Raw genomic sequence first — 288,358 nt, 5'->3', positions numbered from 1 at the left:
TCTCAGGTTTTGTGCTGGTAAATTAACCCTCTAGAAAACTCCAAATATTATCCTGCTTTGAATGATAACCTAGATTATTTTTTTCTGGCTACATGAGACTGTTTTCGTCCCTAATAATCCCATTGTCTGAGTACCTGATACCCTGGCAGATTTCCTACTTCATTTTCTGAAATATAAATTGTGAGTGTGCAGGGCAGTGGGTTGGAGACAAAGAGACCACTCACTCTGATATTCATGGGGCAACAGGGAGTGCTTATTCTCAAGCCCTACTTTATAAAGGGCATTTGCAAAACCCAGTCTAGATATTTCATTCTTCTGGTCTTGAAGCCCCCCAGATCCTGGACAGTGAGATGACTGTAGCTTAGGAAAGATGAGATTGGGCAAAGCCTCTGTCAGTCAACCCAGGGACTGGTTAATTTGGCTAGTACAAACTAGCTTGTACTGTGATATGTGGCAACATCTCACCGTTCTGTCTTCATAAATTTACAACCCTCTCTCTCTCTCACCCATCTGCAAAAGTCATTTGAAAATGGGGTGACAGGAGACAGCATGGGTTTAATTTGCATCACTGGAGCTGCAGCATTCACCTCTAGGATCTCTTAGGTGAGAATTTTGGCCAACATGTCACATGCTTAATGCTTAGGGGTTACAAGTTACTGCTTAACTTTTAAAACTCCTAACGAAAAACTCAACTATTAGAAAAAAAATTATCTGTAAATAGAAAAACAGTTTATAAACAGGAAAAGAAAATTTTAAACAAATCAAGTACTTCTATGAACTGTCACTTCACGAGTCCTAGATTTCCATGAGGAAGGTCATGAATTATTCCAACACGTTCCAGCGTCCAATGAAATGCACCTTGGGTTTAGGCAGCTGAACATCCTAGGAATATTGCACTGCTATATGATTGATTGAAATACATGAGAATGTGATATTACCTTAAAGGAGGGGTGTACATTCACCCCAACCTTTTTTCCTGTTTTCTTTGTATTAATAACTAAAAATAGGAACGAAACAGCATTAATAATGTACTATTACCTAGGGGGTTGTTGAGGGGTTTCTTTTTCGCTATGAGGACCTGAAAGAAACTCTTCTGGACAAGGATTTCTTGTTTATCTCAAAGGAAAAAGGGTTTATCTTTTGCAAAGATTGTATATTAATATGTTTTTCTTTACCAGCCAGGTTCATGGCTTGGTCAGGGCCATGAAATTGCTTAAGAGAGGTTTTCTGTATTTATATTTTAAAACCAAGATTTCATTAATATTTAGTTTAGTGCAAAATTTTTTTAACAAGAAAATCTTACAAATAATTAAAGAAATATAGGTATTTCAAATTTTTAGTTATTATGGTAACAGTGTAAGCAACATACTTCTTTTTTGTTAGAAGTTAGAAATTTGTTATTGATTTTAATAGGTGACTTTTAGGTTTTTAAAATGATGACAGGTGGTAAATTCTCAGTTAAGAGACATTTTAACTGAAATTTCTTTATGACATTACTGAATTAATGTTTTTATGTATGCTTTAGCAGATCTAGAATGTTAAAATGAGTAAAGTCTTTGAGTTGTATAGGTCAATCTAGTAGTATTGTAAGTAATAATGATAGAAGTGTTATGAATAAGCTTAGTAACATACATTCTAGGATATTTTTAATACACAGTAGCTCATACTTGAGACAGAAACAATACTTTCTTAGTAGCTGTAACAGAATCAGCTACCAGAGACATTAATTTTGATTTTAGCAAATGTAAACAACAATAATAAATAATACACTGAAATTTCTAGGACATATTTAGTAAACAGTTGTGCAATTTTGGAACCCTTGTGTGACACCCTTTCTATATTTTTATACTTAGCATATATTACTAGTGTATTAGTTTGTGGAATATGAGAACTTTTGTATAGTTGAAGTATTAGAAGGTGGGGTGGCATTGAAGCTTTGTAGAGGTTTGAGGGGTAGGAACTTGGCGCTGTTTTTGTTGGTATTGTTTTGGTTGGAGTGGTTAGATTTTTAGTTTGTTTTTTCACTGCCCATATGTAGGGAGCTGCTGGGCTTGGTGTGAGGGTGGCCTGCTCTTAGCTGCTGTGAGAAAGCTGTGCCATGTGGCCGGTGCCATCTTTTTGTGATGGCTTGATTGCTCTTACTCTCATGGCACCACACCCTGCACACCTCTTACTGCTGCCTTTTGCTGGGTTGACTCCCTGTAGGGGCTTTTTCCACACCCTGCTTCTGGATTTGATGCCTGTAGTGGCCTGTAGGCCACTTGGACTGGCGATACGATAGCCTGTGGCAGCTGGATAGTGACTCAGCTTGGCACAGCAGTCTGGAGTGGGCACAGAGAATATCGGCACTGCCAGAGCTGCACAGATCATTGGAGCCATGGTGACCACCATGGCTCCACGTGCTGGAATGTGTAATCCGTTCTGCTGTCTCTCTGGGCATTGTCGGCAGCTGTGGCTTAGGCAGCCCTCTGATTGTCTCTGTTAGCTGGGATTCCGCCACTCCTTGGGGCTGTGCTGCTCCCCATGATTGGCCTGCAGCGGTCAGCTGCTGTTCCACTTCAGTGGGAGGCATTTTCACAGTGGCTGGGGCCGGCCAGCACCAGGGCAGGGGAGCACAGTGAAGTGGCTGTGCTGCCACTCAGTGTAGCTTGGCAATGCAGTGTTTCACTGCTGTTGGGATACATAAAATTAGAGGGTTTTGAGAAAGTAGTTAAAAGGGCAGGCCTCAGACAGCAAACTTGTGAACATTGCTAATACAGCGAAAAGTTTTCTAAGCAGTAGAGCAGATGTGAGAAATAGAACAATAAGCCCTTGTGACTTGCCCTTATAGGTTGCAACAAGTTTATTTAATGTATATCTTTAGAAGGTTAGTATGAATGAGTCTCTGTGCTTTGTCTCTCATAAACGAGCCATTGTGTTAGAAAATAAGTCCCTATTGTGTTAACTACCATTATGTGTGTTTCATATGATTGGATAGAATTATTGTCAACATGTTTTGCTCTATGTGTGATTGGCTGAAACCTAGGTTGAGATGGCTTTATGCTACCCTGTAACGTGACGCTTCCTTAGCATTCCATTTGAATCAGAGAGCTGTGAACATACTGTCTCCGTTGTCCTAACAATGTACTGAGACTGATGTGTGAAATGAACAGCTCACGACACTGATTCGGATTGTCCCGTTCTGTTCGTGTCTGTAAATAGTTGCCGGCCTGGCACACTGCCACCTTGCCCAGCGGGGGAATGCCGTGCCAGCAGCAAGTCCTAGTGTGTGTTGGAGGCTCTGCGCAGTGGGAGAATGCCCAGTCAGCATATCATCCCCACCTGGAGCATCTTCCTGGCTCTGCACGGAGGTTTCATGGCCTTCTGTGGCTGCTCTGCCCATCCTCTTTCGCTGCTCATAATTTAATTGTTTTAACAAATCCAGGATGATTCTCCATATAATATTGATATTGATGACTGTGTCATTGCCAGTGGAGGCTGCTGCAAGTAAACATTGTCCAGCCTTCTCCCAAATTGATAAGTTTAATCGTGTTCCTTTAGACACATCCAGTTTATGGGTCTCACACTATGTGAGGCATGCAGAGCCCACTCATTGTATTAATATTTTTAAGAAACAAAGTGCTTACCTTCAGAATGCAGTTTTCTGGTGCTGAAGTCCAGGGTCCCAAAGTCCTGATGGTGATTCCAAGCAACAAAAACAGGGTTGGAAATTACACAGCACTCTCTACTCTCTGCCAAAGGGGATTTTCCCGCAGCTTTCCACTGCCCATGGTAGTTTCACTGCAATACCACTGTCTACCCAGCACTTCTGGCTCTGATATTGCTGTATTCCCTCTATAACATTGAAATCCTGGTCTGACACTGAAGCCTTGGTTCTGATGCTGAATTCCCAGCTATTATGCAGAAGTGCCTGCTATTATCCTGCTTGTCCCAGTTCTGACACCGAATTCTCAGTTCTGATACCAAATTCCTGGCTCTACATTGCTCATCCTGGTTCTGACACCGTATTCCCAGCTATCACACTGAAGTCCCACCTATTATGCTGTTTGATTCCCTTGCTCCTTGTGCAGAATACAGCTGGATCAGATCACATTGGGGTCACCACGTGAGCAAAGGGGAGTGTGGGTTGGAGACAGAGACCACTCACCCAATGTTCATGGAGTAACAGAGAGTATTTATTCTCAAGCCTTTCTTTACAAAGGGCATTAGACAAACCTGGTCTACATATTTCATTGGTCTGATCTTTAAGCCCCCCAGATCCTGGACCAGTAAGACGACTGTAGCTTAGGAAAGATGAGATTGGGCAAAGGCCCTGTCAGTCAACCCAGGGGGTGGTTAATTTGCCTTGTACAAACTAGCTTGTACTGTGATATGTGGCAGCAATAAATGGGGGTATGAATTATGTCAAGATTTATTATATTGTTCATGGTCTGTGTTGGAGGTATCAGGTAATCAGATGAAAAGATGGTGGCTTTTTCAGGTCGTTGCTCATATGTTTAAAAGTTCTTCTGAATGTTACTTCCTCGCCCACTTCCCCTCCGCTTGAGATTTTTTTGCAGGAAAATGGACATATGCAACATTTGCACAATCCAGCCTTCATAGAAACTGAGTAATGTCACCATGCCCTTGAAGGACACAAAAGGAGAGAGAAGAACACGCTCAAAAGTAGACAGTTCAGGATGCAAAGGCAGACAAGAAAACCGCAGTGAGACACATGAAAAAGGAAGACTGACTAAAATTAACTGAAATATTAAAATGCATGTGTAAAAAGGTTTTAACCGATCATGTATTAGCTTGAGGCATGAACAATAGAGAACAGCTTAAAAATGGCTTGCTTTCTCTAATAAATTGGCTTCACTTGATCATATTGGTCATGGCATGATGTCCTGTTAATGATCCTCCAGCCCGCCCCCCCCCCCCCCAAAAAAAAAAAAGTCGTTGTCCTTCAAAATAACACAATCTGGTCACGTTTTCAGTGAGAGAAAAATTATATTAAATATCAATTTTTTTGGCATTTTGATATGTTGTGTCAGGGTGTATCAGTCATGTCCTGGGCACACACAGCAGTGTGATTGACAGGACTGGAGAACACAGCAGTTCCAGCCATTCTCTTTCTGAGTAAGATATATTCAAAGAGATGGGATGCTCCTGCTTCTCATGTTTTTAAATGAGGCTCTTACCCCTCCATGCATAACCCACACTTTCAAGTCTTGCTCAGGTCCTTGGCTGTCACTAAAGCCATTCAGCCACATCCATTCCCTAATCATACCATTTCCAGCGATAGACAGGACTCCTTTAATATATGAAACACAGAACTCCTTTAACATAAGTGCTTTAGTAAAAGTGTAGACTAATAAAAGTTGGGTGTTGGCTGCTATGCTTGACCACAACTGCTTTTGCAAGACAAGAAGCCTAGCCCTGGAAGGGGCTATGATGATAAATGAATAGGAGATGCTATGCCTAATGCTAGCTGCTCTTGAAAGAACAAATCCAAGTGGACCAGAATGATAAGGGAATGGAATGTGAGCTCGTGGGTTTTGCTAACCACCTGTCTGCAGAGCAAGGGCCTAGCCCCTATGGGCTAAGTGATGAGGAGGAAGACACATGCTAACTGCCATTTTAATGGCAAATGGAAGAACTGTTACAAAAGGGTAGAAGAATGTAATAGGCAAATAAGAATATAATCAATAAACAATTATAAATGAAGTATAGCTAATATAGTAAAAAAGTATGTAATAGTAGAATTAGGTGTGTCTTAGCAAAACAGATGTGATAAATGTATTAAGAATAGTGTGTTGTGTTTGTAACCCTAAGATAAGGAAACTGCAAGTCATGCAAGAACCCTTAAGACTGTGATTTCAGATAAGTGACCAAAACAAGGGTGGATGACAAACTTGTAAACATATAATAATGAACTTGTAAATGTATAATGACAAATTTGCACAGGTATAAAAAAAATCATTAAAAATTACCATGGTGTTAATTTTTACATTTACATTTACCACATTAAAAAAAAAATACCATGGTGGTAAAAAACACATGGGGGTGTTAACCCCTGCGTACTCCAGGCCTGGTCAATAAAGGCATGCTTTACAGTACATTATTGTGGAGTAGATTCCTTTGAATCACCAGATACACAGGAGCTAATCACTTGGAATCTTGTTGTCCATGGATGGGATGGTTACTGAAGAAATTTGCCATTGCAGGTTGATATTGGGTCAAAATATCCCAACTCAGCCAGCCAAGAGGGCTGGAGTGAAGAAACAGCCAACCTGTGCATCCATCTGCACTTTGGTGTAGTAAATGGGATGGTTTTGCTCTCCACTTTTGGGGTCCATGATACTTGCAGTACCAGTTACACTGGGGTGTGACTGGAGGAGAGGTGCTCCCCTGACTTAAACTTGCCCCTGCTAGCTGCTCCATACACTTTCTTGAAATGTGAACTGGAGACAAAGTCCTAAAAAATGAGGGAGTAGCCTCATGGGGCAGATTTTGTCAAGTTTAACAGGCATCTGGACTTACCACCCTCTGCAAGGCACCTTCCCTTTTCCTCCCACAAGTGAGAAGATTCAAAGTATGTCCTGACCCTCAGGGTTTTCAGGCTTTTCTAGAGTTGCTTTTGTTTGTGACTCAGTTTCTGCCCATTTTGCACCTTGTTTAACACAGGGAGGGGAAGTGGTGTGTTCTGGGCGAGCTCGGACTCACAGTGGGACCATTCAGTCTCTGCCACCACACCTGCAGGGCTTTGTTGTAGATGAGAAGATTGAGAAGAAGGAATTTAGCAACAGCTTTTGGTGGGGGAAAATGGTGGTTGCCAGTGTGTGGGGCTGGGCTAGTGTTCCTGTGTGGGAAAATGGCAGCTGCTGGTGTGTGGGGTTGGGCTGCAGGGCCTCTGGGGGCTCAGCCTCTGGTACAGAGAAAAGGAGAAAGGGTATTTGGTTTGCTGGAAAGCAGGTTGCCTGGAAAACTGCTACTATGTGTTAAGAATTTGAGCTCGTTTCTTTGACTTTTGTGAAAGGAGATTTTTTTGCCCCCTCTTTTTCTCCCCCCCCCACTGCCTTATTTTCCCTCAGCCGTGCAGCTTTAAAAGGTTGAAATTCTGTATGCTATAGCAAATCCACTATAATATGCTGAGTTTGAGTTATATTCAAATGAACTTCCTGACTTTTCAGGCAGAATTTGAAGATAAGGGGTCTGGAAAAGTCAAACACATGGATGCAGGCTGTAGGTGGTATTTGGAGAGAGGAAAAGGCCAATTTCTGAATGGTCTTTGTTGATTGAAATGGAGCTGTAGTGATTTGTATCCACTGAGGACTTGGCCTGATGTGGTGAAAGGTAAAACACATGCTTAATTTGAAATTCCTCTGAACTATTCTCCCTTCCCTATTCAATTTTCTTGCAACCATTTTTTTGGTCCATAAAAAGAAGTCACTTCTGAAAAGCTCTCTTTCAAATGTACACCTCTCCATGGCGTAGATGTTATGTAATATCTTTAGTATCTTGGCAGTTTCACATTGTATAGAATACTGAAGACCAAATGAACAGCAACAAAGAAGAAAAAAACGTAAATGAATGTATTACTTTCTACTAATCAAACTTACTTGGAGTGACTGATCAATGGGGTATTGGCACAAGTCATTGAGAGAGAAGAAGTGGGATTCAGATGTTGTGCTTCAGTGCAATGGGAAGGAAAAACACTCTAAATTCAATTTTTCCTTACAATTATCTTGTAATTTGTTTAACAGTGTAGAAGATATTTGGTTGGGATGAATGGCACTTGTCAGCTGAATTTTTCATCTAGACACTTTTAAATTAAGCCAGTGTTCAGGGTTTTGAGTTGTACTTTGCACATCTTATGAAATACTGCCGCTCATACCACCTATAATAAAAAAATCTCATAGAGCGGTATAATTGTTCTCTGCTTATTCTAACCATTAACTGTCACGGCGCAGGGAAACTCGGGACACTCAATATGAGAATCAGCAAGCTTCGTTTATTGATAAGAGCATCAGATATTTATGCACAAGAAGTAATAAGCTCATGCATATTCTGTAAACCAAGCAGTCTATTGGTTATACTATAGATATCAGCTCTTCCTCATTCCTTAGGAGTTACATCTGTTTTTTCTCATGTCTCTTTCTCAATTACAGGACTTTGTTATTGTAATACAGCTATGCTTCAAGGCTACAGTGTCCTTGCAGGTGCAGGGACCCAGATTAGCTGGGTCTGGCACCCTCCTAATTCTTGGCCAGCTATCTAAAATTCCTCCACAATTAACCATTTATGGTTTTTACAAAATGATGATGAAATGCTAGTGTTTCTTCTTGATTATAGGCAAGGATCAGTGAGTGCTTTGCAGCAGTCATGTAAGGTACTGAGATTTGGGTTATATTGGCATATCCACAGTGGTAGCACTCTAAATCCTTTTCTGTGTTCTTCCACTGAAATCCTGGGATTTAAAATCAAGTTCAGGATTGCTCTGAAGATCTGGCAACTAAATGTGCTGGTTTAGGCAATCTCTAAGACACAATTAGAGAGTTGTAAGACCAACTTAATGAAATTACTTTGGCAGTTGGTTAAATTGAGGCTCTTTGGAATGATTCAAAACTAGGTTAAAGCCAATAGTGCTTTCAAACACTAATTCAACAGAACGTCACAATGTTCTTAAGCTTGTGTAGCAAAGCAGCTTTTGTTAATTCTAAATGAATTAAGATGCAACAGGTAAAAAAACCTCTTATAAGTGATGTTATAAATGATCAAATCTGTAGCCAAATTTATGAAAAATTTCACAAAGATTTATTAGATCGATAACAAAAAATAGAAATTTCGAAACAGAAAAGAAACCAACCACTGCCAAGACAGCGTCTGCCCTGGACACAGATGCTGGGTGACCTAGGGTTCCTGCTGACAGAGCGACAGTGTTTCCCCAAAGGTACACCCCAAGTGCTCTCATCAGCCAGCTTATATACAGTTTATTCTGCCTGAGGCAGGGATCACCACATATTCCTTTGTGTCCCTTTGCATGTAAAGTTGGATCCACACATGTGTAGAAACAGACAAAGACGAAGTCCAAACCCAGACGAATGTCAGAGTGCCCCGGCAGAAGTTGTATTCACATGGAATAGGTGATGCCAGCTCCTGAGTACCGCAGATTTAATCATTTCCAGATGCCTGGTCTTGTGAGCTCTCCTCAGGACATTCCATTCCAGGAAGATCCAGATGGTATCTTCTAAGTGCATGGTGCCACAGGAAACCTCCGATGGCCCAAGCCACTTCCATTCATACGGTAACTGATCTGGTATTGTCCCGGTGAAGTCCAGGGAGTGGCAACAATGTGCATAACTCTGTTCTCAGTCAGAGGGACTGCAGGCTTAGCTCATGGCCCACACCTCCCCATTCACACGGTAACAAGTTTGATATTATCTTTGATATTATCTTTGATATTATCTTTTTGATATTATCTTATTATTTTTTATTGTCTGGTGTTGCAGTGTGCTGCAATTTCCCGTTTTAAACTTCCCAGCCCCTTCCCAGGGGCAATACCTCTCTCCCTTCCCCCTCGCCCCCTTGCTGAGTGAGCTCTGTCAATCAGGCTTAACATTCCAGCAAGGCCTCGTGTGGTTGGTCAAGTTCAAAGGATGCAATTCAGGCCTGGGGGTCATTGGCCTGTCTATGTGTCCCTTGTCCCTTGAGACCCTGCCCCTCCCACCTGGTTGGTGCTCACCTGTCCCTTCCCCTCCCCCTGTCCCGGAGCTTAAATTGACAAGGACCATGTGGTGAGTATTCTGTTGGAGCTGTTACCTAAAGATTCAGATGACTGTGACCATGGAATAAAACTCTGGATATAAACCCTCCGACAGAATCCACTCTCTTTTCCTCTCCACCCTCGCCTGAAGCCTTCCCACCTGAGGTAAACTGAGTTTCTACAAGCCTGGATTTGTTTCAGTGCCCAGCTGCAACCTCCGGCCAGCCAAAGGTGCCTCTGAGGTGAAACACCACAGCTGCCGCCTTTGGCCTGGCAGCAAGGGTCAGACCAGCCCAGGCACATTCTACCTGGAAATATTGGGATCATATTCCAATAGTCTGGGAACTGGTTATAACGTGATTAGAAATGCTGTTCCCGGCCAAAATAGTTACAAGCATAGGTTTGGTTTCTTCTAATATTTTATACAAACATATATCTATTTCTACAGCACGAATTATCTCTTCTATATATAACAAGACTCAGAGACCAAGACTCAGAGACTGTCTGGGTAAGAGATGCAATGCACATTTACATGTTGAAATCTTCCTTGTTTGCAAAGAAGTGCAGAGTGAAAAACTACAGCAAGAAACCTAAGTTCTTAAATAGTGGTCACTGTCTTTACAGTGTGTCTGTGAAGCTCCATCCCCCTACTTCCCTTCAGGATAACAGCAGATTTGAGGTTCTTCTAAGTGGTTTTTGTCTCTTGTGAACATAACCGGACTTAGTCCCCTTGCTCAGGAAATGTTGGTTATGTGACTGCATTCTGCTCTGTTTGTCTTTTCAGGTGAGAAGAGAGCTCCATTCTCCCTGCACTTCCAGCCTGAGCCCTGTCCTGTGAACTGGAGAGGTGTTGCGAACATGGCTACCAGGTTGTGGAGGCATTTTGCAGTTATCTGTAGAAGTAACCTGCTTAACGACAGCTGCTACCAGATGGATTTGGCAGTGCATGTTGACATGTAACATATAAGAGCCATTTTGTCCTTCAACGGTGAGAAATATCAGCTGATCCTCTTTTCTTGTAGAGAACAGTAAAAGTCAGATCACAACTGGATTGATTTAGGCTCTGGCTTATCAAAGTTTGAGGAAAAATAGCAAAGAATTAAGACGCTTGTACACAAAAAAAATCAGTGAGAGAAATCTTTATGGGAAAGGCAATTCCTGTACAGAGCCAGATCTCACAAGTTAGCAAATCTGACCCACACAACCTTTGTGCAATGGTCAGGAACCATTTTTGTCCTCTGTGAAGAATAATTTTTCCATTGAGGAAACCACGAGGTTTCCATTCCTCAAATTCAATCTTTGTATCAGTTTTCACACTCAAGATGAGTGAATTTTTTTTTTTTTTTTTTTTTTTTTTTTTTTTTTTAAAACATCTACTTTATATAGAATCCCAGTGGAGGTAAAGAAAGAGCTCTCAAGTTCATGGGATAAATCTCCTGTAGAAATACAAGCAATGGTCTCCTCCAGCCACACTGAAGTAAGAACTATGTATATTCAATCTTCGACAAGATATGTGCTGGGAATTAGCTTTATCCTTAAAGGATCAGCTGGTGAATGTGAAAGCTGTACTTCTGAGACTGGGTTTTTGTCCATTCCTTTGGAGATGTGTTTGCTTGTACAAGGCAATTCAGGGAGAACTAACAGAAACCTCGTCTCAGAAGGAGTACAGCTTCTACATTCCAAATGAATATCTGCATTACTGTCAGCTCCATTGTGCTTTGGCTGTTCTCCACATTGTCATTATTTGCTCAAAACTCCCACTGCATCACATGAGTATCACATACTATGAACAGGAATGCTGGATTTCTGGCATCAAAAGCAAATGTGAAATGAGCTCACGTATGTGGAGGCTGTCATGATTAATTTCCTGTACGTGATGCAAAAACATCAACATGCTTGATAAAACAACAAATGAAGTAATTTTATTTTTCTCACATCTGCAGTAATTTTCTAAAGGATGCTTTTTATGTAATTTTTTTTTTTTATAAGTTTGGGCCTTGACCTTCCAAATATTTATGCTTGTTGAACAACTGTTTATCTAGATGACTTTAGTGGAAAAAATTACCATAAGATCAAGTATTTTTTTAGAAAACAATCTCTTGTGTACTTCACAGTTTAAAAGTAAGGCTTTGTGATGCAAAATACCATTTAGTATCATACTCTCTATCTTAGAAATTCTTAACTACAGATAGTTCAGTATGAAAGAAAACAACTTCCAAGTGTATCTTCTACCTCAGGAAATAAAGAACTTTTGAAATAATTGTTTTGAATTTTCTGAGTTTATTTCACCCTTGGTTCTTCCATGGTTTTAGGTAAACTGTCCTTTTTACTGGCATAGAAACTTTCTCATTTTGGTTTGTTTGAAAAAATAAATCTGTGTTTGGTAACAAATGATGTTACTTGAGAGATAGAAGAGAACTAGATTAGAAATAGGAATTATTTTATATCTCTCTACTTGAAAGCTTTTAAAGTAAAAGGAAACGATCTGAAGAGAATTCATAGTTGGATATCCAAGCCTGAGAATTATTGGATATTGGACAGAAGTGAAGTAGACTGAGATGATTGTTTAACAGGCAAAGGATGCCTTATCTTTTGTGGTTTAAGGGCTTTGAAAGCATGGAACTAAGAGAAATGCATGAGAGAATAATTTTTGGCGTAATTTTTTTCCCTTTTTTTTTTTTTTTTCCTTTTCTGGACTGTAATTGCAAATGTAATCTCATGAGTTTTTGAAACAATTTTAGTAACTTTTGTTTTAAAAGTTTTGAAGGCCAGAGCCTTCACTGGACAATCCTGGCCCAACTATGGTACAATATTTTCTAGGTGTGCCTGCAGAATAGTCTGGGTAGAATAATCTCAGGGGAAATGCAGATCATTGTCCTTATAAACTTCTCAGATTATCTGCTCAAGCAATGCCTCAGCTGTCAGCAAGGTACCCCTTGTCTGTAAGAATGGAATAGAAAACTGCCACCCATAACAAGGCATGGCAAAGTAACAGACGATATATGGATTTACTGAATGTAAATCCTGAAAATCAGTTTCTTAGGAGACTGCAGGAGCTGATAATGCAGAGCAGTTTTGAGAACCTTTTCATGCTGCTAATTACAGACCATCCTGATTTAAGCTGGACTCCTGATTTAACCTGATCATATGTTCTAGAATTTTTAATTTTCTTGCTTTCAGACATTTCCTTCTTCCTCCCAGGAGGTGCTCTCCCATCACCTCTTGAAGCCTGTATATTACCTATGTTTCTGAAAGGTGCTGCTCAATTTCTATTATCTCTTTTTCAAATAGTTCAGGAGTATGGAGACAACAGCCAAAATTCCTAATAAATAAAATATGCATGATTTTGAATAATGCAATAAAAAGGTGCAGACCAACCTACTTGATCACATTGTGCCTTTGGCAAAAGTATTTGTGAGACTAAACCCACAAAAGTTATTTAACTAATCTCCAAACTGTTATTTAACAGTTCTCTAATCTGTCAGTCCCGCAATGCCAAGAAGTAACAGTGTTTTACTGCACTACTCACACTTGCTGATTTCAAAGCTGGTATTGCAGAGCTCAGTAGAGAGAAAAAATTATTGCAGTGATGTGCAGTAACCTGAGAGGTTAATTGTCACATATCAAGGAATGGGAGGATCCAAATTCTTTTAATTTAACCCCCAATTCTACCTTCTTACTGGAGGCAAAGCAAAGTTCCTCTGTCAACAGAATGTTTGTCAAAAGCCAAAATGATTTATTATAGATTTTACTCTTCCTTTCTACTCAGTCGAACTTGTTTGGTGGTAAATCTTTCTGGGAGAAACATTTAAGCTAATGCTTAGAAAACTTTAATTCCAAACTTTTTCACTGAGAAGTCATTTAAAATAATATTATGAAATCTAATTGTCATTTTTTTATTTCCTAGGAAGAATTATACAGTATTTAATTCTGAACTTTTAAAGAATAGGTTGTTTAATTAAAATCTCATGTTGTCTTGCCCTCATCACCTGCCTGCAATTTCCCTACATATATGTGCTGAAGATCAGGGAATCTCATTGTTTCTGAAATGAAACAATATTTGTATTTCTGCAAGCTCTGCTCATCTGAGTGAAGAAAACAGAACATGACAATGAAAAATCTGTTAACTGCTTTGTTTCAATCACAGCTTCCATCTCCAAATAACAATACTTAATTTTTAACCAGGTTCTAAACAAAGTTCTGTATAAATTGAACCTCATGGAGCTGGGACTTATTTGTTCCCTTTAATTTGATTTACTCTGTTGGTTGGAGAGAGAGATTGAAGCAGTTACCACATACTTACTAAGGAACATGGAAAAGACCGTGCCTGAAATGGAGAATTCTGTTGTTTTATGGGATTGCTGTTCTTTGAACTCTATTCTGCCCTTTAAAATATACTAGTTAAGCAAAAACTATTACTAACAATGCATATGAGCACAATCATTAAGATACAAGAAAATACCTCTGCCACTCAGTTTATTTTAGTAACATTTATTGTACTTGAAGGTTTTTTAATCTTGTTTATTATCTCAAATAATAAACAGCATCCTTCTGGGCTGTTGCTGGCTTTTGGGGTTTTAGATGGTGGGTGCACTGGCACTGGAATTTGCAGGCTCTGTCAATTCTGACAGGATCTGAGCTGGCTACTGAGTAGACTCTGGCGGCGCTGTTCAATATAGCTGAGGACTTGGGGTTTCAGAAAAGGGACACAATACAAGGAAATAATTTGGGGGTTTTACCTCAAAGAACATTCATTTGAAGCAACAGCTGCATGAATGTGTAGTAATGTGCCTGTATCTTGTTTTAGGTGAAGTGCCTTGCTTCCCATGGCTTGCAAATAGAAAATGAGTTTTTTCTTGATCCCAAGCATAAATACTTAAAAAAATGGGGGTAGGTCAGGTGGAGTGGAGGTCTGACAGACTTTATCTAAAGTCTAGAAAGGTGTTCTGTAGTGAAGGTCTGTTAAAAGGCATTGATTGTAAGAAGTGGCAAAATATTTATTGGGGTTTTTCAACTGTCTTTTCAGGGGTTGTACTCATGCCTTTCTGCTATCCAGCATTTGTTCAGATTAAAATTGCCATGAACAATATTATTTTAGAAAAAATATTTTTTACTGGACAAAAAGTGTATTCAAGTCACAGTTTCTAGTAATATCTTTCAGATCTTGGCCTTACTGTGGATGTTCAGTGAGCTCAGATGATTTAATTTGTTCCCTGCTGATTGTCTTATTGTGCTGATTTTGTGTATTACATTGTGCTCTACACAGAGGAAAGCTGTCTTTTTTAAAAAAGAAATCTTAACTTTTCGTACACACAATAATCATCAAAATATTAATTCTGTTCATGACAAAATAATGCCAAGCCCTGAAAACACGATTTTAGTTCACTCATGGATAGCTTCTGAACACCTATACATTCTCTATCTTGATGTCTTGTTAACATTGTTTCTGAAGTTCTAATTGGGACACTAAACAATTGGTGATGATGGTATTAAATAAACTTTCAAAGTGGCTGGCAAGTGATTGGACTGATAAAATATGGATTGGATTCACAATAACCTGATAGAAATGTCTTTTATTTTCTGACACATTTAAGTTTATGAAGATGTTATGTCACATTGTATCTTATCACATTATGTCAATTTAGCACTGTGTAAGATTTTGATGTGATGTGCTTTCCCTCATTAGAATGTTTCCAGCTTCAGAGAAGTTTGTTACCAAGAGGCACAAGACTTTGGTAAAATTTGATAAAATTTGACACTAATGGAGTGGCAACATTTTAAAGGCTACCTAAGTAAAATGCAGTGCGTGTGTTTGTGTGTGTGTGTGTGTGTATACACAACTATATAGTTTGAAAAGTAATTGTAGGAATGGACTTTATGCTTCCCAGTAAGAAAGTCACTGTCTATTCTGGTTTCCAGACTGGACCTTAAAACCACTGGTAGATCTTGCCAGACTTCCACAGAAGAGGAAGAGTCAGCTGCTTTGTTTTTCAAGTTTAAGGTAATTTATTCTTTTTTCATGTCCTCAGTGAACATATTTTTTGTTTGAGTCATTGGCAACCAGAATTACTTCATATGAAATTGACAGGCATCTTGCAGGAGTGGCCTTGGGACCCAGTCCTTATTTGTTTAGTTTTAGCTAATAGCCATGAGTATGCACAGTTTAAGAAAAACAACAGTAATTTAAGTGACAGAAAAAGGGAATTAATTCAGAGCCTGAAGCAAGAATAGTCCTTTCTTTTGATTACAGTTCTGGTGTCTAAATCTGAATCCAGCATGCCCTGCATCTTTCTCTATTAGAGTGCTGTCGGATATCTCAGGGTGAAATTTATCTCCCTTCTTGTTGCAGTGCCAGAAAAAAGCAGAGCTGGGATAGAGATACTTTGTAAAAAAGGAATTATTCTATCCTTTTTAGTATAAACCCAGCTCTCTCCTCTTCTTTCTCCAAAAATCTCCCCCCCTCCTCCTGCATTTTCTGTTGTTATGTTTTTCCTACCTGTAATCCCTCTTGAGACATGAGCAGTTGTGTTCCCACATGCAGCAGTCTGGAGTGTGGAGCTGCATGCATTAGACACACACTGCAAAAAGCAGAAAATCTTGCAACAAAAGAGCAGATTTTTGGGAGACACTATTCAGAAGCAAGGTTATTTTGTCATGTGCTGAGCAACACCATTGTATGAATCAAAGAAAAATAGGTCCTGTAGCACAGAGACAGTGTTTCCATGGATAAGAGGCACATAATTTATACTTCCTTTCAGGAACCCAGAAAGGCACTTCATAGCACTTAACTAAAAAGTTGAAAGGTGAATAAGTAAAAGAGACTTGCTTTCAAAATAGCACCAGTGGAACTTGGATTGGACTGACATTGTGAAACCATTTGTGCAGAGCAAAATCTCTTAATGGAGGTTGCTTGTATTTTGACAGTTGTAATCGACTGCTATGGACTAAAGAACAGCTTTGCTGTCTTGCCTGCAGACCGTAGAATTACTGGGAGGGAAAAGCTGTACAGGTTGCAAAGTAAATTTTAATGGTTACAGGTGAGCAGGTGAATAGGACTGTAATGAAAGGATAAAATCTATTGGTCAGAAAAGAGAACTGTGTGTACAGCCGGCAGAGGTTCCCTTTTTGTGAGATTTAGGCACTTCAGCCAACCAACAGCAGTGTGTGTGTCTTCTCTGACAATGGCAGAAGTCTTTAGCCAGTCTTTAACCCAAATGAGGGTTGTGTTAATTAACACACTAGTGTCCATCTGGTGGAAGTGGCTGAACTGAATCTGTCCAGCAAGACTTGAAGATACGCAAGTATGTGTTTTTTATGATCTATGTGCTTTCTGAAAGCAGTATCTTATACAATCATTGGTATAATGGGATGTTTCCCAAGAAGCTTGCAATATTATATCAAGAAAATAGAAGCTAAAATAATTAGAATTGTTGTAAAATTAATGTTTCCTGTTATCACCATAGATACAGATCCCTTGAACATTAACATAATCAGTTTTAGAACTTTTCCCTTCCTATCACCATGTGTTCTTCATGCTCATCATCTTGCTAATCCCAGATATTTTCCTTCAGCCTTTAGAGAAAATGAGGGTAAGGACTATTTTGCTGGCTTTTTTCTTTCGTTATGCTGTCTTTTTCAGTTTGTTCATATCATTATTTTCTCCCTAACTTGATCTCTGTGAGACAGCTGAGCTCAGAGGATACTCAAAGTGCACAATTAGTGGCAAATTATTGGTCTGCACAAGTGAGTGTGGAGTCAGCAATAACCGGGGGAAGAAGAAACTTGGTATCTACAGGTAAACAGAAGTTTTTTACTGCTCAATTGCTGGTCAATGCCAAGAGCAGCCAGTAAAAGGGGATATTAAAATTTTTATTGAATTTATTTTTAAAAAATTTTTAAATATTCAATTTAATTTTTAATTTAAAATTTATTAAAATATAATCCAAATTAGGCCATAGCATTTACAAGAGAAAATAAGGCAATCTAACTATTGTTTTTTAGGTCAATAATAGTAGTTCTTTATCTCTGTATATATAGGGTTGAACTTGGAAAATTACACACTTGGTTGATGAGATGGTAATAAGCATTAAAAATAAAATTTATGGTAGATCTAAAGTTCCTCACGGAATGTAGCATTTGAAGAACATAATGCTAGTGGTCCAAGTTTGCCTCTCTGTTCATGATCTTGCTTTCTCCTTACAATACCTTATACTTGATGCTTCTAACATGAGCCTGAAAACTTCACTACAAAGACAGGGATGCTGAAACAGAGAGGGATTTGTGTCATATGTTATGCCTAAGTTGTTTCACTGTCATTTTAACTAATTCCTGTCTTGTCAGATTTTGGGTTTTATTAGTTCATACTTTCTGTCCCTTTACGTAAATGTATTTTCTGCCTTTTTGAAAAGGGCGGGACTGGTCTTTTGTTCCAGTTTGGGACTGACCTCTGGGGAAACTACGCCCTGGATAGATGCACTTTCTGCTCTCTGTACTTGGCAATGTTTCATACTAGAGGTCACAGCTGCAGCCAGGTTGTTGGTCACCAAGAGGATGTTTCCATTTTGTGCAAGCAGCACTGTCAATATTGGTTTAAAGTGTTACTGTAATGTGAGACCCTGATTTCAACTCTAAGTCCAAGAGCTCCTTTTCTCAATGAATTTGTGTCATGAAAACAGAACGCATTGCTGAGGTGAATTCCATGTTCTGCTATCTAAAAGAACCTTCTTTTTTTCACCTGAATCCAGCTTCTCTTAACTTGCCCACACAGTTAAGTGTCTTGTTAACATATGGTCCTATGGGTCATATTTCTCTAATGGACTTACACCTGTCTTAGAAAGTCACTCCTGGCTCCTGTGAACCTTTTAGAGTGGGCATTAACTTGATTAATGGTGTCAAAAGGTTTGTGAGGTCTGGAAGGGTGAGAGTGGTGCTTGCTTATCATCTGTTGAATGTGAGGAGGCCATCTGGTAATCCTTTCTCTGCCCAGAGCCTGGCCTGAATCCAGGCTTCAGGACAGTACACTGGATTTAGCTGTGAGCCCTTCATTAGCTCTTAGCTTGTTTTTCAATGACCTTTAATCAAAATTGTATTAAGTAGCAGTTTGACTGTGACCCATGTATTCTTGTTGCTTTTTATGAAGGAAAACTCTCACTTCTTGGAAATATGTTTTTGAAGGATGAAAGTAAAATTTCCTCTCCAAGTCAGGCATTTGCAGTTGTGAAGAGCTAGAAGGGAAAGGCAGCTATTGTCTTGTTAGGTGCACACTCTGACTCCAGTGCTGTGGATTTAGGACCTTTCTGAGCCTCAAGTGCTGTCTTGAATTTTTCCCACTGGATTTTTCCAGTTCTTTTTGAGCCACTGTACATCTACAAGCATTTCCACAGTAGAACTCTATATTCAGGAAATAACTTTGTTCCTGCTAATTTTACACCACTCTTGGTTCTTATTTTGGAACAGAGAACAATAATTTCCTCTCATGTTCTGTGCATTATTCAACACTTCAGTTCACAAATTGAAAATGTTTTTACTGTTGTCTCTGAAGTTTTCTATTGATAAAGAAGAATTAGGGTCTCATGTAATCCACACCCTTTGCATTTTGTATGATCAAAGAAAGGCAATATTATGTCTTATTTTTGGTGTAGATGATGATAGGTGAAAAAGCTCTGCTGGCAGAATAAAGCAACTTATCAAAGGTTTTTTATGTCAAGCCTTAAAAATGTCTTTGCTTGTTCTGGCCTTGTTATATTCCATACCTCTTCATAAAAGCAGTTTGTTTTAGTCATGGGAGTTATTCTGCATTCCAAACCTCTGTAATCCTGTGAAGGTGGTTCAGCTTTACCTAGCTATCCAATTGGGAGCCTAGTGGGAGCGGCTCTAGCAAGGCATCCACACAGAACTGGGAGGACATCTGAATTTCTGTGTGGAATGGTTGTTCTCTTTCAGAAATGATGAGGAAGACACTGTAATTTTCCAAAAAAAGAAAATTCTTAAAAGATCTGGTATTTCATCTTGGCATTCTTTCATCCAACCTCCTCATAATGTTCCACCAGCTGACTTTTTTTTCAAGTGTACAAATGTGTAATTAATTTTCTTGAAGGCGCTCCCCCACCCTTCCAAGCATGCCCTAAACACAGACTCCTGTTTTTCATGCAGACTGGAGATTGCTACAGTTATCTCAGCGAACAGGGGATTAATTTCACTTTACATAGATGATTCAAAAATGCTACATCCTCATAATGAGCACTGATCTCTTGCTCAACAGCTGCCCTGTGAACTTAGAACAAAAGCTTAGCTTTTGCATTTTAAAGTGGGCATGAAAAGAAACCTGAACACAAATATTTATTCAAGAAAATTAAGTGATAGTGAGCAGCTCTTTATGTAGCCAAAGACACTGAGAACTTCCTGTACAACACAACAGTTTTACATGGTAAAACCAGAGCCCCGTGTTGCGTGATATACAAGGATAGTGCAATATGAGTTTCCAGAAATTGAAAAAGGAACCACAGAATTCACTTACTCACTTTTCAGCTGTAGTTACTGAACCCTTGCAGTTCAAACAGCTAAATTTGGCAAGTCCCTGTATTTTGCATTTTACTTCCTCTGCTTTTTTTTCCAGTGAAAACACCAAGGGAAAAATTGACTTAAAGCAATTGAGGGTGACCCCTATAAACTTTTTCTACTGTGCAAGTTTCAAAAATGTTTGCTTGACATACTGAGATGACTCCTTTCTTTCATACACTGAGTAAAGAAAAAAAGGAGGAATATCAGGGAGACAGTATTTTCTTTCTTTTCTGAAACTTCAGTGAGAGGAAACAAGTCAATATATAGGAAGTATTTTGCAGGTTGTATTTTCACTTCAAACTGCAGTGCAAATATAGTTGTTAATGTTTTTTTTTTTAACCTGGCATTTGTGCTAGAGTTGCATTTATTGCAATTTATGAAAATGTTAAATAATATACTGTGGTGAAAACCTTTCTTCAAGAGAGTCTGAGTTTTTAAAGAAAGATTTACTTAAATTTTAATACTTAGGAGTGTCTCTCTCTAAAATTGATTTAGATAGAGTGAAAATTTGGTTTAACAAAAGCTTATCTGAGCTGCAAAAACCTGTTGGAGATCTGAGTGCTCAATAAACCCTCTGAATTAATTAAGTCACTCTAGTAAAGATTTTGAAATTAAATTTGCTTTCTATATTCAGTTTTTTTCTTATTCAGCCTGTTTAACAGAACCTTTTGACACATTTATTTTTATATGAATTCAGCAGAGAGAGAATATAAAATGCAGCATGAGATCCTTTACCTCAGAGACCCTGATACAGACTGGGTATGGCAGGTGTGAGTTTGTGATTGCAGCTTCCCAGAGAGGCAAAGAGGAGCTTTGTTTCAGGACACAAGAAAACCTGCATGCAGTGGCTCCTGCACTGAAATTATGGGCTAATGGGAATATTGGCTGCATTTTTCCAGAATTGAGACTCCAGCTGTAACAAAATTTGATGGGATAAGGATGGCTTGTTTTGCAATGTGAGGTCAAATGATCCCTGTCGTGTCTGGTGGGAGAGTGCCCAAAGCATGGCCTTCTTTCAGTCTGTGCTTCATATACTCAAAGGATTGCAGACAAGACTATAGAGACGATGGAAAATCTTGTCTAAAGTCATGTTGAATCAAATACCTGCCAGGTCTTATGTGTCGTGCTTTTTTCCTCCCTTTTCTTCCTGTTCTTTTTCCCTCGCTCTTTTTGTAAGATTTTGTTCATGTTTTAAAATTTAGCAATTCATTCAAATCCTTGAGGGGAAAAAAAGGCCAAACAGACTTTGAAAAGTCATGGAAGAGATTAGATCATATTTAATTCTTTTTATATAGTAGACCAAAGGATCAAAAATCCTCTTTTTCTACATCAAAGTTGCTCTGTGCTCCTGTGGATTTTACTTGTTTCAAAAGCTACAATAATTCTTGGTTGGGGATTTTTTTAATGGCAACAAAAAATGTTCTCTCAGTATGATGATGGTGTACTAGACCTATCAGAAGGGAAGTATAAAACTCTTTGTCAGGGCAAATTCTTCTAATACCATCTGAAGTTTGATTTTTTGCACTCCAGAGAGTAATAAATTACTACCTTTTTATTGGGGCAGGTGTTCTTAGGAAGATGATCATCACACTTCAGGCAATGAGAAGGGATATTTACGTGATGTGTGCCACATTGCCAGCCAACCATATTTTGTTAGAGTGTGCCCAGTCTCACAGCTTTCCCTGTTAATGTTTAATAGGAAAAGCAGCAGGACCCAGCACATTAGTGCTCCAGCGTTGCAAAATGAGTTTGGAAACTGCACTAGGATTGCTAGCAAATTTTTTTCAAATACCTGGCTAATTGCTGTTAATAAGTCGGTACTAAGAAGGCACCGGACGGTTGAATCAAACGAGCATGTGGCAGTTGTAGTGATAGTGGAGCCCTGAAAAAAGTTAAAGATAGAATCTAAAATGTTAAGCTTTGTGTTTTCCCAGATCAACTGCACCTGCGTAAGCAGAATGATAAATTATATAATTGTTAGATGTGATGATTGTTTAGTAATTAAATATAATTATTATATAACCATAAGAAGAATAATGAGAAACTATGTTGGAAATTCAGAGGGGGGCTAAATCAATGTATACAATAAGTTTAATAATTAACATGAAAGCTATATAACGATAGAGTATACAAACATGATCGTTTCGGATGTATGGTCAGAATCAGATTTGGGTAATATCCCGATTCCCAGGACTCTTTAATAAAAATCACCGCATATAATCCCTACGTGATTATGTGTTTTTGAACACTAGCAGTAGGAAAACAAAGTGTTATTATACTATGAATATTTGGGTAGGGAGCAGTTGTGCAGTCGTAGTCAAACTCTTCTTCTGCAAAACAAAGGAAGATTTGATGCCTTAAGTTTTAGCTTTCATAATTTTCAGATTCTGTACTGTTTTATTGTGTAACTCTGTACTTTGTATTAAGCATTAGTAAGTTCTCTTTGCAGGGTAGTTAGACAAAACAATCCTTTTCCAGCTTGAGAACCAAGGACAACCATTACAGCCTCAGGCCCAAAAAGCATAAACAGTGGTGAATTGAAGAAAGCAGACAGGAGGATGGAACTTAGTAACCTGAAGCTGTAACTTTTACAATTAAACCCAATGTGTAAATGGACCAAAATTTATGAAAGTGTGAAAACTCATGACCATCATTCATCTCATTACCATCTTGGGTCCATCCTGGGTGTAGCCCTGTGCAAACTCTTGTACTGCCCAAGATGCATCCTTTTAAAGCCTTTTAATAAATACCTACTTAATTCTCTTAACTCTGTCTAGTGTCTGTTCCAGATCAGCCTCTCTAGGCATCAGTTCGAGTCCTCTTCCTCCTGACATTGCTCCTCATGGTCTTATCTTGACGTTTGTTTGTGTGTCTGTTAGAACTTGTGTGCTAAAGTGCTGCTAATTTAGGTCAAGTTTTGGCGCTCCTAGAGATGAGAATAGTGTAAAATGGGCATAGCCAGAGAACGGGGGAAAGCTACTTTTCCAAGGTTTGTTTCCAGCAATTGCAGACTTCTGCTGCTTGGAGTAGTTCATGAGCTGGTGTTACCTGGTCTTATTCCAGGGCAGCAAAACTTGAGTCAGATTAGCTTATCAGTATAGTGCAGTATAGTCTTAAAATAAGTCTTTTCATGGGGGTGGCTTTTTCCCAAGATAGCCACTGAAATATTCATCCAATACAGTAATGTCAGTTTGCTTGTTTTTCTGCTATCACTGCTCTTACTGATGTGAAGAAGGGCATTGCTATGCCATTTACAGTACCTGAATTAATTTTTTTGCAGTCTAGGACTATTTCGTTGGCTTGAATTCTCTTCTTTCTCAGTGAGTCCTACTCTGCCCTGTTTAGTAGAATACCTTAAATATCTATACAATTTGTGATACATTTCCCTTTGTTAAAAAAAACAAGGGCCACCTTTATGTTCCTAAGTGCACGGTAGCTGAAGGGGACAAAAGTCATCAGCTCTTCTGCTGAAATTGATGCCATTGACTCAGCCTGCTTCAATCATCCAGTGTGTATTCAGCATGTGTCATGTGCAAATAATGAAATGTGAGCTGGGAAGCTGTCCCCATGAAATATGCCTTGGAGCTTATGGAATGCAACTGCCAGCTCTTGCTCAATCAGTGATTCTGTGTGCTTTAATAACAGCTGCCAGTGGACACACTGGTAGATGTAAAATGCCATCGTGTACCATTCAAGTTTCACCACAACAAGTAGTCTGGCTTACAAGATCATTTCCAGAAAATCCTGAAGGAAAGGAACAGAACACTTTAAATGTCATTTCTTTTCAGTGTTTTGCCACTATCTGATGACAAAACTAATTATTATTGGAAACTGTTGTTTATTTAAACAGTAATTCTTTAATACCTCATGTCGAGAATATTCTCAATGGGATCAAATAATTCCTTATAATACTAATCAGTGTGTGTGATGGTGTTCACAGGGGTCTTAGGATGAGGGAAGAGATGAGGATTTGACTGAATGTTTCAGAAGGCTTGATTTATTATTTTATCATATATATTCTATTAAAACTATACAAAAAGCATAGAAGAAAGGACTTCATCAGAAGGCTAGCTAAGAATATAAAAAGAAAGAATGAAAACAAAAGCTTCTGTCTTGGACAGAGAGTCTGAGCCAGCTGACTGTGATTGGCCATTAATTAGAAACAACCACATGAGCCCAATCACAGATGCACCTGTTGCATTCCACAGCAGCAGATAACCATTGTTTTCATTTTGTTCCTGAAGCCTCTCAGCTTCTCAGGAGAAAAAAATCGTAAGGAAAGGATTTTTCAAAAAAGATGTCTGTGACAAGTGAGGAGAATGAAATCATCCTCAAGAGCATAATTATTGGTGCCGCAACTAGTATGCAGCAGAAATTATTGTCAGGTACAGACAGGTATGGATGTCTTCAAAGGGCATCCTTAAAGGCAGCAGATGAAGCTGAAATTTATGATCTTGGTATAGTGACTTTGAACAGAAAATGGTGAAGTCACTGAGCAAGTTGAAAATCATCCATGAATTTATGAATCCCAGGTCCCTCTCTCACCGAAATCTAGTTCTGTGGAAGAGACCCAAATATTGTCTGTTTTTCTGCTCCACTGCAAAAGCAACTCACTAATCAGGAGTTGCAGTGCTCTTCACCATCCAGAGGTCTTGACATGGTCAGTGAAAGGAAGGGACAAGGTACAGAGGGCAGTTGTTTTGGGTTCAGACAAATTCTGCCCTGCATGAGAGGGGTGGAATTGGGAAGAGGGTGTTTGAGAGGGAAAATCCAGCTCAGGCCCTCTGCATAAACATGAAATGCAGGCGTTCCTGCTTTTTCTCACTGCAGTCATCACCTGAAGTGCTAATGATTCTGCTTTTCAGAGCGGTAACTAAGGCAGTTTCTTCTGTCTCTAAATTAATAAATTTAGTAAATCATATTCAGCATGATCTTTAGTGGAAAGTTTCACAATTTGTACTGGTACTTACAAGCCCAATAAGTTCTCTGCTTACAGTACAGTAACAGGGATGTGTGCTCTCTACTTACAGTACAGTAAAGCTTTCCTTGGCAATTTAAAAATCTGTCCAGACAAAAAAGTTCTTTGCTCAGTATTAAACTGTTAGTTTTTTAATAGGAAGAAAAGACTCCAGCTGCACCAGGCTTATTGTAGAAATTATTGTATACTTTTATGACTTGTATTGTTCAGCAAGCCTGACAAGATGCTACTTATGCTCTTTTCTGTTCATAAATTCTGTAAGATGCTTAGATACCACATGGTTATATGCTGGCATAAATATGCTGATGGATACAGTTGTAATTAATTTTTAGACATTTCTTGTAATTTTTCCAGTGATGGATGTCTATATTTGTCCATAATCTACTAGAGAAAATGTCCCACTCTATTACTGCTTTTTGTAAAATTTAATGGCTGCAGAGTGTGAAGCTGTGGTTCTGCTGTTGCATTTTTGTTCTACAAGTGTACTTGTGGATCCCCTAAAATTACAAGCTGGACTGCACACTAAAGTATGGAGTTAGGTCCTAGGCATTGTAGTCTCGTACGATGCCTGGTGCTTGAGAAGGGCTCTCTGGAAGGGCACACTGGTGGGGCTGCTGGTTTTGTTAGATCACGGATCTGAAGTGCTCCAGGTGGAAACAGCAGATGGGTGAAGAGGTAGATATTAAATTTTGAGGCTGAGCATTGTTTCCTGAAGGTCTGTTTCAGAATTTTGGGAGGATACACAACTTCTTTTGTCCTCACTGAGAAGTTGTTTGTGCTGCTGTTCTACACTAGGTTTTAACTACCAGTGCATCTCAGTGGTTTTCAAAGGAAGGAGTAGTGACCTCATGACAAGTTTGTGTTGGCCTACATATTTTTTTTAGTTGCAAGAAATATGGTGTAGACATTTTATGCCGGGCTGTCAAAAATTTCTTTGGAGATGCAAGAGATAAAAGTTGGTCAACTTACTTACATATTTTCATCTTGCTGTGGCTCTTGACAAAAGCAAAGATATCATCAAGGCAGCAGCACTTCACTTGCTTTTCATTTGCTTTGATGCATTTTGTAAGTGCCAACAGCTTTTAGAAATAGGACTGTTTCAGCCGGAGCATTAGGAAAAGGCAAGTATGTGGAGCCTCTAGGAGGATTTCTACCAGGTACTGCTGTTCTACCTGAGAAAGGAAGTAAAGAAAGAAGATGATGGTGGTGAACTTCATCCATGCAGAATGGAATCAAACCTTGTATAATTTAAACTACTACTGGACTGAATGAATGAAGTTCAGAGAATAAATATGGACCATGTCCTTTTATATATTTTCCCTCCAGAGAGAACAACATGAAATACAGGTGGAAGAGATCAGCCATCTGACAGCCTTTGACCCATATGGCTTTTTACCATATATATCTTGGCAGTCTGATACTCTTTCGGTCTATCTGATTGCCACATAGTGAATAAAGTGTTTCCATTTTTTTAAAGCATGGAAAAGATGTCAATATTCTATGAAAGGATGAAAGGAATTTTACATAAGCATCACTGTTTCCTTAGCAAAGAATGCATCTTTCATTTCTCTTCAACAAAAAGGACTTGAAATTTGCCACTTCAAATGAAAATTTGAATACTGACGCATTAAGTTGATGGAGGTTAGCAAAGCAGTAAATGTTACCAAATTATGTACTCTTCAGTGTGCACTCTTTGTCAAAGCTTTCTCTGTCAATAAAATGCTGTGTCCAAAGATGCACTTACCTTGGAATTTAGAAAAAAATACTGATTTTTGCATTTGAACAGCTGGTAAGCCTTAGAGAAAAACACTTGCTCATCTTTCTTTCTGATGCTTACTTTCATAGGGTGTATATTTATAACCTTACTGTTCTAATAATCTTGAACAACTAGCCCTGAAAATAACTGAAGCGCGACTTTGTTGCAATTTATCCTTCTTGCTGAAAGGGATTAAATAATATAAATCAAGGGTTAGTGGAAGCATTGCCTTGGATTTTAGATGCTTTTCAGGGCCTATTTTAGAAGGCTCTCTTTGCATTTCTTTGTTAAAAATGCTCTGTAGGAGGAAAAATATCGCTTGGGATCTATCTCTTATTTCATGAATGTTTTGCTAATAACAACAGGATACAATGGGTGTCAAAAGAGCCAGGTGCAAGAATTGCTGTCTAGGTGCACAGAAACACTCTGTGCACACGAGTTCAGGTCCATGTGCTCTTTGGTGCCTGGTGAGACTGGTGCTGGTGACAGCGTTGGTCATATATGACATGAGGACTGGAGAGAAGGCCTGAACTTCTCTGCCATCTCTCACCCTTTCTAACTATCTAAAAAAGGAAAGAGGATAAAAGAACATGATCTGAAAAATTCTCACTCTTGTTGACAATCTGTAGATATGCTAATAATTTTTAAATTTGGTTCTAATTTTTGTTGCTTGTTATTATGGTTTGATGCTGGTGCAATGCCAGTGCCCCCATGAAAATATATTTCCCCTAGTGTCTGCTGTGAGCTGTGACCAGGAATAGAGCAAAGCAGGCTCCAACTTAGGAATAAAGAAAAAAAACTTTATTAACCTACAACTATACGAGAAAAAGAAACACACAGAACTCAGAATGAAAACCTTCCAAAAACCTTCCTCCTCCCCCCACCAAATTCCAACACATCACAGTAAGACAAAACCTTGGATTCTCAATTCAGTTACCACCCCTCAGATCGCCAACTCTCAGTCCACCACCACCTTTCAGATAATCAATTCTCAGTTCATCAAGGAGAGAGGAGTCCCTCTTGTACCATAGGCTTCCCCTGGAAAGTTGAGACCAGTTGAAACCTCGTGTGTTTCCATGTCACACATGGCACCACCCGGAGAACATTTGCCATCATGACATCTTCCTTCCATGTCCAGTGCTCTCACCACTGCACATGGACCATCACTTCACTCTCTTGGCTCCAAGCCATTGCTGCCCCCTAAATGCAGTCTCTGTGTCACAGGAAAAATGGTTCTGTCCATGGTTAATACAGGAAGTCCAGCCAAAGGTCCCTCCATCATCTCCTCCCACCTAGGATTCTTCTCAACTCTTGGATGGATTTTCATCACATTGGCCATTTCCTCCTACTTCATCTCTATTTCTCTTCTCATTCAGATCCAGGAGAATCAGTATTTGTAAGGTTTCCATCATCCGAGAAAAGGGTTAAAAATCTCAGGCTCTGCCTGTCCAGAGCTCCCACGCTGCCCTGCCGGGCACCTTCTCGCCACTGCACCCCCACCTTCTCCTTTGGCCGTGCTGCCAGCACCTGCTATCAAATTTTAAGGTGGCACAGGCACAGACACCAGCTCCCTCTCTCTCTCTCTCTCTCTCTCTTGTGGGGGGCTGCCCGATGGCTCTCCAATATTCCTCCACCTTTCCATCCTGCAGGGGCCTTCACCTCCCCTCTCTGTCCAAGGCCTGGCTCACCTCGCCCAGCCCCATGGCTTCCCCTCCCGCACCCAGCCCGCAGCCGGGCAGGGCAGCTCTGACCTCCCTCAGGGACTGAACCCAAGAGAGCTTCCCCCTGGAAGTTCTCTGCTTTTAACCCGCTGTGTTCTCAGAGGCGTATGCATGTCTGAGATTTTTTTTCTCCTTGATGTGCAGAAGCAAAAATTGCTCCTGAGAATGTATCTATTGATACATGTATGTGTTTGAACCGTGCAAATGACTGATATTGAGTTATGTCAGTTTGCCATATCTGCAGGCTATTTAAGCCTCGAGGGTTAACCCCTGTTGCTATTGCTGGTGTGGTAAATTTTTGGCAATCTGGACATGATTGAACAATTCCTTTTGCCTGATTCTGGGAGATGATAAACATTCTTACTAAGGCAGGTGCATTTTGATGATAGAAAGCATGGCTCATTCTGGCTTGTTCGATAATATTGAGAAGTGTATTCTGTATTGACATGGCTAACAAATCAGCCATGGCATTGCCTTCTGCTAAGAAACCTGGAAGTGAAGAATGTGAACAAATGTGCATTACGAAGGAAGGTTCCTGTCAAATAGAAAGAATGAAGATTAATTTTTTTAGGCAACTGTATAGTTGGTCATTGGAAACCTCTTTTAGCAGAGATCCTTCTGCTCTCTCCACTACACCTGCAACATAGAATGAATCAGTTACTAAATTAAAAGGAAACATGAATTTTGAAAAGACCCATACGACTGCCATTAACTCCATTAATTTGTGAAGAACCGTCTACTTCCTCAATATCTGATTCCCATTGTTTGGTTTCTGGATTTTGCCAAGCAATCACAGATTCTTTTTACTTCCTTGAACTGTCTGTAAAAAATGTGATTGCATCTAGGGGTGCATGACTTCTTAAGGGCTTATGAATTAATTTTAAATATGGATTTAGTAGCTCATGTTTGGGACAATTGAAATTTTTCCTGTACAAACTGAAATTTTTCCTGTACAATTTTCTAAGGCAAATTGCATGACCTCCAAATTTTGAATTAACCATTCCAAATAGATGAATGTGACAAGCAAAAAGATTTCTGCAAAATCCTTTCCTGAAAGGGAAAACATTCAGGATTTAGCCTTTATAATCAATTGCAATATAATTTCAGGGCAAGTTGTTATAGTTTTACCCACCTGACAAGATAGGAAAACCTACTCTTGAGATTATCAGGTGGTCCTTCCTTAGATCCCACTGGAATATTAGACCATGAAGCTGTGGACTCTCCCCTAAAACTGCAAACAAAAAAGACAAGTGAGGATTATATCAATGAGTCTGGAGTGATTGAATGGCTCGCATCACTTTATCTAAAGCATTTTGGGCTTCTTTGTTGAATTCTTGTGGCGAGTTTAAAGTTGTGTCTCTTTTTAATAGATCAGACAAAGGGTTTAAATCCTGGTTTGAAATGCCTAGCAGTGGACGAAGCCAGTTCAGAGTCCCCACTAGCTGCTGCACTTCATTCAATGTTTTTGAATTTTTCCTTAGTTGGAGTGGTTGTGGAGTTACAGTTTGCTCTGTGATTCTGTGTCCTAAATATTTCCAGGGAGGAAGTGTCTGTATTTTTTCCTTCGCTGCTGTGAGTCCTGCTTTCTCCACTGCTGAGATGATCTGATCTTTTGTCTCCTGCATTGATGCTTGGTCCTTTGCTGCTACTAAAATATCGTATAATGCAAGATGAGGGAATTTGGGTACTCTACATGAACTGAGGAAAGTACTTTTGCTACAAACCACTGGCACATACTCGGAGAATTACGCATACCTTGAGGAAGTAGGAGCCAATGGTATCTTTTTAAAGGGCCTGTTAGCATTCAGAAACACGTAATCATGGAATGGTTATATGCAGGTGCTTTTATTGAAGAGGTCTGGGTGTCAGGGGTACAGACCCAAATCTGAGTCCAACATGGGTTCGGGATGAACATGTTTTTATACACTTATCATTATATAACTTGCATATTAATTATTAAACTTGTATTGTTCTATTATATACATTGATTTAATCCAAGCATGAATTTTTTAAATTTCCATCAAACCCCCCAACATCGTTTCTCATTATTCTTGTTACAATTAAAAAATAATTATATCAAATTACCAAACAACCATTGAATTTAACAATCATATCATTTATCATAGTCATGAAAAGATTATACAGGTGCAGCCTAACATTTTCCCAGTGCCTACCAGGCCTATGCTTTCTTTCTAACTCCCCTGAATATTCCATGATTTTATAAATATTTTATTCATATATTATCAGGGCCTGCTGATTTATTGATGGGATGGAAAAGGCAAATTGTGGTGCGTCATCTGGATGCAAATGAATATTGAAAAAGCAGTCTTTTAAGTCAATAGCCATTAACTTCCAGTCTTTTGGAATCATAACAGAAGGTAAACCTGTTGGTAAAAAACCCATTTCTTGAATCACTTCATTAACCCTTCTGAGATCCTGCAATAACCTCCATTTCCCACTGTTTGGCTTTTTAATTACGAAAACTGTAGTGTTCCAGGGGCTGGTAGTTGGAGTTAGGTGACTGTACCAACTGCTCTAATACAGCAAGGTTCTCTTCTGGTAAGGGCCATTGGCTGACCCAGACAGATGTGTTAGATGTCCATGTGAGTTTTAGTGTGCTATGTCCATCAACAGCTTTTGTTAAAAATCAGTTTCTATTCTCAGTTCTCACTGGGAGAGAATGTCCCTTCCCCAAAGAACCATATCAGCTCTTTTTATAAACGCTTTTGTGGTGGCAACACAACCTCGAGGTCCCTCAAATGTGACAAAGTGCAAGCTACGGTAGCTTTCACAGTGACCACTAATAGTTGGTCCAGTCCTGTGACCTTTTCAATTTTCATATCAGAGTGACGTCTGCTCCGGTATCTATCAGGCCAGCAAGGGTGATGGCTCGTTCCCCAAGATGCTTTAGGGCACAGGAGAGGTGAGGCCACCTTTGGCTGATGCGCCTGGTCCAAGCGATGAGGGATGTGTTGCTCCATGACTCTGGTAGGAGAAAAGCTTGTTCTATGATTAGTCCTCTAGGCAGGAAACATGGAGGGTCCGGACATAAAGCTAATACAATGATTTCTTGTGAGCAACTGACAAATAACACAGTTGGAATGATACACAAACCTTCTGCACAAGATCTGTTCACTCCCACTATTAAGACTGACGTGGCTATGGTTCAGGGCTCAGCTCTCCTGTGGATATTGTGTGAGCAATGGGCAATGGCACTTGTTAGCATCACTGGCTGGGCTGTAGACTGCTCCAGTCTGCTACCTGGGAACACTGTGCTCCATAGTCCTGCAAAGATCTGCTGCAGCTCTGTACTTGGTGGCCTGTGGTGGTCTCTGGCCTTTGGAACAGTGGTTCTTGTGTCATGGCACGCCACTGAGCCGTGCTTGGCTGCAGGTTTCCTGGAAGATGGCAGAGACAACCCTGTGCTGGGTGAAAACTGTTAGTATTTTGAAAAAGACGTCTATATCCACTGTTTTTTGGAGGTGGCCCCCTTCATAGTTTAGGACATTGTCTCTTCAAGTGCCCTCTTTGACCACAGGAATAGCATGTATCCTTTGGCATCTGTTGGTTTTCAATTGCCCCTTAAAATGGTGTTAGAGGCTCTGCTAGGGTTTGTGTCTGAATTTCTACAGCTTTTTCCTTCTGCTTTATGGTGTTTTTTGCAGTTGTGACGGCATTAGCTAATACCTCTGCCTGCATGGCTGCTATGTGTTTACAGGTACCCAGGTGATTGCAAGCATCCACTGGCTGTGTCAGGGTGGGCTTGGGGTCTTGGGACAATGCACGTAATATTCTTTTGCAGCTTGGATTTGCATTAGAAATTGCAAGCCATTTTAATAACTGTTGCCTGGCATGATCTATAGGAATTTGCTTATCCAATGCCAATTTTAAACGGTCCAAAAACTTAATATACGGCTCATCCATCCCTTGTTTAATTTCTGTGAAGTCTAGTTATGTTTTATTCCCGTCAGGCACCTGGAGCAGGGCAGTCTTTGCTGCTTCCTTAACATTCTGAAGGATTTATCTATTGAGTATCCTTGCCTGTCTTTGTGGGTCTGTGTAGGCTCCCCCCCCAGCAAGCTGATCTAGTGTTATATTTGCAGTGGCTGAAGTTCTTGCATAATATATTAAAAGGTTATTTAGTAAACCTTTCCATGCCAGTTCCCAGAGACAATACTCTTGGAGACAGCAAAGATGTACAAAGCTGCCTTAGATCATGAGGCGTGAATACATTTGCTGAAAAGGTGGCTTGTAATAGACCTCTGAAGTATGCTGATTCTCTTCCATATGAACGAAATGCTTTGTGTGAAAAACGCCAATCACTTGTTTTTAAAACTTTAAAAGTTTAATAGTAATAAAATGGTTATAAAATAGCAATAAAATTAGAGTAATAATAATTTGGATGATTTGAATTAGGACAATATGAGACAACAAATACAAAGAGTTATGGACGTCCAGGTACTTTTTTCTGGTGAGCACGAGCCCGAAAAAGGACACCTGTTAACAAAGGATTAACCCTTAAAAGCAATAGCCTGTTGCATAGTCGTACACTTCATACATGATGCATAAATTCCACTCAAATACAGGATTCTGTATGGTCATCGTCAACTTCTTCCTCCGAATCCTGACAGCGCCTTCGCAGCAGGAAGAAGTTTGTTTCTTCTGATAAGAAGGCAATAAATTCTTTTTCTCTGAAAGATTTAGGTGTCCTGTGGCTGCTATCTCGCCGTGAGTCCTTTCTTTTAAACAAAGTATATTACATAGCATAGTTTCTATTTTAACAATTTTTTTAATCTAAAACTATATTTAACACAGTATTTAACAGAGCACTTAAGAGAATTAATACAGCATTACTTTCTAACACAACACATATAATATTCATTTTAATATTTGCGAAAAGTCAATCATAAAATACATGCATTTTTCACACTTTGCATATTTCTTTTATTTCTGCAAAGCTTATCTGTTCCCACTGGGGTCCTTTCCCCCCCACCAACATTATACCAGACTGGAAATACTGTTAACTTCGATGCAATTTCCCATTCCCCTTCCTGGACTGCATCCTTTCTTATCCTTGTGAAATACAAAGTTGTGTTTTGTGTCAGGTACAAACAGGCGATGTGTGTAGTTGTGAACGTGAAATGTGTGGACCCCGACAATGGGAGAGCTGTGAATTCTAATAATAACTGAGGAGAATAAAGCATGGAAAAAGGCTACTGAACCTATCTGTTGTTTGCAAATTAATCCTTGTTGATTTAGGAGCATTTTGGAATGAAAGTGTTAAAGATGTTGATTTTGCCTGCGTTTAATCCATAAAGAGTTCTGCAATAATAACCTTTTGAAGTATAATTTTAGAATATTACTTGTATCCTTGAAACTATAGCTTTGGAATATATATAAAGGAATTATGCTTATCTCACACCTTATTGAAGCCGAGAAAAGCAGCTTGAAAAAGGAAGATGAACATCACCTCAAGGGTTTATGGTTTCGACCAAAGGGAAGCTGGACATCACTGTTATGAGATTTAGAGTCTCTGCAATTAAAAGGTGGACACACATCTGGGGAGCTGGACCCCTCCAGATGGGATTTGTCTTTCTTCTTTTGGAAACAGGACGACCATCACCATCTGGAGATACTCCTTTGAGATACATCCTGAGAAATTAAAATCACAATAGTGTATATAATTGGGATGTAATAATTTGGAATATAAATTGCTGATAAGTAAAAAAATTAGAAATAGAAAATAGAAACTGCTGAAGAAAATAGAAATAAGAAATAGAAACTGCTGAAAAAGCTGATGAGTACCCCTATAAATACCTGTAACCATCAATTATCGGTGTGCAGTTGGAGGGAAAACTTCCCCCACTGTACCCAGCGCTGTATTGCTCATACTTTACCATATTAAATAATAAATTGATTGCTACTTGAATATTGGCCTAGTCAAGCTTCTTATTCATAACATCCTTTGCCAGGTATCTGTGCCTCCTGATGTATAAAACTCGTCCTCAGATGTAAGGGGGCTGCTCTGAAGGGTGTGGGAATATCTTTTGTTTTGGATCGGCGCTTCTCCTGAGCTGGGCGCCGCCGTTTTGGATAGGGTCGTTTCTGGGAGGTCGCAGAATGGAGGCACGCTGTCCTGGGGTTTGGACAGGAATTATGAGCTGGGAGATCGACCAGGTTTGGCCCACGAAAGGGGAGTTTGCCACATCTGATGGGCAGGAGCTTAGGGATGAATCGGAAAGGGAATGCTGGGAGCCCAAGGGGGATGGAACAGGCTCATGAAGGGCAGACCTCGGCAGCTCTGAAACATGGCACCAGCCATGTGTGTTATTATCCTCACAGAGCGTGGATTCGGATTTGCTTTTTTTGACTGTGCTGCCAAAATTCACCAATTTAGTGCATCTGAGGTTGCTTTTGAGAGGAAACCAAGGGGAATTTGTTGGGGTAGGTGGTTTAGGAGAGGTGGGTTGCAGACTGGTCTGGTCACGATGAGTCTTTTTCCCTTCCTTCAGAGGCGGAGGAGGAACAGGATCGGGAGCGGCTGGCCATGCCAACTCCCGCCTGCCCTCCTGGGGTCGGGGTGCTTCAAGGGGGTCAGGGACAGGATTGGGGAATCTCTGTTTCCCCTCCTTTCTGCTGTAGCCTGCAGTCTGCACTCTCTCTGCTCTGTGATGTTCTGTGGCTGTCTAGCTTGCTTTTCTCTTTGCAAGGTTACAAACTGCAATACCATCCAGAATATTGGATGTAGCTTTAGGCTGGACTTATTCTTTTCCATATTATATAATCTAAGTCCCACAGCATCCCAGAACTTTAGTGTAAGCATGTCAGATGTAATAGGGTTGGGAATTCTGTGAAAACCCATCTGTTGAGTTTTATAGCTGTTTCTTCTCAAACTTTACATCTTGAATTTCCAATTTATAGTTCAAATAAAAATAAAGATCCTGCTCAGCTACAGACAGCTTGTTCCCCATTCTAACTCACCCAACGATGGTTTTCAGAGAAGCTATCCTTCTTGGTCTGACTCCCCGGGTCTGGAAGCACAGCGATGTCTCAGCCTTGGCTCAGCCAATTGCAGCTCTCTGAAGAGGTCTTTAGGACTTTGCAGCGCATTCTCCAGCCTGTCCTGGTTTCAGCACCTTCTCACTGGCCTGAGCTTCAATCTGTGACCCCCCTCTAATGGCCTCAGATCCTCCTTTATGTGGGTTTTTTCTGTGGTGCCACAAACACCCAGTTGAGGGCCTGCACACTCCAAAAATGCAAGACCAAGGAAAAAATGTCCTATTTTGATCGAGAGCTTATCAAAAATTCCCAAACTGTGTCTCTCAATATGAGAAATCACCAGTTCGGGTGCCAGGTGATACAAGGGTCTCCTCTACCCAGGTCTTATTAGCTCCTGGGGATCTATATCACACCCACGATAGCTCAGCCCCCTCAGATGGCATAAAATCAACAGGATGGCTTCTGCGGCAGTGTCCGAAACAGAAAGGTTTTAATAAAAGGCAAAATAACAAAGCTCTTTACAGAGAAAAAACGAGCCAGGGGCAAAAGGCTCTTGTTCCTGGTAAAACACGTCATAAAAGCAATTGGTTTCTTTTGTTCTCTTCATTTTTAGTAAATTGCTTAGGTGGCACCTTTTGGCTTCTATCCAATTGGCTGTCCTTAAGTTTGAGGTGAAGTTCCCAAGGTCCTATGAGGTGTCTTTTTACCTAATTGAGGATCGAAACTTCTGGGCTTTTTTCCTTTTTAAGGAGACAAAAGATAACTTTGTCACTCCGTCAATAGGAGGCACATTCCTACAGCCATCAACAACTGTCTCTGTTGGACAAGACAATATTGAAAAAATTGTGACATTTACTTGGAAAGCACCATCATTTACAACTTGCTCTATCTTCTGATTCTCCTGAGGCTGACTGTGCTCTCTGTTCAGTGCACTTGTGCTGGAGGTGAGCCAGAGTGTTGGTTGAAGAAGGCTACTCCATTGTTTATTGGAAGTTCTGGTGAACAGCAAACTTTGGTCTCTCTGGGTTGCCCATGCAGCTGGCTCCTGGAGCTGCAGCTGGTACTTTTCCCTGTTAGACCATCCTTAAAGTTTATAACAAGGTCCTTCTGGTGGTGGTCAGGTCAGGAATCTGATCACTCTGTCTCTGGTACCAGGCTTCCCTCATGGGTGGAAGACCTGACAAAATTACAAAACTCTATAATTTGAAACAAAGGAAAATTTGGTGGTGGGGGTTTTTTGGTTGGTTGGTTGGTTGATTTTTTTGTGGGGTTTTGTTGTTGGTTCTTTGTACATGGTTGTTTTTAGGGTTTTGGTTTTTTTTGTTTGTTTGTTTTTTTTTGCTTAGCTGCTGGCTTTAAAATAGATATCTGAGCAATTGTGGAGATAAGATTTAATGTAAACCATCTTAAAAAGACAGATACCACCAACCTTAAAAATCTGTCTTAATCAAAATCTGTTTTCAACGTCTGTTTGAAGGATTTTCTAAAATTGCAAAATAAACTGCATCAGGTATTTATGGATTCCCCACACAGCTAAATGTATTGTCACTACTGGAGATCTTAATCCATACCACAGCTTTCTGCCTGGTGAGGCCGCCTAATTTATCATTGTGCCAGCGGAGCACTCTTCCTGCCCGGCTGGCGTGGCAGTGTCAGGGGAAGAGTCCCCTCTGTGTCTGTGATGCCTCAGAGGCGCTGCTGCTGTCTGATTCCTCCTTGATGATTGGGAAAAGGTACCCAGAGTGGCAAAGCACCCTGGGCATGGGGCTCAGGTCTGACAGCAGCTCCCCAGTGCCAGGCTGTAGGACAGTCATGTCTGATGTTGTTTGCACCAGAAGGGTGGATGAGTCTAGTCACACCTCAGGGTTTACCTTGCCTTTGGCCTTTTCAGGCTCACCTGCACCTCTCAATCCCCAAAGGAGAAGCATTTACCCATTGTATTTTATGTGCATAAAATGCCATGTTTCTTTCAAATCAGGATCTTGAGGGCTGCCTTGTAACTTGCTATAACCGTACTCCAAAAGCCTGACTTGAGGCCAGAATCTGGAGATCTTTTTTGTTGCCAGGCTTACAAGGGTTCCTCAGGGGTGAAGAGATAGACAAGAATCTTGACTCCATGATCAGAAGGCTGGATTTATTAATTTATGATATATATGTTACATTAAGACTATGCTAATAGGAATAGAGAGAAAAGTTCAGAAGCTGCCAAGCTAAGAATAGAATAGGAATGAATCAACAAAGGAGCTCTCTCCAATTCTCTCAGAGAGAGCTTGGTCTTTGATTGGCCCTTAATTGTACACATGCAACATGTGCCAATCCCAGGTGCACCTGTTGCATTTCACAGCAGCAGATAACCATTGTTTGCATTCTTTCTCTGGGGCCTCAGCTTCCCAGAAGACGGAAAAATCCTAAAGAAAGGATTTTTCACAAAAGATGTCTGTGACACTTGTTAGGCACACTGTCATACTTGCCTCCCAGTCCAGCTTGTTTTTAAACAGAAGAATGCTGTAAACCAGTTATTCTTTACAGTTTTCAAAGCTTAGAGTGTATTGTTAGCTCCCTGCTGGAGGGCTTTTTTCAGTTCCCAAGTTTATCAGGTTTTTGTGTTGAGTCTCTGTGTTCTTGTATCGGTTCAGGCAAGAACAGTCCCACTCATGTACTGCATTGCTTCCTTCATGTCCCTGCTTCACACTAGAATACAGAATTACTCAGAAAGCCAGGGGGTTTTTCAAGACCTGCCTGTTAATTATTTCTTCTCCATAGAAACAAACATTTTTCTGTAGTTACTCACACAGGCTCTGCACACAGAGGCGGAAATGAAGGACTCAGGTACCTGTTGCTTTTGACACGTTGCCAGGATTTGAGGCTTCCATAGTTTGCATCTGTCACGATTCCTTTCATTCCCTCTGGAAATGAGGGGAAGAGCTCAGAGATGTGAAGGTAGACTGTGTTTCAGATGAGTCTTGTACAGTGACTTTTTTGTTGTTTATTGTCCAGTTACTTATATAATTCTAATTACTCTTGCTAAAACGTAAAATAAATGTTTTCTAAAGTTTGACATCAAGCTGACTCATGCTCTTTTGCCAGTCATTCCATATTTCAGTGATTGAAAACTTTTTTTCTTGGTGAAAAGTACTTTATTAAAAATAAAGGTTGTGTACGTTTTTCATTTGTCACATCTTGAAACTTGAATTTGAGCTGGTAGAAGAAAAAATGTTGTTTTTATGGGATAAAATAGTTGTCTTTTTCATGTACTTTTTTCTCAGTAAAGGAATGTGGTCTGGTTGGTTTCAAAAAATGCATTGTCCTAAATGTACACATATGTAGGAATCTGCCTCCCTCCTGGACAGAGAAAAGGCTCCAGAACTCATGGATGAAATGTTAGAATCTGTAGGTGTGAGTGTAAGGCATGAACCAGATTTCTTTGCCCAGACCCACCTGCTTACAAAGGTTTACAGGTGTGCAGCCAGGGTTGTTTAGGTTGGTGATTACCTCAGTCAAAGTCATCCATGTTTCCATGTGCAGAGAGAAATCACTGGAAGCGAGCTCAGAGTGAGAAGCAACCATGTGATGGTTCAGATACACTGGATGTCCTGTGCTCCACTGCCTTCAGGCTTGCCTGACAGAGACAGCGGATGATCTCTGCAGAGGCTTGCAGGATTTAATCCTCTTTGTTGATTTCTTGTGGGTCATGCCATAAAAATATGCCTGAAATAATTGCTGGTTTCCAAACTGCCCTGGAGGGCCATGAGCAACTACAGTTCAAAGGAATGAGCCAATGTCTGTTGAAAATTACTCTGATTATCAGGTCCTGCACAGGAGGACTGGCTTGTAGTAGAAGGATCTTTAATACCGCGTCCAGAAATGTGGAGAAGGTACACGATATGAGAGTCTGACACTGAGAAGCTCAAGCTCTTGCGCCCTGCTGCAAGTAGTTTTAGTTTCTCTTGATGCCAGTGGGATTGTTTGGGTGCTGGTGCTGTAATTGTTACCCATTTAATTGTCCTAAGGAATGATGAAGGACATCTTCCCTTAGTAATTCTGCATGGGATGGAGCTGGGTCTGAAACCTGGGCTAAACTTTCTTACACGAGTGAACTGCTTAAAGAGGGTGTACAAGGGGTGTCAATAACCAGAACAGTGCTGGGATGGTGTGGGGGGCAGGGGCTTTGTGCTTGGTATATTGTGTTGTGGTCCAGAAACTTCCTCTATGAATTCACTTCCTTTATATTGCCTAGATCTTAGATTTACTAGGGCTGAGGCTAGAGAATAAAATGTACCCCATTAAATTCTCTGGTTTGGTCAGTGCAAACTGCAGAGCTGTAAATTATATATAATCATTAATTATTAAATATTCAGATGTGAAATGTGAGCTTACATCTTTGCAATTATCTAGTAAGGTACAAGAAAGTAAGTTTAATTAAACAAATGTATCTTGGAAACATAAAATAACAATTCCAGGTTGGTACTAATTTCAGAATGTGTTTGAAGTACATTGCAGTAGAAGGATATTTGACTACCCTACAGAAATCATCAACTTGTATAAAACAAACCTCAGACCATTCCCTTTGTGCTGTTCTGATCAGCAAGCTAAGCTGTTTTTCCCAAGATGTAGATGTCTCTAGCAGATGTCCAAGGCAGAGAAGTATGTTCCAATGTTGTGTGATGTGTGGAGTGTGCACTTGAGATACCACTTCATGGAATCTGGAAGTGGTAGGAGAGTGCCTTAATTTTAATACTGTAACTTGAAGCTGATTTGTTCTGGGGTGCTGAGAGCTGGTCAGAAGGAGCATTGCCTGACAAAAGAGCAATCACTTGCTCTCTACTGAAGACTTGGGATTTCTGTGGCATGATTTGACCAGAGTCAAGACAAAAAAGCTTATTCTGCATGCACTGAGCTCTCTTCTTGAGCTGAAGGGCTTGAAGTTGTGGCTTTCAACTCGGGAAGGAGAGAAAAGGGATGTTTAAATAATCAAGTCACCAATTCTGGGTATATTTGTGAAGTGTCACAAATTATAAGGCTTGTAAAAAAACCCAATCAAATCAAGCCTTGTAGTGCTATACAGCAAATTCTTATGCGCACAGTTCTGGACAGGCTTTCCTGCTCGAACAGAAAAGCTTAGAAATCAAGGTTTTATGAAAACCGATTAAAAATAACGATGTGACTATAGTACAACTTTCTGCAGGAACAATTTCCAGTGCTTAATCAGAAACGTTAATTGCAGGCTTGCAGTTTCCTTTTTGTTTCTTCTCCATGGTCTCCATTAGTCTTTCCCAGAATTGCACAGGTTAGTGGATCCTGTGCTGGCAAAGCCCTCAGCATCCCACTGTGGTGACTGAGAGGGTGGCACTGGTGGGACTGGTCCTCAACTGTGTCAGACCACCAGTGTGTGCAAGAGAAATTCAAGCCAGTCCATAAGCTTAACAGTATTCCCCTGCCTTAAATGGCAAAAAGTTTGCACATTTCTTAACTTCAATAAGTTTCAAGAAAACAAACATTTGATTGTCAAAAAAAGTGCTTTTTAATTTTTATAAAGTAGGCAATTTTTAACAGAGAAGCTGTTCCAAGTATCAGACACTGGTTCTCTACTTGCAAGTCAGGATTTCTGTGCAGTGGCTTGGCATGTAATATATGAGATTAACTCCATCTAACCTGGATGTCATCTTTTCAAAATGTGCAATAATTATATTCAGCAGAAACTGAGCAAGGATGTCTGCAACTGGAGCTGTAGAAAATAGTCTACATCATTTATCATCTTGGTCTCCAAACAAGAAGCAGAAAAGTTCTCAAGAATCTTTAAAAGAATACTTTCAAACTAAAATTCCTTTCATATAATCTTAGAGTGCTGCTTTTTTTCTTCAACAGAAGTGTCAACATGTGGAACTCCAAGTTGTTTGAAAATAGCTGCCTATAGCTGAGAAGCTTGATAGTTTCTTAGGCAACTTCACAACTATTTCTTTTGTTAAAACTATTTCTTTGGAATATTTGCCTGTCGTAAAGATTGTACAACACCTCTGCAATTCAAAACAGAAGACAATTTTTTCCCCACAATTTGGTGTACTTTAGCTCTGGACATTGTTACATTAATTTGCAAATACATTATATTGTCAGTCTATTGTCAATGAAGAAACAGTTCTCTTGGCCTGAAAAAAGTATGTTTTGGAATTTTTTGTTTATGGGCCATAAAGTTGAAATAGTATGTTTTTTACTTTATGCAGAGAGAAAGTTTTATAAGGGTATTTGTTAATGTCCTGTAATTAGGAATTTGATCAGCACATATTTTTTTGGAAACTTTGTATGCACATGCAGATCTGTTCCTAAATATAGAACAAATGGGAGTTCAAAAGCCCTGGGCTTATAGGTTTGATCCTCTATTAGTCTTATTATTAGTCTATATTAACTATATTCTATTAGTCTGTACTATTTAGCGTGTATTGCTTGAGAAGCAATTACATGGTTTATCCCTTTCTGTCCATGACTACTCTGCATGGCCAACGAACAAGTTCTGACATTTTAAAATTTGAGATGCATTTTTTCCCATCTCTGCATGTAAACATCTGATATGCAGATGACGTTTAGAAAAAGGTTATATGCATAAGGCTAGATTAAAGAGCAAAATAGCTAATAGGTTGTTGAGTGGTAATTTTTCAGATAATGTTGTAAAACCAGTGATTTTGTGTACTCCTTAGATATGAGTGCCGTAGGCTTCTAAACTGTCTCAACTAAAAGATCAGTATTTTGATATTGTTCATATTTGCTTAATTTCTTCGTGTACTTTCCATCACTTTGCTTTTTGAAGAGGCAGAAGACAAATCTCTCAGCTATATCCTTCTAATTATGTGTTACTTCAAATGTAGGCTTAATAATCTAGTTTCAGTAAATGTCTTTTTAACCATTTAACACTTTTCTATGGCTTTAAACCATATTTCAGTTACAAAATCAAGTTGTTATTTTTCAGTAAAAAATAAATGGAATGCACATTCTGCCTTGTAAGTAACGAGATTGGGAAGGGAAGGAAATGTCCAGAGCAATAAAGTCTGTTCCTCATTAGGACCATTATCTGCCTTAATGTAATCATGTTCAAGTCCAAACATCCCTTAATCAATGCAGTCTGGACAGATAACACAACTCCTCAGAAGGTACAGATAACACCAGTGTCAGTAGTCTGACTTGGACAGAGGCTTAAATATGCACCCAGAAAGCAATGAAACCAAGAGATAAGAGACAGCTCTGAACCATGTCTCTGATGACACAAGTCATATACTTCAAGTAGTAATTTTTTGATAGTTGAGTGTACTTTTTTCATCAATAAAGGCAGTATGACCAGAATGAATAATACTTGCTGCAAGGGCAAAGCTGAAATCTCTTTTGGAGAGAGGTAGTGGAGCAATCTCAGTAGCCTTGTTTAAAAGCCAACATTTTGAACACTCCAGCAAATGAAAAGTCAATGTTTTTTGTTTTTTTTTCTTTTCCTCCTTCCTCCAACTTTTCATATTTATTAACGTGGTTTTCCCAGGGACCCAAGCTTCTGGCCAACTAGTTTGCTGTCTGTTCTGAAGGAGTTCTCTTAACAACACTGAGGAATCAGGAGGCTAGGGTTTAAATGCTTTTGTATTTTAAAGTGTATAAATGAAAGAAGGCCCAGGAATGTTGGTGTGACCAACAAATGGCTCTTAACTTTGGGACTGCCCACATGACTTACACCCCCTGATTATGTGACCCATGAGGAGAATGGGGAAGCTTGCCTAGTGTATGAGTGACAGGAGATTCTGCAGTGTTTGGGCTTAGGTGTTGATTTGTTTTGTTTTTGTTTGGTTTTTTAAGTCAGAAATTGGGCCAATTGCACTCAAGGGAGCAAGAAGGGTTCTGTAAGTGCAGGGGATCTCGTTCATGTGCAGCTCCGAGGGTAATGGCTTGCAAGGGGAACCTTTAAAGGATAGAACAGATCCCTGAGAAAACTGCAGGTGTTCAGGAAAAGATCTCGTTAACACTGCCCCAAAATTAAAAAGTTTAATTGGAAGAAATAGAACTAAATGATGCAGGAGAGAGGTTAAAATGGGAGAGTCTCTTCGAGTTAGCAGAACCACCAGCTGTTGATTTGGGAATCCTTCCTGCCAACTCTCTAAGAGGAAGCACGGGACACCTGTCCTTGTACTGCTCCTGTCGGATGTGCTCTGAAAAGCCCTGAAGCCCTTATTCCTACTTCTTGTGGTGGAGTTTGGAGAATTTAAATAGTGCATGTGAGATTAAGGTTGTTGAAACAGATGTTGCCTTCTGTGCCCAGCTCTCTTAACACTAGTCTTGCGAATTTCTATCCTGTGGAATAGGACAAGTGCCTAGGTCAGCATTTCTAATTGAGTCAAGGGGTTGAGCTAGCAATGCAGCTAAGATAGTGAATACTATATATATTTTTTAATTAAGAGCTTAAATGAATTAAGGGGTTAAGTTAGAAATACAGTTAGTAAAGATCATATACCGTGATTAGAGCTTACCAAGGAAACTAATTGATACCAAGTGGGATAACTGAAACAAGGTTGGGAATGACAGGTGATATATGAAGTATTGTAAGAATGCAGGAACCATAAATAGCACAGACTTCTAAGAATGAAAGGAGGTTTGGACTGTGACCAGCAGGCCAAGAAGCCCTGCCAACCTGACATGGTTGAAGAGTTTACCATGAGGAAGGTGTCTTACTTCCTCTTCAGAAGCCCACCAACCCAATTAAAGAGGAAAATTACACAGATGTAAGGCACATTCAGTTTTGTTATTATATTTATTATTATTATAATATGAGTTGAGAGCTAATGTTTATGTAATAGGTGCTGTACAAACCATCCTGAAAACCATCTGAATATGTAAAACATTTTTGGATAAATAGAGAGCAGGAGATTGTAACTTTTTTACACGTCTTTGGGAGGTTACTCTCTGTCGAAGGAAGGAGACCAGGACACCAGATAGTTCATCACAGGTGCAGTTTATTGAAGAAAGCATCAAACACTTATACAGCAAATAATAAGCTTATGAATATTCTGTAAGCCAAGCAATCTATTGGTTAAACTATACCATTAACTCACCCTCATTCCTTTGGGCCTACGTTCTCTACTTCTCACGTCTCGTTGTCCATTTCTTTGTCATACTCCACTAGGCCCAAGGACGCGTTATCTTTGCTGGTGCAAGATTTGGAATTAACCATGGTCTTGTACTTTTCCATTCTCTAGTCAGCTACATTCCCAACAGACACCCTGCCTGCAAAAAGGCCTCTGCCCTAGTTAGGACATCTTTACCAAATTAATTCGGCTGCGTCCTCTCTCCTCAAGCCACTCTTTGACAAAACTCTCCACAACTCTCCATGTGGCCAGCACTGTAATAAATACACCCTCTTTTCAACTCTTATTAGTTGAAGAGTTGTCTGTCCATGCTTCATAATCATAGTAATGAGACTGGTCACATACAAAATCCTGCAGGGTTACAAGCAAAACCCTGGATATATTGCATCTGAAATGGTGGTGAGACTGCCTTCTGCAGTTATTTATTCTTGGTTTTCCCTGCCTCATCAAGGCAGAAAATGGCTATAGAGTAGTTATTACTTCAGCTTTTCCCTTTCTTCTTGTTATCCCTTGTTACATCTCTAGATCAGTGGGATTGGTTAAGAGGCTGTTGTTTTGTATAGGATATGGGTTCCCATTACAGTTTTTCCTCCTTGAGCATTCTAGAGGAGTAACACTTTGAAGCATAATTTTTAGTTAGAATAAAAGAAGAGTTCTAATTTCTTGAATAGAATGAACAGTTTCTTCCATGTCCTAATAGACCCAAGGCAATGAATGAATGCTTTCTCCTTTTACAGATGGAAAATATAGAAGTCCTGTGCAATAAATATATTTACCATTTGTACAAGACTTGTCTCTTGTCCTAACACCAGTGGTGAAAAAAATAAAAAGAACCTTTTGACTGACTTATTTTATTCTTTATCTTGATAATAATTCTACTGGAATGAAGATTTTGTATGAGAATGTGGCAAGAGAGGTCTGTCATTTCCCTCTACTGATTTTTTCTGTCTTTTCTCTGAATCCCCTACCCCCCACCCCAAGAAATTGCTAATGTAATCCCTGACAACCCTGCTTGTTTCTCATCTTTAAACTAGAGAAAGCATTGAGCAGGGCCAAGGCAATGGCTGTGGAAGAAAGATACTTAACTGCACCCCCTGATAATTGAATGATCTCTCAGAGTGGTTGTTGCTGTGCAGGTTTAATGCCCGCCTTGTGAGAAATCATTCCTGCCTGGTTCTTCCTCGAGCTTTTACCCAAGTAGGATTGGAGGGCTTGGTCCTTTGGATCCTGTTGCTTTTCTGTGCCTGACATGATTTGTTTAGGGTAGGAAAGAAACTGGCTTCACGAAGTAGGAGTTGCACTGTGAATTTCAATAGCTTATCTTCTGGCATTTTCTAGCTGCAAAAGGATGATAAAAACATTGCCTCAAGAATTCTTCACCACTGACTCCTGTGGGGGTCTTCTGGAAGAAGTTCAGGATTTTCAGCCTTCTTTCCTTAAGGAAAGAGGGTTGACTTGGCTAAATTTAAAGGTACAGTACCACTAAGTGAGCAAGGGCAAAGAGATTAATGTGGTCTTTTTCTTATTACCTTTTCCAACTGCTGTTAACCAGAGGCATGTAGGTAGTACATTGTATTTTATGAATTTACTGGAGAGCAGAGGGGTGATGTTTAATTAAGCCTTTGTGATTATAGGCACTGCCCTCAAGCACAAACAAAGCTGCAGCTGTTTGGGATGATGTGGGTTGTGTGATCTCTGCTGCACAGACCATACTCGCTGCCAGAGGAGAATGAAGGGGACAAAATAAATCACTGCCAGAGCATGATGCACCTTGCATGGACCTGGAGAGGAAAGCAGTTCACTTCCACAGCTCTCATTCTAGTGCTTTGTAACATCCAGGTTTGGAAGAATGCGCACAGGAAGTTGAGATGTAGGCACTGAACCAAGCTCTTGGGGTTTTTTGCTTATTTAGATGTTGGTTTTTATCTTCACCTTCTTTGTCTTCTTCTTCTGTTGTAATTGCTTTTTCATGTAGTATGCTAAGTTATTAAGGAGGCAGCCTACTTGTTTGATGCATTCCAGAAAAGCATTTAATTGTGATTAAGCCCTAACTTTAAAGGGTGATCAGTGTGAGCATGGATTGGATAGCCTAAGATGTCAATGGATTTTGAGAGTTTAGGATGAGAGGAAGTAAGTTGGAACAGATCAAGGGCATCTTGTAACAGAGAGGAAACAGACTGGACGAATGAATTTCAAGTACCAACTCAGTAGAAATATTAAGGAAACATTATAGCAAATGGAATTTGTTAAGAAGTTGCTAAAGAAAGTAGAATTAATGGGGTAAGCTGAAATAGCTATCATAGTGATACCAGTATGAAGGCATTGATTTATTTCCATATAACAATCTCTTTATAAGCTGTAATTTTGTCTTTATTTAAAATAAATATTTTCTGGTACTATATAAAGATAAGATGTACTTGACAAGTTGGAAAAGAAAATGGTCTTGATGAAGTTCTCCAACTTCTCATTCTATCTACAAAATTGAAAAGGCAATACTGTTACTAGTACATCCCAGTAAAAATAAATCTGGTAGGTAAGTTGGAGCAAGGCTAGGGGTTCAATTCTTGGTTAATGTGTATGGCTAAGAACTGGGACTTTGGTGTTTCTGTGGTTTTATTTACTTCACTGTAAGATTGGTATACTTGCTTAGTTTCTCTGTGCCTTTGTTTACCCTTTACTTAATGAAGGGAAGATTCATGCTGTAAAAAAAATAAAAAAATAAAACAAAACCAAAGAGAAAAAAGATTATGGAATTCAGGAGTGTTTTAGCTTTTGATGGTTTTGTGCCACAAAGGTCTGTGTTAGCTTAAAGGTATACTTTCAAACTATTTTCTCTTAGGAAAATTGCTTTAATATCTTTAAAGATTCTTAAAACCATAACATTAGAAATTCAAGGACTTATGATCTTTCAGGATTGCCTACTTTCATTTTAAGTATGCAAGGAAGCAGTTTTAGATTTATGTGCATTAGCTAAAAAATAGTGCTCCAGAGATCAGCATTATCTTGGTGCTTTATCACAGAGGTAGTTTACTCTGTGAAAGTCACTCCTGCCTCTGTTTTCCCTGTGTTATATGGGATCATTTGTCTTTGGGGTCATGCTGTCCTCAAACCTTCTGCCCTAGTGAGAGACACTCTAATATTCCAGGGACAGAAAATGGAAAGACTGATGCAGGTAATGCCATGAGTTAAGGTTTGGTTCCCACTTCCCATAAATATTCAACCAGCTGAGACAGTAACTTAATGTCAGAGACTTCTATGGAGATCTGCTCAAGTGTGCTTGATTGAATTTCACTCAGGTTTGGAATAACAGCAGCTGAACACAGATTGACTGAGGACTTAGCAATGCATCTGGAAATGGCAAGACGGACTAGGAGTCAGATCAAGACCTGAACTGATCAAAAAATATCCTTTCACATTCTCAACTCTCTGTCTTGCCCAGAGTGTTGGTTCTAGTGGAGGGATCATCAAAACATATGGCAATATTTCTTCGAAGTGTTTATTGGCTTTGGTGCTTTCCAATTATTTTTTTTTTAACGCAATGAGCATTCCCCCATATATGTGCAAAGAAGATTGTCTTCTTTTCTTATTTGGCAAGACACTGAGGAACTGTGAAGATGGCATTTCGGAGGACAGCATAACACAAGAAATTTTTTCCCAAAAATATTATTTTTTTCTAGCTAGTAATAGGAAATGAAATTTTGAGAGGTAACTGGAAAAAAAAAAACAACAAGCGAAACATTAAGAGGAAAGTTTATATTTCCTTGCTGATTCCTGACTTTCACAGTCAGAAAGCAAGGGAAAAGAAACATAGTTGGTCTGGGATGACCTAGGAAAATGGATGCAAGGAATAAAGCTTTCGTGTGTGTGTTTTTCCCACATTATCAAAAAGTGAAGTATGTTTTGGAAATCTCCTATGAAGAAGCACCTGGCAAATGCTTTAAAATTAACAAAGCAAAATTTATTTCCACATGCTCCCACAGCTTAGAAAACAACTGAGAATATGCTAAGCCTGTAATTGTTTGTGTCTGAATAGGAAAGCCTCTGTCATTTTAGTAGGGCTTCTTTTAATTTTATATATTACTGCACTCAGATCCTGTCTTTTATTATAGTAAAGCATTAAAACATGACTGGTAACTATGCTTTAGCAGTAAACCTTCTCATAACCCAAAAAGTAAGACATTTTTATAGTGTTTTTCATCATTCCTTATTAATACTATAAATGAAGACTATAAATTTCTTTCTTCTACAATATATGTAATAAAATACTTAATGGATTGTGAATGGCATAAAACTTGGCATTAAGTACTGCAATTTATATTTAAATGCATCTCAGGCATAAATAAATGCTCAACAAACAGAAAAGTATCTGAATTCAAAATACATATAGCCACTCATTTAGATGTAGCATTTTGGATGTTGAAATCATTAGACAGTAATTTATTTCTGCAGAAACACGCATTTGCTGTATTTTGAAGGGAGATCCTGCACTGCCCTGAGTAAACACTTATAAGTAGAGAAGGAGTTTACAAAAACTAGACTATTGTATGTATTCCTAGTGGAATTTTGGTAACCTATAAACAGAATCCATAATTTCAAAAGCACTGAACTGGCATAGCTGCTGCAAGCTAAACAATAATCATGGAGAACTTCTTCTAGGAGAAACCAGAGGAATCAGAGGAAGAGCAAACAGTTTCACAAACCTTAGTGAGGGCTAGGGACCAGTATGTTAAACTGCTCATTCAGCCAAGAAGTGAGAGCTGAAGGATCTTCTGGACAAACATGGATGAAAGTGGCCTTATGCTTTGTTTGCTAAATGCAGAGGAATTAAACAGGACTTGGAAAAAGGCCACTTAGTGAGTCCATTCCAGATCACTCCCATCAGGATTTTCAAGTGAAATCAGACTAAGTATTTGCATGGGTACAGATCCAAGCACTTACTGTAAGGGAGATTAGTAGACATACCTGCAGCCATACCACCCATGCAGAATATCAGCAGCACAGCTCAGACATGAACAAACCAAATCTTTTACTTGCCCTCCTGCCCTCACTCTCTGCTGCCTCCCCATGCCAGCTATGGGCTGGGGCAGTATCCTACTACCTCTTCTGCAAAAGCTAAGCAGCAGTGCTTGTAAATCAGTGTTAGTGTGGAGTGAAAATCAGAAACTAAATGGGCTCTTCTACTGGCTATTTCTGTACCACTGAAATATACCATCCTGCAGAGTGTGGGTGCAGTATGCAGAGATAGGGTGTGAGCTCTTGGGCACCTGGAAGATCTATTTTGTGAGATAGGAGGTTTCCTCCCGTCTTGGTTTGAAAAGACAGGCGTCTGCTAAGGAATGCAGGGGCCTCCCTTGAAATAGAGAACATAAAACCCCTCCCTCCGAATTGTTATAATTTTGAAATTAAGGCGCTCTCGGGCAAAGATATATGAATAACAGTTCTTTGTTACGTTACTCATGGGGGGGTTGAGGGACAAGGAGACAAAGGCAACTCACCTCCAGATGATCATGTGGCAACAGAGGAGTTTATTCTGTAGGCTACCCCTTATAAAGACTTTTGAAAGATCTGATCTGGATATTCTAATTGGTCTGAACTCCATGCCCCCTCGGATCTGGCCAGTGAAATGCTGGCATCTTTATACGAGATCTGATTTGGAGATGCCCCTGTCAGTCAATCTTAGGGCTTGATAGCTAGCTATCTGGTGACGGTTCTTTACTAGGAAAATTAAGAGTACAAAAGCAATAATACAAAAAAACAACTGACAGAGTCAGAATACGACCTGACACGCTGTGGGTAATGGTGTTGGTAGCATTCTGATTAAATGGTGGCTGCAGTCCTCCTGCAGTGACAGGTGTGATTCTATTGAAGCAGTGGTCCTGTAGAAGGGTGTAGTTTTCTTCTGAAGGTCCAGTGGTGGTGTAGATGGGTCTGGTCTTCCTCTGGGAATCCAGTGGGAAAAGGCTGCCTGTGGTGTTCCAAATCTCTGATTATATCCAGGTAGGAATGCTTGGCTCCTCCCCCTGGGTGGAGCTTCTCCCAATGGAATGATGTAATTTTGTCAGCCATGCAGGAACACTCACTGGTCCATTAGCAGAAGATATTTCCTGGAGGGAGGATTGGTTGTGGAAGAGATAAAGAAAACTGGCCAATTAACAGAAGATAACTGTCCCACCTCTATCAGATGGCAATAGAATACACACCTCCAGCCACATCCTGCATTTCCAGCCTAAGGCACCTCCCTTGTCCAACTTGTTTTCTCAAATACTAAATTTACCAGCATCAGCAGTGTAAAAGAACACATGGAAACTATTGGGTGATTCCCTAGAGTTAAAGAAAAAAATAAACCCAAAACTAAACCAAACCAAACCCCCAAAACAACAGCAAAAAACCAAAACCAACACCAAACCAAAACAAAAAGAAAACCAACACCAAAACCCCAGATGCTGCTGCACAGGTGGTGTTGGGGTTTAATCCATACAAACTTCCATCTGTATCTCAAGTGGGTTGAAATTCACTGAAAATGCAGTGAGGAAGAGGGAGTTATATATGATGTATGATGGAGTGAATGCATATCCTTATTTCCTTGAGAAAATGTTTTTTCATTTCTTTTATGAGAAATTACTTGTTAAGGTTAGTAATTAATAGTTGCTAGGTTTGACTCTGAAATGGGTTACTCTACTGCTCCAACAGAAATGACAGGCTATTACTATAACAGTGCTGCAGTCCATCAGGGAACCTGTACTAAGTAAAATTAAAAGAGAGGGGGCTACGACTGGGCTGGCAGTAATTTATAGGGTGAGAGGGGGAAGTGGGTTTCCCCTGCTTTTTTTCCTCACTTTGACATAATTGTACTTCTGCTGAAAAGGGGAGAATAACCAAGGAGTTGCTGTGGAGTCAGGGGTCAAGGCTGAGTCTCTGTACGTACCAGGACATCACTATTTCATGGTTGCCGTCTCTGTATCACTGCAGTGTGCTTGCTGAGGTGGCAAAGCCCACTTCTGTCTCTGTCCTGTGAAGGAAAGTTAGAGGGGAGGTGATCTGTCTAGGTTGTGGAGCTAACTCCTCATTACATAAGCCTGTTGTGCAGATTTAGCCTGCAATACTGCTGAACACTAAACCCACTGGTATTGACTCTACCACTGCAAAGGTATTGAAAGGTGTAAAGGGTTTGTGTACTTTCATTTTAATCAAATTGCAAGTACGTTTCTTGAGCATCAGTAATAATGTCTTTTTGAAAGTGCTCTGTAGAAGGCGAAAGTCTGTGAATTTTTACTTTAGTATATTATAGACCTATATTTCCTTGTTACAATTACTTCAATTTTTATAAACTGAAGATTTCTCTTGAGCACAGAGTTTGATGTTAAAGTTTTGGATCCTGCAGGTCTTCTGATGTCTGAAACTTTCATAATAAAAATTATGTCCTTTGGATTACTGGACATAACCCTCCAGATTTCTACATAGAAGATTGAGTCTGTATGGCACCTACTATTTTAAATTCTCCTGGTAACACTGAGATATACCAAAGAAGTTATCTCAAAGTCCTTTATTTTTCAGTATCATAAGATATCATTCAGTACCCAGCAATGTCTATGAGGAGTATCGGTATCCTCATAGTCAACTGGAAGATCACAGTCCAGACCATGAGTAGGTTGATCTAGTTCTGTTAAAGTTTCAAATGTTTTTTTACAGGACTCATGGAAGGCTTGGCCTATATTTTTAAAGTTTGGTTGGTTTGACTTGGTCCAAAGCTGTCATGCTCTTAAGAGGACAAGGGTAAAAGTGGCTGGCTGATTTTCAGTGTAAAAGTAGATCTTGCTAACATCTTCAGCAGAATTTCTGTACTGTTTCCTTCAGTGGAGGAGGCTTTGAGAGAGAATGTGCTGTTCAGCTGATGGAAGGGTACTTGAAGAGGAATGGTTGCTGCCCTTTCTTTCTGTATCTTTTCTCACATGCTCTGTTTGTGTTCCCTGATTCTGTTAGTCTGTAGGGCTGATAAATACAGTTATTTATTAGATAGTCTTGTGGGCTGTAAGGTAACAGAAAGGTTGGTTTCTCTTTCCTGTAGGGGGAAGGAGAGAAACCAAGTAGGCACTCCTAGTTGCAGCCTTCATTGCTCAAGAGGTGCACAAACACCAGAACTGAATTACCTTCAAATAACCCATCTTAAGGTCAAAACAAAAACTTGTCAAAACAAACCAAAAAGCAAGTAGTTTTCCTTTCATTAATGCTGCATTTCTCCTGCTTGAAGCTGGTTCATTAAACTGAAAACTGCTCAAAACAAACGTCTCTGTAAAGAATGCTTGGAGCAAAATTAATTAGTTTTCCTAGGTTAGTAATGCATCTTGCTTCTAAAATTGAAATTATTTTTTCCAATAAAGTCACAACACTTGTTATCAGATTTGTCATTAATTGTAGGAAATAGGAGTGTGAGGGAAGAATTTGTCAAATCTAATAAAATATTTAATCTGACCGTGCTTATGTTTGCTGTTCCTTTTTTTAAATGACAATTTATGTCCTTTTAAAGTTGCAGTACAGTTTGGAGAAGAGCTTTATTTCATATAAACTGTGTTTGCAAGTGGAGATCCACTGAGAAATTAGCAGGGAATAAATAGCATTTTAATTCTGCAGCTGTTTCTTTGGTACTCTAAGTGGTTGGGTTTAATGCTTTGCAGTGGCTAAGACAAAACACAACTGCAAGGTCAGAAAAGTAAATCTTGTGAAGAATTGTGATCTGTTCCTACCCTCAGATAGGAACAAATACCCTCAGAAAACTGAGTGCCGCAAAATTGCCCATCACAGAAACTAGGTTACAGGCAAGCTCATGGAGACAACACCCTGCTAGGTATTTAAAGCAGTTCATAAGTTGCCAGCTGGTGCACTGAGAATTTTGGTTGGAAATGCCAAATAGATTCACTTAATGATCAGCGCTTGCTTCTAGTAGCATCCCTAAGTATTTTTTTTTTAATGAAGAATGAGGATATATAGAACATATAATGTGTAATAACATCACATTGATATATTCTCATGGGATGAGACTAAATTTCAGATGCTGGCTGCAGTTCAGCCTTATCCTGGTAGTCTGGTTCCCTCTGTGAATAATTGAAATGTTGCTGTTGCAGTGCCAACAGAAACAGCATGATTCAGGTTTTGACGGGAGGGGTTATTTTTGCTTTTCTTGAAAACAATTTTTAAGGATTTCTTCCCACTAACAGTGCTTTTGTTATCTTGGCGTCCTGACTGTGTCTGCTGTGTCTGTCTGGCTTTTTTTTTTTTTAATCTCCTCCTTATGTGTAGATCTTGGTGCTGAATTATGCTTTCCTTGCATTACATTCTGCCAAAACTTATAAATGTGGGAATATTAGGGACAGTAAGTATCCAAAGTATTTATCATTATGGACATTTTTATTTCTGCTGGAGTCCCAAATTTCCTTTTTTCCCCCTTCCACTGTTAATCCCTTTTTGTGTTGATTGTTATATTCTTTATACTATGTTGAGGGTTTTCCCCTCCTTTTTTTCTTCCTGCATAGAGAGCATTTCTGCTGTAATATCTTAGTTTTATGCTGTTGATCAGCTCATTATCTCTCTCAATAACAAACTTATTTTTAATGTATTTAAATTTCTTTAATGATACCAAATCCGTGAAAGGGAGAGACGCTGCTTCCTCGGCCCACTTTTATCATCATGCTTTTGAAAATATTCATCCTGTTGAAAGTATTGGACTCATAACTTGAAAATCACGTTCTGTGTCTAGGTTTAGATGTCACATCACTCTGGCAAGATATTCCTCTTCATGGGAGACCTGATGAGCTCAGAGATACAGCCTGAGCCATATCTGCACAGCCTGCACTTTGTGGGAAAAATGTTTTTCCTGTGTTTTCCTTCCACGAATGTGGAAGATCAACTGTCTCTGCATGCCTGTGTAGTCACACAGTAACTAAAGGGTTACAAGCAGCATGAAAACAGAAATGTTCTGAAGGGTTTCTAGTGACTGCTATTCCCTTTGCTTTCTCCTGCTTGCCAGAACTGCATGCATGGAATTGAACACTTGTTTTAGCGTGATAGGAGACCCATCACAGGGTTTATGCGCTGCATTAAAGCCTCCTATCTGAGCTTAGGGTAGCAGTAATGCAAATAAGGGAACAGTAGGTCTGGCTATGAGGGCTGGCTGGAGGAAGGGGCAGTACTCTGTGAGCAGTTATTTTGGGAGGAAGGATGAACTGATTTCTGATTTAAAGACATTGAAAAATCTCTTTTCTCATTTAAATGAGAACAAATGAAAGGGTGCAATAGTTATGCATTTTTTTTGTTTTTGCTGGCAATTGTATTTACTATCTCTGACGGTAATTTTCAGTATTAGTTTTCCTGAAATGAAATTTAATTTAGTGGTTATGAAGGTATGTGGACAAGACCCTCCTACATCTCAATCAAGTTACTTCTTATTTTGTCTAAACATTTTACAACAGTATTCTCAGCCGATCTGTCCAGTTGCTGTAGTGCCAGCACCTTGCCTCATGGTGCAGCAGGTGTTTCATAAGCCAGACAGGGATTTCCACTTGTTCACACTTCACACTATGACTGTGACAGCCCTACTCCTTCTTTGTCACTGCAGGCTCTCTTCTCTCCAATGGATACAATAATTGATGTATCCATCCAAATAATAGCTTTGGGAGTGTATTGGGGTCCATAAAAGATGATAGGGAATAGGGATCCGAGTGGGGAACGCTGTGTTGGCGCTCCTTTGCTCTTGTCCCACTTGCTGTTTGTTTTAAAGGGATTCTAATTGATGCTAATTTAGGGCCCTTGGCACAGGATTTGAAAAGGTAGTACATCCACTTGGCAAATGCTAGTTCTTGGAAATCTTGCTGCAGAGGAACAGAAGCAGTAACTCTGAAAAAAACTCTCAATTTACTTGACACAAACTGCCTCCAAAGGAATTTCCTTAATACATCCTCTTCAGTGAATGCCTTTTTGTTTGTTTTATAGTACTTTGTCTTTGAAAGGCTTAGTGTTTTTTTTAGAAGTGTTTTGTGTTTAGAACTTGACAGAGGTTAATCCTGAAGGAAGATTTCAGGTCTGCTTTTCCTGTGAGGTGGGGAGGCAACAGAAAAGAGAAAAGAATGAAAAGCCTTTAAGAACAAGATAAAATAAAACAAGATAAATAAAATAAAATAAAATAAAATAAAATAAAATAAAATAAAATAAAATAAAATAAAATAAAATAAAATAAAATAAAATAGTTGGGTTAAACTGAAATCTGGGCAACATCAGAAACTATGATCCCTTTCATTATATGGATCAGAAATGTAGGACATTTTTATCAAATCCGATTTAATGATATTAGACTTTTTAGTATTACTTTGATAATGAAAGTTAATAAATTGCTTATGACTCATTACTTGCTTGCCAGGAAATGTACTGACCTTTGAAAACACTCTAAGTAATGAGTGAGGGGATTTTTGAAAATGTTATCATGTTGGAGGTGATTGATTTCCTTCAAAAAAAGACTTTTTAAATGGACTTTTGCAATTGGAGTATTAAGTGGGAAACTCACATATACTTCTACTAAACTGTAATTGATTTATAACATGTAAAACATGTGCTCCCAATACAAAACAAGAATAATAGCAAAGCAGAAGTTACCACAACTAACTAGCTCTGTGCTAGAGGGAGGAGTGGTAAAAAGGTTAACAAACACTTGCAAATGAAGTTTTGCCTTCACAGAGGGAACTGAGCAACACTGCTTGGCAACTGGTGAGATTCCAGCTGCTCCTATTGGAAAAAGATCTGTATGCAGACTAACAAAAAAAAAATCATAGCTGTCAATAGCTGATTCTGAGCTTCTGGTGTGACTTGAACTATTGCCGACTGCTGTAGGCAGAGGATATTAATCATTGCTCACAAATGGTATTCAAATGTCTCAAAGGGATAACGAAACTCAGTGACAACTTAGCATGTCCAAGAAGATGTAATAGAGGTGGTGTTGGTGGTGATACAAAAGAGTAAAACTTAATGAAATTTGTACAGGACGCTAGCAGTTTGACAGCATCCAGGAAAGCATGTTTGTGTGCACCAATACACTGCTGAACGCAGTAGCTTTGAGAATCTGTTGGGGTGTTTATTTACAAAATTCAATATGTGTCTGTTATTTTTTAACCTTGGCAGGTGTTGTTTTAAGCATGTGGTAATGCACTGTCTACTCTGCATCAGATATCTTGGAAGCTTAGCAGAAACCACTCAGCATTTCTCAGGCAGGAAAGTGAGAAAGTGCAGAGGGGCATCTCGGCTCCAGCAGCTGTCAGTTGCTCTTTGTTCTGGGCATCCTTCTCACATCCTTCTTGCACTGGGTTTTCCTCAGGCTTCTCTGTGCAGAAAGGTCTCTGTGCAGCAGCACAGCCTGGGCTAGTAAGCACATTCCTTACAATACTGAGCAAACCTGTCAGCTTCCATCAAATCACAGTAACCTGATTGCTTTGGGTTTGCACTCTCTTTTGGCATAAAGAGGACTCCATTAAACTATTTTTTCACATAGATTGTTGTTGCAGCTGAAGTGCCAGGGAAAATGACTATTTACTCTGCTGTCTGTCAAATAAAGGGAAAAGAAAGCATAGATCCACGTTCCTCTGCAGAACATTATTCCTCTGTAGTGCTGATTAGGGATGTCATTTTACTGTGTACTGATAATAGTTAAAGTCAAGAACCAAATACTTAATGAATGTTTAATTACAGTAGTTAGTTATTTAAACATTTCTGGGACACAATATTATAATTAATTGCAGTTATTATTTCTAGGGCTCAGTCCTTGTCTTTGAAAGCTCGTGCTGCTGTGGTCTCCAGACCTTCTCTGTCAGCCTGTGAGTTCTGGAGTTTTAGAGACTCCAGACATCCCTGTCACAAACACCATCTCTGTACTGCCCTTTATGACTGCTTTCTGCTGAGGCTTCCAGTTCCCAGGCTGGTGTGTGCAACTCGTGAGGACAGGAGGGTGGATGGGACAGGAGCTGAAAGGGCTTCCTTGCCCTCCAAGGTGAGTTGGATGACCAGGGTAAGGCAGAAATAATGCACATCTATCAAGTTTACATGGCTGTTCCAGCACATGGAAGCTCTTGGGAAGCTTTAATGAAAAGTGCTAAGACCACCAAGCAAACTGTTTTCTACTCTATTTTTAGAGTGCACAATCCTTGTGACATTCCCTTTGGAGCCCAGTTGTAACACTACTGTAATCTGTAACATAAAGAGTATTAAATGTGCCAGAATGTCTTTTTCATCTCTCTTGATATTTCACAATCTAGGTATGTTAAAGTCTTGCTAAATCCTTATGGAGTCCATTTATGAATTGTAAGGATATTCTGCTTCCTATGAGGTATTTTCAATGTTTGTTAGCTTACAATCGAGTAGTTCTTTCTATGCAGTAAAATTGACTCCTGGAAACTTGAGCTTAACCCTAGTAGCATTTCTTGAAATGAGCAAATTTTCAAGATCTCTGTTCAAAACTATCTTTTGTAAATCATTTATACTTCTAAAAAAAAAAAAAAACAACAACAAAACAAAACCAAAAAACCATATTGAGTTACTTTGACAGAAGTATTCTTATTACTTTCTTATTACATCATCCAATCACTGTAATTTTTGATACAGAATTTTTTTGATTAATTTTTTTTCTGGACAAAAAATAATTTTCAAACACACATTTTATAGTTTCGTCAAATCTAACCTTATTTCCCAAGATTTTAAGCTTCCTCATTTTTTGGAGGGTGAGAAAGTTTGAGCAGGAGATCAGAGCATATCTGTGTCTTTGTGGAGATGGACTCAGTGGCTGGAATGAGGTTTTTTCCCATCTCTGTAGGAAGCTGCACATAAATAGCACAGTCAGAAAAACCCACTGGAGCTGACCAGCTGATGTTGCAGGTTGGTTTTAGCACACTCCTCCCTATCCCCACAGATCAGGCACCTGACTGCATGAATGACAAGTTGTGTAGGAGCAAGGGACACTTATTCCTTGCTTAAAGGCCACAGTGGGAAAAGTGGGGTAATGGCAATTAGCATTATGCTAATAGAACATCCCATATTTGGTCAAGTTCTTGTTCTCAGTTGGCTCATGCCTAGTTCAAATAAGGTCATGTTCCAAGTTCATGTTCATAATTAGACCTTTGCCCCTATACCTGGCTGCATTTGCCATGCCCGTGGGTCTTTGGTTCTAGTCCCCATACTCTACGGTTTCCACAAATGTTATATTTGTTATTAAAGTTTTTATTTTCCGGACTAAACCATCGTTCCTGTCCTTTATTTTGCCAGCTCCTTCTGGCCAAGCCGAGCAAGGGGATCACAGACAACTCTAAGGTGTAATGATCCCAAATATGGGAATGAGCTATTTACTCGCAGAGGTCCGCAGTGCTTATTGAGAGCCCTACAAACCCATAGACACCAATTATTTAAAAAAAAAAGTAATTCCCATTGTATTTTGCAGAAAATTAATTTTGATTGACAATTTTAAGAAGGTCACATTCATTTAATTAGAAGTTGTATTCACTCCTTCTACTGTTGTTTTGTAAAGATTACTCAGATTTCTGTGCAATTTTAATCTTTCTGTTTTCTCAGAAAACTTAGGATGCTGCAAAAAGAAAGAGCCAATTATCTATCAAGCACTTGCATAATCCTAAAATATACCTCTCTGTAAGTATATAATGACAGTGTGCACTTTTAAATAAATTCTTCCAGCACTAACAAAGCTGGGGATTTGATAAGTCTCACAGGCCAATTTCAAGGGAGCAGAAAGAGACAATTTGTCACAGTAAAATGATCTTAGGACCTGCTGTCTTTATTTTCTTAAAACATGAAGTATAAAAATTTAATGCTGTAATTTTATGGATATGTTCCTAACTCAATTCATAGGGATTTAAATACAGTAAAGTAGCAGTATATAATAATTTTTGTGAAAAGAGTTTTGAAGTCAAACTGCCTACACTGAAGTAACTACCAGTCCTTGGAAGTTAGAGGAAAATGGTAAGTACATTAAAAAAATCTCCAGTTATTTTATACATATGAGCTCAAAATTCTTGGGATCCCCCCTTTCCCCCCCCCCTTTCTCTCTACAAAGTGGACTCTGGGTTTCACCTGATTTACACATAAGAGTAATTTAAACACCTAAGAGTTTGGGCTGCAGAGGATGATTCTGGCTCTCTGTCAGACTTCTGTACTTGCTTTTTCCAGTCTCCAGCCTCATTTGTATACTTTACAGAAGGACACAAAGCATGGTCTGAGCGGGATATTGGACAGAATTAATGAACATGGTTGTACTGCTCTTTATGCCTCTTACACAGCGGAAATGTTCTGCATCTGCTAAGCCAGTATAAATAATGCCAGCAGTAAATAAATTACACAAAAAGATTTTTGAGTAAATATAGTGATATGATTAACCTTTTATCTTTGCTGATACACACTGTGAAAATGAGCAAATTGAATTGGGAGCAAACCTGTGCTCCCCTGCCAGATGCCTCATCTTCCTGAGGCCACAATTTGGAGGGACACCTGCACCACTCACCTGCTGGCACCTACATAAATCCCTTGGCCCTACAGCCCCAGCAAGCCTTTGTGACAGTCACATTCTTCTTTTCAGTGGCCTTGAAATGAGTCACAGCATGTACAACCTGATGTCAGGGGGATATGTGTGCTGTCTTCTATTTGTGTGTTCATTTTCATGGATGAAAGGAAAGTTTGTTCTGTAGAAGTAATTTGACATGAATAGAAAGCACAAAGTTTCTACTTATATGTGATTTATTTCTCCTGCTGTTGCTGTACTCAGGTTAAGATTTTGTCCTAAGCTTTTAACTGCAATTTCTAGCAAGAAAAGTGACTTCTTATTTTCCCGTAATTCTTCCAGTCCATGCATGCTGACAAGTGAGCCATGACACCCATATATCCTAAGCAATTAGTGTAGCACTTCCAATAAAAGCCCTCCAAAAACTGGATGATGATCATTCCACCCAACGTTTTACAATACTCTGTACTTTCTGTGCCTAGGTAAGTATTCAAATGTTGTCTTTCTAAGTGGTTGTTTGACTGTAAAAGCTGGTGTGGAAAACACTATTAGGACCTAGCTGTGCTGTTTTGCCAGTTCCTTGTTATCAGTTGAGTATCTTAGAAGGGATATTTACAGCAGTGAGCATTAGCAGGTTGACTTTTTTGGAATGATTTAGCATTACTGTATAATACTGTGCAATATCTTTATCTGGTTCAAGTAAGAAAATATTAGTTTGAGTGAAGCTTCTAGATTTAATACTGTAGAAAAATGTCAACAATTTCAGTGCAGTGTAATGTCATTTGTTTGGCATAATGGCGTTGCACTGATGACTCACCTATTACCTGCAGCTATTTAGAGCTAAAAGAGAAAGGACTCATAATGTCTTTTCATTATATAATGAGAGAAAAGGTGAGTCTTGTGTCACACTGTTGACTTTCCTCAAAGAAATTAGGTGTGCAGAAATCCAACACAAGATGATGAAGGACAAAATGGTCTGCAGGAGAATAAAAAAGTTAAAGTAAGCTGAAATTGTCCTTAAACTGGGTGAAATGGAAGAAGATTGTTTGGTGTGAATTTATTTAGCTTTTATTTAAAATAACAAAGAAAGGTCTTTTTCACCCTCCGATCAGAGCAGCACAACAGTAATATTGCAGTGAGTAGTCTGATAATTATGGCTTTTCTAGTGGGCAAACTATGCACATCCTATTGCTTTTACGTAGTCAATTCTATTGTAGTTTATGAAGAAAAGAAACTATCTTGGGAATCAGAAATGGATAATTAGTGTCAGCAACAAATGCAATTATCCTTGCAAAATTAGACTATTTGGAGTAGATTGGGGGTTTTAAGTCATGGAATGATTTCAACCAGAAGAGGGCTACAGAATGCTGATTCCAATCTCATCTTAGTTTTGCTTTTCCTGACTTCCCAAAACTATTGATACTAGCTGCAAAATTTAGATACATACTTAAAACTCTTGCCTTGCAGAGCCATGTCTCCATCTAGAAAGGAAATCTGGCTCCTTTTCTGTGTTAAAATACTGACTAAATATGGAAAGAAATTTATTGAGTTAATCCATGACAATCCTTTTGTTTAGTTCTTTTCTGTTTCCACATGTTATTGTTCCTGAAAGCTTTTCACCTCCTTTATTACTCTATTACAGATACCTGCAACTCCCTACTATGTGATGTCTTCCACCAAATGCCTATTTCCAGATCACCACTGGAAATATTAATTAGCACTGGATGCAGATGGGGCTGCACCCAAGGTGCCCTTGATTAACACCTGCAGACTGTAGGCTTCCTGCTGGATGTGTGCTGCTGCATTCTTAGGGTGGCATTGGTGATGTCCCTTTGCATTTATGTGAACATAATATTAGAGTGACACTGAGGAGCAGGGAGGAGAGGGGTACTTCCAGCTGGGTGCCAGAGAACGGAGAACTCCTTCCAGGAAGAAAAGTAAGAATTATTTGATGCTATATGGCTGCTTATTTGTAGTTGCCTTACAGCATTGTGCAAATGCCTGCAACTTCAAAATACTCTGGAAAGTTAAGTTTACTTATTTTATTTATTTTGGGGTTGGGGTGGCAAAGTTAGGGGATTAAAGATTCAGAGAAAGTTTCATTTAGCATTTTATGTGGTGTACAGTAGCTTAAGAGAAGGACCATCTGGTGACTTAGACAAAAATGATTTAGGCATGTATTCTTCAATTGATTCTTCTTGTGTGGGTGAATAAAGCAAACTAATTAGACCCTGGCCTTCCATTGCTGTGTGTCTTTATCCCTGATCCAGCATAGCATTTTAACTATCCCTCTTAAATATCTCTGAAGTTTGAGATGTTTTATCCTGCTGGAGGTGACCATGTAGCTGACTGCAAGCCTTGCACACTGCTGACAGTCCCAGGATTGTGAAGGGTCTTAGGTTTGAAAACAAAATCTTTGTTTTAGCTACGGTAGGGACAGTTGTGCCCTAAGGGTGAATCACTGCTTTGGAGGCCAGACAATGTTTATTATATTATTTCCTCAAGAGTTACCTGAGAGTCTATTTACTCTAGATTCAGAGGAGCTCCTTTATTAGATGATGCCTGTGAATGTGCCCTGCAGTCTGAAATGGATGCTGCTGCTTGGGAAAGCTGACAAATTGTTTAAAATAGCTAGGACAGAAATAATAAAAATCTTTGGAATGTCTCATGTATTCTAAATATTGTTAAATACTTTTAGTTGCAAAACTGGAAGAGGAAACCAGGCAGGCTTTTGCCTCCAGCAAGGTAATTTGCTGATAGGAAAAGTACTAATGTAATGATCAGTCAGCTCATGTATGAGCCTGTTGCTTAGCAACCAAACAAGTGAAGTTTCACTTCTCACTACATTTTCCAGATCTCATTAGATTCAACAAATAAAATTAACTTTATCTTCAAAATACAGAAGAAAACCTTGCAGTACAGAAAATGTAGTCTTCCTGTTATGATATATATTTATACTTACATCTAAGGAACAACAGGTATAGCAGAAACGAATGTGTAATCTTCATGCAAACTGCTAGGATAAAGGCAGTTCACATCAGTAAATATTAGCTATCTGTGTTTTCTAAACTAGCATATTCAGATGTAAAAGCACTTACTCCTTGTCCTGGTTTCAGCCCAGCAACCAGATCAGCCCCACATGGCTGCTCATTCATTCCTTCCCAGTAGGATGGGGTAGAATTGGAGGCATAAGAGTGAGAACTCGGGGGCTGAGATGCAGACAGTTTAATAGGAAAATAGAATAAGTAATTAATTCCCCACTTCCTATGCACTGGCAGGTGTCTCAATGTCCCCACTTCCCTTCCCTCTCCTCCCCCCAGCTCTGGGTGCTGAGCACGGCCCCACATGGGCTGGGAAATCCCTTGGGTCACTTGGGCTCAGCTGTCCTGGCTTCTGTCCCCTCCCAGCTCCTTGGAGAACACTTTATGACTAAGCTAGAGAGATTTCTCCAGGTGGTGATAAGAACATTCCTAAATAACATTTTTAAAACCAAGATTTATACAGTGAAGCTTCCACTGTAAACTTTTTTCCCCCTGAACTTAAAGAACAAGTCTTAGACTGGTCTGGAAATACCTGTTTCACACAGAAACAGAATGCAATAAATGTTCAATAAATGTTCAGAAAGTATCTAAAAGATACATAGAAATTGTTAGTGTTCTACTCTAAAAGTGTTTGAAGCATTTTGAAGAACAAAATGCAGTGCACTCCTATTTGAGGTTTATAGAACTGACACAGAAACAGTGATGCCTGACACACTGTAAGAAATTATGTCCAAAATCAAACAGGTTTTGCAAGCCAGGATCATCAGATATGGTTAAGGTCAATAGTATGTTTCTATGCAGACAGCTGTTAAATTGGTTGAATTTAACTGGTGGAAATTAATTTGTTTCACTTGGCTTGGACAGATATGGCTTGTGTTTGGAAAGTCCAGGTTGAAAATCAGATCTTCTCAAAGCAAACATCCAATAGTACTTAACATCTGGTACAACTGGAGAGGCCTAAGGTAAGCTCTTGATGTGTAGCAGAGAGAGGCTGGTGACCTTGAGAGATCCTCAGTGGTGGCTTGATGATTTCCTCCCCCTTAATGGGTCTATTTCTTTTATCTTCTTAGGGAAGGTAGAGCCACTGTGGCTGTTTGTGCATCTCTTCCATGGGGAAGATGCTATGGAGCGACAGCACTTGAGCTAAATTTATAGGTCCCGCATTTTACACTTCAGTGGCTTTAATCTTAAAATTAGGCAACTCATTAGAGAACAATTACATTGTCCAGAATAGCCATTTGCTAGAACATTTACCAACATTTGCACAGGGTACAGTTTACAAACACTTCCTTCAGGGAATGTTTTTAGGCTATTCTTCAAGTAATTTTCAGGTTGTGCACTCAAAGGGAATTATTTCACCTAGATCCTGCGTCCTGAGATGCTGTAATATTACAAAGGGAAGTGGCTTGAATTGCTGAGACTTAGCAGCTACTTAAACTCAAGTAAGACTGCCATGTCTTGATATCTTTTCTACCTTTTCTTTCACCTTTGTTGTGTTGTAATCTTCACAGCAGTGTTGTTGTTGCTTCTCTGCCAGGACTCCTCTCCAGCCCTCTCTGAATGCCTCACCCCCTTTTATCCCAGCTTTTATCTCCACAGGCTACAGCTGCTGCCCAATCAAGGACATCACAGCTGCAGCCCATTTACAATAACTAGGATCAGGGCAGGGTCACTTCTACAATACAGAGATCTTTTACTGCCATACATATGTTTACAATACATATATTTACTCAGGACCCCCCCATTTCCCCCTTTTCTTTTAACAATTATACAATTACAATACACATATCTGTCCCAGCTCTCAGGCTGCCACAACTCTCGGCTGTCTTGAATACGTACAAATCCCTAGATGTTCCCTGGCTGTTTTCCCCAAAGGCCCTATTCTCACAGCTCTCAGCTGTTACAGCTCCTTGATTCAAAGGCCATATTATATTCCAAAGTCACAGCTCTCAGGCTGCCACAGCTCTCGGCTGTCCTATCTTCTATCATGTCAGGAAGTCCCATACCTTCTCTTGGTGTTTTCTTATGGCTGCATGTTCTTCATCACGTTGGGGTCACCAGCTGTTATAATCTTAACTGCAGCATTGTTGCTTCTCTGCCAGAACTCCTCTCCAGCCCTCTCTGAATGCCTCACCCCCTGTTATCCCAGCTACCTCCGCGGGCTACAGCTGCTGCCCAATTAAGCACATCACAGCTGCAGGCCATTTACAATAACTAGGATCAGGGCAGGGTCGCTTCTACAATACAGAGATCTTTTACTGCCATACATATGTTTGCAATACATACATTTACTCAGGGCCCCCACATTGTTGTAATTTTAACCCAGATAGATGGAATCCTGGTGTGATTGGGGGTAGCTGCAGAGTTATTCTGTTGCATGACATGACTGGGCAATGCGCTGCATCTACTGGGATGCTATGGGTCGTGTAGCTGCTCATAAGGAACTGGGCTGAGCTGAGCCTGAACCTGAGGGTGTATTTGAATCCATGCATACAGGAATGTCTGCCCTATGCTTGCCTCTCTCCTCTGGTGTCCGAGAGACAGAGCCATCAGGCATGGGCTTAAACAGCAGGGAAAACGGGTCATGTGGAGAGCTGTCACACACTGGCAGCCAGCAGTGGCTTGATGGGAGTGATTCCATCTTAAGAAGCTGTGGTTTGAGCCACTTTTAATGCTCATCCCTGAGTGGACAGGCTTAGTGAGTTTTAGGTGAATCCAGTGGTGATGTGTGATAGAAAAATTTTAATCCTTCCCTTTGCTCCAAACTAATGCCGCATACAGCAGAGATTCCATTTTGTTTCCATGGAAGGTTTTCATAGCTCTTTCTGCTCAGATTATTTACTTCATTTTTACAATAAATACAGGAAAATACAGTAGATGCTTCTCAGCAAGGCAGGCCTGGTGGGGTGTTATTACTTCTACTGAGACTTGGGCGTCTGAGTGCAAAGCAGTAGGAAGACAAAAAGCAGAAAAAATAATTACCTAATAACATCTCTGACTCATGGGGACAGAATCCTGAAAACATCATCCAGGCTTTGCAGTTCCTGCATCTGCCTCTTCTTAGCAATCAAATCCAACTATCAGTATTTGGTGTGCTCATGTTTCTACAGATAATTGCATTTAACAGCTTTAATTTATGCAAGCCTCAAGGAAGAACTTCGTTGCATTTGAGTTATTTCTTTTTCCTATTTGTCTGAAACCAATCAGGCAGATAGGACTGTGCTTTTGTTAATTTCCAGCCTAATTTATCTTCACTATTTTTTATCTTCACCAGTTTCAGTTTATTTTTTTTTTCTTGGCTACAGAGGACTGTGATGAACTTGCAGTGAAAAATCTGAAACCAAAGATAGCGTTTAATCAAAATATTTGTACGTTGAACTTCATTTCCCTGATTTATTTATTTCTTTAGATACCTGATATTGGAGTTTAAGTGGTGGAAATAAATATTAGTGAAAGCAAATGATCACAGGGAAAATTCTACTGATTCTCATAGCTCTTGTCTTGGGTTGATAGTATTTCATTAATTTCATTTGAGATCCTATGTGACAAGCATAATTATGATATAATAAGACTTAGCTAGGTGGTGTAAAATTATCTGCCAGTAAAGCCTCAAAGACAAGGTCACATAGAGTACGAGCGTCTTCAAAATTATGTTTCTGGAACTAAGTGTTCTAGCAACAGAAAAAACAAAACATACATAAAAGTAACATTTTAATTTTTGGCACCACTTCTAGCAGCTGCAAAGCAGTTCACCAAAATGGTTTTTCTAAAGCATTTTAAAAAGCTGTTAATGTTAATTTAGAGTTCATTTTTGTTTATACAGGACAATATTAAAAATTGGCTTTGTGGAAATGAAGCTGGGAGTTAAGAAAGCAGTAAACAGTTCTTCAATCATCTATTACATTTGGTAGGGCAGTTTTACACGTCCTGCTCCTGAAAAACAAAACAATGCTCTGATCATTTTTATGAGATCAATATACATAGCTACTTAGCACAGGTGCCTGTAGCTAGTAATATATTTTCTGTGAGCTTTGCTCTGTCTAGATTGTACCCCAGAATATTTTCTTTACTTATTTAGTCCTATATGTAATTAGGATAGCCCTAATATTGCTTCTGTGTATGGCCACCCTATCAATCCCTGTATTAACAGAGCTCCTGATATAAAGACTGTTTTTTTTATTCATCCCCATTATGCAGAAAGGAAGAAATTCCCCCTTAGAACTTCATGACCATTAAGGGCTTGATTAAGGGTGCCTTTTTATGAGGTGTCTGAAGATCCCTGGATGATTTCTGCAACTTCACAAAAGATTTGATGTTGATGCTTCTAGAAAATTAAATAATTAAAAAAATAGTTATAACAGGGATTTTTGAAATTATAATAAATATTTGTGCCTGTTTTCTGACACAAGGTGAGTCCTTGTATCTCCTTCCTTCTTGCAGGAGATAATGACTTTAATTTTGATTGAGATTAATTTTGATAATATCTACCTAGATTACCTTGTATATATCTCTGTCTTTATATCTCTGTGCGTGTATACATATATGTTTATTATGTGTTTTATAGCATCAACTGTACTAACTCCAGAAGTAGGTGATTTCTAAGGGTTTGTTTTTTTATTAGGTTTTTTATTTGATGCTGCTTTAAAAACAATCCCTGTCACTGTTCTATAGCAGCAATGTATTCTTTTTCCCTTTGCGTTTTTTTTGGGTTTTTTTGCATCTTCTTTCAAAATCTAACTTGCTTTCAATTCTATATAACTACTTTTACCTTTGGGTGCAGTGTTTCTTTAGTCTCTGCACTTTGACACTTCCCATGTGAACCAGCACCCTGCTCCTGCCTTATTTGAAATGAAAGGTAAAGACATACCAGAGGTAACTCCAAGTTCTTTGCTGATGGGGAAACACTGACAATTAAATGCTTTAGATGGCTCTTCATCAACAAGTCCTTCACCACAATTAAGAGTGAATATTTCTCTGGTGTGATGGTGCCATTGTTTCTTGTTGCCCTGGAGAAAGCCATCAGGGCACAAGTGGACATGACAGTTTGAAAGAGGTAATGGTTTCTCTTTTTGAACTTTCTGATTTTTGTTTTTGTTCTTATATTTTTGGCCTTGAGCTTGACTCTGCACTTTACTGAGAAATTGGAATATAATTATATGCAATTCGTTAATTAAATCATTGTGTAATATTCGATTGTTCTAGTTAATAATGACTTTGAAATAGAAAAAGACTGTCTTCCTGTAAATAATGAAGAATTCAAGGCAAGGAAACAACCTCTTTTCCATTCTGCACCAGAGCAGTGAATAAGACCTCTTTCCTGATCCTGAACTGGCAAGAATTTTGTGTAGAGAAGGAAAAAGTTAGAGAGTGGGGATCATTTAGTGTTACCATAGCAATGTCTTCCTGTAAAAGGCAAAAACATTCCATAAAATGGCACCTGGTTTAGCTGTGATTTAGTTCTACAAATGGCTCGTCTAGTGTAAGATTTGGGACATAACCAGTCTTTTCAATATTAACTTTTACCTTTTGAAATGTGCGGATTGCCTAGAGTTGATGTAGAAAAATAGAAGAGTTTGAACACAACTCCTACCCCTTCCATGACCTCACAAACCCTACAAAACAAACAATCACCACCTTCTCCCAGATGTTCAGGCAGTGTAAGACACAATCTGTTGAAAGAGAGAAGGTGTCTTTTCTCATTAATGTCACAGGAGCAGGGTACTGATTTCTTCTGCTTTAAGTTTTTTTTCTATGCTATATGGCCAGCTCTATGTTCAATTATTATTTGTTTTAATTTCTTTTTATAAAGACCTCTAAATAACAAGAAAAGACTGGTAATAAAGAGAGTTGGTTTACTTGTGCCTTCTCCTCTTTGTCTGTGATCTTTGTGTTCTAATTATGTTCTCAGCTTTACTTGTGAATCCTAGTTTAGTGATACTATATCCTTTTACCTTATTTGTGTCCAAATTGCACTCTAACAAGTAGCAAGGTTTTCACACTCTGCATTTTTAAAATAATGTTTATTTTAAAAATTTAATGCCAGAATGCTTTTCCCCCCACAAGATTTGGATCAATACAGTAAGGATCTGGTCTCTGATGGACTCCAATACATTTCAACAGGAGGAGAACAAGAAATGAACTCAGAGCTCGGTTTATGTGTAAATGTCAGGGAAGCAATACTTTTATGCCATCTCGGTTTAAATTTAGCTCAGTGTGATTTAGGGCCATTGTGATTCAGGGTTGATGCTGGCAAGATGACTGCTGATCCTGGTCCCACATTGATTGTAAGGACTCAGCACAGCCCTGAGGAATACAGCAATCAGTGTCCCCCAAGGAAAATCTGAGGGCTTGGTGTGATTTCTGGTCTGGACTTGTACATTGCCAGCTCAGTGCTTATAATGCTGGAAGAAAAGGCTTGTCCCTCATGGGTCAAAACAAGATTGATTTTGCTCAGTGTCCTATTGGCCACAGTGTCTATAAGTAGATATTCAAGAAAGAGTGAAAGCACAGCAAGCAAGTACCTATTTCCCACCTTCAGCTACATTCATCTCTGTGACTCTCCTGAGCTGGATGTGATTTCAACCTCTTTGCTAACTCATAGCAGGAATATTTCCCGTAAATGTGAGCCTTTGTAAGCTTCTAGATCTACCAACTATTGTCTCAGCATGTAATATATTTTTATGCATGTTGTGCCCAGCCATGACCTTCTTGGTTCTAATCTGTGTCACTACCTGTTTTTACTAATTTTTTTAGTAGCTGCTAAGATCATAATACCCTTGGTTTTTTCCCAGCTCCTATTTTTCTATGCAATATAAAGAGCTCCCACCTTCTGGTCCTTACCAGAGTGATTAAAGCATGTGACAACCTGCACAGCAGATCTAATTTTCTATGTCACTTGACTACTCAGGTGAAGTGGGTTTAATGCTAGTGGGTTTGTTGTTCATTTTTTCTACTTACTGTACTTCTGATCCTGCAGTTTCTTGAATTCCAAATGTATCTTTCCAATTTCTTTCACAGTGAACAATATTGAAAAGAAATGGATCATTTCCCCAGTGGCAGCCCTGTTCTTTGAGTGTTCTTTGTGCCCTGGATGTTGGGTATCTAATGAGCCTTTGGTGCTTCCAATGAAGAAGGATTTCATTTAAGTTTTGATTCCATTTTGCTTGGCTGAGCTTTTGCCAGTCTTGGTATGGTTTTGCATTTGATGTACCATTTAATTTTCCTCATTTCAATGCAACTTCAGCTTTTAAAGTCTGTCGTCTTGCTTCTAAAAACCCCACACTGTGCTGATCAGCTGCTTTGGTTTCCTGCTTCTTCTCCAGCTCCTCACCATGGCAGCCTTCACTGGCCCAGCAACTCCAGCAAGATGCCCTTCAGCAGTCTTCACCACTGTCTCTTAGTATTCAAGTCTTTAAAATGTTATTTTTATCTGCCTTTTAGTAAGTTTCCTAATTTTTATGTAATCTGCCTCCCTGAAATTGAGTGCCACCAAAGGATTGGTTTTCCTTTTAATTTTTTTATCGTTACTCTTGCAGGAGATATCACTAGCTACTTTGTGGTCAATTCTGCACTGATTGTTGCTAGTTCTGTGATTCTGATTGACCAGTCCTGACTCAGGACCAATTAGGATCTTGCCTCCTGCTCATGAGCTCACAGGGAGCTGCTTCACACCATTACTGTAGCATCTGAGCAAATGATCTTTGCCCAGTTTGTGAACAGTAACTGAAGCTTCCCTGTTGGCTATTTGTTTATTACACTTTCTGATCTCACCTGGCATCCTGTGGTTAGTGTGGTCCTCCTGTTCAGCTAAAGGGTAATACTGCAATCGTTTGTTGCTGCTTTAAGCTAGACATCGCAAGTGTCATGGGTTCTGTGGTGCTTGCTGAGATGTTTCCACCCTTACATCTCCTTAGCATACAATATCGCTGTACAGGTCACTCATTTTCCTGTCTTCTCTGGTTTTGAGTGTTTGGAGGAGTTTTTTTCCCTTTCATGATTTTTTTTTTTTTTTGTTACTGATAATAAAATGCCTTACTCACTTCCTTCCCCCAAATTCCTCATACACTTTGTCGGTGCCTTCACTTTAGTACTAGACATTGCAGTTCCTCAGATGCATATTTAAGATATGAGAATCTTTATTAAATTGGACATTTTGTGAAGCAGCTCAAAGTTAGGTCATTTGATATTGTTTTCATTGTGCATTGAAAATATTTGTGCTGCTTGTGCATAGACTCATAAGCTGAGTCTGTGTCCTCTACTACTCCAAAGAAGCTCATAGCTATTGCTCTTTTAATTTGACACTTGGGCTCGTTCTTTATCCTCTGACTCTGCACTCAGGCACTCAAAAGAGTGCAAAGACTTTTTTTTTTTTGACTTCTCTAACTTTACAGAATACTGTGTTTGATTTTAATTGATCTATGGTGTTATTGTTAGGTTGGATGTGACATACACTGTGATTAGGGTCTAAGAAGAAAAAAGTTTTTTGTTCTGCGTGTTCTCCAGCTTATATACTCTTAACAAAGTGTGACCTTAAGTCATTAACTACATCACAAGAACTTATTGTATTCATTTGTACAAAGAATTAGCATCAATATAATTGGCAAATGTTTACAGAAATTTAATAAGGCACATGTACACATCTACTTATGCATGTAGTCTAGCTTAGAGAAATTTTCATGTATCTTTTCTAATCTTCAAGCCCTCTCATAATGTGGAAATTTAAGATTTAGAGCCCAGACCTGCGTTCATGGGCTCTAAAATCCATAGACATGTCAAAAGTATTGGCATGTTTCCATTACTGAGTAGCTCTCAGCAGCCAGTGCTGTGCTTCTGGCAGGAAAGGCTACACAAGCAGCTGCTTTCTCCAGAGTTTATCCCCTGTTCTTCCCTCTAACCTTCAAGAAATATGTTTATATCTAATATCAAAAGGTACAAAAGAGGTAGATTAATGGTCGTGGTAATTTACCACACACTTTCATATATTTTACCTGTTCACTTTTAATTCCAGTAAAGGATATATATATATAGAAACCCTATTATGCTAATCTAGTTTCTTCAGTGTTTTATATCTTGGTACAAATATATTTTAAAGTACAAAATGTAACGATATTTGCCATGAGTAAAATTCCAAAGACCATATACATAGGTGGCACTGGTTGTGGAATGATTTGTCAAGTTGACTCCTTTCAACACCTTTCATGTTTTAATGGGATATCTTCAGAATATATTCCCATTTTAAAGCTGAATTGTTGTTTTTCAGTTCTTTATAACTGAATGGAAAGTCATTTTGTATCTGTGAATTTAGGTTATTGTCTGTAGTAATGGAACTGTCTTTTTTTCAATTTAGCAAAATACCATTAAGAATTAATTTATGATCCAGCTACATTATTGATTCATAGAGGTATGGAGGAGTTTTACAGTCTGGGTATTCTTTTCAACAAAGTTCTAAAGATAATTTTTAAAGCACACTATGCTCTTTCATTGCACTGTAACTCATATATATATAAATGCAATTCAGGGAATGTGTTTTTACTGGAGGTGGAGGTAGCAAAATGTAAAATTACCAATAACAATGTGACACTGTGTACTGGATGCAATTTTATATTTCAGAAGCAGGAAATGGAGAAAAGGATGATTAATTTAAAGTAGTATAAGTAAAATCCTACCATCCCTTAGTACAAATGTCAAATCCTGGGAGGTAATTCTGTTTGTAGATTCAAAGTAGGTAACAGAGACCAAAACAAATATGTAAGGTCCACATGGTACAGTGATGGACTATGTTGGAAAGGTTTCATTTGTGAAGGAAAAAGTGTTGTTTAGTGGTCATGTTACATCTCTTTAAGTTCCTTATTTTGTCTTTCACTTCATCAACATTTAAATGGGAAGTGGGAGTTCCTTCAGGAGTTCCAGCAGGTGTCTCACAGCTGAGGAGGCAGTGCCTCCCTCCCTCTGCACTGCTGCTTTTAGAGAAAGGAGAACCCTCAGCCCCTTTATCTTCAAAAGCTTTTTTGTCTCTTCTGTCTACTTTGTCTGTCTGTGAAATTACCCCACTCTTCTACTGAGAAGGAAAAATTCCTTGATTCCAGTCAATCGCTGTTCTCTTTGTTATCTGCCCTGAGACTTCGGATTTCATGCATGCAAGGTGTGTGTAAAGTGCTGCATAGTGGCAATAGTAGCGCTTTACCCAGATGTGTGAACTGTTCCATGGATGTCAGGCAATGCCTTTCACTATATTTGACCCAAGAGTAGTTTATAATGGCAGGATTTCTGCCTCGTACCTACTGGCTCCTGATGCCCAAAAAACTGGGCTGATTTATGTTCAGTACCTGCCCCATGCTGCTGTTTCAAATCCTTTTTGCCGTGGATTGTGATCTGGATGTTAATTTATCAAAACTGGGATTCACAGGTTGCAGTGTTATAGCCAAGCTAAGAGAGTGTCATAAAGAAGGGTCCATTCATCTTGTGAGACTGCATGTAAATATTGTGTTCTATAGCTTTAGCTAGGTGACTGTATTATCTCATTAATCATTTTGTGAGGACTTCTGTGTTGTTGTTGTTGTGTCTTCTCAAGGATAGACAGACATTTACCGCTTCCGTGATCAATAAATGAATTATTGGGAAATAGTGGCTATAAACTGGGGTAGCAGCATTGTTGTCTGCTGCTTTTGTTGGCTGCCTTCTGCAAGATCTGCAGGTGGAAACAAAAGGCCAGGGTGAAAGAGCTGGCTGAGTAACCTGCTGCATTTGAGATATCTAATTTCAAAAATAAATTGAGTTTGGACTTTATGTCTTACTGGCTCTAAGGAGTGATTTTCTATCCTTTCTCTTAACCTCTCCAGGTATTGATTTTTTTCGCAGTACCATATTTAACATTTGCTGTGCAGAGGCATCCAGCCCTTGCAGCTGTGGAGCCCTGCCCAGCATTCCTGCCCTGGCATTCCTGCCCTGCTTAGCACCTTTACCCATGCTTTAAATTAACCAAGTGGAAGTTCCTATATAGCAATTTAATTTTCCTCATGTGCGATCTTTTCTTACTAAGTGCTGTATGGTTGAGCGTAGCCAGATAGATAGGCGTCTTTCACATAATTTGTCTCTCCTTACAAATTTTAAGGAAAACACAAACTGTCAAAATAACCTCACAGATCTCAGAAAATGCTGATGAATTTTTTCTCATAAAAACAACAGAGGAAATCAGAGTTCCAAAATAAATGCCACCCAGAGATCCTTAATATCCTCAAATATGAAAAGAACACTTATACTGACAAAGGAAAAATGTTACAATCAAGTTTGAGTAAACTGATATATAATGAATACAGAGAAAAACCTTGGGAGATGTCTGAGAAATAACTGACAACATGTAGCAGCTCCTTTTCCTCTAATGTAAGTTTAAAACATTTCTGACATAGATGGCTTTTTTCTACTGAAAATTCACTGTTCTGGGACAATGATTTTTGGTAATGGTAGTGGATGTTTAGTGTAGCTTTTCAAAATGGACAATATGTGCTTTATTTGTTGAGCTGAGGAGATGCGTTTTGTGCTGCTGCTTTACTTATTTATTTATTTTTTAAGTAGTATGGAAAGCCTGGATTATATGTGGAATATAACAGTGATAAAGTTGTCTAGTTGTCTGCATTCTTTATGCTGGGGGACTTTGTTTGTTTGGGGGATTTCTTTTTGTGAGTTGATGGGGGTTTTATATGAGGTTTGGAATTTTTTCTTCTTTTTTCCATAGCAGTTTATATAAATCAGATCAGAAGAGTAAGTTGCTGGAGAAGTTGCCCCACTTGGCTACCCCAGGAGGAGGTTAATTGCATCCACACAAAATAAAACCTGAAGAATAAATGCCTCGTGTTTGTAGGGCACCCATTTGTAGGCACTAAATTATTCCTACTCTGAAATCAGATCCCTGGGTTGATAACCAAAGCTGAATGAAAAGGAAAGTATTTCTCTTTTCAGACATTTCTGGCCACAGCGATGGCTCCAGCTTGTACAGCTGCTCAGGTCAAGTGGTGCCCTCAGTGGCTGTGATGATCAGTCATGTGGAGATGAGACTTATTTTGATTTATCTTTCCTGGGTAATTTTATCTTGAACAGTGTGTCTGCAACATGGGTTCTTCTAGTTCCATGCCTGCAGCTGAGGAGGCAGAGGGCGATTTGGTGAGTCAGCCACTTTCTGCAAAGTGTTTTTTAGAGGTAGGTTTCAGATTTATCAAATGCCCTTTTTTTTCCATGTACTTTTGAAGGCCATATTGTCTGAATTAGGGAAATCACAGGGTACTGGAATGAGAAATGAGCTGAAAAAGAATTGATCAGCAATTAGGAAGGTTAATCCACTCACGGCAGAGAGCCTGAGATTTATCCTGATGTACTACTATTCAGTTAGTGTAGGTATAAGTAAAGCAAGTTGGGAAAACAATCTCAAGTCCTAGTTACCATGACACGGATTGGGAACATTAGGATTTTCCACAGGAATAGATATTTAGCAGAATACAAGTTCTATTTTTTATATAAATTCTCTAATTCGACTTCTTACTCATTTTTCAGCTATGGAGTATCTCCTGTCGGAGGTGTATCCACATCTTCCTGACCATAACCCCATAAAAACTCATCTGAAAGAGCTAAAAAAAGGAGGGAGAGGATATCAAAGACATTCACTTTCCCTTTGCCTTGTTGAGGAACTATCTCCATAGCAGAGATTAGATTTCAAGCAGAAATGCAGGCATAAGTTTTTTAATAATTATTTTCTACAGTTTGGCATGCAAAATATAAATGTAGAGATGCATTATGACAAGAACATTTCTCATAAGTATGTCAGAAGTGTATGGTTCTGTATGTGAAATTAAAGTAGCCTTTGGCAAACTGTCTGCATGGCTGTGATAAGGAAACACGTGGAAATCTGAGCTGGGTTTACAGACAGTATGGTCAGACAGTATGGTTTTCCTTATTCTTTACCAGCCTCTTTGTTTTCTGACAAAACCTAGGGAATAGGTTTCTTTAGGTCCTCTGTTTATCCTCAGTCCAGAAATAGATTTTATACTCAGGGTCAGGAACTGTTAGGAGATTTCTGTCCTGTTCTTTCCTTGCTTTGTGTCACATTTCATCTGCAGTTATGCTTGAGTAAACTTCAGGTTACTGAGCAATAAATAGAAGTTGGAAAATGCTGACAAATTTTAGTTAGAAAATTATTCTAAACTTCAATACTTATTTGAGCAAAATTATATCGTGGCCTTGCCAAACCTCATAGATGGAGAGAGGAAGGGGAGGAAGAGGAGAAGGCATAACAAAAAACCAAAGGGATTTTGAACTCAAACATACAGTCTCAAAGTCTTGGCCTGAAAAGTTTTAAGTGCAGAAGGGTTTTTACTGCCTAATACATGTTTTATGAAGTAAGTATACTTTCTCTTTTAAGATTTTCAGAAGATATTTAAGTTTTTCCTTTCTGCTATGATCCTATTATCTTAAGTTGCTTTGGACAGCTAGATATTAGCCATGATGTGGTATGTCTAATTTGGTAATAGTGATTCTTTTACATCTCCTAAAGGATGTAATAGAATGAAGTATGCTAATTGGAAACCAGAATAACATGTCCATAAAAATTTCATTTTACTTGTGTGTAGACAAGACTCTAAGACAGGGTCAAAACTGGCATAATACAGAATTTTTGTAGTCTAGGTTCCATGGAAACATGGAACTATGGGGCTATGAAAAATGGGGCTATGATCTAAGTGCTCATTCCCAGAGGTGCAGCCCTGGTGGAGGACAAGCAGGAGATGCGCTGTGTTTCCTCAGAGGCACAAAAGCATCAGCACCTTGGCAGAGCTCTTTGGGGTGAGGCATTTTGCAAAGCCACCAGGAAGGAAAGGGAGGATGCCCAGGGTGGCTCCCTGGTTACCACCCCTTGTTGTGGATTTTATTTCTAGAGGGGCAGGTGACTGGGCCCAGAAGTCTTTGATCCCAGAGAGCCCCAGGAGTGCTGAGTGATTTACCCCTATCCAGCAGCTCAGGGCCACATGGCTGCTTGCTCACTCCTCCCCTCTGGGATGAGGGAGAGAACTGGAAGAGTAACAGTGAGAAAACTCAGGGCTGAGATACAGACAGTTTAATAGGTAAAGCAACAACTGTACGTAGAATGAACACAGAACAAGGAATTCATCTCCTACTGCCCATGGACTGGCAGGTGTCCAAATGTCCCCACTTCCTTCTCCTCCCCCAGCTCTGTGTATTGAGCATGGCCCCACATGGGCTTGGAAATCCCTTGGGTCACTTGGGCCTGGCTGTCCTGGCTCTGTCCCCTCCCAGCCCTCACTGGTGGGGCTGGGTGAGGGCCAGAGGAGGCCTTGGCTCTGTGTGAGCTCTGCTCAGCAATGCCCAAAACATCCCTGTGCTGCCAATGCCCAAAACATCCCTGTGCCACCAATGCCCAAAACATCCCTGTGCTACCAACACTGATTCCAGCACAAATCCAAAGCATAGCCCAGACTATTACTGTGGCGAAAACTAACCTTACCCCAAATGAGCATGTGTGTATGTATATAATGCTTTTTCTGTGGTGGTCTCAGCTGAGAAGAGATCTAAAAGGATCATCGATGAAATCTGTATACACACAGTGATCAGCAGGCCAGAAGGTGGGGCATAAAGGAACTGGGAGATAATGCCTGTACTTGGAGAGAAACCACTGAAGAAAAAGAATATATTCTCAAGCCCAGCAGATTAGCACCCACAGGAAAATTGCGTGTTTGCCAGGTAGTTTGGAAGGATAGAGGGCTCGCCAGGGACCAGCTCGATAAAGGGGCAACATAACCTGGCAGTCACATCTGTAATCCATGCCAGGGATGTGAGTAATGGTGATCCCAGTCCCTTCAAAGAGAACTCTAGTACAAAAATCTCTCTAGCACAGGCTGGATTATTCCTCACAGCCACTCCTCCATCCTCCTGAACTACCTGAACTCTTGAGTAAAATAACTACATGCAAAAAGGATGCACAGATTCCATATGGAGACAAAACAAAGGATAGACCTTCAGGTGAAGTGGACTGCATGGAAAACACATGGAGCATTGAAGGGGAGGCTGCCACATCTCCACAGGTGTCAGGAGGCAGGAGGATATGCTAGAAAATGACAGTGCTGGCAAAACCATTGTGAGGGGCACGCCAGCCCTCTGAGCAAAAAGAATAACAAGAACACAGTCCTCAGTGGGATCAAGTTAGTGACTATAAACACTTAAGGTGAGCCTGGAATGCCTTCTCTCATCCTTGTCAGAAGTCCATAAATGTTAATGGGACAGTATTGTTGCTCTCAATTAAATTTGTTATTTGTGCTCTGCGCAGTCTGCAATGATATCACCTTGATGGGAAAAGACTAAAGCTGGTGTAAAGAGAGACAAGACTGTCACTCTGTTTTTTTAAGACTTTCTAAGCCTTCTGATGTTGACATTCTTGTAGTGAACTTTCTCACACACTTTCTGTAAATAACTCATTGTTTTGCATCCCTTTATGGAGGAGGAAAGAGTTGATGGATTGTTGGTTTGACCATTGTCATTGGAGAGGTGTCACTGTCACCCTCCAATCCGCTGTCACTTTTGGAAAACTATAAATTTTGGAGTCAGAAAATAAAATTACTTTTTTTCTTCACCTTGAGAACAGCGGTGTGAGCTTCTGTTCTTTCGTGTCCTATAGTGACACAAGACTGCAATTTTTTATCACTTAAGAAGCCTCAAAGGAGACAGAAAAAAAGCAGGAAAACAGAAAGGTGGAATTTTCTGTTTAAAAAATATTTTACACCAAAATGAAGAAATTCAAATTAATGCTTCTGCTCATTTACCCCACTGATACCAAAAAATACAGGAAATATAAGAGTAAGGAATTGTTCTAGCAGCATAACTTGAACATTTGTGGAAACCTTAGGCTTTGGGATGTTGGTACTATCAGTTTCTCTAAATAGATGTGAAACCTGAAGCTGAAACCATGGAGGGGAGAATTCAAGCCTAGTCTTCCAGTGACTTTGCATAGACTGAAGTGACCCCTGAAAGCTAAAAATTGCAGTAGGAATAAGTGTAGTCATTTTGTGTGGTGGGATGTGTGCTGGCAGCATTGAATGGCGGAAACTGAACCAGTTTAGCCACAGGATCAGAGTTAACAGGCCAGGCAGACACTCAGGTTCAGGGAGCTGTCATGGTTTGATGAAAGCCTGGTTTTCAGTTGTACGGGCTGGTTTCCTGTGGGGACCTGCTGGAACCAAGGAACTAGCTAGTCCTGAACTCAGCTAGCTCAGATTGACACCTGGTTAGACCACTTAAAATAGTTCAGCACACCCCTATGGAAAAGCACATTTAAAAACAAAGGAAGCCCAGGAAATCACTCTGTTGCTTCTGGCTTTTGGAGAGAGAAGTTCCCCCTCCCCTCCCAGCATGGTGTCCGGGCAGGAGAGGGGAGGCCGCAGGGCCGAGGCCACGCTGGGCCGCGCCATGGCTGCCGACATCTTGCTATTACTAAACCCTGCCCTGTTGCCAGTCCAGGCCGAGCTGGGATCCACTGGGCCCGGGAGCACCATGGCTGCCGACATCTTGCTGTTACTAAACCCTGCCCTGTTGCCAGTCCAGGCCGAGCTGGGATCCACTGGGCCTGGGAGCGCCATGGCTGCCGACATCTTGCTGTTACTAAACCCTGCCCTGTTGCCAGTCCAGGCCGAGCTGGGATCCACTGGGCCCGGGAGCGCCATGGCTGCCGACATCTTGCTGTTACTAAACCCTGCCCTGTTGCCAGTCCAGGCCGAGATGGGATCCACCGGGCCCGGGAGCACTCCAGGGCTGGGCCAGCTCAGCCAATATCCTACCACTGTTGAGATTTGTCTGCAGCTACCAGAACTGCTGCCGAGTTCTGACTTGGCTGCTGAGATCTTAGCTGCTCCCCCTCCAGCACAGCCTCTACCACAAGCAGCTCCAGCCACAGCCCAACAGGGATCACCATCTATCTGCAAGTCTTGGGTGAGATCTGAACTCTTTCAGTGCCCAAATCAAGCTTGTAAACCTTCAATCTTCCCTTGAATGAGAGAAAATGACAAAGTAAGAACAAGTAAAGGAACAACATGAAAACACATGAAAAAACAATCAGTGAAAAAAAGAGTAAAATCTCAGATGGGGAAGATGAAAAGATGCCTTAATCTTAGGGCTGAAATCCTCCTATAAACATATAGAGAAAGATGTAATTGATACATCAGACTCTTTTTCCCTATAACTCATTGAAATAGTATGGGGAGATAAAGTGTTCAAATTGTAAATATCAGCAAAGCCTTCCGTGCTAAAGTAAACAGATGTTGCTTCAGATGTAAACAGATGTATAATCCCATGAGAAGTTTGAACAGAAAGAGAGAGAAGAGTGATGAAGACTCTCTGCCCCAGGGAAAGAAGAAGATCTCTGTTCTCAAAGATAAATATGATCTCAGAAATAGATTAGGAGAACCTTTGCTCTTATACAGTTTATCTTTAAAATAGTACTCCATAAGTTAACATGGCCCATAAGCACAGCTGTGGGAAAAGCTGTAAAAATGGGAAGGACTTCATGATTGCAGATTTTCCAGGCAGCTGCTATTTGTGAAAATTAAAAGCCATGAGAGAACTGTTTTCTTATGGAAAAGTCTCCATAAATTGACAAGAGGGACTCCTCTCCCTAAATGAAGACAAACCATTCTAGAAGTGATAAACTGACTGAACTGTTTCTGTACATTGTGCGTGGGAAAGAAAAGGTTGTAGGAGGGAGGAGAAGGGTTCTAAAGGTTTTATTCTGATTCTTATTTTTCTTTCTTTTAGTTACTGTTAATAAAGCTTTCTTTATACCCTTTTAAAGTTTTGAGCCTGCTTAACCTTTCTCTTAATCCTATCACTGCAGAAAATATGTATGTTATAATGAGTGCACTAGCATTTAGCCAGGACTAGACCCGCCACATTAATTAGTGCATTTAGCCAGGAAATCTCAAATTGGTGAACCAAAACCACTACACAAGCAATTAAAGGAAAAAGGTTTCCAAGGTTTAATATAAATAAATAAATACATAAATCAGCCCTTGAGTGTAATGGCAAGCTAAATACCACTCAGTACTTATAAGTCACAGTCAGTGCTTTTAAATGCCACCTCAAGACTGAGTCAAGAGCAGGAAGATGAAGAAAGGTCTCAATAAATTCCCTCAATAACCAGTTCAAAAGACTTTTGTTTGCAGGACATGTATTCATTTTGCACAGTAGATAAGCTGATTTGATTTGCATCACAGTGCGGTGTTAATACAGCATAAGACAAATATGAATTCTTAATTAATACAGCATAAGACAAATATGAGAAAAAGGAGAGAAGTTCACAGCATTTAAATGCTAGAGGGATCTTTCATGTGGTGTCTTCTTTTTAAAACTTAAATAAAATAAAAATCTTAGATTGGTCTTGACTCCTTCTTCCTATCACCCTCACCCACTGCTGCTGTTTGGGGTCTAGGAACTGATTCAGCTCAGGTGGGCCCTGTGCAGGTGTGGAGGAACAGCACTGCTTTGATTTCAGTCTCTGTCCATAACCTAGGAGAGGGCAAGGAATGCCTTCAGGTACATTGGCAGCTTCTCCAAAACTCAGTGCTTAGGGCAGAGAAATGTGATGCCTAATTTCCTCTTACTAGGCTGTGAGATCAGGTGAAGGCAGAAGAAATTACTGCTTTTGAAGCAAATATCATACATAAACTACTTTATTTAGTAGTTTATGTATGATATTTAGAATTTAGTTGGGATGAATATATTAATACAAGTGCACAGAGCTGTGGTTTGTTGTTTTGTAGCTGGACCACTGCCAGAAAGTTTCTTAATTCTTTTGGGGCAGAGGAAGTAAAAAGCATTTTAGAAATGATGAAACTCAGTCTTTCAAAAAAAAAAATTTCCACAGGACCTGCTCCTCCTTGATGAAATGGATGCTGTGTTTTGGAACGCAGGTTTGTAGACTTAGAAAGTTCCAAAATAAGTCCTTCAGCTTAGGAAAAGCAGCATTTCAGACCCACTTTGCAAGTTCCCTGTGAGAGGAAAGGGTGCTGTGTTGCATCCTCTGGGAAGTCTTCACTTCTCTGCTGAGACTTGCCACTAACTGGCTTTCATCATGGAGAGGTAATTGCAGGTAATTTATATGAAATTCTGCATAGGTGAATAATAATGAATCAGTCTACTCTATCAAAAGGACAGTAATGGACATTTTATATTCCCGTATATTGTAGAAAACAGTAGACAAAGCTGGAACTGCAGTAAACTGACTGACCGAACTGGTTTATATTAGTAGCTGGATCTGCTGAAAACTGGATTTTTCTTTGACTTCTCCTTTTCAATGAACATTATATGTTTTCTTTATCAGAAATGTGCTAGCATACCATAAAGTTGAATGAAGTAATGACTGGAACAGTTATGACAAATGTAATTTGCCTGATAATAACTCTCATGGTGAAGAGACACAGAAGGCATCATTGGCTTAAAAAATTGGCATTATGAGACTGTAAATTGTTCACTTGCAGTCAGTGTAGCCCAACAGAAAATATATTTGAGAAACCTGGCCTGCCTTTTTGGCTCTGCCCATTACTTGCTGGTTATCCATCTCATTTCTGCTTCCTTATCTAAAATAAGCCCCCAGCCTCAGCCTGCTGCAGAGTAGCTGGATGCTTATATTGCAGAGTATTTTGGGCACTATTTTAGAGATCAGATGGCCTCATCTTCATGGGGTGGAGGTTTGGTGAGTCTGGAGAGGGAAAAGAAACAGCCCCTGCTGTGTTCCAGTTTAGGGGTGTTGCCAGCCCTTGGTGCTGACACTGCCTTGAGCTGGCCAGCTAGCAACCTTCCTAGGAGCAATGTGTCTCTTCATCTCCATCTTTCAAAAGTGGCAGGCAAAGTAAGGAATGCACAAACTGTGAGCTATTTGTAGCCTAACTACACCAGTTAATAGGACTGTTGATGAAGTATTTGATATTCTCAGATGTTTCAGCCAACTTCAGGGTGCTGCAATTAAGGGTCAGATCAGACTAGACTTCAGAGGTTGTGCTAGTGTAACTGAGCTGGAATCTCCTGCATCTTTTCTCAGTTAACATTTCTTTCCATTTTGAATAAATTTACTCTTTCATTTCACCTCAGCTTGTGTGCAAGCCTGTCCTTCAAATAACTGTTGGCCAATGATTTTGGGTTCTGCACCAGTTGCCTGCAGCAAAGATTGCCTCATGACTGTCACCTGGTGTTAGTAGCACACCATGAGCAAAGAGGTACATTTTGTAGGACTGCATTACAAAAGCTAGGGAAATGACAGGAGCCTCCAAGAAATCTAACTGAGAAAAGGAGAATGAAAATAAAAAGTAAAACTCGTGAGGGAACCTTTATCTACTGACCATATTGATAGGATTGTATCAGAAATTACAGCAGTTCTGTTCTCTCCATTACATTTATGTCCGTGTCATCATTTAGGCAGTTAACCCATATTTTCTGGACTTCCTAGAAAAATTCACACTGAGGTGGAATTTGCTGCACATATTCTAAACTGTGGTGTACTAGGACTCTTATAAAAACTGAAAAAAAATTTCTATTAATCTTTTCTAAAGTTTTTGGAGAAGAATGAAGATTTTATGAGTTGTGTGTTGTCATGCTAAAAGCAGCTGAGTTATCCATTGCAGACTCACCTTTGCTCACTAGTTCAGCACCATTACTTACGTGCCTGCTGTGAGCTGTGCATCAGAGCATCTTTGTAGCAGTGTGCCTTACTGCAGTCTCTATGAAAAGAAATGATGAAAACCACAGTGTGTTTTTGAGAAGAAGATCTTGTTGATCTCACCACCTTCTGTAAGTGGAATGATGGGAATTTTCTACTGTCTGTAAGAGTCTCATTTATGCCCTACGTTACATGAAGGCAGGCAGCTGCAGTAAAAGCCTGATGCAGAGCTCCTGGGGGTATTCAGCAGCTGTGTTGGCCGTCATGATCTTGGTGCTGGGCCCAGGACTAGGTCAATTACTGGAAGTGGGGCATTTTGGGAAAGACAGTTTAAGTGTGCTGGGGAAGAGGTTTAAGTGTGCAGGTATTTGTCATCCTGGCCCCAGGGTAAACTGATGTGGGAATCCACAAAATCAGAGGGTTTGGGGAAAGCTGCAAAAGGCAGGCCTCAGAGACAGCAGAACTGTGATTGGAGCTAAGCAGTAGCCATGAGATAGGTCAGCAGAAAAATTATTTAAAAAGTAGAAAAGCAAGGACAAATAGAACAATGGTCTGTGTATTAATGCTTGTCTAGAATAAGTCCCTAAACTACAGAAAAGTTTATCTAGCAAGATGTTAGGAAGTTTGAAGCTTAATAAAGGAGCTCTGTGTATTATGTTTGAAGGCTTACAAGTAGGTATAGTATTAGAAATAAGCAAGCATTGTTTTAACCAAAGGTACATGCGCTTGGATAGAACTATTGCCAATGTGCTTTTGCTTTGTGTGATTGGGCAAAAAACTTACAAAGTAAGTTGTAACATTGAGTTTTTGGTCTGCTGCCTGGGATGTGAGCTGCTGGCTTCTTCCCATTGTCATAACCATGGGATGAGATTGATGCTGGAAAATACAACAGCTCAAGGCACGTTCCAGAGCAGTCTTGTCCCGTTTGTAATTTGTACATACACCCCTGGCTGGCGATAAGCTGATAGAAAATATGGCAAAGTAAAGTTATTAAGAAAGAAAGTATTTGTTAAACTAGCCTTCATGTCAATAGTTTGTAAAGATTTGACTCCAGTGCTAAAAGCATATGGAGAATGGAGGGGAAAAAAATTAACAATTCAGCATACATTTACAGAGAAGTACTTTGGAAGATTCTGGATTGCAACAAGTAAGAAAGCAAAATTAAAAGCAGTAGATCAATATGTTGGGTCAAGCATGTACTGATGGCTGTGGATGGAAGTGATAATCGTGCTTTATTTTGTCATTCAAACAATTGGTGGCAAAATCCAAAGCTGTGCAACACTTGGCATTTCTGTTTTGTAGAAAAATGATAAATTTCAGCATTTTTCCTTCCTAAATTGCATCAATTAGTTAAAATATTTAAAAACCTGATTTGGGAAAAATGAAAGTGTTGACTTCTTTGGCTGCACTTATGGCTAAATTTGAGCTCCTTCAGCTAAGCTGCCAGCGGTGCTAGCAGCAGTGTTGGTGAACTCTGTCCCTGCTTGTTGACTGATCCCATCTCTCATGACACAGAGTGATGGCTAGGCAAGAAGAAGAAGTACTGTGGGAAGTTTTTGGTCAGATCTAGGAGTTGATCCTATGTATGTGATAGGAGGACATGGCAGTTCCATTCTGCAGCTTGTAAAAAGCAGGAGTTCACAGCTGAATTCAAAGCAGAATTTCTTGCTGGCATCCCACCCAGCAATTATATTTGATCCAAACTAATTGAAACAAGATAATTTGGTCTCCCATAAATACACATTATTAAAACTAGTATTTCCCTAAAGCTGTATTTTTTATGTAGAAATGAATTTTGATGCCTTTTGAGGACTACCTAAAAACAGAGGCCAGACAAAATTAAGGGACTAAAAAGCAGTTATATTTATTGGAAGGTCTTCGGGTACATTTAGGGCAGACAAAGACCCCTCAGGGGCTACACTCAAAAATGGACAACAGATCACAACTTTTCACACTTTTGTAAGTTTGGTCCATTTGCATATTGGAGGTTAATCTTCCAATTACAGCTTCAGGTAATGAAGTAATTTACCCCAAGTTTGCTCCCCTCAACTCACTTTTGTTCACACTTCTCAGGGCCTGAGACAGTGAGGTTGATTTCCAGGCATAGAGAGGAATTGTTTTTTCTGATCAAAGTGAGAAAGCAGTAGCTATTAGCACTGTATGTGGAGTTTAGAACTATACACTAAAGAATTATAGGATTACAAACATATGAAAAATATAAAAGCTAAAATCTGAAGATATCAATTTGGTAGTTGCAAAACCATGAAATAATTGTGTCTTGGTTGAGGCTTGCTATTCTGCTACCTTCTGCTCCTGTGTGTTAATTCTCCAAATGTTATAGTCTTACCTTCAAATGTGTAAAGATAATTTAATTAGCAGCAAAGGCTTCTCCTATCTAGGAAAATCCCATGCAATTTTATTAAGGTAGAAAATGGAGAAGGATAAAGATCAAGACTATAATTTTTAATTCAGTATCACACTCTCCAGTGTCTCATTATACTCCTTGTAAATGATTCATTGCCAATAATTGTCTGTGAAGAACAAATGACTCCCCTGTTCCCAAATCTCCCACACTTCTCCTTGAGATACCTTTGTTTTGGATTAAGACTTTCCCCTACTAAATCTGCACAAATGTCTCTTTCTCCTTGACTGTTACAAGGCAGAAGAGATGAAGCAGCTGAGGATGTTACCTCTGCTCCTTTCCTCAGGCTGGGGGAAACCCTCAGGCAAGGTTTTCACTCAACAAAGTCCTTGAGAAGCCACCAAGATCAACAAAGGAGCAGATGCTAAAGCACTGTGACCATCAGGGCTGGTCTTCTGTTTTAACACTTGTGAAAATCAAATGGCGAGGTGAGCTCTTAAACTCAGCCAGAAAAGACATGCTGTGCTTGGCACTTCTCTCCCATGCAGGGTCATAGAGGAAATCAGCCCACTGTACACTTGACATCTTGAAAAAGGCTTTTTTTGGAGCATGAAGGATCTTTCTTCTGTTTTTTCTGGTCCTCTCCTGGCCCATGTATGCATAAAATAAATCCTGCTCCTTAATCCTTCAGACATTGTGAGGTAAATTTGCTGTGTCCTGGCTCAGCAAGAGTTGATGAAGATTTGTAGTGCAAGAACAGATAGGAGCCCTTCCCTAAATCCAACTAGAAGACCTAATGAAGAGCCTTTTAGTCTGTGCCAGGGCTGTCTGTGTCCTGCTTGTTACAAATCACTGTGGACATGAGCTGCTGCTGGGTGTTGCTCACCTGACACAGCTTTTCTCACAGGTGGATGCTTAAAGGAGGGTGAGGTACGTCTCCAGTTTCTTCAGCAAGACATTGTAGGGAATCTGGTGGCATGAGGAGCTGTCTGCTCTTAAAATTACTTTGGAAAGTGTCAGCACAGGAACTGTAGCCACTCTGCAGCGCTACTCTGCTGCCTCAGTCAGTGCTTTTTTGGTCCCCTCACATGCTCCAACCCTCTGAGATGGGTTCGCTGCATGATGAATTGCACATTATAAATATTTCTCTCAGTTTGGCATCTCACTGAAAACTTTATTTCATGCTCTCTTTTCGACATGGATACCAGTTCCTCCTCATCCTAACACATCCTAACGCTGGTTTCATCCAACTTTTAGTCTCTCCTCCTGAGAAATTGTCTCCTTGCTTGTTCAGGGATCCTGATTTTTACCCTCATATATAGTTACATTAGACAGACAGATAGATAGATAGATAGATAGATAGATAGATAGATAGATAGATAGATAGATAGATAGATAGATAGATAGATAGATGATGGATAGATGTGCACACATACATACATATATGTATTTTGTATTATATTTTCTGTATATTTCTTTGGAGTTACACTGTTCTGTGCTTTGGGTTCAATGGTCTAACACAGTGACCAAGGGCACTGCCGAGCCAGAGTGGACTCATATGACCCTGGGAGAGAAAGAGGTGCTGCATGGGCTCCCATTCCTCTTCCTTTGGAGTGCCATGGCTGTGGTAATTCTGTGGATGCCCTGCTCTTCCCACCTGTGAGTACTGAGATGCACTGTTCAGGTTGGCCTTCAAAGCTCTTACTTACAGTCTCCTTTGTTGCTGTGCAAATTTGAGGTTGCAGCTGAAAAGCAGCACAGGAAAAGTGATAAATGTATTTTCTAGGGATGACAGGGACCAAGATGTTGGTAAAAATCTTTAAGAGCTCCTGTAGGTCTCCTAGAGTAGAAGGCAAATTACTGCCTCAGACAAATGTCTGGACTGCTCAATAATTCTTTGTTGAACAGGTAGGTCTGAATGGATGGTGCTATCTTAGGTATACGGTGAAGTTTTCCCTTCTTAAAACATTGCTATTCTGTTAAACTTTTGGAGTCTCTTTCCTTCTGTTGCTCAAGACCATGTCCTGTTCTTTTCTTATTGGAAGTTGCAATGAACTTATGTTTTCCCTATAGATAGGAAACACACTCAAATTATCTTAAATTAGACTTTTCTTAGTAGAGGGGGGAAAAGGGGGTTGTAGAAAGGGTCTATGTGCAGAGGTAGACAAGAAATTGATTGACTTTGCTGCAACTTGCAAATTAACACTCTGGCATAGGTCGCAATCCCTTAGGATAACATTACTGTGTATTGGTTACGAGGATTCTCAGGAAAGGTGTATGTGAATTAATAGGATTTCCACTGAAAATTTTCATCTCCAAGTAAGAGTCCCATTTAAAATTAATCTGAGTTTCCAAATGGATATATGGTTGCTCAGTGTGTGACCTGGAGTCTGTTGTACGCAGTGTAGGTCACCCATACAGGGTTAACACTCTCTCTCTCTCTCTCTCAGGGCAGTGAATGAAAAAATTTCAATTACAACTCCATTTCTTTCCAGAAGGAATCATAAATGTATTTTAAGTCAATCTGCACTGTTCATGCTTAGCATACTGAACTGCTCCTCAATTGATCAGTTTATTTTACTTGGAGATCCTCAAAGAATTTTATCAGTGGCCATGGGGAAATACACTGCATTTGAAGTTTCACTTGGAAGATTTACGTGATAGAATAAGGTTGTAGAAGAGAAATTCATGCACTTAAGTGCATCTCCCCTGAACAAGTGTTATCCATGAGTGCACACCTGACTCCATGGAACCAGGAAACTGCTGCAATAAGAAAACTGCTTTGGTGACTCAACAGGTTGTTGGACACCAAAACAAATATCTTCAGGATGATCCATGAGTTGTCTTGGTTTTTTTGTAATGCCCTAATTATAGTGAGTCTAGACCTGGATCCCCTATCCTCCTGGACAACTTTGCCTGGTGACTGATAGCTCGTCAGTATTACTCACTTAGCTCTGTTAACAGGCCACTCAGAATGTCCAGTGAAGAGGTCCAGGAACAGAATGACCTCAATTAACAGATGAAAGGTGTAACAGTGCTAAGGTCTTCCTGGCTTTGCAACTGAAATAATCTTAAAAGCAAAAATTTGCATCCTGTAATTACTGACCAAAACTGTAATTCCATAATTAGTGATGCAGCTCATTCTTCAAGATTATTTGTGTCAGCTCCATGTCTCTGAGCGCTCATCCAGGTCACTTCCTGCACTGGCTTTGGTGTTCCAGGAGCTCCTGCAGCATCTCCCTGTAGCTGCAGGACTCTCACTTCAAAAGCATCTCAGAAAAAGGTGAGAAGGTGTGGCAGTAGCCTGATGCTTTGCACTCGCTGAATCGCCTTTTGTTCCTGATCAGTGTGTGGTTTCTAGTTTCAAATTTATAGCACGCATTGCAAAATTAATTCATTTTTAAACAGAAGTGCAAGCTTTACTAGACAACAGTTAAAAGCTGCTGCAAATGGACTAATTAGAGATTATTGAGAATGTTGGATATAGGTTTTTCACGTCAATATTTCTGTTTTAATTATAATAAGATTGTGATTATAAATTTATCACATTTGTCAGACATGGTGACTTTTAATTGTGCCTCATAAAATACCATTTTGGTTTATTAAAAGATGTTTGGAACTAGATAATGTATTAATAGCAACATTCTAACCATTAATTCTTTAAATATATAATTGTAAGTGGGCACAACATAAAGAACACATATTGCCACATTTCACAGTACAAGCTGGCTTGTACTAGGCAAATTAACCAGCCCCTAGTACTGGGCAAATTAACCAGGTTGAGTAGCAGGGGCTTCGTCCAATCACATCTTTCCTAAGGCTGCAGGCATATCACTGGTACAAGATTTGGGGGGCATAAAGATCAGAGCAATAGGCTATCCAGACTGGGCTTTCTGAATGCCCTTTATAAGGAAGAGCTGGACTATAAATGATATCTGTTGCCACTTGAACATCAGGTGAGTGGTGTCTGTTGCCAACCCACTCCCCCATGCACTCACATGTGGTGACCCCGACATGATCCGGCACACAGAGCAAGGGAAACAAATGGTGTAATAGCTGGGAATACGGTGTCAGAACCAGGATAAATGGTGTGGAGACAGGAATTCAGTATTAGAACTGGGAATTCAGTGTCAGAACTGGGACAAACAGTGTAGAGCTGGGAATTCAGTGTCAAAACTGGAACAAACAGCATAATAGGCAGGACTTCAGCATAATAGCTGAGACTTTGGTGTCAGAACTGGAACTTTGGTGTTAGAGCCAGAATACACAGCATCAGAGCCAGAAATGCTGGGTAAATAATGGTATTGCAGTGGAACTACTGCAGTGGAAAGCTGCAGTGAAATTCCCCTCAGCTGAAAGCAGAGTGCAGCGGAGTTTCCAACCCTGTTTTTGTTGATTGTAATTGTCATCAGGACTATGGGGACCTGGACTTCAGCACCTGAAGACTCCATTCTTAGGTATGGACTTCCTTTCTTAAAAAAAGAGTGATTCATTACAATGAGCGGGCTCTGCAAGCCCTGCTCACATGGTGCAAGAGCCATGAAATTGATGCGTCCAAAGGAACATCATTACACTTATTGATTTGGCATCAGGCTGGATGACGTATGTTATAGGTAAAAGTTAAGTTAAAATAGGATATAGTTAAATTATATTGTATTAATTATGTTCTATTATTTGTATTATGTTGAAGGGGAGGGGCTTATAAGAATGTGCTAGAAGGGTCCAGGGTTTGGTGAAACAGGGGTCTGATGGGGCAAGGCAAGGTCAAAGAGAGATTGGATGAAACATCTGACCAATCATTCGAAGCCCTGCAGAAACGATTGGTCCAGAATGAACAGCGGTAAAGACCAATGAGAAGCCTGGAAATGGACCAATCATCATGAGGATCCAAAATGCACCAATCCTGGACTCGAGGGGGACTATAAATGTGGGGAGTTCATTTGGGTCGGGGTTCTTCTTCTTTTGGGGTACTTGTTGTTTGGGAGAACCCAGTGCACTTGGGGTGAGCCCACTGTTTTCGTTTTTGGCTCGCTGTGTGGGTGCCTGGGCTTATCCTGGGCAGTCCGTTCCTTGTAGCTATTTTAATAAACAAGAACCTCTTTCTCTGGAGAAAGTTTGGCCTCGTTCACATCCGTAACAATGTATGTGTGCAGCAGCTTCCACTGGCAATGACACAGCCATCAATGTTATAAAGCCATGGAGAATCGTCCTGGATTTGTTAAAACAGATAAATTATGAGGGCAAAAAAGGATGGGCAGAGCATCCACCGAGGGTCATGAAACCTCCGTGCAGAGCAAGGAAGCTGCACGGGGCAGGGATGATATGCCGATTTGGGAATTCTCCCACTGTGCTAAGCCACAGGGCCAGCACACACCAGAACGCTCTTCTTGCAGGACAATCCCCCTCAGGGCAAGGTGGCAGTGAAACACAGCATTGCCAAGCTACAGTGGCAGCACAGCCACTTCACTGTGCCCCCCTGCACTGGTGCTGGCCGGCCTTGTCCACTGTGAAAACGCCCCTACTGAAGTGAAACTGCGGCTGACCGCTGCAGGGCAATCATGGGGAGCAGCACAGCCCCAGGGAGTGGGGGAATCCCAGCAAACAGAGACAATCAGAGGGCTGCCTAAGCCACAGCTGCTGACAATGCCCAGAGAGACAGCAGAATGGATTACACAATCCAGCATGTGGAGCCATGGTGACCAACATGGCTCCAATGATCTGTGCAGCTCTGGCAGCGCCGAGATTCTCTGTGCCCACTCCAGACTGCTGTGCCAAGCTGAGTCACTATCCAGCTGCCACGGGCTGTCGTATCGCCAGTCCAAGTGGGTACACCATGCCGCCTTGCTCTGGAGGACCAGACCTTGTGGCAGCCAGTCCAATCGCTCCCTGCACCACCAAGCTAGGTGAGAATCCCACAGCCATGGTGCCACGCCATGTGGTCACTGGGACTGCTCCCTCACCTTCCTTGTCGGGGCTTCCCACACTTCCCATCGCCATGGAAATGCCAAGGCCACCTCCTCCTAAGGCTGGGTTCTGCACAGGAAATGGACTCCTTGCCTGGCCTTCTCTGGTGAGCTCCTCAACAATGGTGAGATCAGTGACTTGACACAAAATTTCTCATAAGCTTTTTGCTAAACCACTTTCACTTTCTGGACACTCGTAACCATGACACAAACCAGGGCCATGTTTGCTTTAAAAATGCTGAGTTTCTAATGCTCTGGGGAGAGAATGATTGTATGTGCCTCAGATGATTCCCATTCTTAAGACTGCTGTCCTGAAGGTGCAGTCAATTTGAGGAGAAATTGGAAAAGAAAGCTCAAGTGCAGTAGGCATGGAATATATTTTTCCAGTCTAGGAACAGCTGCAGTACTTAAGATAATGCTGCCTTTCCCCTCACTTTCTTATCAGCTTCTTATTTTCCATATGCTAAAAGCTGTGTCATCTCATCCTTGTGGAATTCATCATGCAGTGATCTTTTCTGCTTCATTGCAAAGTCAGCTAAGTCAAATTAAACAGCCTTTATGTTAAAGAGCCACAAATTAACTCACATGACTTTGCACTGAAGCTGGTGAAGAGCAATTGTGTAAAAGAGTACTCTTTGCAAAAATTATTTTGGATGGTTATCTTCAATTCTACGGTGAAAAGCACACAGAAGAAACTAAGACTTCCAGAGCAAGATTTAAAATGTACAGAATTAGTAAGCAAAACAAACAAAAAATTGACTGAATTCCTCATTAGTTGAATCCAGCTTAATCTCTGTAAAGGATGTCAAGGATGAAGTAGACTCAGATGAGACTCAGGATGGCCCAGTTGTATTGATCAAGACTGTACCATAAATCACCTGCGTTAGGGGACTGAACTGGTGTTGTTTGTAATCTCAGTCCTGGTCTTTCAAAAAGGGTTTAGTTTGCGCCTTTACGATATTTTAAAACAGCTGATAACCTACGTCATGAAGTCGACACTATTTATAAAAGTAACACTAAAATTTCAGGTGTTCAGTCTTCAAGAAGTATCATCTGTCCCTTAGCTCCTTGGTTAACACAGTGTGCTAATGTGTCTGGTGCCAAGGAGGGGATTATTCTAGGCTTGGGTGTATCCAGTTTGTTAAATTGGAAATTTGTTAAAGCTCTTTTATATGTGGAGCTCTGAGGTGAAAGCCTCTTCTCTTCCAGTGAAAACCCTGTGGTCTCTTGACAGGTAAATGTCAAAATCTCTCTTATTACTTAAGCTGGGCAAACCAATGGAGTTCACAAACATCCATAAAAGCAGTCAGGCAGCAGTCAACTCTCTTGTTAGCAAATTTGTCAAGAGGATCAAAGCTTAAACCAGTACAGGCATTCTCTGCTTCTGCAGAGCACTGGCGTCTAGACTGGGTTTGAACTGTGTAGGGTGTTTGCAATACTGCTGGAAACCGTGTACATAAAGGGAGATTTTAATTCTGGTATTCTCTGTTTAAAACTGCTTTTTTCTTACATTGCAAAGAGACCTCTATGCAATAATAATTCTAATACATTGAGAAACAGATCAAAGCACATTCCTGTTGCAGTGAAAAATCAGCACACACGTTTCACATTTTTGTTGGAAAGCGTTGTCCACAATGAGTACAATATTAGTCACTTCTGTGTACAGTTCCTAAACAGGGTTTGACAGGGCAGGTGTTGGTGTTTCAAGCTGATGCTTCAGTGACAAGTTTTTCATCATGTTCTGCTGTACAAAGCTCATTTCTTTTCCTTGTCCTCCTCTTTTTTTTTTTTTTTTTCCTTCTTGCCCCTTGCCCCCATGCCATCAGTTTATGTTTAAGATTTAATCTCAGCCAGCCTGTGGGTATTAATATTTTGTTAATGTTTTTTGCAAGTACAACCCTCCCAAACTCACATGAACTTAAGCCAGGTTCAAGTACAAGTAGATATAATGCACAGATTTTAATCAGTTTGCAGTAGGTGCATAAAGGCATGGCACAATGTTGGTAATTTATGGGAAGTGCTCAAGAACTGTCTTGGAGCATGGCAGCCCTACCTGCTTTCCTTGGGGGCTGGTGTCTTGGTTCATTTTTATTGGCTCTCACACAGGGAATTAGATGTTCACTCAGAAAATGCTTTTATTCCCTTGTTAAACAGTAGTAATATACTCAACTATGAAAATCACTTTTGAGTCTGAAACAAGAGAACACTTTTAGCCTTTCAGATGCTGTTGCATTTGAAAAATATTCATTTTGATACAGCAATAGGCAGCTGTATTTTGGAGGGGTTTTTGTAGGCTTTTTAAATAGCAAGAAATGAAAAAAAGGATGTATGGTTTCCTGTCTGTTACAGTTTTTGGTCATTTACCTCTTTCATTACCAGGATATTGCATGTGAAGAATGTGGCCATTTTCTGTTTTGAATTTGGAAAGGTTTTATTGTAAAGATGTGTTTCCTCCTGTGATTATTGCTATATGCACAAAGACATGTGAATATATAGTTGCTCCCATTCCTGTGGCTACAATAAATCAAAGTGGGAGAACTCTCACTGTGCCAGTCAAGTAATAGAAAGAAAGATGGCAAAGTTAAGTTTAAGCAAGTTGGAGAGCCCAAGGCAAAAGGAGTTCCCTCTGCTTTTGGAAAAGAGAGGGAGTTTTCGTTGGTCCTCTGGTTAACTATGATGATTTTGTGCAGTAGTGCTGTGTTCATCCTGATCAAATGGCCTTCACACACATATCCCCTATCACTGTGAATTTTAAAGACTGACTGATCAAGCAACTCTTCTGAATGCTACATTTCTTGGAAATCTGTTTACATCCTCTTGGTTCAGGTAAGTTCCATGTCCTGGAGAAACGAAAAACCTACTTTATATTTTTCAGACACTGGCTTTTAAAAACATACTTTATTTCTACCTTAGCTGTTGTTTAGAATGTTGTTTAGTTTATCCTAAGGACTGTGAAACCTGGCAGGGTTTGGTGCTGAAGTAAATTCCCTGGAGCCAAAGCCCACCCTAGTTAGCAGGAAGGTGGGTCCTTTCTGGGCAGAGCTGGGGGAACCTGGCTCTGTGGGTTATGGGTGTCCTGTTGTGTGTTTGCCCGTTGGGTTGAATACAACAGCCCAGGAGCCTGTGTCCTATCCAATTGTAGCATCCCCCAGTAGACATGCAATGCCTGCTCAGTCTTTCCCTTGATATCTTATTCTTCAGTGGCACGCCAGGTAATCCAGTAACATCAAAGCCTCATTCCTGTTAAGGTCTGATGTATATTTCTCATTAATCACCTCTTAGGAATATTACACCTGCTACAAAGGCTTCTTTTATGTATGAAATAATTGGGTCAGGGGTTTTATTTTTTTTTTTCTTCACTCAAGATAGATAAATGAAATGGAAGCTAGTTAATTGAACTTGAAGCTTTTCTTAGCTGTTCTGTTCAAAGAAGTAACTCCAGCCATTATCAGCATAGCCCAGCAGCTGAGTCTACAGGGTGACCTGTGGGGAGGTAAGATCAGTGTGGGTCAAAATCCTGCTGTTCTTGGAGTGCAGACTTGACTCAGCTTTCCTCACTTCAAAAACAGACCCAGCCTTCAGGTTCCTCTTCTCTTTGTCTGCAGAAGATGTGTGTATAAACAAATATGTGGGTGTTTATACATAATGGAACAGTTCCAGTGGGAAAGGTGGATGAATCAGAAGATCTGAATTTTGCAAATCAATACCCAGACATATATATTTGTTGGAGGCAGTTACCCTGCCTGTTAAAACATACCCTGTAGCTTCTGTTACACATACCTTCTCATCTGAAGTTGGAAGATGGTGTGTCCCACCCCTGCCCCCTCTGATTAGGACTCAGAAAGACCTGCCTTCCATACATTATGGCTGCTGTGTCTAGGGAAAAGGGAGTTTGCTCATTTGTATCCAGAGGAGAATTGTTCCAAACTTTTGTCGTGATGCAAAATTTTTAATATATTTAAAAAAATTTTTCAAAATATTGACTAATTGTGTTTTGGTAAGTGTCATGAGGAAATTCAGTACACATGAAGGACTAGGCATAGCTAATGGTTCTCATGCTCTAATGTTCTCTGTGTGTTATTCAAATACCACTTTCCAGGAGAAGAGTAGTTTGGGTTATATGTGCCACTCTAACTTCAGTTCATGTCTGGTCAGTACTTGGAAGGCTTCAGGGCAGTGTATTTAATGAAGGTCAATGAAATGTGAAATCAGAAAATGAGCTACTTCAGCTCCTCAGCTGGGGTGGTGGGGAGTGATTTATTTTTTTCAATTCTCTACCTGTTTTCTACGTGGCTCTGAAGTGACCAAGGCAGATGCTTGTGCTGACCCCAAAGACCAGACCAGTGTGGGAAGGAACCATGTGACAGACCTGGATAAGGATGGGGGTGGTGAATGGTTTTTGGTGAGAATTGTGACAGCATATCTCTAGAGAGACTGTGAAAAGCTTTGCTTCTGGCCCCCAGCAATGCCCTCCCTCAGCAGGCACTGATGTCTGTGTTGAGGTCAGCCTGGCCTTAGCTCCCAAGCCAGCCGCAGAGGATGGACTTCCACAATCCATGTCTGCCTCCCCTTTTTTCATGGCTGGATGAAAACAAAAGCCCATCAAGCTTGGATTCTCCTCCTAAACCACTCATAGGCTGCATGTTTTCTACCTTTATTAGTCTCATTTAAATAACAGAAAGATTATTCCTGGCAGTGAGCACAGTTTATAGTAAATGGCTTTTGCTTTAATGCTTTGTTGAACAAGAAACAACGTAATTATTTGCTTATAGAGCGATGTGCATATGTGCTGTATTGAATCACTCCTTGTGCTGGTGATGGGTGCAGGTTCATAGCCCATAGTTAGTTCTCTGAATACTGATGAAACAGGCAAGTACGTACAAGAAACAAAATTCCTATGTGGGTTTTGGTAATTTGTTGCATAAAGGCATGACTGAAAAAAAATTGGCAAAAAGCTTTTAAGAATTACTGCTTTATCCTTTTTATGAAAGAATGGATTAAAGCTTTCAAATTAAAAATCATTAAATATTAATAAAGAAGAGAGGCAACAGGAATCATTTTAATTTCCTTCGTTACCATAGTTAATGATAGCCTTAGGGCAGAATGAGAAAAACATAGAATGTACTAATGGAAATGTATCCATTAGAACTGTACTATTTTTGCTTCCCTTGACATGAATACATAGCTAACCAAAATACTGTTGCAGTACAATTGCTCACTCTGTAAATAATTCAACTATCAGCTGTCATCATGTACAAACCAGTAAATGGCTCTTGGAGGGGTTCTCCTTCCTTGACATCCAGAGGATTTCTAACTCCTTGAACACGGTTTTCATTTGGATCTTAAACACCTGCACCAAGCTCATCCCTGTGAGGGTGGCAGGAATGGATTTGGCTCCCTGAGCTGATGCCAACATGGAACAGGATTCTTGGACCCCTATACACAAAGGAGAGGGCGAAGGGGGTGTAGCTCTGCAGCAGAGGAGCCCCTGTTCCAGGGCAGGGTCAGAGCCTGCTTTGCAATGCTTTGGTATTGCTACATTTTACTGCACAGAGACAAGCACGGGTTCAGACCCGCGGGTGGAAGGAGAAGCAGAGCCAAAGGACTGGTGCCTTTGTCTGTAATGGAATCCACTGTGCAAGTGAGAAGTGATGCCAAGGTGGTGGTGCCGATAAACAGTTACAGTGCTGAGCCCTCTCCTCACCGACAGCTCTCTCTGTTTGGTAGACTAAAGGCCTTTACACATATTTACACTGAAAACCCCTTTATTTCCTCGATGTAGGTCATGTATTCTGTTTTCTCTGAAGGTGCTTACTTGCAGTCAGCTAATTGCATGATTCAGTCATTAGCGTTTATGACACTGAGTAGCTGTAATGCTCCCAGGGCCGTGCTCATGACTGTTTGTACATGTATTTCCTAGCCTCTGTCACAATATATCCGAGTTTATGATTGCTAATACTCACAGAAGGCCAATTTGCAAAGCAGAGCAGATGGACACATAATCAGTCTAATGACTTAATGTCACAAATGAACTGCCCTTGCAGTTACCTTTTATTTATTCCTGCCAAGAATGTTTCTGAAACCTTAATACAGACTCCAAAGTCTGCTGCTTCCCTCCTTGCAGCAAATGCTGCAGCTCTACCACCGCAGTCACAGTGCTGAATGTTGGATCTCTACCTGTACCTGCTCCTGCACCCTACTGTATTCCACGCTACTGTTTGGTATTATCGGTATGCCACACAGGTGATCACTTTTTTCCTTGGAAATTTAAAACCTTTCCTGAACGCCTCAGTGTCAGGTAGCTTCTCTGTGTGTGCCATGTGTTCTTGCATTTTTTATTTTTAATCTAACACCTATACTCCTTCTCAAACACCCTTGTGCACAAAAATCATGGTCTTTTCCCTTTCCCCTTTAAACCTTTGACTGAATCTTCAGCAAGTCAGTAGGACTTAGAGATATGTTTAACTTTCATGTTGTGATGGATTAATTTGTTAAATTAGGGGCTCAGAAACTACCATGACCTTACTCATTCCTTCTGAGTTACCAATTTTTTTTTTTTAATTTTTTAAAATCCCTCTAAGTGTCTTATTATTAAAATAGTTAATTCTGTGTAGCTTTTCAAAAAAGCATACTCAGATGTGCCTCTTGGTGTGCAGGGAGAAGACAGGTCTCAGTTCCTATGGTGCTTTCCAATGGACTTGTAAGAATGCACTGGAGGGCCTCAGTCACTGTGGCCTTAGGAGTGTTTGCTGATGTTTGTAAAAAATAATGGGTTTTCAGCTGATAACCTCACACCTATGGACCTCTGCCATTTCTGCATGGCAAACATTTTCCTATTTTCCCTGTTCAAAAGAATCAGTCATCAGAAGAAGTAATTGCTTATTAGGGCAGAGGGGAGTGGGGTAATCATGTGGCATCAAATTACTTAATGAGTTGCTGGTGTATAAATGTTGTCCTTAGTACGTGCATTGCTGAAAGACATGAGGCACTTAAACTCCTTCTAGTCTCTACTTTGTCTTTGCACTTTTCCAGAAAGTTATAAATTAGATTGTTAACTAACTGATTTATGGGATATGCTTATTAAGCCAGTAATTTTCTGCAGCAGTTGTAAATTACCTTCTTTTATTTTGCCATCTGCATAATTATATTTTACCCTTTTGCCTGTGTGCATAATTTGTTACCCTGACAACCTTTATCATTCCAACTTTTTTGTGGTTTTGTCAATTTTTCTCATATGAATGGGATACAGAAAAATAGATATATACCCCAATGATACAAACTTTTAGGTGACATGACTGCCAAAGGCTGAAATTAATTAACATGCCTGATTGAAATAAATAGAAAAACTGTTTTGTAACTTCACAAAACGATGTTACAAAAGTAGCCTTTTTGTAAATTGGAGTTAATATCGAAAAATTGGCACTAGTTGATTGTACAATTTTTTCCAATATATTTACCCACTTCAATTTGTCTCACTCACAGAAGTGTGGGCAGCTGTAGTCCTTGCAGCAATAAGTAGTTGAAGACTAATAGTCCCACTGATTATTTCCTCTTAAAAATTGCTTTATAAAAATAGCTATCTCTGATTTATCCATCCCTGGGAATTTATGGTACAGGGCGGCTTTTCAAAACAAGTTTCAGACATCAATTTGCATTTTCTTTAAGAAGCTGTTTTCTGCACAGCTACTGTATAGTAAAGGTGAAAGGATAGAAATTTGTCTCTTTTGTATATCAATAGATATCCCTTGCTTTGTCTCTATCTATCTCTGTGCATAGTGAGAAGATAAAATGAAACCAAGGCAGAACCAAAAGTGTGTCTCTACTCCGGAGTAGATGATAGAGCTTTTCTGGTATTAAGCCTAAATTACAGGTAAAGGGCTTTATTTGCAATTTTACCTTATAAATGGTGTGCCACATCAGGCATTGCCACATAGAACCTCCATTGATATGATGTAATGAAATAGGCAGTGATAATGTCTTAGAGCAAAAATGAGAAGATGCTATCTAAAACCTGATGTGTTATGCAGAATTATCTTTTTCAGCATGAAGTTACACCACCAGAGAAAGAAGTTAGGATGTATAAGCGGACTCATCAATCTGTGATAAGAATGTGGAAGGCGTATTTAACTCCAAGATTTTGGTTCATCGGATAATAACTCATTTTCCAAATATCTAGATGTTGTCACAGGAAAAATTAAATTGTTGAATTTTTAAATTGGGATGTGTAACTAAACACTGCAATTTCTACAGATTGATGCTTGTGAATTCAGCAGATCAGTGGTTTTGTTGAGTGTTTTAATTGGTTTTGAGGGACAACTTTGCAGTTAGACTTTTAGATTTCTCTTAGATATTGCTTTGGTTCAGCTTGTGAACAGCTCTCTTTTGTTAAGCAGTGGTTTGTGGTTAAGAGCTCATCTCTGTTTCGGTGCTTGTTTGGGTTTGGTTATGTTGGTGTAGTAACTGCAGTAACAGGTCACCTTACAGCAACTTTTTTCTGATAGTTGCTACCATGAATCCTGATGGAATCCCTGGATGGAGGCCAGCTGGTCCATCCAGGGCCTGGCCAGTTACCTGTAATTATCTTCACAGCAAGTTTTCTTTTATTACCCTAAACTTCCTTTGGCCTTAGACTATTTAACACAACAAAATAACTAAAACTGTTATTGTTTTAGGCTGTGTTTTCTCTGAATGTTCCTGATTTGAAGTCTTCAAATGTTGCAGATTTCCAACCTAAAATAATCTCAGCAACTGTTAACAATGCTTTTTGCAATCAATGTATTAGTGATTTGGAAAGCTGGCAGGAAGCCCTGAATTTGGAGATACACAGGTTGAGGGTGTTTATTTAGCTGGAAGGAAGGGCAGGACAAATTTTCCCAGTGTTCCATAAACTAGATATATCAGATTTTTTTTTTCCTTTAGGCTTGAAGTCCATGAATGTGGATTTTACAATCTATTAATTGGATGTAAGGAAAAAAATCAGCTCTTCATATTGATTTAATAACAAAATATAAACTCATAGTTTAAAAAGACTGTGCATAGTAACAGTTTTTTAGGTCTTGCTCAATAAAGCTTCAGAGATGGGATAGGATATGAAGAAGTAAAGTTTATTAAACAAAAAATACCTTTTGGAAAGCACAACCCTTGAAATCTTGTCTTCTGGTGGTTTTCGAAGGTAGTTGCATCAACATCCCCAGGATGGGAGAATTCACTTGCTAGAGCTGAATTTGAAACAATTGTGAAATATCAAAGAAAAAAACAGAAGGCACAATCAACATGAAATGACCTCATGTATTTCTTTCACTCCCTGAAAAGTTATTGTGAGCTGCCTTTTATTCATTTTTCTGGCTGGGGTTTATAACAATAATTTCCCTGATCTGTGATCTGAGCTTTGGTCTTTAGTATTTAAGTGCAATCCTGATGTGGGTGACAAGATCCTTTGAAACGCAGTTAAAGATTTCCATTGTAGATTTTGCTATCAGCAAATTGCTTTAAAAAAACACATGTTGCTTTACCCATGAGATAGTAAGTAATGATGATGGATAATAGGTTAAAGAACCTGACCTTCATTTAGGGAGCACTAATGTGGGGGTATTTCAGAAACCAGTAAAGTGGTGATGCCAATGGGCACCTCCTGGACAAATGTGCTTGTTTGCTTGTACAGAACACAGTAAGGACTCTTGGAGTCAGAAACAGAGCCCACAATACTGGGAGAAAATCAGTAACTGCAACCAGCTTGGTGAATTTGAGGCTGCTGTGGCTTTCTGAAATGTAGCTGGCCAGCAACATGCGGTTAAAAGTTTGTTTGTGGGAGAAAACAATAACAACAACAACAAAAACTTTGAAGTTTTAAAGCCTGATGTAAAAGAACTTGAAAAAAATCCTTAGATTAAAAAAATAAAGCCCATGTAGTATACAAAGTGATTAGAGGAGTTTGATGTATCTATACAAATAAAAAACTTTTCTCATAAAACTGAGGTAATAGTGAAGAAACCTTTATGTATAAAAATTTCTTATTTCCTCGGAAGTTGAGGCAGATTGTGCTTTCTCATTAATTTCAGATTTCTAAATACTAAATTTGTATGAAACCCCTGACATTTCAAGAAACAGTTGAACTGCAGTGAACTACTAGTGAAGATGCTTGATTTTTTTACTTTTTTTTAGTCATATTGTTTTGAGAAATAAATAGAGTTTTGCTAAGTGATAGTGCACTGGGCTTTCAGTGACTTTTTTTGCTCCAATGAAGGTGGAAGTAGCTCTGAGCACTTCTCAGATTTACATGTGGGGGTGAAGTCAATGTCCAGGATATCCAGGACTGCAGGTAGCTGCAATATATAAATTCTCCTGAGTATTTATGAAAATGTGTGACTGTTTTCCTGCAGTGCCTGCCAAAGCAGTAATATTGCTGCACTGTCATATTGTAGGTGGCTTCCCTGAACAGAGACAAGAGGCTTTGGGGTTTTGTGGTGTTTGTTTCTTGGAGAGAGGAGAGAAATCAAATTAAACCCCAAGTAGTTGTCATTTCCCTTCCATATGGAGTCTCCTTCCATTTTCCCCTCTGCAGTTACACTATGAAGTTAATTCAGTAGCAGAAGCCAGAGAGGAATCTGACCGATTTGCAGACAGGAGTGAAGGCAATGTATTTTTCAGATCAAAGTTATTTTTTATCTAGTTTCTTTTTTTTTTTTTTTTTTTTTAATTTGTTTTTTTTTTTTTTTTTTTTTTTGTTTTTTGTTTTGCAAGCTAAACCTTAAAACAAGCTCATCTCAAAAAATATTAATTTTGTCTGTTTACTTGATGGTACAAGTTTTAATCTTACATTCTGAGCATGAAGAACAAAGGCTATAGTGCAGAGAAAATTAGAGGTAAACTTTTCTTTTCTTTATTCTTGATTATAGAGTTCAGTGCATCCACTGGTCCCTTTGCAGAAAGAGCCCTGTAATCACTCTTTGCACTTCCTTTTTATGCTCTCCCACTACTCAATTAAGAACTCATTAAACTGCCCACCTGCAGTGTCTTTAACCTGATCTGTAGTTTTTGACCCCCTACTTCTACATAATTATAATGCAGCCTGTGGATTGCCCAACTGGAACTGAGCAAAAATGACAGTAAAACTTATTTGTGACAATAAATCTTCTGTATTGTTTAAAGCCAGCCCATAAACAAGAACTCAAAGGATTATTGTGAGTACAGAGGGCTAGAAATTATATATACCATGACTTTTTGAGTAGGTGGGATGAGGCAGCATGCTAACTGATGCATGGCTATAGTATATAGTGAATAACTGTAGTGGGGTGATGCTGCCTGGACTGGGGATGATGGAGCACAGGCTTTTGGGGATGGGCTCTTAATGTTTCAGTTGGATGTAACTTGTGAGATGAGATTGTGTCCTAATATTTTTGTGTCTCTTTATGGCATATGAGTTTTGTTAAGTCTTGGAGGAAATGTTTTGATTCAGGTTCATTTTGGAAGATCTGTTACAAGTAGCAGGAGTTCAGGGCTTTTCCATGCTGTTGGACAGAGTTTCCCTAAAGTGGCACTGCCTGTGTCCATCAGTGCTGGGCCATGTTCAAGGAGTGGTGTAAAAATATAGGATTCAGTTGGAAAACACCAGTACTTCATGTTCCCAGCTTTTTTCTCCAGCAATAAGATCCCATAATTGACAAATGATCACTGAGGATTTGCTAGTATGGCAAGAGAGGCAGCAAGAAAAGTGAGCTTACAGGTTTGAACAATTCATTCCTGAGTGATGTTTTCATTTGGGCTCTGGGTCCTGAGGTTTTTTCCTAACATACATTTTTACCCTAATTTCTTTCCAAGTTTAGCATTTAACACAACCAAAGAAGATTTTGTAATGCTCCCTTTTTGAACATTTTTACTTATTGTCACCATAAGATCCCAATGGTAAGGAATCTGCAAGGATATATGCTTTGCTTGAATAAGGGTTTAGCATCCTAGGAATGATTTTTACCATGTGCATCTGTATAATGCACCTTTTCTGCCTACACTGGACAAACTCTATGTGGCTCTGCCAAAGTCATTTGAGTGCTTCCTCTGTTAAAATTTTCAATGACAATGTACTGGTTTTGGCTCACCAATTTGAGATTTCCTGGCCAATGCACCCATTAATGTGATGGGTTCAGTGCTGGCCAATCACCAGTGCACTCACTAGAATGTACTTACTAATCTCTGCTCTGATATAGGACTAGGAGAAAGGCAAAGCAGACTCAAAACTTTAAAAGGGTATAAAGAAAAAATTATTAACAGTAACTAAAAGAAAGAGTAATAAGAATCAGAACAAAACCTTCAGGATACTTCTCCTCCCCCCACAACCCTTTCTTTTCCACTCACAGTGTAGAGACAAAACCTAAAATTTTCAGTCAATTTACCACCTGTAGAATAGTCTTTCTTCAGCTCACTTAGGGAGAGAAGTCTGTCTTGATAATGTTATGGAGACTTTTCTACAAGAAAACAGTTTTCTCATGGCTCTCAGTTTTCCACACATATCAGCTGCCTGGGGAAATGGGCAATCATGAAATCCCATTTTCCACAAGCTTTTCCCACAGTTGTGTCTATGAGTTGTGTTAACTTGTACTGTCAACTCGGATACTCTTTTAAAGATAAGCTGTTCAAAAGCAAAGGTTCTCATTATCTATCTTTGAAATCATCCTAATCTCTAAGAACAGAGATCTTCATCTTTTCTTCCTGGGGGCACAAGATCTTCATCGCTCTTTTCTCTCTCTCTGTTCAAACTTCTTATAGGATCACAGCTATTTTAATATCTGCTTACTTCAGCATGGAGGCCTTTGCTCGATATCTACAATTTGAACACTTTCTTCTCCCCATACTTTCATGTGTTATAGGGGAAAAAGAGTTCCTTCTCCCTAGTTTTACAAGAGGATTTCAGCCTAAAACTAAAAGCATCTCCTCATCCCTCCTGTCCGGGACTTGACTTCTTCTTCACTGACCTCGACTTCTTCATGTTGCTCCTCTACATGCATCTTGTTCCTTCCTCTTGTTATGTTTGCCCAATTATCCCATCATAAAAAAAACCCCAAACAATATTAAAAGTAGTAGCAATTTTAATTGAATGGTTAAAATAAAAAAACAAATAAAATTGGATACAATAAAATTTGATTGAAATAAGGGATAATTTGGTTCCAATAATAGTGCATAAGCAAACGATAACCACGGGGACCTCTTTGCTGGCTAGAAGAAAAAAGAGAAAGTTCCTGGGTTTCTTTTGTCTTTAATGTGTTTTTCACAGAGGCGTGTCCAGCTTTCCAGTGGCTGGAAGCTTTGCATCACTTCTGTGAATGCCTCCCATACAAAACCATCACAGGCAGTAAAATGAGGGATGGCAGGAGGGCAGAAAGAAATAGGAGGTGATTGCAGCTTCTTATTATTTAGCAGGAGACAGCAACGGCAGCTCAGAAGCAGGGGACAGTCAAAGGAGTCATCCCGGGGGGAAGACGTGTGCTAGAGAACCTCGGGGAAAAGGAAGGAGAAATGAAGAGATGGTAGCAGCAGCACAGTCCTAAGCAATTGCCTGTATTATCCCAACACTCGTAAGTATCCAGCCTTGAGACAGATCTCTTGGAGGCATTCCTAAACAGTTGTTTCCCTTAAACAAGACCTGAACCATATTCAGCAGCATGCTGGTTCCTAGCAAAAGGAACAGGCTGCATTCTAGGGTATTCAAAGGATATTCAAAGTATTTAAAGTTTTTCAAGTGCTACTGTAATCAGGCTGGAGGAGAAAAAAGATTCTGAAAGGCAAACCGGAAGGTGCAGGAAGCTGCTGCCCCGTAGGCTGGCTCTCTGAGGAGAAAAGCCCCAAAGTGTAATTGTTGTTAGTTCCCAATAGATGGCTCCCAGAATAAAGAGGGCACATATCACGGTAATGTCACGACTAGCAGTTCTATGGGATCAGAAGACAATGCTACAATGTACCCCCAAAACGATAACCTTAGTGATAAGCATCACCCCAGGAAAAACCGACTGCAAGCGTGGTGTGACAGCACAACCCTGATCACAAGCACAGCAGCTAGGAGAGCAAATAAATCCACAGCGGCGCCAGTGGTTATTAAACCAGTGCAATGGGTGCTTATAGCAAATCTGGTTTAACATGCTCTGCTCACATCTGCTGTTACAGCAAACCTCCAAGCCCTACACTGGCAGCAGAACAGGACTGTCGTGATTTGACTTGGGTGAGACAGCTAAGTACCATGCAGCTACTCACTCACATCCCTGCTGCTGTGGGACTGGAAGAAGAGACAGGGAACAAGGAAGAAACTTGGGGGTTGAGAAAAGAGCATTTTAGTAATTGAAACAAAGTTAAAAATAAAAATACTAATGATCAATAATAATAATAACAACATATAATGCTGCTACTAATAGTAATAAAAATCCATAAAACTCAGGGCAAAAAACTGCCGAAACCAAAGAATTAATGCACAATACAGGCACTCTCTGCTTGCTGACTGATGCCCAGCTGATCCCTGAACAGCAGTCAGCCCCTTCCAGGTGGCTCCCCCCTCAGTTTATATATTGAGCATATGCTAAAAAATTAATTCTATCCCAGCCAAAACCTGGACAATTTGTGAGGCCTGAAAAACATCCACCAAATATCTAGTAACATCCACCTGTAACAATTCTTATAATATAAGTCTCTGTTCAAAAAAGCATAGGGGCGTCTTTCCTGGCTGGTTCCCCTGCAGGGGATATCTGTACTGCAGATACATGCAGTGTAGAATAATAATCACCTCTCCCACTACTGAGCTCTATTTGGGCCTTGAAACCTTCACTGTGTGTAGGGGAAAGCAAGTAGATGCCTGTGCCAACTGTTACTTTTACAAATCTGCTAAACTCGCCAAGTGCTCTGAAACCCGGTTATTGCACGAATTTTGTTGGGGAGGAAGGGAAAGACTTAATTTGTAACTTAAAATTATATGTAGGAAGGTGGCAGGAAAAAAACAATCAGCCTAATGTTGTGGCTGAATGAACTTTTGTCAAGGACACGAGAAAACACATAATTGTCAGTTTGATTGCAGTTCACAGCCAGGAAACCCTGTGTGCTTGCCGTACCCCATCAGGAGCACCTGTTAGCCAGAGGGATTCCTCTCTGAGGAAGCTGACAACTCCTTCCCAAAAGGGAGATTTTTTTTCAAGTGCTGGTGTTTCCCCAGGCTGTTGCTGGAGGCGGCAAGTCCAAAGCACCAAAGGGAATCCTAACAAGCGGGAGCAGAGATGCCAAGTGCGGCAGAACTTGGCACAGCACTGAGCAGGAGGGAGTGCAGGCACACTGCAGGACCCCATCCAGCCCTGCATGCAGGACAGAAGGGAGATGGCCAAACCACAACAGGAACACAGATCTGCTTCTCTGCATTGAGTATCCCAGGTGTAGTGATTTCTGCCAAATTTACCCTAAACCAGGAAAGAGGCCTTGATCACAGAGTGTGAAAGTGGATGCTAACTGGTGTGTATTCTGTAGAAATATTTGGACGTACGTGATATTATTACACACATTGCAGAGTAGGCACTAAAGCGTGAATTTGGGAAGGGTTACAGGCATGAGACTGTATAGGAATTAAGCCTATTCTATAAAGGAAGAGCTGTAAATCGTGGAATTTTCCATCCATGTAAAATTTGCTAACAAATGGTACAACTGCTTGAATATTACTTTTCTTTTGTTAACAGTTTATGTGAAATGGTTCTCTTTTGTCCCTTTGGCTATTCTTTCCACTGGCTCAGTCAAGTAGTTGTTGAAATAAAGGTCTCTTTGGGGGGCATAGTTGTTTGCAGCACGGGCAGCATGGAGCAGAATGTGTGTATGTGACTTACACAAATAACAATAGTAAACAGTTCATGGCCTTTAAAAGATGAGTGACTTGCACAGAAATTTGAAAGAGCTCAAGGAGTGGCCTTAAACAGTTTTGTCAGTCTCCACAAAATTCCAAAGCTTGTAAGGATGTTGTCTTCGGGTCCTTTGACTATTAAATATGTATTCCCAGTTTCTATGGCTTTGTGGAGAAGTTATTAGTGTTAGTTCAGACTCTGAAATGTAGAATAAGAGGGAAGGAAAATGAAGATTTTTGGGTGGCATGACCAAACCGTGTGATAACACAGTAACTTGGTACAAAGAAGTTTATGGACACTTACTCTTGTAATGTTTTTTTACTTTGCAAATTTTTCCCACTAAGAAGTTACATAGACTTACGGAAGATCTTATTGAGAATGTGTCCTTATTTCTTTTTCACTGACAATCAATGGTAAAGACACGCTCCTCTCTGGGAAACCTAAGAGTTATTGAGTAGATAATTAATAGCAATAATAAAGATGTTCTTATTTATAAAAACATTTGTGATACTATAAACCTACGTTCACTCGGAACACTGAGTCGCATCAGAAGATCTAAGCAGGATAAGTAAGATGCTGCATCAAGCAAGAATTCTTATTGTGCAACAAAAGTAACATTAGAGAGAGATTTTCTTAATGGTGACTGAGTTATAATTTAATCATATCTATGCCTTTATGCAAGCATTTTGGTCAAAAGGAGCAATATCTGCTCTGTGGTACAACAGCTGCATTCATTTGTTTGCCTTGACTGTGAGCTTTGGCAAATGTGATATTTCTTTGCCCAGCTTTCTCCCTAGTGGATGGTGCCATTTGTCCTCACACTAAAAATTTAAGTTTGCTTTGCATCGCTCAGTGTGACATTTTCATATTTTCTTCCGAGTTGACTATCAATGAGATAAGTCAAAATCCAGGATGTTGCTTGGTAAACAGGATGTGCTTGGAAATGGAATATGAGGACTGCCCACGATTTCTTTTTTGTGCCCCTCTGTTGGGCAGTCCCGCACATTGTTCTGCACAACTGCTGCCCTATTCACTGCTTTTACTGCAGCAGGTACTGCCTTTCCTCAGGATTTGAATTCACTTGGAAAGGAGCTCTTGCCCTAGACACATTTACACCTGTGCTCGGAAATGATACAGGTATTGTCCTCCATAAATTATTGCCAACTTTCATTGGGTGTTTATTTGATGACAGTGAAGTTCAACAGTCACAGATGTTTACACTCATCTCAGCTGAACCTGTTCAGATTTGGTTCATTGTATAAATCTGTTAATTATTGCAAAAAAGGGAAACTTCTATGAAGACTGAATGCATATTGAATTTATGCAGGGTCTGCAATGATAACATGTAATTTTTACAATATAAGAAACAAATAACTATGTTACAGTTATAAATTCCATGTTGGAAGTACTTTGTCCTTGAAAAGCCTGGCAAGTGCTGCCTCCCACAGAGACTGAGTAATAACAAGCTTTTAAAAAGGATTAGCACATGTGGTGTTTCATGGAATGGGACCTAATCCTGACTATGACTTCAACATTACACCAAAGTGTAAATGCTAAATAAAATGGGAAGTAAATTGAAAATCTCCTGAGGTAGCATGAAAATTGTTGTAGTAAGATGAATATTATGAAAAGATAATTAAAGCTGGCAGATACTGAAAAATTAGATCAAAACTAAAATTTAGTTGATTTACATCTGTGTGGCCTTCGGCAAGGCTGCATGTGTACAGTCAAGGATTATAAGTCAATTTTAGCCCCATATTTTTACACTTTATTCTTATATCTATATAGAAACTATTTTTTGCTGGTGTAAGAGCTCTTTCATTGCATTCCAAACCAAAAAAGTATCTGTCACAGTGGTCACAAGGGTTGCAGGATGAAGAGAGAGGCAAGAACGTTGACCTCATGTTCAGAAGGCTTGATTTATTTTATGATATATATATATATTACATTATGACTATACTAAAAGAAATAGAAGGAAAGTTCTCAGAAGCTAGCTAAGCTAAGAATAGAAAAAGAATTAATAACAAAAGTCTGTGTCTCAGCACAGAGTGAGACCCAGCTCTGCCGTGAGTGGTCAGTAAATCCAAACATCCACGCGAGACCAATCACAGACCCACCTGTTGCATTCCACAGCAGCAGATAACCATAGCTTACATTTTGTTGCTGAGGCCTCAGCGTCCCAGAAGGGAAAATCCTAAAGAAAGGGCTTTAATGAAAAGATGTCGGTGACAAGTATCATATTACTGCAAAACTGATTGACACTTTTCAGTTAAAGCCCTTGTTTATTAAAAGCTTTTGCATCTTATTTAAGTGAAAGTTCAAATGCTACTTTGATCTGAATGTCTATTTTTGGATTTGTATGAAAACAAGTTAACATAGAATATGTTTCCTTAAATCAAAATACCTTTCTTTCCTTTCCCATCAGAGAGCATTCTTCTTTCAAGGCAGCCTTTAGAAAAATTGCATCCGGATTCTTATCCGGATTGTTGGTATTCCATTATTTGAGCAAGCTGAGCAGCAGCCCCTGTGAAGTCATGCTGGAAGCCTGAGACAGCAGAGTCAGCTGCTTGTGAATCAATATGACCAGAGTTGGAGTTCAGCAGGTTGTGCTAATGACTGAGGAGAGTGCTGAGAGAATGTGAGGCACTGTTGGGCAGACGAGCGGCGCCACAGGAACCAAAGGCGCTTTGTGGGAACTCAGCACATCACTCTGGATGTCCAAAGTTACCGAGACAACCCTTGGGGGGGGGGGGCTCGGAAATCCTGGAATGTTGCCAGAAGTGCTTGGTGGTTGGATTTTGACCCTGCACGGGATGTGCCACCTGTTTGAGGACAAGAGAATCACTTGGGGATAAATGGTGTAAGAATTAAGTATTCCCAGGGTGGAAATACAGATTTTAGGATTTTGGTACAGGGGGGTTATGGAGACAAGACAAGATCAGGGCGTGTCTTGTCTGTCACCGGCATCTTTTCATAAAAATCCTTTCTTTAGGATTTTTCCCCTTCTGGGAAGCTGAGGCCCCAGAAGAAGAATGTAAACAATTGTTATCTGCCGGTGTGGAATGTAACAGGTGCATCTGTGATTGGCCCATGTTCCATGTTTACAATTAAGGGCCAATCAGGGGCCAAGCTCTCTCTGGGACAGAATCAGAGAGAGCTCCCTTGTTTATTCATTCCAATTCTATTCTTAGCATAGCAGCTTCTGAACTTCTCTCTCTATTCCTATTAGCATAGTCATAATGTATTATATATCATAAAATATTAAATCCAGCCTTCAGATCATGAAGCCAAGATTCTCGTCTATCTCTTCACCCCTGAAGACCCTTGTAAAGCCATGCAAAATCTTGTCCTTCTTCTTTCTTCTTCTTCTTGTCATCCATTTTCTGTGGTGATGTTGGCACTTTGGGATTGGTTCTTGGTGAAGGTGCACTTGCTAATATGGGTGAAAGGTATTGGGAAATAAAGGTAAATGTGATGTACTTAGTTTTTAGTATAAAAATGGACGACCACCCAGTGGGAGGCCAGAGTGCCCTTGGCTGCCTTGCTGCTCAGACCTCTGTCAGGCTGGAAGAAAATTTTGTAGGTAAGAAATAATAAACAATATCAAAGACTGAAAATCTGAAGAGTCCAGACTGGTCCTCTGGAGCGCGGGCTGTCCCAGGGCCATCCTACACGTGACCGTGCAGAGACGAGCAGCTGGAGCGGTCAGTGCTCTTCAGCTGCTCCAGTCCCTTCAAGGAGCAACAGCCCCGCAGTGCCGGGATTGCTGGCCCTGGATCCCAGCCTGGTTTGTCTCCTCAGCAGTTCTGGCAAGGCAAATGGGCGCCTCTGACATGGCTTGGTGAAAATCAGCCTCCTGTGTCCTGGCTGCTGACAATGGAACAGGAGGGCTGTGTCTCTCTGTCCAGCTGGAGGGGAGCAGCTCCTTTGTGCAAAAAGCTCAAATGCCCCAGTGAGCTTGTGGGGCCAGGACAGCTGATTTTTAAAAAAATGGGTTGTACAATGACACAGACAATAAAGCTGCAAGTACATCCTTCACTTCACACATTAAACTAAGAGGGCAACTAATAAATACATTGAAAGTTTTATTTGATTGTTATCACAGGTATTCCTTATGGCGTATTTCCGCATGTGTGTGCTACCTGACTATGACCTAAATTGACTCTTCCACCTTCTACATCTTTAATGAAGTTGAAATGACTTAAGTACAAAGTCAAGTCATATTACTGAAATGGAATGTGTTGTTATTAACATGTTATCTAATTTGCATAATGAAATCAGATGGCTTTAGAATGTTTAAGCTTTTTTAGTTTAGATCTAATTGTCATTGTGTCTTTCATTATTAACGAAAAAGTTACAAGAATAATGTGTATGAACTTTTGAAGTGATTGATTTAAAACTGAAAGCCAAAGCAAATTAAGTGCCTTGTACTGAGGTGATCTGGCACGAGTGAAGGACAAAAATGGTTTTAAGACTAATTGATTTAACCTTAAACTCATTACTAGATCTGATGTTAAAATAAAACTGAAAGCTTATGCTAGAAAACAGACATGTCTTATGTAAGTCTGACAAAAGTTCCCTGCATACAAACAGCTGAGTCACCTTGTAAACAATGTAGAAAGCAGATAAATTTTGATTAATATTGCTTTAACAGTGCAGCTGGGGGTAAGAATTGGATTTATTCTGTAAATCTGGATGTTCAAAAAGTCATTGTTTTAGTGGAAATCAGCAAGCACTGAGCTGTGGGTGTAAATGTGCTAATTGGAGAAGCAGGTTGTTGACAATGTGTAGCTATTTGTAGGTCAATTTATGGTGGGCTGTATGTGGACTTTTGGACTGTAGTCTGGTTTATAGCACCACCTTTTGAGTTTAATGCCTTTCAGAAACGTCTTCTGGTCCTAAATGGGCTGCAGCAAGTCTGTGCTGCTCCCTCAGTAGTTGCTAACAGGTAACAAGCGAAATTCTCCTGTTTCTGCAGCATTTCCTAAAAGGCACTGAAAGAACACAAGTAAAAACCTACTGGCCCTAATGGAGCTGGTGAAAAACCTTTTATTACTCAGTCTTTTGTAGGCTCAGCTCCTCAGGCACCACTGGCTTAAATGAACTGCAAAGTTTATGACCAAGCTTCTTACAATACTGTGAAAAGTGCTTTGACTGAATCTGTAAAACAGGGACTTCCCAGGAAATGGTATGGAGCAAATGGCATCAATTGGAGAGGAATACACCACGAAAACCTGGGCACGAAAACTCCTTGAAGAAGTCCAGTGAATTTCTTGTGGTTGTAATTTTGCGATGTGTACATCTCAGATTGCTGCAGGCCTGCCATAACGTTGGAACTAAATCCAATAAAAGTGTAGGATAAAAGAGGATGTGCAAAGTGCTGAGGTGCAGACTGCCTGCAGGCAGGCCAAAGCTTTGTGGGGTTGAAGTGGAGTCTTAGATCCATCCTGTGAGGGAGAACAGCAGAGAACAGAGCCTCTCTAGTCCCTGACTCATCGGAGGGCTGAAGAGGACTATATTAAGTAGGTATTACTTAGCACGCAATTTCTATTTCTCTCAGAATTAATTGGCAGCTCGTAAGGAAATTACTGCGTTACTGTTCAGCACCTGATTTGCTTTTAGCAGCCTACATGTCTACTTTCCTCTCACAATTAAATTACAGGTTTTTTTTACAATTAATCCCAAAGTTTGCAATTTACAGTTGAAAGAAATGGCTTACTTATCTCTAGCATAATCCATGAGCTGAGGAAAGCAGCAATACCATTCAATCAGAATTCTTTAAAATTAGCTTATATGGAAAGGATGGTATCAAGAAATTCAACCTAAAATGTCTAAATGTACTTTATTTCTGATGGACAAGTGTTAATTTTCATAAGAATTATTCAGGGCTCAGTTGAGGCACTGAAATTCAATTTTCAAGAGCAGATAAGCTTTAGAGTTAGAATGAAAGGTATTTAAACAGGTATTACTATTATGAAGATGAAGAAAATATCTACAGTACCTATCAGGAGCAAATTTTCTCCTGTCCATAACTTTTATATAATTTTGAAAAGTTGCACAAGTATTTTGATTTGCTAAACAAAAATCTCAGCTCCCCAAACTTTCCATGGCTTTGAAGATCATGCCATGATCAAAAACACCAATTCTGACATTAAAGAGGAAAACCTGTGATTGTGGGCAATTCCTGGTCTCTAGGAGATACTAAATCTAGACTGAAAGTTCCTTGTGTGATAAATAGATATGATTTGTGCTGATAAAAATTGAAACAGTAATCAATATTGATACAGTAATTAATATTTGGGAATAATAAAACAGTTAAAAGTAGTAATGTAATGACAAAGGAGAGAGGGAGAGGAGGGGCTCCACCCACCCTGCCCTTCCCAGCAGATGTTCTCAAGGACCACAGGAAAGAAGCCGAAGATGCAGTTGCTAAAAATGAGCAAAACCTGGTTGGGTCCCAGAAAATGCTAATTATAAGGGATTTATTGCCTTGATATGTAGATGCAGTGATACTTTAGTCTTGGCTTACATTGTACTGGCTTGGTGCGCATGTGTAACCCAAAGTTGAATTAAAGGACAAAGAGGAAGACTATGAAATCTTCATCAGACGACCCTCAAAGACTTGTGTGACCACCGAACCGAGTGGTGGCACATGCGTGGTAAAGGTGGTGATGAGGGCAGAGATAGAAAAGTGGCGAACCAAAAATGGGAAGAGATGGTGTTAGCACATGGCATATAAGGGGTGATTTTCACTTGGCAAGCTTGTACGTGAGGTGGCAAGGGTCCAAGAGCCCTGCACTCCGTACCCTGCGGTTATCTTTTGCTTATGCGCTATTATTGCAACCAAATCATCCCTTATTTTAATCAAATTATATTGTATTCAATTTTATGTTTTTTATTTTAACCATTCAATTAAAATTGTTACTACTTTTAATATTGTTTGGGTTTTTTTTATGATGGGATAATTGGGCAAACATAACACTTGTCAAAGTTGTAATCTCAGCAGCTCTGCACTGGTTCTGTCCAGGTGTGCTGTAGGCAGGGGTGTCTGACTCTGCTGACGTGCAGCTGATTTGGCACATTTGAGCACTTTGATCTGTGCTGTTCTGGGCTCAGGGTGTCTCTGGTAGCTGTGTCAGTGCTCGCAGGCACAGGGTGTGACCTGGGGTATCTTGCACGGGGCTGGGAGCTGGACTCTGGGATCCTGATGTGTCCCTGATGTAGCCAGCGTGTAGGGTTTGATGCCAGATTTGATTTCCCTTGCTTAGCCACGTGGTTCTGCAGTACTCACATGCTCCAGTGCTTAAAATTACATAAAACCATGTATTGCTCTTTTCCTTCAAGCAAAGTTTGGGCTGCACCTAGAGATGGTTTAGGATGCAGCCCCTGTTAGGGGAGGGAAGCTTTCCATGTTCTTAGAGGGATAGGCAGGTGAGGTTCAGAAAGAAAAGGCTTGTTGAAACCTTTTGAGAATTTGTAGCTCACACAGAGAAACTGAGAAGCTGCTCAGGTGAGCAGGGAGCAGACCCAGCCAAACCTCAGAGGTGCTGAAGAGAAAAACTTCCTAAGGGCCACAGAAGAGTAAAATGTGTGTTTTTTCTGCAAACCAGAAAGCCAGAGCTGACTAAAACTCTGCTGGAAGCATGAACTCCCTGCAAACACTAAAAGCTCTGTTCCTGTCAGGTCCCTGTGACAGCTGGCATAAGTGTAGCTCTCACTTCCCTGGTCAAGTTACAGCATCGAGAGTCTATGTGGGCTCTGAATGGGTGCACAGAAATTTTTTATCTGGTTTGGACTGAAAACTCAGTTTGGAGCTGAGGGATCTTTGTTGGTGAGTTTGTTATTTTTTTTAAAATTAAAATTGGTAACTTTCCTAAAAGGTCAGGCCTCAGTAGAAAGGTGTATTTGCAAAGAAGAATCTTTCATGAGAACTTCTAATTTGGCTGCACTTTTGTTTCACACATAGTATAGGAATATGTTCTTTTAAAGTAGCTATTTGATCTGGGGAAATTAACAGTCCCTGAGGTTTGTTCTGGTTTTACTGATAACCATTTTAAAAGCTTGAAATCTGCTGAATATTGAAGGAACAGCTGCTCTAGCAAATCTACCCTTTGATGCAAGTGGCATAAAACATGAGGAGGTCTGGAAACTGAGAAATTACTTGACTTTAAGGTAGGAAAACCCCAAACAGGTCCCATTAACAACCTGTTCAGAAAAAATCAGGCCATAAAGAGAATGATTTTGAGAAGACTCAGGCGTAAGTTTTTCAATAAATTCAAAAGTGACATTGAATGTTGCATTTGCTTTTAGCGGAGGAGAGGAAGACAAGCTATGATAGGCAAAAGTCTGGGCTGGAATTTGAGCTTAATGTTCTCAGTCGCATTTTCCTACTCAGCTGAGGTTTGCAAGCCACTTGTCACAGTGTGTAAAATGCACATTGCCAGGGACAGTCCCTTTCTCCACTCCACATCTGTCACCAATATTGAAGTAGAATAAGCGTAAACAATGTCCAGAAACAGTTGAGATGCAGACTTCCTGTCTTTATTATTTATTTATATGAAACAGAACATTCAATCTAATAGTGCTTGCAATGAAGTCTAACTGAGGTTTTGTTTGTTACCTGTTGGCGTCAGAAGTAGATGTAGCTCTGAACTTCAACTGCATTTTGCTTAGAGAGAATCAGCCCCTTGTCCATCTGGATTAGTTTATGAGCTACAACAGCTCCTAAACAGACTTGTCTTTGACTTCAGTTGCAGTCTCAGGTGGGGGAAAGGTCTATTTTCATCTCTTCTGGAAACAGTTGCACAGAACCTGACATGATTTCCCCATTGTTTTAAATGAGCTATTCCAATATTTTGATGTACTTTTGGCAGTTACAGCACAGAGACATGCAAGCACATATCAATATGTGCAGTAACTTCTAGTGCACCTAAGAAAATATACTGGGAGCAAGAAACAAGGAAAGGGAAGAAATGGGTGGCAATAATGGCATAAATGGACAAAGCTTACGGCTTATGTCTCTGTTTTCCTTTGAAACAGTACCCTCTACAACCTGGATGAGAGTAAGCAGTCTTTATGTGGATTACTGTCAACATTTTCAACTGTGATGTTGAAAATGTTTTTTCAGTGTTTTTCCCCTAGGTAGGAACTGGGTTATAGTAATCACAGGAGACTTCCTTTATTTAGTATTTATTGAAAAAATTTAAATTAAATGGATGCCATCCTTCAGTCCTGCTGATATATGTTCTCAAATGAAGTAATTAAAAAGGGCCCAGAGAAGATTCCTGCCCCACTTAGGACTGTAAAAAGCTTATGATGGTTTTGGAACCTGGTGAAATGATAGGCTGATGATACTACTACTGATTTAAATGAAATTTTACTGAATTAACTAATTATTGCAAGAGAGATGGAGATGATCATTGTACTGCAATCCTTGTTCTGTTTTAAGACATAAATAAAAAAAAATCTCTGCATTTGTTACAACATAAAGACCAGAATAAAATAAAACTCTAAAGTCATTATTTCCTTATGGAATTTGAAGAAAACAGGAAAAAAGGCTTAATGAGAGTCATGAAAAGGTTGCTGTGGAAACAAGAAAAGCAACAATGAAGAAAAAAACATATTTGAGGAGATAGGTCAGGAAGGTTAGGTTAAAATTCAGACAAATTCAGTTACAGCCAAAAAAATCTTACAGGAAATTTTAATTTTCTGTGGAAAAGTTCAAGAACCAGAGTTTATTTGCTATAAACCAAAAAGTTTATTTGCTATATTAAATATCTGTAAAATTATATGCCAAGCAAGCAAAATTGATGAACAGAATAATTCTGTAATTGAAAAAAAAAAAATATACAGGAATTTGAAGTTGCAATGATGTGCTGGATTGAAGAAAATGCTCTGTTTTCTAACTGCTCACAGCATGTGCTCTGTGAAGAGATATTGATTTGCATGGTCAAGTAGAGCAGCAAATGTGTGAGGAGTAGCCATGACAAAATGCCTTCTGTGCCAGTAAATCTGCTCTCTGCAGCTTGTTGGATGGGATATCTTGGAGCAGAAAATGGCATTGCGGCTCCCAAAGATGAGATTCTGTGCAGCCAAGTTGCGCGTTAACAAAACTGAAATCCATAGCAGGATTTTCATCGGGATATATCACGTCCTCATTTTTTTATACCCTGGTTGATGTGCCATAACAAGAACACCAGTAAGAACAGTAAAAGAAAAAAAGCCAGGCTATTCATAATGCTGCTGCTCAGGCAGAGTCATCTGAGAGCTGCAAGCATGAGTGCTGCCGTGCCAGGATTGATGGGCTCCTACTCACCCTGTTATTGTTTTGTGCCTTTCTTTGCAAAGCACAGTGACCATAAATTGGCTCAAAGCTTCCAGAGCTTATCGCTCTATCTACTGTCAAGTTTCAATTTTGGATCTTGGTCATGTTGTATTTTCCAGCGTTTTCAAAGACTTGTTGGAGGAGTTGGGGATGTAATAGAAATGTTTGGAGTGAAGAGGAGTCACGGTAAAAGGCAGCATGGTGCTGTAAAGGAGGGGGAGGCCACTTTTTTTAAGAAATATTGAATATCCCGGCTTGAAAGGGACCCACAAGGGCACTGGCACATGAAGTAATTGGGCACTCTGCAGAAATTATTGTGTGCTCATGTGTGCTATAATTGCCCACATTGCAGCTGGTGGTTGCCCAGCTCCCTGGTTTGTTGAGGTATCTCTGCAGGGAGATACCTGCAGAGGGAGTCAGCTCCTCCCAGTCTGATGGTGCTGGTAATCTTACTTTGAAGATATCCTAGTTCTGCATTGCTGAAAAGGATGCTGGAGAGCACAGGGAGCCCTGCAGAGCCCCAGTGCTGACTGGTCACCAGCCTGATGTGACCCTCTCGCTGTAACCCTTGGGGCCCAGTTGCTCACCCATCGCATGATAGGATGGAATCTTGGTGGCACTTTCCGTAGTTTAAACTCCATTGCTTTATGGTCACTGGGGCCAAGATGGCCACTAATGGCCACATCAGTCATGAGAGCCTCTCTGTGAGCAAGCAACAGGTCACAGAGGGCACCTTGCCTGGTTGGCTCCCTCCGTAGCTGCGCCTTGTCCTTCTGTCCAGGCGCTTCAGGGACCTGTTTGTACCAGCTTCAGGGTGTTCCAGGTAACCCACCCAGCCAGGGAGCTTTCCTCAAATCCTGTGGGCTAAATATAAGAGAAACAGGGAAGACTTTCACTTCATTTCACAATATTTCTCCTTCTATTTTACAATTAGGAGGAATTATATTTAGAAGGAAGTGTTAAATGGCATTCAGCATTCTGAGATGGAGTTTTTCTAGGTAGTTGTTGAGTGTCTGCAGACAAAATCCTCTCCCAGCAGTTCTTTGCACAAGGTTCCATTGCAGTACAGATGTTTTGGTAATGAGATGAGACTTCTTATGAGACTGAAATTAATTTCTTTGTTAAATTTATCTGTATAGAGCAGTTATAAAATTGCTTACAGCAATCAAGACCCTGGTAGCTTGCCAGCTTTTTTTAACAGATAAGCAGTTTGGAAAGAATTATTTTCCAATAGTGTCATTGAAGTTGAGAACATTTTTGTTCCTCCCACTCTTTCAGCTTTCTTTTTAATTAAGGGTGGGGGGCACATTTCTAGAAATGTGTAATGAACAGGCTGTGAATACCAAGTGTGAGTATTGTACTTCTTTCTCCCCTCAAGCATTCCTATGGTGTTACAATACTTTAGCAGAACAACTTCTGTACTGCTCTGTTCTGGTTTTAGTGATATTTAAGGTATGTTAGTGTCCTGAATTGCTAAGCAAATTGTATTCCATTTGCCATCTGTGTGGCAGTTTTCTTCTGTTAAGAGGGCAGTTTTCCTTATCTCTTTCACAACCAATCCTCCCTCCAGGGAGACACCTGCTGATAACAGCTATTGAATGTCACTGCACGACTGATAAGAACTACAGCATCCCATTGTGAGATGCTCCGCCCAGATGGAGGAGCCAAGCATTCCTACCTGGATATAATCTGGAGATTCTGGAACACCAGCACGGCTTCTCCACAGGATTCCCCAGAGGAACAGCAGCTGCCTCTTCCCCTGGATCTTGCTGTAACCCTTGGGGCCCAGTTGCTCACCCATCGCATGACAGGATGGAGTCTTGGTGGCTCAGAAGAAGACTCCACCTTTCTACAGCATCCCTGCTCCAACAGAACCACCCCTGACACTGCAGGAGGGCTGAGCCACATTTCCAATGGGACTGTTACCAGCACCCTGACCCACAGGCTGTCAGCTTGTATTCTGATGCTGTCAGTGTTGTTTTGGTTTACTGCATTGTTTATTTTATCTTTTTATTTTCTTCCCTAATAAAGAACTGTTATTCCTGCTCCCATGTTTTTGCCTGAGAGACCCTTAATTTAAAATTTATAGCAATTCGGAGGGAGGGGGTTTACATTTTCCATTTCACGGGAGGCTCCTGCCTTCCTTAGCAGACACTTGTCTTTCCAAACCACGACAATTAGAACCCATATCTACTGTACTATTAAGTAAATCTGCCCATGTGTTATATGCACCATTTTATTTAGCTGGGAAAGAACGTCTATGCTCTAAAATGATAAAAAAACTTAAAACTATGGAAAAATAGTTCATAGACATATTAAAATGCATTTCATGCCTCTATACATTTCCCTAAATGCAAAGAAAGCAGGGATTGTGCATAGCACATTACCTCTTCATGGGGTTACTGTGTGCTTTTTAAACCAACATCCTTCCCCAGTTGCTGTGTGGAGCACACAGTCACTTTGACTGCTGGCCTGCCTCTGCTAGAGACTGGAAGGGAAATGAAAATGCAATTTAAAATAACAGAAAACTGAGTAGGACATTGAAATCTGCAGGATATTATATCTTGAATTCAGCTACCCCCCTACTGGGGTTTTTTTCCTATTTTTCCCCCTTTATGTGAACGAAAGAGAAGCTTTGGTAAGTTTAAAAAATCAATGGACAGTCAGTTTCTAAATATAGTAACTTCTCAAAATATATCCCCAAAGTCATGAATAAAAAGCTTTTATGAAAGCAACAGAGTTACAGGTAATATGTCGTAATTATTGACGAAATTGGGTGGAAAACAAAGCAAACAAAATACTTTTACTATCTTTGTTCTAATTTTGTTAAGAATGCATTGAGTTATTTGCAATGCAGTAGTTTTCAGGAGCCATGTGCAAGTGTGGCAGTTAACAAGATATTAATAGAAAGAAAAACAATTTAGAAACGTTATTGATGCAAATGTATGGAGGTACCTGTTCTTTGGATTTTGTATTTCACTGACAGAGACAGCATGGACAGGCTTCTTTACCCAATTACCCTAAGATTGTCTTGGGCTTGCTTCAAGAGAAATTTGAAGCAAGAAGAAATATTTCTGTATGAATCTTTTGCCAATCAAAAATCAGCCTTACTTTTCAAATTACAGAACTGCGAAGACACAGATGACCCAAAAATGTGAAATGGACCAGAGAACAAATCAGAGAGATTCCAGCCAACATGAAGAGGTTTTTGACCACCTTGAAACTGGTAAATTTCTTGATGTTTTCCTTTTGGATTAAATCCTGGAGCACCCACGAGTCTCTATGATACATGAACATTTTCTATTCTCTCTATCTTCAGTGTTCCTTGAGCTAAGGAATGAGACCTACACTATGTCCTTCTAAAAGCACCCTTAATTCAAATTAAAAACTCCAGAGGACTGGATTAGAAACTTCAAATTAATGCCCAGGATTTTTTCTGCATTGTAGTCTGCCTCTGGGATTTAACTGTCATTTCCCCCTTGCATACCTGCCATTCCAAAACCAGCATGTAAATCCTCTTTCCAGAAGAATTACCCATGCAAAAGTGATCCTGCCAGCTCCAAGTAGCTCTGTGGGCAGATGACACACACACCTTTCCCACTGGTGCACTTCAGTCCCTCTGGTGCCTGTATTTATTCTAGTGGAACAGCTGTAAAGAATTAACTACACTGACTCTTGAAGCATTTACTGATGGCTTCCTTAGCCAGAGCAATAAACACAAGCAGGAATGCAGTTGTAGGCAGCCAGGCTTTGGCCTGACCATGACACTTTCTCAGCTGTAAGAATAATTTCAGAAGAGCAGACTAAGGGAAATATTTTTTGCTTAATAGGTTATAGCATCTCGTCAGTCCCATACTATACAACACACAACTTTATAAACTGTTGCACTTTGCCTGGATATAAATGGATTGTAACTGATAACCCATAAAAAAATATTAGTCAGTTGTAAGTTTTTTTAATGGAGTAAAAATATTGCAGTAATGAAAAAGCTGACATTTTGAGGACTGCTAAAGCAACAGATTCATCAGAAGAATGTGTTAACAGAACAACAGTGTATACTCTTGGCTATATATGAAAAAAAAGATGCCCATGTTTAAGGCTAAGGATAACAAAAAAATTGGGGGTAACCAAAAATCCAAGAAATTGAAACAGGACCTGTGTGAATATGTAAGTGATCAAGACTGAAGGGGAAAAAAAGCATTATCTAAATGAGTGCTTGATAGCCAGTACTTTGGGTGAGTTCGATCCCTGGATACTCTTGATCTGATCATTAGCTTATATGGTAGATACTGTGCAAAATCATCTCACCACAGAGCTGCAAGGTTAGAGCAAAGATCTGGGCTTGTGCTGTTTTTTTATGTTTTTCTCTTTAAGAATTTCATTGACCATTTTCCATTCAAGTGACATTGGGTTTTTATAAACCTCAAAGTAATTTCATTTTCATGAATCCCGTTTCCCTCTGCCCTTCAGAAGGGGTGCAGCTATTTCCTTGTGACAGAAGGAATCACAGGGGAAGTCAAACAATGCATGGCCTAATCAATATTGGTAAGTGAATGCCATTGAGTAATTGATCTGCGTTTTTCAGTGCAGCCTGTTGCCATAATGAGTGGTCTGCAGAGCAGAACTGCTCTAGACAGAAGATAAAGGCCTCTGGTGAAAATGAGCCTTTTTCAGATGTAAATACAGAAAATACTGGAATGAGGGACTATTTGGCTTTTATTAGATGTGGCTGTCTTTCTAAACCAGCACCAATACTTCCTTACATTAAGAAATACAGAAAACACTGGAATTATTATTGACATTGTTTAACTGTACAAAGGGTAGTTATCTCTGTCTCCCTTTCTTACTTTTTAGGACCTGTTTGCTGAATTTTACAATAAAATCCCATCAATAATTAAACACCTAATTTTCTTTGGAGAGAAAAAATAAGATAAACACCCTATTTTCTTAGGTAATTCATGGTTATGAATTGAATTACTTGCTTAAAATCAATGCTTATAAATTACGTATAGGATTCTTTTCCAGCCACCCCACAAATAGCAAGCTGATTGAAAGAAACGGAGAACATAGTAATGGAAATATATCTTTAGGCAGTGGTAAGATTTTGTACGTATGTTCCAATTTATATGAAATTGATTTCGTACTTTGACTGGTGAATGAAGCCTTGAATCAATCAAGTCAACACACACATGAGCAGGTGTTCACACAGCTTCCCTCTTGCTGAGGTGCTGCCCAGGGCACCATTGTAAGTATGATAAATAGGTATGATTCGTGCTGATAAAAATTGAAACAGTAATCAATATTGATACAGTAATTAATATTTGGGAATAATAAAATAGTTAATAGTTAAAAGTTGTAATGCCAAAGAAGAGAGGGAGAGGAGAGGCTCCACCCCGCCCTTCCCAGCAGATGTTCTCAATGACCACAGGAAAGAAGCTGAAGATGCAGTTGCTAAAAATGAGCAAGAACCCGGTTGGGTCCCAGAAAATGCTAATTATAAGGGATTTATTGCCTTGATATGTAGATGCAGTGATACTTTAGTCTTGACTTACATTGTACTGGCTTGGTGCACATGTGTAACCCAAAGGTGAATTGAAGGACAAAGAGGAAGAGGAGAGGTCTTCATCCAAAACGACCCCCAAAAACTTGTGCGACCACCGAACCGAGTGGTGGCGCATGTGTGATAAGGGTGGCAATGAGGGCAGAGATAGAGATATGATGAACTGAACATGGGAGGAGATGGCATTGACACATGGCACATAAGGGGTGATTTTCACTTGGCAAGCTTGTACGTGAAGTGGCAAGGGTTCCAGAACTGCCTTCCGTACCCCGCGGTTATCTTTTGCTTATGCGCTATTATTGGAACCAAATTATCCCTTATTTTAACCAAATTATATTGTATCCAATTTTATTTTTTTTAACTATTCAATTAAAATTGTTACTACTTTTAATATTGTTTGGGGTTTTTTTTTATGATGGGATAATTGGGCGAACATAACAGGAGGGACTCCTTTGGCTTGCAATCAATCCCACATCTTTGCAGGATTGGGAGTCCCACTGGGCAACTGGGAGCTCAGGCAGCTGCTCCTGCATGGTCTCCGTGCCAGCCAGCCCTCTTGTGGTGCTGAGCCTGGTCTGTGTGTGTGCCCTGCACCAGGGTGGCACCTGGTCTGGCTGAGGCCAGTAAACAAGGGCAGGAGAAAGGACAAAACTATTTATGTCATGCAGGTAAAAAACTTTGCCCTTTGGTGACACCCATGTAACTTTTGTTAATTACATTATGCATAAGAAATTATGTGAATCTAGTCAGGAGGTTCTTTTGTCTCCTCTTTTCTCTGTCCTTGTTCCCGTATCTCCAAAAAGAGTGGGTAGTATTATATAAGAAACCAACTGAATAGAAAACTTGGTGTGTAGGTTTTCTTCAGCTGCATATGCAGAAATCTTGCCAATGTGTCTGATTCTGTGGCTTGAATCAGGGTAAAACTGAATGCAGGGAAACTGATTCCTGACTGGCACTGATGAGCAGTGTCATGTGTGGAACAGCCTGTGCTGTCAAAGAAGGGGAGAGTCACATGTGGCAAAGAGTACCAAAAAGCTGCTAAACAATGCAGTATTCAAGGGAGGCAATAAATTGCGTAAGGTAATGAACAGATTTACGGACTTGGAAAACATGAAGAAGAAAAATGCATTTAGGTCAAAAGCAAGCAATGAGTTTCTGGACAGGTATGAACACATCTTGAATGAGGGAGAATGGGGCTGGGAACATTGCATGAGTGCCTGCTATAAAACCAATCTCTCTGACTTGGAAACATCCTGGAAGTGACATTTGGCTTAATTATGTGAATGCTCCAGCTGTTTTATTAAAAGTTTCAGCACAGTTTGGGAAACACTCACTCCAGAAATCACTTCAGACATGAAGTGCTCCAAACTTTCCTTGGTCTGTGAATTTTGAATGTGCCAGGCAATGCTGAGCCTGTCACTTGGGCAAGCACATGTGTCTTGGCCTGCAGAGAGGAATAATGAACAAATCTGTGGAGAAAAGCACCGAAACCCAGTGGTCGTAATAGTTTTGTGTTTGCACAATAGCTTGTAAAATGAAATAGGGTGGATTCACACCCCTAGTGGTGTTGATGATGGACACACTTCCTACACTGCTCTGATTTTTGCCTTACAGTTCTATATGAAAAGACATCATGAGAGAGTGGCCATGTGAAGGTGAACAGCCTTGTGCCTTTATTAGTAGTTCAGATCTTCCCAGTCTTCCAAGGAGCAATAGCATATGCTATAAAACAATAAAAGAGGAGTTTCAGAAAGGCTTGGGAGTCACCACAGTAAAGTGGACAGAGTAGAGACACAGAGAAATTGCAGACAGGAGCCAGTGAAAAACTATTAGAAGTTAGCATAAGGACCAGAGGTGAAAGATTCAATTTATGAAAAAAAGAGGTGAAGATCTCTGTTTGAGACTGATATTGGTGAGTGTTCACTTTGGTGAGCCAGAGTTGTAGCAGTGCCTGCTAGCACAAGAGCCAAGTCAGTGAGCGAGGATTTGGATATGAGGATTCAGAGGTGGGAAGCTGAGATCATCTGGACACTATCCTAGGAATGTGATAAGATCTCTCCTTGCAGTGTTTAAGTTTTGTTAGAATTAACAGTTCATTATATTACGTTTCTAAATGCTATACAGCTATTTTCTTCTCAGAAATTTGCATATCAATACCTGCTTATTTATTTCTTGGCCCAGAATATTCTTCAGTTTTGCTCTCTATCTTTTGTTCTTGTCTTTTCCAATACTGGAATTACAGTTAGAACTTAGGACATGCCTGACTTTCCACAGGTAAAAGTGGATCCAATTTCTGTTCCAAAGTAACATATTACTGATCTGAATCATTCTTGCTCTAATCTTTTTCTCGTTGTTAATTGAAAGCTCTCAAGAACAAATGTTTTTCTCAAGTGCTTATTATTGAACGATTCTTAATCACTATTGCTAATTACATTATTTTTAAGTATGGAATTTCTCAGCACTTCCATGCAGAGGTCAGTAGGAGGGTTATTGCATGTTTGCTCTCCAAAGTGCAACACTTCTCTGGTTTCCATTTTCAAAGCATAAATTGAAGCTAAAAGTTACGTCTTTATTTTCTGTCATTACATTTCCTTTCACTTCAGTGTTCCCCTGTGCATGTGGCAACCATGACACGAGACCTTGAGGACTGTTAGCATGTCTCAGTGACTCAGCCATTTTATTTTATTAATTTGCCTCTCTTATATCATTTTAATGACCTGTATTTCTTTCAATGGAAGAAAGACCCAAACCTTTCACTGTTACCAAACCCAGCAGAGATGGAATATCACAGAGGAACGCCAGGTGATATTTTCAGAGAAGTGCAGCCATCCTGATCCTTTAGATCACAGAAAAATAAATTTTGTTACTTTATAAAGGCTGATAGCATCAGCTACCAGATATTCCAATGAGATAATGTCATGCTCCGAGACAGCCACCTTCTCCCTAGAGGAGAGGTAGGGAGGGAGATCATTTTCACTTTATCTTTTCTGTAGGCAAAATAGAAAAAATCTACTGTCATGAATTTTGTCTCCTATAGAAACAGGAGATAGGATATGTATATGCACATTACATCATGATGTGGCTTATTGCAGAACAGCATTTTTGTGCCTGGGGCAGTGCAGTTCTGCAGGTCTTGTTGAATCTGTTTGACAAACCACTGCAGAGATAAATGTCTCTCTCTGTTGAGGGTGCTATGGAAGAAAGCCATTTTTCTCCTATTTTCCCAGAGAAAATGACGCTTAAGCCTTTATCTCCTTGTGCTTTTTACAAACGTGATTCTTGCTTCCCTCTGGCCTGAGACAAGCAAGGTTTGATGTGCCCATGTGTCACAGACATCTTTTGTGAAAAATCCTTTCTTTAGGATTTTTCCCTCTTCTGGGAAGCTGAGGCCCCAGAAAGAGAATGTAAAAAATGGTTATCTGCCGCTGTGAAACGCAACAGGTGCACCTGGGATTGGCCCATGTTGGATGTTTACAATTAAGGGCCAATCAGGGGCCAAGCTCTCTCGGGGACAGAATCAGAGAGAGCTCCCTTGTTTATTCATTCCAATTCTATTCTTAGCATAGCAGCTTCTGAACTTCTCTCTCTATTCCCATTAGCATAGTCATAATGTAATATATATCATAAATTAATAAATCCAGCCTTCTGATCATGAGATCAAGATTCTCGTCTATCTCTTCACCCCTGAGGAACCCTTGCAAGCCCGGTAACACCCATGTAGGGAAACCACCGTGGTGGGAGATGAGTCTCTCCTTAAGCACACCCTACATTGCATTTTCCAAATGCTGCTCTGCAGTGCCTGGTGTCACAGCAGGATGAGTGCAGTTCTTATCTGACAGCAGTAGCTCAGACTCTGCTGTTGGGCACGGCACAGGAGGTTTTGTGGCCATTTCAGTCCAGCAGCCGCCAGCTTTGTTCTGCCTACAGTCAGCTGAGCAGCACCCACCCTAATGGAAGGAATTGCAGAACTGACTGAGAAACCATGATTTCCCCTCTCTCCTAAGGCAGACCATGATAGAGGTTTACTGAAACTGAAGAGTTCCAGGCACACTGCCTCCAGTGTCTTCACTGCTCAATTGTTCAAAATTCAGCTTATTTTACTGACAGTGCCAGAATCACTGTCCTCCCTATGCCACCAGCAAAACCAGTTTGTCTAAAAGTGAATGAAGGTGGGTGAAAAGGAAAGGCGTTTAAATCTTTGTTTCACAGGAAGGTGGACACAAAAGCTCACAAGCATATTCTTCACCCTAAAAGTTACCTTTAAACTAAAAGTCATTTATTAGTATATATATTTTTTTATCTGGAAATCTGTTTCACACTGCTTGTTTTTGAGTAGTCTGTAATCCTGAGAGGGATTTGCAGTGCAGCTGCTGATATCACCAATCAGACCAAGTGTGTGTCAAGGAACATAATTAGATGTTGAGACAGGTGATATGGGCATCGTTAGAGGCAACTTAGAAAACTGCAACCTGGTAAACCCTGCCTTATCTGATGATTAGTTACAGTTGGACGTTTGTCACAGAAGAACCAGGGAGGTGAGGACAGTGCATGTGCTGATGTGTTTGGGACTGGTGTTGTGTTGAGAGCTTCCATAAGAGCAGTGCAGAGGTTTAATGGGACGCCTTGCTGCACTCAGCCAAGGGCAGCACACCTGGGAGCCCCATCCCTTCATGGAAAAACAGAGGAGCTGTGCCTCTTGGGGCCAAGGAGGTGCCTGAAGCTCACAGGAGATGATCCCACTACCTGGGGGATAGTACTCCTTATCATACTAGCTAAGAATATGTCATTACATTGTTGACAAAGGACTATTTCTTTTTTTTTTTGAAAAATGGGTATTTATACAGATGAAAAAGAAAACTCTTTATGATATAGAGTGCTTCATTATTTCCGGTATTCATACTTGAAATTTCAGATTGAGCTCTTCATCTTTCCATTTTTATTTGCGTATGGTGCAAGTTGACATCACTTATTTCAAATTAGACTGAATTAAGTGACCTGTATGATATGCTCCTGTAGATGTACTATCATTTCTGATGTGCAAGCTTGACAAATTATAAAATACAGTATTTTCTGAAACAGAGGAGAAACCACTTCAGACTGAATTTTGGTGGTGTTTCAGAGTAGGTCTTGGTTGTTTTGTTTTCCTGTGTAGGCATAAAGTAGGAAATAACCCACAGGGATTTAACAACCTGTCTTGGAATTACAGATGGATTCAGTCGTTTTATATAGCTCAGAAGCTGGCAACAGGGTCTTTGAGTGATTGTACTCTATTTCTGATATGCTGATTCAATTTTGGAACAGTAATGAAGGGGTGATGCCACTCCTCCATGCTGAGCCAGAATATTGCTATTCAAACAATGAGCGTGCTGCCACACAAACTTTTGAAAACCCTGCAAATCTGAAGTCACAATGCATCTCTGAGGCTTGCCAAAGAGCAGGGGATCAAAGCAGGCTGTCACCTGGTCTGTTCCTGCCAACTACTTCCACATCATTAGAAAGGCTAGTGCCACATTGGTTGAAGGCAAGGGAAGGTAAAATTAGAAGTAACTTGAAATGATCCTTCAGCCAAGTCAAGACAGTTTCCTCTGAGTGTTGAGCCTGTTTTGCCATCCAGTTTTGCTTTATCTACAGTGAACAGAGTTGAACACAGTGAACATAGTTGAAATGTCTTATATTATAACCAAACCTCACTTTTTCTGGAGTGGCCAAGTTTCTACGGAACCAAGACAAATTAGGAAAGAATGTGGCAGAGACGTGTGAAAAAATATACACTTTTAAAGTCCTCATTTCTTAGAGGCAAAAAGGTTTAGTGTGAACTGTAGGGTCAGTATCTACATCTTAAAAGCCTGTAATATGAAACAAAACTAAGTTCACATTTGATAGTGAAACCTTCCAAGAGTTGTCTTCTGAAGACTGATCCCAGGAATAAAATTAAAAACTCACTTGAAATAGCAGAACTCTGCATCAGAAAGGAAAAGTAATGCTAACTTGAGAATAATTAAAAAGAATCCGGAAAGGAATGGGAGATATAATCTTAGGGGAAAATCTATTAGCACTGCTAACATATAAGATCTATGACTAGCATAATAAAACCTCTGACAGGGGATGGTGAAGTGCTGGATGTGCATTTTTATGAAGTCTCCACGTTGTGCACACTTGAAAGTGATTGAGGGCAATAATGAAAATTGAGCAATAGTTCTGCTGGTTGCAGTTTGAGGCACAGCAGGAACAATGCAGTGTTCAGTAACATTACCCAAAGCATCCAGTCTCTGGTATGCTGTGGAACTGAAATCCTCTCATCCTCCTGCTACTTTAGGACTGCCTGGTTCTCATTGTTCATAATAAAATCAGGATCTAAAAAGTTACAAATGCCAACTAGCTGGTTACTGATGTGTTTCCAATACTGAATATACTGCAGAAAGCACTAGGAGCTTGGTGTGACCTGAGCAACCTGATCAGCCCCATACCTGACCCAAGGTGGGAGCAGGGTGCTCCTGAGTGATTCTGAAGGGCAAAGGATTCTGGAGTTTGGGATGCTTGCATGCTAGGGTATGACAGCTCTCTGGAAATACCTGGGAGATGCTGAGCAAGGAAAGCACACTCCTCACAGCCTCCTGGCCAGGCATGTTCTGGCACCATTTTCTTTTCTGGGTTTTATTTTTTGCGTGTTGTTGTGAGACCGAAAAATGTACTCATTTGAAACAAAGGTAACATAACAGCTAATGCATTAAGATACCTTTCCTTTTATAGCATCTCCTATTACATGACTTTAAAATCCCACAGGAAATAAATGTATCTGAATATTCTAGTAAAACTTGTTCCTAAATTTCAAGTAATATGGCACTGGAAAAACATTACAGGTTATTGGTATTCAAGTGACTGCTGCAAGTGTGTCATCCTTACTTTAAATTCATATCTGATAAATTCTAGAGAAATTATTTCAAAATTGGACTTCCCTTGTGTATGAATTAGGATTTTCTCTCAACTGTTCTCATAACACTTGTGATGAAACAAATCGTTACTCTGGTCCAGATGGTGCCTTTAGTCAGGTTAACTAAAATACCGTGCCTGCTCTATGGGAACAGTTATGCAAATAATTGATTTGTCACTTTGACAAAGCTAAGAGAAGCAAATGAAAAAAAAAATCTACAAAAGCTCTGCCCAAAACTTTGAAAATGGTTTATGGAGCTGTTGGATTAGATTCAAATCCCCTTACTCTTGTGGATTTGTACCTTGCTGTTGAGATTTCCCTGTTCCAGTGGCATCATTTGGGGAACGACATTCCAAAGTGCAGGAAGAGCAAAAGTGAAAATGTAATCACAGGTGGAACACTGCCATTGGCTAGCAGTGACTTTAGTTTTATCTCTTTGTTTGGAGAGCAATATAATATCAGGAATGTAATTCCTTCTGCCTTGCTAGTGGAGAGCTCAGCAGTTCCCAGTGTGAGACTGGAAATATTTTCAAAAACAAATGCAAGGAAGTGAATTTGTTCTCTGATAGTGACAAGCACCATGCTGGCCCAGAGCAACAGAGACTTCCATGTGGTGGGACTTTGGTAAAAGTCAACCTGATCCTGCAGATGCATCAGTGTCTCTGTAAGATGATGCTTCAAAAAGGCAAATGAACTTTCCCCTCTCGTTCTTCTGGAAGCATTGAGTACTGTAATTCATTATCTATCATCATTACAGGGGAGAAGCTGGAGGTTAATGCAGAAAACCATGATGGAGCTTTGAAATTATTTTCTCTCTTTAAACATTAAAAAAATCCCCAGCCCTTGTTCAACCAGAGCAATTACCTTGTGCTTCTTCAATTTGTTATTTTAACCTTTGAAATGCTGAGGAATGTTCTATTAATCAAATGTCTTTCAGAGCAATTGGATGTGTCTTTTGTAACTGATCAAGAAATGTGTTACTTTTTATAATCCTGGGCTTCTGTCTTAAAAGTGGTGTCATTAAAGCATGAACCAGACTTGTCTGGAGATGACTGCTGTAGCACATTTGCCTCACATCCATGTTCACACCACCTCCTGCTCTTTCTCTCAGTTGCCGTGAGAACACTGTGCCATAGTGCTAAAGGCGACCAGAGGAAAGGTGTTTCATCTCACCGCTGCCACAGAAAACTTTCCTTGGAGTTTGAAGTCCACTGAACTTTCAAGGGACCCTCTTCATTAAACTGCAAGTTGATGTATTCCTCAGTGCTTTCTTAGAGGTATTTTCTGTTTCCTACAAACTATTTCTAGTAATTCTTGTGAGAGAGGTACCTCCCCCCTAATTTCCATCCCTGAAGGTTAAGAATAAGATCTGTAGATACTGTGTGGACCTAGAGTACACAGGTCAAAAGTGCTGCTTTTGGCTAACACCTGGATTACAAACTGTGAGTTGTAATAACCCTCCCAAGTTTCCATGTAGCCCCAAAATAAAGAAGCAGCATAAACCAGTTAAGTTATGAATTTGAGGAAACTTGAAATACTGCTTATGGAAACTAGGGCCCTCATTCGGAGTGTTGGGTGCACTCAGGACTGACATTTGTCACTTGAAGGTCTGATATACAACCATCTGTTCACAGAAAAACCTGCTCAACTGTGAGTAGCTTGTAACTCCCTGAACTAGAGATTAGCACGGGGTAGTATTTCCTGAGCTCCACTCCCCATCTTGCATCTAATGAATAATGTAAGCAGTGGTTTTCATTGCTACTTACTGTTCAATGAACGGCAGAATGATGTGTGACCTGAATAAATATTTAAGTGTACTACTGCCTGCAAAATTTTCTTTTTGCTATAAAATGCATTTAAGAATACACGGGGCAATTCCAAAAGGTTAAAGCAGTGAACTGGAATTGTCCCAGGTACAGGATGGAAAACATATTTGTAGTTAACTCAGCCTCTTCTTTAATGTAAAAGTTAAATAGGTTTCTGATGAATAATGACATCATCTTGCATTTTAAATTGCAGCTGACTTGTTATGTGTCAGCCAGGCCCTATAAAACAATAGGAAAGCAGTAAAATAGCATGGGCAGGTACGTGTGCTGAGCTGCATGCACAGGATTAAAGAAAGCAGCAGTGGGAATAGGCTTAACATGGCAGATCACAATGTTTTCATTATTGCCAAGAGAAGGCTGGAGGATGGGCACTTTTCAAAACAGGAAAGAGGATAAAACTATCTTATCTAATTGTGGAAGTACAGTAAGGATAGCTGTCTTACCTGTTTGAACTCTTAATGAGGCATTTTGTTCAGGATGGGATATTTATGACAGTGATTCTGTGCTAAGCCTAAAGCTGCATTTATCTCAGACCCTGTGAGCTTTGCTGTTGGCACTTCTTTGGCTTTGATGCTTTTGCCACAAGAAATGTTTGCATTTGTGGTTCATAGGTGGTGCAAGATGCTCCTGATAAACGGACTGGAAGTCTGTTGCTGTGGGTGACTATCTGCAGGTGGTTGATGCATCAAGTCCCACGGCCTTCTTTCCTCATGCTCATTGTTAGTACAGGAAGGCAGAAAGTGAAAGATAACTGTGCTAAATATTTTCTATATATTGCTTTGCTTGACTATTTTCCCATTGCATTCCCAGTATTAAGCTGTTAAACCCTCTAATTTTCTCAATACTACTCAATATAGAACTTCGTTCTCTAACGGGTTCTTTTGCCTCCTGCAATTCCTAATGTTTTTACTTGTCTTGATGCCCATTTATGGATGAATTTTATGCATTTGAGATGCACAGTGAAAGCACAGCTGCTAATTCCTTCTGGCAAATTGACTGGAAATTGCCAGGCACTGAGCACTCCCAGACATTTTAAAGGAAAGTTTCGGCTGGACTGTCTCAGGGGTGTGCTTATTTTGTTTCAACTAGTTCAGTAATTTCTCATTTGAGAAGCTCTTGGCCTGTTACCTTTTCAAATGTAGATTCAAACCCACGCCTGTCTCTTGTTAATACTTTTTATTAACAAATAGTAAGTAAATTGACCAGTTCCAAGATACAGTAAGAGCATTTGCAATTGATGGTACTTTTAAGAAGCAGGAAAATCAAGATTTGCACTGTTTTCTGTATTTTATTCCTCTTAAAAGTATATGCATGAAGATACATATGCAAAGGTATGCAAATTTGCGTGCATTTTGGTATTTATGGAAGAAGGCATCAAACTTTGGGTGGGGTGTGGAACACTGTGTATGAGTGCCATGGGCTGCATGGTGGGGAATAACCTGCAAAGGAGTTTCAGAACAGCAACACTAAGAATAGAGCAATCTGGGCTTAAGTAATGGTGTCTGTCCATGTGGGATGTTCAATTCAGACCCTGTCTGGAAAGCAGATAAAAATGGACCTGAGCATGGCATAAGCACTCAGAAAAGTGTAGCTGTCTCAATAAGCAGAACTCAAAGGACAGCGCCCTGGCAGGGCATTACTGCCTTGAGTGGTTTCTGTGTCTGTAGAAAACGCTGCCCCATGATTACAAACCTGTGGTCCAAGTCAGCCAGGGTCTGAGTGAATTCTTGGTGCCATTGAAATTAACAGCAGTTTTGCTGTTGTGCTGATTTTTACTCAGAGCAAGATTTCTTCTCTCAGTTTTCCTAAGTACAGAGAAACAGTAACTACGAAGGCCAAGATTTTCAAAGTTACCAGAAGGATTTAAAGTGCCCTGAAAACATAAGCTGTGAGTGTTTGTTTCCCTTGGACAGCTCTTGCAGTCTGAATTCTGTGTGAAATGTGAAACCCTGATGAAATATTAAGGACTCTCGGAGAGAGGACACACCACAGTCGCTGCATGTGGATTGCTGAGCTGGCCATTCAGAAGGGGCCAGCCCTCATCTGTCAATGTGTGGAGGTACAAATCCTAATTTTTCACTTGTCTGGAAGTGGTATTTCTCTTGCAAAAGAATATTTGAATGGAAGAATTAGCAGGCATACAAAAATTGTAAAGGAGGAGTACACACAAGTACCCTGGGGTTGCTGACACTGAGCTGCCAAAGAGCACAGCTGAGTGAGAGCACAAATGAACCAGGAAGAATGATAAAGTTATTTTTTCAGACATGAAGGCTTTTTGAGCTTTCCAACAGAAAATCAGGTAACATTCTCACTTAATGAAGTGTCAGATTGGAACCATGGCACAACCTAATTAAGCACTGGTCACATGAACATGCTCATAGTAACTGCTAAAACCAGTTTCCTTTCTCCTGCCTTTGTTCTAATCCAAGTATTGTTGCAGGGCAATGCTTAGACTTTGAAGCAGCACAAATTTTATTTAGGAATTTGGTGGGTACATAGGATGGGACCGAGTTCACCTCTGAACTGGAAGAAGTGCATCCATCTACTTGAGATTATCAAGCACTCCAATGCCCCCTATGTTCTTTACAGCAGGTCTTGATTTCACCAGTTCACCAAAAATGCTCATAACAGAAAGCGGCAAGGAGCCTGAAGAAAGGAATGTGTCATTTGTGCTTGTTCCCTCATTCCAAGGTTCATAAAAATGTTCCTGTCTTATCACAAGAGAAAGAGAAAAGCCAGCTCTTTAAAGTTTTGTAAAGTGTTTGAATCAGTCTTTGTTCTGTGTGGTTCTCAGGGCTGTACATGCTGCCTGGTAAGTTTTTCTCACCCAGAGACTTGTTTGTTAAGAAGAGAGGAGTGGAAGATTCCCCACAGTATCTTCATGAATGATGACAAACAAGTGTTTGTTATTGGCTGTTTGAAACAGATGCTATTCAAACTCTAAAATAGCTCCAGGTTTTCGTTTTGGAACCGGAGCCAACATAACAATCAGAATGGTCACTATCACTCTTTGTCTCAGACTTGAGCAGCATTGTCCAGGCTGGGTCTGATTGGGACATCATTCTCCTACCATGGCCCAGTTGTTTCATCTCTCAAGTATGGAATTCTGTTAGGAATTCGTTTGCTGGACCACAGAGTGACTTGGTGTTTCTTCCTCTGCCCTCTCCACTCCCAGTTTCAAACTCTGAACAAAGCTAAAAGTTTCTGCTGCCAAACTTCCGAGAGAATATAATGAAGAGAGTCCTGGAACTGGGAAAATAAATGAAAAAGCCATTTCCATTCTGTTCTCTCATTTGTGCCAGAGGCTCTGTGTGGCCTTTGAGTGTCAGACCCAAGGTGTTCATTCAGAAAGACAGCCGGTGACAATATGCATTTGCATATTATTCTGTACCACAGATTGCTGAAGGTAAATGTATAGTTTCACTTCCCTCAGCCTGTTCATTGAGACCATGAGGTAAAGCAATAATATGGGTTTGTAAATCCCATCCATGTCTTTGTAAAAGGGGAGATATTTACTATTTTTTACTTTCTTTCATAGAGAGTTGAAAAATAATCCTGTCTGAAGTACCTAAATGATATAAAGTTGGTTTTATTTTTTTATTTTTATATATTTATTGTTCTAACAATATAAATAAATTATCAAGAAATTGGAACTTAGAGGTTACTAAGATAGACTAATTGATGTAAAAATTCCTGCAGACGCTAAACAACCCTAAACTAAACCATTTGTGTCAAAAGTCCCATTAGAGAAAATCCATAAGTCTAGTGAAAGTAGACATGAGTTAGGCATTCAAATATTAATAGTTCTGTATTTCCAAAATAAAAAAATGTAACAGTCTGAATAAATAAATTTCCTAAAAGATTTTGGTTGGAAACTACACACTAATTAAATTGAGCTAGTTAGAACTAAAAAAGATGATAAAACTTTGAAATCTGAAGTGTTGCTGCTTCCAGGCCTTGTACTTGCTGACTTTAAATGCTGACAGCCTGGCAGAGTGTAGTAGATCAGCTTTAATCTCTGGAATGGCCCAGGGCTTGGATCCTTTCCGTCTGTAATACAGAGAGAGAATAACTAATTTCTGTGTATCTTGAAATTAGGTTTTAAAAAATACAATTAACATGGATGCCAGCTACTGAACAAAGATGTTTTATCCCTCCAAAGAAGGAGGATTTAGGGTAAGTACACAGAAGCATTGCCAATGCCTTGTTTCATTTTTTGGACTTGTTATTGTTTTTCTCTTTGTTTTTAGATATGGGTAACCTAAGACCTGCAATTAAGAGAGCAAAAAGGAAGCGAGAATAAATTAACAAGAGCAGAGGTTAAATTAAGATAACCAGTGTCACTGAATGGAACCACCTGAAAATTCATAAATACCAGAAAACATCCTGCTGCCAGAGGGAGGGAGTAATTTTGACAGCCAGTTTCTGGCTGATATTCTCAGTTTTGGGTGCTTGCATATTTTATTGAGTTTATTGAGGTGATATTTTACTGTGAGGTGGGATCACTCAACTTGGTGAAAGCTATGAGCTGTGTGCAGTGGGGAGAACACAACAGATGTGGCAAAAGAGAAATGCTCCTGTTCAATTAACAAAGGCATCCAAGGTTTTAAAATATCAGGGCCTATCCCCACTTTGGCAATTCTTAACACTAGTGCTACTGATAATAATCTTCTTTTAGTAGTAAAAAGATTATGTGATCAAGAGGAGATTTCTGTCATGCAGACTGTCCTAACAGTGAGGAGGGCCAATGTCTAGAACTTCCACTGGAAGACATCATCACACTTTGAAGTGTGATACTGGGTTTGTACATTTTCAATATGTTGTCCTGGTTTAGGGCAAATGTGGGACAAAATTTCCAAAGGGGATTCTCTAGAAAGCAGATTCAAGCGGCCCTTCCCCCAACTGGTTTGGGAAAAGATTTCCTTGGAGGAAAGTGGGAAAACCTGTTTATTTACCAGGCAAGGCACTCACCAGCACAAAAAATGAACAATATTAAACAATAAAACCTTTTGCTGCTCCCAAGAGATGACACACTCAGAAAGTCCCTCCGTGGGCTGTAGCTCGGCTTACTCAGTCCCTTATCAGTCTCTTATCAGTCCCTCCAGTGCTGGAAATGCCACAGCCCAGGCCCAGCCTGGTGGGCCACAGGTGGAGCTGCCAGTGCTCTGCTGGGTGTTCAGTCCAGAGCAGGTTCAAACAGTTCCAAGAAAAAGAAAACCCACAGTCCGGGGAACTTCTCTGCCTCAGCTAGCGAAAAACTAACTAAAAGCAAAGGAAAGCTTTGTCCTGCTGTCTGTCCATGCTGCAGACAGCACTGTCCAGGAGAAGGATGCAGGGGAGCAAGTGCAGTTTCTGAAAACAAAATGTGTGCTTCTTGTCTCTCCTCACCTTTGCTCTCAGAACCAGTCTTGAAGGTGCAAAACTTAATTCTGGGCCAAACAGGCAAATGGGGATACACGCATCATGAAGTCACCCCAGGGCACATGTAACTTATATGTTTTTATGTTAACTTGACAAATTAGAAGGCTTTGTCATAGGGAGAACTGTATAATTCAGAACAAGAGGGCACACTCTCAGGAGAGGCACAAGAGCAATGGTATGGTTTTGCAATAGTTTTGTTTTCTAAAATACATCCAACACACTGCATGGTATTTTATTTTTCTGCCATATTAAATATGCAGCTTCCCATTTCACCCTGCCAGCACTAGAGTTATTTTATCCAGGGATGAGCCTCCAGCTGGGCTGGCTGTGCCTAGGCAAGCCATTGCAGGGTGTTGGGCTGTGCTTGTGTGTTCTTCCTGCTGCACACCACAGTTCCAGCACTTCTGCTTCCTGGGGCGTCTGGCATGTCCCTTCAATTTAGATGGCAGACACAGAGGTGTCGGAGCAGTGGCTTGTGGAAAGAGCATTCACATCCCAAAGTGTCACCAAAGCTGCAGCTGTGCTCACTTTGGGATCCAGCATGTGCTCTCGGAGTGTCCAAAGGCAGCCTCCCACAGCATGCTCCATGCCAGCTCCCTCTTTGCAGTGTTGGAGGGTTAGAGGGTTTGTACTTCTTTGATCTAGAAGCAGATTATAGGTAAAATACTCCATCACAGAGTCCCAGAATGGGATTAGGTTGGATGGGGCCCTAAAGCTTACCTCATTCCAACTCCCTGCCATGAGCAGGGACACCATCCATGAGACCAGCTTGCTCAGAACCCCATCCATTTCTGTACTTTCATGGAGACCTCCCTGTGATTCTTTGTGTGTGATGATAGTTACAGCTGATTTCATTTTTCTAATAAGCTTACAGTTCTAGGGGGATTTTATTATTATTATTTTGTTCTTATGAGGGTTTTTCCCTGAAAAACTTCCTTTGCAATACTGTTTAACTTATTGCTAGACTGTCAAAAAGACATTCTCAAGGGAAGATGGCACATTTTTTCTGAGGCCAGCTATATGCTAGCAGGAGAAATGTCTCTATAAGTTTTTAAATTGATTTAAAGATACATTGGGAAAAAAATTGATATAAATTTATTTTGTAAGTATTACAAACTTCTATTGAGTGCACATTCCCATTATTTTCTTCAACAGCATTTACTATGCTGTGACAATTCTAACACATCTTTCAAAGCAGTCCAAGGTTTAGTCTCTTTCTGCCTGTTAGTTGGGTCCTAGTGATGTTTATTATTGGATACTTTGTCTTCCAATGGAGATTATAGTTCAGTGACACTCCCAGTGAAGCCCTTTTCCTGCATATTGAATTACAATTATTGGGACTGAAATACTACTTTTATAGCTTATTATGTTTTTCAAATTACAATCCTTTAAATATTTTCAATGTTTAGAAGAAATCATCCTTTGAAAATTACTTATAACTTACCAGAGCAACTTTAGTAGTAAACAGACGGGATGTTTTGTTCGAGCATCCAGCAGGGCTTTGGGTGACTTAGCTGCCATCAGATTTATTCAGCTGGGTTTTAACTCAGAGAGGAGAAGATGCTGCTGCCAGGGATGTCCTGCACAGCACAGTGGAGAGTTCCCTGCTTGCACAGGAGCACTTTTACCAAAAGTTCCCTCCTGGTGCCAGGACTGCAGGTAATAAATAATAAATAAAAAAATCCCCCTAGAACAGTGTAAGCAAACAATTCCCACTGTCCTGCTGTGACACAATTATTGGGAGGCCTTTTTAAGTAATGAGTAAGGGCCTTCAAAAAGTGCTGACTGAGTGGGCATCCAGGCCATATCTTCTGCTCTCTGTTTGCCATATGTTATTATAAGAGAAAATGTTCTCAAGTATAGGGGCCTGAGTAAATATATGTATTGTAGAAATATGATAACAACAATATGAATAAAACAATTGGTGACCCCGACGTGATAGAAGATAGGACAGCCGAGAGCTGTGGCAGCCTGAGAGCTGGGACAGGTATGTGTATTGTAACTGTGTAATTGAAAAATGTGTTAAAAGAAAAGGGGGAAATATAGGGGCCTGAGTAAATATATGTATTGCAGAAATATGATATATAATAATATGAATACAACACTCAAGTATCTATACTAATAATAACTTTCTAGCAAGGCTGGTTTTTTTTGTGTTAATTACAGTTGTAAGTGGTGTCAAGAAATGCAAGCTTAAAATATTTGAAAACTTGTGAAACAAATTTAACATAGTTTTCAAACTGACTTTTAATCTAATGCTGTTTCTAGATACTTACTTTGCATATATAGAAGAAATAATATTAAAAAATAATATAGGGAGAAATTCTTTGGAAGGGAAACCTTGTTTACTTCATGCATATAGAATTACTGGAGAATTAAATCAGGAATCCTTGTTACAAATATATCTCAGTTTTGGAGCAGGTTTCAGAGACACTGTGTTTCTTCATACACTATTAACTTTATCAATGTCATAATGACCCCATATGCACAGAGTACAGTTCCAGAGTACATCAAAGTGTGCTAACAAGATTGTTTGGTTTATTAAATTTATTCATAAGAAAATAGTGCAAACCAGAATATTTCACTGAGCAGGAGCTTTTGGTGAAATTTCAGTTTCTTTGATTTTTTTTTTCTTAACTTTAAAATTTTTTTAAGTAGAAGCAAGGAGTTCCTTAATATCCTGCCTAGTGACTTTGGACAGCAGCTACAGGAACAGCAAGCATATGAGCAGGGTCAGTCCACCACAGTCTATACAGCCACAGAGCAGAAAACATTCTTTTCATTATTTCTGCTGTCTCCCTTCTCAGCTTTTTACTCTCTCTAGTTAATGGGAGATAGATCTGAAACACACAAGGGAAATAAAAAGAAGGACAGTGATAGAAATAACAGACAATTCTTGATAATAATGAGGCTCTGAAGGTACAGCGTGTGTTTGATTTATTGTGGTGTCTTGCAGTAAACATGGAAAGAAGATACTGCTCCTGAAGGTTTTTTTAATCTTTCCTGATTTCAAATCTGAATGAAAGCTAATGGAAAACAAAAAATTCTGGTATCTGCAATGTTATCCCTATATTTTAATATCATATATGATCAAATGAGGAACCTCTTTACATCATTCTTCACTTGTGATACCATTTTGGCCTTATAAATCTTTTCATATCTTTTCATTTTGTAAAGAAAGTGTTCCCTAGTTTTATTTTTGGGGTGTTTTTGGTTTAGGTTTTTTTTTGGTTTTTTTTTTTGTTTGTTTGGTTTTTTTTTTTTTTTTTGTTTTGTTTTTTTTTAATGGACAGTAAAAATACTCTTACTTGTGCTATTCCCCCTCCCTACCTCCCAAATCTCTTAGCAGCAATTACTGTTGAGTACACAGGAGGACTTGAGGCAGAGCCCAATTGGCATGGCCAGGGCAGCTCCTGGGCCATTTATTAAGTATTGCCTCATAACGCATGACTTTTCCTACTTTCAGTTGAGCATCTTGTTAAGTTTGTCTTTATTCTTCATTACCCACCAGTAAAAGAAACATCTGTCTTCTGGAGCATCAAGTGATGAGGTAATACACAGTCAAAGTGGCATTCAGCACATTTGAAGTATATTTTAAGATTTTTTCACTAGAATATCATCTAGAAATGAAGTTCTGCTAGCACTGAACTATTTTCATCTGTCTTTGTGCCTGAAATCAGTGTTTACATGCATTAGCTCTCTACTGAACCTTCCACCAGTTTCCTAATTTGTTTGGGGAAATTTTGTGCTACTTACTACATTATTTGTTGACCTGTGACTCTTCTAAAATATATTGGATTAATTTTATAAGATGCTGAGTGCCCCTATGCACTATCTCCAAATGGTACTATGGCACATGACACATGCCTGGATCAGTAATTTAACCTAAACCTGGAGGGGCTTTCTGGGCTTCTTTACAAACTTAGCATGTTCTTGTGAAGGTAACTAGACCAGAGCCACTCTGTGGATGCATGTTTCTGTGATGTGAAATTGGTGTGCTTAGAATTTTGTGGTTAGACACAGCACAGGAGCATTAGCATTCTTGCATTCTTAAAAAAACAATGGTCTTTGCAACAAGTATTTCCAAAGTTGATTGCTATTATCTGTAACTATTCAGAGTAATTCAAGAACATGTGAATGAGCATAGTTTGGGCACTCAAACTGCATTAACAATACCCTGCAGTGGCTCCATGCACTGGCCATATGGCTCTAATTAAGGCTTCTCAGTATTTGTGTTTGCACACAAGAGAAAAAGAAACAGATCTGTCTTGGATGATAATTTAATCCTCCTCTCCACTGTGCCACTTCATGCTGTAATTAAGGATATATACACATCCTAATTATGCAATTCCACTTTTACTATCTATGGATTTCTTTTCAGTCCAAGCTCAAATCCAGCATCTAACATTTGAGTTGGGTATAATTGTCATGTTAGGTGAGGCCCTTTATGGCACACTGGCAGCACAATTCCAAATCAGACCCCTGTCATCCGCTTCTGCCAGGAACTTCCAGCGTCTGGCACTGTTAGTGTCAGATAAGAAAATTTCAATGAAAACTAAACAAGCACTAAGCCATAATATTATTAAATAATGGTTGGGTGGTTTTCTTCCAACTTTTTTTTGTCATATTCAGCAACGTACTCTGACTGTATTCTGTATCAAAAGCAATTGTCTTTTTTCCATCTTCCCATGTTTCCTTATTTTTTCATCCTCTGTGTTTGCCTCACACTAATACCACTCATGTTCTGCTTGTCTTCCCCACAGCTCATTCCTTTAATCCACAGCTTGTCACATTTTTCCTTGCTCTTGTTCGAATTATGGCTTTTTTGTTTTGCACCTGGCAGAGGAACTTCTGTGCCAAAGTGCCAGTGTAGTATTCTTAGAACTAAAGCTATACTAGAGAAATTTAGTCTAATTAGTCTAATTTAGTCTAATTTGTCTTCTCTTGAAGCAGGTAAATGTATGACTGTAGTTTCTGTATTTTTCATTGCAAAATGTCCCCAAATGAAATACCATTATGAAAGCAGCTTTCACAGCATTGCTACTGCTGCTACTGGTAGTAACTTATTACCAGTAAGAAAATCAGTACTGGCATATGATTTTCTAGAACTCAGGTGTCTGGCTTATTCACTGCTTAAATAAAGACATGGGTCTAAACTAAAGTCCATAACATCAGGAATTGTCAGCTGATATATTTCAGGACCACAAAAGAACATTAGATTCCTTTGAAACATGAGGGCAACATGCCACTTATGTAACTACGCATGAGGATTCAGGGGTTTTCCTTCCTTTTCTCCAAATCCTCAAAATGTTGCTGTGACTAAACAAATGCCTTTCTCGTGTTTAAACATCATATAACCCTTTACCTCCTGTTGCACTTACAAAAAAAACCCCAAAACCAAAACAAACCTAAACACTAATTGTCTGCCTGCTCTTTCTGATGTAGAAGGATTGCTATGGAGACACAGAAACAGGGGTGGGAACTCCTCTTTCTATAGCCCAAAAGAAATAAAAGAGTTTGTGGAGGGGGAAAGTCTATTCAGTGTCAACTTCTTCATGACAGAAGTAATCCAGAATGAAAATAGAAATTATCAAAGGTTTCAAATGTGGTTATGATTTCTGGGTGGTGATGCATCCTGCTCAAAACTGTAAATAATGCTGGTAACAAAGATTTTTGTTACTACAACAGTTAGTAATACTTTCCTCTTAACACGCTGGGTGAAGAGAACACTGTAATGCAGTCTTGAGACTGATTTTTTTTTTTCCCCTTTGGATTATTTCACACAAAAAGAATTTTTTTTTTGGTAAAATTATGGCGATAAGAATATCAATGAGAGGTTGATTAAGGTGTGGCACACAATAGCTCCTAATTGCATATGCTGCCATAGTTAGAAACTGAAAACCTAAGAACTTTTACTCAGCAAAAAAATTATCATTCAACCAGCTGTAACCAGAAAAACCTCACCGAGGAAGGAAAATAGATTATTTCTCACTTTAAGGATTCAAAATGTGTCAAGCAAGGTAGAAAAGGCTAAACACACTGTAGCATAAATCTAGTTACTTCCTAAGGAAGTGCAATTGGACAGTTTCTGCATATAAATGTTAATGGTGCTGGCTATATGTAGCATTAAGTGGCCTGCAGACGATGAAAAATATTGAATTCCTAATTCAATTTATCATAATTTTGTTGACTGTGAGCTAAATTTTATCTCCATAAGGCTTCTGGTGGCAGAGTTCCTTGCTATCCAATATCTCTTGAAAAGCTGTTAAAATACATATTTCAATATATTTGCAGGATGCAGATGCAAAGTTTGCAATCATGACTGTTTCACCTGGGGAATTGAAACAAGCTAGAAAAACAACTTCTGAATAACAAATTAATTGTTGAATATATTAAAAAATAGAACAAGATATGGAATTTGTCATGGAAAATGAATGACCACTGGCTACTCCAGCCTTTGGGAGCTGCCTTTGGCACTATCAATCATGGTATTCTGCTGCCACATTTCCAGCGGGAGGAACTGATGTTGGCTGGAAAGAAAACCATGGAAGCTCCTGCTTGGGCCCTGACTGAGGTGAATTGCCTTGAGGAACTGCCCCGGAGCCTGTACCTGCCCCAACCCCCCTGACTGGGGTCAGTTGCCCTGAGGAGCAGCCCTTGAGCCCACCCTGCCTTGTCTGCCCCATCTCAGTGTGGGCAGTGTCCTCATGTTTGCCCCCAGAGTGGCTCAGCCTGGCAGCTGGCTTGAGCCCCATCTGCTTACGGGGATAAAAGGTAAGGGAAAGCCGACAATGAGATTTTGCTTTTCTGTTGTTATATTTCTAGAGTCCCAGCTCTCAGGCTGCCACAGTGTCTGTCCTATCCTCTATCACGTCGGGGTCACCACTCTTTGCTATTCATATTGTTGTTATCATATTTCTAGAGTCCCGTACCTTTTCGCTGATTTTCTCACATGCAGCTCTTCACAGCAGATTCCTGCCATCCCTGCTTCTTTGTCAGGGCTCCTCCAAGGCTCTCCCTGACCACCCCCTTTTATCCCAGTTATCTTCATTAGCCACAGCTGCCACCCAATTAAGGGCATCAAAGCTGCAGCCCATTTAGAACAACTAGGACTGGGGCAAGGCCACTTATCCAATACATGTATTTTACTAGGACTCCTACTATACTTTTTCATCAGGGAATATCTTGGCTGTGTTCAAGGGAGCTGTATTAGTCTGGAGATTGTTGGGCTTTGTGAGGTTTTGTTTGCTCTGCTGTGCAGCCCAGCCCAGCCCAGCTCTGCAGAGCCCTTCGGGTGCTTTACACCCACTGGATGGGGTTGTTTTGTTTGTTTTTACTTTTCCTGGTATGTTTGGCCACATGAACCATCCCTCCCATGCCGCAGTAGCCATGCAGTTGCCTGCTGAGGTGCCTGGCAGCCCTTGGCAGGTATGGGAGCCGAGCTCCACTCTGTTTGTGGAGAAAAGAAGAAAACTTCACAACTTTGTGCAAGTTGTAAAGCTGGTATGTTTATTACAGCACTGGATGCATGCGGAGATTGCTCTCCTCAAAAAAGGCATGCGTACCTCTGAGAACTTCAGGTCTCTTTTTATCTCTCTCTTAAATACATATGCATACAGTTTCACAATAGGTGCGTACATATTCATTTTTATGGGTTTTGTGTGACTTTTACCACTAGTTCCTTTTTATCAGAAAGAATTCCAAGGTCAGGTTCACTTGCCCTTACAGCAGTCTCTGTCACTCTCTATCATCTTCTGTCTCCCCCCCCTTTATCTCTGTCCTTTGCTGGAGTAACTTCACTGAGCTTAGGCCTGGCAGTCTGGCTAAATAACTATGGTTTCTAACCACAGACTCAACTCAAAAATGTGCATTTCACCTAAATTAAAATGGATTTCTTTCCTGGAAAATTTTCACTTTGCTTCAGCTCCTGGCAGTGCCCTTGACCCCACCACTGCAGCTGCTCCCTGCAGGGCCCTGCGAGCACCAGGAGGCTGCTCTGGGGCAGGGAGGCTTTGGGGGTGCCCCGTGACCCCACAGCTGTGCCTTCCCTCAGTGCCGCAGGCTCCTGACTCCAGCAGCTTCCCTGCAAAGCCTTTTTTGTTACTTTTACCTGCTGCTTTGTCCATTGGCTTCATGCCCCCCCCTTGAAACTGGTTGAAGAATATTGAACTACTTTTTGTTCCGTGACTGAGATGTAAGCATGCATTTGAGCTGGCTATTTCTATGGCAACTTGTCAATGAAATTATGCCATGAGTATGCTTGAGTTTCTGAAATGCCATTGTCTAAACCAGTTCTTTATTTAAAATGGGAAACATTGTCCTCGTTTATTTAAAAACTATTCTACTGTAAATAAGATTAAATAAATTTAGTTGTTTTTATGGTTTTATGCAATGCAGTGTATAAACGTTAAAGGAATAGTAGCAGCAGGGTGAGGAAAGGGCAAGGTCTGACTATAGAAATTATTTAAAATCTGTGAGCACCTCTGATTTCTCTCATGTTTTAAATTACATTGAGCTGCAATGTAATTTAATTTTCAAGGCTCTTAAGTAGTGTGTTTCAAGTATTGACTGGTTATCTTTTGCCCCATACACAGAATTGGGATAACTATTTGTCTTATTGCTGGAAGAGTGAGTACTGCAGCAAAGCTTCTGCTTTTCAAAAATATTTTTAACCAGTGATCAAGCCAACATCATTTACTGTAAATTAATGGAATAAAACTCTAATGGCTGCAGTAGGTTAATAGAAATGCAGTTAAACCTTGCACCAAAATCAACTGCCTTAGAGCACATCAGGAAGATGTTTAAGAGTCCCAGTTTAACTCGTAATTTTTCAATTTTATGTACGCTTACATCCATAAGGGAGCAACTCAGCTCTGTACAAACACAAATGTAGAGCAGGAGCTTTTGTGGAAATGCATGATTTCAGTACAGCTAATTTGTCATCTTTACAACTGAAATTTGCAACACATCTTTATGTAAAAAGTAATAGCAGTTCTTTCACTTCCAAGACATATCTATCACAATTAATATTTGTCCTGGGAAATTCTCTGTTTCTGGAGTAGGAAAACGTTGCAAAAGCAAGCTTGTTTTCATGCTTCTCATCACAGGGTTCAGGTGCTGAAGCATTACAGCAGTTACCTGTTCTCATTATTTGTGGGTCAGCTGTGTGGGGTTTTGGTCTAAATTGGACTCACCTGTGGTGAGTCCAATTTAGACCAAAATTTCACTGTATCTGAAACTGTTTTACAGCTGGTGCTATTGCTCAATAAATATAGTCAATTTATGTTTTTTCATAAAATACTAGAGGAATTCAATCTATCATCTAACCTCTCAAATATGTTTGGTTATTATTGTGCTACATAATAGGAAATTTCCTGCTAATTTTGGAGCTAGTTAGGTACTTGCATTTATTTGCAAATGTGACTTTCGGCATGTTCAGAATATTTTTGTATACCCTAGAAATCAAAATGCCAGAAAAGCACTTAGTATTTTGAACATATTCATCTTAATGGCTGATTCCCAATCTATAAAAATATAGAAGGAAATAGTTTTAAGCCTTGCAAAAGCAGTTTCTAGCTGTGGAAATCATTTCAGCAGCTTTCAACACTGATCATTTTAGTATACACAACAGCTTCAGCTCATGCAAAATATGTTTAGTGTCATAAGACTACTGTGCTTGCAAAATTGAGACATTTTCTGTCCTTCTTGGAAGAAAAATAGATCCAATACATATATTTTCTCCTAAGCTGTGGTTTTTTTACAAGATTCAATGGCAAAAGATATTCCTGAAGGTGCTCATAGAAGAATAGCTGAGATGATAATTTGTTCTGCAGCAGTTCTATGAGAACTGAAACACCCTAATTTTCACGTCATTTTCTTTTTGATGGAAACAGTGGATGAATGTTGTGATTTTGAAAGGATTATCAGTAGTGCGACTCCAGTGGGCACCTCATGTACTCGGACCTCCATCTCACAGGGTGAATGCTGGAGTGCAGTGCTCTCTGGGAAAAACATCCTGGAAAGATCCTTTAACTGTTCCTAGCTTTCAGCTTAATTCCTTCATTGAACTAGGGTGAAACCAAATGGCAGTGATTGCTCGGGAGTCGCTGTTCATGCAGCTGCACCTTTTGTTGCTCCAAAGCAATCAGGCTGAAGGACTTTGGTGCAAAGGGGAGGGGGCTGAGAATACCTGATGGCAAGTGAGTGGCTCCAGTGAGAGGAGATGGTCGCTTCCAGTGGCCATAGTTGATGTTGACCAGTGTTGTATGCTGAGAAAAGCAGGGCTGTTTACCATGCTGTGTTAATGTGAGTTAGAATAAGATAGACATGGTAGGAAAATGAATCCATGGGCAATAATCTTGGAAGGAAGTTTGGAGGTTTTTGACATAGGTGTGCGCCAGGAGAGAGGAGGGAGGAGTGACAAGCCTCATGCAAGGTGGAGGTGACAATCTGGGCAGTGGCTGCCTCCTGCCTGATGTGGGGCAGGAGTGGGGCACTTGGCAAGCTGCAGCAGGGCTGGGTCCTCTGTGGGATATGGATCAGGGCAGGCTATTGTCACTTGGGCATGGGAGCAGCCTGGTCACCACTTTTTGGGAGCCTTGGTTTGTAATTTGGTTTCCAGAATTGCAGTAGCTTTTGCCACACTCTGGCACTTCTCACAAGCTTAGTTTTGAAAGAGGTAATGGAGCTTGTTCAGGTGATAGCCTCTGCAATGCTGTCAGTCACTGTCTTAGTACCTTGTCCTGTCACTGATCTGTCCATCCAGACTCTGCTGGTCCTGTGGGTCCACTACTTTCTGTTTCTAGGATAAAACCTCCCACCTAAAAGAAAGAATCACTAATTCCCCTTTATGATCCTGCCACTGCTTCCCCTCAGCTGTCCCTGTGCAGTGTCGCAGACCTCTTTTCATTAAAATCCTTCCGTTAGGATTTTTCCTGCTGAAGCTGAGAAGTTTCAGCAACAAAATGTAAACAATGGTTATCTGCGGGTGTAGAATGCAACAGGTGGATCTGTGATTGGTCTCCTGTGGATGTTTGGATTTACTGACCACTCATGGCAGAGCTGGCTCTCACTCTCGGTCTGAGCCAGCTGCCTTAGTGATCATTCTTTTCTATTCTTAGCTTAGCTAGCCTTCTGAGAACTTTTCCTTCTATTTCTTTTTAGTATAGTTGTAATGTAGTATATATATATATATCATGAAATAATAAATCAAGCCTTCTGATCATAGAACCAACATTCTCGCCTCTCTCTTCACCTGCAAACCCTTGTGACCACGGTCACAGTGCAGCTGTTCGCTGCCAGCAGCAGAAACTGCAGGTGGTCAAGGCCGTGTTGGTTGTTGCTCCTGCCCTGAAATGCTGCTCATCTGCCCTTCCAACTGGTGTGTGAGAACATCCTTTGTGCTCTTTCTGCTGGCAATTGTGTGATTCCCAGTGTTGAGAGCAGCTGGTTTCCTCTTGAACAGCATCCCCCACTACTGGTATGCCACAGCTCTGTACTGGCACATCCAGGGGCAGCGTCCCAGCACTGCCAGCTCTGCTGCTTCCCAGGCTTCTGAGCTGCCCAGATGTTACAGGGCTTGCAAGGGTTGCAGGGTAAAGAGAGATATGAGAATCTTGACTCTGTGATCAGAAGGCTGGATTTATTATTTTATGATATATCTGTGATATATATGTGATATATTTATGATATATATATATGATATATATATTATTTTATGACTATGCTAATAGGAATAGAGAGAAAAGTTCAGAAGCTTGCTATGCTAAGAATAGAAAAGGAATGAATAACAAAGGAGCTCTCTCTGATTCTGTCCCAGAGAGAGCTTGGCCTGTGATTGGCCCTTAATTGGACACATCCAACATGGGCCAATCCCAGGTGCACCTGTTGCATTTCACAGCAGCAGACAACCATTGTTTACATTCTTTTTCTGGGGCCTCAGCTTCCCAGAAGGAAAATTCCTAAAGAGAGGATTTTTCACAAAAGATGTCTGTGACACCCAGACAGATTATGTGTGGACTCCTCTCAAGCTCTGCCCCTGGCGCTTGACCTTGTGACATGCCTGTTCCTTTTTCTGAAGTTACTATTAAAAATGTGGTGTTGTCACAATTTTCAACTTGATTTTTGCATGTAAATAGACGGTTTTTATTACTTCTGTGCATCCAGAAATTGTGACTCTGTGCTTTCAGCTCTCTCATTATATTTGTTGCTCTTGATTGATTCATGCTTTTATCATGCCTTTTTTATTCCCATCTCCCTTACTTCAACACAGAATTTTATGACATTGTGTCTAAATAAAATTAGATTTAATCCAAATAGATCTGATTCCAAGGCAGGGGTTATTATGTTTCAGAAAATCTTGTCTGTTTTTTTTAATCTCCTTTTAAAGTTTTACTCAAGGCAGAGAGAGGTGTTGGACACCTTGAAAAGTTGAAATTTTTGTGTGGTTCCAGTTCCACCAGGTTAAACTTGTTTTCCATCAGCCTAATACTTCTTGTACAGGGATGCTTTGATAAACACTGGGGCTTTTTATGCTTAAAGAAGCCTTTAATTGTTTGAGGTTCATTTCTTTCTTTAGTTGTGTCTCTTCTGTAAGAACATACGCTTGTATTCTAGATGCTTTTAAATTCAGCAGTTTTCTTTTATCTGAATAGCTTCAACTTTATTTGTGCATTTTCCTGTTTTTCTTTTATGAGTCACAGCATCCAATTTTCCAAAGCATTATCTTAGTCTCTTATCTCTCTGTAAACTGCTAGATGATACCTTGTATGCAGGATACTATATTAAATTGAATTTTTTTGCTTTCTGTTACACCACATATCCTTTGGTCTCTGTAAATCTGATCCTAGGCAGGCCTGTCCCCCCTTCCCTCCTCGTCCCCTGTATTTTAATCCAGATGTGCCTCTGCTGAGAGGCTTTGTTCTTGCCCAGCTCTTGTGAGTGGTGTCAGACACCCGTGGCTTTGTGTGGTATTTCCCCTGTGAACACACTTGTGCTCTTTTGTAGCTTCCATCAGTGGAAAATTCTTGAGATTGGGTAACAAATAGGAGGCAGCAGTAGCTGCTCAGAGCAAAGTTGTGTAGGTGAGAAGAAATGAGATCTTCCTGAGGAGAATGGAGGGGCCACGAAAGATGAGCAATTGTAAGCCCATGGCAGGCAGAATCAGAAGGCAGGTGGTTCATTTACCAGTAAAGCATTTTCTTCAAAAAGATAGCCTTGCTTTTTTTCTTATAATTCTAGCAGAACAGAAAAAAATAGGCCAAATGTTCCTTCATTTTTCCATTTTAAAGTCTTTTCATTCTCAGCAGCATTAGATTAAAATTTCTTGAGTATTTTTAGCAGCTACTTGAGCTTGAACATAAAAAACATCCAGCTGATGCCTGTGCTGTGTTTGTGAACAGAGAAGTTGTGCTATGGAGTTTATGGAAGTGTAAACAGAATTTATACAAGGATAAACTGTTCAAAAGGGAGACTGCCCTTTGTAACAGCTTTCAATGCCAACTAATGTCTTCCTGTTAATTTCAGAGTAACAGTATTTCCTCATCTCTTGGTCATTATAGAATGTCCTACTAAGCAGTAACAAAACGACCATATGATCTTTATTCCACAACTTACAACTTTTTCTTGTTTTTTTTATAGATAATGTAGATATAGATAATGTATTATATAGATAATATAGCAGAAAATCTAATTCCACCCATCAGCATGTGCTCATATAGAAGAGTTGTTGAAATGACCACCCTACTGTTCTCTTAAATCAAGAGGACAGTAACAGTGAAAAACATTTTCATATGTGTAACCCTTCTGCTGTCTAAACATCAACTGCCTGACCAAACAGTTTTTGTTCTCATCTTTTGTGTCCCTTTTTGAAAATAGTATCTGTATTTCACTTGATAAATTTCAAAAACACTTTTGAAATGGAAATCAATCCCTAACTTAACTTAAATCTGAAATCTCCAGCATATCAGAGCAGCCTGGGCTCATCCAGGCATTTTATTATGAACTACCAATTAGGGGCATAATTTAACTTGTGAAATATAAAAGTCACATGGAATTCACATGTGCTATGTAAAGAAAAACATGTGCATTACCAGGATTATGCTTTTCAGAAGCTAAATTGCCTGACATAGCAGTGCAGGCCTCCCATGCACTTGCCTCATTCTCACTGGCTGGTCAAGAATATAGAAAGGAACTAAAAAAAGTAAATATCATTTGTATTAAAGAGGGCAGGTGAATCTACCGTGCATTTGTTAGTCTTTTGCTGCAAAGATGTTCACATAATTGGCCTTAGATAAATAGGTGCAGGTTTTGAAGTAAAAAGTGGTCTTTTCAGTTCCAGGCCAAACCTAATTTGCTCAGACCTGATGTCCTAAACACAAAGCACAGGAAATTTTGGGTTGTAGTAATTCAATTGGGATTTCATTCTTCCTTCCACGAACCCATCTTTTTTGTTTATTCCACTTGTGTGTCACAGTGAGGTAAAAAGAGGTTAAAGGATTGTCTCTGCCTTAGGCAGCATCTTGGCCATCAGCTTGGGGATTCAGGCTGGGAGGTGAGTGGTCAAAGCTTCAGTTTGAGCTGAAAGGCTGACATTTCCAATTGCATCTTTATTATAGACTTGTATTTCTGTGGAGACTTTTGTAATATATTTAAGCATCATGTAGGATTTCAATGGGCTCTAAAATCTGAATAACAAAACTTCTTTGGGTAACAACTAATCTGTCCTGGTGTGCTGCTCAGACAAGCGAGTTATTATTCTATCTATATAATGCCATGCAAGCAGTTACATATTACTTCATTCTAATTCAATTACTAATTCATATTACCTTTAAAAACACAGACTTAATTATAACAATTTTACTCTCAAGATCAAATATATTCTTGCCCAGAGAACAAGAGATAATAGAATGAAAATCAGCTAAGCAAAATTTAAATTATATTCAAGCTATATTGAAACTATGCAGTTCAAATAATGATCACAAAGAAAAGAGGGCAAGTCAATTTGTTTACTGGGTTGGAGGAGAAATAGACACAAGAAGTGACAACCAGACAGCTTTTGTATGTATTGTATGATTTTGGCTAGATTAACCCAACTTGGTTAATTAAATCAATTAATACATCAAATTAGAAGGGGATGGTTCCTCTTCCCCTTCTAAAGTGAAAGTCCTTAAGGATTAAGGTGAAAGTTGCTGCTTTTTTCCAATTGAAATAGGACATAACTTTGATGCAGTCTTTTCACAGGGGGTGTAAAGGATGGATTTTTGGTGTCAAGATGCATTTTATTTATCAGTGTCTGCAGCACTCAGGTAGTGTTGGCCCCCATGCACGGCAGGAGTACTCCTTGTCCTGCCTCTGTGCCAAGCCTGGCAGCTGGACTTTCTTGGCACCTCTACTGAAGAATGGGCTGAATCACTTGAAGGTGTTTGTGGCACGGTTGTGGTTTCCCCTGCCAGCCCGGGGTGGTGTGGGACAGCTGCCATCCCAGCTCATTTGTGACCCTTTCCTGGGGAAAGTGCATTCCCTGTTCCTCACGCCTTGGGCTGTAACACAGACTGAACTGCGCTGCTGCAAATGAAAATCATTTTTGTACCTCGAGGCTTTAAGGACACTGAAGGTCTTGGTACTGTGGGAAGAAAAAAAGCTAACCCTAATTTTGTCATGAAAAGGGAACACCCTAATAAAAGAAGCAATCTGTCTTGTGTGTGGATCACAAGGCTCCTGGGCATCGGGGCTATTGCAACAGCACTCACTTCAGGTTTGATTACATTATTTTTTAAGGTATAGACTATTTTAACACTTGTCCCAAGGCATAAGGGTGGCTCTGTCTGGCAGTGGCTGGTAGCAGGTGCCTGAGGAAGCAGAGAAAATGAAGAGGAATAATGTTTCAGAAAACTGTCTCCTGAAATAGAGCAGAGATACCTTCAGGGAGAGGTGATGGCACCTTTGCACTTAGGGCCAAATGAAGTTTTTTAAAAAAAATCTATTCATGTAACTGATTGCTTACTGACCCCTTTTAAATGTTCTCATTGCAGCCACCAGGGAAATGAGCTCCCCAATCTAGTCAGTTTTGTGAAGTCTTCGTAATTGTTTGGTTTGGCTCTATTGCAGATAATTTCATTTGATGTCCCCTGTTTCTTATCACTAATGTGAGATGGTTAATGGTCATTTCTTATTCACCTTCCTGTCGCACTGCTGAGTTGGCAGAACCTTGTTGTATTGTTGCTTAGTCACAAGTCTTACAAGGGAGAGCCTTAACCTGCCTAATTGTTCCTTCCACAGAAGGAGATCTGATCATCTACTCTACCTTTCTGCTTTCCAAAACACACAGTATGCTTATTCTCAGAGGCTGGATCTGTACAAAGTACCCAGGAGGAGGCTGAGTTAAGCACTGACACAGTCATGTGTGTGGTTCTCTCTTTGAACTCACAAGCTTTTCTTTTTGCTTTTTTTTTTCTTTTTTTGACCAAAAGTGAGAGATTAACTGATGTATACAGTATGCAGCCTTTTGAGTATGCACAGTGGTGCTCCTTTGTTGCCATCTTATTGCAAAAGTCCCATACCCTCTGGCTGATTTCTCATGTGCAGCTCCTCACAGCGCTGAATCCTTCTTCTTCACAGCACAGCCAACAAACTCCAACACTCTCCTCACCCAGCTAACCCACTCTTTTGTAGCATTTGTCTTCTTATTGGACACAGCTGTGGCTTATTAAGGGCAGGCCTGTTCCTAATCTTTGGTGATTAGTGCAGCTGCAACTCTTCAGGTGTGAGATTACCTTCTGCACTGTTTTCTTACGTTCTATCCCTCCACAGTCCTTGGATTATGTATTCATCTAGGGTGACTTCTTTTTGGCCTTAAATTGGAGTGGGACATGTAGGATTAGGTATTGCAGGTGCATGCTACTTCCACGACAGAAACAAGGCTCATGGGATTGTGCTTGGTTTCGTGATAAATACCAAAATTGCTGAAGGTCACCATAGCTCTTAAAATTCAGAGGATGAGGGATCACAGCTCAGACATCTTTCTATCAGAATAAAGATTCAGTGGTGATCCCTCAAATGCTAGTACCTCCAAAAGGGGTTGAAAGGAGTCCTTCCAAAACTGTTCTTTTTACTCTGCAGAGTGTGGCTGGGGTTTGATAGCTGTCAATTGATTGCCAGGGCTTTGTTGAAGTGAGCGATTAGGGTAGATGTGCTGAAAAGCCAATGAGTTGCTTGTAAATAAACATGCTAAGGTGTAGAGAAGGATAAAATTTTCCTGCAGACAAGGAAATCTTCATCCTTTCTATTAAAGGGAACCTTCTTTTTAAACTCAGATTTCAGCTATTGCATGGGTGATTGGACACAAAGCAGTGCCAAAAGTTCTCAGAGCCAAGGATGAATCAGGAAGAGTTTTACCAAAAGTGGAAATTTTTTTTTACTATAAAATTATTAAATTAAATAGGAAAAAGCATTAACAATTTTTTTCTATTTAATTATCAGTTTATGGACCTGCTCAGCTAGTCTTCATACAGATATTTTTCTTCAGATTATTGTTAAGTGCAACACTCAAAGTAGTCTAGTTCAAATCATCCAGAAGTAGTCACTGAAACCAGGGAGCAATTATGTGACAAGATTGGGGCTCTTTACTTTCTTTTCATTACCATTTTCATGACATCATTACTCTTTGGATATAATTGATAGGTACAGTTTGATTTGTATTGTTGCGTTGTATTTTTAAAAATAGATTCATGTTTTATATCACTTAACCTGCAGTGCAATGAAACCTATCTCATTAATTGAGAACAAAAAACCCTAAAAAACTGTCTGCCTTCTAATAGTACTTTCCTACTCTTAATTTTCCACTTTGCAAAGATACCTGTGAGAAGGAGTCACACAGTTAATTCAGTCCTGCCTATCTGCTGGCTGCTGTTTTGGCTAATGCATTAAAAACTTACTTTTGTGATTCCTTCTAGGCTGCTATTTATTAAGGGATTAAGAATGGTCTTTTGAAGTGAACAGCATGTATGCAGTAAACCATTTAGTTCAATTTAAATGAAAAAGAATGAAAGAAGTACTGTTAGCCTTGCTCTTTGAAGATGTTTTGATTCAAACGTTTGGTCTGAGATATTGCTGTACTATTTTGTTTTTTAATAGTGTGCCCTGGAAACAAAACAAATTTTGACGATTTTCTTTTACCTTTTTATATGAAAATTCTCTTCTTCAAAGAGAAAACTAGCTGAGGGACAGGCAGCTGAACTTTAGCAGAACCACTTTAGCGGAACTTGGGTTATCCTCAAGCTTTCCATTTGCAAGCTGTATTGCATACTTAGCAGAAACACTCATAATGCAAGGAAAAGCACCAAAAACCCAGTCAGTAGGACAATAAAAATAAATTTCCAAGGAAGTGTAAGCTTCCTTTTCATCATGAAGTGCTACTTGTGGGATTTTTGTGCACTGGCCTGAAGAAAGCTATGTAGAAAACCTGTCAGAAGGACTGAGGGAGGGCTGTCCTTCCCCCTAGGTCTGTGTTTTCCTCAGTGCTGCATAGAGATAGGATGGAAACACTGTGTTTAGCCTGCCATGTAAAGAAAAGATTGATTATTAGATTAAGTCACCAAAAAAAAGTCAGTGTTATGAGTGTAACTCTCCCTGCACCAACACTGAGTAGGATCACAGAGAGTGAAAATACAGAACAATTTGATGGATGCTCATTGCACTACATCACTACAAAAAAAAAAATGCCTCACTAATATAATTAAACCAAGAATGAAGATTTAAGATAGAAATATTCCTTGCATCTTAGAAATACAAGGCGAAGGGGGTAGAACCGGCATTTAGAATCATGCAGAGGAAAGAATAGAAATGAACTGATTTGGAATGGACAGGCTACTTACGTTTTTATCTGGATTCCTGTTTTGCCTCACTGTACCAAAAAATATTTTCATTGATGTAGAAAGCTTCATTCAAAAAGTTTACATTTTCTTTACCAGAACCGCTTTCTGTATCATCATCTCCCAAGTGGAAGATTGATTCTATGTTCATCAAAAGATGGTTGTGGATGGAACGGCATTGCTGAACATAGCTGACTTTGTGGATACAGTATTGGTGACCAGGTGAGGCATGAGCTGTGGAGTGATGGAGCAGCTGTGGCTTGAGGACACCCTCTGTGCTTGCATCTCCTTGCTTTCTATGAGCAAGGAGCTCATCTTTATGCAGATCTGTGATTCTGGTCATAACTGCAGCATTGAGCCCCTAGTAAAGCTACTGCAAATGTGATTGTTTGCCATTAGCTGTCAGAACAGACAGAAGAGTGTTTACACCAGCATTTGAGAGCTGCAATTGAAGAGCTCTGTTTCCAATTCAGACACAAAGCACATGGGCTTCTTATATTTGCTCAGTATTCCCAATCCACCATTAGACTGTGCCTGTTCTGTGCAATCTGTTTTGGTCTGCCCCCATCTGTTCCAATCTGATGGTTTTTTTCCTGAAAAATGAAGCTGGCAGAGTGTGATTGTTGCAAAGGCAATCAATTACTGCAGCTGTAGAAGTGTTCTGCCTGGTGGAGTCAGTGTGTGCTCCTTGCGCTGGTAAACTGCACTGCCATGGGCTGAAGCCAGCTGTGATGGAGGCAGCTCTGGCTGCTACAGAATGGCAAATGAGAGACTGCCAGCTGTATTTGGGGGTTTATGAGGGACTTTGTCAGTGAGAACAGCTACTGGTGGTGTGTGAGTGGCTGAAAACTGCATTTGGGGAATAGTTGTAAGTGGCAGCTGTGAAAGAGGATGGGTGTTCCTCAGCTGGCCGGCCTGGGCTTGGTACTGCTCAAGTATGGCTTTTACTTGTGAATGAATTGAGGGAAGGGAATGGAGAGTACACTTAACAAATTGGCACAATACAAAACTTGGAAGGAATAGAATTCAAAATCAACATCCCCCTGCCAAAGCATCCAATTTTACTGGCACAGTAAATTCAGCAGTTGGACAGTGAGAAGTGTAAGAACAGCATCTGCACAGACACAGGATACAGAATGCCCCATCAGAAGAGAATGCTGGGAGTTACCATGCTCTGTTCACCTGAATCCCAATGCCAGCAAGGCCAAGCTTTTATGAAAAGTATTAACATTGCTAAGATGTCTGAGGGAGATTTATATTTCTGCAGGAAAGGGGGAGTCATCTGCCCACTCTGCTTGTCATGCTGCCAGATGGAGCCTGCAGTTCAGGCTCTGGTCTAACAGCAGCTTATAAGCCAGGTAAAAGTAGCCTGGAGGAAAGAGAAAAGTGGTGAGAGATACATGAAATATGATCTTGGAAAAACTACGCATGCATAGGTTTGCAAATATGAAGCAAAACAGGAAGGTTTGGTGAAGACATCAGCTCTCAGATGCAAAAGAGATCTGTGGAGCCCTCAGTAATGATCTACTTCCCTCCTTATGTTTAGGGACAAGGAATAATGTGCTGGAGCTCCTGCATGAAAGTCCTAGCCAGACAGCAGGGAAAGTGTGCTAGTGAAAAGCCCTTTTTTTATAAAAAAGCATAGTTTTTGGCTCTTGGGCTGTGCTATGGGCACTGGGCCAGTAGTCACAGAATCATCATCGAGAAGCCCACATTTGAAGGAACCTTGGAGATCATCTGCCTCAGCTTTTGTGGGAAAGGGAGCCTAGGTGAGATTATCTAGCCCTTTGTCCAGATATGTCTTAAAAACTGTCAGTGGTGGTGTCTCTGCCACCTCCTTAGGAAAGTTGTTTCAGACTGTAAAAAAACTTGCTTCTTACATTATCATGTGCTGCCATATGCTAGCTGGTTTGTGCTAGGCAAAATAACCAGCCCCTGGGTTGACTGACAGGGGTCTTGCCCAGTCACATCTCTCTGCAAGCATATCTCTGGCCAGAATCTGAAGGTGTGTAGAGATGAACATATCCAGAAAGCATCCAGACTGTATCTCCAATGAAAGCATCCAGACCAGGTTTTTCAAATGCCCTAGATATGGAAGGGCTTGGGAAATAAATTCTCTCAGTTGCCCCATGAACACTGAGGTGAGTGGTCTTTGTCTCCTGCCTACTCCCCCCCATAAGTCATATTACAATCCTGAAATACGTGGGGTACGTCCATAGTGTATGGACCTAGGACTTGCCTAACCCTGCCTCTGAAATAGCAAAAACCTGAATGACATGTTTTAAAAAAAGACAGTGTTTTCTAGTTTTGTGGAAAGGAAAATCATATTTTTATAAAATACATCTTTTTTAGTAAAGTCTTGGAATTATTTGCCTTTTGCACAAAGAGCAAAGTTTGCTGTCTCACAGAGCAGACTTTTCTAGGAGCTAATATAGAACAAAACCCTTACATGGCATTGGGAGGGAAAGTATCAACAGGTTACTGCTTTGGGCTTCAGATCTTGCTTTGGTAGACTCAGAATGTTTCCATTTACCTCAGCAGCAGTTTAGATTTTCACCAGGTGTTTTTGAGAATACCAACACCTACTAACAGATGATCTAAATAAATACTGCTTATTTCCACCTTTCAAATCTGCATTTACAGAAATACCGTTTTGTTACTCTGGCATATCAATTACAGCATATATTATATATGTTGTGCTGGTTTTGCATCACAGAGGTGAGGTAGTGAGGTTCTAAGAGAAGCTGCTAGCAGATTCCTCTGTGTCTGACAAAAAAACCAATCAGTAATTAGTTGTGAGAAGTGACAATCTGTTAAACCACTGAGAAAGCTGACTCGCCTCTGTGAATGCACATGTAAAAATGAACAGACCCCAGGAAATCTTTCTTTCCCTTCTGGCTGGCAAACAGGTAACAGGACCAGCCCAGCCCCCGTCTCGGTTGTATGTAACACATTGAAAATTATGGGGAGATGAATTGTTCAAATTGTAGATATAAGCAAAGCTAAAGCAAGCGGATGTTTAGGTAGCTGTGATCCCATGAGGAGTTTGAACAGAGAGACCCTGTGCCCCCAGGGACAGAAGAAGACCACCTCTGTTCCCAGAGATGATTTCAAAGATAGATAAAGAGAACCTTTACTCTTAAACAGTTAATCTTTAAAATAGAACCCCCTAAGTTAACATGGCCCATAAACACAACTGTGGGAAGAGCTGTGAAAAATGGGAGAGACTTCACAACTGCAGATTTTCCAGGCAGCTGCTATTTGTGAAAATTAAAAGCCATGAGAGAACTGTTTTCCTGTGGAGAAGTCTCCATAAATTGACAAGAGGGACTCCTTCCCCTAAGTGAACGGAAGAAAGATAAACTAGAATTGATAAACTGACTGAATTGTTTCTGTATGTTGTTATTGGGAAAGAAAAAGTTGTAAGGGGAGCAGAAGTGTTCTGTAGGTTTTGTTCTGATTCTTATTATTTTTTCTTTTAGTTACTGTTAATGAATCTTTCTTTTTAAGACCCCTTTAAAGTTTTAAGCTTGCTTTGCCTTCCTCCTAATTCCCTCTCACAGCAAGAAAATGAATAAATAATTCTAAAGGGTACATAGACATTTTGCTAGTGCTGGACTCACCACATATGTGCATCTCCATTTATCATTATCCAGCTTCACGCTTTTTAGAAGTTAATGTTTTAAAAAGCTGCTTACATAAACCCCTCTTTCAATGAAGCTGGCCCAATGAGAAGTGAACAGTGGAAAGCAATTAAATGATGCTGCTGAGCAGAAATGACAAAGATGGATCCAACTGTTCTGATATGAATATAGATTTATTGTGTTACTTTGCTATAAACTTGTTGCAGTTTAGATATTGCTCTTGTAAACTTCATGGGACAGGTGTCTTAAATTTCAAGGCGTGATTAAATGCTACATCACGTGGGCTGCTGTGTGAATCATCATATTTGGATTAACATGCACCTAAATTATTAATTTACTAAGTTATGAATATGGAAAATATTTTACCATAATTATGAATAATTAATGCAAAGCTGTATTGGCAACATCCACCCAATAATTCATCCTTATAGCTTTGTGACAGAATGTTGCAGGCTGCCTCCAGGAGGGAATCTGAAGAGTAGAGTCAGAATGACAGAACCCTCAACCATAAGGAGGTCCTGTGGATTGATGGCTTTGCAAATGAACTGCTGGTTAATTGGGCAAGGGGTGCATCTCCAGAAGCTGCAAGGACTTTTGCTGTAGCACAAGTTGTATGTCCTGCTGGGGACTCGCAAGCTTGCAGCTTGTGCAGCTATCACTTCAAGGAAGATGGAAAAATGAATGTGTCTGTGCTTTGAATGTTAAGGTGCCTGGATTTTGATTAACCACAGTTGAATAAAATTGGCTGTGTATATGCTGTTCTCAGTTTTGCCTTGCCTGCTAACTTTATCCATGTCTAATATTCATATTTACAGCTTCCATTTCCCACTTGCAAAGAATTAGAGGGTATTTCTGTTGTTAGCTGAGCAAAACCCCCGGTACTTGCTGTACCCTTTACAGCTGTTTTGGCAGGGTGAGCCACAGAGGGCAGGAGAGGGGAAGGCACGTTGGAGATGGAAATGCAGGATGCTGTGTGAGAGGGAATTGGGACATCTGCGCTGTCACAGACATCTTTTCATAAAAATCCTGTCTTTAGGATTTTTCCCCCTTCTGAGAAGCTGTGGCCTCAGCAACAAAATGTAAGCAATGGTTATCTGCTGCTGTGGAATGCAACAGGTGAATCCATGATTGGTCTCAGGTGAATGTTTGGATTTACTGACCACTCACGGCAGAGCTGGGTCTCACTCTGTGCTGAGACACAGACCTTTGTTGTTCATTCTTTTCTATTCTTAGCTTAGCTAGCCTTCTGAAAACTTTCTCTCTATTTCTTTTAGTATAGTCATAATGTAATATATATCATAAAATAATAAATCAAGCCTTCTGAACATGAGGTCAACATTCTCGCCTCTCTCTTCATCCTGCAACCCTTGTCACTGCTGTGACACCGTGCGTGTTTCCAAGCAGTGTGTCCAGGTTGGGAGCAGGCTGAAAGCAGCCTGAAGTCCCCTGGTGTGGCTGTGCACGGGGGCTGGTGAGGGTTGCACATTACTTCTGAATGTGTGCTGTGCCTGGGTGGAGCTGGGGCTCTGCAGAGACGTTCCTGGGCACATGATGCTCCCTGTGCTGTCACCGACAGCATCACCGTGTGCCTTCTGTCACCCCAGCGTGCTACAAGCCAGGCCAGCACTTTATTGAGAAGTATTGGGTGTCAGAGTGGAGCATGATGTCAGACCCTGACCAAGCAGAGGCCAGGACCTGCCGGTCCCCATGCACTTCCCTTGCTTTGGGGCACTGCAGATCCTGCCTTGGCTGCACAGGCTCAATGCTGTGGTGCTGCCTAACTCGTGTCTTTGCTCTTTAGTTTCCCACATGTCATAAAGTGCTCCTTCTCCTTGAGCACAGGAAGGCCACAGGGGCTGTTCCACCGTGTTGGTGTCCAGAAATGGGCAGGGGAGGGATTTCCACGGTGGGTTCTGCACCTCGAGCAGGGCTATGATTGCTCTTGCCACCAATGGGATGGAAAAGGCTCATCTGACCACAGCAAAGCACAGAAATTAAGTGCTACGGAGCTTGCAAGGGTTTTTCAGGGTGAAGAGAGAGGCGAGAATCTTGACCTCATGTTCAGAAGGCTTGATTTATTATTTTATGATATATATTACATTATGACTATTCTACAAAGAATAGAAGGAAAGTTCTCAGAAGCTAGCTAAGTGAAGAATAGAAAAAAAATGAATAAACAAAGGTCTGTGTCTCAGCAGAGAGTGAGACCCAGCTCTGCCGTGAGTGGTCAGTAAATCCAAACATTCACCCAAGACCAATCACGGATCCACCTGTTGCATTCCACAGCAGCAGATAACCATTGTTTACATTTTGGTGTTGAGGCCACAGCTTCTCAGAAGGGGGAAAAATCCTAAAGAAAGGATTTTTATGAAGATATGTCTGTGACAATTAAGTAGCTCCCACTTAAAGGATCCACACGAAGAAGGGAGAGAGGAAATATTAATGAATGCTGTCATGTTCCCTGACCTCAAGAATGGTATGGATACGATTATCCCAGAGAGTTCCCAAACATCCTCAAATACAATGTAAAATCAGTTGAAATACATATAAAACAGTTTTAAAAGCAAGATGCTTATCTGGGTTTGGGGTAAAATTCTTAAATTGAGTACAGTACCAGGAACTGATTTTGTTTTCTGAGAGTAATAACTGAAGGAAAATAAGAACTTCTGAACTGTGATATTTTTTTCCTCATGTGTGAAGCTCATAAGAATAGCTAATGCTTTGTTTGGATGATTCCCAACCTTCTTGTGAGCAATACTTGGAAAAATATTTTTAAAAGTTCGTAACTCCTTAGATGTTTATGGATCTGATTTGAATCGTGGTTTAGTCTTTTTCTAAATCTTAGCCTTTTTCTTTGACAAGACCTTGCTTGTTTATTTTATTTTCTTAATCCTTCTCCACTTCAATACTTATGTTTTGCTCCATCAAAATATTGGCCTCCTTTTGCAACAGCTGTGCTGAAAGGGCTTTTTAAGCCTCCTGAGCTTTTGTTCAGTACTGCTTCTCTTCCATTTCCCTCTTTTCTGTACTGAATTTGATAAAGGGTGAATTGCTTTCTGATTAGAAAGGAAGATACAAGACTTGAGAAGGCGCCAGATGGTGGCAGTGGTCTTTCACATCTGACAAATCTGGATCATGCAGTGAAGTGTAAGAAGTTTCTGCACATTGTACTCCATGCCATCCTCATTTTTTCTCTTCCAAGCTGCAGAGCTGGAATGAGGAAGGTGATATATTTTTATGCTTATCTTGAGAGAATGCCTAAAAGAGGTGAGATTTGTATCTAAGAGAGTAGAAAGGATAAGACATGGCTATATCTGAGCATTGCTAATACTATTATTTTTTGCATTTGTGTCACGCTGTTGCATTTCACTGCATTTCAGTTGAAATGTAGAGGAGCTTGGATGCCCGCTGAGCTGTGCCATCTCATACTGGATGACACTGTTGCTCTGGTTCTTCAAATCAGACTTGTACCTTATATTATCAGTCTTTGCTGAATCTTTCTGCACGTGTAGTTTTTAATACCTAGTTTATTTCTGAATGCAGCAGGTACTAGCTCTATCGTGATGTTATAGCCATTTAATTTATATTCCTCAAGTCTTCACGTTGGTATATCCAGAGAAGCATAACAGCATTCCATTTCTCTGCTTTAAGGAGGAATGTCTGCAGAAATCTGTATTGGGAAGAGAGAATCTAGTGCTGAATTCTCTATGAAGTGTTTTGTTAAACAAATATTAATGATAGAAAAATGCATTTCTTGGCTCCGGAGCTGAATCCTCAGGAGGAATTAATGGCATTCCAAAGCCACCTGTGAGCATTGGTGCAGGTTGTTGGGGATTTTTGCTTATATTATGGCTTGAATAAAGGAATGGCAAATGTTCTAGAGTCTCTACACTGTAATACATTCTTCATTACTGAAAGAAAAAGATAAGGTTGGAAAGCAGTTGACTTCACATAGCATGTGGTCCTTCTTCACACCTTTTTTGCAATTTAGGATTCCTACCCACGCAGGATTTTGTCCACGTCTTCTCCAACACAGTGAGAGTGGAAATCTCAGGGATTTGTTACTGAGTTCCTGGGCTGGGATTTTTGCCTTTTTTATTTGTGTTAAACTCCTTTTTTCTAGTCTGAAAAATCAATAAATCTTGCATTTGTTTCATTAAACACAGTTTTTACTTATATATTGATAAGAGATACCAGCACAAACTACATTGAAGAAATAACCATTGAGTAACATAACTTTTCTTTTGGAGAGTTGCTGTTGAGTGCATTTTAAAAAAAACTTAAATATGTTTTGAAGTTTCAATCTGCAGAAAGTATTAGTCCATGAATCAAAATAGAGCCTAAAAGTTGCAATGTGAAATTGGTGTATGTCTGTGTAAACTGTGTGTACTTCTCAACTGACAGAATTTAACAGCACCTGTTACATCTTTTCTGCTCTCTTAGCTGCACCTGGCATTCTGTAGTTAGGCCTTCACCAGACAATAAAAAATAGTTTTTCCCCTTTCCCCCTATTCTCACAACTTGTCCTCCTTTTGTCCCCGATCATGACCTCAGCTGTGAGTTGAAAGAGAAAGGACAGTCATTCTTGATGCTGTTTGCAAGGTGGGGTCCTGACAGGTGGCACTGGTTTGCAGTATAAATAGGGTTAATGCTGAACTGAACTGTTTGGCCTGCAGATTTAATGGCTTATAGGTATTTGGTTGTTTTCTTGCTGGAAATGCGGCCATCCTAAGCTGTTCCTGCGATAGGAGCTGCCCTTCTGATTTAAACTTAAGTACTTCCACAATCAGAAAGTTTTAAAGGTGTAAGGTGTAGGGTTCCTGGTTTCCATCTTGGTTGAAGTCAATGAACTGTTTTGTCAGCGCACGGGCATTACATCTTCTTATTGCTCCTGGGTTGAGTGGGATATGTACAGATCAAGCACAACTATATTATATAAAATGTAACTATGAGTATAAATAAAACAAAAGAACTTAAGAATTAATCTTCCTGTCAGCACTGATAAGACAAGGAAATAGTAGCTTGTTGCAGTTTGACTTTATTTTATTGATTCCTTGTGATGTGGTTAGTTCTGTTGTACCCTCCTGCTCCTCAGGTTCAGCTGCAGGTAAAATCCAAACCTCAGCTGTTCCCCACTCCTGCTGTGGTGCCGTAGTTCTAAGAGTTCACCCAGTCTCCAGTAGCTCCATCAGTAGCCCACACTGACAAGGACACAATTTGTCATTGGTAAACACACTTGACTTCCTTCTGAGGGGAAAAATAGGACAGGAGAAACAGTGGCGGTAATTTTAGCACAGCTTTGCATATCTCATGAAAGATTCCCTAGAACCAGCAATGGAAACACTCATGAAATAAGTACAGCTAGGTACAGTTTTACCTGAAGAGCAGTAAATTACCCATCTAGAAAGTCAGTAGAGTAGATGAGTTGCGAATGTGGCTGAGAAAAACTGTCCAGAGATGAAGCCTCAAGGTGGTAGAGCGTTTGGATGAGGAGAGAAGGCCCAAAATGGATTCTGAAAACTGAACAGTCCATGTGTTCTTCCCTCTGTCTGCACTGGCTCAAACAAAAAGTTAAAAAGTCCTATTTTGGCAAGATGCAAGGTAACAGGTTGGGAACTTCCTGGCAGTGAGAGAGTTGCAAGGATGGGGTCAAGCCTGGGAGTCTGGCTCAGGGCTAGATAAAAATCTGTCAGTAAGGACATCCCTTCTAACTGAATTTTGGTGGTAGAAATCAGGCTATATACTGCCTTCCAGGGAAATCACTAGTACAGCAGAAAGGAAAGGCTTAGGAGACTTTTTTCATTTGTTTATAGGCAAGTTCTGTAATTATTTATACTTTATGGAGTGAGATGACTAGGAAAGGGGAATTGAAACCATCCACAACGTAGTCTCTGTCTTGAAAAGAAACTGTGTAGGAACCTGCTCAGCTTAAAACAAATCCCTGAAGCAAATTAATGTTTTGAAGTGGTCTCTGCTGAAAAAGAGGAGATCACAAAATAATTCTGTCAAAGTGTTCTGCCATTGCTTGTGAGGGTTTTCCCCCCTGTTTTACAAGAACAAAACTATTAACAGATTAAAGGACTCCTTGAACTATATTTCTATATTTTATTCCTGCAAGAAAAACACTAGTTATATACCCTGAATGGTCTTGGTTGCTCTCTTAAGCTTAATATTACCAGTGTGTTGTCCCTTATTCAAAATTTAGTCCAATGAAAGGTATATAATATTTGAGTTTATCAAATATCCTAGTTTTGGCATGCTTGTATATAGAGTGACTCTTGTATTTAGGCATTATCAGTTTTGCATCAGGTTGCAAATAAGTAGATAAGAAAGCCACGTTTTTGCACAATTACTGATTTTTGGCTGCTTGGTTTATGTAACGAGTTTCTTGACTGAGAGGGCAGTAGTAAAAGCAGCAGTTTTAGTGCCTCCCATCTGAGCAACCTCAGCTCCTGCCCTTTCCCAGGTGAGCAAGTGATAATCCCAGGTGGGACAGTTTATCCCACACAGGTGTGCTTCTCTCCTGCAGGTATAGTTTAAGAATGGCAAGCCAGTGTATCGTTGTGACCCAGCCTGACAGAAAATGCTGGTGGGCTAAGGAGGGAGGGGAGAGTATTCCTACCTCTTCTAATGCTGACAAATATAATTCCTGGTATTACCACTGTGGGCACTGTGACCTGAAATTTGCTGGGAGATGATGTCAGGGAAACGGGCTGGGCTTTGACCTCATCCAGAATTTTCTGGGCACAGTCAGTTGTTGTCTAAGCTCTTTAACAGAGGCATTTCCATTTCCTCTGGTGCATGTGTTTTAACAGCCTTTTCCCCACTCAAATGTTAAAATTTAGCTCAACTGTTTCATAATTTGCTGCCTAAAAGTGTTGCAAGTTGGAGCCCAATTTTATAGCTTATTTTGCAAGTCTATGTTGGTGATCAAGAAGGTGAGGCTTTAGCCTGGCAGCCTTGCAGGTGTCCCAGAGGCAGACACTCCAGTGCCTGGGGAGCATCATTTCTTTGCAGCCCTGGATGTGTTCAGAGAGGTTCAGCCCCCTCAGGGTTGCAAGAAGTGTCAGCTGAGGGTGTTTAGATTGGCCTGTGCTTATGTGGAGTACAAAGTTAATACTCTGTCACCTGCAAGACAGGTAGATATAGAATGATGATGCGTGTTGGTTTCCAGGTGGAAAACCTGAGTTTCTGTTAAGTAGAACCCATCTGTCTGGTTTATCTCCCCCATGTAAAATAACTGGCAAATGGGTTGTGCCATCTGCCGGACATGACCACATTAAGTCTGTTTGTTCTATGAACACTCGAGGCAATTTTAGGATTCTAAGAAAATTTCTCCAAAAGATATCATACAAAAGTCAGTAGTCCTTTTCTATGTCATCTCGTTTATGAGCTAGAAGCAGAAAGAGGGTTCACTGGAGCAGGGCTAAGATCAATAGCTATGTGAATTTTAATGGGACCTTCTTAAACTACTGAGTGCTGTCTTCTTTTAACTCTGTAAAATAAAAGACCTTTTGTCAACAGGTGCCTTTTATAGTCTCCAGTCTCATTGTGGCTACTTGTGGACTATCTTAAACAGAAAGTGGAAAGAATGGAATTGAAGAATAACTTGATTCTTACTACTGTAATGTAATTTCACTTAAAATAAACTTTCTATCATTTTTGTTTAATATATAAGCTTGGTTAGTATATTCCTTTTTTCCACTGTTACTTTATCTTCGTACATTGTCCTTGTTTTCAGTCTGTGAGACTTTCCTCAATTTTTTTCCTCCTGCTTGACACATGTGTACTTGGTGTCACCTTCTTCTACAATTATCATGTATATAGGGAGGTAATAAGATCACCTTGTTCATAGACTCTCCATGGATTGTGGTGATAAGAAAAAAATTATGTCTCTATTTCCTTATAAAGAAACCATTTGCTCTCTTTTTACTTCATCCTTTTCTTACTCTGTGATTGCAAATGACAATGGCCAGAGTGAGTTTGTGTTTGATTTTCCAAGCACCCATATCAAAAAGCTCTTCTGAAATGCTCTTAGTGACATTCCCATGTCCTTTTGGTTCCATCCTCTCTAAATCTGCAGAGCTGGATAAGTATCTCATTCCTCCAGATGCCTCACTGGGATTATTGTCTCTGTGGTTTCTCCATTACAATGTCTGTGTTTAGTGCAATTTAATGTGCATATTGCCCTCCTTCTCCTAAAGCCTCTTGAGGCAGCAATTCTCCCTGCTCCCTCATGTGGGTGTGAATGGCAGGGAGGCTCTTGGCAGCACATAAAACCTCTCCAGGATCAGTTTGATCAGCGAAAAGTCCCAACCTCTGTGTTGACTGTGCTTGCATTTTTATCGGCCATGGACTAGTGGTAAGAGGTGTGTTCATTCTTTCCTTTTCCTGTACACCTGGAACCACACCTAATCTAAGGTCCAATTCCCCAGAAGTTTACTCTAAGAGAAATAATGTAGAGTAACTTTCTCTGTCTGTATCCTGCAGATTTCCACCAAAGAGGGAGTTCTGCCCACTGATATAATTTTTATTAACGCAGCTGATGCCAGGTTGTATTTTTATGGTGTCTGATAAATGACAGGTAGATCTCTGCTTCTTCAAGGACTCGCTCTGAAGTGATGATGGGATTATCAGAATGGTTTTGGGTTTTTTTTGTTTGGTGTGTTGTTTTATGAGGTTGGTTGTGAGGTGGAACTGTTCCTGCTGTTAGGGGTGATTTTTCAGAAGAAATGCTGAATATTGGTTTTCTTCTTTAGTTTTTAAAAATCAAAAAATGTGTAACTTTACTGACTTGAGTGGTATTTTTCCCAATGTATGAGAGACACGTGTGAAATGGAGAGATCCTGTTTCATAGCTAATGAGGACAGATTGCCGCTAGGCAATGATTTATGACTACGTGAAATTTCTTTCTTCTTTCCATTGAAGACACAAATAGTGACATTTTTTGCTGTTATTTTAAAAGACACAATGTAGAAATTACAGCCTGGGAGGGGAAGGCAGGCCTGTCATGGCTCTTGTTTTCTGTCCTGCTCCAGAAGGTGCTGTAGAATTGATAGGAGCTTGATGGTAAAACAAATTAATTCGGGGACTTCAGAAATGTAGTGCAGTTCATTGTTACAACTTTGCAAGGCACAATCCAAAATGTCTGTGGTGCTGCTGTTGAGTCCTTTTATAGCTCAAGTTGCACTTCAATTCCACAGCCATGTCTTGATCTGTGCCAGCCATCACAGGCCCTGTGCTCTGATGGAAACTGAGGCAAATCAGTATCTTCACACTGGCCAAGGTGCTTTGCCAAGTGAGCTGGAGCCTGGACACAGCTCTGGTTCAGGATGCTCAAATTCAGCTACTGCGGGCTGTTTATGGGAGTGTGCAGCCAAATTACAGATAGTCCAGTTCAGTATTTCTGAATTTGTAACTAAACTGTGTTGGCACAAACTGAATATCCTTAGAGTGTGGCATCTGCAGAAGGCTGTGGCTTACTTTTACTGTGTGTGGGTTGGGAGTTCTTCCCTTGCGGGAGTTCAGCTGGTTGGGATGGGTGGTGAGCTGGCCTTCATTGACAACAAAGGCCTCAACTTAAGGCCATGGGAAATGGGATGTTAGGAAGGAAAATGTCTGGCTAAGTTATGGTGAGAAGAATGGGATAATGGGAATGGTTATGTTAATGTTGTTGTTCCGTGTTGTTCCATAACATAAGGTTATGTCTCTAGTTCCTGTTCTTGATTGGTTTGTAGCATGTTACACATAAGAAAATGTTCTTAGTTCTCTGATGACTGATTCCCTGGCCTCAGATGAAACCCTATATATTGTTGAGTTTGCCCCATTGTCAGGTCTTCAGAGGACACCCTGTACTGCTGCTTGTGTTTTCATTGCTTCATTATTAACAGTTTATTCCGGACTACTTTGTCAAACCCTCCCTATTACTTCTTTCCCAATACCCCTGGCTGGTCCCGTCCTGAGGTCATGGCAGCTGGACCATGACACCCTCTCCTCCCTGTTTTGTTTAATTTCCTCTTTTTACTTCCTTTTCCTTTTTCCTTTTTTTGTTTTTGTTTTTTTTTTTGGTTTTTTGTTTTTTTGGGTTTTTTTCCCTTGTCTCTGAGGTATTCACTAGTGAAGCCCTGGCTCAGGTGCATCACCCAGCTGATGTGCCTACAGCACTCCTGGACCAGAGCTGGGTTAGTGCTGTGTACCTGGCCAGCAGGCCATGCTCACCTGGCCTGTACCTAACTGTATGGCCAGGCCATGAGTGGTGTCTGTGAAGTACAGGTGTGATTTCAGGGCTTATGTATGGAGTATTAATGCAAAAATGTATATTGTACAGTTCCAGTGGGTTCCCTAAAACACTTGGATGGGGGAAGAATAGTAGTATGCAATAGGAAGGCTGCCCTGGAGAAAGGACATACCTTGTTGGTTTGCTAGAACTTCCAATCAGCAGTTGCTGAGGTCTGGAACATGTGTTCAGGCATACTTTTCATTCTTGGTTATAATTTTACCAAGAAACTTGTAGTATGTATTCTAAAAACTTTATCCTCTGGCAGTTCTTCAAACTATGCATGAAGTGATTTATTTTTAGATCTCTTTGCAAGTCATATCTAATCTTCCATCCACTACGAGTTCAAGACTACTTTTGGCGTGACTGCTTTTCAATTCAAGGCATCTCATTGACTCTACAATTCAGATTATTTTTCACTGGATATATTTATCAAGTTTCAGGCCAGAGACTTTCAGACTTATAAGCCTCTTAAAGGGGGGGAAGTGCTGACATAGCCTTAAATTGTGGTATGGCAATGTTACAGTATAATTACCTTTATCTATCACCAAATCCCCTTTCAGAGTCCTGGCTGTGTGCTGTGGGCCTCTTGATGGAATGCTCCATTAGACTGAGATTTTTCATGGGGAAAAATCTTTAGAGCAAACCATGATAAAGTACTTTTATAAGAGTAGATGTAGGGGCAGTGGCAGGGTGATGAGGAGAAGAGAGATGGTGCTGAGTTGCGGGAGGAAATATTCAGCAGCATTACTGGTAGATCTGTATTAGAAAGAGGACAAAATAATTTTTTCCCTGCCCCTGTCAGACACATTACTGCTCGTCTTCCAGATGCTTTGACAACCCAAAGTTTAGCATAAGCTGTGGAATTTAAGCAAATAGTATGTGTATTTTTACTATGCACTGGAGTACTGGACAGAGATGTACAAGCTGGCAGACACCAGGCTGGCTGCAGAGTGGAGAGCAATATAACGCTGTCACAGTGCTGCTGCTCTTGAGCTGCTGCACCTGGCAGGAGAGGGCTTGGGAGGTTTGGAACAAGGCTGTGATGGTTTCATTACTGATCTGGAGTTCGTGTCCTGTGTTGCGTCCTTGATTCTGTGCTCGTTTGATCGTCCTTTCAGTCTCTGAATTGTGGGCTTGGTGTGTCAGATTCATCTCCTTGAAACAAAGGTAAGTTGGAAAAGGTTAGGAAGGATGAAATGCAGATCAGGAACAAAGGGATGAGTGCTTTTGTAATGCAGAGCTTTCAGGTACATGAAGAGAGGCCCAGCACTACAGCAGGTTTGTATTGGACCACAGATGGCATCATGGAATCATCTCAATAGCTGGAATGTAACAATACCCCTGCTGGGTATCTGGAGTTTATATTAATTGTGAAAAACTACAAGTTGTGTAAAGCACAAATAAAAGGAACATTTAAGGACAACACTGAAAACCTATTTAGGAGCTTGTGTGTGTATTTTATATGGACACAGAAAAGCTTTTCAATTAAGTAAATATTTGTACTTACTTGCTATTTGTCTGCACTGTGGTACAGTTGCTGTCTGCTGTTTAATTGGGAAGGCCGTGGTGTATCCATTACTGGCATGTAGCCATGACTAATGCTCTCTGAGGTGTATGGGAGCATTTCCTGTGCAGGGCCTGTGTAAACAGGTGGAGAAGGGAAGGAAGAATTTGTGAATTGGAGAATATTAACATTTTGGGTGCAGATGGCTACTGAGGTAAATCAAATTTCCATAGAGAGCTAAAGGGAAATGGTTTTATGTTCTTAGGTCACTTGAGGGAGTTTAGAGTATCAGATTGATTAATTTCTATTTGAGCATCTTTACATATCTGTTTAGTATTTTGTCTTGGTGGCTAACAAAATTCAGTCTCCTTTAATACAGATCTGTTTTCTGTAGGGTGTGCCATAGGAGATACACTCTTAGAAAACAGTGCACTAAGCACGTTAGAATTGCATCTCTCTTGCTCTGTGTGCTCAGTCATTTATCTCACCACAGAGAATGTGAAATATTCCAGACATGTTGATTTATTCTTCAAGTAGCAACGGATGGAGCCCAGAGCATTGCGAGTTGTGAAAATGGTTTCTAGTCCATTATGCTGTTACAAAGCAGTGAATGTACTGAATATCGTTAATGATATACAAGAGGATCTCATTTTAGGCAGGAGTAAAACAAATTCAGTACTTTGCTGCAAACTAATGGAGTCATTTGAGGGGGAGTCATTGTTGTCCTGCAGCGGGGACCCTACTTCAGTGCAGAACAGCTCTGTCCAAGGGTCACCGTGCAGCTTCATGGCTCAGACACTGAGCTGTGCCCAGCAGAGCATGAAGGGGGCATCTGCAGGAATCCATAAATCAGGGGGATTTGGGAAAGCTGCAAAAGGCAGGCCTCAGAGACAGCAGAACTGTGATTAGAGCTAAGCAGCTGCCATGAGATTGGTCAGCAGAAAAATTATGTAAGAAGCAGAAAAGTAAGGACAAATAGAACAATGGTCTGTGTATTAATGCTTGTCTAGAATAACTCCCTAAGCTACAGCAAAGTACATCTAGCAAGATGTTAGGAAGTTCTAAGCTTAATACTGGGGCTTTGTGCATTGTGTTTGAAGGCTGACAAGTAGGTATTGTATTAGAAATAAGCAAGCATTGTGTTAACTAAAGGTACGTGCTTATGGTGGTTGGATAGAACTACTGTCAATGTGCTTTTGCTTTATGTGATTGGTCAAAAAACTTACAAAGTAAGTTGTAACATTGAGCTCTTGGTCTGCTGCCTAGGATGTGAGCCGCTGGCATCTTCCCATTGTCATAACCATGGAATGAGACTGATGCTGGAAAATACAACAGCTCAAGGCACGTTCCCAGCAGTCCTGTCCTGTTTGTGATTTGTACATACACCCCTGGCTGGCAATAGGCATCTGTGGGGAGGGAGAGGGTGCTGGGCAGGGGACAGCTTGCACTTGAATTTTTTGACAGAAAGGAATGGAATTGAAGGCACTTGAAATATCATATGAACCAGCCATTCTGGCTTAGGATGCTCCCCCTAAGAGCTAGAGGCGAGGTTGTGGGCAGTGTTAGGAATGGAGGAAGCGTGTTTGCTCTGAGGCGCTCTCTGCTTTCTACCCCCAGAATAAATTAAATGGGCAGTTTGTCCACTATAGTTTGTCCACCCTGTTAAAGGAAGGGAAAAAAAAACCAAAAACCCAAACAAAAAACCCTCCACACATTCAGGTTTAGCATGCTGCATGTTGAATCTGCTTCAGCTGGAATTTGGAATGGGGATGACATCATGAACTGCCCTCATCCTTATTGAACATGGGCGCTCTGGCCTTTACCCTGGAAGAAGGGGAAGCTAAAAGGGTACCAGCTTGTGATTTGCACATTCCCGTAGCGTGGTTTGCTTGAAAGATAAGAGCCTTATCAAATTCTGCAGCAATGAGTTAGTGGTTATGTGCCAAATCACATAAATTATAATTCTTTTGGTTTAACCTTCAAATGTCCTGTAGCAATTCTACAAGAACTTTACTACTGCACCTCAAACAAATTAGGTTCAGCATTCTACAGACTGAGGCTTGAAGGCATGTTGGATTCTGGTTCTGTGAATATTAATAGACTAGAAAGATGAATTTTCTATTTTAATTATGATCCTCTGTGAGGTGGGTATAACATTTATTTCTCAAAATATTAGTGATTTTTACCTTGAAGGAGACCTTAGTTTGGGTTCATATGAATTAATTTGGGTTCATATGAACCCAAAAGGAGAATCTGAGTAGACCATACTCCGCTTTTGGCTTTTCTTCTGCTAATAAAAAGAGAAGTTGTCTTCTACTTTAAGAACATTACATGAAAATGGTATCTAAGAAGCTGCATCTAAAAAGACTGATTTCTCATCTGTATACCTTGTTGAAAGTTGAAAAGATTTTTTTTTTTCCTCAAAGCACTTGGCTCTGTTTTAGTATTGCTTTTTTTGTTCATTTAAAATGCTGTGTATTTCTAAATAAGTGCAAACGCCAGTGTGCAAATGTAGGAAACACTTGGAATGTTCAAAGTGCTGGAAATTTTTGACTGATATTTATCTAATGTGAAATAGAAAGGCAACAGATCTGTTGGGCACATCTGTGACTTTTAAAAACAAATTCTAGAAATTGTATCTGGCACCTTGGAATGCTCTGGAAAATGTTGATGTGCTTCAACATATTGCCAATGTTTGTCTTAGAAAAGCTCAAGTGTAGGGAAATTCAGGTGTTCTTTTCTGTGTCAGAAGTCTCTTCGTGCTGCAGGCTGTGGCTGAGAATGACACAAGACCAAGGGCTGAACTTCAGTCCTGGTGCTGGAGAATCAGCAGTGAAAAAAGCCAAGCAAGGCTCTCACACTTCTTACCTGATAAAATAACACAACTGTTCAAATGTGATTCCCTCCCCTCCTCCCAGGATGCAGATTTCTGTATTTTTATCGTGATTTTCTAAAGAAGATGGGATATTATGATGCAGTAGGTGTCTCATTCTCCCTTTTTATAGGGGGGGAAATGCAAGGAATCCACTGACTTTGCATTGTTTGGCCTTACACGGTTTCTTCCACAGAGCTTTGGGAGTTGGTAGGAATTAACCAAGTATCTATTTGTTGAGGGAATATAGTTTGTTTTCCTTTGCACTCAGGCTCCAAATCAATTTATAATAAGAATGAGTATATATTTAGTTCTGTTTACATGTATTAGCTGCTTTACTCTCAATAGGCATTAAAAAAAGATAACATCACAGTTATTCTAAGAAGACTTTAGTCTCTCAACAGGGCAAACATCAAACAAAAGGCATATTAATGTGAGCTAAATTTTGGGAACCTTCCACAAGCATTTATATTTGAAATATTTATTTGTGGCAAGATGGAGACTTCTGGAGTGACCAGAAATGGTGGGTTTTGCTTTGACCTCAAGTAAGTTGTTGTGGTTCTGTATTTCCATTGCCTGTTTCACGTGAGTGTTTTTACCAACTTATTTGTAACCAATGTCTTAGTTTGTGTTTTTGTTCGTCTGCTTTTTTGGGGGCAGGGAATGGTGAGATTTTCTGGTTTTAAATTTAATACCAGTCCTCTGGCATTTGCCAGTTTATTCCTCATTCATGATGACAATGAGAAGAAAATGGAGCAGGAGAGTGTTTGTCAGCGGTGCTTTGAAAGGCCATAATCTCCCGATAGCATCTCTGGGTAGCAGTGAAATTTCCACAGCTGGGCTCACTGATGGGAAAGCTGACTGAGGAGTGTTGCTGTATACTCATGGAACTGTGTGTGAGGGGAATGAAGCAGGCATGTCCAGGTTTAGAGCAAATTTGGGGAAGAATCCCCCAAAGGAGCTCCAGTGGGAAAAAGCAAATCCAATCGGCCCCTCCCCTCAACTGGTCCGGGTGGGAAAAAATACCTCCTTGGAGAAAGGTGGAAAAAAAAAGTTTATTAAACAATAAAACTAAAACAATATCAAACAATGAGACCCTGTGCCACTCTAAAAGAGATGACAAACTGAGAAAAACCCCGTCCTCGGGTTGCAGCTCGCTCAGTCTCTGATCAGTCCCTCCGGTGCTGGTTTGTCGCAGGCCAGGCCCGGCCCGGTGGGCCACAGCTGCAGCTGCCGGTGCTCTCCTGGGTGTTCAGTCCAGAGCAGTTTCAAGAGGTCTAAAGAAAAGGAAAAAAACAGTCCAGGGAACTTCTCTGCCTCAGCTAGCTAACACTAACTAAAAAACAAAAGAAGAGCTCTGTCCGCTGTCTGTCCGCAGACAACACAGTCCAGGAGCAGGAATGTGGAGGAGGAGTGCAGTGTCTGAAAACAAACTGCGCGCTTCTTCTCTCCCCCCCTTCACTCTCTGGAACACTCTTAAAGGTACAAAACTTATTATTCAACATAAACAGAATGAGACAATTTGGGATAAAAGCATCACATATTCAACCCAGGACAAGGCACAAATAGATTTATTGCTAGCAAGTGTGGCCTGCAGCTCGTGCATCCTGGCCGGAGCACGGCACACGCAGCAGAGCGCCTCTGTCACACTGGTGTCAGCGCTCAGCTGTGCCTCTTCCCTGCCACAGCAGCATCTCCAGCACAGGCTCTGGCCTCTGGCTAGGCGGTGGGATTGGCAGGAGCCAAGGAAGTGGAGCTGCAGGTCTCTGCCAGGGAAAGGCCTTTGTGTTCTCTGTGGGGAAGGGAGTGTTCTGCTGGTGCTCTTGGTGCAGTTGGGTTGGCTGTGTTTTCCAGCAGCCTTATCCCCAGCCAAAGGCTTCATTGCAGATTTATGCTCAGTTAATACTGCTCTGTGGATTAGAATTCTTCAGTGCCCAACTTTGCTGCTTCATATTGTTGAAATGACCAATATGTGTTCAGTGATCAGGCTGACTGCTTTTTATGCTAGGAATAATGCTGGCAGCTCTGGCTTTAGCTAAGGCTGTGGCTCATGCTGGGCGTGTGCAGTGTGGGAATCCAGCCAATTTAATGCTGACCCGTGCCCTTCTCCATCTTCTCATTGTTGTGCTTCATGCTGGTTATCATTTGATAGGCCGTCAAAGCAGAATTTGTACTTAATCCTAATTGCAAGTTCTATTAACAAAGAAATCCTAAATCCACTGGAGAGATTAAAGCAGACTTTCACAACTCCTGTTATTTCTGGATATTGGTGTGTGTTGTGGGGACTGACTCGGGCTGGTGTAAGTGACACAGCTGACACCAGCTAAAGTGTACCTATGTCATGTGTTTAAGAATTCGGTGTGGGGTGATTGCAGTACTCTGCTGGCAGGAAGATCTCGCAGATCAATAGAGCTGCTTGACTTTTCCATGTCTTTTTGTGATCACTAGGATGTTACCTGTGATGCTGTGACTTTAGCAAACGCTCAGCCACTAATTCTGCTGTTATCTACCCCTTAAGCCAATTGTTGTGTTAATGAAACAGGACTGATTTGGAGAAGAATTATACTAACATGGCTTCCTTCCAGAAGCATGAGATCACAGAATCACAGAATCACAGAAATTCCAGGCTGGAAGAGACCTGTAAGATCATCGAGTCCAACCCATGTTCTAACGCCTTAACTAGATCATGGCACCAAGTGCCACATCCAGTCTTTTTTTAAACTCTTCAAGGGATGATGACTCCACCACCTCCCTGCGTAGATGATTCCAGTATTTGACCACTCTTTCTGTAAAATACTTCCTCCTTAATTCTAGCTTGCATCTCCCTTGGTGCAGCTTGAGACTGCGTCCTCTTGTTCTGTCTGTTGTTGCCCGGAGAAAGAGACCGACCCCCAGCTCACCACAGCCACCCTTCAGGAAGTTGAAGAGAGTGATAAGGTCACCCCTGAGTCTCCTTTTCTCCAGGATGAACAACCCCAGCTCCCTCAGTCGTTCTTCATACGGCTTGTGTTCCAAGCCCCTCACCAGCCTTGTTGCTCTCCTCTGGACACGCTCAAGCAACTCAACGTCCCTCCTAAAGTGAGGGGCCCAGAACTGGATGCAATACTCCAGGTGAGGCCTCACCAGTGCTGAGTACAGGGGAAGAATGACCTCCCTGCTCCTGCTGGCCACACCATTCCTGATACTGGCCAGGATACCATTGGCCTTCTTGGCCACCTGGGCACACTGCTGGCTCATGCTCAGCTGACTGTCAACCAGCACCCCCAGGTCCTTTTCCACCTGAGCACTGTCCAGCCACACCGTTCCTAGCTTATATAGTTGCAGGGGGCTATTGTGGCCAAAGTGCAGGACTCGGCACTTGGACTTATTGAACTTCATCCCATTCGATTCTGCCCATCCATCCAACTGTTCCAAGTCCCTCTGCAAAGCCCTCTGTCCCTCTAACAGATCAACACATGTTCCCAGCTTAGTGTCATCTGCAAATTTGCTGATAAAAGACTCTAAACCCTCATCCATGTCATCAATAAAAATATTAAACAGAACTGGCCCCAGCACAGATCCCTGAGGGACACCACTGGTGACTGGTCGCCAGCTGGATGCAGCACCATTCACCAGCACTCTCTGGGCCCAGCCATGCAGCCAGTTCCGAACCCAGCAAAGAGTACTCCTGTCCAAGCCACGGCCTGCGAGTTTTTCTAGGAGTATGCTGTGGGAAACAGTGTCAAAGGCCTTGCTGAAATCCAAGTAAACAACATCTACAGCCTTCCCTGCATCCACTAGGCGGGTTACCTGGTCATAAAAAGTGACCAGGTTGGTCAAACATGATCTACCCCTCCTAAATCCATGCTGGCTGGGTCTGATACCCTGGCCATCCTGTAAATTTTGTGTGATGGTGCACAATATAAACTGTTCCATTATTTTGCCAGGTACTGAGGTCAGGCTAACTGGTCTATAATTACCAGGATGCTCCTTTGCACCTTTTTTTTGAATGGGTATCACATTGGCCAGCTTCCAGTCATCCGGAACCTCACCAGTGAGCCATGACTGTTGGTAAATGATGGAGAGTAGCTTTGCAAACTCATTTGCCAGCTCTCTCGTTACCCTGGGGTGGTCCCATAGATTTATGAATATCCAAGCATTTCAGTAATTCTATGACAGCTTCCTCTTGGATAATGTGGGGTCCATTCTGCTCCCTGACACCATCAACCAGCCCAGGCGGGCAGGTGTCTTGAGGGCGAGTCATCTTCCCAACTAAAAACTGAGGCAAAATAGGCATTAAGCACTTCTGCCTTTTCCTTATCTGCAAATACTAAGTTCCCTCCTTTGTCCAATAAAGAACAAAGGCTGGTATTGCCTTTCTTTCTACCATTAATGTATTTATAAAAACATTTTTTATTATCCTTTACAGAAGTCGCCATTCTAAGTTCAAACTGAGCTTTGGCCTCTCTATTTTTTTTTCTGCATGCTCTAGCAGCCTTCTTGAATAATTCCTTAGAGACCTGACCCTTCTTCCAACACTGATACATCCTCTTTTTATTCTTAAGTTCCTCCAAAACCTCCTTGCCCAGCCAGGCTGGACGTTTACCCCGTTGACTGATCTTTCAGCACACAGGGATAGTCTGTTCCCGTGCCCTCAAGATCTCTGTTTTGAAGTAAGCCCACCCTTCCTGAACTCCTTTGTTTTTAAGGGCTGCTTCCCAAGGGACGCTCCGAATAAGTCTCCTAAACAGGCCAAAGTCTGCCCTCCGCAAGTCCAATGCAAGAGTTTTACTGGTGCTCTTCCTGACTTCACCAAATATTGAGAACTCTATTATTTCGTGATCACTCTGCCCCAAGCGACCTCCAACCACCACATCTCCCACCAGCCCATCTCTATTTCCAAACAGCAGATCTAACATAGTGCCTCCCCTGGTGGGTTCACCCACCAGCTGCAACAAAAAGTTGTCTTCCATACATTCTAAGAATTTCCTAGACTACCTCTTTATTGCTGTATTAAGTTCCCAGCAGATGCCTGGTAGGTCGAAGTCACCCACAAGAACAAGGGCTGATGATCTTGAAACATTACCTAGCTGCTTGTAGAATAAGTGATCTACTTCTTCTTCCTGGTCAGGTGGATGATAACAGACTCCCAGTAGGGTGTCAGCCTTGTTGGCCTTCCCCTTTATTCTTACCCATAGACATTCAACTCCATCTTCCTTAGTTTCAATTTCGATGGCATCAAAAGTTTGCTTAATATAAAGGGCCACCCCTCCTCCTCTTCGACCTTTCCTATCTCTTCTGAAGAGCTTGTATCCATCCAGTGCAGTACTCCAGTTATGTGAGTCATCCCACCACGTTTCCGTGATGGCAACTACATCATAACTTTTCAGTTGCACAATGGCCTCCAGCTCTTCTTGTTTGTTGCCCAAGCTGCGTGCATTTGTATACATGCACCTCAACTGGGCTACTGACTTCACCCCTATCTTAGCCTTGCAATTCTTGGGCCTGTTTCCAGATAGCTCAGCTGGTTCGCCTTCCCCCTTCAAACCTAGTTTAAAGCTCTCTGAATGAGGTCTGCCAGTTCGTGCGCTAAAAACCTTTTGCCTTTAACAGAGAGGTGTACCCCATCTGATTCCAGCAGAGAAAATGCTGTAAATGTTTCCCCATGATCAAAAAATGCAAAATTTTGCCGATGACACCAACCCTTAAGCCACTTGTTGATGATGCGGATTCTTCTGTTTCTTTCATCATTTTCCTCTGCCACCAAAGGTTCTGTTCAGTCGAGCAGAACACTACCTCTACTCCTGCCCTATCAACTACCTGACCCAGTACTCTGAAGTCCTTTCTAATTGCCTTGACACTCCTCTTCTCAATCTCATCACTGCCAGCCTGGAGTATCAGCAGTGGGTAATAATCAGAGGGCTGAATCAGCCCAGGAAGTCTCTCAGTGATGTCTTAAACTGAAATGCCTTTACAGTCAATAAAACAAAAGGCTTTTGTTTAATCCAAGTGTTGCACATCCCTGGTTTAGAGAAAACAAAGGCAAAGCTGGTTTTTAGCTGGGTGGAATTTTTTGGTTGATTTGCAGGGGTTTGTTTTAGTTTAGGATAGATGGTCAAAAAGGTAATGGCTTCCTAGGAAAGAGAAAGTGGCAATGAAGCTAAAAGAACTGAATTGAAAAGTGGTTTTTTTTGGTAAAGCTAGAGGGGGGAAAAGGCAGGAGAACAGCACTGTGAAATGCTGAGGTCACTGACAGCTAAATAAGTAAATTCCAGCAGGCTGGGTTTAGAATGCTGACTGAAATTCAGTTGTTTGTGCTACAGAAGGACCTGTGGGCTCACAGGCAGAGCTGGTGGGGAAGGTTATGGGGATGGCCTCTGTGTCTGCAAGGGGAAGGGCAGGAGTTAAAATCCTTGCAGCTCTGGTACCTTCATTTTAATGGCAACTTCACTGCTGGGGCTTGGGAAAGAGAGGGTTGCCTGGACAGGTGGGGATGATACTGTCTTGAGGTGTGGCATTAAATTATGGGGGTTTATGCTTTGAAGTTTGTGGGTATTTCATTACTCTGTTGGTTTTCTGTGTGTGTCACCATAAAGTCAGATCAGAAGGTAAAGGGCAAAAGCAGCCTGTTTATTCAATCCTCTCCTTTTTATACCTTGGTTCACTTACAGGTGGACCTGATTGGTCATTTCATCAACACGTTTCACATGATTGCCTAATTAAGCAGACACCCATCTGTAAAAAACTGTATGAGAAAAACAACTTGTTAAAAAACACCACCTGTGTTTAATATTTGATTATCATTATTTCTCTCCAGCTCCCTAAAGCTTCCCAGACTGATTAATGGGAAAACTTATCTAGTTTTCTTTCTCTCTGACCACGCTGTCACATCCATCTATGTGGGCTTTTTTTGGTGTTTGTTTGTTTTCATCTCTTCCCTGTTCCTTTGGGTTCTGCTGGGATGGGGCTGATGGTACAGATTCAGGCAAAGAACCTAAAGATGCTGCAGTCTAGATAAAAGAATGAATTTGGAATGTATTGTTGAGTGCAGTAAGGTATTAGAACATTTTGAATAATGACCAAAAGTCCTCTTTCAATCAGTCTTAGATTTTGGAATATTTGATCCCAATCATCTTAGCAGTGCAGCAAATGCCAAAAGAGTTTCATATTACAGGTGTAAGGAAAACGGAGACAATCAGTTGCCTGCAGTGGTGCTTACATCCAGTATCGTGGAATTGTATTTAGACAAATGGAAGCATGGGCTGTGTCAGTATGCTAATGCTTGTTATACATGTAAATTAAAAGTCACTCTTCTGCTCAAAAAAAAGTAAAGAAAGTGGATGGACGCTATCTGTTGTGCTAGATGCTGTTCATAGTGTTGAGGTTTTTCTGTCAATAGAGGCCTTCATTTATTTCCTGCTTTAAGCAGAACACGTGTAGAATAATCCCTGCATTTTTTTACGCTTTATCTATTTACCTATACCTATAGTGATTTGTTATACTAGTTTGTTGAACAGCATAAGTAAAATGAGCAGGAAGAGGCTAGCATCAGAAAAAAACATAAAAAGCGCCTATCTGTAAAGCTAAAACAAACACTGGCTTGCATGAGCTGTGAGTTCCAAGAACAGCTGTTAGACACTAACCTGCAGGAACAAAGGAGGAGAGGGAAGTAGCCGAAAGGGATGGGAACAAATAGAGAGCAACTTAGCAGGACTCTCAATATCCTCCTGTGTCGAGGAATGCCCTGGCCCTTAAGCCCAGGCTGATAGAATGAGTTCTGTCCCACAGCTGGGGTAGCAACCGTGTGGCTCTTCCTGCCCATCATTTGCACACGTATGTGTTACTGACATCCATGTACTGTTTCAGAATCTGGAATGGGCTTTGAAGTCCTGTCAACAAACAAGTGATCACAGAAGCACTGTGTGTGTGAAATTCCATGCTTTGATGTTGTCTTTAATTTGGAGAGCTCTGAGGAGAAATGAAGGAAAGCAGCAGAGAACAAGCAGACGGATTACCAGAATCCAGAAAGGCAGAAAGTAAAACCAGGATTCGAAGTTTAGAGAAAGGAAAAGACCTTCAAATTTCCCAACACAGAAATGTTAATGTTGCTTTCTGAAAGGCTTAGGGGATGCAGCTGAGTTCCATAACACAGATAAGAAGGGAGTGCTTAGTAGGGCTGACTTTCCATACCACTTGGGAGAAAGGGCCTTCCTTTTTTTAATCAGGTCTCACCCCTAAACAAAGCCAAGGAGAATGATTTCTCTTAAGTTGCATGGTCTCAACTGTCACAGACATCCTTTCATAAAAATTCTTTCTTTAGGATTTTCCCTTCTGGGAAGCTGTGGCCCCAGAAGAAGAATGTAAACAATGGTTCTCTGCTGCTGAGGAATGCAACAGGTGGGTCGGTGATTGGTCTCCTGTGGATGTTTGGATTTACTGACCACTCACGGCAGAGCTGGGTCTCGCTCTCTGCCGAGGGACAGATTTTGTTATTCATTCTTTTTTATTCTTAGCTTAGCTAGCCTTCTGAGAACTTTCCTTCTATTTCTTTTTAGTATAGTTATAGTGTAGTATATGTATCATAAAATAATAAATCAAGCCTTCTGAGCATGAGGTCAAGATTCTCGTCTCTCTCTCCACCTGCAACCCTTGTGACCACCTTCACACTCAACTGTTTTTCCTCTCCTGCAGTCCCCAGAGTGGAGAGCTGTCAAGGGCTTGGCCAGCTGCCTCTGTCCCTGGGTGCTGATATGGCACTGATGCTGCTCCTGCTCTCTGAGTCTAGGTCTTGCTATCTCAAGGATATTTTTAGCATTCTCCTGTCTTTTAATTCCTTTAAAATACTTGGCTGTCTCTAGATCTAGTCTATGGTCTCAATATTGTCTTCTGACATCACTTTTTTCCCCTTATGTACCTTAATGGAAGCTTAATTAGGAGCCCAACAATTCCAAATATCTGTTGCACCCAGGGAATTCTTCTTGCAGTGTGGTTTTCCTCACTCATTTCCAACTTCGTTTTTGTTTTAGATGCAACTGTTTAATTAAAGATTATGCAACCAAATAGAGTACCAAAGGCTGTATGCTTTGTAATGTATTTAGTCAAGTTATTAATTAAATTGTTACAAATTGAGAAGTTTCCTGGGTTCACTGGAACTTTGTTTCTGCTTTCATTTATGGTTTGGTGTTTGGAGAAGTCTTCTAAAGGCTGGAGGGTACTTAGCACCTAGTTAGAATGCCTGATTTTTCTTTTTAGTAGGCTGGATCAAGGAAAGTTTTCCTTGCTTTAAATTATGGTTTTTAATAACTGCAGTTAAATGATAAGTTAGTGTTAAAATTTGATATATTTTATATTTATCTTTATCTAATGTTGTTCAAGGGACTTATTTATAAGTAAGAATAAACATTGTACTGTACTGCAAGGAGACTTACAGAAGTAGTTTTGTTTATATACAGTCTCCAGCTGGAACTGCAAACACAAGCAATAGTTTAGTATCTTGCAGGCCATCTGGGAATGGGATTTGTTTAAGGGAAAAGCATAGCACCATAGATCACACATTATGTATTTCTCTACGTATTGAACGTCTTTGCCAAATACTCTTCTGGTGTCTTGTCTGTACCTCCTGCAGAGAGAAACAGCTGCAGTCCTAAAGTGACCATTTGCTCACTATTTTGGAGGCCCATCTCTTCTTTCTGTTTTTCTTTTTTTTTTTTTTTTCCTCCTGAGAAGCTGGAAGCCTAATGGAGGCTTTTAGAAAAGCTATTTTAAAAAAGACAGCCTCTTGCAGTCCCTCCTGCTGGTGGTTTTGTCATATCTCCCCAACACACACCTGCAAAGCTGAAAAATACCATAGTTAAAATATGAATTATCAGCATTAGTGGTGTAGGCATTGCATTTATTTCTATATGGGCATAAGAATACACATTGAAGGAAAACTATTCATTATTGTTTTCATGAGCACTGCCTCTCAAATGCTCAAAATGGCTGCATTTTACTCAGTCTTGCAGTGCATCACAGCTGACATTTGCTGAACTGATTTCAAAACCTTCTTCCTGGATGTTAAAGCAACTTATGAAATATACTGTGAACTGGATTAACTGCTTTTTCACTCCATATCTGCTGGGGGGGTGGAAGTTAATTTCTGTGATCTAGATCAATTTAGGAATTAAAACCAATCTGACCTTTTGACTTAAAATAGTAAAATTGCTTGCATTGGATTGAACAAAGAGCATCAGGGGGGAATGGCAATGGGGAGATCCAGAATAATACTGATGGACAGCACATAGATGCTCCCCACCCTCCAGTGTAGTTTGTGCTTCCTGACAGATTGAAATAGTGGAATTAAACCCATCTGTCTGCATTGTATTGTTTGATTTTTTTAGTATTGGACGGTGCCTTTTTTAGTATTGGATAGTGCCTTGAAGATGACTCTTAAGAGAAACTCCTCAGCAAATGTCCTTAAGTGTCCTGCAGAGCAGAGCCATCGCAGGGTTTGCCAAGGCAGAACCTGAGTCACACAAAGGCAATGCCATGCTCCAGTATTCAGCAGGTTACAGCAGAGGGGTTTGTGTGGCCTGTTCTGAAATGGAGGTACAGAACCTGCCCTTCTGTGTTCAGCTGAGACACAGGAAAAGCTATGCATGCAAAAAAGCCAACTTTGCTGAGAAACCTTGTGGGGCAAGAGGGAAGAGAGGGAGGTAAAATCTAAGTCCAACAGTAAATCTCATATTGACACCACAAATTTGTGTTCAAATCCATTCTGCTTTCCCCACATTAAATAAAATCATGCTATTTCCTGTCACATCCTGTTTAAAAATGCAACAGCAGGTTGGTCTTCATCAGGTGCTGTGTCTTTGAATTTGGATTTCTTAGTGTTCATGGATTAATGGTTCTTTTTATTTGAAGTAATTTACAGCACAGAGCATTGTGCAATATTGGTGAAATTCTGTCTTAAGTAAAATGAATTTTTTCTTAGCTTTTTATTCTATCTTTTGAAGGAGAGGCTACTTGATTCTAACTAGCTTCCATATAATTAGACAACTTTCAGCTAAGACTGCTCTAGTTTATTTAAATAAATTCTAAAATTACATTTTGCTGAGCTTTTTTCCTCCAGATAAATATTTAGTATGTACCAATAGACGACAATACTTGATATATATCTTCTAAGCCCTGATACTGTTTTGATTCAGTTCAGATTTCTTAAGCTTTGTTTCTAGATGGGATCCCATCACTTGACTGAATCCACTAAGGAGACATCATCGATATTGATAACTGTATAGAAATATCAAGACAATATGACTATATATAACAAACATCTATATTTGTTTGGCACTACATTAACTATTTACAAGGCAATTTTCCCCACAACATGTAGATGTGTATTATGTACCTCTGAAAGTGGGGTACACTGAGCCTGCCCTGAAGGAATTAAATCATTTTCCTGCCTCACTTAATGTTTTTTTGTTTAAGAATGTCTTTTTCATTAGTACAGATTATTTCCTCACTGGATTCATAAATCAGTGTATCTTCTATACAATACAGAGGATGAGTATATTTTGGGATTCTAGTTTGTGAAATAGTTAGTATAGCCAGCTATGTAGAACAAGGAGCTATGTGCAAGCTGTACTTTGGTCATAATCTGTTGTTTGATCTCAAAGATACAAGAATTGGTGACTCCCAAAATGTCCTTCACAAACAGGATTTAGAAATGGTTATAGACAAAAGACAGGAAGAGCAAAATTAACAGGTAACTTTAGTAAAGTAGAAGTAGAATTTAGGACTGTTACGGCTTTACATAACAGTAGGATCCAATTCCATTTCCAAAAATAATATGGTAATTACTATTTTTATTGTTTGACATAATTTAAAAAAATACCATTATGTATCACTGAGTAAAATTACCGTTTGATTAAAAAACACTCCAAGCTGAAATTGTGAGCAGTTTGCTGTAACTGCAGTGATCAAGTCTTTGGATCACCACTGCCTTTTTTCATATTGTGTGGGGAAAATGCTTCTATTTTAAAATGATGGAACTGGGCGAAAGGAAATTTATGATCTGAACTTGCTGCAAATCATTTGTATTGATCTGTTTTGTTTCCATTCTGCTGAAGCTAATGGAAATCGTTTGTCACCTGACTTGTCCCAGTAGATTTGGAAAACCACCATACCATTTATCAGGCCAGTTGAAGGTCTGAGCCAGTGTGCTTATGTCTGCAATCACGAAGATATATTTCACTTCCGGCAGGGAAAAAGCACCAACTGAGAATGTTGTTCTTATTCTAATGCTGGCTGGAGTACCCCATCTATATATTCATGTGAGTAATTGTAAACCTGACTCTGGAATCGTGATGGTCGCTGTCTTGTTTGTGGGTTTCTAAGGTTAACAGCAGGTCGTGGGCTTCTGTAAATCAGCAATTTGCTACTGCTTTAAACAAGCTGGTAACCATTAAATACATCTTGGTCCTGGTCTATGTTAAGATCAATGTGAGCTCCTCATCCTCCTTCTTCAGGAGAGGAAGGGGTGATGACAATCCCTTGTGCGTGTCCTCCTTTCTGGCACAGTGTCAGTGTGGGGGGACTGCGCACAGGCCACAGTGTCTCACCTGCTCCAGTCTGTGCTTGCACTTATTATTCGTATGGATGTGATTGGGATAACTCCACTGCAAACTGCACTTTTCTTTCTCAGATGGGTGATCTTTTAGCTGTAGCAACCCATTGCAATTCCTCCAGACATTTTAAAGCAGAGTCTGTGATGTGAAGAAAATGTAAATTTAAATGACCAAAGGCTTATTCAGGTCAAAAAATCTCTGTACAGCAGTGTCGCAGACACCTTTTCATAAAAATCCTTTCTTTAGGATTTTCCCTTCTGGGAAGCTGAGGCCCCAAAAAGGAATGTAAGCAATGGTTATCTGCTGCAGCGGAATGCAACAGGTGCACATGTGATTGGCCCATGTTGGATGTGTATAATTAATGGCCAATCAAGGACCGAGCTCTCTCTGGGACAGAGTTGGAGAGAGCTCCTTTGTTACTCATTCTTTTCTATTCTTAGCTTAGCTAGCCTTCTGAGAACTTTTCTCTCTATTCTTTTTAGTATAGTTGTAATGTAAAATATATCTATTAAAATAATAAATCAAGGCTTCTTGTCATGGAATCATCATTCTCGTCTCTCTCTTCACCTCAAACCCTTGTGACCACCGTCACACAGCAGGACTGACTTGGAGTTGAACGATGTCCCACACGCCCATGAGGTTCTATGTGGGTGGAAAAGATTGAGGGGCCAGGCCCTAAAAGCTGGTTTTTTGCGGTTTTTGTATCTGTCAGTGCTTCATGGTCTATGTGACTTGGAAACTGGAAGCCAGGTTTTATTCTCCACCACAATGCTCCTAAATTCTCCTTCTGCTGTGTTCCCCATTGCAGAGTCATGAGCAGGAATGTGGCAGCAAGGAGGAACATTGGCTTTCATGATGTTGATTAGAACAATCTGAACATACTGTGATGAAAGAGTATTGAAACAAGCTGTGAAACCCACAAAATAATTTGATTCACATTTGATAATGTAAGTTAAACCATAGTTCAGTTAATTTTAAAGCTAGGCCTAAACAATTTGGTTTTAAATCCATCTTTTGCAATTCATTATAGGCAGAAGCGTTAGTTAGTTGTCTGGCTGTCTGCTCTGTGAGGTCAGGAAATGACAGGTTTAGTCACTGTATAAAATATGACTGTAATTTAAAGAGCATCTTGAAATGGTTCTGTAGGTGCCTAGTTATTTTCCTTGGAAAAGAGAAAAAGGTTTCTAATGCCTGATGTTCAATTTTAAATTTCTATGCACTTCATGATTTAAAATGTCCTAAACACTGTTATTTTAAAATAATAAAACAGTTAAAAGCATAATTTTGTTTACTAAAATCAAATAAACTCTCATCCTCAGTCCAATGAAGGTTTGTAAAAGTGTTTTCTATAAACAACCCAACTTTTAGGGCTTATCTGCTGGGCAAGCATTCACCATTGCTGATGTTCAGTGACAATGGCAGTGAATGGGAGTGAGAGCTTTAATTCAGGTGTACAACTACAGGATCTGGCATAGGAGACAGCCCTCAGCTCTTCCTCAGGGCTTGCATCTTGTATTCTGCTCATGTTTAGAACTTTCCACAAATCCAACAGTTACACTAACAATGCTGAACTAGCAAAAGGTATCTGTCCAAAAATGAAGAATCTTACAAAATTCAGGAAGAAGTAGAAAATAACTTTAAATGTAAAGGTTAGTTTTCTCGGTGGAAATAAATTTGCTTCAGCAATTGGATCTCCTTTTAGTATGTTCCATTTACAGTTTCATTGACTCAGATAATTTCTTTTGCAATCCAATCCTTTCTGGCCCCTCTCCATGCATAGTTTCCATGATTTTCTCCTAATACTTTTAAGTTCCAATGTGAGCTTTCAGTATTATTTAATATGCAACTTACAGGATGCATGGGTTGTTTGTAATGTTTACTGAGAGCCCAGTTGGTTTTTCCTGACCAACTCTGGTCCTAAAGAGCAGCAAAACCAAGGCATTTTTTCACATGTGCAAGATGTTTTATCTATCTCTGAATGTTGATCACATCCAGCCACTTAGGGCTTTTTTGTTCTACTGCTGTAGTTGTCGTCAGCCACTCTGCTGTGATTTATCAACCAGGCTGTCCCAGACAGCTTGGTACTGCTTAATTAAGGATAACTTCTCTCTATGGGATTGGATTTGTCTTCCTTCTAGTATTTCAAAAGCAAACAGTGCAATCTTTTTATCCTCGTGTGGGAGAAGTTCGCAAAATGCACTCTTCTGCATTTCCTAACCCATTAATCCCAAATCTAACATCCCTTTAAAAACATGTGAGAATGTGTGGTTAAAAGCACAGGTCTGATGTACAGACATTTCAAAGTAAACAAGCTCTGCTCCTGAATGATGTCGTTTGCTTCAGTCTGAACATGCACCCAAACCCTAGTTTATAATACAGAAGCTTCCTCCAGAATCCCATTCAAGATAAAAATTTTCAAAATAGGTGACTAAATTTAGGCTTAGAAGTCTATACTTGGGTATTTGAGAAGCTTTGGAGTGACAGATTGCTCTGAAGTTGGCATTGAGCTACAGTTTGCAGAAAACTTGAAATATTCTAGTGAGATGGAAGAGACAAGGTTTAATTAGCATTGTAATGTGTGTAGTTTTCACAGCTCTTTGTCTCTCCACCCCCCTTTCTGAAGCTAAATCAGGCAGTCTAGCTCTAGCTATATTTACTTCAGTCTTTTGCATTCTCTGCTTCACTGACTTTAAACAATGTCAGTTTGCAAGCAGTGAAGGGAAAACTCAGATATGGAAAGACTTATTATGGAATGCTGAAACACAGAGAATAACTCTCTTGGAGGGATTACATGGAGCTCTGAGCAGGGAAATGAGGGCTCTCAGATCTCTGAACTCTCTGTGACATTAACAATGACTGCACACAGTCACGAGAGCCAGAAGCCAAGGAAGTGTCCCTGCATGGCACTGAGCACCTTGGGCAAACACAGGAAGGGTTTTTTGGGCTTTCCCTGAGGGGGATTTTGGCGTGGCACAGCGTGAGCGTGTCCTGTCCCTGGGCAGCTGTGGGGCAGTGACACAGCAGGGACAGGAGCCTCCAGGGGAACGTTTGTTGTTCTGATATGCTCTGCCTGTGTGGGCAGGTACCTGTGCAAGCTGGAACAGCTGTGCTTCAGACAAGTGGAACCATGCAGATCCTCAGCCTGATTAACACAGTCTAAAGATCTGGCCAGCAGAAAAGACAAAAAAACAGCTGGAAATGCAAATAGTTGCTTCCAAGAGGAAACTGCTGTCAATAAGTGAGGTGAATTTGTACTTGAGTAGTGATAAGTTAAAATAGAGGATTTTTTTTCCCACTCTCCATACCCCCCTTTTTTAAATGGGAATGGGAACTGGAATTTTGTGTAAGACATACCCTAAGATACAACTGCCTCGTTTTTCATTTTCACAGTGGTTGTGTTGTGCTTTTCCCTGACCTGATGTAATATGAAATGCGTGCAATTGCTTTGTCTGTTATCCTGTAACTCCAATTTTGGGGGGAACAGCCGTGTTCCTTGTATTTGATAGACGACCTCTGTTTATGTGGTACTTGGTTCTTTCACAGTGATGAAAGCCTCGGAATCTCCACAGCCATGGAATGCAACCCACCCTCTCAACATCTTTTTGGTGTATGAGTCACAAAGTAATATTCCTGCTTGTCTTTAGGGAGGCCGGGCAATTCACGTATCTCTTCTGTGTCAGGCTTTCTAACAAAGAACTTCTTCAAAATTTCACTTGATAGAAGAAACTCTTTACTTGTAAAATAAAACTGTTTGATTGAAAGGAGAGGTTAATTGTTGGGAAATTTGTGGATCTTCCTGCATTCGGCCGGGTGTGCTTATCTGTGGGTAGCCTCCTAAGGGTTTGAAAATACCAAGAACACTAAAGGAAAAGTGCATACGAATGGCACATAGTTGAGGAAGGAAGAGATTCTTGCCTTGTGAATCAGGAATGAGTTCCAGAGGGTGCAGAGGTATCCCATGGATGCTGCAGCTGATAGACGTGAGTCACCTTTACTTTTATGTTTGTAAAAACTACTGTTTATAGACAAATGTTCAGGAGTGTTGTATGAAAAGTAAAGGGGGGTTGAGTGGGTATGGGAGTGCTTGCTGCCTTCCCCTGCTACATTACATTTCCCAGAACAATCTAGAAAACATTGATTAAAATGCATTAAAAGTTAATATTACAATGCTCACACTCTGTCAGATTTACCTTTCTCTTAGATGTCTGAGCCAGCTTTGGGAGCAGTACAACTGGTTCCTGCTCTCATGCCCTCCAGGTTGCAGTTTATAATTACCTCCTTCCACTCTTATTGGTATTTCATTAAACAGGAGACCTACAAGAATGGTGATAAAAGCCTTATGGCTATGCTGTGCAGTTTTGAAGTGCTTTCTTGCATTTGTATCTTGAAAATAGCAAGAATTGTTGGGGATGGGAGCAGAGTCTCTCTGCTTACAGATGCTTGCAAGGAGGGCTATTTTTTTTTTTACTGTATTAAAACCAAAAGAAACAAAGACCCTCAAATAAACCAACAATAAATACAAAGCTCCATGTATTCCCAGTTCTCAGTAACCATTTATATTGCATTAAAAACATTGCTATTCATCATTAACTCAAAATTATAAATGTAACTACATTTAAACTAATCAAACATATTCAAAGATATATATACAGCAATTTTTTTTTATTTTCAATCTCGATATCCAGTTACTATAACATCAAATAACATACCCTTTATCTAGTTCAATAAATGTGACATTGTACACCTGTTTGCAGGAATATTTAACTCCCAAGTATAGATTTATAGCTATTTCTAATTGTAATCAGATGCAAATTAATATACTTCCCTCCCTACATTTTAATTAAAGTATAATACTCTGTAATTTTAAGGAAATACAGGATTTTGGTGAGACAAAACTTGTATTTCTGTTTTTTTTTCAGTCATAAATGGGAGAACTGCAGTGCTGTGGAATTTTTCTTGCTAGTATTTTAGCTGGTAGACTAAACATGCTTTGACAGAGTGACATTGCATGAATATTTCAGGTTTATTACCAGTTTATATGGTCTGTATATTTTTTTCTACAATGCAGTCTTTTGCTTGTGTTGTGTACTGTAAAATAGGAATTAAGGGCACATCAGGACTTTTTCTCTACCTTGCTAGCTATGAGTTGTTAGTATTTTATCTAAGGCACCATGACATTTTTTTACTTCTTGCTAGAGTGCCACGATTGATCTTGTAATTTCTCGTCCTTACTGCTGCCTTCTCTAGGTTTTTTCTCTGTGTCCCTGAGGTATCTTTTAGGACGCTGAAAGGTGTACCTGTCTGATTAGAAGGAAAATAAAAATTATTATGTGGGGTTCATTATTCTCTCCCCACTGCTCTTGCCTTGTCCCTGGAGCATTCCCCAGCCTCTTCTGTGGGTGTGCTGGGAGTCCTTACCCTGCCTAATCTGGTGTTTGTTTTCTTCCATGCGCTGTTTTTTGAGTTAGTTTTATTTCAACCCAGAATCACAAAACCATCATCACTCGGTAAAATTTGTATTTGTAAGTCTGGTTGGGCTAATGTAGAAGAGTTTGCTGTACATAATTTAGAAACATGTCCAATTCTACAAGTAAAATTTAATATTCTGGTTACCAGGGGGATACAGGGTGGGATTGAGACTTCTTATTGATGATGTGAGGTAAGTGTGTGGTGTCCACAGAAATCAGAGTGGCCAGGGAACATTTACAGTGGTTGGGCAATAATTCACCTGCAAGCCAATGTTACATTTCAGTGTTTCATGTCCTTTGTATGGAGCAAATTGTCTTGCTAAGACTGAGTCTGAAAAGCAGTGGCTGGTGCAGTCCAGGATGGGACTTGAAAGTAAGTGCAGATTATGATTCAAAACATAGGGCTATTATTCATTGTGCTTTCATATTTTGAACTCAATGGGGGAATGTCAAGCATCTATGAATATAAATGTGGAAAAGTTCTGTAACATCTGCTACTAATTTCTGCCAGATGAAAGTGGTAATTATGATGAATTTTTTTTTTTTATGATGCTGATACATTGGCCTAAACAAATTCACTTGCAGACTCTGAATATCTAATTGAAAATACATGATTGTATCACCAAATTGTTGACTTAGTTCTCATTTAAATTTTAGATTTGTTTTCATTTGCTGGAGAGTTTATGGCTTGCTTCTTTAGTGCAAAAAATATTGCAATGAAATCAGGCATTTTCAATGCACTAAATGAAAAGAATTGTTAGAGATACTGGATTTGTGCAGTTGGAATTTAGGAACTGGATTATATTATTCAGTTATTTTTAGGTGGTATGATAACTTTGTTAAAATAACCTTTTGTCTTTCAAACAAACCAGACTTCACTGAGGCTTTGACCTTGTCTGCTGTCCCCAGTGCAAACCCTTGCTATGATGGGTGATGCTCTTCCATCTTGTTTTTTCCTGCACTGTTGTGGAGTGCTTATGACGTCTAAGGACAGCGACCAAGTGGCAGGAGGGCTGTTAAATCATTGAAAGCTCAGTGGTGTTTTCTGTCCTGTAAAGGACTTCTCTGGAGAGAACACAGTGTGGATGCAAAATACAGTAATTTTCTAGATTCTTGAGAGTGCACCACAATTCTTGTTTCACAAGGATGCCTGAGATAAGAGACTGAAACATATAAACTATGTATGAAAGAAGCATAACTCATCTTTGTGTTGCAGAAACATGCTTGTTCTGTCCTTGTTTTCTTAGATATGGGTGATTTTTCACAGGGAGCTTCTGAGTTCTCCTGTTTGTGCTCTTGTGGCCACAGTGGAAATTGGGTTTTGGAAGTTGATAGTGTGATGGACAAGACTTGGCTGGCCCTGGTATGATGCTGTATTCATAAAGGTTTTGTCTTGCTACTCTTCTGTGTCCTTTGTATTATAGTAGGATTCCTAGTAAAATATCTGCATTGTACTTGAATATCTGTATATAGGCCTTGCCCTGATAAGCCCCGGTTGTTTTTGATGGGCTGCAGCTGTGGCTAGTGAAGATAACTGTGATAAAAGGGGGTGGGCTTGGCCAGTCAGGGAGAGCCTGGAAGGAGCTCTGACTGAGAAGCAGCAACACGCAGGAGAAGAAGTCTGTGCTGTGAAGAACTGCCCCCAAGAAATATCACCAAGAAGGTACGGGACTCTAGAAATATGAAATACAACAAGATGATAACAACATTGTATGTGCACGTATGAACGCTTAAACAGCACAAGGATTTTGAACTCATGGGCACCTGAGATAGTTAAAAAATGGAGAACTCTTAGCAGGATGGAACTGACTCAGGTACAGTTTCACTGATGACGTTCAGAATTGGTCTCTGCTGCCATCTTGATAAAACACAGGCTACAGGCTGCAGAGCTGCCTTTTCTGTGTCTTAGCCTAGTTCTAGTTCCTGTCCAATATACAGGTTATCTCATGGCTTTCAGCAGTAAGTGTGGTTGTAATAGAGTTGAACTGCTAAAAGTCTTTCTGTAGCAACAGAAAGCACAGGGGAGCTGACTTGCTGACAGCATCCCAGACACTTCTGGCAGAACATATGCAGGTGTCAGTGATGCTGGGAGTGTGAACTTGGCTGCTGGGAAGAGCCCCATGGGTGTGTTGGAGGAGCTGAGGAAGTGAGCCAGACCTCTCTGGCACTCAGCAGGATGAAGGGACACTCCTGCTGCTCGGAGTGTTAGCGTTCAAAAACACATAATCACGGAGCGATTACATGCGGTGCTTTTTATTTAAGAGCTCTGGGAATGGGGGTATTACCCAAATCTGATTCCGACCATACATCCAGAATGATCATGTTTTTATACTCTATCGTTATTTAACTTTCATGTTAATTATTAAACTTATATTGTTCTGTTGTGCACATAGATTTCAGCTAAGCTCAGCCCCCCTCTGAATTTCCAACATAGCTTCTCATTACTCTTCTTATGGTTATATAATAATTATATTTAATTACTAAACAATCATCACATCTGACAATTATATAATTTGTCACACCACTTACGCAGGTGCAGTTGATCTGGGAAAACACAAAGCCTAACATTTTAGATTCTATCTTTAACTTTTTCCAGGGCTCCACTATCAGGAGGAGCACACAGCAGGAGCTCGGCACTGTGACCTGGGGGAAACAAGGAAAGGTGAGGGGTCAGCTGTAACATCCAGAGGCTGAGTCAGTCAGAAACACCTGGAGTGAAGAGAGGTGAGATTCTTGATGCACAGAGCACGCTATTACAAGGCTGTCTGTAAATATCACTGGCTAAGGAATAGTAATACAACAGTGTGTACTTGTTTTTAATTTTAAAAAAAGGAGAAAAACTGATGAAAATCCAGTAGTAGGCAATCAGAGTCAATTTAGGTGTCACAGGATGTTCACTTTTGTTTGAATAGCATGTGAAAGAGGGAATTTAAATGTCTTGCAACAGACAGATTAGTCTCACAGCCTTTGTGTGACTACTCATCAAACCTGGAATTAGATTCCAGAGCTGTAAATGTAAATTGGCTCATGTTTTGGTACCATATCTGGGGATAGTGCTATAGATTACCTGGGGTATTATTTTGTGATATTTGTATTGCAGTAGTGTGTCTGAACATGTGAATATTTTGTAGCAGATGTATGAATTTGCACAGGAACCTGATAAGTCTTGAATATTTTATGTAACAGAATATATAAAAAACCACAGCAATATTGTCTCTTTGAACAAGTAATTGTAACATTAATAAGAGATATTTCCACATATTCAGTGTTAATAAAAATGTACATTTTCAGAAGAACATAAGTTGTGCAAGAAGAACAAGTGTGTGACATGAAGAAATAGAATTTTTATGAAGCAGGTTGTGCACAGCAAAGCCAATGGGACAGTCTGTTTCACTTTGAGAAGAATTATGAGAGAGGAGAGAAGATACACAAGAAAAGAGGCAAACAGGCCAGGACCTTGTTATAATACTTTGTGTAATGGCTCCCTCCTTATATTTCAAATGGATGTTAAGCTGGACTCACCATAAAAACTCCCACATGGAGCCTTCTGTATGCAGATGTGGTGTAAACCAAAGGCTGGCCTTTCCCCACAGCCCCCTTTAATACCCAAAATAATTGGCAGATTGAGAAGGTTTTCCTTATTTATTTTGATAGAGCTTTGAATAAAATGTCATTGCATTTTTACTTGCTTGAAATGTCATGCATTTTACTTTCCAATTTTCCCTTGCTATCTAAGGGCAGTTCCTTGGATAATGTAATTTCTTTATTAAAATGTATGAAAGAGTTGTTTACATCGAGGACTGTTTCATATTTCATCTAGTCTAGTTTGCAAATGTAAACAGGAACATTGAATCTTGCTTTTTTGTTTCCTATTTCATTGTTGTTGGAGCATCTCTTGAGATTCAAGTAAAATACTTTATGAAAATACCTGTGAGTTCCTAGCTAGTTATAAATTTAAACTACTTTTAAAAGCTGCTCAGCCAGGTTATATCTGGATGGGAACAGCATAAAAGCAAAATAATTTAACAAAGATTCACTGAACTGCTTAATTTTGAGTAGCATCTAAACATTCGTATTGTAGCCTCTTTTCATGAATTTGTTAATATAGCCAAGAGATTTCAGAGGATTGCATTTAAAAGCAATTGTTGCGTAATTACCCAGACTTTTTGAGTGTTTAACCCTTATTACTTAGCAGCATTCTCAGCTACTCTGTAACTACCATGGAAATCCTGCTTCCTTGTATTCTAGTTCTTCAGGAGAAATACCTGAGGTTTCTTCTGATGAGATCCAAGGGGAACCCAAACCTTGTTGCTTCCACGAGTGGGAACTGTAACTGTAAATCTGAACTTTAAGAGTCAAAAGAATGCTAGACCACAGATTATCACATTTCTGTGTCTCGGGTGTTTTGAAATGGTTTATTGTATAATGAATTGTTGCTCCAAGGTGCCATGAGTGGTTCATAATGGTCAGTGTTGTAAGCAAAGCCACTAAACAATACACAATCATGGAAGGAAGAAGTAAGTTCATTACTGCAAATCAGCAAAGCTGAGGTGACTTCACTGTGGAAAGCTTAAAAGAGACTTCAGCACAGCATGTGAAGGATGTTTGGAATTTTTTAAAACTTCCTTCCTAAAAGCCAAATGCTATGTCAGTGCCTATGTCAGTGGGGATAATGGTACTAAGGAATTTATCTTGGTATTAAAGTACATATCTCATCACTAAGATGACAACAGAAAAGGAGATTGCTTCGTGGCTCTCTTCAGTATGACCACAGCATTTAAGTCTTTGGATCACAATACCCCTAAACAAATCTACTGAACTTTTCACAGACCCGTATCTGGTATTTCTAACATGGTAGCCTTGATGGAAGTGAAAACTGAAAAATATCAGACAGAATTTAGGATATCTGAAGCTACTACTATATGACTTTCTTGTGGACGTGTGAGAAATAAAGGAGGCATTAGCAACCAGCTAAAGGCACAAAAACTTTCTGAAGCTCAATTTGCCTTCAAGTTTGCATCCTACACCCTGCTTTTATCAGCTTTATTTTGCATTACAGAAAGCTGCTGATGGATCACTCCTGAGATCTCTCCCAGCCTACAGAGCAGTGTCTGAGGTGTGACATGGAAGCCAAAATGCTCTCAGCTGCTGTGGATCCATCCTTGGTGCTGTACAAGGGTACCTGTAAATCTGTTCCCTTCAGCCTTCCTCATGGAGACGCGCAGAAAGAATGGTATTGCTGGCACTCAGACAACAAAGGGTCTGCTTAGGCTGTGTCCTAACAGCCCAGACAAGCCAATGCATCTTAGACTTCATTGCTTTTGCACTTCATATTTCTTAGAGAGTATTTCAGGTGATTTGATGCCTCTTCTAGTTCTTGCCTGCAGGCCCTTTGCTATCACTAACCCTAAGTTTGTGGAAATAGCATAGGAGTGAAAATAGTTAAAGCTTTATGAGAGCAAAAGGCTTTCCTGTATTTCAGTAGGGTGTAAAGAGAAGTCTTCTGTGTAATGTCAAGGATTTCAGAATTGGGTATAAACCCAAAAGTTGTTTTACCAGGAGAAACACTAAAGAAATCTGCAGGATGAGTTTCTGACAGAAGAACATTCAGGTTTTATATTATTTTGACAGTGAGAACTGAAGGCTATGCAATAGGGAGCCATTTTTCATCAGCAAGAGTAAGCTTAATTTAAAATTGTGTTCATAAATGTCATAGTTTCAATCTTAAAGAATGCCTGTCAAAATGCATAGCAAAGTTAATTATAAGGAAATCACTGTACCACAAATTATAGTTTCTATTATTATAAATTTCCCAATAATTTTGGATTGCATACAGGTATGTGAGAATCAACTAGTTTATTATAAAAATAGTTTACAAGGAAAAACCCATCAAAGACTGACTTTGAGGACTATCAAGTGGATATAATGTAAAATGCTGTAGAAGAACACATAGTCAGTGACAGTGTGTATATATTGTGCTGCAAGGTTGTCATCAGTTTTGTCTCAAGTTCTTTCTTTCTGTCCCATTTTTCCTTCAATCATGTGCAAGAATGTTTTTTTTTTTCATTGTCATGACAGTAAGAGTGAGCCTCATTGCATTAATACCATCATCGGGAGCTATAAATACACAGCAAACCATAGCAGGAGTCAGTGTAAAACTGAGATTTAAGCAACGTTTATGGGTTTATTGGCAATTTCTGGAGCAATATTATTGAAGCATCTACTGCAGTAGGTCTTCTGCAGTAAGACCATATTGAGGGAGGGGAAGTACATTGAGAGGTGATCCACCTGTCTTGTGGTAAAACTCAGAGGACATTTGGACACTGTAATGGGGTAGTATTAAATTGCTTCTTGTAGTAAAAGATAATGATCTCTTGCAGTGGGTTGACCAGATGTTTTGAAAATTATAATTCGGGGTTGCTATCTGAAAACTGATAAGTAGTTTAGAGTTTAAGTGTGGTTGAAGACAATAGGGCCATAGATTTTAAATATTTGTTTTTGGAAACAGAAACCTTGACCTTGGAATTGTCTCTTGTAATTTTTTTTTCTTTCTTCTCTCAGCCTTAAAAGGCTTTTATTCTTATTTCAGAAACATAATGATTTACATCTTTAATTGTAAGGTTCTTTGTAGATTATGTTCTTTACTGATTTAGAAAAATAACTTCACAACCACATTCTGAGGCAATCTAAAAGCCTGGGTCTGCAGTGGCACGTGTATAATGGTGTATATGGCACCAGTAAGACATTTGCAGCCACTCTTTCAGTCCTTGTTACACTGTTGTATATTGATTATATACAACTTCAGAGCAGTGAGAAGGGATCACCGTAGCACAGTGCCTCCCCACATAAGGAAGTGCCTTTTTACAGGGCCCTCAAGGAATGCTCCCACATCTCCTGGCATGTAATTTCCATTAGGTTACGTAAACTGGCTTCACGCCATGCTAGCCTACTTAGGGCAACTCCATCAGTGCTGCCGTGCTGGAGGGGGGAGAAAAACAACCCTACGTGACAGTTGGTCTGTTTATTCTTTTCTCCTTTGCTTGGAGTTGAGTGGTGTGTGACAGGGCGACATAACCCAGGCTGGAGGTCTGCGTGGCTTGCTGTGTACTGTGTGGGACTTAGCCTCCAAGGGGAAACCAACAGTCATGAAATGGAGAATTATGGAAAACCTTGCAAAGGAGAGCTTTCATCCTGACTCTGTTAAACCGATGCTGCCTTGCAAACTAGAATCTTAGAAATTTTAATTGTCTACCAGGGGAAAAGACTGAACGTTATCTCCTGTTGTAACTTGAATGTTTCCCCTCTTCCCTGTGAAAGATCTGTTTTGTGGATCCTTACAAAACTATGATATGTGAGAAACCCAACAGAATTTTGGGCTGGCCATATGAGCACTTTGAGATGATGTGCTGTGTCTAAACTGAAATGATAATAAAGGGAAGCAAGGAGGGTAAAATGTCATTTGTGGTAGAAGGGATGTCTGGTGTTTCCCAATTTGCCCTAGTGAACTGTAAAAGAAAAATATGTAATAAAATATTTGAAATAAAATATAGTAGCGTTAAACACCTGAGTTTGAGAAGGCACTTAAATTAAAATTATAGAGCATAAGAAGTGTTCATTGACATCTGCCAATAAAGTAATTGTATTACTGAGTTTTCAGCCAGACATAGGATATGCAAAGCTTTGGGAGACAACAGCCTACATGTTGGGCATCCATTGATTTTTAGCAGCCTTTAGCGTTCCAAAGAAATGGGCTTTGCTGTTTCAGCTTTCCCACAAAATCTTTATCTAATCGGCAGACTTCTGCAAGAGAACAACGTTGCCAGGAAGACGATGATGACGTGCGCCAGAGTCATTGAGCAAAACTACCTGGTGGTTTCTGAAGACACTGACACAATCCTTCAGTTTCCCTGCCGGCTCCTGGGCTCCAGACACGGCCTGATTAGTGCTGCCAAATGCTTTTTGCTGCTGCTCAGCAGATCTGTCAAAGGCAGCAGAACCACAAGCCATTTTATTTGTATATGCTGGAGGCTTGCTTTCCTGAAAGATTCTGCACTGCGTTTTAGGCAGAGATTTTAGATCTAAGACCAGCATGAGCTGTGAGATGCAAAGCTGTGTTTCGTGTCAAGTACCAACAGGTGACGTGTGTACTTGTGAATGCAAAATGTGTGGACCCTGACAATGGGAGAGCTGTGAATTCTAATAATAACTGAGGAAAACAAAGCATGGGAAAAGGCCTTTGAACCTATCTTTTGTTTGCAATTAACACTGGTTGATTTAGGAGCATTGGAAATAAGGTGTTAAAGATGTTGCTTTTTGCTTGCATTTAATCCATAAAAAGCTCTGCAATAATAACATTTTGAAGTATAATTTTAGAATATTACTTGTATCCTTGAAGCTATAGCTTTGGAATATATAGAAAGGAAATTTGCTTATCTCACACCTTATTGAAGCAGAGAAAAACAGCTTGAGAAAGGAAGATGAACATCACATCAAGGGTTTATGGTTTCTACCAAAGGAAAGCTGGACATCACTGTTATGAGATTTATAGTCTCTGCAATTAAAAGGTGGACACACATCTGGGGAGCTGGACCCCACCAGATGGGATTCCTCTTTCTTCTTTTGGAAACTGGACCGTCACCATCTGGGGATACTCCTTTGAGATACATCCTGAGAAATTAAAATCACAATAGTGTATAGAATTGTGATGTAATAATTTGGAATAAAAATTTGTGATGAAAAAAAAGTGAAATAGAAACTGCTGAAAAAGCTGATGAGTACCCCTATAAATACCTGTAACCATCAATTATCGGTGTGCAGTTGGAGAGAAAACTTCCCCCACTGTACCCAGCGCTGTATTGCTCATACTTTACCATATTAAATAACAAATTGATTGCTGCTTGAATATTGGCCTAGTCAAACTTCTTATTTATAACATTGCCAAACAAGGAGTCATGGGAAGTTGTGCCAGCTTCTCGCGCTGTCTCAAACCACAGCATCTTCCCATGGCATTCCTGCCCTGTCCTCACTATGGCTGCCTCCCACAGTGATGGATAGGAGGCATTCTTGAGCATGCAGTCAGATAGGGGATATTACAGAAACCTATGACAGACTAAACAGTTGTCCCCAGAAAATGGGTCAGAGCAAAACTACAGCAGTGAATATACAAAAGTGTTAATTCTCCCAGGAGGATTTTTGCCTTGTTCCTAATATTTGGTTTATAAAAAGAGCTTTGAAACTTTTTTCACACTGGTGAAAAATTGCATTGACCCCAAAATAGTCATTCATTTGTGTAGATTTATTCATGTGGTTGAGTCATTGCAGCCAGGGGATCTTAACTAGTTCTGGTTGCATTGAAATTCATAATGAACTTCAAAAGAATTACAGTGACTATTGATTTTTAGCCATTACATTTACAGAAAACTGTAACTATGGGAATCACTATGTTTACAAGTTGTTAGGCAGAAATATTTGCTCAAATAAGTAAAAGGCAAATAAAGGGGACGGTGATGACCTGTAGTTTCCTATGGTAAAACATAAAGGAGTCCCAGGAGATGTAATTACTAGGTGAACTCCCAGTTTTTTCTTGTGATCTTCCTGATTTTCACTACTGTTTCATTAAGTATGATCAGTAGGGGAAGAGGTGCTCTTTGTTAAGAGGGGAATTTAAGGCAGGACTTACTCAGAACGTGCTTAAAATCAGGTCCCTTTATAATAGTAGTATTAATGTAATAAGCCATGCCTTATGTTATCTACTCAGTTTGTTACACACCCTCTTGTCAATGTTCAGCTTTTATGCGCTTCTAAAGATGGAAGATAACAAAGTGATATTTAACCATGAGACTCATCTAGCATTTGCTAGACAGGGGTGAATTGCTGCTCTTTGATTTACTCCCCTCCATTTTCACAGACCAGACAAATATTTTTGCTTGGCTTCTGAAAAATCTCCTATTTAATTCTATATGGCAGCAACGCTGGGAGAGGTTCTGTTCACAATGATATAGAGTATAGGCATATTGCCAAATGTGTATTGAGGTTGCTGGCATGGGATTTACCCATTTCAAATAACTAGGGCAAGGAAGTTCACTCAAAAACTTTCTTGAATATTTTTAGTCTGTTATTGCTGGTAATATATGCCTTAGAGGGAAAAGTCTTAAGAGTGAGAAATCTATTTTCAAAGATGATGCAATTTAGTTACATAATTAAAATTTCTTAAGAGATAAACCGCTTCATGAGAAACAAAACCAAAAAACTGATAGAAAAATACCCTCAAACACATGTAATATACTCCTGGAATATATCAAGTTTGTTAAAACCAGCTTCTTCATGCTGGTTAGAGACCAAGGTATCATAAAAGGAGTAAAAGCTGTATTTTGACTCCATCCAGAAGTCCTTACTCTGGTATTGGAAAGCTGACCAGGTAATTTAGACAAGTGTGAAGGCTTAGTCTTTTGAATGTTCTTGTGCCTTGGCCCTGCTGTGTGCAAGGAATGAGGTAAAAATCTCAAGTGGAATGTTTGATTCCATTTAACTCTAGTGCTGTGTCCAGATTGCATTGTTATGCCCCAAGTCTTGTTGACAAAAATTAAACACACCTTATTACTATAAAATAATTTATTGCTTGTGTAATAGAAACCTTCAGAGTCTAATCAAAGAATCATTATTAGTCCACATCCATTTGCTGCAGGAAAAACAGAGGAAATCAATGCTGCATACAGAACTATATCCCAGTAATTATTAACACAGGTAAAACTGTTGCATACACACAGCACTAACTAGTTTCAACCCCTTTTCCTGGTGTTATTCTCATCATTCCTTGCTCCTTTGAATACTAAAATAAAAAGCTTCAGTCAGATATTTGAGGGTAGGGATGATGTACTCCTTTGCCCTGGAGGATATTAGGTTGATGGTATTTTTTTATTCTTTCTCTTTTTGCTTTGTTGTCCCTTTTAATTTACATGGTAGGAAAACTACATATGGGATACAAAAAAAGAGTTTTTAAAAAAACAGATCCCTTCATCTGTTAACTTTTCTGCCTGCTGGATTTTGTGCCTCCTGTTCAAACAAACATGCTTTATTTTCTCCCTGGGAAATCAGAGACTGTGTCACGTTGGGATCTTTTTCAATTACTTTCTTGCTTGGAATAGATTCCCTTTCTGTGTCAGGGGCAAACATCAGTGGTAAGTAGATCAGAAGCCTCCAGGAGCAGAGAGATTTGTGTGCTGTAACTTTCCTTGATACTTATTCAAGAAAACTTAGGAAGAAAGTTTATGATGAGACTGTGTTTTAATTTTTCTAGTGACAATTCTTTTTATTGTGGAGCACTTCCTTTTGTTGATTTGAAAGAGTATCAGCAGAGTTGTGAGCATTGGGTGCCACCTCTTCATGGTTCTGGAGAATCTGTGAATCTTGAAGCACTGGCTGGGCTCAGGTGTCAGGCTGTCTGTCTGCTGCTGTTAGAATGGGAATTTCCTGCAACTCTAAAAGAAATAAGTCTGTTAGGGAAGGCAAGAGAGGACATGTTTTAATCATTAAAATGGCATCAGTAGAGGTGTGAAAAATGACTGCTCACTTTTTAAGATTTTATTAAACTTTAACAAAAACTACAACAAAGGACTAAATAGGGAAAAATTACAGCGCTGGGAGCCCCCTGTGACTACCATGTGGCTCATCTTCAAAATGGATGCTCCCCCTTTTATATCTCTAGCCCCTCCAGAGTCCTGTCAGTTGACTCCTTCCTTGCTGTCCAGTGGTGGAGATCACTTTCGTACACCTTGCTTGGAGATCAGGTGTTGCTATAATAACAAGCCAACCCTCCCAAATGCCTCGACCACCAAGGCCATCCCACAATAACAGTGCAGCAGGAGGACGTTGCAGTAACATAAATATACATCTACAAAACTTCTCTTAGCATATACATAATGTTCACCCCTTAATTGTGAGAGCCAACCACTCATTACTCATCTATAACAACCCCCTCTTTTTCTTTTTATAAGTCATTTGGCTCAAACAATTAACTCTTATTTTCATAATTCTGTTAATAATAAAATAACTCTTCTCAAAATAAAAAATTTCCAAAGGATCATGCTAGCATCTTTTGATATGGGTGGGGACAGAGGCAACAGAAAAAACATCTCAAGTTGTCCTTAGGTCCACTTATTGATGAATTGGTTGGACAGACAAAGAAAGGAATCACAGAGGTCCAGTATGGCTTTTTACTTCCATCTACCATGCCTATGGGGTTGTTATCCATAGTATGTGTATCTTAGTGGTGAGCAGGGAGGCCAATTTTGTTTTGCCCTCTAGTCCTTGTTAATTGTGCCTGTATTGTGTGTTGGAGAGAAAAGACAGCTGAGGAATGATAAAGGTCTGGTGATGCCCTTTTTGCCCCCACCTTACCATGCCCATGGGGATTGCTGCCTGCAGCAGGGCTGTGGAATCTTCTCGGTGGTGAACACAGGGACCAACCTGGTCTTGCCCTCTATTTCTTGTCTTCCTAAGCACCTCTTAAGGTTCTCTGTGCACCTTGGTGCACCTCCCCTCAACAGATGCTTGCAATCTCCATCTATTAAAGAAGGACAATTACATCAATAACAGGTACAGTTCAAACTCCCAAAGTTTTACTTAAAACAATACTCCAGCTGCCTGGTGGGAGATTGATTCTACCTTTTTCTTCTTCAGACTTCTTGGTGCTTCTTTGGTTATCTCTCCATCTCTGCTTGAAGTTCAATGGTTGGCAGTACCTGGAAGGGACCGCCCCACTGAGGGGTTGGAAGCTGGTCCTTCCATTATTTGATCAGTACATTATCTCTAGGGTTAATATTATAAATTAATGCTTTTAAACCCTTCCCCTTTTGCACCCACTACCTGTACATATTTTGACTCTTTCCATGCCCCCTTTCAATTCTATAAGCACAAGTTGTTTGTTCTTAACTCCTGCGCTCACCAAAAATTTTAATTCTTGTCTCCAGGACTTATTTTGTTAAGGGTTTCTGATCAAATTCTGGCCCCAGGAGGTGGAGCCCTTGACATCTCTAGTCCTCTACCACCCCTCTTTGCTCATTCTTAAAAACCTTCAGGTCCCCTTCCCTTTGGGGGAAATTTCTCTTGAAGTGTCCATTTTCTTTACAATAAAAACAAATTTGTCCTTTTCTAGTGGCCTTTAACATTACTCTGTCCTTTTCCTTTGCTTTCTCTTCATCTCTCCTGATGTATACTTTCTGTGCTTCTCTTAAGAGATCCTCCAATCCCGTTTCTTGCCAATTGTCTAATTTCTCTAATTTTCTCAGTACATCTAGCCATGCATGGGTGACAAAATATGTTTTTAGTAAGATCTGTCTGGCTACTTTTTCCGGGTTGATATCTGAATATTACTTCATATTTTTCCTCAATTTTTCTAGTCATTCTGTTGGAGTTTCCTCTCTCTTTTGTTGTTCATCAAATGCTTTATGAGTATTTGGGCCCCATGGGGCCACTTTTGATACCCCTTATAATTAATGCTCTATATTACATTGTATGTATGTTAAGAGAAGTTTTCTGGATGTATAGTGTTATAAATAAGAAGCTTGGCTAGGCCAATATTCAAGCACCAATCAATTTATTATTTAATATGGTAAAGTATGAGCAATACAGTTCTGGGTACAGTGGGGGAAGTTTTCCCTCCAACTGCACACCAATAATTGATGGTTACAGGTATTTATAGGGGTACTCATCAGGTTTTTTTCAGCAGTTTCTATTTCCAAATTTTTACTCATCAGTAATTTTTATTCCAAATTATTACATCACAATTCTATACACTATTGTGATTTTAATTTCTCAGGATGTATCTCAAAGGAGTATCCCCAGATGGTGATGGTCCACTTTCTGAAAGAAGAAAGACAAATCCCATCTGGTGGGGTCCAGCTCCCCAGATGTGTGTCCACCTTTTAATTGCAGAGACTATAAATCTCATAACAGTGATGTCCAGTTTTTGGTCGAAACTATAAATCCTTGAGGTGATGTTCATCTTCGTATCTCAAGCTGTTTTTCTCTGCTTCAATAGGGCATGAGATAAGCATATTTCCTTTATATATATTCCAAAGCTATAGCTTCAAGGATACAAGTAATATTCTAAAATTATCCTTCAAAAGGTTATTATTGCAGAGCTTTTTATGGATTAAACGCAAGCAAAAAGCAACATCTTTAACACCTTAATTCCAATGCTCCTAAATCAACCAGGGTTAACTGCAAACAAAAGATAGGTTCGAAGGCCTTTTCCCATGCTTTAATTTCCTCAGTTATTATTAGAATTCACAGCTCTCCCATTGTCAGGGTCCACACATTTTGCATTCACAAGTACACACGTCGCCTGTTTGTACCTGACAAGAAACACAGCTTTGCATCCCACAGTTAGATGGCAGGTTTATTGATACGAATGATAGAAGTTTGCGTTGGATCATTAAAGACAAGGTGAGTCATGAAGTCAGCATGATGAAAACTCAGGGGCTAGGATTTAGTTGAGGCTTACCATTAAGGCGGGGGAGAGCCCTCTTTCTCTAGCTTAAAAGGCTAATGCTGGTTCATAGCTTCTTTATGATTAGGATGAGATTAGAAAGGGTCAGTGTGAAGAACGCCAATCACTTGTCTTTAAAATTTTAAAAGTTTAATAGTAATAAAATGGTTATTAAAATAGTAACACAGAATAATAACAATTTGGACAAATTGAATTAGGACAATATGAGACAATAAAAGCAAAGAGTTACGGACGTCGAGGTACCTTTTTCTGGGCATCACGAGCCTGAAAAAGGACCCCCGTTAACAAAGATTAACCCTTAAAAGCAATAGCCTGATGCATATTCATACACTTCATACATGATGCATAAATTCCATTCAAACACAGGATTCCATCTGGTCAGTGTCAGCTTCTTCCTTCTAATCCTAACAGTGCCTCCAAGGTGGGAAGAAGTTTGTTTCTTCTGATAAGAAGGCAATAAATTGCCTTCCTCTGAAAGATTCAGGTGTCCTGTGGCTGCTATCTCGCTACAAGCCCTTTCTGTTAAACAAAGCATCTTACATAGCATAGTTTCTATTTTAACAATTTAAAACTATATTTAACACAGTACTTAAGAAAATTAATACAGCATTACTTTCTAACACAACACATATTATATTAATTTTAATATTTGCGAAAAGCCAATCATAAAATACATGCATTTTTCACAGTCAGCTTTCGAAGTTAGCAAGTGGGGTCGATTCTACTGCAATTGGTATGAAGCTGTGGTTAGCTCTGCAGATTTTCTGCTAAGAGCACTGAAACTCACTTAAATGAGTTTTGGTGCTTTTGGCAGGAGTCCCAAGGGGCAGGGAAGGTTGCGGCAGGGAAAAGGTGGGTCTGGGCAGTGAGGAGGAGGTGGGAGCCATGCTGCAAGGGTCGGTGTGGGGGAATGGGGGCATCTGAAGGGGAATCCCCTTCCCTGGGGAGCTCAGTGATCCTGCTGGCTAATAATCCTGGCATGATTATTTGTTTAGCTGCATTTTTGTTTACCGAAATAACTAGAAGTTAATCAGATTAATATTTTTCTTTGAACTGCAAGCTGTCTTCTTTCAGATTGAATATACTTTTGCATATCTAAATTATGTAATAGCATGATAAACCAGCCCTAATCTGTGTATAAATTACTTGATGAAGAAAAACTGTATATAGACTATCTAATTAAGTGTAACAGCATTCATATTTGTAACTCTATGCTTTAACTGCAGAAGTTGCTGCCAACTCTTCCTCTATAAAATCAGATGGTGTAGCAATGTTTTTTGGGGGGGAGGAAATTGCTCTACCAGAAATCATCAAGTCTATCTTTGTGCTTAAATTCCAGCAAATGTAAACCAATGTAAATGATGACTGTAATACAGATGGGGAACTGCACGTTCTTTACTGCCTTTTTGTTATGTAGTAATATCAATCACATTTGCAAGGGTCACTGAGTGTCAATTCATTTGTAGTTGCCCGGGCTCATTCTAACAGGAATGGAAATTCCCAACAAATAAGGCAAAAAATATAGGCCAGATTTTAGAGGGAATGCAGGTCTGAACTCACTCATTCTTGAAATGACCTGATAATCCATAAAGTTAATCTGCTTTTATTTGTTTCTTGATAAGTATTCTCTTGCCAGTGCATATGCCCATGTCTTGCCTTTACAGGTGCACAGTATTTTGAATGTACTGTGTCTTTGCAAAACTTCATTTATTAATATCAGGAGTGATGGCTGAGTGTTGTAAACCATTTCCTTAATTGGAAGAGGTTAAGGAGATTGTACCACTTATTAGAAGTCCAGAAGAAATACAGAAGGGTGCCAATGAGGTTTAGAGTTGTAGGAAGATTTTCTTCATGTGAGGTCTTGGTGCATTGGAACCATCCCTCAAAACCATGTAACACTACTAGACAGATTTAAAATTTGAAACGAGGTAGGCAGGTGTGGGTTATAAAAATAGATATAGGAGACAGTGACTGAGTCTCGACAAAGATAATTTGAAACATCAGCAATTAGAATCTGACACTGCCTCCTCAAATTGCTAAGGTTGTCTTTTTTCACGGAGCTGACATGCTGGTAGCATAAGTTCATAGCAGACATGAAAGGCAGAAGTCTGCTCAGTGAAAACAAAAACATCTTGTCAACTTACTTTAAAACAATTATTGGAGTTTTTCTCTATTTTTCTCAACTTTTTTATTCCAGTAACTGAGGATTTTACACTGAACAGTTGTGTGCAATTACACCATGGCACTATCCAATTAACCACCCAAGGTAACGCTGCTCAGAGAGAGAGCTAAATGTTGTGTCTCAGCAGTGATCTGTGTTTGTTTACCAGGGGGCTGGAGCAATGTTCCTTTGGAGTGCTGAATTCATTTCATGGTGCCTGCATGCTGTTTTAAGAAGTACAAATTTCCTTCCTGTCCACGCGTTCATGCTAATGATGTCTCTATCAGTGCCTAATTACTTCAGACTAGAAAGTTTCTCCACAGTGTCTTTGTTGCTTATTTCTGCCCAGTGTGAGTATATGGAAGATGTGAATGATGTGATTTCAGTGCCTTTCTCCTGCCCATCTGAAATGGAGAACTCTGCTTCTGAGCTTCTTCTCCAACAGAAGAGCAAATGGTTTGCCTGCCTTGATTCTACCCACTCTCTTCCCTGCCAGCACAAAGTTGACTTTTTTTGCCCTTGCAAGATTAGTAAGCTAATGATAGAGTGTCGTGTTGTATACAATCTCACCAGTTTCAAATCTTCAGAACCATCTTCTGCATATTCTGTCATCCTTTTGGAGGACCTTCAAGCTCATGCCCTCACTTTGTTGGATCTGTAACGTGAAGTAATAAGGCAACTTCCCTCACACTGCTTTGTCCCCACAAAAAACAACCAGCCAACCAAAAGGCCAGTCAAATGAAAAACCTCCCTACTCAAACAACTCAATAACCTAAACTAAATTCGAGTCAGAATTGAACATGATTCTAGATAACGTGAATACTCTGTCTTTATCGACACAAAATTCAACTTAGGGTAGTAAATAAATAAATAAATTTCCTCATGCCGCGTCATGCTATGAGATTTGGGAGGTTCCATGGAAAGAATTGTGGGAAGTAAGGCAGAGGGCTTTGGAGACCTTTTGTATGTGTGCTCCTCCTTTCGACTGGGCGTGAAATGGAATAGCCCCCATCTTGCAGCATTTGTTGCCAAGATTCTCTACTGCTGTACAGATGTAGATGACATTTTTTTTTCTGGAAGGAGCTTTTCCTTGGGTTTTGGAGCTGTTCAGTTAGTCCCATCTCTGTTGCCTTCTGAATCACTTGTTTGGTTTATCTTCTCCGTTTTTTTTACTGAGCTATCTATGTGTAACACAGATGTGACGATTAGCTTGGATGAGAATAAAGAAATCAGTAGAAAGCTTCCCATTTACTTCAGTCAACTTTAGGTTGTAACCACCAACATTCCTAGTATTAGTTTAGAAAAGCAGGCATTCCCTCTTGCCTAATTTTGTTGGCCCTTCAGGAGGTTTGACTGCTGTAAGAGTTGTGTGGAAGTCAAATCTGGATGTTCTGTTCACATAACTACACTTAAATGAGTTTCAGAAGGCATTTGTTGACCTTGACTTTAGCTTGGTATGCAATAGAAATATTTTTATTATAAAATAAGGCATCTTATTATGCAAAATGCAGTAATATTTTTTGCTTTATTTTGACCTGTGGCAGATGTAGTTGAAAACTCAGTAATTGATGTGATGTATGTCACATGAAATAGAGAAAGAAAGCACTGAAAAATGACATGGTTAATTTATTAAAACTCATACATTCACAAAGTGCATTTCTTGTGAATGTCATAATTAGTTTATCTCTAATTAGTTTGGAAAGACTGTAGTAGCTGTAATGCCGAGTCAAGCAGTCAGACTTCATAGAAGTTATAACTGGTAAAATATTCCAGTTTTCTTCTGATGCTGATCATGTTTCCTTGCAAAAGCAAAATAGGCTAGATTTTAGGCTCACGTCACTGTGCAAGTAAAACACTTACAGACATTTAAGTTTCCTGAGCTGATAAATGGTTGTAACTGCTTTTGAAAGTGGGTCAGTGTAATGTCAGCTTTACAAAATGATAGTTCTCTCGACAGTGTTCTTGGATAGCTGGACACTCTCTTTCAAGAAGGCAAAGCATGAATTGCTAAGCTATTACTTCTTTCAAATGTGCTCATTAACCAAGCACTTTGTGTAGCAAAATACTTCTTCCCAAATCTGTCCATACTGGCTGTGATCTTGTGTGTGTGTGCAAACAATTTTGTACTCATGCTCTTTACTAACACTGTGGACTGAAGTGCTGCCTTTTGCTTCAAAAACCAAATCCTTGTCTAGGGAAAGGAAATACATGCACAGTTCTAGCCGTGAGCCATGTGTTTAGGGTGATAAACCTCTTGGAAAACTGTTCAGGGACTGAACAGCCATCTTTATTGCTAAGTCTTTCTTGTATCACAGTGTATTGGGTTCAATTATGTACCTATCAGCTCTAAATCCTGATTTTGCCCAGCAACTAAGCTTCATGTTGCTACCAGTTTTTAATTCCAGTGTTAGTGTAATTTCTAAAGTATTGAGTCCTTCTTTTAGAACCACTTTCTGCTGTGTTTTATTTTACCTTTTTCATTATATTCAGATCAGCAGCATCTTCATTAATACAATTATTTCAGAGGTGCTTCCTCTTGGATCCTGTGGAAGGTCTTAACAATCAGTCTGGAGAGATGGGGCTCAGTTCCAGTATCAAAGGGCATACAGTGTATGGTATATAAAAATGTATCACTTTTGGTTGTCGGTCAGATTAGACTAAAACTGGACTGCCCAATTTTCTTTGCCTTTTTGCTGAGTTTTTTTCTGACGTGTCATTGTAAAATTGTTAGAGAAAAGCACAGGTTAATTTCAGCTGAAATGTGGCAGTACTTTCTGCTTATAACAGGAGCCTGGCACAGTCTGTGGGGCCAAAGGGACAAACAAAGAGATCTCTCCTTTCTTTAAGCATTCTTGAGGCACCATTTTTTTTTTTTTTTTTTGTACTTCTTATCTCTAAGTATATAGATATTTTATTTTCATGTAGCAATAGAAAGTTTCCTTTTGCTTGGAATGCTCTTACTGTTAGACATTTTCCTGAGAACGTTCTACCCAGGCTTCTGTTGCTGGGCTCATTATTAACCAAAACACGCTCTTAACAATCCAAGTGGGCTGCCTTGGAGAGACCACTTAGAACAGAGAGAATTGATTTTTCACTTTTAACCAAAAAGGTTGCTGTAACCTTTTTGACACAATGGATTCAGTATGTCAACAGACTTCTTTTAGGTTATCCTTTTTTTTAATTTACAAAACAAATGAACCTTTCTTATGCAGGGGTGTGTAAGAAGTAGATGCTAGGGTGATGGAAATTACAGAAGTTGCTAACTAATCTTTAATTTTAGGATTTTTTAATGCTCTTACATCTTCAATTGCTAGGAGTTTTTCTTAGTAATATTACTAAGTAAAAATTGTTTTTCTAAGCAATATCTCATATTTAATAAAATAGTTAAAGTGCTGCTCAATCTGAAAGTATTTTCTTAGGCTTTCAGATGAGATTTATTATGAATTTGTTGTATCTAAGCCAGGTTCCCATAAGTTCTACTGACCTTACATCAATTCCAGACTGATTTCTAATTAATTTTAAATTGTATATTAAAAACATATCAAATTTAATCTATTATTATATTATAATTACTAATTTAATCTGTTATCTAATAATCTATTTATTCTTTGATAGCAGATTAAAAAAACCCAACATTTTAAAATACACAAAAAGCATAACAAGTGTAAATGGGCTCCACACCCAGTGAAGAAATCTTTGTAGGAATACATCAATATCTACTTTCAGTATTCTGCTGAGATTATTCATGTATTGAAATTATACTTTAAAATAATTAGATATTTATCTGGAAAGCACTAAGGGCTGGGGAGAAGAACACTTCTATAAACCTGAGGTCTCTGTATCATTCGCAGTCCATTAGTTAGAAGATACATTACTCATTTTTTCAGTAGTGGAAGATTTGTATCTTTCAGTTAATTGCTCCTACTTGCCATTTTAAAGCAGATTGAGCAGTCACTTGAGATTATTCCTTTATATCTACATGAAAATACAAATTGTAGAGCTATCCAGATACTCCAGTGTGTACGCTCCAGGAGCCAAGAGGTGACTTGCTTTTTTCTGCTAGAACAGTTGCTGGGAGCTGCAAAGCATAGGTCCTGTGTCTGTGTTGTGGTTGTCAGCATCATAAATCTGCTAATTAGTAAGAAAATAGGAGTTAAATATGCTCTTAAAAATGCAGGATTTATTTTCAAAGTGGGAAGGAAGAAAAGTGGCTGCCTCCTGCAGTGATGGTAGTTACTAAATTGAAAAGAGCAAAGGAAGGGCTTTAACAAATGCAGGTGATGTTTAGGGACAGATAGAGTCACTCATCCCTTTTAATGTAAGATAGCACAGCTGTGTCATACTTGCAAAGCTTTAAAAGACATGATAATATGAAATCTGATAAAAGAGTATGTGACTGTGTTCACAGGGGTTTTTGGATGAGGCAAGAGATGAGAATGTTGACTCTATGTTCAGAAGGCTTGATTTATTATTCTATGATATATATATATATTGCATTATAAATATACTAAAAAGAAAAAGAAAGGAAAATGTTTCCTCAGAAGCTAGCTAAGCTAAGAATAGAAAAGAAAAGAATGATAACAAAAGCAGTCTCTCTCAGACTCTGTCCGAGATAGCTCAGTCCTTGATTGGCCATTAATTGTAAATATCTAAGATGGGCCAATCACAGGTGGACTTGTTGCATTCTACAGCAGCAGATAATAATTGTTTACATTTTGTTGCTGAAGCTGCAGCTTCTCAGAAGGAAAATCTTGAAGAAAAGATTTTCACAAAAAGATGTCTGCAACAAGAGTATTCTGAGTAGCAATTAGACCCGAAGTAATTCCTGTTTCTGCTTCTGAAAGTCAAAAAGACAAAGTACAATAGTTACTTTAAAAGTAATTATGTCAAAATGTGAAGGCATTTCCACTGGTTTGTTTTATTTTCTTTCCTGAGATAGTTGTAGCTTTTTTTTTTTTTTCGTGGAACTTGCTGTTTGTTCTTCCTGCAACTGCAGAATTCACAAAGCTGTGATGCAGTAATAATCACTGTGTTTAGAGAGCAGTGACATTTGTGGCTCTTGTGAGTCTCCATCAAGGGCTGAGTGCCACAGGCCACAGGGTCCTGGCCCTTGTGGCTCTGCCCTGGTCTCTCAAGCCTTTCATCTAAGTTTGACATCTTAGATTTTCCAGGAAGGAATTTACCAACACCAAACTGTTGTATGGGGGAAAAAATTAAAGGGTTTTGTTTTTTGTTTTTTTTTTTAATGAGCTTAAACCAATAATTTAGGAATAGTTATTGCTCAGTGATCTAAATGACACATTTTTCTGGGCAAAGGCAGTGCTGTGCAGTGGAAATACAGCCCTGTGTGTTTCTGTGTAGTGACCCTCAGCTGCTCAGTCCTGCACTGAGTGAAAACTCCTTTGGATTGTGATAATGCTCATTGTGAGGGACCTTCCCACTCGGCCTTATGCAGAGTAACTATACGTGCAAAGAAAAGTGGGAAAGTAAAAACTGCTTGGAAATTCATTCCTACTGCAGTGATGATAACTTTCCTCATGCCTTCACCTCTGAAATCATCTGGAAAACATTATTTGGCCAATGTACTTTGATAGAATTCATCACCACAAGCGTTCTTGTCTGTCGTGAACAAACCTAATAGTTTGTAAATTACAGTCTGGGAGAGAAGATTACTTTTGAAACATCTTTTCAGAGGAAATTTGTTCCATTAAAGGATATTTTTCTTATAAAGTAAACCTGGCTGCAAAAAAAAATATTTTTTTTATCTCCATATTTGAAATAAAGTCAAAATATTTCGCAATGAGAATCAGCTCAGTGCATGACTTCACTGAAAGTAATTTTTATTTCCTCCTGTCCTTTTGCTGCATGAGTGGGGGTTTCTTACTTGATACTGGTCATGTCCTGGAGATGGTCTTTCATGGATATTACTGTGGAGGCTGGGGGAAATCCATTAAAACAGATCTTGCACAAAGACAAGCCCATTGGTAGGGATGGAGGATGAAGTACCTATTTGACAGCAGTCTTTAGCCAAGTATTTTAGCTTTCTGAATTTTTTTTTTAATAAGATTTTTTTTTCCTAAGTATTTCCAGTTCAGTGGAAACTTAGCATTTGAAATCCAGGTCTGATACCTTGCTGTTCCTTAGCAGCAGTTCAGTGCTTTTAAACTTGCTTTGAAGTTAGAAAATTGTCTTAGAAATCTGCTGTTTTGTGAAATATTTTGACTGCCATATAAATCAAGAAACCAACATACAAAATCCTGTAAAACAAAACACCCACCTTCTTTTAGCAAGTTCCTGAGGATTTCAAAGAGTGCAAAGCCCTGAGAGCACCTTGAGGATTTTCCTGGAGCTCATTGTAATTGTTTAATGTGCATGGATGTTTTGTGCTTATGAGCTTCCTAGAAAAATTCCGATTGCAAGTCTCAATATTTTTCCCATTTCTGGGAAAAATTTTTCCCATGTCTGGTACAAGGGCTAGGTAAGTTGAATACATGTTGTTCCCTTCTTTCATGTTTTATCTTTTAAATGCACAGGCCTAACTCTGTCCTGTGTCAGGAAACTTCCTAATTTGCCTCTTCATTTTGCAGTACCAGGATGCTGATATCTGTCATGCATTCCTGGTAATCTAGGAGGGACTTTTCCATTTCAAATTAAACGGCTTCATATGTCAGGAAGAGAGCCACCAACTGACTGGGCAGCACTAATAATATTTACTGTCATAAACCTCTGAGATTTTGCCTATTCTGCCAGAATATTGTGACCTCTCTAAGGGGCTGATGGTGACTCTAGCTGGACTGATTTTCTCTGGTGGTCTTATGATGATCCCTCAGTCCAAGTGCTGGAGCACTTTGGGGCTGATCAGAAGTTAGAGGATGTTGTAAAGGGCACTCTCCACATGACTGTGACACGGCCAGACTTGGTGTTCTGAGGGCTGGCAGGGTGCTGCGTGCAGCAAATAGCTCGGGAGCTGCAGCTGGACATTCACCTCTGCAAGTTTTATGGAAGTCTTAGGATTGCCTTTGGATCCTGAGCTGCACTGATGGCACCTTCCCCTATAGAGCCATTAGGCTGCTGATAATGATGACAATTCCCCAGTGAACATGACAGAACCTGTTTTAAGATGCCATGGGATAGAACACAAAAACTCGGTGGATTACAAGGCCTGCAGTCATCATTGCAGTTTGCTGTTCTGATATGTTTAGATATTTTATGCTGTAATCTTCACAGCAGTGTTATTGTTGTTGTCTTCTTTGCCAGGGCTCCTCTCCAGCCCTCTCTGAATGCCTCACCCCCTTTTATCTTATCTACCTCCACAGGCTACAGCTGCTGCCCAATCAAGGACATCACATAACTAGAATCAGGGCAATACAATACAGAAATCTTTTACTTCCATACATATATTTACAATACATATATTCAGTCAGAACCCCACATTTCCCCCCTTTTTGTTTAACAATTATACAATTACAATACACATACAGTCCCAGCTCTCAGGCTGCCACAGCTCTCGGCTGTCTTGAATACGTACAAATCCCTAGATGTTCCCAGGCTCCTTTCCTCAAAGGCCATATCCTCACAGCTCTCTGCAGTTACAGCACCTTGATTCAAAGGCCATATTATATTCTAAAGTCCCAGCTCTCAGGCTGCCACAGCTCTTGGCTATCCTATCTCTATCATGTCAGGGGGTCCCATACCTTCTCTCTGTGTTTTCTGATGGCTGCGTGTTCTTCATCACATCGGGGTCACCAGCTGTTGTAATCTTCACAGCAGTATTGTTGTTGTCTTCTCCACCAAGGCTCTTCTCCAGCCCTCTCTGAATGCCTCACCCCCTTTTATCCTAGCTACTTCCATAGGCTACAGCTACTGCCCAATCAAGGACATCACAGCTGCAGCCCATTTACAATAACTAAGATCAGGGCAATACAATACAGAGATCTTTTACTGCCATACATATGTTTAAAATACATATATTTACTCAGGCCCCCACAATTTTAGAGGATTGCTTTGTATGAAGCACGAATTCCAACATGAATGTTCTTATTCGTCTTTACATTATATATGGAATATATTGATGGATGGCTCAGTGACACATCGAGAGTTTCATGGGAGTCTGGTCATGAATGGTATTGCCAGTTGAGCCTGAATTTAGCACAGGAATAAGGCATTGTACTTGACAGAGTGATTAATTACATCTGATAAGATTCAATCATGAGATGTCAGTTTCTCTATACATCCTCTTTGAAATGATGTATCTACAGTATCAGCAGTATTTTTCAGTGGTCATTAGATTATGTGTAGAAGTGGAAAGAGGCACATGTATGTGAATGTTGTGTGAAAAAAGTCCTGAAGCAATTGATTGTATCATTAACAATTACTTAATCATGCTAGTGAATGTTAATTGCATCACTTGCCAGAAAATAAAGGACTGTGTTCCCAAAGGCATTCTGTAAGTTTAAGTTCAGAACAGCCAGAAAATAATTGCAATAATCATCTGTGTTCTTGGTCTTTTTTTTTTTTTTTTTGAAAGTAGCATAATTAATTAAAAATAGAATCAAATACTTTAACTGACAGATAACTGATTAAAACAGAGGACAGAGGAGGGTATACATAATAATAACAACTAGTTTCAAATCTTGGCATCAACAATTCACAGTTACTGTTACATCATATAAAACTGTTTGTGTTATTTTAGTGGGATTCTGGGGGGAAAATGTTTCCGTATTTCAGAATTCTAGAAAAAAGAAGTACACGAATAATTTTAAGTATTGTACTCTGCATTAAAAAACCCACAAACCACAAATGGACATTTGCACCATCAGATCATGACTTGCTATGTGAATAATGAATGCTCTGAAAGAAATTTGCTCTGGATATTTTTTAACTAGGTCTCTGATTTTGGTCTTGCTGCTGTAACTTTGTGTGTCTTATTTTAGCGCCGCATTCCCTGAAGTGTAAATGGAGCATGCTCGAGAGATTTAATGTCTCAGAAATGGGGTTCAAATTTATTTGTGCACTCATGGGCAGAGCACAATATGTCAGGGAGTACATGAAAAGTTCTTTTTTTTAAAACTGCCAAAAAAATGCCTGTTGAATTTCTTTGGCTCTGTCTGATCTCTTCCACCTGTCTGCATGGAGCATCATCAGCATGCTAGAGATTAGCTCTTCTGAAAAGAGATATTGTTCAGAAGAGTGAAATTCCTGTAAAGAGCTCTTAAGCAACTGGTAGTACAGTCGCAGTTTGGCTTTATTTTTTGTGTGACAGTTCTGAATTTTTTAGCCAGCTTCTCCTACCCCCAAATCTGTGTTGTTTTGTTCCGAATTCCATAACTGAAGCTGCCTGGCAGTCAGGTCTGTTTGGAAGGTTTTATGCAAAAGCCTTGTGTGATGCAAGATACTTCCTGTTCTTTCCAAGTCCATGGGGCTAATACATAGATTCTAGCATTGGTAGTTCTCATAGGCAGATTAATGCTATTTTGGGAGGTGCAAATGTCCATAGCAATTAAGGCAGTTATAAGGCAGAGATTTTAACTCTGGCTTCAGAAGGGTGTTTCTCCATTGTTTCTAGCATTTTTGTGATCTAAATGAGACAGGTGATTCCCATGTCTTAACAGACCTCATCTCCTGATACAAACAATCACACAGCTGGCCATAGGTTCTTAGAGTGCAATATTCAGCATTTGTGGAGATCCTCACAAGCATTTAAATGGGGTCATAATGTGAAGGGCATTATAGAGCAGCAGTATGGATTCTGAAATTTACCCTTTAAAATTCATGCACATGTTTACTGCTGAATATTCTTCTTGCCTATTGGAGGATGGATATGTGGCTACTGAATGAAGGGCCAGGTTTGTTCTCAATTCAGTGAAGTTGCTCCTGATCCACACTGGTGTATCTTCAGTACAAATCAGGTAGTTATTCTACTCCTGGAGTCAGTTGTAGCCTACTTCTGTCACAGCATTTGAGATTCCTACACAGGCAAGAATTCTGTCTATATATAGACATTTTAGAAGAGTTACTGGATATTTGTTTCTCACTGCAGACAACAGTGATTCATATACGTGTTATGTAACTTTTGGGGGTATTTTTCTTCCTTTTCATTTAGTAATGCAGTAATTTGAATGCTAACAATGCCAAGACACCTAAATTTATTTTTTTTTACTTTATTTGGCACAGATTTTTCTCTAGAGTATTTAATGGTTTGTGTATTTTAGATTTTTTTCAGTATTATTTGTTCTTGGTATTAGCTTCCCTTTTCACTACCTAAAGAATATAGTTTAACTCTCACACAGCAGAATTTCTACTGTTAACAGACATCAGATTTTTTATAGTACTATGTTTATGTAGTTCCCTTATTCCTAATCATGTTGGCTTGATTCAAGAGGACAGAATAATACTAACTGTGATTTTTTTTTTTTCCCTCCCGTTAAGTTTTTAATCCTCTGTGGCTTTGAAAGTTTGTACATCTGCGAGATGCAGGAAAAAAATGCGTAGGCAGATGCATGGTTTAATGACCTCAAAGACTTGCAGAAGTCACTGTGCAAAGTATGTGAACTCCCTGGTGCTGGCAGGCTGATGAGCCTCCATCAGCTGAACTTTAATTGCCAGGCAAGAAAAACAAGGGAAAGATGAGTCTTGCTTAGGTTTGTGTGAAGGTAGTAATGTTGAATAAAGGTGTCAACTATATTAGATTTTAGGGCTCTCATTTTCAAAAGATTACTCACAGAGTTCTGATGTTATTTCAGAACAATAGCTTGTGGAAGGTAAGAGTTCCATAGCAAATCTGTCTAAACAGGCGTGGATTGAAGGGGTTGCTAAAACAAGACGATATGAAACTGGTGTATTTGCAAATTCTTTGGTCTGTTCTTAACTTCCAGAGAGATTCAGAAAATAAATGAATGAGAAAAATAATTGTGCAAAGAGGTGGAAGTTGAACACTCTGAAAAAAATAAGAAGTTAATTAATTGGGCTATTACTTTATCAAAAAGAAAAATACCAGGCAAAGGGAAGCAGAAACTAATTTGGTTTTGGTGCAACTGTAGCAAGTGTCCAAAGGAAAAGCCCAGAACAGGAAATAAATTCTGTACATGGAGAGAAATATGATGCAGTGGGGATAAATGAAGCACAGTGAAATAAGGAAGCGGAGTTGAAACATCAAGGTAAAGTATGAAGAAAGTAAGAATTTGGAGAATAGATGGCAAAATAACATCTGGCCAGGTTCTCAAACAGCTATGGAACTGCAGAGTGACTGCAGGTATCTTGTCACTTCTGTGATATGACTTCAGCAGCACAGAAGGGCAACGTGTTAAACTGCACTGAAACTTTAATTATACTATAGGAGTGGCAGGAGGTCAATAATATTTGTAATATGAACATTTGTGACAAATCAATTGTATAATGAAAGCAATTATAACATCATTAGAAGTCTGATAAACCAATAACTCTGTGATAATTACTTTTCAGTTACAAGAAATAATTTACCACAGGGGAAGCTGAAAAACAATATATGAACCTTATTAGCTGTAGTCACATCTGAGGCATATGTGCCATTTAATAGCAAGTTTGAATCCCATCATTCATTTGAACATGGTAGATTTTTGACAAACAAGGCCTGTATTTGGAAAGGTAGTTGCACATATGTATGGGTCTTTGGGTCCGTTAAAAATTTGAGAAAAACAAATTTCTTGTCTCATTGAATAGCAGGATGATGTGGGTTGTTCTGATTTTTGACTTGGCTTTTTTGTCAGATCAGCACGTGCAGTGGGGTGAGGGGATTGTGAATAAGTGCTTGAGAGCAGAGGATGAGAGTGATAGTTTGCTTTTCTAGGAGCAATTAGCTAGGACACAGGATTATAGCCAACATGAAATTTTACCACATTTCAGTTCTGAAAAGTGACCTACAACTGTAACTAACTTTTGCGATGCATGCCTCACTTTCATTTATTTAACCTCTGTAGCTGATCAAACTGATTCCTTGAAACTGTGCCTATGAAACAAATACTGGATTATGCTCTGAAACTAATAAAATCACAGAATAGTTTGTGTTGGAAGGGCCCTGTAAGATCACCCAGTTCCAAGCCACTGCTATGGCCAGGGACACCTTCTGCTATCCCAGGTTGCTCCAAGCCCCATCCAGCCTGGCTTTGGACACTTCCAGGGATGGGGCAGCCTCAGCTTCTCTGGGCAATCTGTGGCAGTGAATATAATATGATTTATTATTTATGAAACTGTCCTGTTTGAATAAAGGACAATCCTTACTTTTCAGAACAGTTTTTATTCCAGAGTTTCGATCATGACAAGAAAAAATGTTTAGTCCTACAAATTTAGGTGGGGCAGTTTCTTTATGTCTTCCATGACCAATCCTCCTTCCAGGGAGCTATCTTTTGTTCATGGACCATTGAGTGTCACAGTAGGACTGATAAAATTCCATCATCCCATTGGGAGATGCTCCGGCCAGTGGGGGGAGCCAAGCATTCCTACCTGGATATAATCTGAGGTCTGGAACACCACAGCAGCCTTTTCCCACTGGATTCCCAGAGGAGCAGCTTTCTTCTCCACTGGATTCCCAGAGGAAGACCAGGCCCATCTACACCACCACTGGACCTTCATGGCAAAACTACACCCTTCTACAGGATCGCTGCTGCAACAGAATCCCACTTGTCCCTGCAGGAGGACTGCAGCCACCATTTAATCAGAATGCTACCAACACCATTACCCACAGGGTGTCAGGTCGTATTCTGTCACTAGGTTTTGGGGTTTTTTTGTACTATTGCATTTGTATTTTAATTTTCCTAGTAAAAAGCTGTTACTCCTATTCCCATATCTTTGCCTGAGAGCTCCTTAATTTCAAAATTATAATTATTCTGAGGGAGGGCAGTTACATTTTCCGTTTTAAGGGAGGCTCCTGCATTCCTTAGCAGACACCTGTCTTTTTCAAACCATGGCACCGCCCTTGGTCTCAAAGTTGCACATAGGCTGTGTTTTTGCAAATGGTTGTTTTGGAAATGCTTAAATGTTTTATGTTTATGGCACACCCTATTTCTTGCTTTTTCCTCTGTCTCATCTGCAGATTTCATTGTTATTTTTTCCCATTGGCTAGCTAATTGTAAGAAGTAAATTATTAAAAGCCTATAGGAACCCATTAAAAGCCTTACTCCCTGGTGAGGATTTTCTGCTACAACTTTCAACTGAGATTTTTCACTTAATCAGTTTTTAATTTGATTAGCATGTGATATGTGTTTTTTTCATTTTAAGATCTCAGTCAACATTTCAGTAAGTACAAGGTCTAATTTATCTACATAAAATGCTAACTACATCAAGCAATTTTCTTTTTAATATGAACTTTTAATTTCATCAAGTTAGTTGAGATGCTTTTCCCTTAGATACATCCTGGTTGGCGTTAATTATTTTACCATACTTTATTCTTTGTTTATGAAGATGTAACTAGATTGCAATTTATTTGTGTAAACTGTTTTGTAGAGTGGAAAATAATCAAGTTAAGATTTCTGGAAATAATGCCTTTTTCAGTCTGTTTCCAAACTGATTCAGTTTGAAGGTTTGGGTATTTTGTTAGTTTCTTTTTTCTTTGGTGTTTTTTTTGGGTTTTTTTGTTTTGTTTTGTTCACTTGTTTGTTTTGGGCTTGTTTTTTTCTTTCTTTTTATTGCGTCTTCTGGCACTGAATCAAATGTCCTACTAAAGGTGCTAACACTGTCACACTTGGAATAGAGTACTTAGTACTATGTGGGATTGAGATTAGTAATGGGCATAAATGTGACTTTTTTTTTGTGAATAGTAAAACTTTTTCGTTTTTTACAGGTGGTGGAAAATTGTTCAAAGGAGTTGCAGGCCGCTGTTGGAACATTTATGACTGAGGTAAGAGCCTTGTCTCTCCTTCCTTTTTGTTACTGTAGATGTGATATGTTTGTTTAGACAAAAATGTATGTATGGTTTCCTTGTGGTAGTACCAAACTGAGAGGTGTTTACTTCCTTCCTCCAAGTTCTGTGACAGCAGGTTTGAAAAAGATAAACTTAATTCCCAGATATTTATCCTCTCTTATAGCACTGAATAAACTGAACTAAAAATTTGCATATAGCTTCTGGTTATCCAAAATATTTCTGTCCCCCTGAGGCCCCATACCCACCCCAAAAATGTATGTTTATGAGTTTTTGCTTACCTACTCTAAAACCAGTAATAAATTGTTTTATGTCTGTGTCCTGGGGTGATTTTATGGTACTGTGTCCCCGTTGTCTTCTTTATGCCCAGATGTGAGTCCCGTTCCTCTAAGCTCAAAGGGGAAGGAATTCTTTAGCCCTATGTTCAAAAACAAGCTGTGATTGTAGACTGTGGTATTCAACAAAGACTGTGGTATTTCTTAAAGAGGAGGCACCCTTTGCAGAGTGTTTCCTCCTAATTTGTTTCAAAACTGAGACTCTCTGGTATGACATGACTTTTTAGATTAATCAGTGCATTAAAACTGTTCTGAATTTTTGAGTGTAAAGCACTACTTGGATCAAAAATCAGGTAGAGAACCATAGTGAAAAGTGGTGAACTGTGTAAAGCAGTAGCCAGATTTTGAAGGCACTTCAGCCAATGGAAGATTCGAATCTGCTTGGCTGGCATAAATTAAGTCAGTGGAAAGAGAGCCTGGATGCCCCTTAAAATGCTTTCAGAAAAAACTGTCTCTGGGAGGCTCATGGGTCAGCTTCACATTTGAACAATTTCACATTGGTTTCCTTGTAACATTTTTAAAGAAACCTAAAGGTGTGATGCCGCTGTGCTTTTGTGTTAGCTGAAAGGGAAGGTGAGTCACGTTTGTTTCGGATATGTGAGTAGTACTTTGACAGAAAGTGATGTGAACACAGAGCTTTCAGTGTGAAATTTATATCAGTTCATACTCAGAAAGCCTTTCCTGTGTGTAATGGTTGTTCTCTTCACTGTGGTGTGTTTCCAAGACGTTAATTTCCCTGCAGAGCTGATTGTAACTGTGGCCACTTAGGCTAATGTCCAACAGTGGAAGGGAACATTGAGATATTGAGATTCCCCCACCAGCAGGAGGAGATCTGTTTTGCTTAGGATGCCTTTCTTAAACTGCATTTATGGCTAAGGATCAGCTCACAGCAAAGGGTTGCTGCACATCCCCCCGTGCATCCTGTGGTAACACACAGCGCTGGAAATGGTGAGGAGCAAGTTGCTGTACACTGTGTACCGTGTGGTTTCTCCCTCTGAGAAGATTTTTCTCACAATTTTTGTCTTACCATAGGTTTAAAGTCAACTTTGGCACCAGTTCTTTATTATCTAATTTCTGATATTTCTTGTGTTGCAATGTTAATGTGGGCACCTGAGATTCTATAAGCTGAAGCTGGTGTTAGCAATGCAATTATATATAGTATTAGCTCAAATACCACAGTAATATGGTTCTGTGTTTTGACTTTGTTCCTAGTCCATTTTTCAGCCTCTCTTTTGAATGACTGCAGACTGATTTACTATATGCTCGCACTGCTATTGGATTTCAAAGGACACCACAGCAGGGAAAACTACTGTGAAAATAAAACATTTGTGTTTTTAATTAAATGAAAATGGTAGGAAATGTGAAGCTTTAAGATTAAGGATACATAATTAAGGCTGTATGGACTTTTTTGTATTCATTAAAGTTCTGCGTCCAGTATGTGTGAAGTGACCAAGTTAACCACATGTCCTTTCCCCCCTCTCCCATCATAGGAGCACCTTCTCTTCAGTGCTTCTAATCCTGAGGTCTCAGACATTTATTTGGTTGGAACTGAAGCAGCCCCTACAACTTGTGAAATTTTTTTTTTTTAAATGACAGGAACTTTTTTAGAAATGGTTCTAAAACATCAATTCTGTTCTATTTCTTCATCCTTTTTGAAAATTCACTTCATTTAAACATGAGTAAGTAGTGAGAGTTTTCTGCCTTCAAAACCCTTTTCCATTCATTTTCTGTGCAAGAGAAACATTATGTGGGCCTGAATTAAGGGCAGGACAAACTTTGAAATGAGAGGCCAAACATGAAGCTTAAATGGAGCCACAGAATGGTGTGTAGGTCTAAAGCATCTCCAGAAGTCATTATGTCTAATTCTGTACTCACATGCAGGCCAGTTGACAACCTTGCTCAGTAAAGTCACTGTTCAGCTTGAAGATTTATATTTCTTTGGTTTTGTGGCTTTGTTGTTTCTGTGTTTCTCTTCACTTTTTGACATGGAATTTGTTATAAATGGAATTGTTTGGGGACAAGAATTATACTTTACTCAGGGAAACCTACCAATTTTTTGGAACCAAATAATTTATCATCCAGCTTTTTTCACAATACTCAGCTACAGCCTGAGAGAGCTGTGCTAACCCAATTGCTATCCTGACCAAGGGACAGCCAGCCCTTTGTTTGGAGTTTGCCTCCTTTTTCATCACCCATAGAGTCTGAAGAGTACTGAGCAATCTCTAAGTTGGTGCACTGTAATCAGACATCAGCATCCAGATTTCTTACCTGGACATCTCACGCGTTTCTCTCACTCCCATCTGGTTCACATGGAGCTATTTCATCCAGTTGCTATAGCAACCACTTTCTGCTCCATTTAATTTTTATTATATAAAGTGTACTATTAAATACTTGATAATGGTGTATTTCAGGATGTAAAGTTAGGTGATGTAATTTATGTAAGTGTTAGAGAATAATTCTAGACGATATTTACTCACACTGTCCTCTGTTCAAACAACGCTTCATGACATTTAGATAAAGGGCTCCCAGTATCCTGCAGTTTTTACTGGAAGCTGATGGCTGGTTAAGGAGGGCCTCTGTGGGAGATGTGCACAATCAGTATGGACAATAGAAGGAAATCTACTGTTGCTATTACTCATCCTCACTGTACACTTCCAGTTTCCCTATAATCATCACATGGTTTCCTTTTTTTTCCGGGTAGTTTAGAATTACACAGTAGTTTGTACTGTACTCCTCAAAGAAAATGTAACCAGGACGGTACAGAATCTAGGTGTGGAGTTCAAGGAGAATGACAGAAGATGATGTGACCAACATTCTGTTTAAAGGCTTAGGGCACTTAAAACTGCTTTCGTTGCTATGCTGTAATTAATAGAAGGTAGCCAAAGGACACTCTCTTAGACAAACTGATTCAGGGTAATTGAACAGTGGACAATCTCAGTTTTAAAAATGTCACTTTATTACTGCAGTTAAGGTCAATAGGATCTGTAATTAGCCCTTCCAGCAATCACATCTGTCAACATTATTCAATGCAGTAACTTCGTCTGGCTAATGTCAAGGCAACAATTTTGTTTATCTAGAATAAGTTGCTGGTTAGAATTTTTTTCTGGCTCCAAGTCATTTGGATGAGTGATCTAGTCTTGCATGTAAAAGTATTGATTTTTTTTATTAGTAGCAGATCTCATAATTTGCCTTTATGCTACTAAGTTTTGTTGCCATATTTGCAGTAAACTCTACAAAATCAAAATAATTTTGGGGCAGACGAAATGCTGCAGCTAATCTGAATGCAGACTTTCTTCATGTCTTGAGCTATGAATTGCAGAAATTAAGTCCTTGCCATGGGTAGACAGAGACACAATTAGTTACACCAGTATCAGTAAAGAAACCACTTTAAATGTATATATGAATAAAGAAACCAGCAGCAAAATTCTTGGCTAAAAAGTTTTGATCTTGCCAGTGCTTTTAATATGGCAGCACAAGACTTCTTGCCTGGTTAACATTATCGTGTGTGAACAGAAATCTTGACCCAAGAGCTGGAGAATGAATTATTCAGCACTGAGGAGAAGCAGCAAAAAAGAAAGTTCAGCCAAAGTTCAGCAACCTGTTAGGAAGGAAAGTCTAGATAGGAGTTGTGTTTGTGTCCTGCTCTGTGACCTTGGGCAAGTAACTTCGTCTCCAGCTTCGTCCATTATTTCTCCTACCATTTGCTAGTCTTGGCTATTTAACCCATAATCTCTCCGAGGCAAGGATTGTGTCTTGCCACAGGAGCCCTGATCTTAGTTGAGGCTTTAGCACATCACTGCAAGGCAGAGAAGAGCTAGCACAGTTTGGAAGCTGAGAGAAATAAATAGAATAGCTGCAGCAGTAGTTTGCCCTTTATCCTGGCAGTCGTACATATGCATGCCTAACACTGGCATGGGAAAATGAAGGCCAGTTGTACTTGTAACATTAATGCACTTCCTAAAATTGTAATAATACATTTCTTTTAAAGAGTCATTCCGGCAGCCTGATTAAGCACCATTTAGCTTTAATGATCAATTTGATGTTTGTTCTGAGCAAGACTTGTTGGTTGCTTCAAGAACACTGAAGTTGCAGTTGTGTTAGACTAGGATAAATTAGGGAATTGAAGTGCAGGGGGACAGAGCAGGGTGCTGAGAGGTTGCTTTTTCCAAGCTCCTTGCAGATTTTGGAGATTTGCACCATTCTCTTTCTGTAGAGTTTTTTCATACTTTCTTTTTGCATATCATCTCTGTTGTCCTATTAAAACTTTGAGCTCCTTGTGCACCTTTCCGATTGAATCCTTTGCACAGCACAACTCTCCCTTACTAATTTCTGTCAGTATTCTCCACATTCCATATTCTCCACATTCCAATGTCTCAGAAGAATGCAGCTGTTAAATACATATTGGGAACAAACTGTTTCGTATTCACAAATTTAGGGTTTCATTCAGAAAAACAACTAAAAATCTTATGCATGCTACATTTATACAAAATAGGGATTGGTTCCAGCCAGACCCCTTCAGAAGAAATCAACTAAAGCATATTAAAATCTTTTTCGAATCCTGACCAAACAAAACCCAACAAAACTAAGCAGATGCAGCTCTTCAGAGTATCTCTGTCTCCTGTGTGGAAAGTTACCTTTTAAGTGATGCTTTAACCTTGGCTCTTTGTATATAAACTTTGTATATAAACTTTTTATATAAATATAAGCAAGTTGAAGCGTAGATCTCTTTTCCCCTCCTTTTAAGAGGGTAACAAAGCACACCAACCATGTTGTGACCCAAACTCTTTCACTCCTACTGTGTTTCTGTTGTAGCTCTTGTTTGTGCTAATGTTTATACACATGACCTTTTTAGAGCTCCTTATTCTGAACTTCACTCAAAGGAAAACACAGAATAATTAGTCATCATTTTAAGATAGAGAACACTGCATGAAAATATGTGTTCTGAGAAACCAGCAAACTGGAAATCCAGTTCATATGTTTTTCTGAGGAATCCCTGTATTTTTGTGAGAAGGCTAAAATCCTCATTTTCAGGCAAAACAGTTAACTTAGCACTTAATGGAGTAGCTGTGTATGTTTCTGTGGAGTTCGGAACACATTTGGGAGAAGGCTGGCTACTTTTATCTACAAAACTTATAGTTAAATATATATCATTCAAGTCAGAAACAGGGATAAATTCAAATGTCTACAGTACACTAGTCCAATCCTTTCCGTATTCCCCACAGAAACAAGTTTCTTTTGCAGCAGTTTCCTGCCATTTCTATAGATCTATTAGGCTGATATGTCTCCTGAGTGAAGAAAATTTATTGGAGTAATTTTTCCATATACACTTAATACCAAAATACCAATTCCTATTGCAGAATGAAGTCTTAGTTCATTCTTTTTGTGCATTGCTTCTTGCCAGCTGTGCCAGAAGATAACTTTATCTTAGCTGTTTGTCCATACAGTTAATGTTATTTTCAGTGTTCGGAAAATACAGCCAGAGAAGTGAACAGGTAGAAAAAGGTCACTTTATGTCCTTATAAGATGCTATTGGCTTCAAATTTCATTTGTTTAAGGGTGTTTATTTGAGTTAATCTTAGTACTTTAAAAAGATGGATGTATTGGGTGAGGAAAGAATTAGAACCTGTTAAAAATCTAAACTGAGCTAATGCTGAATAAAAGCACAGAACTCTTCATGATGCTTACTCCCTTTTGGCTTGAGAAATTAATTTTTCAGTATCAGTATTCTTAAATTACTTATGGAAACATTTTATACAATTCATTTGCATCTTTTAGATTGTCACTGTTTGTTGCCTGGGAAGAACTGTTTCCAGTTATTCTCACAAAATAATCTGTCTGATTAGCTTGATTGGAATATGAAGGTTAGGACTTTGCATCCAAGTGGAAGTAGGAATTTTAAACTAAATTGTCCACTTACGTACGAGGAATATGTAGGCAGAGTGGAGATCAGGCTCTATTCTGCTTAGCATGTGCTAACGTGGTCTTCTCGGTGTAATCTTTTCCCTTGCCTAAATAAACTTTTAAATGCATGTTTCTCTCAAGGTGCTCATAGAAGTTTATGTTAGTCTGCATTGTGCAGCAATTCCCAGAAAAATAATATGAGGAGAAGTCACTGAGAATTGTGTTGCCATAAAAGCCAGAATCACTTATTTCCCTTTACAATTTAAAACATTGCATAAGACTCTCCAGGGTAGAAATAACATCTCCAGTCAGCCTGATTTGAGTTACTGGAAGTAACAACACCAAAAAAACAATTGCCTTCTATAATTTAAAATTCAATGTATACCTTATTACCAGAGTAGGAGGGATGCATTTCACTGTAGTTCTCATGGTGGTGTCCATCAGGACGAAAAGAAAGAAAGAAAAAGTCTTACCCAATCCTGGAATATCCTGGGTTACAAACATCTGGCAATGAAAAACAGAATTTGGTGAAAATTCACTTGAAACGGTTAAACTAAAAGCAGTCATTATGAAGGGTGTGTGTGTGTGATGCAGCTTTTCAAAATTAGTCTTTTAAAATCCTGCCTGTTTTGACATTCTGATCTGACTTGGTGGCTTCTTTGTCTCTGTGAACAGCTTCAATTGTCCCTTGCTAACATGAAAATATAAATCAGCTAAAACTTACATGAATTAAGACCAGGTTCTGCAACCCATGGTGTGTGTGTGGGTGGTGAAGCAAAGTGGAAATTTTCCAGGATAGAAATCCATTTTAATTTAGGTGAAATGTACATTTTTGAGTTCAGCCTGTGGTTAGAAACCGTAGTTATTTAGCCAGACTGCAAGGCCTAAGCTCAGTGAAGTTACTTCAGCGAAGGACAGAGATAAAGGGGGGGAGACAGAAGATGATAGAGAGACAGGGATTGCTGTAAAGGCAAGTGGACCGGACCTCGGAATTTTTTCTGATAAAAAGGAACTAGAGGTAAATGTCACACGAAACCCATAAAAATGAATATGCATGAACCTATTGTGAAACTGTGTGCCTATGTATTTGAGAGAGAGATAAAAAGAGACCTGAAGTTCTCAGAGGTATGCATGCCTTTTTTGAGGAGAGCAATCTCCACATGCGTCCAGCGCTGTAATAAACATACCAGCTTTACAACTTTTACAAAGTTGTGGGGTTTTCTTCTCCGAAAAACAGTGGGTTGGTGCTCCTTGATGTGAATGAGTTGGTTCAGCTGGGTAAAAGCTGATGTCACTGCAGGGGGAGCAGCACCCCTGTGCACAAGGGTGCAGCAGCACAGCCAGGATCTGAGGCAGCAATTTAGGCCGTAACTACTGGGGATGCATCAGGGCTGCCTGTGGACACCTCCACAAGGCTCACAAAGCAATGCAGGTGGATCCTGCCCTCCATTCTCAGTGACAGCTGATGTCAAGGGATCAGAGAGGAATGGATGCTGTCACACAGCAGCACTCTCTGTCACAGAGAATGGAGGGCAGGATCCACCTGCATTGCTTTGTGAGCCTTGTGGAGGTGTCCACAGGCAGCCCTGATGCATCCCCAGTAGTTACGGCCTAAATTGCTGCCTCAGATCCTGGCTGTGCTGCTCCCCCTGCAGTGACTGGAGGTGGGAGTTGTGTTCCAGCCTGGATTCCCTCAGGATCCTGTGAACTCTCAGGCCCTTCTGCAGTAGCTCAGACACACACACACATGTTTTCTTCATCTATGGGGCTCCAGTTTGAGCAGAGAGGTGGAGCAGCAGCAGTTAAAATTTCCAGAAGGGTTTGGTTGTGTTGTTGTTAATGTGCAAGTGTGACAAACCTTCAATTAATTTACCATCCTAATTGGTCCTAATTGAAATAATCCACAGTGCAACTCCCTTAGCTCTGGCTGACCCTGTGACATCATTAAAATTATAGAAAGGTATTGACATTTCCCTAATGCAGCCAAGAGTTTGTAAATGGAATCATACTAATTCTTATATAATGAAGCTAAAATCTATATATACCTTACTTTCTCTTTTGTAATATATTGTCTTAAATAAATCCGGGACTATGCTACCCTGGAGTACTGGGTTTCTATTGGTATCAAACTCACTCATTTGCAACAAGATGTTAAGTACAGTTTCTGTAGATAAGGAGAAAAGCATAGGCTCTTGAGCAGAGCTTAAAAACCAGTAATGTTTTAATGGCAAATTAAAAAGTTAGTGCATTGACCTGTTTGGAGTAGGCAAAAATGTGAAATTGTCTTTCTCAAATTAGAATGAGTTTTCTGTTTACCCATAGCTGCAAAGGTTGTACAAGGGTGAATGTTTATGTAGAATTTTGGAAGGGTTTAGGAAATGTTGTTCCTTCCAAAAGGAAAATCTTATGTGCTCCCTCCTGAGAACACATTCAACTTTGTCTGTTCTGTGCTGAAAAGCAAGATAACCCGGTATATGCTTGAATCTGTACTTCCTCATGTTTGTGTGCATTATTTTTCTCTTCAGTAAATACTCCTCCAGGAAGGTTGCATTTATGTTGTCAGCGGTCTTAAGTCATATTTGTGGTAGGATTTTTTGTTTTGTTTTAAATTCTCCTTTCTTTAAAAAAAAATAGTTTACTCCCTTGATAATTGAACTTTGATCAGCGCGGCTCCACTTTTGTACCTTGGAAGCTGCTCCTTCTTTTCCAGGAGTGCTGGTTGGGCTGGTGAAAGGTGCTGCTTCTAGGTAAGACCTATAATAAACACTTTGCCCGTGTTTATTACAGCTGTTACAAAATACAGTGCAGCAAAATATTTTTGGTGCCGTTGCTACTAGAATGAGTTTACAAAACCAGCCACATAATTTGCCGTTGTTTCTTCAATTAGTATCTTTTTCAGAAAGAATCTGGCATAAACCTGAATCCTGTATCAAGATTCTAAATGGTAAAACTGTGTCAGTTTCAGTGAGCTTTTTGAAAAAGTAGTCACCTGAAAGGTGTTTTAAGCTATGTTCATTGCACTGAGCATCCTTTTGGTGTGGTGATTAGTTTCCTTCAGTCTGTCTTTCTTTTAAGTACCTGCCAGAGACTGAGACTGCTTACAGATCTGGAGCAAAGCAGACTGTTTCAAAGAGACGTAAGAAGCAACTTTTGGAATGTGTGTTTCCAGAATAACAGCAGAGTTGGGTATTTTTTTCCTTGGCCTTGCAGACCTTGGTGCTGGCGTAGCTGTGTAGGGTTGAATGCAGCAGAAGCAGGAGAAATAGTAAATGGGATTTTGCCTGAGGCAAGCAGTCTTGTCCAAAGGATCTGAGGGCATGCTCGGTCACTTTAGGTGGTGATACCAGTGAAAATAGAGATTAGTGGATCTCCACTAACTGCTGTGTAGAGGATGTTGCTTTTGAGCTGTCACAGCCTCAGAGAGTTCTTTTCCAGAATCTGTGAATTAGCCCTAAAACTCTATTTGACTAATCCAATTCTGAGATGGGAATAGTTTTTTTCTATTTTCACCCCATCCAGAAATCTGGATGAGTGAAATACCTCACCCTAATCATAGAGTTGAAGGAGAAGTATCAGGGAACAAGGTCGCCTTCCTACTCTGGATTTAACTCTAGGCTAACTATGGGTGAATCCTGTATGTCCTTCTGCGCCAAAAGCAAGTAGGTAAACTCCTGACTTTCAGTGTCAAGGATGCAGCACCTCTGTTTGCCAGAAATGAAGATTCTCTCTTGTCCCCTTTCATCTGGAGGCAGTAGAAGCAGCTGTCTTTGCAGTAGCAGAGGGGTGCTTCTAATGTAAGACTTAACTCATTTTCTTCTTGGCATCTGAAGGAGGGTGTTGGGTTGTTTACTGCTTGTCACAGCCCCATTCCTGGCTTTGCTGAAAGTGTTCTCAGGGTGCTTCTTCAGCACAGCTTGTTCTGTAGTTTGAGGTTGTCCTTTCAGAGAATGTGGAAAGGCTTTTATTCTGAGTAATAGTTTCTTGCACAACACACCCTAAAAATGGCAAGAGCAGCATACCATTCTGGAGAAAAGACTAGGGTATTGAGGAAGGAAAACAGAAGTCTGCTGGCAGGATTGTCCTTCATTAATTCTACTTGCTATTGAGAGAGAGGAAACCTTGAGTAAAGACCTGTCTTCCTTTCTTCCTTCCCTTAACTGCTTCTGTCCAAATAATGAAAAAGAAACTATTCCTTTGCTTTCTTTTTCACTCCTACTGTTGTTTACAGAAAAAAAAAAAAACAACTCAGTTCCGTATGAAGCCTGCACATACATTTCCATCCAATTTATCTGAGATTCTCCCCTCAGCTGGCAATGTTACTGTGGTGGAAAATCAAGACTGGCGTTCTTTCTGCCAATCTATAAATGCTGTGTAAGAATTGTGCATAGATATTTAGATTGCAGATATATTTCTCTGAATACATTGCTAGTGCAGACTGTTTCTTGCTTTCTTCCTGTTATTGTAGGTGACATATTTGTCCCCAAAAGCTGTGTTCCAACCTTCTGTGATTCCATTTGGTTTTTTGTGGATGCTTGTTTTATTTATGGCAACAGAATCAAAGCTTCAATGGCTAATGCCAAATAAAGTTTCATTGCACATATAAAGAATGGTGAAAAACCTTTTCACAAAATAGAAAAGAAGAAAATTTTTTTGCTGGATTATAAATTCATCGTATAACTCATTTTGGAAATGATTTCCAGGCGGCTCTAGTCCAAACTTCTGCTGAAAGCAGTGTGGAGACTGCAGAACCTCCCTGGGTAACTTGTTGCCATACCTGGCTGGATGTGTGGGAAGTCTTAAACTCTCTGGACTGTGTGATATAATAAATTACCTCCCTCTCAAACTTGCTGCTTGTTTTTGGAAGTAATCCTGGGGACGTGTCCTGGAAATATGATGCCATGCTTGTTCTGACTTCGGGGATGCCAACAGTGTAGGGTGGGCTCGCTCAGTGTTCACAGTTGGTTCTCATTGCCACAAAGCAGATGACTGTCAGAACCCATCTGGTGTTGTGGTTAGGAGTCGTTGTCCTGCTTCGCTTCTGGAAAGTTCCCATAAATTGATGAGTGTGTCTTAGAAATTCTATCGGTGAACTGTCCCAGTTTGGAAATAGGGGGATATTTCACTACTGATCATTTTGTTCTGTAGCTAGCAACATGGGGATGCAGCAGAAAAAGAACTCTAAATTGGTTTTGCTATCAGTATAAGGTTGGAAGGAATGCTAACTACAGAGTGGAGATGTGTAAGGACTGCAGAAAAAAAGCAGCCTTTGAGAGGAGTGTAATGTGCAAGATAAAAGTGAGTGCAGAGAATAGCTCAGACTGGCAGGATGGCCACTTTTGATTGATGTGGATTTTAGGCATAAATGCACCCTTTGAAAGAGGAACTGACTCCAGTGGAGTTTTCATGACTACACTAAGCAGTTTACTTTCTGAGAATGTGATAGAGACAATACTAACACAAAACTCAGTTTTGTTTGTGGATACCTGTTGCCATGGAGCTAATTTAATTCACAGATGAACTTCCCTTTATGGATTCTGATGAGTATTCTGATGAGAAAGAAGAGCAGGTAAGCTGGAGGTAGTTCTGTGAAGCTGAGTTGGTTATTTCTGTCTGTCCCTTCCCAGTACTTCTGTGAGACCCATCAGCATTTAAATCAATGGGTTTGTGGAAACAAGGTGTGGAAAATTTCAAGCCAGCTTCCTTCCGTTAACACTGAGCTCAATTCCTGTAGAAATTCCTGCCTTTCTGACTAGAAGTGAATCATTAGTGATAAAATTATTTGAGATAAAACCTAATCAGTATGTAAAATGACCGTGACTATGTTTCTCTCTCTGCTAGGTAGATCTAAGATGACATGTCGATCCTAGAAATAAACTGCTTTGAAAGTGTACACAGAGCACACTTGATTGTTGTGGTTGGATGTGTAGCTCATTAAAAAGAGCAGGGATTTCTTTCCTCAAAAAAGAAAGACACCCCAAGAAACTGGGCAAGGTTAGGACAGTGGAGGTGTGGAACACAACCTCACAGTAGCGCCTGGATACTGGGAATACTTAATCTGAGGAAGACAATTGTCTGGGGTCATTCTGGGAGTCTTTGTGCATTTCTACAGTAGGATCTCTGTTCAGCTGAAAGGGAAGATGAAGAATCGTATGGAAGTAGTTTTACTGGAATAGAATAACAAATGTATAATCCTAGCATTGTTTTAGCTGAACACTACGGGATCATCTCCCTTTTGCATTTTGCTTTTATTTTGTTTTTCCTCTGTAGGTGTCTGAAACCCAAAGTAGTCATAAACACTTTCCCATTCAGCTTTGGAGTCAAAATTGTTCTTAGTTATCAACAGCAGCTGTGCTGTTCTCTTGTCAGTTTTGTGTGCAAAGGAGCACAGCACAGGAACTGCTTTTCATTACAGTTCTCGAAGGCATTGCAGTCTTGACAAGACTTAGAGAATTATCTTCTGAAAAAGCCATGTACTCTGGGTAGGAAATCCATGCTGCATGTTAATTGCTCCATGACGAATTTATAATGGCCATTTTTAGTTTATACTTATAATTGCATTAGATAGTGGTAACAGTGTACTACATGGGTATTTAGAAGCCTGTCATATTATTGCTGCTTAATAATGCAAATTTGAAAGATTAAATGTAATGGTCAAAAAGAAGAATCTGTTTTTAATGCCTCATGCTGTCAAAATGTGTCAGTGTTTATGCTTTAGCTGGTCATACCAGACAAAGGGACTTGCAAACAGAAAGATCAAATGTACTGTGAACCAAAATGTAACTTCTGTAGGGTTATGCTTCTGTTAACATTCATATAATTCCAAATATTAGTCTGATGGCCTTGGGAGAGAATTGAAGACAGAGGCTGCTGTGGTACAAATGAAGGGACACTGCATGATGGGGCATGTTGGGCTCTTGTGGCACATCCACAGCTCAGTGGAGCACTGAGGACACAGCACATTTCCCAGCCCCACGCTGTGCTCCAGCTTCCATCTGCTGTGGGGCCTGGTCTGCAGGACCAACACTGGCATCCCTTAAACTGTGTTAGGGAATTGGAGGAAAGCTGCCTTTGGCAGCTTGGTAGTGCTGAGGCACAGTGGGAGATGCAGCCTAATGATCCTCATCCTCTGTGCCTCCCATGTTCAATGTGTGTCTGATTTTGCCTGGTCACACCAGCGGGCACTGGCACAATTGTTGGAAACTTCTGTTTTACAAGTGAGATGCATCTTCCTCAATGCCTTTGAGCCATCATTGTTCTGAGCCCATTGTGTATCTACAGTCGTGTGGCACAAGCAGTGTGGCTGCCCAGAGGAGTCTCTGGAGTTGGGCATGAAGGTGCAGCAAAGGAATAATAGTGCAAAGAATGGAATGCAGATGTGTGGATATCCTGAATATCATTGCGACTGTCACACCGTGCTGTTAATCAGACCAAACTAAATTGGAATGTTCAAATCCTTTACAGAGAACTTTTGTGTTCTGAAGGAGCTATAGCCTCACTTTTGACTGCAGAGTAATGTCAATCATACTTATCGGGAACAATATTTATTCTAATATTTGCCAGGTTGAAAGAGATCTGCATCAGGAAATTGAAATGCAGTAAAATTTGAGAGTCTCTTTTCCATCTTCTGCTGCCCCCCCACCCCGTACCTGAAGTTAATTTCACCTCTTCAGAACAGATCTTACAGGAAGTGTAAGAGAGGCAGGTTGATAGAACAGTTTATGATTTCCTATCATTCAGGCTGCAGTATCATAATGCTGTATTTGCTTGGCTCTCTCCTCAAGTGACTGTAACATGGAATATGTGAATGGGTTTGGTGTCAGGTGCATGTTGAGCTGTAACAATCATACTGTTGCTAAATGGAGGGAATCAAGGCTCTCATCATTCACAGGTCACAGAAAGATGCAAGGCAACTAAACATGCTGGTTGTGTATTTTCTAGACATGGGCCTTGTCCTTTCCTGACACCATGACATTGTTGGGTGTTATGGTTATCTGCTTTTATAAATTCTGATGTCAGTGGAGGTGACTGAGCATAGCATATGTCTTTGTATAATCATCTAAAGAGGACAAAAGTGATTTTTTTTCTTGCTAAATCCCTGGAATGCATTACATTAGTGTATTATCTGCCTCATCAGGAGAGCCTGTAAATTGTGACATACATCATCAAAACATTCTTCCTGTGATGATTCATAATGGCACACGGTGTATTAGAGGTAATACATTTTTAAATGGCTGTGAACCACCAGAATAATTTATATTGCTTTTCTTTTTTTCTGTAGAAAGAAGAGCAAACCTGCATACATTCTCTGGTATATAGTACTTATATCAAAGTTCACAATGATAAATGTGTATTTTTATATTGCAAAATCTATTCATGTGTTAAGTACACATTGTACCAGAGGCTAGTAGTGTAAAGCTGCCTTTGCTGCAGAATTGTTAAAACTGTTTCCTCGTATTCATTTAGGCAGGTATGGCATGGAAACTAAACCAAACTTTATACTTAGGGCTATCCACTTTCTATATGATAGAGAGGAAAATAAACACACTTTGATTAACACTATTACTAATTTGTGCAGCCGTGCCATCACAGAACACTCGAAAGAGGGATCAAATAGGTTTCCCTCTCCCCTCTTTTATCTTGTGTTTCACTGTGGTCACGTTGTTTGCTGAAAATCCCTGTCCTGTGACCAGTTCATTATCTTGTGAGGAGAAAGCTGAGTGAATTCTGCAGAGAGATGTTTCTATGTCTGCCCAGGTAAACTGGCAACTGAGGGAGCTTAGAGCAGAATTGAATCTTATGTAGCATCTTTTGTTTAAGTCATGTTCTAGAAAAATAGCATAGGAATGTAGACAGCTGTGTTCAGAAATGTGGGCAAAGGTAGATTTTTACCACAAACAAAACAACTTCTTCTGCAGACACTAGCACTGGTGCAGTTACTTGGAAACCTATCTGAGCATTAGGCTTGTAGGTTTGAGGATTAAATCTTTGAATATCATAAAGGAATGGCATGGTTGAAAGAAGGTAAAGGAAGTTTACTCTGAAGGTATCTGAGGTTTTAGCAAAGAAAATCCACATAGCTACAACAATGGAACTGGAAAGATAAGAATTCTTTGTAGAATCACTTGTAAATTGCTAAGCTGCATAAGGAAAAAAAAAAAAAAGGAAACTGAGATCCATTCTAGTTATTTACTCTGAGTCTTTTACTTACAGCTACTTATAAATGAAAACTAGCTACTTAGCCATGCAAGTTCTTCCTTTCAATTATGCCAATTTAATTCCTTATAGCTTCTTTGAAATGGCATGCCAACTGAGTAGTCCTTAACCGTATGGCTGCTAGAGAATTCCCATGGATTTGTGCCATGTGATGACTTCTATGCAATCCACACTGACCTTTCCCCAGTATATCACACCTATGTTTGAGCTCACAGATTACCCTTAGAATGGGCAGTTTCTGGAAGTTCTCCACCTACAGGTGTCAGCTCTGTTGGTGTGTTCTTGCCTCTCTGTCCTGGAACTGGTTTCCAAAATGGGAACCTTACATGTAACCCAGACTTCTTGTATTGGGCACTTTTAAGCCAGAGGTTTCCCAGCATAGCTGTCAGTGTATGGATTTTCCCAGAAGGTCACAGATTAGTACCATCTGTGCCAGTGGCTTGTTATTTTTCAGTGTTCAGAGTAATAGCTCTCATCTCTTATTACAGTGTCTTCCCTTTGATTGGAAGGTGGTATAAAAATGCTATCATATGCTTTACACTGTAAGAGAATCCTGTAAGGAAATACCTTTAAGTTGTCTTATTGTAAAAATTAGTTCAAAATTAACCAAAACCTGTTTTTTCAAATGCAATAACATTGTGTTCCCTGAGCACTCCTTTTATATCTTGAACAGCAACTGTTTCTGCAGATTCCTAGACAGGTATTCTGCTCCTCCTGAAGGATGTATTACTAGGTTCTCTGAGTCTTAGAAGCTGATGTTAAACCACTCTGTGTTCTGTATCTTTGACCATATTCTAACATCTATTCTGCCAGTATTTGTGATCCTTTGTGTTTCCTTTAGACAAACCTTCAGTTTTACTAGAGATGACTTCTCGGTATTCTAGCCACTGTTTAGCCGCGTCTGTTTTTTTGTTTGATGTTTATAATGCTGGTTTGGTTTTGAAGACAAGCACTTACCTTGAGCCTCCAAAGCAGTGCCTGTCTTTATTCCTAAAATGGTTTGGATTGGAAGGGGTTTTAAGAATCATGCAGTTCCATTCCTGCTGCTATGGGCATGGACACCTTCCACCAGACCAGGTTGCTCCAAACCTCATCCAGCCTGGCCTTGGACACTTCCAAGGTAATGGGGCAACTTCTCTGGGCAACCTATGCTAGTGCCTCACCACCCTCAAAGGGAAGAATTTTTTGTTAATAGCTAATCTAGACCATCCTTCCTTCAGTTTAATGCCCTTCCCCCTTGTCTCTTCCAGCCCTTGTGAAATGTCCCTCACCACTCTCTTTTACTGAAAAGTACTTTCTGGTTTTGTGTGCCTGTGTGAGAATTTAATGAAAGTGTGTTAGAACCAAAGCAAAAAGCTTTGATGTTGTGATGATAAGAGTCTAGTGCAACATGATATTTATAGTATACTAACAGAACAAAAGAAAATAAATAAAGAGGATTAAATCCAGACTGCTATTTGCCTCAATAAAGAAAATTTACGTCTTTCAAGCCCCAAACAATTAATGTACCACTGCATTCCATGATAGTTAAAAGAAATGAAGTATTACTGCGCCTGAGTGGGTCGCAGCTGGTGAGAGAGAGACGGTGAATCTTGTTTCTTGAATCAGAAGGCTTGATTTATTAAGATATTATATATAATACATTATTACTATACTAATTAGAATATAGGAGAGGTTTGCAGAGCAGCTAGGCTAGGCCAAGAATAGATAGAAAGAATCTATAACAAAGTTGTGTTCAAGGACTCAGTCCCCCTAGCTTGCACTGGTGATTGGCCCTTAATTATAAACATAGAAAATGAATCAATCACCAATCAAAATAGGTGCCCCTGTTGCATTCCCCAGCAGCTGATAATAATTGTTTATGTTCTCTTCTGAGGCCTCAGCCTTCCAGAAGACACAGAAATCTGAAAGAAAGGATTTCTGTGAAAAAATGTCTGCAACAATGAAGAATGAAACTTCTCGATCCACATCTGTTGGAATGCATGAAATAGAAGCCTCCCTGAGTCCCTGAGAGAGAGAAGGGAATTCAGGAATTGAATTGGAACCTTTAGAGGAACTGAAATACATTAAGCCATACAGACATGAAGTAGGACTGTAAGTTTTAGTTTTAACTAAGTAGAAATATATTTTAAGTGCCTTAAAGGACTGTGTTAGCTAGTAAAAGCCCTAAAGCCTAATATAAATTTCAGAAGTGTTACCTTTCACAAAATTAGCTTAGTTCCGGACATAAAATGAAATCATAGCAGAGCATTGATTACATTTCTAGATCGGACAGATAGAACAATCTGAGTGAACGGACAGAACTATTTGCGTAGATTTTGTGTAAGAACTGACACTGCTTTTGCACATTAGAATCAAGCTCAGACAGATGCAGGAAGAATGCTTTAAAATTGTGGTTTTATCTGATGCATCATGCAAAAAAAAAACAATTTTACAGCAACCAGCAACTGCTCTTGTCTTTTTGAGGACCCAAGACCCACAAACAGCTCGACACACATCCATTCCTGATCTCCCTAGCAGGCCTGCTGAAGATTACACGACCAATCCTCCATTGACATAAAATTAATGTTGTGTGGGACTATTGGCCTTTTGGTGTGAAAGACTTGAACACAACAGGGCTAGGATGCAGTGGCTGTGGTCATGGCAAGATATCTTCATTTTTTTAATGTTTGGTTAGTCCTGTAATCAGTACTGAAAAAACCCAGAAATTTTGGTTCTGGGATTTTAGCGAAGGATGGCTGGGAAAAATCCTTCATGTAGCCTCTCAGCAGATCAGCTTGCAGAAGAATATTGTTGTATACAATAAGGAATTGAAGGATTAAAATCAGAAGTTATGGTATCTTTGGAGAGAACATGAAATTTTTTAATGACTTGGCAGGAGAGTCATCTACTACACTTGCTTTATTTGAAGGCAGTTTTAAAAAGTGCTTGCATATTTAAGTGAAAATGGGATTTTCCTCACAATCTGTAATGGGATGAGTTAAAAGTCCAGTAGCTGAAAATTCATGCAGATGCTCTTTGTTCATGTAATTTGAATGAATACATTGCAGCATTAATACATGAATTCAGTTCATTGTGAATTGTTCTAATGGTCAGAACTGGATTTTAGTATGTAAATTACTTGAACTATAAAGAAGCAGTTTTTCCTTGGTTTCCCATGTTCATTAAACTTGCCATGAACTTTGTAGTTATGTCTTTGATTCATTCAGAGTAATGTTTGTGCTCCTGTCAGCTCTTAAATACAAAGTTCAGTTTCTGGAAAACAAATCTCGTGCTGGCAGTTGTGCACAGACCTTGTTGCTGTGTAAGAACCAACTCAGGCAGCTGCTTGCCAAAATGCTTTGAGAGGAAAGCTCTCACTCCAGACCGCTTGAAGCTGATGGATGTCTGGAGATTTGTCCTAGAAGAGGCATGTTCATTTTGTTTCTTTCTCGGTACAAAACTAGGGTCCTGCTAGTTTTGCTTCCCCCGCATAAAAATTTGGCAAAAGAACATTTAAAAACACCTATAGAACTAAGCTAACCAAGAACACCATAGAATAGTGTTTACTCTTTCCCTGTAAATTATCTTTTTTATGAGTTGTGGCTAATGACAGCACTGTTTTGCATCTTCTTTGGAGCTGTTCAGTATCATGACTTGTAAGTAATCTTATTTGTGATAATTTATTTTTTACTGATAGAAATAGATCTAGTTTGGAACACATCCTGAGACTTCTTTGGTGCTCTCAAGAAATGTGAAGTGAATGCAGTAGTTTGGGAATTTGCTTTTCAAGTACAAGTACTTCTCCCTCACCTGAATTAGGTGTTCCTGCTACCATAAAAGATATTTTTGAACTAGCAATGCTGTTTGCCAAATCTATTATGTCATTTGGCAGATGCATTTTAAACTTCTATTTAAGCTATTTTTGAGTATTACAGAATGGTGTGGAAAATCAGTGTAAAACAAATTTGCAACATAATTTCTTACATTTGTTGGGGTTTTTTTTATGCTATTTTTGTGCTCCTTAGCATTAGGTGGCACTGTTTTCCAAGCTTTTCCTTTCACAAGCAAGTCTGAGAATTTGAAAGCTGAAATTGAAATGCCATCAAGTAATGGAGGTTTTAGTGTATTTACTGTAAGAGAATGTAATTAAAATGTGGCATTGTGAATTGGAAATGTATTGACCACTATCAGTGGGAAATACAGAGACTTTTTACAATAATGTTGTTACAGTTTGGATTAATACAGCATCCCCTTGATACACAAAATCTCTTGTACCACTCTAATGCAGGGCAGTAATAGGACCTTGGGATTTCTCTTGGGAATTACAGCTGGTGTGATGGACACTGAACCAGCGAATAGTTCATCTGCATTTTTACTCGACTCACTTGGTTGTGTGTGAGATGCTTTATTTTGTTCTCTGGGGTTTGGTGTTTTTTTTTTGGTTTATTTTTGGAGGTTTTTTTTTTTGTTTTCTTCCTTGCAGTCCATAGGATTCCTACAGGAGCTTTGCTTCTTTCAAGCAAAGCTCACCTGTGCTTTCTTTATAATAATTTGCCTCTCAACCGTTGCATGAGTTGAAGTGCAGATAGATCAGCATGCTTAGTCAGCACAGCAACAAGAGGACGGAAAACATCTTGTATCTCTGCTGGGAAAGGTTGTTCCTCTGCAGTTGCCTGTCCCTGCTTGCCCTTTGAGGGGGTTCTCACTCCTTTGTCTCTCCTTTCCTGCTGGGGCAAAGCCACGATGTGCCCCTGAGCTGCTGCAGGAGCTGCAGGAATGGACTTGGCAGAATATTTCTGAGCTTCCCACCACTGCTCTGGAGGCTTTCTAGATCCACATTTCTTGTGCTGTGTAGCAAGGCACAGCCAAACCTGCAAACCAGGAGCGTGAGTTGGTGTTACAGGGCTTGCAAGGGTTTTTCAGGGTGAAGAGAGAGATGAGAATGTTGACCTCATGTTGAGAAGGCTTGATTTATTATTTTATGATATATATTACATTATAACTATACTAAAAGGAACAGAGAGAAAGTTCTCAGAAACTTGCTAAGCTAAGAATAGAAAAGGAATGAATACAAAGGGCTGTGTCTCAGCACAGAGTGAGACCCAGCTCTGCCGTGAGTGGTCAGTAAATCCAAACATCCACCCGAGACCAATCACGGATCCACCTGTTGCATTCCACAGCAGCAGATAACCATTGTTTACATTTTGTTGCTGAGGCCACAGCTTCTCAGAAAGGGGAAAAATCCTAAAGAAAGGATTTTTATGAAAAGATGTCTGTGACAAGTTGGAGCAGCGCAGCGCTCTGTCCAGCAGACGAGACCTGCTGGCATCAGGGATCTGCATTCTGCTGCTCTGAACCAGGACTTGGGGCCTCCAGGAATAATCTTCTTGGCTTACTGTCCTTAGTAAGATTTGAGTGCATCCTCATGTATGGACCATGCTATCAATATTTTAGCAAATAGAACTCTGTGGTGAATGTGTAAAAATAACATTGGGGATAATAGCGTCAGTGTGTGGCTTCAGTATTTAATAGGAATAATTTGATTGCCAATGGAAATTCAAATATGACTGTTTTTAGAACATTCAATAAACATAAAAAAAAAAAGACAGTGATATTTTTTATTTTATTATCTAAAAGGTTCAAAACCAGAACAGGAAGAATATTTTTTTTAAACAAATCTCCAGCTTTACCATTCTGTTTACTATTTTTGTATAAATTTTCCTCCTCTTTTGAGATATCCTTTTACTTTCTGATTTAAGTAATGAAAAAGAGAATACTTGCTTTCCATAGTGGCATATGTTACAAATACCTAGGAAGGAGCGCAGAATTACTGTGCTGAGATCTGGGTGGTTCAAGAAAAGTGATCTTGCTACAGGAAATTACTCCTTTACTTTACAAATGTCAACAACGTTTAAATTAATCAGTGGAACTCCACAAGAGCGTGGCTGGTCTCTTTTACTGTTGAAAGCATTGTGTGATGTTGTCATGTTTAGCAGATGGCTGAGGGTTAGGAAATTTCCTCCTTTTGGGGCAACAGCCTTTATCACTGCTGTCACACTGTGACCGTCACCTTGCGCCCCTTTACAGTGAAGTAACAGCTTTGGTACAGCTGCAGTCAGTATCTTGAGTTCTGGAACAAGCTGGGAATAGTGACAGAGTTAATGAACCACCTTTCCCAAGATGTGGTCTTTGTTCACAGCAGCCAGCAGTGTGGAGCTGACGAGTGGTGAGTCAATAAGCAGCTCCCCTGTGGTGGTGGCTCCCCACTCCCTGCACACTCCTACCGTGTGCACAGGTGTAGGATGTGCACCACAGACAAACAAGAGCTCGTTCCCCACCTGGTCCAAGTGGAAAAATTATTGTTTCTGTAACTGAACAAATGTCCCCCGTGCAGGACTGAGTGAGAGACATTGTCCATTCATCCCGGGGGAGAATGACCCTACTTTGGTCACACATGGCTTTCTCCTTCCTGACATGGAGCACTGATAAGGTTTGCTTGTAATTGCTTACAAAGCACAAAACAAAGTCATCCCTGGATACACCAGTCCATTGCTTTGTCCTTCTTTTTTTTTTTTTTTTTTTTTTTTTTGGCTCCGTAAGCATCTGCATCAGGGCTAGTAGCCATTAATTCATATTGTCTTTTGTGTTTCATTGACTTTCTCTGGCCCAGGATGTGTGTCCCCTTGCAGGGGAAAGAACTGAACAGCCTTGACACTTGCTTCTGTAGTTTATATTAATTAGCTTCTCCTTTCCCCTCAGACTGCAGTTTGCACAGAGAATTAACTTTGAGCACAAGTACTGATGATTGTAATCCTTGCTATACAGAATATTAAAAAATTGATCATTGTCTAGGGTATCAGAGGCCTCACAGTGTACTTGTCATGTGAATGCTTTTAAGACTCTGGTTGCTCTAATACAATAGCTATCCAGAGGGATAATGTAGAGTTAAACTTCTCTTTAATAGCATGCATGTTCATTTGCTGGGGTGCTTTCAGGTGTATCATATAAACTGGTTTATATGCTACACCACTCTTCTTGCAACCTCCTCTGTGTGTGCACATGTTCTTTACTCTATGCTCTGCTCAGCAGAAGATCTCAAAATTCACTGAAGTACTGGGAACTATCCTATAATTCAATAAAATTTTGTACTGTCTTACTTCATGATGATTTTGTGTTACTAGTTGGCAGTTAAGTACAAAGTAAGGCAGGAGGAAATAAAGTTTAATGTAAGCTGCTGTCTAGTAAGTACTTGAGTACCTTTAATAGATAATGCCAATACAAAAAAATGCCCAAAAATACGCAGCAAACCCAAATGCCTTGGAGAGTTTCTCCTGGTTGCAGTAGACTACAGGCATTTTCTGACTTGCCTGACTTATCCTGAGGAAAAAACCCACCAGCAGTCAATCCTTCACCTCAAAGAAAATAATCTGCAGTTATGTGAGAAGGCTTTGCTTCAACTACGAAATTAAAGTTTTGTTGGTTTTGAAAAGGTTTTTCTGTTGCAGAATGCACAGGCCTATGGGGAGATATTTAACTGGCCCTGAGTTCTGGAAAGTTGCATGGTTGAGCTTGCAGAGACAAGACAAGAGGCATAAGGTAGTTCCTTCCAAGGAGTCGGGAAAGATGTAGTCTTTCTGGGAATTTCTCTTAGATTTCTTTCCCAGAATCTAATTGGGACTTGTGTCTCCACCCAAAGAGGTGATGCTTTCTGCCACCCATCTCAGCTGGTGGGTACAAGAACAGTTGCTGTGGAAGTTGTTCAGGAGGGTACTGCGAGGAACTGTGTAAAACTTGCGTGTTTGCTCCTTTTCAAACCTGTTTAACATGAGGGGTAACTGCAGGTTTTGTTTCTGTCTGTCTGTCTGTCTAATATTGAAAGGAAATCTGTGGAATTGGCTTGAGCCATGGTAGCCAAATGTTGTTTGTTAAGGGTGACCCTAGGAAGAGCTAGACTGGCACTCACCCAAATCAGAGGGGTTCACTGGGTGTGTTGGTACACAAATCCTTCATTCGTTCAGTTGTGATTAGCATGGAACCTTTAAAATGGCATTCTCTTTGCTTTCCTGTGCTGTTTTTTAAAATTTAACTGACTGCAAACTATCTTGTAAGATGTTGCATATGACTGCCCGCATTCTGTAATTTGGAGCAATTGAATGGGGGTCAGAAAAGCATTTGGTACACTTCTCCTCATGTATCTCTTGCACTGGCATATGCAAAGATGTCTCTTTGCATATCAAAATAAGTAGAGAATCTCAGTTTGCAGACAGCTTGGAATGCAGTTCATTGAGCAGTAGAGAAACCTGCTAGTGTAGAGGAAAACCAAAAGCGTGTGAAGGTGCTTCTATTTTTCTCCTGTACAGCTGGGTAGCTTTTCTTCATCATGTCAGCATATGAAGGCTAAAGGCGCAGGTTGAAGTTCTGGAACTGTATCTTTGGAATAAATACAGATTTATGTGAAATTTCTCTTAAGGCTAAATGACTGATCAGAAAACTTGGACGTAGATCTCCACTTTCCCAGATCTGTATATGTTTGACGTTTGGTGGGTGATTCTGTCTCGCCTAGGACGTGGAGAGTCAGCTGTGGAGTTTTTGTTAATATCGTGTTCTGTTCTCATTTACCTTGTGATTTATTTGAGTAATTATGCTGTCATTAATTTTAATGATTGGTGCAGCCAGAGCTTTATGCTGTTAGTGATACTTTAATTTCACAATGTTAACTGTAAGATCACAAAATCTCAGTGGAAAAAAACATGTTCTTAATGGTCTTAGGACTTCTCAGCAACATCCAGCTGTACCAAAATTTTCTTTTAGATGAAACAATTCATCTCCCCCCTCACCCCTTGTTTGGTTTCTTTTCTCTCAGGGCCATTGCTTGGTTTCTCACAGGTAAGAATTGGGTCAGAGTAAAAATCTGTATCATTGATATGTGTCCATAATTGGATCTAGTGGTGCGTTCAGGAAACAGTTTTCTTGCTGGACAAGATTCAATCTTCCCCTTTCTTATGCATGACCCTGAGAACCAGCTTGCTTGTTTTTGTCATGCTTCAGGTGACCAAAACCCAGCATTTGCATTAACAGCCAGTATTGTAGTCCAAATGGGGCTACAGATTAACAAAAAATGAAATAAACAGTGGGTTTAGGAATAAATTCAAGACATTTCATTCTGTTTGGTTGCTAACAGTCCAGAAAATCTAAGCATTCTATGCAGTAAATGAGTGACACTTGCTCAGAAATTATGTGAAAATCATCTTAAAACAGAGCTGTTCATCTTGTTTTTCCCTACTTCTTGTCCATGATGCTGTATTCTGAGACACGGGTTGAAGGACAACTGAGAGCCTGGTGGTTTTGTGGGTTTGGGGTTTTTTGGGGGTTTTTTTTGGGTGTTTTTTTGGTTTTTCGTTGGGTTTTTTTTTTGGAGGGGGGGGGAGTTGTGTCTGAGGATTACTGTTGCATCAGCATCAAAAAGTTCACCCATTTCTTTCATTGTAAATGAGTTTTTTTCCAAAGTCCAGCACACAGACCTCCTGGTGGAAAAGCAGACAAGTGCAGTAGTTGCAAAAAGAAATGTTTAAAGCCTGGGTTGTGCTGCAACAGCAATGTGTATCATAAGGATGAATGCCAGAATATCTGCTCAAGTGGTGTGAAATCTCTGGCCATATTAGGTATGAATCATCTTTGGGAAAATGTAGTAGCACTTGGCATCCTCAGATCTTGTTCTCTGGATTGTGCATGCCTGTGATAGTGCTGGCTGCATCATCTCATTTTTGCTAAAAGTAAACCAGAATTGCAGGAAACTGGTGTATTTTAGTTGTCAAAATGTTTTAAAAATAGACGATTGAAATATTAAATAGTATATTTCAGGGTAAATATTTGTGTTTATTATTTAATTGATTATATAATAGTTTTGGTGCTGTTTCACCTTAAGGGCAAATTCAAAGCTTAACAGCTTGACTCATACTTGTTCTTCCCTGCTCCTCCTGTATATGAGCTCAGTCTCTTGAATATCAAGTGCTTCTGTTCCCAACTGCTTTTCTGTGTAGAGCATTCCAGCACTGCGTAGATGTTTGTGTCCAACCTGCTTCTTCCACGCACTCCAGACAGCCAGATGACTCCATAATCTGCATCAATATTCAGGCATAAAACTTCCTTCAGTAGTGCTCTACTCCCAGAGCCGGGTTTTCACAACAGCCATTATTACTTCAGAGCAAAACACCACGAAGGTAGTTCCAGCTTTCTTCTTGGATATACATTAAATCATAAGGCTGTTTTCCTCTTCTTTTTTTTTTTTTTTTTTTTAATATGAGAAAACAGTTCAGTTTTCTTCTTTCTTAACAGAAATTCTGCTCCAAAAATGATGAATTAATAAGATAAAATACTTCTTCAAAGGATAATACTGCTTTTTAGGGCATTTCAAATATACTACGCCTTTTCTTATCAATAAGGACAGAATAATGTTTCTAAATGAAATAATAAAATACCTTGTATTGTTCAAACCTTCTCATCATAGATGTTTTGAATCTGATCTTACACTTTCTTTGCTTTTTTTTTGTACTTGGAGCCCAGCATGGAAAAATGTTTGGGGACCTTCTTTTGACCCTAGCTAGTGACTTCTGTTACATGATAAAGTAAAGAAGCAGAATTCAAGGCATTGTAACTTGAACTTGGAAGTTTAAGCTGTTTCCAGAACTTGGATTCTAATCACAATTTGGATCAGTTTATATTAGTGCATTAGGATTTAGGAGGGAAGATCTTAAGTTTTACAGGGTCAGCTTCTTAGAGTGGAGTTGGGGAAAATTAACCAAAGGAGGGAGTGAAGAAAGTACTTACAGAACCTGTCCTGTGGTTATATTGTAAAGCAACTAAGGTGGAAGTGAGAAAAGGCACGGAATTTGAAATGCACTTGAAAGGCCCATCCCTAAGAGCCTCTTGAGATACCTCAGAGAGGTATTTTGAGAAATAATGAGCACTTGGCAATTGCCACTGACAGCACCTCATGGCTCTCATTCCAAATTAGTAAATTAGGGAGTGTCATGCTCAGAGAACCCTATGTGGATTTACCGGCCGAATTTTGGTTGTAACTTATTTTTTAACAGGTTATATTATACTAAGAGTTCTATTGTCTGAATTTAGAATTTTAAGGACATCTATTGACTGTGTGTAAGCTGCCAACTGTGAAATAAATAGGCAATTAAAAGGTTTATTTTTATGTTTCTGCTGTGGCCCATAACATAGAGCAGTGGCAGTGATGTGGAGGAAACAGCCATCCCATGAGACACTGAGACATTCTCGTGAGCTCTGTTCTTCCCTTAGCCTTGCTCTGCCTTTGCTGGCAATTCAAGGCTTTGATGATTGCTTTCTGATGTTGCCTCATATGAGGACTCTCAGAAATTGGTGTCTTTGTGGGATTCAAATAGTTTTAAGTCTTTGATGGGTTCTCTCTATTCTGAGGTACAGACCGTATTGCCCAGTCCAGTTTCTGTTTGGTCAGGCTTTTTAACTTAGTGTAATTGTTGAGGTGATTTATCTGAAAAACGATGGATCCATTGACTGAATACATACCAGGTTTGCTAATACTTACAAAGTACGCATTTTTCCTAATACTATATAGTTAAAAGTCTATTCCCCATAAGAGAGTACAAGCTTCTTTTTGCAGTTTGAGAAATAAGTAGTTAAATTATCCAGATAGTTTTTAAATCCATTGTCACACGCTTTAGCACACCATTCAGTCTTTCCTTTCTCTGTTGCTTCTTTTCTGTAATGGAAATATATTGTTTGCTCTATACAGATGATGTTTATGTGTTGTTTATTAAGTGTGCAATAGAAATTCTGAAAGAAATATAGTGCAAGGATACATTACTTTGGAGTATTCTAAATTTTCTTCAAGTAGTTTTGGTGAAATAAAATGATGGTTTTTATTTAAAAGAAAAGGATTGCTCTGTAGTGTTTAAATGATGGTTATATATATATATACTATATATAGTGCAAGGGTACATTAACTTGGAGTATTCTAAATTTTCTTCAAGTAGTTTTGGTGAAATAAAATTATGGTTTTTATTTAAAAGAAAAGGATTCCTCTGTGGTGTTTAAATGATGGTTATATAGATGTATTTGTGTTGGTATGTACCTGCGCACCTTTTGTATTTTCACAATTTTACTATAGTGCGGAATAACTAAAAAGCATAGGACTTTCCAGTATGTTGTGCTGCACTGTAGTCTACCTGCAATAGAGTACATGAGTAGGATAGATAATTTTGAAGTATCTTAAGCAGTTATTTTATTCTGTTTTGGTGTGTTTCAATAAAGGAATAATTGTCTTGGACAGCTGATGTAAACAAAGGCCTGTGATATGTGAAAAAGGACTGTCTCCTTCAGGTATGCCCAGATTTCCTTAAGTGCTTGATTTAAAAGAATTTGTGGTACTAATTTCCAATCTTAGTCTTTCAAACTTTGCTTAATGAACTTTTCATAGTTACCAGCACTTCACTGTTTAGCTTATTACTACTTTAGTGATTATTAAATAAAGGTGGCATTTGGTGCATTTAATGAAACTGAAGGGATTTCATTCCCCTTTCACAGGCCCTGCCTTACAGGAAGTGAACTCGCTGCTGCAGTGCTTCAGGTGGCTGGGGAGATGGGAAGCGTTCTCACTGCCTTTGATAATTGAAGTTTCTGGACACCTCCGGTGATGACTTCTATCTTACCACGAGGCAATCAAAGAATATGGCATTTGATAATACTTTTAATGGCTTATGAATATGGAAATCTGTGTGAGTTTCTTGTTAGACAAATGAGGACATAATTATTTATCGCTTGCATTCCTAAAACTGCCCTTGAGATACCTTTTATATCAGATGCAGATATACAATACTAGCAATATCAGTAATGAGGCATTGAGAAAAAAGTAATTTCCCTGTTACTGTGCTACTGCATTATTTTAAATGCTGCATGGAAATTTTTGGAGATGACAGCCAGATACAATTTTAGTGATAAAGATGAATGACTTTCTACAAGCAGGCCTGATTTTTCATTAAGACTTAGGTAGATAGAGTGATGCTGGGTGAGTGGCAACATAGAATTTTGACAAAGACATTGCAAGAAGCCAAGAGAAAAGATTTTTGCAGTGCACAAAAAATATAGTAAAAAACTCTGACAGTAACAAAATACAGTAAAAATAGGGTAACAAAAATATAAATGAAAGGTGTTGCAACCAGGCAAACAGATGTAAGTCTGAGGGGAAAGCTGCGTAAAGAGTCATTTCAATTGTTTACAAATACTGAGAGAAAGAGCTTGAAAATTGCAAGCCTCTGTTAATTTTTGGGGGGAGTTTCTTCAATACTTTAAGATAGGTAAGGCCTAAATTTGTGGGGAGGAACATATTCATTTTGTACGTTGTTGCAGAATTAAAATTGGCTTTACAGAGTGTAAGTTGGAAAAATCATGCCACAATCTGGATGTTATTTTAATTATGGACTGCCCAGCTATTTTGGTGAGCATGTGGAAGAACATTTATCAGTGACATTTAATAGACTGTTTGTGCTGGATAAAGCAGAGGTAAATCCTCCAGTGTTAGACCCTCAGTGAAGCCTTATTTCATGGTCCTTTTAAGCTTTTCCTAAGCAAGGAAATAAAATGTGATTACTGTCTTTATTCTGGTACATCCTGCTCATTCAAACAAAATGTTGTAAAATAGTTCATAAACTGCCTTTTGATATGTATCTTGTCATGTCTGTGAAGCGTTAATTATTTCCCCTAATGATATGATTTAATGGTTAAATGTTTCACTATTAATCTTCTGCCATAAAAAGATTCCTTGCCTCCACTCAGGGCTTTCAGATGACTTCTACAAACTAAAACAAAGAAATCATTCACATGGGATATCAACAGAAACAGCTGTCACTGACTTCTCATTTGCATCTTTTAATAACTAAGCTGATTTCCTTATCAGATATCAACTTTCATGTATATGAAATCCTAATATCTCCAGTTCCCAAGTAGTTCTAGAGTCAAATAACAAGATTTTTAGCAGCTATGAAGTCTTGGGGGGGGCTGAGACATTTAAGGGACAATTAAGGGCTCTTGATTCAGGTTGTATGAGAACCTCCTCATCAGCTCAGGTTGAGTTGGACAGACCAGAGGGGCCAATGTGTGGAATCCTCTGATTCCTTCCCCTTCAGGGAAATCCCCAGAGAGACTTGCCTTGGAGACACTTGTCATAGAGTGTTTCCCCAGCTGGGTGGACAGAAAGGACTTCCTCACAGACTCTTGCTTAACAACGAACCACTCCAGCTCCTTTCCCCATCTGTTCCTAATTCTTGTGGTTTCTCCTTCCCCTGTTTCCTCACTGGTTGTGCATCCCTGGTGGCCAGCCCCATGTCCTCTGTAGGGCAATGCCCTTTGCCCTGCCCTTTGTGCTGCCCCGTGCCCTCCCCTACTCAAACCTTGTGCATTCTTCTGTCTCTGCTTTCCCTTTGGGGTGCTGCAATAAACCCTGCTGGAACTGACCATACAAAGCCCTTCTGCCTCTCCTGGCTGAGCTAGCTGTGCTGAGTGGGGTGTGTGGGCTTGCCTGAATGCTCACCCAAGCAGCTTTTCCACAGGGGATGCTCATTGGGAATTGGGTAGCGGCATCCGCCACCTAAACCCCATGCTGCTCCACCAGTGTAGATTTATTTCTTAGCTGTGTATCATGCAGTGGATAAAAATCCACATAAGAGAAGCAATTTCCCCAGCTGTCATCAGTTTCAGCAGAAAAAGCTAAAATCTGAATGAAAATAGAGACTATGTTTTTCCTTTGGATTTTTTTTTTTTTTTTAAATTTATCACTGAGTCACACTGAAGAGACAGAGGACAAATAGCAAACATACTGTGGAGCTGCTTGTTTATGAATCTTGGACCTCCCAAAGCACTCAATAAACTGATTGTGTAATGAATAAATGTATGCTTCCAAAGAAATGAAACAAAACGACCTGGATTATTATTTTTTTCTTCTGGGAGTGTTTGTCTGATAGAACCTGCAAGGAATGCTTGACACTAAAAGGATTCTTCAGAGCTACTAGGATATGCATATATGGATACATACTTGCTTTTTATATATATATATATACACATGCAATTTCTCTTTCCCCTGAATTTTCTCAAATCTGAACAACGAATTTTGTGAATGTGGCAGGAAGTTTATGGCAAATGTTAAAAAAATCAGTATGTGAAAAATGATTGATCACTACAAAAACACTTAGAGCAACTTGCCTGGCGCTGGTGGTTTTTAACATGTTCTTTATTTCAAAATTTTTCATCCAGTAGCATAGAGTCAGTAAACAGGACTGTTGTGGGAGTACAGCCTGAAAGGAAATTTGAATAATCTCTTTACAAGAAGACTGTGCATGAGGATTCCGATGTACTTAGGTATTCATCTTGAATAGGTTGATTGGAAACACAAGTGTCAGCTTTCAGACTAAAACCTATTTGTGTAAATCCTTATCAAGAAATAAAAAACAACATCATTATGAAAGGCTGTTGAATTTTGGAGGATTTTGAGAGATTTAGTGCTCTTCCCCTAAGCCTCTATTCTGTGAAGCCAAGCTACTAGTTCTGGAGTGCCACTGCAGATCTGATACTTTCTCCCTGGATAGTTACAAGCCTTTCTAATAAGGACACAGGTTTGAAAAAGCTGATGAATTTTCTGTGAGCAGCATTTAGGTTTTAGTCTGAGTGTACTTCACATGATGCAACAGAGTGGTAAGGATTTTCCTCTGGTAATGTCTTCAGAAGTGTTGGCTTTTCCTTTGGACTGGCAGAGCAGCCCTGTGAAAGGAACAGCCTTAGAATCTTTCTCGTATGATAGTTGCCAAAGGCATGAATAAAAGTACTTGCAATCTAATTTTGTTAAAAGCACATAGTGGTTGTCTGTATTTCCAGTGCTTGAACAACTGGACTTGAGGCCAGAGGATGAGAATAAAGTGTGTCCTAATCTTGTACTCCCTCTAGGCTATGGGCACAGGCTGGCTGGATGTGTCAGTGTAAACTCGGAGAGCCAAACTTGCATCTCTCTTGGCGTTGCTCCCCACATCACCACGTGCTGCATGTCCACAGAATTCGTGAGACACTAATTTCTGTGGTTTTCAGGCAGAGGGTAGGTGTGTTCTGTGGCCTATAAAGTCACAAATCTGGCACTTTGAACTGCTTCACTTCCTCTGGTTGTCAGTGCTCCTTTGATACGAGCGCATCATTTCAGGAACTCTACAGGCAGCAGTTTGGTATATTTTTGCTGGGTGTTGGTGCTGCATTTCAGTTTATGTAAGAGGTACCAAATCGTAATAATAAGACCTGCACTTATGTTCATAATTGTCAAAAATACCTACTTTTGGCATTCCCTATTAGACTGTTAATTCCTAAACTCAGACTTGGTGGCGTCTGACAATTGCTTCCTTCCAATTACGTTAAGCCCTGTGGTTGATCAGAATTTCAAGTTTGTTTATCGTTGATGTGATTCCATAATTTTTGATTTTGTTGTTGATTGCTGAGGTGAAATTTCCTCGGTACATTGTGCCTGTTCTTCAGATCTTAGTGTTGATAGGCAGTCACATATATTCTCACAATGTTGGAAGTAAATGTATGGTTCTTTGATCCCAATACATTAAATTAATTTATAATAGTCATTGAAGAATGGAGAACTAGCAGGAATTTTGAATTTTGAAGTCTGTCTTAATAGAGATTTTTCTGTATTCAGAGTGACATTGAGAGTAAAAAAGCTCTGGGGGCTAGGAATGGGACAGCCTTTATGAAGATTTGATAGCATAATAATCACCAGGGGAAAGTATTTTCTTTTCTGTCATCTTTTAATTTGTCCTAATTTTAAACTTAATTTTAAACTCCTCTCTTTGGTAGCAATCTATTGATTTTGTAAGTTTTTGCCATGCACAGTTGTGGAATCAATGTTTCATCCATTCATCCATCTTTCTGTGAGATAAAGAAATCTCCCATAGCTTCATCCCTTCCAACACCTCCCATTCGTAAAAGTCAAGGAGAGATGGATGCCTCACTGGATATTCTGGTTTGATACCCAAAACTAACCAGGGGAAGTTGGTACTGCCCATCCTTCTCCTTAGAGACGTATGGAATTGTCTGCAGTACTTACTGTGTCAAACTACATTGATTTCCAGAATCCAGATTTCGTGGCTTGTAGGACTCCATTTCTCTCCATGACTCACACACTAATGGCATGGAAAAACCAAAATCGGTGAGGCAAAGCTTACAGGAATGCAGTGAGCTCTCAGTCAGACTCAGCAGTAGAAGGGAGGTTAAGAGGAGATTGTGTGTTTACAGTTTTTTGTTGTTCTTGATGGATTTTGTTTCCAGAGCTGACTCTGGAGCACTCAAAGTTTGCTGAGCCTTAGAATGAAGCAGCAAACAGAACAGCTGCTGGGTTTCACACTGAAGTTGTTTCACTTATTTATAATGCAATTATTTGAAGGTTTCTTACGTGGCACCGTGGAAGAGAGCTCTGTTGGTGGAGGAGTGAAGGAATTTGTATTCACGGGATCTGCTTCTGTGAATGTCCTCTGCTGAACTGCAGTGTAGGTGGTCAGAGGAAAGCTTGTAAATATGTAACCATGGTGCAAATCCATGCCTTAGTGCCATCAGAGAGCTGCTGCTGGCTTGGTTAAAATATTAGGTGGTTACTCAGTTTACATATCCAAGATAGAACAGTCCATTATTATTCATCTGGTGAAATAACCCATTTTTCTCTTCCACATGAATTCTGTGTCATTTTCAAATGCAAAGATGATTTGTTGCTGTATATGATTGATTTTTCAGGCTCTCCTGTGAAGAAATGTTTCGGTATCTGTTGAGTATTAATTAAATGCTACCCTTCTGTGTTTCAAATAGTGTTTAACATGGTATCCTCTGGCAAATGTTTTTATGCAGAAACAACAAAGATTCCTGAACACAACTGAACCAAAAGATTCAAAGCAAAAGTTGCCAACATGCTGGAGAGCACTGTGGATCAGATTTTAGTTGGTGGCACTATAGCTGCTGGCTGTGAAGAGACACAGCAAAAAGGTCACTTGGTTGGTCAGTGTTCACTTCCTTGCATTGCTGGTACACATTAGTTTGGAATCTTTCAGGCTTTAAGTGACACATTTGGCCTGTTGGCTTTCCTTCCAATCAAAGGCTCCCAAAAAGTAGTGTTTGGCATTTGCAGTGGAAACCACATACCATTTAATTCACTATATTTTTAAAAATAATTCCTGTTTCAAAGTGATTTTTTTTTTACTTTGCTGAAGTTTCTGCTGCATTTCTGTTTCTTAAAATATTGAAATGAAATTTAATTTTCAAATAACAGTTTGAAGAAAACTTGAGTGGTTGAGCAGATGTGTGAAAAGAACTCACAGCCCGACAGAAAGGTTACTGCTTTTTGTTTCCAATTAGAAAACCCTATCTGATTAACCCAGTTTTGTGGCTGGAAAGGTTCCTAGCTGCCTGCATTTCAATGTTCTGTCTTGTCTAATGAGTTAGTTATCTGTTGCAGACAATTATTTCTTGTACATTGAAGGTTCCACGTCATATAGTCATGCTATTAAAAAGCACCCAAGCAAATAATCCAAAACCCAGGAAAACTCCCCAGAGTGATGTATCACTGCCAGGTAACAGAGCTGGTGCCCTGCTCTGTGTATGAGTTCAGTACTTTTAACAGTACAGTATTTTTACTGCACAACGCATAGCGAGGATATTGGCCTGTTGGAGCGTGTACAGAGGAGGGCACCAAGATGATGGGAGGGATGGAGCAACTCTCCTGTGAGGAAATGCTGAGAGAATTGGGTTTGTTCAGCTTGGAGAAAGGACCACTGAGGAGTCACCTAATTGTGGCCTTCCAGTAGCTGAAGGAAGCCCTTCAAATAGATGGAGAGAGACTTTTCACAGGAACACGTGGTGACAGGACTAGGGGGAATGGATTCAGATGAAACACAGCGGGTTTAGATTAGGAAGGAATTCTTCCCTGTGAGAGTGGTGGGGCACTGGCACCAGGTTCCCAGAGAAGCTGTGGCTGCCCCATCCCTGGAGGCATTAAGTACCAGCTGGATCTCTGAGTAACCTGGGATAGTGTAAGGTGTCCCTGCCCATGGCAGTGGGGTTGAAACTAGATGATTATCTTGAATTGTCTTCCAAGGCCATTCTGTGATTCTGTGAATGCCTCCAAGTGCTTGTGCAGTAGAGTGGAATGTTAGAAATTATTTATGGACTGTTGCTTTTAAATGATTGAAGCTCTTCATGTGTCACACAGCCTCCAGATCCCTCACACACTCCCTAATTTGCTTTACAGTTGTGAGAGCCTTTGGCTTCACCCTGCACTGGTTGCACACAGGTATCAACGTTTGGCACCTTTCTAATTAAACAAAGGCTGTGATTGGGCTGATAAAGTTTGCAAGATCCAAATCTTGATGATTTGGTTCCATGCCTATTGCTATTGGAATAAGCAGTATGGAATGTTGGAATAAACTAAACCAATATTGATCGCTATCTCTAGATTAAGCCAGTTTAAAAGTTGCTACTCCCAACTGGCTCATGGCAGCTTGGTAGTATTTATAGATAGCAACACCTACCTCAGAATGTCTCTTTAATTAGAAGTCCTTTAGTAAGAGATTTTTTAATAAATACTTTACAGATCTCTAAGCAGTATTTGTCTTCCATGCAGTAATAACGGTGGTTCAGTTTCTGTGAAGTTGAAATATTGATAAACGAAGTACACAAGTCGAGGGAGATAGCTGAGAACAAGGATTTCGAGAAAGAGAGAGAGAAAGAAAGAGAGAAAGAGAGAAAGAGAGAAAGAGAGAAAGAAAGAGAGAAAGAGAGAAAGAGAGAGAGAAAGAAAGAGAGAAAGAGAGAAAGAGAGAAAGAGAGAAAGAAAGAGAGAAAGAAAGAGAGAAAGAAAGAGAGAAAGAAAGAAAGAAAGAAAGAAAGAAAGAAAGAAAGAAAGAAAGAAAGAAAGAAAGAAAGAAAGAAAGAAAGAAAGAAAGAAAGAAAGAAAGAAAGAAAGAAAGAAAGAAAGAAAGAAAGAAAGAAAGAAAGAAAGAAAGAAAGAAAGAAAGAAAAAGAAGACGAAGCTTGAAATGCTCTTCTGCTTCTGTCCATCTTCTCCTTTAGATAGGTCATTATCCTTTATCAGCCTATTGGAATTCAGTTAAAAATTTTCAATGAGAAATCATCCTACCTATCTTCAGACATTCAGAATATGGAAATGAGGAGGTAAGCTCATAATCTCCTACTTCTAGGCAATAAATAGAAATAGGCATTTCCTGAGGGCTGTGTATTTGACCAAAATTAGACAAATCACAGCCCTGAGAAATGTTTTCCTCCTGTCAGATTATTTTGAATAGCTAAAAAGTTTCTTAGGGGTTGTCATCCTGCTTCTGAAATGCTTTAAGTGGGTCTCTGGAAGACTTACTTCCCTACAGTACATAGGAGACCTCTGCACATTTCTGCATCAAATTTAGCCTGACTTAGAGCTGTAGAAGAAATGTGGAGTCCTAACCTTGTGCTTGGCCTTCCCAGCAATGTGTAGGGACTCAGCAGTTTCACAGCCTGATCATTTCAGTGGTCAGAAAGCCCAGGAGTTTCTGGCAGATCATGTGAGTAGTTTGGGTTGCCCTGTAACCCTCTGAGGTTTGTACTGGATGGCAGCAGGGAGCAGGACAGCCTCAGCTGAACATGGTTTGGCTGTGTAGGGCCAGAGAATCGTTCAGCATGCAGATGGAGCTAGGTGAGCTCATCATGAGAAGAGGCATCCTTGACTTTGGCTCTTGACTTCAGTCCTCAGCATCTCACCCAAAGTATGTGTGCCACAGATGGTTCAGGCTCTCTGAATTGAATGTGCAAGAGCTGTATTTTGGATGCTCTGAGTAGGAGATTGACTGGGTAGGCCCCAGCAGGGAAGGCTCCTTTTCACCTTGTCTTGGCTCATGTGTTCTGGGCTTTGAAGCATTTGTGTGCGTCTGGGGAGTGGCAGTGTTGAAAAGAAACTTGCAATTTGGCTGTCAGATGCCTGAACAAAGCAAAGGAGCCTGTGTGTAGGTAATTGGACCAAAATTTAAGCCTTGGGAAGGGAAAGGTGTCCTTCATGGGAATCAGAACTGTTGTGACAGGAAGGTGCACCTGGAAAGAGGACAATCAAAGGGTTTATGTACCCTCAGGGTCTGCAGGTTCTGGGTTTTGAAAGAAAGCTGGAAAGAGCCAGTCTGGATTCAGACATGGCTTTGAATTTGGTCTTGTGTTCAGCTCTGTCTGTGCCCTGAGCCTTGGGGCTTTGTTTACTAATGGGAGCTTTCAGAGGCTTTTGGAGTACTTTTTTGCAAGACAGGGCTACTTTGTGGTCGCATTCCCAGCTCTAGAAAAGGAAGCTTGGACTTTGTTAGGTCTTGGCCTTCAGTGTATTGTACCAAGTGTCCAAAATAACCATGGGTTTTTATCTTTTTGAGAGCAGTAATGAAGAGTAACTGTTTACCCCCTGTGCATTTTATAAGGTAGCTGACTTTTTCCTTGCTTGCATGGAGAAAAGGATCTGGAATCCTGTTAGTTGTGATTTACAATTCTCTACTTTCCAATACTGCAGAATTTACAACTCATTTTATACTTTGTCCTTCTACAGAGTGTTGTTTAAGCCGTGCAAAGTGTGTCCTCCATATTAGGTAACAAGTTCTGCAACAGCTTTGTAAGGATTATTTCAGCAAGCTGAGGTCAGTCTGTTGCCATTTAAAGTACCTGTCTTAAAGATGAACTCTCCCTAGCAAACTCAAGATGCACTGTTACAGGTTTTAAAGATACCAGCCCTCCTGTAAACTCCAACAGCTGGGAGTCTGTGATCTTGGCACTGAATTTGGGTTTGTATCTATCCAATTTTTCCGGTTCTTTTGAGGAGAAATTAATCCCTCATTACTGAAAAGAGTAGCTTGACACCTTACTCCATTTATATTGCAAATCTGGCCACCTGAGTCTTGTAGATGTGATTTCTTGTGGGCACTGAGCAGTAGCATCATTCAAAGTCACCACAGCTGATGTTTCAATTCTTCCTATAATGGAACTGTCAGCTGAAAGCCTTGTACGTTTGGGAAGAGGGTTAACTGAAATAGTTAAAACTAAATGCAGACAGCAATGAACACTTCCATCATCCTAGAAAGCCCAACAGGTTTTTCTCTGAGAAGAAAATGAGTGAAGTATATACCTGCAAGTTGTCAGAATCTGTTAAAAAAAAAAATCCAGCAAAAAAATTCCCATAAAGGCTTCCACTGACTTCTTAAAATTTTGTTAGCAAGTATTTGTATTAGATACCAAGTTTTATACCATTTATTTCAGGTGCTTGTAAAGATTGCTGTACTGACCCAAGTAAAAATAAAAAGTATGTGGCCTATGTTGCCCCTTGATTATCTATCTCTTCGCTTTCTTGGAGAAATCTTATTTTTGGTAATGAGAATAATTTGGTTTCTCTTTTCATTCAGAAGTTTGAAATCTGATCAGTAAACCTGTTTTATGAATAGTTGTGTGATAATGCACCTATCAGTTGGGAGAACTTCAGAAAAAACCCCATTATGGATATTTTTGACCTCAAGTAAAAGCATTTTTGTTGGGGTAAGTTTTTTGTTTGTTTCTTACCAGTGATTAAAATCAGAATGTATCTGAGATTTTGAAATCAAAACATGGACTAACTTTTAGAAGGTATGGAGGAGAGTGTCTGGGGAATAGGCTGTTCTGAAACTTCTATAGAATTTAGAAAATAGCACCATTTGAGAAGGATCTATGGATGGCATCTGGTCTGGCTCACCACTAAGACTTTCTGCATTTGTGAAATGTAAACTATTGTACAGCTTATAAAGATTTATTAATTTCTAGAGTCGATTTATTTTTATATCCAAACCATCCTTCCTGTATTTCATATGTGCAGCCACTGTCTCCTTTCTCAGTGAGAGTGGCTGATAGAACTGCCATGGCTGCTGATCTGTCTCCCAGCACATCTCCTGGTTTTCAGAGTTGCTCTCTACCGTTCTTTTTCTGGAAAACAAACTATGTTTTTGGGGTTTTTTTTTTGTTGCTTTCTTAATTCATATATATAGCCAGATGGGGAGGGGGTGTGAGTGCAATTTTTAAGTTATTTCAAGTATGAAATGAGAAATAATTGAGAAGTTGAAATATTTTTTCACTCTTTCTAGGGAGAAGATCCATTTCACTAGAGACCAGATTTTTTTTTTTTTTTAAACGTTATATTGAAAAAAAGTATACAGGTGTGGAAGAAAGAAACCCAGTATATTTTGTCAAAAATCTGTTTTGACACAAATGAAACAGTAGACCTGGACAGTACCATGTCCAGGAAAAATGTTGTTTTTCAGGTTTTATGACCAAACTGAGTGTAACTTCTTATTATGTAATAACACAGCAAGAAATAGTTCAGTAAGTAAAAGTATTTGTGATAGGGTGAAGCTCACACTTTCTGTGGAGGGAATGTGAAAGATTAAAACACCGGTAGAAGTGGATGAGAAAAGCAAATAAAATATAGGTCTGAACCAACACTATTACTCTTTTCTTTCCACAAGGGAAAAATTTCCAGGAAGCATCATAGACTCTTCTGGCCAAGGGCACAATAGTAACAATTCCAATACAGGTGAAAAAGTGAGAAAGACTCACAGTAGTCTCCCTGGAACACTTGTAATTTATCACTTAAGATTGCGTTTATTACTTAAAGTAAAACAAACATAATAAGATACTCTTGAAGTAAATTAAATCAATTAGTTGAAGTACATCCACATTTCAACAGCGATTTATGAAATTCTATTAAATTTTCAATATCTGCTCTGGTATGTATTTTTGGAAAGCAGTAAAACGGATCTGGTTGGACTCAGCAGGTTTTTAATAAAGATCTCAAATGAAACACCTGGAATGACCAGGGCGAAGTGTTGTCGGTGACTTTGGGTTTAGAGGCACAGTAATATCCTGGCCTGTTGGGCTGCCATCATTGGTGGCAATAAGCACTAATCCAGGTCACGTCTTCATTGCCAGTAAAGCAAAATCTTGGTGCTCTTTCAGTGTAAGATGTCTGTAAATTAGGGAAATGCAATCAACTATTGGCAGAGCTTTTTGAAAACCTGCTTGAAGTTTACCTCTTGTTTGTGCTGCCATGCTATTCAGCACTTTTTTCTAGGTTTTGGGGGCATCAGGTGCATTTGGACACAAAAAGGGAATTCTAATCCATATACAGAGTGTGTGGGAGTGAACTGAGAAAGAAAATAGGAGAGGGGTTGTGGCCTTCACATTTTCTGAAAAATCCCTTCGCCCAGGATTTTTCTCCTGGGAAGCTGAGAAACCTCAGAGAAAAAGGAAAATAATTATTGTCTAATTTGCTTCTCCTGTGTTGTGCTCACATGTGGAATGTGTTTGGAGATTGTTTACCCACAGGTGATTGTTTCATTGGATTCTAGTGAGTTGTTTTCACTCTTTGGCCAGTCAGGGCCAAGCTGTGTCAGGGCTCTGGAAAGAGTCATGTGTTTTCATTATTATCTTTTTAGCATTCTGTAAGTATCCTTTCTGTATTCTGTAGTATAGTTTAGTATAGCATTCTAGATATATAATATAGTATACTAAAGTAATAAATTAGCCTTCTGAGAGCATGGAGTCAGATGCATCATTCCTTCCTTTGTCAGGGCAGCCTGCAAAGACAATAAAGGGTCAGGTTTGTGTCTTTAACGCATCATGCTTATATTTTTGATATGGTAACACACAAATTGAATTTCATAGCTGTTTGCATTTCCTTCCAAAGAACACATGTGGATTCTGACTCTTGTCCCCACATTTTATCCTCATATATGAGGGGCCATTCCAGCAAGGCAGAGTGCATAGCCTGGCATTATTTGCCAATTCTTGTGTCATGATATGTTGGAGTTAGAAGCAGAGTATCTTTGCTAATGAAGTACTTTCTCTAGCCCTCGTTCTTTGCCTCTTCTGTAGCTTTTGTAGGGATCAGAGGGGCCCCTTTTTCTTGCTGCTCTGAAAATTGTCTATTTTTATTGGTGGCATATGTGCCTCAGAGTACTCTACAGATAAAGCTAAAAATCATACTTTGGATTACACTTGCTGGTCTGAAGTGTTAAAAATTATTACTTGCTGGAAGCATGAGGGTTTTCTCTTTTGTTAACTAACATCTGTTTGTGTTTCATGTCTGTGTAGGCATAATAAAGTTTACTCTGGTTTTCCTTTCTAGCCTTTTGGAATGGGCATCTCCCATCAGTGTCTGTGCTAATACAGTACTGAACATAGGGAAATGAGGATCAGAAATATTAGGAGAAAAATTTGAGCTATGTGCAGTTGTTCAGTTACTGGGAATGCTGACATAAGTGAAGGTAAAGAATTTAGCATAAACTAGGAGGGAAAACCTCACGTTTCAGAGGCTTTTCATGGCTCTTCAGAGAAATATGTGCTATTTCTGTAGTTATACCCATGATACGAAAATCTCTGTATTGTGGTCATTTGCAAACAAGGTATTGTTCTTCAAGTTATTGAACTCTGATTTAGTGTTTTTCTGTAGCATTTATTAGAGTTACTGAAGGGGGGTAAAATTGGTGGACAAAATACGCTTGTGAAAATTAAGTGTAAATTAACTTTTTTTTTATTCCTTCCATGTATGCTACACAGAAAACACAAATAGAAGTTTCCAGACATGACCCTGTTATTGTTTCTCTAACCCTGGACAGGAGCCATTACTGCATGGGTTGAGGTACCAGCAGTGGGACCCAGCCCATTTTGATGGTGCTTTGTTATTTAAAGTGTGCTAAGAACCATGTTACTGTAAATTCCTATTTATTCATGAGGTCAGCCTTTAAAGAATAGATCTTGTGGAAATGATCCTGTCCTCTGTTGAAAGTTTTACTATCTTCATGACATTTACATGTTCAAACAAACATCTTGGTTATTCCTTTCGATTTAGTGCATTGTTGAATGCTGCTTTGAGTAAACTTTGTCATAACAAGCTATTTATCTGTCTTTATAACCTCTTGAAGTTTCTTTCATATGTGGCAAGAATATTTTTAGTGTAGTATAAAGACATTTCACAGTCCAAAAGAATTGCTCTGAGGCAGCTTTCATAAGATTCTTAATCAGATGAAAAGATTGAGCACAAGCAAAGAAATCTATTAAGCTCCTTATTTTAATCCACCCTAAATCATTTTAATGTATGCATATTTGCATGTGAAAGCTGCTGTATTATCATTGCAGTAGAATTGTTGGCATAAATAATGCCAGTCACTGTCGCACTTCTATTTCAGTTTTAGCTGGAGAAGCCTCTCTGGAGAAACACCAATTCCTATTTAGTTGTCTTAGAATTTTATAGATGGCAATGAACCCACTAATGAATCATGTGCTGCTGGGAAAGTGATAGGCTTGGTAAAGCGCCGTGTAGTCCGAATTTGCCATCTTAGGAAACGAGTTTACAGTTTTCAGAGCAGTGGCTGTGTCTATAAATAAAGTGGCTCCTTGCTTGTGTTGAAAACCCTTATTTGTTGGAAACTATGATGCCACTTCCATACTCCTGTATTTCCACGTGGGGTTACCTGTGCACAGGTTTTTCCACAGGGCAGGCTGGTCTTGCTGTCAGATGTGTTAAGGAGCTGGGAGGACAGCCTGGCACAGAGGGGCAGGAGCTGAGGGTTTGCCACTCTGAGTGGAGGGGTTATCCAGTTGTTCTCAAGGAGATGCAGAAGGATGGGAAGTTGCCAATGGATGGAAGTTCATTAATTGCTCCCAGAGATGCTGCAGCTGAATGAGGCTTTAGAGATGGGTCTGAAGAGAGGAAGAAGGGAGGGACAAAGGGCAGCACCTAGCTGGCATGGGAAATGATTATCAAAGAACAATTTAAAGAGCGAAAAGTTTGGAAACTTGAGAGTATCTTAGTCTTTACAGTACCTTTTCCCAAATATGGGAAATCAAGAGAATCCCATGTAACCTTCAGATCTTGCTTTAAATCTACGTTTACAATTGCATACTAGAAAATAAAATCTACTGCATAATATTTGTGTAACTGCCTCTGTCAGCTGTAGAGAAGTGCTGTTATTTATTTTCTTCTGTTAGAACTTGCCAAAAATCATTGGTGAAGAACTGCCTTGAGTTGCTCATTTTATATAATTAATTTCAATTTCTTGATTTTCCCATGTGAGCAAAGATTTATCTCACCAACTCATGGTTAGATGGAACTCTGGGTTTAGTTTAGGCTTTCCTGTTTTTTCAGGAAAATGTGAGGGAGAGGACAAGGATTTGCAGCTGATGGCACAATAGAACTCAGCCTTTAGTCAGTATGCTTTCTTCAGACACTAATGCCAGTACTCTCTGCTGATGCCCTTCAGGACATCACAGAGGAAGAAATCAATCAGCCTCTGAGTTTGGAGGAGCTCTTATAAGGAAATCTCTCCCTTGATGACCAGGCTGCCCATTCAAAACTTGGCAACTCCACAGCAGAGCAATCCATGGAAGGCCTCACAGTGATGGGCAGGTGTACAAGTCCTTCTGAGGACTCTAATCTAACCTAACTTGTTAAAGAGAGAGTGAAAAGTTAAGAGGAGGAAGGGAACTCTTTAAAATCATTGTCCCAGAGCAGCTTTTCAAATATTCTTTCTCTACCTTGCTTGAAGATTGTTTTATGTAAACATTCTGCTGAACTAAATAAGGGGGGTCCATGGGAAAAGCTACTCAACTCTTCCTTTTTTCTAATGTGTATGTGGAAGGCCTAGAAAAAAGAGTAAAAAATTGCTTTAAAAAGTCTCTGCACTGAAACTTAGCATGTAGTAAGTTAAAAAAAACCCGCATTAAATATAATGTAAAATGGAAAGATTCCCCATTTTAATGATATTAAATTATAGTAGGGGAAACTGAGGATGTAAAGGGTCATCCTTGGTCCAGGAAGTAATTAGGGAGCATTTTAATGCCTCGTTGGCCTCTTCTTTTGATTGGTGGCAGCTTGAATTGATGAAGAACAGAGAAGCTTGGTTTGCTGACTTCTGCTGCTCACCAAAACTGAAGCCATTCTTTGATTGTTCTGACATCCCTACTTGAGGCATTGCCAAGTCAGAGCTCCCTGTCTCTCCCTGTGTGGGACCTCTTCAGGCACTGTTCTAGCAGTGCAAGCTGTGCCTTTGGAGAGAGCTCCTGTTTGGTGAGGTTTGGCTGTGATGGCCAGGTTTCACTAACACTGGGCCCTGGGGATGGGTGGATGTTGTTGTCTTGTTGTATTCATATTTCTAGAGTCCCACACTCTTGTTATTATATTCTTAAAGTCCATACCTTCTAGCTGGTTTTCTGCCATGTAGCTCTTCTCTGTAGCACAGTTCCTCACAGCTTCCACAGGAGCTCCTCCAGGGCTCTCAGCCCAACCCCTTTTTTTCCAGTTATCTTCATGAGCTACAGCTGCTGCCCAACTAAGGACTTCACAGCTGCAGCTCATTTAGAATAGCTAGGACCCACTTATCCAATACATAGGACTCTCACTACATTTCCCCCTTTTTCTATTACTCACAGATAGATTCAAATACAATATAGATATTCAAGTACAATATATACATTTCTTTACAATACATGTTTTTATCCCGAGACTCAATGGCCTCGCACACACACATTCCCCCATGACTCAAAGGTCATGTACAACACACGCAGCTTCTTGACTCAAAGGCCATATTTCTCACAGCTCCTGGCTGCCACAGCTCCTTGATTCAATAGCTATATTCTTCTCTACAGCTCTCAGGCTGCTACACCTATCTTCCACAGCTCTTCAGGCTGCTACAGCTCTCAGGTGGCATACCTCCATCACCACAGCTCTTCAGGCTGCTACAGCTCTCAGGCTGCATACCTCCATCACGTCAGGGTCACCAATTGTTGTCTAAAGTCCATACCTTCTCGTTGGTTTTCTACCATGTAGCTCTTCTCTGTAGCACAGTTTGTCATGACTTCCACGGGGCTCCACCAGGGCTCTTGGCCCACCCCCCCTTTTATCCCAGCTATCTTTATGAGCCACAGCTGCTGCCCAACTAAGGACTTTGCAGCTGTGACTCATTTAGAATAGCTAGGACCCACTTATCCAATACATAGGACTCTCACTACATGTGGATTGCCTGCAGAGAGAGGGCCCCCAGCTCTGCGAGGCCTCTGCTGAGGCGCTGCCCCTCCGCTGCCCTCAGGGAGCAAATCAGCCAGGCTGGGTGCTAGGCCTTTGTGCCATGCTGCCTTCAGAAATGGTGCACATTCTTTTCATGCTTGATACAGTCTCCTGAAATTTATCTACTTCACCCAAAATCCATAGTTTCAGTGCTGGGGAAACGCTAATTTAAAAACTTCATCAAAACACCCCCAAACAAAACCAGTCCTTAAACTACTGCAAATCAGTTGTGACAGCAGTTCCCTGTGGAACATCACCGTGAATTCTGTTCTTCATTCTTTTAGACTGTCTCATACTCATCAAGAAAAAAAAATTGAACTGATCACACCCAGAGTTTCTCTTGTTTGTGTGCGGGTTTGTTAATTTCTTTTTAGCCTTGGTATTACTTTTTTCCTTGGCTATGTGTATCTCTCTAGATTCACTGTTACAGACTGATCTGCAGAGGGCCTCAGTAGTGTGCTTTATCTGTCTAAATTTCCATCATAAAAATTCATTTTGGTTTCTGGTTGTTTCCTACAACCAGTTGCTGGTACTTCCTACAGTGGAAATAAATATCAGTTCCCACTGCTAAATTGTGCCTATTGGATTTTCCTTTTTGATGCAGTTAGTGTTGCATTTTTGAGAGCAGTCATTCTAGATGGAACTAAATAGCATGAAATTTGAAACATATCTTAAATATTCATTCTTTAATTAAGCATATAATTTTACAAATTATGTTTTGTATTTCCAACCTCTGCATGTCCATCATTCCTTTGGTGATGGTTGACTTATTTTAGTAATTACTTCCCTTTCTATTGAGTAGCTGAGCAATTAGTAAAATGATCATTCAAGTAGTTACTTCTTTGTTGATTAAGAACAATCTTGATCGTGAAATATGTTAACAAATCAAAATGTGATAGCTTTTCTGGTACAGAACTGGTTCACCACACTATTATTTGATTATTTGATGAGATGGGTTGAATCCATGTCATCAACAGGTAGGTCATTTCTGTGTCCCCAAATACATTTTGAAAATACATTTCAAATTGTATGTTGTAATATTTATTTACATTGAGGCTAGAGGTAAGAAATTGAGCATCTGTTTGTTCTTTTTGAAGTGAACACAACAATGAGTACTGCAGTAATTGAACTGCTCTCTACAAATGGTAGCATCCTCCCTACATTTCTTAGAAAGGACTCATTTGTGAAATTTAAAATTGATAAAAGCACAACAAGATTTTCATATTTCATATAGATTTCTATGCGTATGTTAAATATCAGGGTGTAGTATGCATATGAAGTATTATATGCCAAAGAAGGTCTAGTTCATCAGTTCAACAGGCTGCAGGCCAATGTGGAGGCAGTGCACATAGCACCCGGAATTTGCAGAGCTGTACCAGTCCCGCTTGTGGATTGTGCACCATAGAGATGGATTCTGCCATCTGCTTTCCCTTGTCCCAGGGACAGAAGCTGCACCACAGCTTTATTTGTGTCTCAGAATGTTTTTTTGACTCAGGTCAGTTACACTGAGAAGGCAAACTCCTCGAGCTGGGCAGCTTTGTCATTTTCCGTGACTAGAAGCTCTTGCACCACAAGTGCTACTCTGTAGAGCAAGACTGTTGGAGGGCTGCAAGTGCTGAGCTTGTGATGCTCACCCAGTACCTCCTGCAGACCTAGCCCAATGGACTTCTGTGAGACAACCACTCAGAAATTAGTAGATATGAATTCCTGGCTCTCAGACCTGAACCCTAGATTGAATAGAGCTCTTCAGTATCAACTTAAGTGATTCAGAGCATGGGGACCTGAGTTCAGAAGGGCAGGGAGTCTTTCACAGTGGCACAGTGGTACATTTCTGTCCATGGTCTTGCACTGTGCTTTGAGGAAGATCAAAGCATTATTTCTGCCTTTCAAGTATACTTGAAAACTGGAAAAAAACAGCTACCGACATTTGTCACCCCATGCCCCATGGGCATGATCTGATTGAGCCCAGGACCCCTTTATGATACAATGGATTTAGCTTTGCAAAGCCTTCACTGGCCGCGAAGTTTATGTGCTGTCTCCTGGTTTCCTCACAGCTTCTCTGGAGAAACCTTGAGATTATTCTGTGATTTTTGGTTCTTGCCTCCTTAGGTATTTGAGGCATCATGTATTTGAAAACTTGCTTATGAGTGGGCTTTGAAAATGCTGTAGCTAATGTAACACAGACATCGCTTGCATCACGAATATCACAGGTCATGGTATGGAATTTTACAGCACTTAGCTCTTGGAAAGATATTTTCTCTTGTGACTGTGCTTTTGTGACTTATTGAGGCTCTTGACAATCTTTATGTTGACTGTCTGCCTTAGCATATCATCAGCTATAATGTCCCCCCTGTTTACATTTTGTCTTGCAACCTTTAACGGGTGTAAAATCCCAAATAGCATTCCACTCACGAGCAGCGCTGTTCCAGGATTGTCACATGTATTCCAAGGGACTGCAAGCACTGCAATGCCAATTTACATGGCAAGTACAAGCACATTACCTGAGTAACTGACAGCAAGGGATGCAGAAATCCTCCCAGATTTCTCTGAACCTGCACTTCCTTGCAGGTTCAAAGATTTGTGTCAAGCATTTGCTTTTACAGTAAAGCTGACTAATAATGACTGTATCCGAGTTATCTGTGTGCTGCTGAATAAAGTTTGGTCTTTATATAAAAACATTTGAACAGGTGCTATAGACAGCATCCAAAAAAACAATATTTGGAAACAACAGGTTGCTCAGTGTTGGCTTTTGACTGGTGCAAACTGAACTTGGCCTTTTCAATTCTTTCAGGTTTCTTGAAACAGCTCTTGGTCTCTGGTTTCTTGCAGATATGTATTCTCTGAGTACTGCACCATGCGTACTTCACTTTTGCAGTTAATTGAGGTGGCTGGAGGTCAGCCAATCTGATCAGGCCTTTTTAGAATCCTGAGGTACTTAGCACCGGAGATTCTCTTCAGAGATTACAGCACTGAATTGGAATTGTTCTCCATATATCCAAAGTATATTAAACGTTTATGCTCGAGTGACTGGTAGGGCAGGAAGTGTTTTATCTATGTTGAATTAAGATTGTTCTAATTGCCCTCATGGGTTATCAGGGAGGGGATCGTGAAGGCTGGGGGAATTGAGAGCCAAGTAAAGGAAGTAAAAATCCAGCTGGAGTGTTGCTTTCATGAGTTCTGGCCCTGCCGCCAGCCTTTCCTATGAACTAGGGAGGGGGATGTCTCACGGATTTGGGCTGCAGCTGTAGCTGGCTGTATAATTTCACAGCACTGTAGAATATTTGAATGAAAGGATGACAACTAACGCCTTAGCATTCAATTCATAATGAACTTTAGTCCTTAACTTGTAGCTCTCCCAGAAAGTGAAGCTGCTAAATACAAGTATTATTTTTAGAATGGATTTCATTTTTAGAGAATACTATAAAAAAAATTAAGAGACTATAGAAAACCATCTAAAAGGAATCAAAGCATAGAAAACCAATTTCTGGATACAGTGTGTTTTCAATTCTTTTAAGTTTCAAAATACTCTAGAATTCTGATTGATATTTGTTCTATTGCACGTTTTCTCTGGCTTATTTATACCAATCTAAGCTTGTTATTGAAACTTTTAGATCAATGTTTAAAAATATAAGCAACTTAGAAATGGCTTTAAAAATAGGTCTCAGTTAAATAGGGTAATTCATAGAAATCTATTATCAAGGGCAATTATTGATTTTCATTAGTTTGTGAACTACAGTGATATACAGATGCATCAACAAAGACAGATTTTTTTAAAAATTATAAAATAATTTTCTGTATAAATTTAACTTTCCAAGGTCTCAATGTGTTACCATGATAAAAGGGCCTTACCCAAAATATCAAGTTTCTGCATAAATAAGTACAATAGCTTTGTCTGAAACCTTGTGTTTTCCCAAAAGAGAATATAAAATGCACAGTATATTTCCCACTATAAGGTGCCTAGTAATGTTAGCTGAGTTGCCTTCTCACAGTGGCAATAAAAGGTATTCTAAAAAATCTAATAAATTTGATGATAATGAGAACATAGACCATAAAAATCCCAGTAAAATCTTCTTTTCTTAAAATATGACTTTCAGGGGGAAGGGAAATGGTCTAGAGAAGGGGAGTTTGTGAACATGCAGCAGTGTCTTTTCAAGAAACTGTTCCCATCTGGGGAAAGAAGTCAGCGTTCTCCAGTCCATCATGCTATTTTTGCTGGCTTTAAGGCACTGCTCCTCGTATGCTTCCAACTGGGCATTTTGGGAATAAAGCCAGTATTTGGCCTCAGGAAACCAAACAAAATAATCAAATGGGAATGCTTGGGGTGGCTGCATTCTAAGGTTTATTGTTATCTTTTGGTTTACTTGTGTAATATAAGGTCAGTATTCTATACATGAGTTCCTTGTGTTAAATGGACTCTGCCAAATACATGAGACTTGTGACTGCTAGTGTGGTACTATGGGGTGATAACTTTTTTGGCTTAACATAATGTTTGAAGCCCTCCATTAAACTTGAGATTAATTTTATTGTGTTTTATTGTGTGGTTTGTTGAAGATGTGTAGACTTTAATTTCTTTTTTTTCATGGCTCTGTAGAAACATGACAGTGAGTAGGAGCGTTACCTGGATTGTATCTTCAGCAGCTCACAGACTTTGAAGGATTGATAGCTTGTGGTTTTCAAAGCACCTGTTTTTTGCCTAGGGAATTTCTGAAACTTCTCTGTCCTTGTCATCTTTGTTAAAAGGAGCATAATGAGTCTTATGATGGTGTATTTGAATTCTGCAGCCCTACATTTCTTCCCCTCACCCTTTCATGTGTCAGGATTTGCCTTTGCAATTTCTGATTTGAACCCAATATATTTTTCTTGAATAGTACTGGAAAATTAATAGTTTTTTAGCATTATTAATGTATTAGAAACTTTTATAGTGATCTTTTTTTTAGTAGAGATCATTCAAGTGGGCAATTCAGTTCTTCAAATTCAATGAAGCATAAGGCATCAGGCCTCCTAATGTAAATAAGGATCTTTATATTCCACTTTTGTCAAGATATTAAAAAAGGAGTAATTTATGCTTCAGTGGGTAGACGGTGAGAGTCTTCTCTACCAAAACATTTTTATCGGTTAAACAACTGTCAAAATCTGCTTCTTCTGCAGGGTTTTATATTGGTTTTTATACTTCTAATATTTATTACCTAATAAATAACCTCAGTAATATGTCTATTTAGACTTTTCAGTGCCAATCCTAAATACAGTCTTTTGTACGGGGAGCTTTCCTGCTCTAAAATCATAATTAACTCTATTGAGTTAGGAAGGAAGACAGAAACCCTTATAAGAGTAGCAGTGCTATCCTGGGACGTGCTGAAGCTCAGGCAGTGTGGAATGGATGGAACCAGTGTAAAACTCTCACTGCTGTTATTGACACTGTCTGTGATTATTATTTTTATTATTATTATTATTATTTCTTGTTCTTGTTGCTTCTCAATCAGGACTCCTTCCAGGCTCTCCCTGACTGGCCAACCCACTCCCTTTTATCCCAGTTATCTTCACTAGCCACAGCTGCAGCCCATCAAGAACAACCAGGGCTTATCAGGGCAAGGCCTATATACAGATATTCAAATACAATACAGATATTTTACTAGGACTTCTACTATATTTCCTCCTTTTCTTTTACTTACAGAGACAGGTTTTATATATTCTACTTACAATTATACAATACATATATTTTCCCAGCTCTCGACTGTACAATACAATACAACTAGGACTCCTACAATAGCTGAACACCAGCTGAATTTGTAAGGTGTAATTTGGCATTAGTTTCGTGTCGTATTAAGCATTTGTGCAGAGCGGTGCCTACCCCAGGACTAGGTCACCCTCTTCTCTGGGTTTTGGAGGTGTTCTGTGGTGTAAGTGTAGGAAGATGTGCACATTCTGAGGAACTGCAACCCAAAGTATTTTAAATCTTATAGCATTAGTCATATAAGGGCTCACAGATGGTTACCACACTGCCTGTCTCCACAGACATCCTGTCATTTATCCCAAGGCATTGCCTGTTGTCAGATGTATAGTCAATTGTGTCATTTGCTTTCACCTGTTGGAGTAAATCTCCATATGCAGATAGGTCCCCCCATTTTAATGACATACTAACAATGTCAGGATTAAGTCAGGGCCAGCTGTAAATTTAACTGACTCCTGTGATGACTTTTGAAAAGATGGCTGTTTCACTAAAGGTTGCCCCTTCACCCAAACGTACTTTTGTGGGAAAGAAATGGGATGTAAAATTAGATCTGTTTGGATTTAGGAGCATAAATCTCCTTGAGGGATGGTCTCAAATGACATGCCAATTTAAAAAAATCTGTCAGAATAGTCATACAATGGTATGCCACATATGTATGAATTCTTCTGAAAAATAGTGTCTTTGTCATTCTAACCTGTCACTTGTCACCAGGTAGATTCACACATTTCCTTATTCTGGGTTGGAAAACTCACAGTAATTGCAGCGACCTACTGATTCATACATTTTTAAGCAAAATGTGAAGATCTAAATCTGGAGATTTCATAATTTTGGAATCACATGAAGAAACGGACTAGTACTTTAAAAAAGCAACCAACATGCAACAGAATAAGTTGTTAACTTAATTGAAATAATAAGGGGCAAATAAATTCTTCAGGTATATTTCAAGTCTTTCTACAGTTTATTTCCTTCTTACCTTGTTCTTTCCTGGCTTTTCTGGCAGGCTTTTAGCTGATCTGTAAGAGAGAAAAAAATCCCAACCTCTTTAAATTCAGATTAAAAAGACAAAATATTGTTTTAACCTTTCTAATTCTCTTTGCGTAATAGTGCCGAGTTGTCTGAATATTTGATATTATATCCTCCAATTAGGCCTTTGATTTTAGGGAGTTTTAATATTTGATAAGAAGTTTTAAAATCTTGCTCTGAACTTTTCCCTGTCTGCAGCCTGTGTCCTAGGCTGCAGACTGTGCTCTTGGTAGAGCTTTATGAAAGGATCAGTCTCTTCATCTTCAGCAGCACTCTGTGGAGGGCCAGCTGTGTTTATTATTATTTTATGTATTTTGTTTATATAGTGGACATGTGTGTACAAAGAATTAAGGAACAGTTGAACAATCAGTTCTGAATAGCACTAAAGTTTACGTGAGGTATCAGACTTTAAGTGCTGGTGATCATGAAGGCACACTGAAAATTTCATGCAAGAAGCTAGTTTTTTATTATTTAGGATGCCCCTGAGAATATGTATTTTGAGACTTGTTGTTCATTTGGACATTTCACTGAAAGCTAATGGAGATGTTTGATAAAGATAAAATATTCACTTAGCACCCTCTTTGTACAATAACCTTCTGTGTTTGGAAGGAAAGAAATTCAGTTCACTGATGTATTTTCAGTTAGCTGGAAACTTCCCTGCTTTTGACAGAGCAGCCAGAAGGAGAGGGAGTTTTGGCTGGTGCCTCTGCTATGAGGCTGCAGTGCAGCTATGCCAGGCTTGATGTGTCAGCCAGAGCAAATGTTGTTTTGTAAATCACTTTCCTGTTGCTGTGTTCAGGTCTGTCTCCTTTACCAACCATTCTTTGAGTGGACAAAGCTGAATGTGCTGTGCATTGCCTTGTTTTTCCCCGAGTCAGGGGGTCCAGAAGAGACCTCTGGAGATTTGTGTCCCACCACCCTGCTCAACCAGGGCACTCAGGTTCTGATTATCTCTAAGCATAGGCCCCCACAACCATCTCCAGGCAATCCCTTCTAGTGTTCAACCGCCCTTACAATAAAACAACTTTGTTGTATGTTTTAAATTAAAATTTCAGTGGAAATTTCCTCTTGTCCTAGTCCCTGAGAATTAACCTTAAATTATTACGGTGTTCATAGTGATACCGGCTAAATGACTACCTAGGTAAGAATTCTTTCTGTCTTCAAACTGTATAGGAGAAAGTTTATGTTCATCCTGAAGGAAAGGACTTTCCCTGAGACTTATTCTTGAGTTGATCACTCTGCACATGGGAACTCCTTTTCTGCATTTACTTGGTGCTATTTTCAGATTATCTCATTTCAGGAATAAGGGCTTGAACTTGATGAGCCAAGAATGTTTCTCAATAAAAGTATATTTCCACTTGAAATCAATGGACCTTTCATGGCCACAGCAGCTTCAGACTCAGCTTCTAATGCCCATTGTTGCATATTTGGATGGAAACACTGGAGATGATTAGATGTGGAGATTCTCAATTCAAAGAGCATTCTCCCAGGCTTCAGGCCTGGGAAACTTAGAGAGGAAGAATGAAAACAATTATTATCTCTCTTTCTGTTCATGTTGTTTATGGATATGTACCTTCGGAGTGTGCAATTCATAGTTTACCAATAGTGTGAAAGGTTTTTACTTTGAGACCAATCAGATTTCACCTTAGCCATCCTGGTTATAAAAGGACACTACCTCTTAATAAAGTATTCTCTCTTTTTCACCTTCTGAACCATGGAGTTATTTCATCCATGCCTGACTCAACAGCATCAATTAGACAACAATAATTAAGCACCTTCTGAAATAAGTGCCCAAGAGAAGATATATTTAAGTGTATTTAATCAAATACAAACATGTATCAAAAATTAGTATTATAGGATCTTTATATATTTCTCTGGATCAGACTGGGCATTTTAGGTGTGGAAATGTGAGTTATGGGTTGTTTGTTCAACCAGTTCTACCAGTTAAGCAGAATTGCATGAATTCAGCATTCATTTGTTACCAGAGTCTGCCTGGCAAAGGGCAGACTCTGGTAGCAAATGAATGCTGAATTGAGCAATTAGGCAGGAAATCAAAATTGAGGATTCAGTGTAAGGCAGCTGGCACATGATCCAGAGCAGGTCTAGAAACAACTGGAGAAACTGGCAGAGCATTTTCAGCACCTGGTAGTGTCATCTACAGCCAGCATCCTGCACTGGGGACTTCAGAATGGCATAAACATTTATCTTGTCTCTTCTGAAATATTTTGAGAGCACCGGTTTGATCAGTTTGATTACCAGGAGTAATTTTTTAAAAGACAAAAATATATAAATACATAAGGACACAGCTGGCCCTGCTGGCTCTAGGGGCTGTAGCTCAGACAGTTCCTGGGCAGAGTGCAGGGCAGAGCCTGGTAAATGTATGTGGGGGCATTTTCTGTCTTAGTGTGATGAACAGGATTTTTAGCCTCAGTTTGCAGTGCTCCTGGGGATTTCCAGTGTTATGTGTAGCCTGAGAGAATTAAAGATGACATTTAGTGGAAAAGTATGACTCCCTGCATAGTGTCATCAGCACCACAGAAAAATAAAACTTCTGGAAATCCATAGGGTTTCTTTATAGCCTTCCATATCTACTTTCATGTACTTCTCTTTTCTGGTGCTTAATTGCTAGGAATAGTGAAGCCCTTCTCTTCAGCAGAACTCTGTCACAGCATCCTTTAGCTGTGGTGAGGTCAGGATGGGCTGTGAGACTCACGTTTTTTCTCACTCTGGGTAGAGATATATGAGAAAATAAAAATTAAGAACTATTTTCATGAAAAATGAATGGCCAGGTTTGGTATAGTGTCACCTCCCAGAATTTATGAGTGTGGGATGGTGACCTGACACAAATTCTGACTTGGCAATCAAGCACAGGTGTGCTGTCTGGTGACTAATAAAGGCTGTTCTTGCCCCATTGTGCTGCAATAGAAAATGATAACTAATGCACATGGCTGGAATGTGGGGAGGGCACCTGTGCCACGGTGAACCATTTGCATTCCAGGAGAAGGAGTGATTCTTTTCAGCTGCAGGTTAAACAGAAGGGCCCAGAGAGGATTACAAGCCAGTGAGACTGTGTAACAGATAAGAAACCCAAATACAGTTCAGAGCAGCGTTCAGTGATTGCTGCCAGCTAATGCTTTCTGAGCCCCTCCCTGTTGTGGAATTGAACCTTTTCATGGCACTGAAGTCAATAACTGCACGAAGGAAGGGGCTGCATCTCAAGATGCGTTGAAAGCATGTGCTTTGATAATAGAGCACTTCAAAGGCAGGTTAATTGGCATTAACTCACTTTGCTCACTCATGTTGGAGAACTTTTCATGAAAAGAATGAAGTCCTAATTATTCAGATCAGCAAGAGTAATTAGGAAATATTACTTGCCTTAATTGAATGTGGGAAAGATCCTAGCTAGAGGAAGATGGATTCAGGTTGTCTAAATGGGAAGACTTCCTCGTGCATTTTCAGATTGGTCAGGGTGGCTGATTTTTAAGGGAACTGGTATCAGTAACTCAAAATGTTGCTAAATTTCTTAAAGAGCACTCTACACTTCAGCTTTCAGCAGTGACTGCAGAAGGGACCAAACCCTTCACAACAACACTCTGATATGGTTTCTTCATGCAGCCCCTGAGAAAGGTTTCGTGTTTTGGTGTTTCCTGAGAAGACATTTCTGTGGCACTCCCATGTGCTTTTGGTAGTGCTTCCTCTTCAGGTTCCTTGCTCACCTCCAGGCATGTGCTGCCTTTTAGACTCTGTGCTGTGGCAAAGCAATAAAGCTTTTGTGGCTCTCTGCTCTGAGTTGCTTCTGCACAGGCGGCATAGCTCAGTGCAGTTTCGGAGATGCTTTGATGCTGGATTGACTTTGAATTTTATTTTTTTTTCCTTGATGACAAATTACACTTCCTGAGGATACAGCCTGTGTAAGACAATAGTAATGTCACGCTCCTAAATAAAGACAGAGCAAGTGAAAGCAGATGGAACTGCATTATTGATGGGAACTGAGGATATTCAGAATAAGGAAGTGGAGGCTGATAGAGACTACATCTACTTGATGCTTGCTAAGGCAGGAGCTATCAACACTTTGTACAGGAAAAGACTTTCAGATAAGAATCTCTGGTAGGTTTGGGCTCATTAAGAAGATCAAGACCCAAACCAAACAGTTTGTTTTCTTGCAAGTGATGGCTCTAAACTGAAAACTGAAAATCTAACTTTTTGGTGTATTCAATTATGTAATTTCTGACACCTTTGAGACTTCCACAGGTGGCAAAGAAGAGTGAAATTTTCTTAGTTTTTTTTTTTCTTTCTTCTCTGTGCCAGACCTTTTGTAATATTCCAGGCCAAATTATTCTGCTAATGTTAAGAGTATTCACTAGACAGTTCTTGACCTTCTCAGTGACATGGTCTTTGCTTTGCTCGCTAACCAAAGGAACGTGAAGAACGTTCATGGAAAAATGAATTTTAAATGCCTGCTCATCTCAGGTAAGGAATAATAAGGGTTCATCTGCTCCCAGCAGATGGTAGGCTTTTTTAGGTGTCAGTATAAATTTATTTCAGCGAAAGAGGAGAAATGCCCACAAGGTATTTGTACAGAATCCTGAACTTGATACCTAGATAGAAGTTGACTTGAATGACATTTTTTCACTGAGTAATGGTTACCTGCAATCACAGAAAAGAATGGTTTCAAAGGTACAACTGCGTAAACCTTGTTTAGATTTTCCAGTAAAACTGTCCTGTTCTTCAATCTTATTTTTAACACAAAATATATCTATAGTTTATGAAAAGCATGATTTAGACAGGAATGAAAAGGAAAACCTTGCCCTATTACGATTGCTTCCGTTGTGCCAGTGGAAGCCCATGAAGGTTAATAAGGGCCTTTCCTTTGAGATTAGTGGAATTAGGTCAGTTTCTTATTACAATATATCTGGCCTGCAGCTGTAGACTCAAAACAGTTTGCTTGCATGCTCCTCATTTATAGTTAGAGGGTGAAAATAAAATTGCAAGTAGAATGGATCAAAAATCTTTATATATTCAGTAATTACAGTTCCTTCTATCCAGCCAACCTGAAAGTTGTAGCTACCTGGGCAGCTTTGAGATAGATAAAGAAATTAATTAAAACTAAGCTAGAGATCAAAATCTTACAAACCACTCCATCTGCAAATACCGATAAGATGCATTTTGTTCCTGCTGTGCAAACAATAGGTGTAATTATTCTGGAATTTTGTGTTTGCCACCCAGAACAAAAGCAGTAAATTTTTTCTTCCCTGACAAAGCAGCTGGTACCAAGAAAGCCAGTGCAGCTAAATTCCTTCCCTTGGAGTGAATGGCCAAGCCAAAGGCCGTTCAGTGAGTCGAGGCTGATGGCTGAGTGAGGGTGGCATCGATTCAGAATTTGTCTGTCTTGGTGGGTGTGTGTGCCCACCTGCTGAGTATCTGTACTCCACCCACCACTGGAACACTCCTGTTCCTTCACAAAACCCACACACACCAGCAAAGCTTTCAGAAGTGCTGCTCCTTTGAAGAAAATAAGATAGGAGGGGAATCAAGGTCAGTTTTCATGTCCCAAGTTGTCTTGGCAGGTCGCAGAAAATTAGCTTGTCTTTCTCCTTAAAACTGGAAACAAAAGAAAATTCAAGACTCCAACTCCAAGCTACATCTCAGTTTCTTACAACAGTGTGAGGCCATTTATAACTCTTGGGACTGTTCCTGAGTAGATGATAGTAAAGGACAATTTGGTGATAAGAGGCAGAGTCTGACCAAAGTGCTTTTCATACTTGGCAAGGAAGAGGGCATAGGAAGAAAGGCTTAGAAAGTGTACTTAGTGTACTTAGAAAGAATTTGCGAATTTAACTTCAAAATGTCTGTCTGTTTTGATTGGTGTGTATTTTGTCAAGGTATAAACTAAACTATACTGTTGTGAAGATGATAATATTTCTCCTACATTTTTATTGTTACATCAAGTTGTGGGTTGGAGACAGACACACGACAGTCCTTGGCAAACAGCCATGAGTTCAGTATAGCTGCCCTTTTTACAGGACTTTGAATTTCCTGGGCTCAGAGAGCGGATGGGATGGGACCTCGCTCTGCCCAGCTCCCTGGCCAGTGGTGTGTCTTCATCTCAGCCAGAACACGGTTGGCTGAGGTCTTTGCTTGGCTTTGAATCCAACCTATTCCTACCTTATCCAGGGACTTGTTTTCTTCTAGGCTGTAGAGTTTAGGGGGCAGCTTCAGATCAGTTGCAATGTGACATTGTATGAGGGAAAATTTGTGGCATCTTTGTAGCCTGTATGAAATGCTCGTGTGTTAGCAACTGAGGTGGTAGAGGTGACTATAGAAAGAAGTACTGTAGAGGGGAAGAACTAGAGGAAAATAACCTCGAGGAAGGTCTTGTTTTGGATCCCATGTGATTTTGACAGTCCGTTTAGAGTACTCAGACTGCCGTGGATGACAGTAACCAATACACTTGTGACCTGTAAAACCCAGAAGGACTCAAGAAACAGATGGTAGAAAGGTTAGTGGGAAAGACTTAGAAGTTCAGTTTTCCGTAGCTTGAATAATGTCCTGTATATTTGGAGCAGAAAAGCACAAGAAATGCTCCTTCTGTGGCTCTGTCACAATGTTCTGGTTTTTCTTTCCCCAACCTTTTCAGTTTTGTGTTTGCATAAAAGGAGATTTGCTATAGCTCCAGTTTGGGTTGTTCTTGCCAGAACCCAAAGGGGCAACACACAAAAGATGGTGGCATTTCTTGGAGGATGTACTTACAACTTGGGAGAAAAGAAGTGCTGACCTGGAAGCCAAGGTGGCAACAGCTGAGTGATCCGTGCTGTTTCTGCAGAGGCAGCTACATCTTAAGACCAGCAAAACAGACACAGAGATCAGTGCCACTTCTGCCATTGTTTTCTCTTTGTAGCAGTTTTCTGCAGTCTGCATCCATCGCCAGAACTGCTCCACAAGCGCTGAGAGTCAGCCAAGGGCTTAGTCTCAGCAGTGAGCAACAACAAGATACATTCATTTGGTGCTGTAACTAGGGAACAGAAGCACAAAATTTATCTGCAGCTCAGCTAGAGTGTGCTGGCTTCCAGTGCCTTCTGTTGAGCACTGCTGCTCTTCCCAGGAAGGAAATCCCTGTGTGTTCCTGCTGGGTTTTGACAGTCTTATTCTGGAAATTAAGGATTCCAAGAAACACAGAAGGAAGTGCATAAAGTTTGTCGCAGAAACCTGAGCAGACAGTGCTGGTTCCTGGTAGCTTGTTGGGTCGGTATTAGCACTGAGAGCACAACCACCTCTGGTTGTTTCCTCTGCTGTTTAACAGTGGGAGCCCAGGGAGGAAGGGGAACTGGGCTGTTTTCCTCCATGCCAGTAGAAGCACCTGTGAAGTTGCTGTTCTGATAAAGCTGCTGTTCCTCTTATTTTCCTTTTCCCTCAGATAATGAAGGTAACTCAAAATGGTGAAAATCTGTAGTAAAATTCCTGTTCTTATAAAGGGCTTTATTCCTTATCCTTCATTCTTCCAAAAGTGAGGAGTAACTGCATAGAAACCTGCTTGTCCCCAGTACTGTTACACAGACACAACTGGGATACAGTGGTTTCCTTTCACAGTGCCTCCCTAATAAAATCTTTATCATCTTAACACAGCGTGGTTGCCTTCTCAAGATTTCAGATTTTTCTGAGGATACCAATTATAAAATAATATCATTAAACTGGAATATCTCCAGAATATCAACTGCTAATTAAAGCTGCGGGATCATTTGTTCAGGATGTGTGAACTGTCAAACCTGTACAAACCTGTACATTATCAGTCTTCTCTGAGAGCAAGATTTTCTTATCTGGCAGTGCTTCTGAGCAGGTACTGGTGTGTAATCACCACTGACTTGCTTGAGCTAAGAATCAGAATGGAGCATTTCTCAAAAAGCAAGACTGAAAGGCCTCACTGAAACAATTTTAGAATGTGTGATTAAGGCGGTTCTTGCCAATTCCTTTCTAGCCAAAAGAACAGTGAAACAAAGCAACAGATTTTAGGGATGAATGAGCATTGGAAAAAAGGCTGTGCCTTGATATGATTCTATGTGGGATGAAGAGAACAGGATCAAACAACCCACAGGCTGTCTGCCTATCAGCAAAGACCAAGATTTCTAGTGAATTGCTTTTCACTTAGCATTTTACTTTTTATTAAATATAGCATGTTCACTGTATTAGAGAAGCAAGTCATTTGATTATAAGTTACTTTACATTTCAACAGCTCCTTCTCTTTCATTTTGCAGAAGTATTGTCATGTTAGTTAAAAGTATAGAGATGTGTATTTATGTAGAACCTTTGCTGAATCTCATTTGCAGTTGCAGACTTATTTCTCATGAACTGCACTTCTAAGAAACTTGAAAGTGAACATGATTCATTTGTTCTGAATGGGATTCGAAAACAGTTTTCTTGCCTTAGTTTTGCAGGTTAAAGAGTTAAGGCTTTGCCTGCATCAGATTTATGAACGTTGCTGCTGGCAAAAATTAGCTTAGCAGTTTTTGCTAACAACTCCATCCTTTTTCTTCTGAACTCTACTTTCATCTAACAGAACTGCAAATTGTGTCCCAGTAGATTAGGTGAACTGAGGGTTGTAGAGGAGTGTAATGTTCTGAGTCACGTGGCTTCGCTTTCTTGAAGGTAGAAGAACAGGTCATAAACAAACTGAAAATTGTGGGGGTCAAAACCCTTTAGGAAAAGTAAATAGCTTTTTCCTTGCACCTTTTCTATAGTTGGGTATATGGTGCTGTTTTATTTTCATTTTTCTTTCTTTGTTTTAAAATTCTTGGAAAAGTCAGAAGCAAAACTAGCATGCTTAGTCAACCTTGTGCCTTGCTGCATTCAAATAACTGCTCATGAAAATTACAAGTATGGTCGCCTAGCACAGGTTTTATCCATGGTACTTAGTACTTGTGGAAAACCCCTGTACCTTAAGTGCTGTATGGTCAGGTGCAAGAGCATTATAATTTCTGTTGTGCTGCACAAAGCTCTTTGTTTTTTAACTCTACATTGAGGCTAAATGGAAGAAAAAATCAGCAAGGTTTGGAATTAGATTCGTAGACTCATTTGGATTGGAAAAGACCTTTGAGATGGAGTGCAACCATAACTCTGACACTGCCAAGTGCACCACTAACCCATGTCCCTCAGAGCCACACCCGCACATCGTACAAAGACCTGCAGGGATGGTGATGCAGCACTTCCCTGGACAGCCCTTTCCACTTAGGAATTTCTTTTGTTTTTCCAATGTTAAACTAAACCTCCCCTTGTGCAACTTGAGGCCATTTCCTCTTGACCTATTGCTTGTTACTAGGGAGAAGAAACCAACCTCCCAGCTTACTGCAACCTCCTTTCAGGAGGCATCCAGGAAACTACACCATGACTGGCTTTGTGGTTCTGTCACAGACATCTTTTCATAAAAATCCTTTCTTTAGGATTTTTTCTCCCTTCCGAGAAGCTGTGGCCTTCTGCAACAAAATGTAAGCAATGGTTATCTGCTGCTGTGGAATGCAACAGGTGGATGCATGATTGGTCTCAGGTGGATGTTTGGATTTACTGACCACTCACGGCAGAGCTGGGTCTCACTCTCTGCTGAGACACAGACCTTTGTTATTCATTCTTTTCTGTTCTTAGCTTAGCTAGCTTCTGAGAACTTTTCCTGCTTTTTCTTTTAGTATAGTTATAATGTAATATATATCATAAAATAATAAATCAAGCCTTCTGAACATGAGGTCAACGTTCTCGCCTCTCTCTTCATCCTGCAACCCTTGTGACCACTGTCACATGTTTCAGATTCTGCAGCCCACGGAGGGCCTGAGAAGGTTGAGGACTACAGCACAACCTGGCCCAGTGCTGGCAAGCTGGAAATGGACTCATGTCCTAACTCGTCCCCAGTATGCCCACAGAGTTTGAGTACTTCTCCTCTAGAAGTAGGTAGTTTGTTTTTCAGGGCAGATGTGGGATGGCTCAAGACTTTGGTGTCAGATTTATGTCTCTGTCATTGCCATTTGCTCTGTCAGTGGCCAGGAGCAGGACAGTCAGTATTTCTATTATTTGAAACAGACCTTCTCTACTTTTGTGTTCAGAGAAATTTTTAAGTGTGCTCTTTCCCACATGATATTAAATAAAACTTCTTTGCTTTCCCATCTTGTTTGTAGGATTGACCTTCTGTCTTATTCAGTACAGATGTGATCTCTTCTGCTTAACTGCTCATCATGACATCTTCTATCCTCCTGCTTACCAGTGCTTTGAAATATCTCTGTATTTCTTCCAGTATAGCTAATGCCAGTTGCAGCAGGTAAAGTTCCAGAAACTTTCTCTCCGTTGTTCTCATTTGTGACAATGCTCCTCTCTCCCATAAAGTGTAGGCAAACGTTATGGGAGAGAGGGAAGTTATTTGCTGGCGTAATGTTCAAAATTGTTAAAAATAGGTTAGAAACTGCTGTTAAATAGTTGACAATTGTTAAGCATGTACTGTTAGTTTGGTTGTTATACTGTAAAAGAGGTTAAAAAAGGGTAGTTATAAGAAATACCGTACTCAACGTACCTTAATACACTGAAGTAAAGTGAACCACTCCCCACACTAAACGAGCCAACCTGGACAGAACTGTAATGGGCCAATCAAGTGCCTGAAGCCTTCATGCAAATGAATGATACAAAAAGGAACCAATCCAGAGGCATAGAAAACAGGATAAAAAGGAGCATCTAACCCAGGGAAGCCGTGCTGCTCCATGTGGAACATCAGGGCCATCGCTGCTGAGCATCCTTGACAGGAATGCTCCTGCTCGGCCCAGGGCCCCCTGCTTTAGGCCTTTCCTTTTTCTCATAATAAATGCTGAAATCACTTCAGTACAGGGAGTCTGGTCCTGTTTTTAACAACTATGATCGGTAATTCCCTTCCTCATTTTCCTCTTTTCAATAATAGGGCAAAGGTGAGTACTTATTTTTTCGATTTTTATAGCAGTCACAGAGCCTAGGTAGCTTCTTCATGTGGATGCTGAACAACTTGCAATGATAAACTTGTGATTTTTTTTCAGGTGATCCGTCCTTTTTCACTTTGGCAACAAGAGACTCTTAATTTTGTCTCCAGTACAGGTATTTGTGTGTTTCTGTTGTCAGTGGTTCACTGTTGTTGTGCTGGTTCTACTTTATTTTTACAGCGTGAATAACAGAGATGCAGGTCTAGTAGTCTTAATATGCTGTGAAAAAACCAAGCAAATAATAGTGTGAAAAATGCATGTATTTTATGATTGGCTTTTCGCAAATATTAAAATGAATATTATATGTGTTGTGTTAGAAAGTAATGCTGTATTAATTTTCTTAAGTACTGTGTTAAATATTGTTTTAGGTTATAAAAATTGTTAAAATAGAAACTATGCTATGTAAGATGCTTTGTTTAAAAGAAAGGACTTATGGCGAGATAGCAGTCCCAGGACACCTGGGACTTTCAGAGAAAGGGAATTTATTGCCTTCTTATCAGAAGAAACAAACTTCTTCCTGCCTCGAAGGTGCTGCTAGGATTAGAGGGAAGAAGTTGATGAAGACCAGACAGAATCCTGTATTTGAATGGAATTTATGCCTCATGTATGAAGTGTATGAATATGCAACAGGTTATTGTTTTTAAGGGTTAATCCTTTGTTAACGGGTGTCCTTTTTCGGGCTCGTGATGCCCAGAAAAAGGTACCCAGACTTCCGTAACTCTTTGCTTTTATTGTCTCATATTGTCCTAATTCAATTTGTCCAAATTGTTATTACTCTAATTGTGTTACTATTCTTTTTAACCATTTTATTACTATTAAACTTTTAAAAATTTTAAAAACAAGCGATTGGCGTTTTTTCACGAATAGCAGGAAAAGCAGCACTTAAAGTGAAGTCCTTGCTGAGGGGCTAAGGTCTCCTTACAGGACAGGGCTGCTTGCTGTTCTGGGTGTTCTGCAGTGCTTGTGGATGAGTCGTAGGCTGGTACTGCTGTTTCAGCACCCCGGGGTTAAAGGTGTGATAGGTGAGTAATGCAATGATTGACTCTCACAATTAATAGACAGATATCATGTATATAGGTTAAGAAAAGTTTCATAGATTTATAGTTGTGTTGTACCCCCTTGTGTGGTTATCAAGGGACAGCTGGAGTTGGGACATCTGGCAGGGCTGAGCTTGTCACTATAGTGACATCTGACCTCCAACCAGAATTTGAGGAAGAGGTCTCCACCACTGGACAGCAAATAAGGGGTGGATGGACAGAATTTTGGGAGGGGTTAAAGGGTTAAAAGGGAAAAACCTCCATTGTGAAGGGGCTGAGCATATAGCAGGGAAAATTTTTTGCTCCCGGTGCTATAACCTTCTTTCTTTATTCAGTCTTCTGCTGTATTTTTTTATAAGGTTTAATACGCCTTCCTAAACTATGAAAAGTGAGTAGCAATTTCTCACAAAGGGGTTGTAGGATTTGAGACGGGTTTGTACTCCAGGCTGGACAAGCACTACTGATTACAACCACCTCAATTTCACTCTGTTTGGGAGGAAAAACAAAATTTAGGTTGATTTTCACTGGCCCTGAGTGAAACCTTAATCTGAGTATGAAAAGTCTGGGTGGCTCATGGAAGCCGTCTCTATGTTCCTGACTGAAGGGAGGGGATTTGTTTTGGAGTGTTGAATGAGACTGCAAGTATCAGCCCTGCTTTTTTGACTCAATCTTTTCTTTCAGTGCCTCAATATGTTTGATTTAGTTGAAAATGGAGTTTTTAGTTATTATGTCTTTATCTCAGTTGGGCTACTCTGTTGTTTGCTGCTAATGCTGAGTGAAGTACCGTGATTGCTGGCTGATTTGACCTCTTTTGTCAGGGGGAGC

The sequence above is a fragment of the Melospiza georgiana genome, chromosome 8 (genome assembly GCF_028018845.1).
Source record: "Melospiza georgiana isolate bMelGeo1 chromosome 8, bMelGeo1.pri, whole genome shotgun sequence".
NCBI lineage: Eukaryota > Metazoa > Chordata > Aves > Passeriformes > Passerellidae > Melospiza > Melospiza georgiana.
The sequence above is the reverse complement of the archived record's forward strand: the minus strand, read 5'-3'. Positions refer to the sequence as shown.